Genomic DNA, 278,004 nt, shown 5'->3' on the forward strand with positions numbered 1-278,004 from the left:
AGCGGAGATGCATCATTTTTCAAGATACCAGTTGCCCTTTCCTAACTCTTTGTAGTGATTCGAAAAGATAGGCCTTGTGAAGATCTTCACCCTCCTCGGGGTTTCTGCTACGGTGAATGATGAGAATCCCTTAGTTGGCCTTGACGAACCCATTCTTGAATAGAATCTCGGTTTGTTGGAGTTCTTTCCCTGGTCAAGGAAGCTGGGGATGAAGACGACCTTATGCCTGCCGAGGAATTCATGGTAGCCGATCCGAATGTCAATGCATTGGGGCTTGATGAGGGTTACAAAATCAGTGTTTTCAAATCGGGATACGTATTGTGTATCGTTTTTTCAATTATATAGTTCGTATCGTAATACGTATCATGTATCTTGACATACTTTTGTTGGAAGAGTATGAGTTTCTATTGTGTAGTTGGACAATATTTTTGGAAGAGGGAGAGAATACTAAAGACCTAGAGTGGAGAAGGAGAGCATTTGTATTGCACTTGAACTCAAACTTGTTTTTGGCTTAGTACAAAAATGGTTACAACCCATCCCTATTTATACTAGTTCATGGAAGTATCTAGTACAAAAATATTTTCATACAAGATAAACTTTGAGGAGGTAATTCTAGAATTACACATGAGACTAATTCTCACAACAAATCTCTAAATATTTTACAAAGATATTCTAGAGCTAGATATTTTAGAGTTTCTAAAAATTGGATATTTATATCTTTTTTGATAATATCTATTATATTTGAATTTTGTTAATTGGAGTTTTGTCAAAATACTAAATTTAGTTTATGCTGCGACAATGTTAATCATAATTAATATATAATTAAAAAATAGATACACCTAATAACACCAACAAACTTTGCTTACACTTAAAAAAAATTAAGATGCAAAATTTCAAGTCTCTCAACTGAGACCTATTACATTAAGGTTTTATGTGCTTTTTGTTAGAAAAGAAAAGTCAGATAAAATACAAGGTTTTATGTGCTTTTTGTTAGAAAAGAAAAGTCAGACAAAATACAATCGAAGTATGATTATTTCTTTTATACAAGTCCTACATTGAGGTTGAATTTCTATCAAATGGTTTGAAAGATGACATAATTAGATCAAACAGCTTCTATTAATGCATGCATTTGAGGTTCCACTTCTTGAAATAAGGTCCAACTTTTTTTTGAATAAGTAACGTAGGATATACACAGGATTAGGATACGTGTATAAATTGAAAGATACATGGTCGTATCGTAGAATTTCTATACAAAAAAGATACATGTGAGATACGTATTATTCTCCGAAGGACACGATAAAAATCGTAGGATACATGTCGTGTATCGTAGATTTTTAACAACTATGTACATAACCGATACATACAATGTTATTGAAGGGTTGTGGCCTTTGTTTTGGCAGTTGCGGTGGCAGCGGCCTTCTTCTGGCGAAATGCATCATCAAATTAAAAGAGAGTTTTACCATTGGTAATCAAAAAAAAGAAAAAAATAAATAACGGGGTTCTTTGGTTGTTTCTAATATTTGGCCTTTAAGATGTCATCTTTTATGTTTCGCGATCGTTTGCTTGTTCTGTTTTTCTCTGTGTAGGATGTGAATTAGTAGTAGGCATGGGTTTGTTTTTTAACAGAAAGTCTACTGGTGCAGAAAAAAAATCTGTACCAATGAGTACAAATCTCTTTTTGGGCCCATTTTGGGTCTCAAAAAAATGATCGAAGTCGCTCACTTTGTTTAAAATACTTTGCTTATGGTTCCTAAAAAAAATAAGTTTAATCCGGTATCGGTAAGAGTATTTACGAAACATCCAAACTTTGCTCTAGAATTCAGAAGAGCAAAGTTTGGATGTTTCGTAAATACTCTTACCGATCTCGGATTAAGCCTATTTTTTTTAGGGACCATAAGCAAAGTATTTTAAACAAAATGAGCGACTCCGATTATTTTTTTGAGACCCAAAATGAGCCCAAAAAGAGGTTTGTATCCACTGGTACAGATTTTACTGGTACATCTGTACCAGTAGCACCTCTCGTTTTTTAAGGGTTTGTGAAGGCAGTTGATTTGTTGGAACTTGGGAGTCCGGTTTGTTGGTGGTGTATGAATGTTAAAAGTCTGTTGTTCTTTACGATAAATTTTGTTGAACCCTCTGTGGGGTTTGTGGGTTCAGAGCTGTAGATAGTCTTTGAAATTCTTGTGGACTAAGGGTCCGTTTCGGAACGTAAAATAAGTATTTATTTTTTAAGAAGACAATTTCAAGCTCAAAAAATATGTTTACGCAAATAATTTTCCTACCAATATGAATCTTGTTTAATAGATTTCATCAAGATCTTTAATACGATGCAAAAAAAATTAAAAAATTATTTTTTATTTACATTATTTTTGAGTTTGAAAATATGATATAAGCTGTTTATTTTTTAAGAAGGTTTTTGAAACGGGACCTAATTCAAGAACTTTTTTTAATTACTAACCCCTGCTGATGTATATAATATTAATAAAAAAAAAAAAGACAGTTGGTTTGTTGGTGGTCAGTTGAATTTTAATGGAGATTCGGGTTTAATTTTCAATTTTCTCGTAGAATGACAGGTCAACCGACCAAATGATGGTTTCGGTGAACCCTGTTCATTTGTAATAGTGTATTCATGCTCTGAATCTTCCAGTATAAAAGGACCATCGTTTTCCTAAAAAAGTCTCTTCAAGTTCAAACTATTCTTTTTTGAGAATTTTTTAGGTGTCAAGCAGGTCTAGTATATTTCGTGCGTGATTTCATCCGTCTAAACGTATTTTGGAGCGGGTGTAGTACATGTAATCCAACACGCGATTTCATCCATCCAATGATCCAAACGTGTTTTGGATGACTCGGATTTTAGAAAGACAACGGTCGGGTCAAGGGAGAGAGAGAGTATAAATATGGACCGTCCAAAATACGTTTGAACGACTAGAATGCGCGTGGTGTACCGCTGCTCGGCACTCAAAAATTTCTCCTTCCTTCTGGTTTTGGCAAAGAGAATAGTCAAAATTAATAGTGAGATGATTGTACACAAAACTTTGATTTTCCACATTTGTAATTCAATTAGATATTCATTGATTGTTGTAGAAAGAATAGTTGGGTGCAGACTGCTTGTGAAGAACTTGATTCGTATTGTATGCAGTCTTATTTTTAGTTGACTTTTTATCGACGTACAATATGTTATCGGATACTTGTAAAAGCCAAGTATTTTCTTGTGGATCAGCGCATGTCTCTATAAAAATTAATGTTTTGTTGTTTTTTGTACGTATAAAGAAATTAATGTGGAATTGTGGTGAAAGGAACATACCTACAAAAATCATTTCGTAACATGTTTTTTTTTTTTTCCGGACTCGGGCTTCCTCCAACTCCAGTAGGAGAAGTTCCTTCAATTCATAACACATGTCGGCACTTGATTGACCCAAGCCCTTCCCTCCTTAAAATCCCACGGAACAGTCAACTCCTAATTGGTCTAACTCAGCACAACGATTGTGAGCGTAGCATTTTTGTTGATCTAATGTGAAGTTCTACCTATCTCCTATGTTTTTTTTAGGAAAGCTCCTCCACAGTTAGTCTCACATGTAGACTATGTATGTTCTGGAGAAGTGTTGTCACCTACCTCCATTAGCCTGCATATAATTAACAAGAAAAGAAGCCATTGTTTCATTCTTTCTAATATAATCTGTCGTAGCAATTTAATGGAAAACTTGAATCAAAAAAACAAAGATTGTCCGATTTTATGATTTATTCTTTGATGAACAATAGCACGCGCGTGTAACTATTTTGTTTTTTTTCTTCTGAGTGATCCGGTCGATCTATTGCTATTATGGGTATATACGGTAATCTATTCCTAGAAAAATGAGATTGTAAACTATAATTTCCTAATATGGAGGAGCTTTCCTTAAAAATAGGAAATAGGTAGAACTTCAGTTAGATCAATTTGGAGTTTACTGTGGAATAGGGGTTAAATTCCGTTTCCGTAGGATTTTAAGGAGGGAATGGGCTTGGGCCAATCAAGTGCCGACATGTATATATTAAGGATTGAAGGAACTCCTCCTAGTAGGATTTGGAGGAAAGCCGAGTCCCACAACTTATATGAATTGCTCTACCAGTGATTAGTGATTAGTATTACACAGAAACTATGCTTCATAGAGAAAGCATACAGGAGGGAAGTGGCTTACGAAATTGGACGACTTCATCTCTCCCATGAACGTCCAAAAGCATCCACCACAGACTCCCTATGTATTTACAATACCGTAGTTGTGCCCAAAATCTGTAAACAAAACCATAGACAAATAAACAAAGTATATTGAAGATTACAGCATCAACTACGAATATATACAGTTCATAATGACAGAGAAGTTCGTCAATGAGGTTAAAGCTTTCCGGTACCGGTAAATTTCCACACAGAGATAGAGAGAGATTGGAACTACTTCTTGTTCCTGTCGTTTGAACCATTAAACCAGATGATAGCTTTGATAGCTCAACTGATCGAGAACAAAAGAATCTAGGTTAAAAACACCGCCACTGGATTTTGAGCACCATTGACGAGCGATCTAAGAGGTCAAGAACTCGGAGAAAAGAGAAAAAGCAGTCTAGAGAGAAAGACCAACCACGAAACAAGCCTCAAAGCCAACCTCCAAACCAGTCCAAAGAGAAAAAGCAGAAAAATCAGGCCAAAGAAAAGAGAAGCAAAGAACAAAGCTTTATATATGACATGTGTTCTCTATTAATCAAGAATTCTTGGTGCACAAGCAATTACGACCTGTATTCTCCAATCTTAGTCCAAAAGCAACAAGTACATTATTACTACTCTCACCAACAATACACAGGGAAGTACGGACGAGAGACCAGGCAGAGAACGTGGTAAAGCCCGAAATCAAGCAACCACTTGCACAAGGGAGAATTACCAAACAATCCTCACAGGAAGCAAGACCAACCCAATAAACTGAGGGACATTTTTGGCAGATCAGCAATATTCTAGCGATGGACAAGCCACATCCCTTAAAGCCTTGAATTCTCTTATTATATATATACTACTTCGTATGGATACAAACGGTGTATTGTCGTGAAAGACAAAAAGTCAAATTTTCAAAATACCCCCAAACTTTGACCTCAATATTTGATAAACACTCATACTTAGCTCCGTTTTGTTTCGATGTAAAATATTTTTTTTCTGAAAATAAGCTTCAAACTTTTATTTTCTTGTATTTGATTGGTATTTGACAATATTTTGAAAAATTGACAAAATAGTGAAGAGAGGGAGGGAGGGAGGGGGGAGCTTAATCGGTGGAGAGATATGAAAATATTGAAATTGAACGTAGGTCAGGACTGACGATCGAGGAAACTGAGTAATAAAAATTGCAGTAGAGGGCAATAGGTTCATTTTGGAAAATAACCTACGGAAGATTTAAGGGTAAGTCATTTTCATCCAATTAATAAAAAATATTTTACGTGTAAAATATTTTACTTATTTTTTACACTACCAAATACAGGGAAATAGATAAAATATTTTACCGTAAAACATTTTACGCTCAAACAAATGGAGCCTTAGTAAAAGTTCAATTTAACACCTAAACTATCGAGGAGTTATTCAATTAACCCCTTGCCGTCCAAATTCGTCAAATTATTATCAAAAATTGCTGACTAAGACTAACGGCTCTGTTAATTGTCTCCTCTCTCTCTCTCTCTCTCTCTCTCTCATAAATCCAATGTCCCCTTCCCAGACCCTCCTTTCTTTTCCTTCCTCTTTAGTCCTATCCCCTCTCCAAACCCTAATCCTAATTCTCCAATTCCCTAATACTATATCCCTTTATCAATTACTCCTATTTAACTCTTTTTTTCCCCCAAAAAATTCCACCTCACACACACCCAAAATCAGACAATCAATTCACAACCAAGTGTGGAAATAGAAGGGATCTATTGCTAAATCTGCAAACTTACAAAACTAGTTTCTAAAATCAGGACCTGCACGGACAACCAAATTGCGGACGTTGCTATAACTGAAAGGCTAAAGCTGCCCTTGCAAAAACACAGTTTTCTCCAAAGGTGGAATACCCAAGGGCGGGATAAGGATCCACGCCACTTAAAATTATGAGAAGCTGAAAAAACACAAAAGTTACACATTTGTAATTCATCCACAACCCAGGGCAAGGTCATCGGCCTCATTTTTCAACTTCATCAGCTTCGTTGAACTGCATTACTGACAGCGATCCATCAGCTCAATTGAGTGCATTTTGTGATCCTGTAATACAGTAAATACAGTTAGGGCTCTTTAATTGTACCATGTAGATTTTGCTTTGAAATTAAACTGCTAGCCTGTTGGATTGAGATGATGATACAACACTTCAATAAACTCCTAGGAGTTGGGCGTAGTGCAGCAGTGGTGATTACCTAGCATTCGAAGGCCTCAAGAAGCTTTTTGTATTCATTCAACTCTCACCCAGGTGCTACAATTACTGTGTTGGACCAGTCCATACGAGACTTCACCCCAGCTTTAATCAAGGGTCCCGCTAGTGGACAATGATATTGATCAGTCGCTCCATTGAATACCAAGTTATAAAAATATATAGCATCAATAGTTGGCTGTCCCAGTCATGTGAGTTCATTTGACTTCACAATGAAAATCACAGCCATGGTAAGTTTTAGCCGCCACACTGCTCCCCCAATCTAAAATGCTGAGAAATTCAATGCGACAACACAACTATGACTGGTGACATTCAGCTTATGAACCCCCTGACAGAGTGCTGTAGTTCTAATTTCCACTTGACCAAGTCGTTCATTTCTAAATTCAAGCTGTCCAACATTGAATATATAGCTTCTGTTTGAGAATGAGATCTATAGCCAGAGGTGAAGATGCCAACTCTGTTCTCCACATATAACCAACTGCAACCAGCAAACTTCTTTACCTCTTTCCCTCTCATCTTCTTCCTTATCTTCCCCATTTCAACCCACTTTCCCTCTGCAGCGTAAACATTAGCCAATTGCACATATCCCGCCCTATTGTAGTCTCCAATTCTCAGTAGCTCCTCCTCTGCTTCTCTAGCAAGTTCTACATTCCTGTTCATCTTGCAAGCATTCAAAAAGGTCCCCAAAAGCACGGCATCACATTCTATAGGAATTTTCCTCATAAATTTGACTGCCTTTTCTAGTTGATTGGACCTCCCGTACAAATCAATCACACATGCATAGTGATCACTTTCGGGTGTTATGGCATAATTCTCTGCCATGGAATAGAAATACTTCTCACCCAGCTCCACTAAGCCACCATGACGACATGCAGACAAGAGTGCAAGAAAGGTGACTTCATCAGGTCTGAATCCTTTCTCCAACATTTCATCAAAGAGCTGAATAGCTTCATCTTGATACCCATGATGAGCATAAGCAGCTATCATGACATTGTAGAGGATTGAATCTCTAACAATTGCTCTCTCAAACAAAAATCGTGCATACATTATATTCCCACATTTAGAGTACATATCAACCATGGCACTTATCAACTTCTTTTCCCATTCAATTCCAGATCGCAATACATAAGCATGAATTTGTTTGCCAGGACCCATAGCCGCTTGTAATGAACAGGCACCAAGCCCACTAATGAGGAACGAAGCATCAGGAATGGTTTCTCCCTTTGAATTGAACTCCTTTAAAAGCTCAAACACAGCTTCACACTGCTGGGATTTCACATACCCAGAAAACATAGCTGTCCACATGACAAAATTCTTGTCAAAAGATGAATCAAAAAGCCTCCTGGCTTCTACCATGTTACCTTGGAATGAATATCCCACGATCATGGAAGTGATTGAAAAGGAATTTTCCAAACCAATTGCCGCATAGACCGACTCCACATTGTTCATGTTGCCGCACTTGGAATAAACATCAACAATGCCACTACTTATGAATGGATTAGAATACATCCCATCCTTTAAAACCCAAGCATGAACTTCCTTGCCAAGCTTCAAATTCTTCATACCAGAGCAAGCACTCAAAACACTAGCAAAAGTGTGTTCATTCCATCGAAATCGGCTCTTTGACATACAGCCGAACAACTTGATTGTCTCCTCCTCATAACCGTTTTGGGCATACCCTGAAATCAATGTATTCCAAGAGACTGTATCATTTAACTCCGGTTGGCTCCAAAATATATCTCTTGCCATTTCTAACTCCCCTTCTCTACAACAAGCAGCCACCATTGCATTCTTCGTAACCAAATCAACAACCACACCATCACCCACGTTAAACACTTGACATGCATCTCGAAAACATCCACATTTCGAATACATGTCAATGAGAGCACTCATCACGAACCCATCTGAATCATTCCCAGTTTTAACCATAAACGACTGCAGTTGCTTTCCATAACAAGGAACACATATCTTTGCCGTGAAATTAAGCATTGTTGCGAGAGTAAATACATCGATTTTAACCCCGTCAGACGCCGATTGCATATTCAGAAACAGTTTTAGTGCATGAGTTTCATACCCATCTGTTCTTACAAACCCAGACAACATCGAATTGTACGTGACTGAATCTTTCTCTGGAGCTGAATCAAAGAGTGCCTGTGCTTGATTCAGGTTTTGGGTTTTTAATTGGGCGCAAATCATGGCGTTCCAAGTGAACACGTTTCGTTCAGGCATTTCGTCGAACAGTTTCTGGGCTTCTTGCATGAGACGGTGTCTGGAGTATAGGTTGATGAGTTGGTTGGACGTGAATATTATGGGTGTTAAACCTGCTTTTATGGCATGGCAATGAAATTTAAGCCCGTCTTTCAGCGACCTCATTTACATGAATATACACAGTTAGCCTGCGGGGTGGAGAGAGAATAAGCATATATGGATATCAGAATATAATCGTTCAAAACAGAATGTTTTTAGCCTGCGGGGTTAAGAGAGAGAGAGAGAGAAAACTGGCCTCTCAATACGAAATACTGTGGGAAAAAAAAAAACACAAATAGCGTTTGGAAATTTGCAATAAAATATCTATTTCCCTAGTCTCAATAATTACTTTGAACATAACTCAATTTAGTATGAATGAAACCGAATCAACACGTAGTAAGTTTTAATAAATTTTTGCTCGAAATTGAGTTTGAGTAATACGGATTTTGAGAGTAATAAGTGGAGAGAGATAAATGAAGAAAATTTTACAAAAACCGTACCAGAGGTTTTAAGTCTCCAAAACGAACAATGAATCCGGGTGCATTTTCACAGAATGCAACAAGTGCAATCACGCTGTCAAATTCAGCTCGAATGATTTACATAGAACACTACCAGATAAAATGACAATAATTACTCAATACTTCCGGGAAATAAAACACAAAGAAATATAACAGTAATTAAGATAATTAGACATCAAAGATTATTGTTAAGTTTCTCACTCGCCAAGAATAATGGCATTTACACATTCAGAAACAACTGTAAACTATATTTGTGTACAAGTTTTTAACAAAGATATGGACCTACTTGCTACTGACAAGAAAATGAACAACTATGCACAGTCGAAAGTAGAAACAACAGAAGAGATCATTCATCATTCTCTGATTCTGAATTCGGCACTAGAGGTGTTGGGCCTTCAATCTCACTCCTAGCTTGCTCTTCTCTACCAGTTGGACCTTCAATCGAGCGACTTCCACCGCTAGGTTTGCTCTGCAACGGGTGGAAGATACCGCCGACCACTTGGGTTGCTGGTAGAAGGCATGGGGAGGAAAAAAGATGTTAAAACTCGTAGATGTACTTCCTCAAATGAATTGTACGCATACAAGTGGATATTCATTCTCATGTTTTAAAAATGTTATGATAGGACGTGAGAAATGGGATAAATAAACAACTAAATGAAACATAAAACAGACATAATTTCCAAAAATCTTCATTAGCTGTGGACCCCACCAACCAATACCTGTCCCCAAAATCTTCATTAGCAGCGTCTTTGCAAACTGTAATCCTCCTTGTTGTGCACTTACGAATTTAGTCTGCAAATCAAGAAATCTATCATACAACCAGAATTTCAAACTCAACAAATGTTTAGCGTAATACAAAATGGGTAAGAGGGTAAAGGCAGAAGGTTTAGGAAGGTTTCAAGAAAGATATTTAGGCAATTCAGCTCACAAATTCACTATCTATTTATAATAACAAAAGCATTTTACTTTTGCTTCAACGTTCAGAAAGCCTGAACTCTCTCTCTTGTTTCTAATAAGCAGTAGAGAAGATAAGAGCAAAAAGTGGCTTCAAATGGCAACCGAGCATTTAGATCTCTTGCCCATTTCTAGACCAAACATGGAGGAGCTTAGCAGATGGGATGATTGCCTCTGCTAGCTATTGTTCTTGGCAGAAACCAGCCAAGATCAATGGATATAACAACATGAGAAAGGGCTTACCATCTCACTGTACAAACACCCCATGATTTGATCGAGTCTAGCTTGATGCCTCAACAGGAAAGGGCGCAGATGGTTCATATACAATTGTTTTGCCCCCTGTCAAACAGCAAGCGGTGTGCATAAGCATGTTGGAACTTGGAAGACCACATCTCAGGATAAACATAAAAAAGAAAACCCAAAATGCGTTGATGTAAAATGTACCCAAATTAAAAGAGATAGAAGTATAAAACCAGTAATATCACAAAGTTACGAGTACTATCTCTACATTCTCCTTAGCGCTCCCAAAATAAATCTTACATCAACAGATGGAAGTTGAAGCCAAACTAGAAATGCCAACTTCATATGGTAATAGAGTGGAAACCTGATGAAACCCCCAAAAAAGACAACTATGAGATTGCATACCTCTCTGAACAGAGAAAGCTAAAAGCGACAATGGAAAATACGGAGACTAAAAGAAATGAAAGAAGCACCAATTGGGTCGAAAGGTATTACCAGGAGAGAAATTTATCGGTGAAAACTTCAGCAATACTAAAAGATCCATATGCTGCATAAATATGTAGCCTCATGAGAAATATCCAAAGGAGCACCGCAATGAGAGAAAAAAAGATCGCGTAACTCCATGATGGACTAGGAAAAAAGCTGAGTCTGACTAAAATAACCCAAGTTTTCCATAGTGCATCTGATTACAAGTTTGGTAATTCGCAACTGCACAACTAGATATATTAGTAATAGCCACCTTGGTGGGTCAACATCCAAAGTGCTTTTTAGACCATCAAATGATAGTTTTCAAAGGTTTTCAGTAGTCCATCCTATGAGTTAACTCAAACTTCCTCACATTCTCTAGTTTAAAATAATTAGCATGATGAATTGAACCCCTTTTTTCTTCCTCGCCAAGTGAAGCCAATTTCTTAGGATCCACTAGAGCTGACAATAAAATTATAAAATTACTCAGTTTTTGTCGACTCCCCTCATATTGAATGGTTATACTAAAAGTGCAGCTGCAACAACCCACCTTCTTTGCAACATATTATGAGTTATGACAAATACAAGGTAACAAATTAGAGCGCAAGCAATACTGGCAACAACATTTCTCACCTGCCCAGTACAAAAGCCATCTTTGCTGCTCATCTTGGTTTCTTGACTCAAGTGCTTTAAATGTCGAGTACACCGGCAAAACAACCCCCACTGAACAGCTGCGCAAGCGATGTTTTATGATGCATTAGCTGCCAAAATATAGTTCCTTTTCATGAGACTAGTTTCTTTCATTAGCCCCAGCATAACACATTTTACTTTCCTGGACAAACAAAAAGGACAGGAAGAAAAGTACCAGTAGTACTACAATTGGCATCGTTGTCATTAACCTAACATTACATGAAACTATAAGCATAAAGTAAGATAAAACATGGACATACTTAAGGAACAGTGCTCCTCACCCAAACAATACTCCTGGTAAAGTTCAACAGGAAAAGTTAAAACATCAGTTCAAAACTTACGATGCTGTTCGGAGAACAATGTTGGGACCAAGAGGACAACGAAGCAAACGCAGCCCAACCTGCATCCATTAGAACTCGACATCAATGGTCTATGTTTCTTCCCAATACATAGATAAAAGAAAAGAAATAGGAGAAAAATGTCCAGCTACAACCATGAAAACATGAAATGTTCCATAAATCATTACAATTACGAAGATTTAATAATCTCGAAGCCGTAGAGCACTACATTTCCATATTGGTTAATGGGACATGGCACCACAAAAGCGCAATCACACCAGCTTAAGAAGCAAAGACAAATACTTGTGTTAATGAAATGACGGGACTACAGAAATGGGGACATGACAATTTTAAAAAAATAAGACACTGACTCAGACACAACAGGAGTCTCAAAAAAAGAATTAGACATGTTTTCAATTCCAGTATACCTACACACATATCACTTCGATAACCCAAGTTAAGTTTATCAAACCCCTGATTTTAACTTCAATAACCAAGCTATTTACGACTTGCGAGACAAATTCAAGCCTTTTATCAACTGCCACGAGCATCTCCTACTTTTTCCTAGCCTTCTAAGACTGCCACACTTCACCATCAGATTTTGAATATGCTAATTTGCCTAGCCTTCCAAGAATTCATGGACAACGGAAAAACAGATACTCTGCAATAAGCTCAATCTACAAAATCACAATTTAGTTCAACCATCAAAACTAGTTGACTTTTTTCTTCTTCATACCTAGCATTCAAAAGCCTTTCCCCAAGAGGCATACACGGTTACACACGATCCAATAAATAAATTCAAGCCCACAGCTACTGCATAAAGCTTACGGCAATCTCATTTCCCCAAAAAAATCGAAGTCCATGGAAATTACACAATCATATTCCTTTTACTGATCAAATAAACTGCGGAAAGTGGAACTAATACCCTAATCCGGAGGAAAAAAAAATTTGGCTCAGAGAGAGAGAGAGAGTATTTTACCTCGCTAGGCATATTCGATGCAAAAGCAGCCATTTGTCAAGGAGAATTCGCCGCGTCTCTCAGTAATCAGTGATCGATTTTTCCTTTTTCTTTTTGCCCGATGAACTGGAGGAGCCAAGGAGTGTTCAGTTTTAACACCTCGAAGAAATTTCCCGTTCGATCCCTTTGAAAGAACCATATTACTAATACGCACCAAAAGTGTGGCATTTCGCATTTATCTCCCCACAACTTTTCGCCAATTTCATTTTTTCTTTATCGGCAAAAAAAGTTTTATTCAGAAATTTTGACAAAGAGTACAATTTGATAGGGGGAGAGAGAGGAGAATCCAACCCTTGATTGGATGAAAAAAGAAAAAAAAAATGTTGGGGCAAAGTCCAAACACATCGAAATAAACCAGGCCCCAAAAAATAAAATCCATATAGGCGTAACCCACACCTCAAAGGACTCGGCCCAAAAATTGTGGAGTTATTCTCTCCACAACATTGCCCAATATTGTGGAGTTACTCTCTCCTATTATTATTACTCCCTCCGTCCCATATTATTTGGACTTTTTCAATATTTGTGTCAGTTTTCAATCGTTTGTATCTTCTAATATGAATCTCCAACAATATGCAATATGGATCTTGTTTGATAGTTCTCGATTAGATCTATAATACAAAGTTTTCAAAATTATAAAAAATATCATAAATTGGGAGATATAAGAGTTTAAAGAACGACGTGAATATCAAAAAATACCGAATATTTTGGGACGGAGAGAGTATTATTTATTCCATTAGTTAGACATCTTGAACTACTTCCATTGGTCCTCACTGATTCGAACTTTCACCAATGACTAAAAGGTCAAGTTTGTGCAGTGACGCTTACTCTGACAAGGACTGCGAAAGAGACAACATTTGGATGATAATATACCAGGTAACCAAGTCTTGGTTAGCCAAAAATTGCTTGAGCTTTGACTCAATTGCTACTATTTGCTAAAGGAGCCACCACAAAAGCAAGTGTAGCAACCAAAGTTTTGAATACCGTATCGGTCAAGGTACCAGTTTTTTTTCTGGAACGGTACGTACCGGTACCGGTTAAATACAAGTACCGTTTCGGATTTACCGCAACTACGATTACATATAATTATAACTCCAAAAACATACAATTACTTATAATATGAGTACCATTTAGCATCTCATGTGGGTGCATATTTATTGCTATGGGCATGGCTACATGGGATCAAGCCCCCAGTCACTTCTTGTTCTCATCCCCTGATCAACAAAAACCCACTTCCTTCCCTCTCTCTCTCTCTCCCCCTCACGGCCTCACGCCTCTCTCTCTACATCCCTCTGTATCTATATCTAACATCCCAATCCTTCATTTACAACAAACAATCGATATCCTCATATAACACATGTTTCCTTTTCTGTTTTTCATTGACAAGGTAAACGAGACCGCCGGGGAAGAAACGAGGTCACCGGAGACGAGACGACGTTCACCGCAAACGGTTTGACGTTCGCCGGAGACGCAGATGTGGAAGATCTCGGGCTACACCAGTGCATACAAGTGACATTGAGGCTGGGTTTTGGAAGTGCAGAGATCTCAAGATTCTCAACTCAAGCGGTGAAACATACAGGACGAAATCAGCGGTACTGTCATCTCGGCCGAGAATGGCCGGAAAATCCGTTACTCTCCGGTAACCACCGTTATTGGTGCCGGGACGGAATTGGAAGATTAGATTACCGGTTTCACACTATTCCGGTACGTACCGGCCGGTACAGAACGGAATTCATAACATTGGTAGCAACCCTACGAAGTACGTACAATACCTAGTTTAAAAGTGTACTTTTTATTTTTATTACTTGTCGCTTTTCACCTAGACCCTCTACCAGCCTCTATATATTTTCCGCTCTACAATGAGTATAACTTATCTCCTCTGGAAAGAGAGGAATTGTTCTTGGGCAGAAAAAGTGGGAAAATTGGTAATGAAATACTCCGCTGGTTTAGGCGAGGTGCTATAGTAGAGTGAGTTAAGCTCATTCTTTTATCCGCTAAAACTCAACTTTAAGTAAGTCTAAGATGTCCATGAACCAATCGGTAGCGGTCTGTTCCCAACCCAACCCAACTCAAACCTAATACTTGCAATTGCATATCACTAACTTTTTTTCCCGTTTTCGCTAATGATTTACGAGCGAGCAAATTTTCATACTTACTAATTCAAGAAGGTAAGGAGACAAAAAGAAGAGAAGCAGCTTAAACATCATACTATATGTTATTGAAGGGAATGCTAGCAAGTCTGATCGCTGCTACATATGCCAAAAGAAAGGGTACTATGCAAAACAGTGTCCAAATAAAGCAGCAAGAGACAAGATGGTGAGCTCTTTGGCTCTCATTGATAATAATTTTGAAGATGCCGATAACATCACTTCACTATCATACATTCATACCCCATTCACATAACCGGTGCTTTTTTGGGAAAAAAATTATTCAAAATTCCTGCTGCTACACATTACATGCAGAATACATATTTCTTCCAGAAAAACTTGACTAGGATAAACTACAGATGAGGAAATAAATTAGCATTGAGGAACAGAATTAATTTACAGCACAAGGAATATAAATATATCAGCTGACCGCCTAATTGATGCACAGCCACAGGAATTTCAATACATCAGCTGACTGCCAATGTACCATAAAAAAATTGAACAAAATACATCAGCCAGTGCTTCCAGAGAGCTCTCCAGAAAATGCACTTCCATATGACGTTGATCCAGTTTGTGAAACGGCGCCTCGAGCAACGGCACCTCGAGCTTTTTGTAATTGTCGTATCTTAAACATGTCTCTTGGGAGTGGTTGGCTTTGGACAGTTGCACTATCATCATCATCTTGCCCTACACGTGATAATACCTCCTTTTTAATCAAGCAATCAACTATGTCTCAAACCACAAAAATCTGGACACGTGCAAATCAGGTATATAGATACACATACCCACTGAAGTTAAAAGTGGTGTGTATTGCCTACGTAACATGTTCAAGCATTGACATCAGTTTTGTAATTTGGGCAAAAATTAAGAAATACTTTTGAAAATACTAGTTCTCATCAACAGAAAGAGATGATGTTCTGAAATGTCTATGCATTATAGCATAATGTACCATCTACAAGAGGAAGGAGATTCGGACATACCATCTCGATCTCTCTTTTTCCCGGACTGTCTGTCTCTTGTTGTTTTGAAAGAAGAACCACTCGGAACTGGATGAGGTTTGCTTGATCCAGAAAGGTCACTCGTACTTGGAGCAGGGCCAGTTTGCAGCTGCTTTGAGGGGTTTACAGATTTCCCAATTTGCGCTGTTGGTATGTTGCTTTGCAGACATATTGATAGTACAAAATCAACATCTGGCGATGGACCTGAAAATATCACAATGAATCATCAAGCATTAGCAACAGCAGATTAGACACATCACATCAATTGGTTTCGGGTGGATAATAGTGCATCCAACTAATGAACAGTGCAAGACTGAAGTGAATGAAAGGTCTGAAGTAGGTGTGTACTGAACTACTGCATAACATTCAGGTTGAAGCCCGACATACCCATGCTCACAGGGTGGGCAAATATGCTAATAAGTTGATGTTTTCCTGGAATTGAAACTCTCCTCACTGTCGGCGAACGAAGCACAATTAGTTGGAAACGTCTTGCTACACTGCCAAGTATGATTCAGGAAAACTTGGAAGTTACCATGGACTACAAGTTTCTTATAACTTACTTTCCTCGTATATTTCCATATTTCAATCTTTCTATCTTCAAGCATTTGCTAGTTGGGGCAATATGGCACATGAGTATGTAATAGCAAGTGGATGCTGAGAAACTATCTTCAAGCATTTGCTAAGAAGCAATTGGAGGCTGGAACTGCAAAGAGGTGACAGAATCTTATGGATCAGATTGTTGAAAAGAATTAGGAAGGGATGGAAAGACTTTTCTTGCTTTTTGGCACTTGGGAGGGGTACCAGATGCGGAGTTGAAAAACTTGGCATGATGTGTGGTATACAGGATACATGAGATGCTATTGCTTCATATCATTGGTGGATGTTTAATTCCTAATTAGTGCTGCATGCTAAGAAGCCAAAAGTATCTGCAGTTGATTTGGACCCAATTCCTACTTCTTTGCTTTTGAAATTCAAACAACATAGTAGGAAGAATTGGAAGGGGAAGTTGGGGATTTACCTTCTACAGTGGGCAAACTTGCTAGAAATGTTAGCAATGCAGGTGGTGTCGCTTTCAAAAATTCATTAGGAGCATTGGGTGTTCCACCAGCAACTGGTGCAACAGCACTTGGACCAGTCAACGTGCTTGAAACTGCTGGAACTCCAGGTCCAGATGGGCCTACAAAAACCAACACCTCCAGTCAAATGATGTCGTGCCTCTGGGCCCAATAATGCCAAGGAAATAATCATAACATAACAGCATACCAGACTTTTGCCTTGGATCATATATCACCATCCTAGAAGTGTCTGGATAAACAACTTTTGCAGAGGAATTATAATTGTTTGCCAGTCCTGAAGAGGCCTTATCTGTGCCCAAAACAGCAGGACTTAAGAACATCAAATGAGAAAGAAACTAAAACAAAATAATTTTTTTGAGTGCAAATGATAAAATATAGTACCTACAACAGCAGCTCCATCAGCCAGAGTGGATCTTTCGACTTTCTTATTGATGTTTTTAGAAAGCCACTGAAAATCAACGTAGATTCAAGTAAGCAAAAAAAAGTGAATATTTATTTCCTTAAGATCTAGATGGTCGGACACATATCTGCTTTTCCCAATATTTAGCAAATTTGCATTTATATGCAGTCTCATGTCTTCTTGATATATATGGATGTCCAACAAGACAGGAATATACCATTCCTAACTAAAAATCCGTGGGTACTAGCCACATTAGGAGTACAAGTATTAAGCCGTACGAAAACTTCTAAATATTTCTGTGTAACAAGATGAGAAAGTAAACTCGGATTGAAATTTTAACCAAATAACAAACATATATGAATGCACGCTTGGGTATAACACAAATTTTTGGCTGGACAACATGCCAGCCACAAATTTAAGTAAAATCAAGCACAGCAACAAATAGCTAGGAGACAAAGAACTGATGACACTCCCCGTTCAAAGTTCAAATGAAGTATTACCTCTTGCCGTGCCAAATGATCCAAATCCTTGGAAGAGCAAGGCCAAAGATCCATGAAACTATAACGTGATACAACATCTTGTAGTGAAATATCTAAAGGTGATTGACTCTCTTCCTCTGTTCTAGAAAGTGCTTCTTTCCTTCTTTGCTCAACCTGTTCAGGACCCATCAGTAAAGCTCACACCTCAGATTCTCAAACAAAAAAAAATGACATGACTTTGGTAAAATGCACAATGCAGAAGAGCCGGTGTTTACAAGGATTATGCCACGCAAACAAACTATACTTGTCTACGTTATGCATCTCTGTCACAAAATGAGCAAGATTTGTCAGATTGTCCACACAAAAAGGTCTAGGTTGCATACATCTCAAATGTCAACCCCGTACGCCAAACTAACAGAGTCTAGAAGATGCCCAATACAAACCCAAACTAAATGATGCATCAAGATACGGCACTACCTTCAACATGCTAGCAAGATCTCCATAGGTCTGCTCAAATTGGGCGAATCTTTTCCAAACCTGCAAAAGACAATGCACAAAACCAATCAATAGCCAAAAAAAACAAATCATACAGGTGGCATTTCCCTGATGCCTTCCATTTATATGATTTACATGCTCATCACAAAAACAGGAAATAGCTTCAATCGGATGATGAACACCTGGGCTGTTAGCCGACAAGTATCAGCCAACGGGGCAAGTTAACGAGATTCTAAAACTAGTAACCGATGAAAATATCATACCAATCTAACTATGTGTATGACAATTAAACATCGAGGCAGATTGCACGATGAGTGCGATAAATACTGCAGATAATCGAGTATATCTACAAATAGACCTACATTATGTCCCGAGTCCCAATGCTAGACAAGCACAGATTCACAATTGAACTCAGAGATTTAACTTATTACAACCAATTCCACAGATTTTCACATGACCTAATGAAGGAAGCACTACGGTGAAGAACAAATCTTTGAATTTGAAAGGTTTGCAATCATGGGTTTTTTTTTTTAACGGCAGTTTGCAATCATGAGTGTAATGCAATCATGAGTGTAACTAAAAACTAGACAAAATGATTGTGCACAAACTTGATGACAAACCAGTTCTCAAAAGGACAATCATGGTGCTGGTGATGACAATAAGAATGATAGCAAAACTAAAAGCACCTGTAGAGGAAGTGTTAAATGGCGCGTCAGTATTTAAAGGGTGTAAGAGGGAGTCTGTCAGCTCCAATTGGGAGCTCCAGCAGATCTACTAAATGAAACTGTCAAAGGGCAAGCCTATTGTAAACTTGTTAACTACGACAGCCCTTTGGCTAGCCACGTCAGCCACTCTCCCTTTTTCAAAAAGATAAAGAAAAAATTAAGGCCTGACCATTGCGTCCCAAACTCTACGAGGAAATTGCTTAAATAAGATAAGTAGTTTTTAGCTATCACTGTCAGTACTTGAGTACATGTTAGCTAGATAGCATTTTAAAAAGCCATATAGGGGTCCAGTTTTGCCCACGTGAACAATTTAACACAGCCCACGTAAGCATCTCCACGAATGATGCTCTATCAAGATTCAAAGAGTAAAAGATACTCCCTCTGGCCTCTGGCCAACTTTAATTGTTCCTTTCTGGAGGTAATGCCATAATTGGGTCGACAAATAATGTACTTCATAAAAGGGCATTCGAGACATTTTGCACCGATAAAAATATCAATCAGTTCTCGTACATAAAATTCTCAAAGATCATATGAAAGGAATAAAGCCAAACATATAAAATATTTACCAACATTTTGAGAATTCCAGAAACAGTCAGTACCTCAACAGATTCCTCTGGTGGAAGTGAGCTCAATGCCCGTTCAAATAATGCTCTGATATTCCTATCATCATTCAAACGAGACAAGAAATCTGCATATCTGCAACATCAGGTCAGGGTGTAATCGATATTGCATAAAATCATAAGGCAAGCCAACAATTTGTTTCTCAGTTTCCTTTATGATCCTTGTATGCGTTCTTAAGAAAAGGAATTTGTCCATTTTTCGGGGTCTCAAAGGGGCGTTAAAACGCATAAGAACTCTTGAATAGAAATGGAAAGGATTATGTATTTAAAAATACATCATAACACATGCATTGAGTACTTTTCAGCACGACAGAACACTTGGAGCTTCGAGCCTGCTGCATTGGACACAACACAACTAACTCGGTAGTGATATCCTTATGATTATAGCCATACAAGAACCGGCCAGGTAACTCAAACCAATCATCTCAGAACCACTAAAATTCTAGCATTCATAGCCACTGTCAAGCATTCTCTTGTGTGCTATATCTATAAACACAATGGGCTTGTTCGTTTTGGGTTTTAAAGGTGGTTTTTGAGAGTAATGAGTGGAGAGAGAAAGAGAGAGAAAATGTATTGGGGAGTCCCGTGAGCAGGGGCTTTAAAGCCCCCAAACAAACAAGCTCAATATGTTCTAAAAATCGCCAAGCGCTAGTCGGGTGGAAAAGGGGCGCCTAGCGTTTAGGGGCTAACTAGTTGGGCGCCTAGCACCTAGGCGGGGACTAGGTGCTGACTAGTCAGATGCTTAATCTAGGCATTGGACCATCACCTAGCGCCTAGATGGGGACTAGTCAGCCTAGGTAGCCAACTTTTATAACACTTTAACTCATATTCGCTTCTAAGGTTGAAGAAGGAAAACTCACTCAAGAATGTATCCAGGCTCGTGCATAAACCGTTTCAACCCAGCTTCAAAAACATTATGTGCAATCTGCATAAAATTGAATCAATCACAACAAGAATCTGTATAGCAGTGCTGTAAGTAATAATTACTAAAACATATTTAAACACTAGAAGTTACTATATGACATATACTTTTGAGGAGTGCCTTTATATCGTACAGAAGAGGGTGAGATGGACGAAAGAAGTAAAAGGATGTTTTTTGCCCATTTTTTGTGGTGGTTGTTTGGTTGGGGAGAACACCAGATCAAGTAATTAGACAGCTTATATCCTCCTAATGCAAGAGAAAAACGTATCCAAGAGTGCAATATCGTCTCATCAGTTACCTTTGGATCTTTGTCAAGGCAAAAAGCCATCGTGGCATAAGCTATATAAACATGATAAGTGCAGTTTGGAGATTTTCGTGCATCTACAAAGTACTTGCGAGCAGCTTCTACTCCTTCAGTTCTTCTTAGAAAGCGAATATACTGCAGAATCAGCACAATAAACACAAGTAAATCTTCTGAAATTTAGAGCGCAACGTATTTCTTTTACAAATGCTCAAATATTGTAGATAAGCTTCAAAACATGATGCTCATTTTATTTCTCTCCAATAAAGAAATGTCACAAAAAATGTCTCCAATTCTAGTAATCGCCTATGTGGAACATAGAGTAGAGCCACTTATTTCATAAAACAATTACAGAGGACAAGAAGCTGGAGGGAGGTAAGTTGGAAACTTGAAGCAGTTATCTAACTATACATCAAGCAATCAATGAGGCAAAGAAAGGCAACTGAGGCAAAGTTATGGAATCAAGATTGCACAAGGAAAAATAAGTTACGATAGTATGAGACAGTATGCATTGCCACAGATAGACTAGGAAAAGCCAAAAAAAAAGACAATTATGATGACATGAAAGCTACAAAATTCCGTACACAAGAAAATCTACTCAAGCAAAGTATGGCTTTGCTCTGGTTTTCAACCACTTTCAATGACTTAAAAAGTTTTCTCAGTCTTGGGCCACCATATTTCTGTGCACAAGACAAGCATCGGCAATTTTTGCAACGACACATCAACTATTCTAGAATAGACTATAAAAATTGTTGGTCACACTCACTGCACAAAGCTCCCACTTACACCAGAGTATAGGGAGCCAATAGCTAGCAGCATTACCCCCCAGTTTCATGTAGAGAGGCTGATTCCAGTGACTTGTGTTGAACCCGTGCTACAACACTAGGGCAGATAGCACTTGCCACTGTGCCAGGTCACAGCTTCTATACAATGAAAAAAATGTGTCTTCACTAAGATTCAGAAGCCCATAATTGTGCAACAATGTGGTCACATTGACCACTTCGTGTTTAAATATAGTACTCCCTTGGTCCCCATTAGGGGGTGCTGACTTTCTAAATCGGAAACATTTCCAAAACTAAAAGATTTCTAAAGTTAGCAATGTTTGCTCAAGAAAATGCTCACAATGGGATAACCAAACTTAGCGAACCCTTGACCAATAATCAAATATTGGCCTTTGGATAACCAAAACCAGCAACTTTTTCTCTTTGGATAATCAAATTAAAGAAAGGGGATCTCTCTCTCTCTCTCTCTCTCTCTCTCTCTCTCTCTCTCTCTCTCTCTCAACGGGTCCACCCAATTACATTTATTTTCAACTCGCTCTATATCTCTCTACTAAAAATAAGTTTTTGATTATACACCATTGTGGGGAATTCACATTGTTAATATTAGCAACCCCTTAAATGTATAACCAAAACATGAGGTGGCAAGTTTTGATGATACCCTTAGACTACAAATTTGGGACACCCCAAAATGAAAAAATGGACCAACAATTAGGAATGAAGAGAGTATCCACTAAAAGTTCAAAGCACGTACTTGAATATGTGACAGTGGGGTTGCATTGACGCCGTCCCCTAAAAGGCTTTCATAGACTTTCTTTGCAGGCTGCATAAAAATAAAACGATATTTCAAAAACAAGCATCCAATAAAATGGCTGAGGAAGTAAACATATATCACACTTGCTTAACCTGAATCGCTCCACGAGATTCCTCCAGCTCCGCATAAGCATACTTTAGCATTTCTGAATCTAAACAGGAAAAGCAAAATTCAAGACGTAAAGAGGAAAGAAAAGCTGGAAATCACAATGATATCTAGTACAAGCCAGTAAATAATTAGACTCAAGAGCGTTCTGAAAACAATATCAACAGAAAGAAGAAGAAAAAAACAGAAATCTGGTCACCAAAAACAAAAAAAAGAATAATCAGTACCAGGAAGAGCCTTCAGAGCTCGATGGAATACTTTGATTGCAGAATCTACTGAACCACTTTTTGCATGCCATGTAGCATAGTCATACCACATATCAGGATAATGATACAAGTACATGAGGCACTGGACAGAAAAAATCAGGAAGTTATTCAGGTGGAGAACAACGCGCTCAAAAGCAAAAAAGAGCCGGTCAAACAGATATATACCATATTTAATCCAATGAATGGTAACTTATATCGACATAACAGTCACAACTCACAAGCAATGCACAAAAGAAAGGAAAAAAGACAATATAAATTACAGCAAAACAATGCACCCAAGAACTAAACAAAAACAACATAGTGCAAGGAATCTGATGAAAGTAGCAGTAGAGATAGCGGAAAAGCATCGGCAAGAATGTCCAACAACAGAGTGTTTCATGGTGAAGAGTTCTATAGATCATCAGCCTCTTCATGAGAGAGAGATAGAGACAGATCGAGACAGAGAGGTTGTACGATATTTGGTGATTGAAGCCTATGTAGCATGGACACTTAATCGGAGTCCACGTCCCGGTGACACTCAAATTGGAAGTGTCCAATTTTTTCTCAATGTTTTTGGTGTAGACACTCCAGGACACTCTATAAAATGCTCCGGACACTCTCAGAGTCAGAACACTCTCGAAACACTTGCAAGACACATCGGGGGCATTAAATGAAATAGTTAATACTCTTGTTAAAGCTTAGAAAAGTATTTCCTATTTGTGTGACTATCGATTATAAAGACACATAGATAATGAAACGCTTTCTGTGGGGAATACTTGTGAATGATGTGATGATAAATAAGATTTATAAGGTGTGTATGGTATAACATATTAAAATTAGAGCCTTTTTCTTATTCACATAATCGAATACATAAATATTATTTACAATGTATCCCCAACATGTCGTGTCCTCCAATTTTTTTAAATTTGAGTGTTTGAGTGTCCGGTGCTACACATGGTTGTCAAAATCGTACGATTCACGATACTATTCCCGATTCAATTCACGATTCACGCAAAAACGATACGAATCTATAGGTGAATCAAGGTTTGTATAGAATCGGTGGTGAATCATACGATTTACGATTCGATTCACGATTCATGCAAAAATGATACGAATCTATAGGTGAATCATGGTTTATCATAAATGTGACTTTCGACTAATGTGAAACCACATTTGCAAAATTTTTTAATAATGGTATTTATTTTGATTCTGAGCATGTTAAACCCTTCTTCCTCATTCTTATTAAAGATTAAATACTCACTCTAAAGTTCTTTACGACTAAGATGCCTTACCCTGATGAGTTTTGTATTTTATTTTGGTAAGTTTTCATATTTTGTTATGATGTGAGTCAATAGATGTGCTCAACGTTTTTGAAATGTTACAATTTTAATTTGCTAGATGGTAATTATTTAAGTAACTTTGAATATTGTTGAGGATGATATCTATATGGATGCGTTGTCTCACAAAACGATTCTTTTATTTCATGTACCCTTTAAATCATAATAGACCAAGACAGGGCTAAGAGCCTCGAACCGACCCACATATGTTGTCATACAAGCTAGTTTAGTTTGGTACCTACCAAGCTACAAACTTTTATTGCGTTGAGGCCAAGCTTTCATTTTTATAATGAATGTAACATCTATCTATATGCACATATCCATTTTACTAAACTATTTATTTTCCTATTATGTACAAGTGTCTTTCCTATTAGATCATGTGATCATCCATTAGTAGTAGGGAAAAAACTTTAATATGAATTTAAACTTAGATTTTTGAATGTTACAATGTATGTTTATTATGTAGGTGCGTAGATACAATTTCCAATGTATTTTAAAAATGTGAACTGAATCGTTACGATTCACGATTCAGTAAAGGGTCAATTCGATTCATGATTTGACAACCTTGGTGCTACACAGGCTGAGGCATTGGTAACAGAATATGTGTTAATTTATTGACATTAAAAGGCAAGTCATGTAGAAATATTTCCGTATAAACAGTTGAAAATTTCTCAGATCATGAACTGAACTCCTTTTCTGGGTACTAAGGAGACTCCAAATAGGCTGGTTTTATACCAGAGGTTGATCAACAGGAATTTTTTTTTACCATCTGGACAGATACCAAGCATGCCCAAGATGAGAAGGCAGTATTCCATTTCAAAATGACAGGCATGTGACTTGTCACAAGGTTGTCAAATTGTGAATCGAAATAGCCTTTTTCTGAATTGTGACGTAAAGATACAATAATAATAGAAAAACATACATAGATATCAAAGATTCATTTAAAAATGAAAGCTCAGCCTTAATAAAATAAAATGCATGACTTCAACTGTGATTATGTAGCCGTTCAAAAAAAAAAAAAACTGTGATTATGTAGCCTAGTAGTAAGAAGCTTGCTATATGGCATTATATGGGAGTTGCTCCGAGGCTCTGAGCCCTGGACGATAGAACAATTAAAGAGATGGGTTCGTCAAAACTTGAGTTCGTGTAGGATATTATGATAATAAACTATGGAGATTTCACCAAACTAATAATACACAGTTCATGAGAATAAGGTATCTCAGAGTTGTACATATCTAGAATGAATGTTTTAATGTTCAAGAAAATGAAAAAAAAAAAAAAGGGGTTAACATCATGCTCCCAACAAGAATTAACAAATTTCGCATGGAACTACAACTTTTCAAACTCAACATTTTTTTGAAGTTATTCTTGCTTTCCCAGAAAAAAGAAGATAAAACCAGTTTCGTATGCAAAAGTAGTTATATTTGCATGAACAGAATTGTGAAAAGAGCCTTGAATCGTATGGTTCATCACCAATTTTGTCCAAAACCTTGATTCACCTATAGATTTGTACTGTTTTTGCAAGAATCGTGAACCAAATCATGAATCGTGCGATTCTAACAACTATTTGACTTGACAAGTTGGACTCTTAACACAAATCCAATTATTCAATCATAATTCTAAGTACATAACCAACAGAAGCACAGCTTTTGCACCATAGAGCACAGAAGTGATTTGCGAAATTAAAAAGAGAGAGAAAAACCCATAATTACATTTTCAGTACCTGCTCATATGTGAAAACAATTCGTTTGTTGGAAGAAGCACTATCTATCCTTTGAGGGTTTCCTCTGCAACAAAAGTAAATAGACTAAAGTAAAAAAATATATCAGCTGACCTCTGGACCTATAAAACTTTAATTCCATATTCCCTAGTAGTTTGGAATGACTAACTAAAAGTATATGCGGAATGAAGAAAACAAGAACCATCAGAGGAAATTATTACCCACCAAACTTAACTCCATTGTTGCCAATGGATACAAGTTCTGTAGTATGGTAGAATTCCCACTTGAAAATGCATGAGTAAGGCCTAATGGGCCTTTTTTTATAAGTAGAATGAGTGGAAGGCATTGCCTCCAAACTATCTTCGAAGCCTACACAAGTAGAATAATGCAAGTGCTATATCATGCTAAATAAAATGCCGATTAGTCATGCTTCTTACTTTTCGAATGCTAGAAACCTCTTCCATGCCAACCATTGCAGCTCTTCCTGTAGGAGCACAATAATAGATTACATTCCATCCAGTAACATACAAAATTGGATCTGTACTTATATTCTTGTTATAAACAAGTTAGAAAAATAGAAAAGCAATGCAGCTCTTCTTTGTAGGTCAAAGTGCTCTCAATGCACTTGTGTAGACAAGGGAGCTTTGAAAACAAAAAAACACCACACAAGTGGAAGGAAGAGAACATTCTGCTCGTAATTTTCAGTAATCTGCCAAACAAAAATGCAATATTGAACAAAGCAAATGCAGTGAATCTAGTAGCAGAAAGTGAAACATGTAATCTTAATGGCAATTACACAAAGAAGAGAACTCATTACCTTGTAATAACCAGACGGTGGCACAGCAAGCACATTCCAATCAATTTCATCAATATATTTCTTCCGCTCCCTGTAGACAGCCCTAGCGCTGTTATATTTTGGTTGATAGTCAGATAATAATCCTTTTGCCTGCATCAAGAAATTTAAGATGTAATGAATGTGATTGCACAAGTGCACATTTTGCTCGTGCCCGAGCCAAAAATCTGAACACAAGAAAGAATCAAGAATAGAATGCTGACATAAATTAAACATTCATCACCCCACTGCCTACATTTCATCCCAATTGAAACAAAGAAAGAAAGAAGTACCAGGGTGCGGCTAACAGAATTTTCAAAATTCTCATAGTCCTTCCAAAGTTGTTCCGCATGCTGGGTAGGAGTAACAATAGCCTTCTGATATGCTTTCCTGACAGCAGTCATTCGTTGCGACTCTTCTTGTGTGGTTTGAGCCTTCACCGTCAATATTACAAGATCAGAGATTAAATGTAAAAAGAAACAGAAAATAAAGTCGTTAACAGCGTAAAATATCCGTGATTCAGCAATCAGCATATAAGGAAGCATATGATATACCGGCATGGACTTTAAAAAGGTGATGTACTCCATCCATACAGGGCCCGAGGCAACGTCAGCTCCTGTTAACACATCTCAAGATAAGTATCATTAAAAGAACTTTGGTGAAACTTCAATGTAAACCATCCCCTTGGAAAAGCCACGCTTGATATGCTTCGGAAAAGCGAACCAAAAAAATTCCCACCTGTACCCACCCCATGAGAATATTTGCCTGCCTGACTATTTTGTGTTTTTCATTGATTAGAAATAGATACTCCCTCCATCCCATTTTCTTTGTCCATTATTTTGTTTGTCTCTTTTATGTCTTTTGCCTATATCTCTTAGTGTGAATCTTGAAAAATATGCAATATGGATCTTGTTTGATAGATCTCGATTAGTTCTATAATACAAAGTTTTCAAAATTATGAAAAACGTTATAGATTGAAAGATATAAGCAATTAAAAAATGACACACAATTCAAAAATGGACAATGAAAATGGGACGGAGGGAGTATTTATCTAGACTCTACTACAAAACACACTGTTTTCGTTATGAATTTAGTAGCCACAATTACAATCATGAAAACATACATCAACCCTTGAGCACATATGTATATGAGTATACGTGACACACACTCTCTCTCACACACACACACACACACACACAGAGCATGCAGCTTCTGTTACCATGTAACCTAAGATCAGAACAGCCAAACCACAAATAAGCAACCAGATAAACTCGAGAACATTATCAAAAACTTTGCTTTTTATCAAGAACTATCAACAATGCAAGACATGTGTAGTTCTACGAGTTATTTACCCCTTTTAGATTAAAAGGTAATAACACTTAAAATGACAAAGAATAAATAGGCTGCATCTGTCATTTGGAAATATATACCAAAAATTAAATTAAAACCACACAACAATATGACCGGATAATTGAGAAGAATACAAACCAACATAGCTGAGCATGAAATCAAAAGCTTTCCTAGTCTCTTCCTGACCCTCTACCCCCTTCTTCTCATTAACTTTTCTGATGTAACGGATATAGCATCGCCTACAATGCCAAGATTTGCCAGGATATGATCAAATCCACAACAGCAATTGATTGATGGATAAACAACAATCTAATTAAGGATCTTTTTTTTATAAGTAAATAATCATACAAAAGAAAGCATTAAGGGAATGCCACCCGTATACAAAAAGGACCAGCAAGAGCTGTAACCAGACAAAAATGAGTGCCATTTGGTAATAGACATCAACCAACATCAACCAGTAAAAGAAAACATGTACCAAAGAGGAATTTGTAGACAGTTCAACAGACAGCGGCTAAAAATTTGTTTCGTAGCATCATCATCATTCACGGCCATGTGTGCCTCTACATATTGCTTCCAGTATCTTGCCTGGAAAAAATAATAGACTCAGCAATATAATGGCAAAATTATTATAACCACGAGCCCATAAAATATATCATTAATTTATGCTACAAATATGAGGGCACTAATATAACATGACTACACTAACTTGAACAGCCTGATCTACACTTTATATATTTTCTTCTTCTAATTGGAAAAGAAAGTTAATGCAGGATACTTGTTCATTGCATGGTTGGGCAGAACAAATGATGCTATAGAAAAACAATGTTATTGAGATAATTGCAAGCATAAGGGAAACACTTGTAAACACAAACTATAGAGAGCGATGAATCATGCCTGACCGATACCTACTATCCGACCATGGATTAAGAGTTTAACTTGACCGGCCATTCTAGGCTATGAACAACAACCACAAGAAACAAGAGAGATAAAGATCATAATCATAAGTTCTACAATTAACTGCATTGCTATAACTGAAAACTGAAAAGAAATGATGAAAAGTCAACGACTCCCACAAGAGTGGACCTAACTAAGCAACAAATGTAAACCGATTACTTTCAATGCTGACTCATTTGGGTCAATTTCATCCAGTTATTTCAAGAACGATACCCAATATTATTTGGAATTCACAAGAAAGTAAACTGGCACAATTTCTTTGCATCAGCTAAACCACTGAGCACTGACAGTTGATACAAACACTAACAAAACACATTCGAGCATAGAGAACAAGCTCACCGCAGTCGGAAACGTAGCCAATAGTTGCTCATATATTGGAACTGCTTCCGAAATGGTCAAACGCTAAACAAATGACAACAATTAAGAGTTAGGAGTCACTAGGCCAAAATCAACAGAAAGGGGATTTAAAAAAGAAGAAGAAAGCCACACATGAACACACCAGTGCTTCGTTTGCAAGTATTTCTGCAGCTTCAATGTTATACTTATCGGCCATTAAGTCTTATTTCCTCGTTCTTTCCTGAAAATCAAGACGTAACATCCAAAGTATAAATCCTGGGCAGAATGAAGCCTAGAAAGCAACTGCTTCTGGCCGCAAAAAAACTAACCGGCATTACATATTGGAATACAAGGAGTGATTATTTACTAGGCACCAAACATAATCGTGTTTAAGCAATTAAATTAAGCATAAATAACAGCTAGGAGACATACAGACGATGAGAGAGAAGAGACGAGACCAAGGAGAAACGAGAGCGTGCGTGAGTGTGAGAGAGAGAGAGAGAGAGAGAGAGAGAGAGAGAGACACGTACCTCGATTATGGGCTGGTTCAATCGCGTAGTATACATGTGGCGACAATGACAGAGACAAAACCTAGAATTTGATCCTTGTCTCAAATTACACCATGAAGTATAACCACATCACACACACAAATACATATCGCGCCCTCAATTTTTTTGCGAGAAATCGAAGGAAACCTACCCGAGACACCGACCGAGAGTACTTTCGGACATGCGGGGCTAGAGAGACAAACCTAGAATTTGATCCTTCTCTCAAATTACACCATGAAGTATTTAACTACACACAAACACAAAACACACGCTCAAATTTTTTGAGAGAAACCGAAGGAAACCAACTGGGCACACCAATCAGGCATACAGGCGGCTACTCTGGGATCCACCGAATGATTCAAATCATCCAATAATTTTTCTTAAAAAAAAATTGAGTGATACCGTAAAAAATTAGCTCAGTCCGATATGCGTAGACATTTGATCTAATTTTACATTTATTGATATGTGTAGAAAATTTAATTGAACACCAACACTCAGGGAGTTGAGGCCTTCCAAAATGGTTATTCTTTTATATTAAAAAAAAAAGGGTAATCTTGTTTACTCGTGTATCGAGATGAATGTTATTTAATGAAATTCTACAATTTTGACAAAAAAAAAAAAGCTTTTTATCTCCATTATGAGTTCATGAAGTATTCTACTCTTTTTTTCTTTTCTTTTTTTTTTTATTAATGTGAAGTATTCTAATAGTATTCTCTCCGTTCAGATTTAGTAGTTCTTAGTTCAATCCTAACAGGATAAAAAATGAGTTATATCTTTAAATTAATACGAGTAATGAATTTTATATCCAATATGAATCTTGTTTGATAGATTTTAATTACTTTTATAAAATAATATTTTAAAAATATCAAAAATATTATAAATTACAAGATATAAACAATCAAAAGATGGCACAAACTCTCAAAAGAAATTATTAAATCCGGACAGGAGGGAGTTGTCACATCATTGGAAAACAAAAAGAAAGAAGAAAAAGAAAAAAAAATACAACAAAAAAAAAAATTTCGAGGAAACTATTTCAAACAAAAGTTGACTTTTCTTTATTCATCTTGCAAATGACCATGCACAAACACTTTCTCCCTCCTCTTTCTGCTCTTTTTAGTAGGGTAATACTCCCCGTCCCAATTTTAATGTTTTTTTTTTGAAAGTTTTTGTCATTTTTTAATTAATTATATTTCGTAATTTATAATATTTTATGTAATTTTAAAAATACTATATTAAAAAACTAATTGAAATCAATCAAACAATATCTATATTCGATATAAAATTCATTACAAATTTAAAGACATAACAAATTTTTTAATCGGTTAGAATAAAACGATAAACAATTAAATCTGGAGAGGGAGTAATGTACTAATATCCATAATTATCTAACACTATCTACATAAAGCAAAGCCGCACTTTTCACTCAGCCGTGGTTCACTCCCAATTGAACTTGGCCATTCCCATTAACATCAGCATTCTTCTCCAATTCCCTCATCGTTGGCCTCCACCTGAAAAACCCACCAAACAAGCTTTGCATTTCCTCAAGGGTCTTCCCCCGCGTCTCCGGCAGCAACAGATAAATAAACAGCCACCCGACCACCGCCACCGCCATGAAAATAAGAAAGGCCCCGCCGATCGTCACGGCCTTGTACAGAGAGATAAAAGTCATCGATATAACGCCGCTCATCACGCGGTTCACCCCGACCCCGATGCCTGTCCCCTGGGCCCGCAGCCTCAGCGGGAAGATCTCCGAGCTATAGATCCACGCGATGGGGCCCAGCCCCATCGAAAACATGGCCACGAAAGCAAGAACAGAAACTACCGCCAGAGCGACCGCCCAGGCCAACTTGTCCTCCTTGAAACGATCGATCACCATCAGACTAGTTCCGAGGCTCGCGAGGGACACGATCATCCCCCCGATGCTGATCAGCAGCAGCTTCCTCCGCCCGAACCGGTCCACGAAGAAGGTTGCCACCAGGATGGACACGGTCTTGATGAACCCGACGGCCACGGTCGCGAGCAGCAGATGCGATTTGTTTATTCCCGCCTTCTCGAATATCTTCGGGCTGTACAAGACGACGGCGTCTATCCCGGACGTTTGCTGGAAGAAGTGTATTCCAACGCCGGCGATCAGGATGTGCCGCACGGCGGGGGTGGGGCGGAGGAGGAGGTCTTTCCAGACTCCTTCGCCGTGGCTGCTGCGCTTGGGGACCTGGACAACGTCGTTGTGGCAATCCGGGGGGATGCCGGCGGCATCCTTGATGTCGGCGAGGCGGACCTGGGATTCTTGCTCTGAGTCGGAGGTCTTGTCGAGGACTCTCTTGGCGTCGCCGAGGCGGCCCTGGAGGACGAGCCAGCGAGGGGATTCGGGCATGGCGAGGACGGCGATGGCGAGGAAGGCGGCGGGGATGGCGCCGATGCCGAGCATGAGGCGCCAGCCGAGGTGGGTTGGGAGCTTGGACAAGGCGACGTTTGATACGTAGCCCAGTAGTATGCCTGAATTTTGAAGAGAATAGAAACATGTTAGGAAATGATATTTAGTGCTAAATCATTTGGCAATTTAACGGTCCAGATCTCATCTTCACCATATAGCATACGAGTCGATCATTTTCGAAATAAAATATGAACCATTGAATTGCCGAATAGACGGTTCAGATACTACACAATATAGTGTTGTGCACCACTTTTCTTGTTCTCATTCGTTTCACCACAATACCACATTAAATTTTTAGGCATAAGTTGATCCAGAAGAAAAATTATTTAGTAAGAAAGGCATTGTCTAAACAAAAGAGAAATGATAGGGGTACAACAGCTGTGTACATATCTGTTTTGCACTCGTTTTGAATCCCACAAAGATGAACAAAATCGCTCATTTTGTTTAAAATATGTTATTCAAGGTTTCTATAAAAAATTATCTCAATCCAATATCGATAAAGGTATTTACAAATCATATAGTTTTGCTTTAGAACATCTGTTGTACTTGGACTAATATACCCTGGCCTTTCTCTAAATAAAACTTGGCTTTTGCTAGTGTTAGATAACGTGTTGTGGATAAAAAGTCAAATAAAAATAAGATTGCATACATTAATACCAATCAAGTTGTTCACAAGCAAGCGGTTCAAAAAAAAAAAAAAAAGTTGTTCATGAGCAGTTCAAAACTTACATGTCTTTTAAGGGCTCAGCTTGGCTATTTTATAAATGAATCAAACTCGAGCTTGATTCAATTGTAACTTGATTTGTTTGCAAAAGCTTGGCTCGATTGTACAATGAATGAACCAAGCTCGCGCACCTCAATAGGCTAAACAAGCCGAGGCTCGAGCTCGATTTTTTTTGGGTCCGAACATGGGTGTAATCGCATGGTCTTCCAAAGAGTTAGGAGCACTACTTACCAATGTTTATAAACACTTCCGGAAAAGACGTGAGAAACCCACGGGAAGATGCCGGAGAGACCTCGGCAGTGTACACCGGAGCTATCATCAAGGCATACCCAACAGCGATTCCGGCCACAAACCGCCCCACCATGAGAAACGCGTAGTTGACGGCGAAACCCATCAGCAGCGATCCGGCGAAGAAGATCACGGAGGCGAGCACGATGGTGTACCGGCGACCTATCCAGTCGGAGGTGCAGCCGGCGGCGCAGGAGCCGAGGAGGGAGTAGATGTTGAGGATTCCCATCACGATTTCTAGTTGGACGTCTGAGATCTTGAGGTCTTCCTTTATGAAGATTCCAGCTCCGCTCATTACACCAATGTCTGCAAAATCACCACACGTAAAAGATTTCTTCAGTTCTTGTTGGATGAATTTCTCGAGATAAGAGAAGTTAAATTCCATTGAAGAAATCTTCAGAATCAGTTGAGTCGAAGTGCGCGCAAGTTCGCCGGACGTATGACATATATTAAAAAAAAAAATTCATTCTGTCATTGGCTTTGCAAAAGAGTTTTTAGGCTCCGTTCCGGAATCCAAAATAAGTCTTTATTTTTTAAGAAGTCAATTTCAAGCTCAAAAATTATAAGTTTATTGAAATCTAAAAATATGCAATATGAATCTTGTTTGATTTATACGATGCAAAAAAAATTGAAAAATAATTTTTCATTTATTTTATTTTTGAGTTTGAAAATGTGAAACAAACTGCTTATTTTTTAAGAAGGTTTCTGGAACGGGGTCATTATTCAAATCAAACTGGGAATTTGGTGTTTTCATTTCTTAAAACAGAGCAAATTTTATGGACCAATTGTTTCCAGTGTCCTAAAAATCGGAATTAATTGTTGGCGGTCCAACTAGATCCGGCTAATACGCACCGATTAATTGTCGATTACTGTTTCATGCGCTGATTAATCGCCGATTATTAGGTCTCGAAGCTCAAATATGGCCGACTGTCCAATTAGCACCTAGTAACTTTTAGAACATAGTGGCCTACTGCCCTGTTTAGTGGCATTGATTAGAGAAACTTTTTTGTTTTTAAAACCATAGAAATCATCTATTTCATTACATATTCAGGCCTAGTTTTCCTACCAAAAAAAGAGGACTTCTGTTTTGTCTTGTCATTATTCGAACTTTTTTCGCATATGTTAGTTTTGCGTCAAGTTTTTGCGGATTATTAATTCGTCCCGAGAAAAGAAATCGGAAGATTAAAATATCATGACTTTTATCCAAATACTTTGGAAAACATTCAAGAAAATGTACAAAAAATTCAGCTTTTTAATCTTACTATGCTTTCATCAGTTTCATGCATAATGAATACATAGTTCTGTTTATTTTTAAAAATAAAATTGAGTTCTTTCCCAAAAGAAATTAGTACTGTGAAAACAAGATCAATGAATTGTTTACTAAGGATACAAGAGTTCAATGATTTTCTGTAAACAAGAACATAAAACAAAAGCGAGGAAACGCCCACCTCTCAGAAAATGCAAGAATTGGAATTTTGAGTTTCTGAAAACTATTTTGCCACAGAAATGGAAGCTGTGTGAAAACGTATATTGGTGTTTTTCAGATCGAAATTTTCGTTGTGATAGTTTACGGAACCATAAAAAAGAAATCGAGTTAATGAAATTCCAAGAGTAGTCAAGGTGCACGTAAGCTGATTAGGACCGGACACACGTGAGTTATTCAAAACAGTGAAAAGAAAAACAAAGACAAACCATAAAACCAATGACATGTCAGTGCATTGACAATGCATGCAATAAAGACAGAGAGAGTATATGAAAAACTTAATTACCATAACCCAATAGGATTGAAGTCATAGAAGCTAAAATGGCACAAGCTAAAGCAAACTTGTTTCGTTTTGGCTTCGGCGGAGGATCAAATGCAGGAATTGGTGTCGGGGTTTCCCCTGAAAATCCATTTTCCTCATACTTCCTGTCAGCCATTCTAGAGAGAGAGAGAGAGAGAGGGATGATGTCTTAGATTCAAACGGATGGTGTTTGGATATGGAGAGTTTGGTGTGAGAAAATTAAGCCGTCTGAGTAGTGTTTAAATAGACTGAGATTTGGGATGATTATGGTGGATAAGGTCAAATGATTTTTTTCCTATGTAAGTGGAAAAAAATGCATGTGTACACCACTACAATATAGGGTCCCGAGTCCCGTTTTGACAGCACATTTACTCTTAGCAGGTTTGTGGAATGGAAAACGATTTTGAGGTAAAGACGGTTGGTGTAGTTTTGGACTTTATTAATTTCTTTTTTAGATCACAACAATTAACTTTTTGAACTCATATAAATCAAATTTGGAAAAATCTTAAAAGGAATTTTTCCAATTTTCAATTTCCCTCGTCAAGATAAATAAAAAAACTCAAAACTAATAAAATCTAAAAAATAATCTCAAGGAATTAATTTAGTCCAAAGTGGCCACTAGTTTGAGGTCAAAATCCAAAGTGTGTGTGGGTACTCAATACTCCTAGAGCACCGTCACATGGTATACCAAATGCCTCATTCGTTACACATTGGTGTGGAAGCCACAAATTTGAAAAAGGTTCCTGAAGTATCATGTGACGGTGGCGGTGCTCCATGATCAATTAATAATTTTTGGTATAAATTTCAATGAATCTCCTACTTTGATTTTGTTTGTATACCTCCGCTCTTGATTTTGATAATCTGTGACATGAAAGTTGTGAGTTTCCTTTTCTCATTTTTGGTTTTTGCACATTTTTGGTCAAAACCTTTTCCACTGTTTATCATTATTAGGCAGCTAAATTTAACTACTTACCATTTAGAGTACCAACCAAACTACTGTTTATCATTTTGAGTCCATTTTATGTTCAAATTACAGGACAATATTTATGATAATCACCGCCCATGTTATCTTTTTTTTTTTTTTTTTGCCATTTACATTTTAAGTCCCTAATAATCTTTTTCTCCCAATATACTGACGCGCAAGCTAGTCAGGACATCCGGTTATTAAAAAAAAGAAGATAATGTGAGTTTCGCTTGTGTCTGTATCTTCTTTTTTTTTGTTTTGGTCAATTGAAAATTAAGCTTGTGTATGTTTCTGTGTTAGCTAAATTGTTGGTCATTTGGCAGAACCAAGATCTATGAACAGGGGAGTCATGCATCTAAAACTCAACATATGTCATCACAATTAGATCCTATTTAGCAATGACAAATGGGAAACTAATAATTTTGCATGATTGAGGTGGTTTTGGTTTCCAATTACCCTTCGAAAAAGAAGGAAAATTACCTTGGGCGAAGGGACCATATGACAAACAAGGGCGGTCACTTGGCTCTACGGAGTTGTAAAATTTTCTTACAACATTATACTCCTTCCGTCCCTTTTTTTGTGTCCAGTATTCCATTTTGGATTGTCCTTTAATAAATGTCCATTTTGTAAAGTTAAGAGGGTAAAAGTTGGTGTATTGTCTATTTTGTCCCTAAAAGTAGATTTTATTTTGAAAATTTATTGAGTAAAAGTGTAATGATGATGGGTAAGTAGGAAAAGTGGAGGAAAAAGTTAATGTGAAATATGTAATGATAATGTCTTTTTAATAAGTTGAATTTACGAAGCAGGACACTTAAAAAGAGACGGAAGGAGTAATTTAATTAGTAGTTTACCTACTTGATTTGAGAGAGAGAGAGAGAGAGAGAGAGAGAGAGAGAGCGCAAATTTGAATTTACATTCTCTAATCTCTTGTATCTTTGGATTGCTCTGAACAAGAGAAGAGAAAACGTACAAATCTCTCCTCAAATAAAGAACACATTCTTTCAACAGGAAGAGTGTCACTGTGGAGTTTTTCCTACCTTTAAAGAAGGAAAAAAAATGTACCTTCGGAGACATTTGATAAAATTGGAACGATACAGAGAAGATTAGCATGGTCCCTGTGCAAAGATGACATGCACAAATCGAGAAGAAAAACAAATATACACAGGATATTTAGAGATATGATTTTAGCACACCTTTCTTCGACCTTGTTCATATGAAGTTACAAACTATTATCCATCAAACATTCTATTTTCCGCACACAGAAAGGACAATTTGTAATTTTAAATAAACAAAAATAAAAAAATGAGTACATTTATTCTAATAAAAAATGGGACAGGCAAAACTGTAAACAAACAAAAAACCACCCACAAAAACACATTAGTGTGTGTGTCATTCTTCTAGTTATGATAAAAGGAGAGTGTTAAAATCAATTCTCAAACATTTATACACTCCTATATCACAATCACAACGGCTGGCAGCCTCAGGAAACCAAAATATCATGGGTCATTGGCCTTGAAGCTGACAGCCTATTAGTAAACACGAGCTAGCATGTGATCCTGTCCAAAATTTCTGGAAAAAGGACTAATACTCCTATGCAGACTCTGCATACAAACAGGTCCCAAAGAGGAAGAAACTCTAAACACTGCATTGAAACAAAATGAATCTCATTGACCTACAAACTGTAAATTTTTACAACCTCACCAGGAATCCCTCTGCAGAGTTACAAACAACTCACTTCTGATAATAGCCGATTTCAAACCTACTTAATCACTACCGTAGTGGTGATTCCACACGGAAAAAATCATGGCATGGGCAACAATAATTAGAATTGGAAGCAATAATCATATACATCTTGAAGACCAACCTCTAAAAGTTCGTTTATTTCTCGATGCCCTGCTGCAAATACTGTATCAAGTCGTACCCAGCAGTGGTCCACTTGTTGTAAGCATCAGTGCACGTGCGGATCATGAAAATGGCCGCCTCACGTTCGCTCATTTCTGGATGAAACCTCTTTCGGAGATTTCCAATTGGGTCCCCCCTGCTGAAGCAAGGCAATCCACTGTCTATCATCAACAGTACCGTGTTGATGATTCCATCCATGTACCGACGCGCAGCAAGATAACCCTTCACACACAAGCTGTGTAAAACAACGAAAGATTTCATCGTGTTAACAAAGCTTTGTCGTAGAAAGAAGTGAAAGATGAAAAAAAAATTGAAAAGATAGAGAGATGTTTGCATACCTAACAAACTGGTACCAAGAGTCACTTTTCATCACACCAGATGGGTCGAGTAACTGAGTCATCTCATGACTGAGCTTAAAGTGGGCACTTTCAAAGCGCATATTTCCACCCGGTGAAGTTTCGAGGATAAAACCAAAATCAATATGAACAAGTCTACCCACACTGCAAAATCGGAGATATTCACATTATTTAGAGCAAAATTTTGAGTAAAACCAAATTTCCCGGAACTTTCAAAACTCGTAAACATTTCAGGAGAGTAAAGCATCTTAACTTCACAAAATGTTGAATATCATCTTGAAGTTAATGTGGAATAGGATGAAAAAGAGAAAAGTCAGAATTTCACATTGACACTGATAATGATTTCTCCCTTGGCAATGCTAGTTAAATACTTCGGAAAAAAACATTCATGCAAAAACGGATAAAGCATACTTGTCAAACAAAAGATTCCCATTGTGTCTATCTTTCGGTTGAAGCAGAAGGCTGGCAACTGCATAACCGGCACTGCTAATTATGAAATTCTGACGAGCAGCCTCAAAGCTGGGAGAACCAACTGGCCCATAGTCCTGTTGAAAAATCTCATATAGACCACCATCAGTAGTTTCACCCATCTGACTTCTGCTCCGTGTATTAGGCACAACCTGCTGAAGCGAATGCCTAATCAGATATCAAGATAAGAACGCAAGTATGATAATAGAAATTCCCTACCAGAAAATATGCAGTGAACAGTACATGTAATAGTGCTTTTAAATTGCATATTTCAGGTGGATAGGTACGGGACATTCAAGGGTAAAAGTCTTGATCAAAATTGCTTTGATCAAGAGCCAAGAGGTGATGAATTTCTTCTATACCTTGGAAAGGAAGAAGCATATAACAACAACAACATAACATAACCCATCTAGTCCCCAATCATTGGAGGTATGGGCGGGGGATGATTGGAAACAGACCTAACCTTTGACAATATATGCACAAAGTGGCTGCTCTCAGAATACCACTAAAACAGTGGCCCCCCTAAACCTCCAAGAACCGAAGAGCTACAAGGACGTTTTGTTGTAAAACCATGCCCCCAAATCAAAGCCAAATGGCATCAGGGAGGACAGGCCTAGAGACCCAAAAACTCCCTATCCTTCATAACCGCAAATCCTTCACAGTAGCCCAATGGCCCCGATCATTGAATAGACGACAATAATGTTGGACCTTGACAAAGAGTCTCATGGATTTTTCACAAGTTGAGATTCCAAGTCTAACAAATCAAAGAAAAACTGCTGTTGGCATTACCCAAGCATTTTCTCGCATTCTGTGAGTCACTAATCAATCTCAATACCAAGCCAACTTTTGAATAAAACAAACCACCAGTGTCATTGGAATTAGATTTACTCAAAATTTGAAGCAATTTGTCCAAAACTACATACGAGAAAAGGTTGAACTAAAACAAAGCCTACGGAACCCAGACAAGAGATTGAATCATAGAAGGCGCCATTTCTGGCTCCATCAATTCAACCTCCCATACAATCACCCAAACCATGGTACCAAAATATCAACTCTGACAAAGCCCAACTTCAAGGAAGAAAGAAAATAATTAGAAATCTTTAAAATTTTGAAGCAACTTAAAAACTTGATAATTATCTGCCAACCTTATTTGCAAACTCACATATGTACTCACCAAAATATACCTCCCCTTTGTGGCGATGATTGATTGAAAAGCTTAAACGAACTAACCTTCCGTTGGGTTTTTTTGTACCTTGACAATATTGTGCTTTTGCGATCGAATGAAAAAATAAAATGCACAAAAAAACATATAATCTTCTTGACTTCATATATTGTACTTGTCACTATTGTGACTCAAAATATAAGATGCTACCAGCAAAACTATCAAGACTATCACACACGCGCACAAACTTCTCACTTGGATGTCATAAAGAATCTACCTCAATTATCCCTCTCTCTGGACCAGTGGGAAGAACTCCATAAGGAAACAAATACAGGTTCACCCCAACCGCTTCAAATATGTCTTTAAGGAGTGAAATTACTTGTAAAGCAAGAACATCTTGCCGACAGTCATCACCAACCTGGGTAAGAAAGAACTCAATTAATTCAGATCGCCAGATCCGAAAACAATGTAGGAGAAAAAACTATTAAGATTACTCCTCAAACTAGCAATATCATCTATTTTTTAATCAGGAGCATTTAAGTTATTGTACTTCAAAGAAAATATAAACCACAAGGTACAATGAGGTTATGTAACTCCCCAAACCAAATACGTGTAATATTGTCTGCTCTACCCACACACAACATGCTCCCATACACCTATGGTCAAAATTTAACTATAAGTTCTTTTAAATCAAACCATCACACCCATCTTCACCTTCATGCATCTATGTTTTAATCAGGAGCATTTAAGTTATTGTACTTCAAAGAAAATATAAACCAGAAGGTACAATGAGGTTATGTAACGCCCCAAACCAAATACGTGTAATATTGTCTGCTCTACCCACACACAACACGCTCCCATACACCTATGATCAAAATTTAACTATAAGTTCTTTTAAATCAAACCATCACATCCATCTTCACCTTCATGCATCTAATCCAAATTCTACTTCATTATTCATCATGGTCAGCTAAGAAAATTAAAAGAAACGGCTCACCATGGGTTTCCTCTGATTAAGCCAAATTTTCAAACCTCTTGAATCAAATTAAGACTCACCCTTTCAAAACCAAGAACCAACACTTGGTGAGCATTAAGATCGAGAGATGTTTGGAAGCAATCTTTTTTTTTTTTAAACTCTTCCATCTATGATCTACCTGCTTCCTCCCCCCGTATTTTTCCCCATTTTATTTTTTTTCCCTTTCATCCTTTGTTCTCACCCTCCCAAGAGGCGCGTGATATTTTCTTCCCCTGGGCACTAGTCATGCAAGCACCACACCCCTCCCTCATCACTCACATGCACCACAAATTCACTAAGTGACACCTAAACCTTGTCATGCAAACTAACCATAAATAATACCTTTGCCCTTTAACTTTAACCCAATTTCATTTGAGTCCCTCAAAATACTCCACAATCTTTGAGCCCTTATTAATTGTCGTGTAATATTTATCTTCTTTAATTTCACCCGATCTCTAAATGCACAATAATGAATGACTCGGGTCTCACGGATTAGCTTGAAGAATTGTAGCTCCGATATAAGGAATTAAAAGTTCTTTTTCCTAAAATTCTATATTTCAGGATATCCAACTTTATTGTCACTGTTGAGAGGACTTAGCCTGCACACTTGGACTTGGTCTCATTAAATGAGATTTTAAGAAACACAGCTCCATTTTCCTTCAACTCTACATACAAGATATATGAACAGACTCGCTTTTATAGAAAAAATGGGCATAAAGAAACTGGGAATTTTTTTGCGGGTTACTTTTCATTGTAACTTGCAAGAATTAGCTAGACCCAATAAGTCTGTCAAGATCATCATTCATTGTAACTTGCAAGAATTAGATAGACCAATAAGTCTGTCAAGATCATCATTCAAATTCACCTCTGCAAGCAGGAATCAATACAAAATAGTAGCAAAAGAGGGTTACCTTGAAGATGCAAGCTTGGGGCTTTATAATATTCCAATCACCATCTCGATCCACCACATTAAACGTGATCATGATTGGAACTTTTGCTGCTGATTGTAAGGGTATTCCACTGTCAACCCTAATACCTCTGACAAGTTTATTAGTAGCAGTAGGAAGGTAAAGGTCTTCTCCTTCCATTTCAATTTTCTCCAACTCCCTGTTTCGAAAAGAATATAAAAATCCATCTTAGCAGCACGCACATTATAGCATGGTTTTAGTCAACATATACACAAGACAAAATACCTCCGAATACCAGCTCGTCGTTCCTCTTTTGGAAGAGGAAAGAGAACACCAGATATTGATGTCACTTTATCAAAGAAATCAAACTCTCTTTGAAACAAGTCGAGAGCCTTGGGAGTGAATCCATCAATTATTCGTTGCCTAACATCGGGCAACATGTCTTGAAACAAGCTATTCTGAAACAAGACAGGTACTTATAATAAGAAATTAACAAGCGAAGATGTTTGATATGATTAAACAAAATCACAATCCACTGTCATAAGAACATGCAACTTATGCAAATGGTAGAAGAAAAATACAACAGCAGATATCAACAGCTTATCAACAGCCAAGATCCATCTCACCTTAATACATAGGTATAAGAGTGAAGTAAGTTGCATAATAGTATAGATTCCCAAAACGAATGCCATGAACAGTATTTCTAGTGGTACCAATGGTGGAGGATAGAAAGACTTGGGGGCAATGCTAGACCGACAAAAACATTATCTTTTCTGGCAATTTGAATCAGTAACTTTCTGCTTCTACTGAAACCTTTTTCCTGAAATTTTGTTACTTTTTCTGCTCAAAAAGCAAGAACAGTTGCATCTATTTGGTTATTCAAAATAGCACATACAAAAAAATAAAAAAAGAGGAACAATGCAGGGGTTAAACCCAATCCACACAAGATGTGGAATAATCCAGATTATTACATCGCAGAAAGAGCACTTTCTAGAAAACAAAGTTTTCAAATGAGAGGATGTAACTAAGTGAGTAATTTAGCTGTACTACAACTTCAAAACTTAGACTCCTCACACTCCCATTAGAGTACGATCATGTAAATAAATAAGAGCACTTTTCAGCTGACCAACAAGCCAATTTTGGAGTTCTAGCATAAAAAATAGAAATAAAACTGAGCTTGATAGGACTGATGAATGTTATAAAAGTTTCAATTACTCCACAAATACTCGTGAAGGAATATAGTTTACATCACTTCATCTCTCCAACTACTTATTTACTTTTACTCAAGACACTATGCAGATGAAAAAAAAAAAACTCATAGAAAGCCTCAGATCGGTTCAGGATCAGGCTGGTTTCCGATGCATCTGCCGTCCTGAAACATATGATACATGCACCTCTGAAACCTTTTGAAGGTTACAGTTAGCAGGATTATGCTGGAGCTGGTACAAGATTAGTTATGCGAACAACAAAGTTGTAACCAAAACAAATGAAAGAAGGGGGAACAACGAAAAATGAGTCAAAAATTTAAAATTACAAGATGTCCAGAGCAGTGAATAATGATTTTTAATCTTTGGGATACACGTACCGTCCCAGAGCCTGCATCTTTTCCTGATTCTGGTACCACCTCCTCACCCTGTTTATGCCAAACAAATTGTCACTATTTATAAGCTAAAACATGTTCAACATGAGAATTACAGTATCAAGTAGTCATTGGCTTTCATCAATTTACTAAGAAATCAAAGCCAGCCATTTTTCACTTGCATCACCAAAGCAAAATGGTCCGCACCTGTAAATGCCATATGAGAATATGAGCAAATATGTCACTTCTCTGAGCAGCTCTAAGCAAGTAACCTTCCACCAATCGCTGTGAATAGAAAAATCATCCATCAGATGAACCTAAATAGTATATGAAAAGTAAAAAGCCTAAATTGTATACAAAAGTATAGGAGAGCACTGGTGGTAGGAAGGTTGAACTGAGGTATTCAGTTATATTGAGGTCAAATTCAGGAACTCTACAATGGAACACTCTGCAAAGCACAACCCAACCTGAACTCAAGAAAACCGAAAAGAGCATGGCTTCAGATCAGCTCATGTCTGGTTGGATAAAAGAGATCACATTGGCTTCCATGGAATCATTAAAAGATCTAGAAAGTTAAAGTCTCCACTGAAGTCCGCATCTTGCATAACAATTTACACCCTTAGAAATGATAACTCCCACTACTGTGTTCTCAGTGCCTCCTAATATCAGTTATCTAAAATACAAAAAAGAAGGGTGTTTTCTCGGAACTACTCTTGTTCGTCCCTAAGCTTCATAAGGGAAGGAGGTAACAAGTAAATTTCCATGTCGACTGCAGCTTGCAAAAGTAGAAAACTAGGATCGAGTCTATTGACATACAATACAGAACCTCCACACATAACCCCTTACACATATGTCAAGTCAGGTTGGAGGCTAATTTCACTGAACCCTTCATGGGATATACTTGTGAAAGTCCAAGACAACCTGAACTACAGAAAAGGCTGGAGCCTCATGTTGAAGATGATGCCCCCACCCACAGGAACAAAGAATTAGCGACACTGCTGAAGTAAACATTTCTTCTCAATAGTTCATCCCTTTTTGACTGACTCCTTCACATGATACTTAACAAGACCCATCACCAACCTGATTAAGAAAGGGCAGAGCTTGGGGCCACGCACAATAACTCAGCTTATGACCCCACCCACATTAACAAAGGATTTGAGTTACTTCTGTAAGTTATCATTTTCCTCAACAATTCATCCTCTCTTTTGGGTATTGTTCCATCTACCAAGTCATATTAATAATATCTTGTAGTGTAAATCCATTGAAAGAAGTTACTAAAATATCCCAGTAAACCCAAAAATCACCATTGACGAACAAGTTGAAAATATATTTCACATGATCTGATTAATCAAGCGAAAAATTTTCCTTCAAGAAAAGCACCATTGAATAGTTGATATGAATTAAAACTGTATATCACTCAGCATGTTCAGGACCCAATACAAATTGGACTTATCAGACTCATGCAGTTTTGATACCTTTATAGTGTTCTTTCTTATAAGTAACCTTTTACATGTGTTAGACTTTTAAGGAAACAAATATTACATCCAATCAACTGCACCCAACACAAAATCAACTTTATACTTTTTTTTTGATCCACCAACTTTATACTTCCAAAATTAGAAGGTAATGGGTACGACCAAACCTGACTGCAGATGTAAGATCAAGTTGACAACTGATTTGCAGAAATCGCTCACCCAAACGCCCAACCATAAGCTATAATTCTTTAGACAAACCCACTCATTACCGGCGCAGGCTAAATCAATATTAAACAAAACTCCTATCCAGATCCGTCGATGACTAATGCAGGTTCAATCTATCCAGTTCAACCCCTTTAAGTACCTACCCTATGATGGAATGAGATAAAGACAAGCATACCCAAAAGGTGGGCTTGGGGAAGAACATATTGGGCATTAAGATGTAATTAGACAACCCACCCCTTCATCGTATCGTAGAGCCTGCACCAACTGTGGCATGAAAAAGGTTACTCGCTCAGGAGGATAAGACTCCAAAACTCTGAGAACATAGGCCATAACCCGGGGATGACCTTTATATGATGGCGTGAGAAACTCAAGAGCTTGAGTGATCGAACAAGCAGCCCAGTGTGGCAGTTGTTGCAAAAGTGGCGAATTTTCATCAACAGCCTTTGGAGTAACGAAATATGCCAATGCCTCAGGTATGCAACGGAGCTCCAATATATGAGACTGCAAGCGATTAGAACTGCAGTTAGCTCAATGAACAAGACCCACATGAAGTGAAGTACAACCAAAATTATAAAAGAAATAGAGGAATTGCACTTCAAATGAGATTATGATGTAAGTGGTGTCTTGTCCCAGTGGTATAGTGGGAGCTACTGCAAAATGGACGCCAGAGTTTGGACCCCATCAACATCGGAAAAAAAGAGGGGAGTATGTATTGTCCTGTGTCATTACAGCCAAATGAGACAGGAATAACATACCTGAACTAGCTGTGTCATTTCGGCCTTTAAGAAAGTATTTGTAGGGAACCTCGAGGCCAAGGATAATGCAATCCGAGGATCAACAGAAAATGCAGTTCGAGCATATTCTATCCATTTCTCTGAGGTGATTTTGGGCAGAGAAGGCGTATTTTCCCTGGCAGAGGTAGAGATATAGCAAATAGTAAAAACATAAAGTCATTATCCTTGAAGGATAGATACAGTCCATTGTAATGAAGGTAGCAAATAAAAAAATAAAAATTGTAATTAATGTACGTTTAATTACTTTGCATTGTAAGGTTGTGCCCAAATTTCAAGTCTATCAGATTCATGCTGGCAAAGCATCAAAAGTAATTGCTTCCGCTTTTCTCTTCCAACAGCATAGTTCTCCATATGGCCCCAAACAGGGTGATATTGATCCATCTGCAGATAAACATGGAATCTTGTGGATAAACTGCAAAAAGAATAGCACATACGAATCCTATACAAACAGTCGATAACTAAAGCAAACGTTTTTTGGCATGAGAAGAAGACTACTTTTGTGCTGAAACATCTAAAAACCATTAGTGGATGACGGTTCCAGAAGCTGCAAATATGACTAGCTTACCAACTCATTCACAGAGCTTCCATTTTCTTGTCCTCGCCCTTTTGAGTCAAGTTGAGGAGTATCCACTTTCTCAGTCAAAAGATACTGTACAAATACAGAGAGGGATTGAGCTTCACTCTGGGAGAAATTTATGTTGTTTATATCATACCACTCAGGTTCATGGGCAAACCAAGCCAAAGAGGCCCTGCAAATACAACAAAACAAGTCTCAATATCAAGATGCAAAATTACAGTTTGAAAACACAAGGTTAAACAAATTCTGCAGAACGAACTTTGATCGAGTGAAGAATAAAAAATATGGTAAAACATCAACCAACTTAAGGCCAAGCATAGTTTCAGAACTTCAGGGTTCAATAATATGATTTATAAGAACACATAAATATAAAGGAACTCAAGTAAATTTTGTCAGGAAATTGATATAACCAACTGAAGGCAAGCCATGGTACACCAGCATTTGTATTATATGCGTAAATGGCCAAAGGGAGGATAGCAGGCTGGAAAAGGTGAAAAATACAAATTTTCCACAGTTAAAGTCCCATATAGCATGACTAACTACCTTAATCAGAAGTCTAGGAGAAACAAGAAGGCCAAATCTATATGATAGCAGCAAACACACTTCTAGAAATTTGCAATGAAAATGCATAAGTAATTGCAAGTAGAATTAAACTATTCACCGATATATCCGATCTTCCAGCAGCTGAATCCCTGTTCTGAATTTTTGCAGATTGCCCTTGGACTGGCATGAGCAAAACTTTAGCCCTAGCATCATGAAGGTGAAAAATGTTCCAGTAGCAGCCGGATGGCGTGAGAAATTCCATTTGAGCTTAGTGCTTCCTTGTAACATCCGACCAAGAAGTAAGAGTTGCTCAACACTACCATGTTGAATTACCTATACAGTAGAATGGATCAGGGAGCAAAACTAAAGAAAGTACCAGGTAAAATCACGAAAAATGAAAACCAACTAAGTTGACAAAATCAAAATCTTTCAAACATTACCAATAAGAATAGAAGGTAAAGTCCAGAAGATCAACGCCAGAGATGAATTTCCAAGAAACATCTCAAACTATTAAAATGAAAAAGATTGGTACTTGATTGCTATTTTTGTTTTTGGTTGAGATAAAAGATTGGTAGAAAGATGAAAGCAGGATATGTCAAAGCATGAGAGCCGATTTTCTGCCTAATCGAACATGTGTCAAAATAAATGAAACTACTCAAGTGATCAGGTGGAATGAATTTTTCTCCATCATCTTTGGTAAAGCCCATAAGATTAACAACCAACGTAAGTCTCCAAAATCCGTCAGCACATGATTTCAATCTCTTTCTTTGAGATGGAAGAATGGTAACAACCAAGTTAAAGCATGAGTGCCAAGTTCAATAAAAACAAGTTTTGAAAAAAAAAGACCAAATGAATTAAAGTGACCAGATTGAACGCCAATTATTTCTATATCATTTGTGGTACTGGAAAGTGGAAACAGCAGCACAACTGGTGCAAGTGGATTTGACTTTCCATTGTATGCAGAGCACAATGAAGATTTCAACCTAAGTCTAAACAATTTTTGTCAAGCTCGTCACGAGAATTTTCCAACCTTCATTACTTTGGATCAATCAGATCTCAGACACATATTTCAAGCATCCTCTCCAGGACTCTAATCTTGCAATGCCAGCTTCTGTGGTGATAGGATACATCCTCAAAATAATAGCTAGTGGTACCAAATTATTCAGCATAGAATCACCAGTGCATTGGCAAAGAAGCCAGAATCAAGTCGTCAAGTAAACCGACTTCTTAAAAATCCTAGGCATTACTTTTTTTCCCACTCAATAGCCACATGAACTAAGTAATCAAACCCAATGCCAACACCATTGCAGAGAAAAATCATTGAATCACTAACAAGCACTTCGTTAAAGCAGCACAGATACTTCCACAAAGGAATTGCATGAATTTATGCGTACCTAAACACGCAACTGAAAAGCCTGAGACAATGTCAGGATTATATTCGCAAATGAGTGACAAATTTAAAGGAAGAAGCAATGTCCAAAAGCGCTGACAGATTCAATTCCAAAGACCATCTTAGTAAACAATTTAATTAATGCAGCTTTATTTGCATGTCTATGATTCAAGCCGGGGTTGGGGTAAAAGATGTTACAATTCCTGACCTCGAAACGATCAATAAAAAATCCAAGCCAGAGTCTGTGAGCAATTATTTGTTGGATAGGATCCTTTTCTGGTGGCAATTCTGGCTCTCCCGGTGCAAGGTGAGGCCTCAATTTCGCAGCAGGTCCGGCATACCTCACGTCTGATGCAAAGAGGCCTCGTTTGGTATCGATTGTCCACAACCATGCATCCACAAGCTCGGCAAGAACAAGAGATCCCAATTGAGGAGCAGCAGAAACTAACCAGGTCCAAATAAATATTCCAGTTTCCATTGCATCAGGCGTGGAAATGTAAGCCGGACACCAGCATAGAAGACGTAGAAGTTGTGAGAAGCTCTCTATATTTGATTTTGAGTTAGAATCCTAGAAAGGTCACCATGCCATATTCAATAAGAAGAATACATGGAATTACATCATGGTCTTCCGTACTAAGAAGATAGAGACATGAAATAAGACGCAGGATTACCAAATTTGAGAGAAGCAATGCAGTAGCCTGAGAACAAGTTTCCCGAAACGATAATTTATCCACTTCCCCACCTTTCTCTGCAACATTAACGAACTGCTGAAGTAGACGCACAAACTTTGTCAACATAATCTCATTAAAAGAGTCATTCTGCAGGGGTGGTGGCTGAGGAAACACTCCAGATCTCAACTTTTGAAGGCTAGCACCAAGCCCAAAGCCAGTTTGTGATGTGCCTGGTTGAATTCCACCTATGCTGTCATATAACCTTCTCATGCCAGCAATTTCTCCAGCATGGTTACACTTGGCTGTTGCACTAACTATGGCAGTATTTAGGACCTCCAAGTTAAAAGCCTCCATCAGTTTAAAATTTGCTCCTGATGCCGCCGCCGCTGCAGCCATTACTGCAGGAATATTTCCAGTTTTTGTGCCACTCCAATCATTTTTTCCAGTACCAATCCGTATCTCAGATAGAAGAGAAACAACATCAGTGGCAGGCTGCGCTTTTTGCCATGTGTTAGCTTTACAAAGTTTTTCCTGATTCATATAGTTCAACAAAAATAGCAAAAAACAGTTAAATATCACCAAATTACATGAAAAAGTGAAAACAAAACAACAGAAGTTAAGGAAATTAAGAACAGCAAAATGTAGAAGGGTCAAAGTAGCACCACAGTGCTAAATACGAGAGCATTTATATATAGGTCACAATCAATTAGTACTAGAAGCAGCATCTGTTAGATAGCTTGATATGCGTTGTTGGGCCCATTTCCTAACAACCTAACCTTTCAGGACTACTGGTAACTTAACATGGCATCAAAGCACAGGTTGGGAGAGGTCTTGGATTCAAGTCTATCTATTTGTATTTGATCGCCGTTCGCCTTATGTTTCTCCCCTTTGCATTCTATCGCAATATGTATGAATGCTTGCACCTCTACGTGCAAGATGGGGTTGCACGTGAGCGAGGGTGTTAGATAGTTTGATATACATTGTTGGGCCCATTTCCTAACAGTTTTAGCTTTGGAGACTACTGGTAACTTAACAAGCAACAACACAAAAGAGCTACTACACCCATTTCCAAAGGACAAGATGGTAAAATGAAAAAACGAAAAACAGTACTCTTAAGAGTTTAGGGCATACAACCAATACCAACACAAGATTATCGTAAGAGCTGAGAGTTATAATTTTACATGTTTCCTATAAAAATCCAAAAGACCAATGGCTTTCTCCAAACCGAATTCAAGATGCCGATCAGCATATCAGAAAAAATAAAGTAACAACCCGTGGAAAAATGACTAGAAATCATTTTCCACGGCCCAAAAAAAATATCTGAGGATAAAACAGCCAAAAGTCAAGTTTCATATTTCAAACGTCAATGAAGAAAAAAGGAGCATAAAACTTACCTACATCTACGTATACACACACACAAACATATTATATATAGATAGATTATATATGTTCAGTCGGAATGTCACTGAAAATATTATCTATATCATGGAACGGATGGGCTTTGGGGAGCGGTGGAGGAAATGGATAAAATTTTGCATAGCTTCAGGCAGAATGTCAGTTCTGGTTAATGGGACTCCAGCTGGGTTCTTTCAGATGTCTCGAGGCCTACGGGGATCCTCTCTCCTCTCTTATTTTCATCGTAGTCATGGAGGTGTTCAGTCGGTTGATTCAGAAAGCTGTGCAAGGAGGCTTTTTACAAGGTTTTGAGGAGGGATGTGAGGATGGGTTGCAGCTGATGGTGTTGTACATTCTATATGTTGATGATACTCTTGTATTTTGCGATGCGGATTTGACACAGATGGGTTATTTAAGGTGTGTCTTTCTCTGCTTTGAGGCGGTGTCCAGTTTGAAGGTGAATTTGGGAAAGTCGGAGATGATTCCAATAGGATCAGTGGAGGATATTGATGCTCTTGCACAGGTTTTGGGCTGCAAGGTGGCGTCATTATCGGCATCATATTTGGGTTTGCCTTAGGGTTCATCCTTCAAGTCAAAGCAAGCCTAGTATTCAGTTGTGGAAAGATTTCAAAAGAGATTGGCAAGATGGAAGCGCCAACATATTCCAAAATGAGGCAGATTGACTCCAATCAAAATAGTACGCTCTCAAGTTTACCCACTTATTTCATGTCTCTTTTCGTCATTCCAGTTTTGGTTGTTAAAAGACTTGAGAAGATTCAAAGAGATTTTCTTTGGGGAGGAGTGGGGGATGAATTTAAGTACCATTTAGTAGATTGGGATACAGTTTGTGCTCCCATTAGAAAGGGAGGTTTGGGAGTGAAGAAGCTAAAATTATTCAATCAAGCTTTGTTAGGTAAATGGCTTTGAAGATTTTCTTGTGAAAGGGAGAGGGTGGAGGAAGGTGGTGGTTGCAAAGTGTGGATGTGGATGGGGAGAGTGGTCTTCCCTCACTGTGAGCAAGCCCTATGGCGTGGCTCTTTGGAGGGGTATTATGAATGGGTGGGATGCTTTTGCGAAGAAAATTCATATGGTGGTTGGCGACAGGAGAAGGGTGAAGTTCTGGGATCATGCGTGGTGTGGGTATGTGAGCCTCCGAGTTTCTTTTCCGACTATCTTCACCTTAGTAATGGGGCTACAGTGTGGGATGTTCAGTTACGAAGGGACGTTTGTGATTGGGAGGAGGAGGAATTGTTGTCTTTGCTTGCTAGAGTGTATGATACTCGTGGGATAGGTGGAAAAAAGGAGGGGAGGGGAGGGGGATGCGTTGGGAGTTGTCTAAATCAGGGTCATTTCAAGTGAAATCCTACTACCAATCGTTTTCTAGAATTGGTAATCCATCTCTCCCTTGGAAAGCAATATGGAAAACTATGGCACCTTTGAAAGTGAGTTTCTTTGTGTGGTGTGCGGCTCAAGGCAAGATTCTCATTTTAGACAACTTGATCTGAAGGGGGAGAATTATTGTGAATTGGTGTTGTATGTGCAAAAGGGATGCGGAGACAGTCGATCATCTCCTAATTCACTGTGCGTGGGCAAGGGAGCTGTGGTGTTTTGTGTTGTCTTGATTTGGGGTGCATTGGGTCATGCCGAGGAATATTATGGAACTTTTAATCGCCTGGAGAGGTGTTAGAGTTAGGAAGAGTAGATGGCGTGTTTGGGCCATGATTCCTCTTCGCTTAATGTGGGTTATAAGGCGAGAGAGAAATTCTAGATGTGTTGAAGGAATCGAGCATTCGTTGGCTGGACTTAAGAGTCTTTTGGTGAATAGTTTGTATAGCTAGGGGAAAAGAGATTGTAATCCTTCTATTGATCAGTTTTTAGATTGGTTTGCTCTTTTCTTTTCTCTCGGAGGTGTATAGGGCCTTTTTGTCTCCAGCCTTTTTTTTATACGGGCAGCATTCCCTTTATGTCTCGTTCTAATATATTTATTTACTAATAAAAAAAAGAAAAAGATAGATAGAGAGAGAGAGAGACATGAAATAATAGGCAGATGATTCCAAGTTTCAAGCGTCAACAAACCTGAAGAAGGCCCTGGCTAGTGCATGGAGCATTTGAAAGCGAAATAACGATCCATTCCCGCACAATTCTTTGGTACAAAGAGCGAACAGTAGCTATCCAAGCAGGATCATGAACAACGGCCAAGGGAGGGTCATTATGCACTGAAAAGAGTAGGGAATCCAGACAAGAAGAGTTCCACAGAATCTGCAGGAGTGTAATCTGGTTGATTAGGTGTACTCAACAAGTTAAATGAACAGACACTAAATTTTATACAAACTGCAGTATAGAGCAGAACTGTGATCAATAGCATACCAGGGTGTTTGGTTTGGTGCATCGAACTATGTTGGGAAATTATGTTAAGAAGGGTTTTTATGCAAAGACAATTTGCTAGGTAACATAAGTCATGATTTAGTGGAGCACGAGCTGCAAGACTAAATATGTACGTAAATTCATCCACACTGCGTACATATTGCATCAAGAGGTTACGTGCCTTTAGGCACCGGCAATTTGCTAATATTAAAATAAATGATAACTGATACAGGGAAGTTAATACCCGCCACTAAACTGTAATACTTGCCTTCCAGCCAAAAGTTAAAAAGAAACAGAACTTTCACCTGAGGAAACCTATCTCGAAGTCGAGTTAACAAGGTAACAGAGATGTCCCGGATATGATCCTCCCTTTGTGACATACTTTTTATGAGAAAACAGGTATGTGCTGTGAGAGTAGACTCTCTTATGTCAGCTTTATCTCCTGTCTCAGATGTCTGATCCTCCTGTGAAAGCCCAAAAATCAGTCTAGCTGGCATGAGAAAAGCTTGAGAGAAAAATAATGAAAGCAACTTTGTACAGGAGGGGAAAAACTGTCCACATAACATTCAACCTCTAATACAACAATGCACGAATCCACCTAACTGAAGTCCACAACATCAATACAAATAGAGAAGATATAAGGGGGGGCAGCTCACACAAGCCTAGTTTTACTAGTTTCAAGTGACATTGTAATTCAAAGAAATCCGAAAAAACAACGCCAGAGAAGGCACATTATGATGCCCAAAGTTGGCAACTTAAAAGTATAGGACAGAAGTCCATGCCCGGTGAATATTCCCATCCCCAAGAGCTGGTCCAAACGTAGATAATTTTGAATCGGTATTTGTTGGGAAAATATATGCATGATAATTTGTTGGAAAATTATATGCATTACTATTTATTATTTTGATGATTATATTGATGAAGTTTTTATTATTTGGCAAAAGAAAATCTTTTATCGCTAAGTCATTTTTGGACTAATTTTCTAGGCCTCGAAATATTGCATAAAGTCTCTTGGATTCAATGATTAATATTTACAAAGACTTAGTGAGCTCAATGCATGCTTTAACGGAATTATTCAGATGAATTTTTGAGCTACAGGTTGATGAACCGGTTGACAGGCCGGCTGTCTGAACAGAAGAGGTTGTCAACCGGAGTTCACCGAATGGCAGACCGGTTGAGAGAGCGGACGACCTCCCGGTCGACCAGCCGGAAGACCGGTAGTACATTTCTGCAGTTTTCTGCAGATCAGTAAAGTTACAACGGCTAGTTCCCCCACTTCACTCCTCAACGGCTCTATTCACTTTCCAACGGCTAGGAAGCATATGGAGGGCTATATAAGGGCTCAAGAACTCATTGATGAGTGGGGAATTGAAGCTACAATATTCCATATTACCCCAAGCAAATTCTCCAAAGATCAAGCCAACACTTTCATATCTATCTAGGGAGAGATTTTGTATAAGTTGAGAGCTTCAAATTTCACCACATACTTGTAATTCCTAAGCGAGTGTTTTGAGTCAAACACTTGAAAGCTTAGAAGACCAAATTCGGGTTTGAATTTGGGTGGTGTTGTTTTTGAGAGGTTTTCGGAGAAAACTCATGCGGTTGTACTAGCTCCTCGGGAAAGCTAGGGGATAAGGTCTTTGTAAGCACCCGCAAGACTTACTGTAATCTTTTTGAAGATTAAAGGAACCTTCAAGTAGTTGCTTGAGGAGAAGTGGACTAGACCGGACCGTGGACAAATCCGGGCCGAACCACTATAATCGGGTTCTATCTCTCTAACTCTCTCTCTTGGTTGCCATTTTGGGTAACAGTATTGTATACAAAAACAGGGAGGAGGGAGCGTTAACCACCCTCTCCTTTAGTGCAGTGCAGATACACAGCTTTAGAGCATGGTCCTTTTGGACTTAAGGGGTCACAAGGGGATGCCTTCTTCTGTCACCAATCTTTGTCTTTGTTGGGGGTGGAGGTATGAGGACTAAGGAGGGACGAGAAAAGTTGAAAAGTGACACTGCCAGGTGCAATGTGATTGTTTGGAGGGAAAGGAATTACAGGACTTTGAGGATGTGGAGTTTTCAGTCGCTGTTTGGACAGAAGTTCTCGTAACCTTGGTTCTCAGTTGAACTAGTTGTTCCCTTTTGTCTGCCATCTGTCACTTTCTAGGGGATTGTATATCAACATCAATACCTAAGCACAAGATATTTTTGGTACATTTTCTGCATAAAGTCTGCTATTCCTCTTTTTTCCAACTGAGAAAGAATCTTAATTTCAAAACTCAACAGAAAAAGGCTGAGCTAGAAGTCGTGGTTCAATAGATGGACATCAAATTTCGGATGGCAACACAGGACCAGCTTAAGAGGATCAACATTTCCAAGGAATGTCTGCAACTCTTCTCACTCTAAGCATATGTGAGGGATCATACAACAGAGAAGAAGGCAGTGTAATTCAAAAAACCACAGAGGAGGTCCTGTACTTGTCAGCAACAATAGGAAAGGTCCGCGTAATTAACCCTTTCTAAAAAGAAAAGGAACATGGTCAACAAAGTAAATGAAAGGAAAAATACCAGCCACATTACTGCTGTTTCAAAAGCCTGGTGGACAATAGCTGTCAAGCACTGTAAAACAGCGGGCATGAGGTTTGGAGTTTTCAGGTATTCAAACACACAGCTGAAGGCGCTTCTAGGAGCAGTTAAACTAGGATCACTGTTAAGAATGCCGCCATTGCTGCTAAATCTTATTATCTCTAGAAAAGCTACAGCAAGGAGATAAGTTGCCTTCACACCTGGAAAAGTTAGAATGAACATAAGCAATACTCTACAGACCGAGTATGGAAGGAAGAAAAATCAAGTTATAAGAACTTATGTAACTCGTAAGCCTTGCAAGCAAAACCACCTTCTTCTCTAATATGAAGCCAACAAATGTTAGCCTGCAATTCAATCACTAAGCAGAGATATTCAACTGTTCACAACAGAATGGTAAGCAATTTACCAAACCTGAAATGCTGCTCATTGCTGCAACCTCAACCCGCGCTCCTAAAGCAGCAGAAAGTGCAGTTCTTTGTGTTACAGCAGCTTTCTCATTGCCACTCCCTCTACGACTGCCAGGGTTATGAAGAGCATTAAGTTCCAACTCATCTTCAAGCCATTTCACAGAGCTAACTACCTGGAAAAGATACATACTTTCTTTTCAACTTCTAAGAGGTTTGGTTACTACTTAAATTACAACGGACCATCAGAATTATCATCAAAGCACATAGACAACAAATGAATAAACCCGTATCTACTTAAATCATTGCACAAGAATTGGACATATGCATGCATCAAACAACAAGCAGTCAACCCACCTTCAAAAATGACTCTCCTTTGCATCCCCATACACGTGACTAAAGGAAGCACACCAAAATATGTCTAAGGCCGAAAAAGGCATAAAAGAAACGAAGTAAAAGAATAAAGAAGTGACATCATCCGTGTCCCATATGTAAAATTTATATCTATCTAGGCATGCTAACATCCGCGTCCTCACCTAAATTTATATGTATCTAGGCATGCTAAAATCCGTGTCCTCACCTTAATCTTACTTTTTCAAGATTTTTTGGGATATCATGATATCTGCTTGTCCAAGTTGATTGAACTGTTTTTCTCTACTTACCAAGCATGAAGCTCGACTCGTGTCCCAACAGTTCTCATAAAAGAAGTTTTCCCTCCAACCATTTCATACGCTTGTGCATTGCCAGTAGATAGAGAACATGTTTTTCTTTAAAAAGTGATTACTTTTATTTCTTACTTTCAGTTCGCATAAACCAACTTTTCCTGGGTTCATACTTAACAGTGCATTAAGTGAACAGAGCTGTAATGACGTTGTAGTCATATTGTTCTATACTAGTGTCACGAAGTTGCCTGTGACTGGCTGCTTGGATTTTCCTAAGGCCTAGTCCAGCCAAGTGTTCATAAGCACTAGTTAAATCTAAATTAAAATCAGCTCGTTTGTAAGCATGTAAAAGCAGCTAGAATGATTTAAAATTTCGAAAACATGTGGTGCATTAGAAATTCCTGACTGCTTGAGGAGGGAAAAAAAAAAAAGGAAATGCACTCTCGTATGTTTGCTCTGAGACAAGGAACAATGTCCAGCTTAATCAAAGAGTAAACAATTGAAAGATTTGTAGCTAGAGTTCCTTTGTTTTCTATAGCTTGGTTCCATAAGAATGTCTCAAAGTGGGCATTCATTTGTTGGTCGTGCTGTCGAGGTAAACTTGCTACCAAGGACAGCCTTGGAATCTGGGGAATGAATGTTCCAGCCATCTGTGGCTTATGTACCAAGCAGAATGAAAACCATCAGCACGTATTCTCTGATTGTGTCTTCTCAAGACCTATACAGAGTAATATTTTGGGGAGGTGCTTGATCCACAGAAATCCTGGGCAATTGGATGCTGAACTGAATTGGGCAGTTGTCAATTGCTGTGGAGCTCTTTCAAGACTGTTCTGTACGAGTTAGTATTTGCTACTGCAGATTATCAAGTGTGGACGGAGAGGAATGCAAGAATTTTTGGGAGCAGTCATATGGATGAATCTGGGATTCTTTGAGCCATAGAAGGGATTATTAGAGCTAGGACAAGCTCATAGATGAACATCCCCAAAACACAGGACAATGAAATTCTTTGCAGGAACTGGACTATCCCTTCAAAAAATTTAGGAAGGGATTCCATTAGAGTGTGTAGGCTTATCAGTGGTTTGTGGTGGTCTAGCAGTATGACCAGAACCAATGTTCTTGTTTTGTTGAAATTCTGGGGAGGTTTGTTCCCTGATCTCTTATTGTCGTTGTTTGTCCTTTCGGTAATAAAATCTGTATTTACCTGAAAAGTAAAACACAATCGCAACAGTTACTTGTGAAACTTACAAGGGGTGGGGTCCCTTGTGAAATGCGTTGGACAGCCGAACACCAGAGTGCATTCCACATGTATGGTCCACCCACGGCTTGAAGGGCTGTCGCGCCCATGCTCCCCACACTATTCAGCACAGTGGAAACAGACTTTGTTGGAACCTCAGTTTTCTGTATGGGAGGGGCCAATCCGAAAAGGGCAATGTAGAACCATAGGTTGCGAAACAACTTGAGAAGTGAAGGTTCCACATCTACAGTAGGAACGAAATCAGAACATATTTCAGCAACAGCGGGAAGTAGAGGTCCAAGAAAATCTGCTCCACTCCTGCAGATTGTCAAGGTCTTAGTCCACAAAACTCCAATTTAACAGAAAGGGGTAAAGCAGGACCATCAAATTGTTGGGAAAGTAAACATGAAAAATAAATCAAAGGGAGTACAATTTTACATAAACAATCAAAAATTGGAATTACAAATGGCATGCCATTGCTCATATTGTACTTGGATAAAACTATACCTTCCACTTTTAGACTCTGCAGCCAAGCCAACATCTGAACACAAAGATAGCAGACGATGACGGTAGTCTGACCGCAACTTAGAATTGGAAAGAGCACTAGCAATTAAACGAAATCCTGCAGGAAGAGCCTAGAATGGTTGAACCAATGAGCATCTGTTTGTAGAATGAAGTTCCTTTAAATAGATAATATGACAAATCATTCACATAAAATAAGTAATTGCACCTCAACACGTTCTGTTGTTGCTTCTGGTGCCAGGGTTTTACTTTCAGCAGAACCAACACTGGAGAGTTTACTCATGTAGCTTCTTGTCATCAGAACAACAGTTTCACGATAAGACTTTTCAAAACCTAAACTCGCCATGCGAGAAACAGCATCAAGAAGCTGCAGTAACTCAGCAAGAACAGGTTAAGAAACCATACGAAAGAATTGGTATATCAACATTTAAAGTGAAGCAAAGTGAAGTGCGCTATATGAAAGGTCATATAAGATACACATAATCCTCTCACATAAAAATTCTTACTCGCAGGCGCAACGGGCCCGGCGTTGAAGCATCACCCTCTTCTAAACTTTCAATGAATAGTGGCAATATCATGTCTACCACTTCAGGCTTCTTAACAGAAACATTCAGATCGGCAAGCAAGCGTATAACATTAAGCTGCACAACAGGAACCGGCTGCTTCTCTTTCCCATCCTTAAAGAGAATTTTCAGAAGACCTTGTCCATATTAGTACACCATATACATTATAAACAAACTGAAAGGGAACAAGAAACGCAATTAAGTGTATAGAGAAAATTGGAAGACTTTTGTCCTTAAAAGTAAGTCGTTGTCAGAATCAATTGTGTAAGATGTTATGTAAGAAACACTTGACAATAGCACTTATGCATCATGGATGATTAACAAACAAGGTATAGAATAGTCAATACAGCGATGCAGATCCATATGTTTTAACTATTAAAGGGATATCGAAGACACGATTAGGTTTGTCTATGTGGAGGAGGAATAAATGGCTCTCACAGTCACATGCACAAGCATACATGTGCATAATGCATTAACAAATTCACACCTGACACATGCACATGGTTGTACACGTGTTTGTGTCTCTACAAATGAGTGTGCGTTGCACATTATTTAAATTGGCTCACTACAAGCAATATAAGGCTAACCTCTTCCTCGTAATCAGCTCGTTCACGAATGCTTGTAGCTAATCCCATGATGAAAGTGTCCACAGGGGATCGGTCCTTGCTCCAACCAAATTCAATAATCTCACAGCTTGTTTTCAATACACTCTCAAACATGGCTCCCTGGCTGTTGCCCCACGTATCAGCCTGTTTGAAAGCAAAAAATGTGTAGAAAAATTCACTGCAGTAACTGCATTGTGCATTAGATAGACAAGTTAGCTCTCAGGTAATTCAAGGTATGTACCTGCGCACATGTGGCTAGCACAAGGGGTTTAAGGCGAATGAGCAAAACTCGTAGCAACTGACCTCCACGAGTGAGAGCAATCTGAGAAATTCCAGAAAGCAAAGAGCTGAATAGCTCTTCACATATCCTTAGTTTTCGCCACACTGAACATAAACACGCTTCTGCAGCATCTACCAGTAGGGCAAGAGTACTGAGGAACAACCTCTTCGAAGACTTTCCATCAGAATCGAGTGATCCAAGACTTCGTAACTTTAACTTAGCTGTAGCTTGGAAAACAGAGAGTTTTGTATTGATTCTAGCTTTAAGTAGCTGCCCCTGTTCTGACCAGTCACGCTTCCTTATCTGCCCACAAAACCAAACCATTGAACGAGTTCTTTCAATTCCTTGTTCCCCTTTTGGACAAACTAAGGTTATGCTAATCTAAACAGGCAGTTGTTAAGCTCCACATAACACCAAAAAAGTCAAAACTTCATTTCACAATTCACACATTTTGACATATTTATGTACACTTCTCAAATATTTGAACACATATTTTACACCTTAATCACCCCTAGTGAATTGTGGTTAGCATTTCCTGATTTTATTCCACTTCTTAATGCCTAAAATATTAGAGCATCTCCAGCCCTTACCCTTTTTTTCACAAACTCAAAGTTTGAGACCCCAAAATCAACTCCACTCCTTAACACAAACTTATATCAAAGTGAGTTCTACTGAAATTTCTACTCAAATCTATCTTCGATCAAAATTTAGAAGGCTATTTTGTGCTTCTCAAATTTACAACTATGCCCGTTAATAAAGCTTTCATTCAAATTTATGCTTAGATTTGGGTTACGAACGGAAAACGGTACACCGATAAGACTAACCTTTAGAAAAGCAGGCATTGACTGGAGCTGCTCCTTTGCAATGATCCGCACCTGCTCCAACAGTTTGGGATCAACGTACACTTTCTCCAAAACATGGCCAATCAAATTGAACGCGATTTCTTGTTTCTCAAGGCTCTCCACAGGCTCCTCCTCAAACGAGGCAACCATTCGCCTGTAACTCGCGGCAGCACTCCCTCCTCCTCCTCCACCGTCACTCAACCCAACACTCCCAATACTCGTAACCAACTGATCCACGCTACTCTTCCACGCAACACTAACCCCGTTCGCCACCGAATTGCTAGAAGAACTAGAAGCATTGTTCGCGTCGTTTCGCGGGCTAAAGCTCTCGTTAATGGGGGAACTCTGCGACGAAGACAACGCGTGCGGGGAACTTGGGACGTAACTCACGAAATTATCAAGAAGACATGAAACTAATTTACCAGCATCAGAAGGAAGAATTGGCAAGAAATTCTTCGACAGGGCTCTCAAAAAAGCCCTGGAATTCCCCAAATGGGTCGAATCCCCACTCACATTGTAACCAACCGCCGTCATCACGATCTCCCCCACGAACCCCGCCACGTCAGTGGCGAAATCCGACGACAATTCGGTCGCCCTGGAGACATAACCTAAGAAATCGCCGTAAAACGAAGCGATTGAATCGGCCCCAAAGGACTGGGGCCAGAAGGAGGGGTTGAAGGAGGCCGGGATCGAGCGGAGGAACTCAAGGATGACGGATTGGGGGCGGTGGTCGGTGTGGTCGGGGGATTTGGAGAGGAACCTGGCGACGGCGGTGACGGCGTTGAGCTGGGAGCGAGAAACCCTAGGGGATCCGGCGAGGAGGTACTCGGGCTGGGGGCACCGGCCGCACAGCCACGTGAGTTTGTCGTGGAATTGGGCCGGGTTTTGCGCGATCAGGTCGCAGAGCTCGATCAGAGGCTCCATTCTCATCTATCAAATGGCCGGAAACGAAAACACAAACACGGAAACGATTGAAGAATGCTCGTCCTAGACTCCCAGGGCAGCGGGTCGTCGAAAATAAAAGCCCTCGTGACGAGTCTGCAGAGAGAAACAATGCACGCATGTAGAGAGAGAAACCTAGCAGGGATCCATTAAGAGGGATAGAGTTCCGGAGCTCGTATTGAGCTCTGGGATGGAACGCCGAAACTAGAGAGAGAGAGAGAGATGAAGAATTACACGGGGAGGAGAGAGATTGGATTCTTCTTGTGTTCGTGAGAGGTGTTTTGAGGGAACCTCGCGCCTGTTCCCAGATCTTTGTTTTTCACGCTTTATAGTGGTGGACGTGGTGGAGATTCTGTTCCCATTCTGTTTCTGCCTTCTCTCTCTATCTCTCTCTCTCTCTCTCTCTCTCTCTGTGTTTGTCAACTCGCATGACATGAGTTTCAAAACTCGGATCCATGTTTGACCAGGTTGTTGGGCCGGGTTACAACTCAGATTTCGCATCGGCCCTTCTGTTCTGGGCTAAAGATAGCCCACGGGTTCAGCACGTCAACCCAAAGGTCCATCGCTTAAGTCCACCGCACTGCTTGAGTTCAATAAAATACAGAAAAATGCCTATAAATTTTAAAATAAATTTTTATGGAACCCTGGAAAAAAATCGGTTCCAACGAATATCGGTAAGTATGTATTCTGAATTCGTAGAGGCGAAACTATTCAACTACTCACTTTTTCCCCTAAGAATTTAGAAAACATACCTACCGATATCCGTTGGAGCTTATTTTTTTGAAGGGTCCCATAAAAAATCATTTTAAAATTTATTAATATTTTTTTTGTATTTTTGTGGAATTCGGAGTTGTCCCCACTAGCTGTGCGGTGGACATATGTGGTGGGTGTGTGAGGTTTGTCCTAGACTTTTTGACAATAATAAGTGGCGGAGCTAGAATTTAAATTTTGAAACGGCCGTGACTTATGCGACTCCACTTTGATGGTGCAAGTTGTCCATAAATATGTGAAGAAAAAAGTTATGGTAAATTCGTATCATTAAATATAGTCGTGGACCTATTTTCGTGAAAAATAATGAAAGTCTTGTCGAGCTCTCTTGTGGTCTTCAAATGAAAAAGCCACTGAAATATTACGGTTATCCGAACCGATTATTTTGTAAAAAAAAATCTGTCACAATACCTGTATATAAATCTATTCGAATACCACAAAGTTCCTAACCAAATTGCCTTGGCGTTGAAAAAATTTGTCTTGAAATTGGGGTTGAAGGTGGCGCCAACCCCACCCACATCTGCTACCTCCGCCCCTGCAAATAATCTCTGTACTCTTTTTAAGATAGGAGATGAAAATAGATGGTGATTTTTTCTACTTTTTTTTTTTGGGTTCATGGTTGTTAAAACCAAAACCTTTAGGTTATGTTTGAATTTTAGACTTATTTAGGAAAATACTTATTTAGGTTCTGTTATGCTTGTAATTGATTTTAGTTATGCTCTTAATGGTAAAGTTATGCCAAAAATTACGGTGTTCCCAAAATGACCGGGGACACCATAGCATCATCCGAAAATAATACTTGAATAAACTAGTTTGAGAGAGTAGTCCGCACCCAATGATTTTTGCTGATTCTTTCAACCTTTGGTTGAATTTCTCTCTCCCCCTTCCCCTTAATGAATTGTTGCTTTCGCTGAAAAAATAAAAATCACTTTGGACTGTAAAGTTTTTTTTTTTTAAACTGCAAAATCGGGAAAACTTGACAATAGGTACATCAAGTTGGAGAGAGAAGAACACCTAGAGGGCCAAACCCGAAACATCCGAGGGCCAAACCAACGGGCTAAGCCCGAACACCTATGAAGTTGGGCCTCGGGATGACTAATTTTGTGGTCTGCAAATTTGTTTCGAGAAGGGAAGGGTGCTCTTATTTATTTGGGTTTTCTGGCAAGTGATCTAACGATATGGATTAGAGACATAAAGCCCTTGTTTGGTTGTGGGTTTGGAAATTCCAAACCCAAATCCACGCATTACCTATATTTTCAATTATTACTTTCATTTCTTTCTTCACTCATTACCCCTATATTCAATCATTAATCTCATTTATCTCTTTATCTCTCTCTACTCATTACCCATATCCTAAATTATTACCGTATTTTCTCTCCTCACTAATTATCCAAAAATCAAACCCAAAAATTTTCCAAACTCACAACCAAACAAGAATGGTTGTTATTGGAAATGATCCAGTGGTTGTGCCAAAGCAACCCAAGAGTTTTGGCCAAATGGACATGCAGTGACTAACCCTCCAAGAGCTTTGTAAGTTCGAATTTTAAGAAGTCAAACATTCTAATTTTGAGGTCATTTGAGATTTGTCCGATCATTAATTTCATGACTTTGAAATTATTTGAGGTGCAGGCAAATTGACTCATTATTGGGAAAAAAATTGACTACAGAAGGAAGGAGAAAGTTTTGGGTGCCGAACGAGTACCACGTGGCAGTACCGTCCATACATCTTAGCCATTTAAACGTATTTTGGATGGTTTATATTTACACCCTCTCTCCTCTCACCCGACCACTTTCTCTTTTCTTTTTCTCTCTCTTATTTTTGGACCATCCAAAAAATATTTGAACGATTAAAATAGCACGCGAAATACCACGTGCCACATGTAGTAGTATGTACTATATCCGCTCGATATCCAAAAATTTCTAAAAGAAAGAGTTTCAATAATATACTTTTTCGGGAAAACGATGGGTCCTTTTTATATTGGATTCAGAGCATGAATCTACAACTACAATAAATGAACAGGGGTCCACCTGAAAAATCCAAGAAAGATATACTTAAAAATCACCATTAATGCCAAAATGCCCTAGATCCGAAACCATCATTTGGTCGGTTGACCTGTCATTCTACAAGAAAACTAAAATTTCCAAAACCCGAATCTCCATTAAAATTCAACAAGATTTCACCTTAAAGAACAGACTTTTTTTAACATTCATAAACAACCACCAACAAACAAACTGTCTTCACAAACCCTAAAAAAACACAAACCCATGCATACTACTAATTCACATCCTACACACAGAGAAAAACAGAGCAAGCAAACGATCGCGAAAACGCAAAAGATCGATGACATCTTGATCAATCTCGATCAGTTGGATCGAAAAAAATAGAAATCTTGGAATCTTGATTCACTCGCGGTATTCGAACGGGCCATTGGGATCGACCTGCTTGCACAGCGCGAGGTAGGTCAGGTACAAGACCCGATCTTTCGCTCCCGTCCGGTGATTCTTGGTGTGCTTGCAGAAGTACTTCAGCTGCTCCAGCGTGCAGCACCCGAGCATCTGCCCCAGGAGCAGGAACAGCCAGTTGATGTTCTTCTTCTTCTCCGCCATGACCGGCTTCACGCTGTTCTCCTGCTGGCAGAACCTGCACGACGGCAGCACCGGGTTCATCCACACCCCCGGGGCCCGGTCGTGCATCGACCCCTTGTTCTCGACGACAAAGTTGGCAACTTGGAGGAACTTCTCCCTCAGATCGAATTCCATTTTGTAGTTCTGCTCGCACCGCTTGCACTGGACGTCGCCGGAGATGGAATGGATTTGGTTCTGGACCATGTACTGGAAGCTGTGGACGGTGGCGCGGTGGTCGGTGGCCCAGGGGAAGGGGGGAGCGATGGGGGGAGGCGGGGACTGGGTGGGGTTGCGACGGCGGCGTTGGTGGGAGGAGCTGGGAGCGGATGGACCGGGAGGAGGTGGCGGCGCGAGGGGGGGCTGCGGCGGAGGGACGAAGAGGGGGTGGGTGGGGGAGAGTTGGAGGGGAGGTTGGGGCGGGGGTTGGGAGAGGAAGGCTTGTAGCGGGGGTGGAGGAGGGTGGGGGCGGGGGCGGGGCGGGCGGTAGGCGGAGGAGGAGAGAGAGAGTGCGAGGAGGTCGTTGTCGTCTTCTTCGTGTCCTGCATTTGCCGCCATGTTTGGGTCAGAAAAAAAAACTAGGGCTAAACTGAGGGTGGAAATGGTATGAGCATAGGGGGAAGGGGCGGGTTATGTGGAAGGGCTTACACAGATGTCGTGTGTGTGTATATATATACACCAGAGAGAGAGAGAGAGAGAGAGAGAGAGAGAAGGGGGGGTGGGATTGGAGATAGAGATGAGAGGTAACAGAATTTGTAGTAAGTCTGTTGGGAGTAGATGTCTTCGGAATTCAAAAATGTCCATTCGAATTCTTGTTTTCGTCTGTATCAGTATGAAATATGAATACACTGGTTTAGGGCTCCGTACCATAGGCTCCGTACATGGTACACAATTTTTTTTTTCCCTCTATTCATTTTCTTTATAATTAGATATTCGGATCAGTTAACGGGCACCTGAATTAGGAAGTGTAATCAACAAGTTGCGGACCGCAATTTTTTAATTTTGTCTTTATTCAAATTTTTTTTCCGTATTTATTAATTTTGTGTCAAAGTTTTATGTATTATTAATTCGTTTCGACGAGAAGAGTAGAAAAAGAGGGGAAAAAAATGGAGTACGACTGGTACAAGTATTTTTTGAAATATCTAAGCAAAAGTTTAAAAACTGACTTTTTGAGCTTTTGCTTTGATATTTCTCAAAATACTTGTGTAAAAGTTATAATTATTTACTTTTTAGACTCCTCTCGTTGAGTCCAAAACAATATTACACAAAAGTTTGGTGTAACACTAATAAACATCAAAAAAAATTTGAATAAAAACAAAACTAAAAAATTATGGTCGACGACTTGTTGATTATTGGAAACACACCCTTAATCTAGGGAATCATAAACCAACAGTCCACTAGTGAGACCCCACTTGAAGCCGGAATTCTTCCTATAAACTGGAGTTAAAGGGGTTGATAGCACCTTTTGAATCTATTTTTTCCTTAGTTTTTGTTAGTTTTATCTAAAATTAAAAAATTTAAGTTTTTGGTTTATGCCGGCTGAGAAACTTAATTAGTACTTCTAATTTATAACGAAAACCTGAAAAAAATACTAAAGGCAAAAAAAATATATATATACTTTTTTTTTCCTTGTTTTTTAAGTATTTTTTCTCATTTTTTTTATTCTTCTCTAACGAACTTGGGAGTCAGATATTTTGATCAAAAGTAAAAAAAAAAAACTAACACTAATGACAAATAAATCATTATAAAAGAAATAAGTAATTTAGTCCAAGCTCATTCTAGATAGAGTGATTAATGGCTTAAAAGAAACGATATGTCACCAAAAATAAAGATAAACAAGCAACGAAATACATTAAGATTCAATTAAAAAAAAAACGAAGAAATATTTTTTAACGTTGTGAGATTAGTTTCCCACGACACAGAAGATTAAGTTCGTTTTCCATTTATTAGACAGTTTTTTTTTTCAGATTTTTCACCAAAAATTTTAATCTTTTCCGTCGGGTTTGAAAGAAAGAAAAAAAATCATTGCATGCAGGCAAGTAACAAAGTCGTCAAGAAAAATAAAAATAATCTCTCTCTTTTTAGCCCTCTCTTTTCCAAAAGCCGATCAGATTGATTAACTACTCCATTAATTAAGGTTAAAACTTCAAAAGTGAATGTTATCACGAAGAAAAAGCTAACCTCGTTATTAGGATGGGTTTTGTCCAATAAATTTGTTTTGTGAATAAAAATTTAAAACCTTGGACACACTTGATCATATTGTTGAAATTAATTTGAGTGAACAAGACATGCAATTTTGCAATTGGTGTCCGTTTGAGGCATATTTTTTTTCCCTCTTAAAGTGTAGTAGAACTTATCTAATCATCTTAATAACTGTGATTTCAAAAAAAATTGTTTTAACAATACAATGTATCGAAAAAGAAGGCCAGTATATTCCTAGGGATACAAGCTTTATCAGTTATCACGTCCTATTCTCTCTCTCTCTCTCTCTCTCTCTCTCTTAATTACTATTATGTAAAACAAAAATGTTAGGCGCACAACCGTTGTGTTGGTTGTGCGCGTAATTCTGATCGTCCAGATGTATTTGAATGTACGGTCTAGATTTTTAAAAAACTCTTCCAAGGAAAAGTTTAATTTTTCCGGGAGAAGAGTTTGAGCGAATCCTTGCCATTTATTACAGCAATGGACGGCTTAGTTGTGTGTTGTATTTTACACAACCGTTCCTTGCAATCATGCATGCAATTATTGTTGGAAATTTGAATGGATTGAGAGGCCTTTACTTCCCCATATTCATGGTGGGGGTTACCTCTATTCATTGTGGGGGTTTTTTCCCCATTCATTATGCCAATTACTCCACGTATTGAAGGCTGCAGAATTAGGGTCTTGCTCTGCCTATAAAAGGAGCTTTTCACAGCATTGTTCAACACAAGTTTTCACCCAAAAATTCACTAGCATTCTGATATTGTGTGAGAGAGAGACAGACGCTGAGTTAGTTCGCCAAGACGTTCTTCGGTGGTGTTCCGACGTTCGTGGTCCGAGCCGGATCAATCCTGGGAGACAGACGCCGAGTAACCTCAACACCCCCCGGTAGGCGGTGAATCTGTTTTAAGGACACCGTGTGCAACACGGGTTTCGGTTCACAAATCCATATTCAGTATTTTCGGTTCTCATTTTGGTTTTGTAGTTTCATTATATTGTATTTCAATTCTTGTGTAAATGCAATAGAATTTGTATTCTGGATTCCCGATTGAAACATTTGGATAACAATTATTTCTTCAAATTTCAAGTGTCTAAAAAAGACAGTTAAACGCTAGTATATAATTGGAGACACGAGCAGCCATCGTTCCTTGGAAATTGTGTGATATGTACACTCAAAAGCTCAAAACATTTTCACAAATTCAATTAGGTCGTGGTTTTCCCTATTGTTTAGACAGACTAAACGTAAAGTCTAAAAAACACAAATTTCGAAACAGATTATTTTTCTCGTCTATATCAACTATAAAAGCCTATTTATGTAGCGAATTGAAAATAGTTTATCTAAAGTTCTTAAGTTATAGACACAAATTTTTTTGTGCATGGTCTATGTACTTTGAGAGAAACTTATTCACGGTTTCACCGTGTATAAGCTGTTCAAGGAGTAATCTCACCCGTTTGTACTTCGACAATTAATAGTTGAGATGTGTTTTTAATCTTTGACCGGTAATAAATATCTCTTACTGTTAATAGTTTGTCTTTAATCTGGATCGTCCAAAATACTTTTGGACGGCAGAGATTGGCGTCCGTAAACTTTATTTACAGAACCTCCCTACAACAATTATTCGTGAAATTCAAGAATTAATTAAAGACAGAAAATTAAAGGTAGCCTGGCCGGGGCACCATTTAACAGGGATATTAGAGGAAAACTTATCAATTTATCTCTTTAATTTCCCATTCTCTTTCTTAATTTGTGTATCGTTCTCTCTCAATTAACATTAACTAGTAATCATTAAAGATATACTCAAATTTATAATGTCCAAACCATGTCAAAACAAAGAAATATGAATGTCTCTTTTCAATTGTCTACTTACTCACTTGAATTTTAGGGTTTGTTTGGAACCTACAAAAAAAGAAAAAGAAAAGAAACAAATTAAGGAATAATTATTTTCGCTTGTTTAGTTTGAAAGGAAATAGAGAAAACAAAAGCAAAATAGAAAATCAGGCGCAGTAATTATTTATTTATTTATTGCATATTTTCTTAAATGGACCGTTACGTTCATAGAATCGTGCATGGGTCAAGTGAGTAATATTTGTCCACTTAAAACTAATTGCATTATGAAACATGTACTATCAAACATGCATGTAACTAAGACGCTCATAAGAGACCCTTGTGACACAAGAACACAATTAAAACATAGTATGACATTGTAGTCGATAAAGTTCTTTTTTGGGTAAAATTGTTATATCCAAATATTGGATGTTGAGTTTTGTAAACTTAAGAATATGACCATGGGTCAAGCCCTAAGACTTAAAATAGTAATCTATCAGAATAGACCTTCGCCAAAAGCTTAATCCATGAGAAATCTTTCCTAATAAAGTTTGTTGTCTCACCCTTCCTCCATAGTGGAGGTGGAAGTTCGAGCCCTACAGAAGGCGAATTTGGGATTAAGGGCTATGGATGACAAAAAAAAAACTTAATCCAAATCCAATTAATCTCAACCGAGGTTGTGAATACCGTTCCGTATCGACTGGTACGTACCAGATTGACAAGTAAACAGTACCATGACCCTCCAATACTGTACTGGTCCTAATGCCTGGGCGATACCGCTCGGTACTGGCCATTTTGGTATTCGAGATGCTCTTACCAGAAATTTCGGCCAATATTTTGCAATGCTGGGTCATTTTGTTATAACGTCCAAATTAAGTCCTAAAACCGTATTTTTCCCCTCGATTCGGTGTATCTACACTCTATATATATCTAATACTCCCTCCGTCCCATAATATTTGTCCGGTCCGCAAAACGGAGACGTAAAAATAATACTATTTTTGTAAGAAAAGTTGAAAAAAAAATCAACAATTTACTAGATCTCGACGAGTTTTTTTAACTTATGAAAAAAATTTAAATTTTTTCTCGAAAGAAATGCATTATTTTGTAGTCCTCGTTTCGCGGACCGGACAAATATTATGGGACGGAGGGAGTAACTCTAACCCAAATCACGCAGACATCGATCAGTGAATCGACCCTCACCGCTCAAGCTCTACCCTTTTCACCTCATCCACAGCTTGTCGCCGTCGAATCTCATCCACGGCGGAGTCGGTGCAGCGCAGCTAGTCCCCGCCGCCCGCCGGGATCTGAGCCACCCTCAACCGAAGGTACTCCCTCCAGGCTCGAACACTCTATTTGGTCGTTGTGTACACTGTTAAACCCAGTTTGATTTTGATTTTGAACACCCAGTTTCATGGATGTATAATAATTAATATGTATGTGTTCTACTCTTCAATTTGGACACCCCATCCAATTAATATGTTGTGCTCTTGGAACTTTTTCTTGTTAGTTTGAAGTCAATTATGTGGATTTTGATGTCTTATGAATATTTATTTTATGATGAATAGCATGGTATGGGAAAAAAAGTAAAAAAAGAACCTTTTTGATTGGCGCCTCCCCTTTCCCACCCAATCTTACAAAAAAATGATGAGATTTGGCGAGGAAGGCTCCCCTTTCTTATCTCATCCTTTTCTCACATCCAAAGAGTTAGTTCTGGATGATGTAGCTTTTTAATTCTAATTGCAATTCGAATTTCGAACCACATCCCAAGTTAGGGTATTTTGACTGCATATTAGACCATTTCATTAGGAAAAGAATCACAAAAGGTCACCCTTTACAGCTTTTTACAATTCATAAATTCGGGGCATTTTCACTTCCCTCCACCTTAAGCAGAGGCTTTGTAGAATTCATAAAGCCACCCTTTACTGCTTTGTTCCACTACACAAATAGGAAGAGTATCCACTTTGGTGGCTTTGCCAAATTCTGGTAACACAAAGATGTGATGTTAAAAATCTATACTCAATTCTGTAGCCTTGATCCCTGGTAGAGGAGTTAAAGGTATCGTGGTTAAGTGGAGTTTTTGTATATGAACAATGATAGAACCCCTCAATTTTCTATGTCTAGATAAGCATCCATAGTCCATACGGGTTGGAAGGTTTAAAAGACTCTTGTCAGAATAGCGGTTTTTGTTAGAAACGAAATTCGCCTACTTTGTGTTCTATCGGGGATGTGATGTGGCAAGAGATCAAATTCCTCCCGGGAACACCTGGTGCTAGAACTTGAGTAGGCCATGTGTCTTTACTCTTTAGATGACTCCCGGGAACACCTGGTGCTAGAACTTGAGTAGGCTATGCGTCTTTACTCTTTAGATGACAATCTTTTTGAACAATATAGGTTGCTTACATCTGAACACCTCCACTGGTAAAAATCATTGTTGTCTGCATATCTGTTCCATAAATTTTTTACTTGTTTGATCAGGTAAGTTTCCTTATATCATCCTGGTTTTAGATGGCAGTGATGACACAATACAAGTCTGTTTCTTGGTTCTTGCGAAGTTATTAACACCAGCCTTGCCCATCATATTTCGTGTCTGTGAATAAATGTGTATAGATTAACTCTTTTCTTCTTATGTTGAAAGTCTCTCTCCCATATTGTCCCAGTCGGATGTAGTTAATCTTGTTTTTTTTTTACGCTTTTCTTTTCATTTTTGGTTAATGAATATTTTAGCTGAATGAATAGCATTTAAAGAACTGGCATGCTTTGCACATCTCACTCATTCCTAATTTTTGTTATCGGCTTATAGAGTTCCCACTCCTATATCCTTTTGAAGGTTAGCTGTTTAGGTCCCTACAGATTTATCAGAGAAATATTGCATATCAGGAGCATAATGCCAACACCATACTATTTCTACTTTTTATCTTACAAAGTTTCATGCTTTGGTTTTTCTGAAGGTTGAGACCTGCACAATGGACAACATAGTAGATAGTTTAAACAACGCATATCAAGATTTTGTTGCAGCAGCAGCTAGTGTTCTTGAGGCCAAGGAGACTTCTGCTGGCCAAAAAACAGCAGCTACTGATGCTGCACTGGAAAATTTTAAGCAACGTTGGGAACTGTTCAGAGTGGCTTGTGATCAAGCCGAAGAATTCGTAGAATCTGTGAAACAAAGGATAGGTTCAGAGTGCCTTGTTGATGAAGCCACTGGCTATGTGGCTGGAAAGCCAGGTCAGGCCGCCACCACAGGTCTTCCGCCTATTAGTGCGGTTCGGTTGGAACAGATGAGTAAAGCCGTTCGGTGGCTTGTGATTGAACTGCAGCAGGGTTCTGGGACCGCCGGTGGTCCATCACATCCCCACTCTTCTGCTCCTTTCGATACTAGATTTTCTGAAGATGCAACTCAATAAGTATTCTTGGAACTGGTTCTGGTTATACTGCATCTGGGCTTGTAAATAGCTCAATTATTATCAGTTGGTTCCGTATAACATATTGTACCCTAGTCTCCCACAATAGTTCCATTAATGTACTGTAAGAACTCCTCTTTAGTCCGCTGTATTTTGTTGCGGTTAGAGAACATCACAACTGCTTTGGTTTGTAGTACAATTTTCACCGTTATGAAAAGACTGGGCGATTCGAAGTATAAAAGATCAAATCAAGATCCACCGCGGAATCCTAAACCGTTGGTCTTATGAGTTTCTTTGTATGAGATTGCATCTAATATGCAGAGGGGGACGGAGAGAACTTTTTTCTCCCCCTTAGTTCACAGATGTGGGATGTGATGGTGCACTGAGTAACTTTTCCTTTTGAAATACGTCTAATGTGCTGTATCCGACCACAAATCGGCTACAAACGTTGATGGGTTCAAATTAACAACAAAGCTTATAAATGATACTCTCTTTTGGTTCATCTCTCATTCAGTTTCTTGTTCGTGTGTTTTGTTCGTGTGTTTTGTGGACGTTTTCAAGGTTGGTTTCTGTATTCATAGATTTATTGATATAGATGATACTCTCTTTTGGTTCATCTCTCATTCAGTTTCTTCCCTTTTCTTGTCCTCACCAAATTGTAGAAATTATGTGGAGGAGAAGATCACCTGTCAACATCCTTCAAAGATCATTGTAGTAGGGTCTCTGTGTTCGATGCAACAATCAAATCTAAATGGCTTTCCAAAATGGAACAATTACTCCCAATTTTGGTTGTTAGAATCCACCTATTGGCACTCTATTGTTCTATCAACGTTTTGAGCAAATAAGAAAGCCACTTTGCGTTCATTTCCTCTGTTTTTTTCATCAAACAATGAGAGTGTTTTTTTGGGTCGTCTCTCACACCCTCGGAGTTTGCAAGTTTGACTCTACTGCTAGTAAAAAACGCTCAAGGTTACTAGAAGTTTGCGTGGTCGTTAATTTAAGGACCTCACTGTTAATTGAGGCGCACATTAATTAGTTTAGACACCTCTAAAAAAAAAAAAAAGTAAAAATTCTAAACTTTTATAATCATCCCAAATAGGGCTGCAAACGAGCCGAGCCGAGCCGAGTTTTAGAGTGTTCGAGCTCGGCTCGAGCTGCAGGACTCGAGCTCGAGCTCGGCTCGAGAAGTATTTACAGAGCTCGAGCTCGGTTCGCTCGGCTCGTTTATGAAACAAATATATATAAATAAATATATAAATAAATATAAATATGTAAAATATATATAATATAGTTGAGCTCGCGAGCCAATTCAAGCCGAGTTTCGACTAGCTCGAGCACGGCTCGTTTACGAAACGAGCCCAGGACTTGAGCTCGAGCTTGTTCGTTTGTGTCTCGAACCGAGCCGAGCCGAGCCGTTGTCGAGCCGAGCTCCGAGCCGCTCGCGAGCGGCTTGGATCGTTTGCAGCCCTAATCCCAAATGTGGCTTCCGATATACTTTTCATTTAAGTTATGAAACCATTTGCCTTAGACTTTGTTGGAAATTGTGAGAAAGCAAAGCGAAAGAAAGAAAGGGAAAAATTATTTTTCCTCCATCACTTATTTGGAACTTACAACAAAGAACGAGAAAGAGAAAAAGAGTCTATATCACTGATATTTTTTTATAAACACAGTATAAAATAATAAATTGTACTATATGTAAAAATGTCTACTTTAGATTATTTATTGATGTAAATAAACTGGAAGTTGCATTTTGGTAATCCCGTATCATTCATGATTGAACCAAAGTAGACATGTTACCACTTGACCTAGAAGGGGTCAAAGCTATGTTGAATCGTTGTTTGAAAAGACGAGTTTTTTCCTAGTTAAAAACTTGGTCAAGTAATCGCTTGCGCAATTTGCGAGTTGGAGTATCCCAAAACTCGTGCTGTAAAATCGCGAGTTTTTAACGTCGACTTAAACGAGCCCCGCAGGCTAGCCGTCGGCAGATCGTTGTGCCTTTCTTGAATTCGTTAAGCTTGTCCTCTTTTCCGTGATCAAAAGAAGCAGCTACTATAACAAGGCTTTGATATGCAACAGGTAATAATTACGAAAACCCACTTCTTGGCATCGATCTCGGATACTGAAACACACTTGTGTTCCCTTTCTACCTCTCATAAATCCTTTGATGAACACTTGTGTATACTGTGTTAGATGTTGTGGGTTTCCTTATATTGATTTAAACAGTATGACTATATTGCAAAACTCAGTGATTCAATAAGGTTTGGCAATTGGCAGTACATGTTTTCCATTTATTTATTTATTTTTTACATCTTTCAGCATGCGTTTAGCTGTTCGTAGATTACAAAATTTTAGCAGATGAAATGTTGAAGGGTTGTTGTGTGGCCACAATGTTCGAGTAGGTGGCCGAAAGGTTCAAGGGAGTGGCCACAATATTCGAGTACGTGGCGGCAAGGTTGGTTCTTGTCAGTTCACTGGTTTTCGCCAGACCACCATTTTGCCGTTCTAAGGTTTATATATGCATATTAGTACACTAAAACAGTGTTAAAGGGATACGGGGAAGGGTTTGGGTACGATAAATCTATCTGTCTCTTGAAGATTAAGCGGCAGGAGTGTGGTTGGGAGGAGAAAACGATGGAGGGCGGTGGCGGTAATGGAAGCTCTGGCGTGCTGGGGGTGGTGCAGAGGCATTAGATCCTCGAGAAGCAATTCAATTTGCACATGGTTAGCTTGTTTTGAGATTATGCTGGAAGGTGATCCAAAAGATGTTCTTGAGGCCATAGCTTGTTGCCAACTAATCTTGGTCTGTTTGAGGTCATTTTGGGGAAATTAGGAAAGAAGCAGTTTTGATTTGGAGGATTGAGTTCAATTAGGTGAAATGCACCAGTAATTGGGTAGCCCACCATTTGTCTTAGAATGCTCGTTTCGTTTCTTTTGTTGATGGATGGATGGAAGTGGCTCCTGACTTTATGATACCCTTCGTCATTGCAGATTTGCCTTTTTTATATATAAAAAAATGCGAATTTAGTTTCCTTGCATTTCGCAAATGCTAGATTATTCCATTCAAGTTGACAGGTTAAGAAAGCAACCCAAAAAACCGTGTCAAAAAGCCCTTAAAAAGTTAGGCCAAAGGGCCCTCGGTGGGAAGTGTAGTCGGTTCTCGGTTAGGTGTTGTTTTAGTTTTGTATAAATATCTGTGTACTCTCTGCATTTCTCAGCATTGATGTAAAGAATCAGTTTCTTCTCCCAATGAATTCTCTCTTCTCTTCTCTCTTGAATTCTATGGGGCTCCGATGAATCTAGTTCGCTCCTTCCTTGACCGCGGTTCGAAAATGGCTCCTGAATTGCCCTTCGGTGCGAGGATGAGTACAGTTGCTCAAAGATGAAAGCCAATAACTAGGGTTTTTTTGAGTGTAAGAGCATGTACCTTTCTAGGGCTAGCATAATGGGGTATTTATAGGGCACTCCTTAGCTTGGCTTCCAAGACTGTACACGTGCTTGTCAGGTGTCGGTTGATGTCACCCCTCCGTCACGCTAGGGTTTCGTAACCGTTTATAGGGTGAGTTGGCACCTCCACGTGCCCTTGTTCTTATCCAAGCTTGTAACCGTTCAGATGACGTTACGATCGTCATCATGGCTACGGTTGTTGCTCCCACGTGGGCGAGCTGACAGCATGGCCCCCACGTCCGTTCAAGGCCGAACGTGGAGCCCGACCGTCAAAGGGTCGGCATGCTCGACAGATGATTCCTTTTGATTTCTGGAGAGGCTCCGCCGAACGTCGAGATAAGCCGAGCCAAACCATCAACACGGTTCGGATTGCACAGACCGTTTGCGGGAGGCTCAATGTCTGCTCGGCGCGGGCACGAGCCATTATTTCGGCCTGCTGCAAATTCTTCTTGGTTGCACCACAAACTAACAATTCATTGAATTCCTCAGAAATAATGGAGGAGGTACAAGGTGCCTACTGCCTAGCTCTAACCAACAAAAGAGGCCATTGAATGACCCATCTAAATCAACACATGTTTTCCTCATGGGGGACTTCCAAAGTCAACACATGTTTTCCTGTTTTTATATCGTATGGTATTCATTTTTCTGTTTTGTAGATTAATGGAGTTAGGAGGTGAAATGTTGAAGGGTTTTTGCTGGACTACTCAAGTAAGTGCTTCTGTTATTTACTCTAGTTTTGCAATTGGACTAAGCCCTTTCTAAAACACCTTCTTAAAAAATAAGTACTTATTTCACATTTTCAAACTCAAAAATAATGTAAACGAAAAATAAATTTTTAATTTTTTTTGCACCGTATTATAGATCTTATTGAGATCTCTTAAACAAGATCCATATTGCATATTTTTAGATTTCAATAAGCCCATTATTTTTTAGTTTGAAATTATCTTCTTAAAAAATAAGTACTTATTCGGCTTTCTGGAACAGGGCCTCAATCATTCTCTTCCCAAGCATTAGATAATCAATTCTAGACAAGTATAGAACCTACTTCGGAAAACAACCCGATGACAATATTTGGGTCTGCGGAGTTTTTTTGGCCATAGGTAGCGGTAGTGGGTCAGTGAATTAGATTGCTATGAGGGGTGTCGATGCTGGTTTAGAGTTTAAGATGTGACTTTCCAAGGCTCGCACCTTTTAGTGTGATGAATGCATTAACACTTTAACACAGATTGAGCAACAGATTGAATTCTCTTTCTAAGGAACCTTTCTTTGGGAATTCCGTATTCAATGAATTGGGTATTTTCTAGTCATTCACTCTTAGTCATTGGGAATCAGAGGAAAACTGTTTTTGTGACCTGAAATGCTAGGGGGAAGGGAGGTTTAAAAGTGACATTGGATAATGTGGTAAATAAACGTACAAGATTATGGAATATAACTAACCATATGGCCTTGATACAGAGGAATTGTTTTTGAAAAAGGATTCTAGGGTAGACACCAATTAAGTAGGAAACACAACTTAGTTTCTCATGTGGCCGAGATCAGGTTCTGAAAGTTTCTGACATTAAAGACATGCTTCTCATAGTTCTCAAACTAATTGCTCATTTTCTCTTTGAAATTTTCTGCAGGTTGGCTATCTTTTGGTTCTGCTACTATGGCATATTTTGCACTTTATCGTGAGCATATGGTACTTTGCTCTGAGTACAGCTCAAGTGCTTGAAAGCTACCTCATTTCTAGTGGTCTATTGAAGAGGTACAAAGCCCTTAACTTTGATACACTCAAGTACCTGGCAATTGTTGTGGACAGTGAAGAAGCTCACCAGATTTCAAAAGTTACTGAACTGTTGCAGTGGTTAGCGATCGCTGGAGTGAAGAACGTTTGCCTATATGACACTGAAGGTAAAGGAGCTGTGGTGAAATCGGGTAATATTGGTTCTTTTTGGAGCTGTTTCTGTATTTCTGTGACTGTATACTTGGACTTTTTGTTGTTCTAGGATTGCTGAAGAGTTCCAAGAAAGTCATCTTGGAGAGATTGTCGGTCGCCAGAGTGCACGCGGTATGGTTTTTTCATAGTTCCCCTTTCACAGTTTCTGCTATCCATTCCCATAACTAAGGTTTTCTGTGGTGATTGCAGTTGTGCAATCTTATAATGAAGCTTCAGTGCCCTTTTTGTGTTTCGAACTATTTAATAAGAAAACACCTAGCTAATTCTCAAATCAAAAACTTAATTCAGGTTTATAAACCGGTAACTGTCTTTTTGGCTTTTGCCTGTGGGCTTGACTAGGTTAGACTTCTTACAATCAGTTTTTCTAATTTCCTGACGCTGTTCCTCTGAGTCTAGATTACACAGCCTTTGCTTGTGTTTTTTTGTTCAGTCTAGATTACTCTCTAGCTGTTAGAATGCAGTCAAATGATGGTTCTGATGTCGTCTCTTACACAATCTAACCCCCATGTCACGCAGGAAGTTATTGCAGATGTTCCACTATGCAACCCGAAACGTATAACCGTGGAGTTTGCTTCCTACTCTGATGGGAAGGAAGCAGTGGCCAAAGCTGCTAATTTACTTTTTGCAAAGTACATTTCTGATGGGGATCAAAAGGACCAAATCTTTACAGAATCGCGGCTAACTGAGGCACTAAAAGCCGTCGGTTTGGTTTTTTCTTCGACTTCCCGCTTCTTAGTTTTCTGTTTGTCCCGATGGATCTTTTATATCTCACTGTTTGGGTTGATGTCTGTGTATTATCAGGTTGTGGAAGCCCAGATCCTGATCTCCTATTGGTGTATGGGCCGGCAAGATGCCACATGGGCTTCTCGTCATGCCGAATTCGGTACACTGAGATTATGTGAGTATTATGGTACCTGTAGGCTGATTGAATAGGAATTTCTTGGGTATGCTTTCAAGGAGTATTATTGTTTAGGAACCTGTTGAGAAAAAAAAAAGGATTCTTTTGCTTAAGTTGACTTCCTTAAGTTAGCAGGATGACTGAAAAGATAGAAGCAATACTTACAATATAATCTACCTCCGGAACTTTTGGTGTAAGATTTGTCTATACATGTATGTTTGTGTAACTAAATTCATGCAAAGATTCATGTTTAGCTGCATTTCAAATGCTTTCTAGGCATTTCATTTCATTGTGAAAGTGCATTGACTATTGCTTCTTTATTCGTTTGGTCTATTGAGTAAGATCTACGTGTAGCTTAATTGTGGACTCATTTGATGAATGCATGGGCCTATGTAATTCTCATTCCCCTTCAGGCTATGGACAAACTGTATGCAATAGTGATATAGTTTCTTCAAAATGCGTTCGAATTATTTTTCAGTGTGTTGCTTTTATAGACTCCTGAAGTTTTATTGTTTTGATTCCGTTCCTCATCTTCGTGTTCTTTTATTTTCCAGACATATGGGACCATTGAAATCCGTGAAACATGGTTCCTTGATAAAAGCTATCCGGAAGTTCATGATGGTGCGCCAGAACTACGGTAAAGACATACCCTTATTACTGTTTTTGATGAATGCATTTAGGAGGTCAAATGTATTAGGCTATTATTAGTATTTTGAGACTTGTATAGGTGTATTAGCTGACCCATTGAGCGCATTAGCTCTTCTTATCCTCATGGAGTAAATTAGGCCTGGTTAATACCCACCCAGTAACCTCTTTCTTTTTCTCCTTTAACCTTGTCGGTTACTGTAATGGCCTTCTCAAGTTGAAATTATCCAAAATCTTTTAGATGATTTCATTGTGGATCTTGGTTGATAAGTTAGTATCCACATTTTCTGTTCGGTTCTAAATCTCTTTAGCCGTACTAGAGAGCTGGTCAAAGGAGATCAATAAGTGTTACCTCTGTTCCTCTTCAAATGAAGAAACTCAAAACTCAAAAGATAATCGTCCTGTACTTGACTGCCATTTCTGAATTAGACATGCCTGCATTGACACCTCGGCAAGACCACCTTCTTAGATGTGTTTTGTATATGAAAGACCTTATGTTTTAGCCTTCCACTCTCTCTGTTACAGTCTCACCTCCTCTTAGCCTTCCACCCTCTCCGTAACAGTGTCACCTCCTCTCCCTTCCATACCTCTCATCGATTAGTACTGCGAGTGGGCTCTCACCTCCTTTGGAACCTTCCCTCCAAAGGGCTCTCGGTTGAGCCAAGTAATGTCATCCGGGGGCTTTTCTTTCCTTTCTTTTGCTCTCTGAGTTTGTGCAATGTGGTCTTACAAAAGTTTTCAATGGTGCGCTTTGTTCAACAAACGACCCCTCTGGCATTGCCAACACGACATCAAATGTGGAGACAGTTTCTTTTCTTTTTCTTACCCATGACTTGCCTGTTTTCCTTTGAGCCCCCAATGATGAACAAAAAATAGCAGAGGTCAAATTTCTAACAAACTGATTCTAGTTGTTCTATAACTTCATTTCGTACAGGTAAGTGAGGAAATGCATTTGGAGGGCTCTGGCATTGCAAATTTGCAACAAGTGGTAGAAGTAAGGGTTATGGGAAAGGATCCTGCTCCGCTTCATGTCAAGAAGACGATCTCGATCAATTTCTAGATGAGATTCTGGATGATGAAAATCCAGCATAAAACCTAGTTCCGCTAGATTTGGAGTTTACTTCTCTGTCTCTGTTTATTGAATCTTTATTAAAGTTCGACAAAACGTAATTAATAAGGATAAGCGATCCCATTGAACTACTAAAGCAGTCATCCCACATCCTACTGTATGTCCGGGTTTAGACAGCTGTTGGATTGCATCGTGCATTGTAACATATGAATAATAGAGAAAGTCTGTGGAAGGAAGATTGGTGATTCATATAACTTAATGGGAAATGCCCCGAATAAATCCAGGATCCTCTTCATTCCATGGAATTGATTGTCTGTTGAGGCCGTGTCCCCGCCTCAGGTCATATTTCCCAGGTGATAGTTTTTGGTTAGCCTTTCTTGCTCGCACGTGTGCGCCCAAATGCTGTGCCAAAGTGTATTGTAGTTTTTTTTCCCCCTCTTTCGCTTTTTCATTTTGAATTAGAGAAGGAACAATTTCAATTGGGTGAGGGAGCAAATGAATATGTAACTACAACCCACGGCACGAACGTGGAAAATTCCGTCGCTTGCATATTAGCGTTTGTGAACGTGGGAAATTCCGTCGCTTGCGTATTAGCGTTTGTGAAGGCAATGTGAGAACCCGCCTAGGAATAGTCCCACATCAAGAAAAATGTGGAAAAAGATGTGAAATATAAGTAAAAGATTGATCAGCTACTATTAACTTGAGGCTAATCTTTTAAGTCATGTAGTTAGGCTAAGAGTTAAACAGATCAGCTGGAGCAGATCGTTACAGCATTACATGAAAGCAAGTAGTGCAACTTGCTAGTAAGTTCAACTTTTTTTTAATAACTCTCAAACCACATTACTGAACAATGGAAATGAAACCATTGGATAAATGCCAACAAAATCTGATAGACCTTGCCTCAAATTGATTACAATGATGAGTGATAATGCCAAGGTCAAATAACAAAACTAGAGAACGGAAGGTGATGCCACCCAAATGAGATTATCAGCTGGGAAAAAATGGCACACAGGTGATCCCCCCGGCTGAGTCCCGAGCATGCGAAACGCCGCGTGATCGGGGTCCCACTGAGATGTATCCACGTGGCAAACACCCGGAGCCTCCACTCTCTCTCCATTTTCCCCACCCAGCAAAACCTCAAACACCTTGTGGTCTCCATCTTTGACATGGCAATAGAAAACTGCATAAGGGTAGGGCATGGAGTGACATGCCACAATTTCAGGGCTCAAGATCCCATTTGGCTTTTCCAAAACTGTGTAGTTTTGGAAAGCTGCAGTGTGCCTCGAGAGGAGCTTGGTGGTCAGGACTCTAAACTGGGTTCCCAACCCGAAGACGCCACGCGTTGAGTCGAGCATGGATTCCAGGGAGGTAGCACAGAACTTTGTCTCTCCTCTGAGGGGTGGAAGCTCACACTGGGACAGGGTGTGTTCCATTGCTTTGGCTTGTGGGGAGTGCTTGGGAAAGGAAAAGAAATCAAGGAGATTTGGGAGTTGGGATGAGGAGAAAGGAATTGAGTCAGATTCTTCCCTAGGCAGGAGATGAGGGTAGGTGGAAGGGGATTTTGTGGAGAAATATATGGGAATTGATTTTCCAACTTTCAGGTCATTGGTAGTGAAGAAAATGTTCTCATCTATGGCAGCTTGTTGCAGATCATGCATCTCTTTGTTAATCTCCCTGGAGCCATTTGAATGGGTGCAGCAGTACTATAATCACACCACAGCAGTTCATTTAGTCTCCAACCAAAACAAAACAATCCTTGTGGAAATTTTGCATTCAAAACAACAAGAACCATCCACGGCCCGATTCTGAGGCCGTGTTTGGATCATGGATTTATAGAGGGTTTTAACGAAGGAACAAGTTTGACGAGGGGGAACGAAAGAAACGAGAGTTTAGTGTCGTATCTTATTCTTTTTGGCCTTGCCATTTTCTGCGTGATTCTCTCGACGATTCTCTAACCCGGACTGGGAAAAAAATGAACTTTCTCTCAAGTACGAAGCCGCGATGGATCAAGACTAATACAAATTATACAATGGATTGATATAGGTATGGTATCTTGAAATAGTGGCACTTTTTTGTTGTGGAATTTGTAATGTTTTCTGTTAATCTAACGAGAAAGGGGAAGATGAGAACAAAAAACAACAGGCAGAAAAACAATAGAGAGAAATCAAAACACTAAGAAGTGAAGAACAATGAAAGAAATACCCCCAACAAGGATAAAAGGGTCCTAAGAAAAATGTAGAGTTACCTGGGAAACAAGTAGTAGAACATGGAAGAGGAAACTGAAAGAGGCAATTCTATAACCCATCTTTTATCTTCTCCCCAAGATCTAAATGGAATGGACAGAGCTATAAAACTTAACTGGTTATGGTCCTTATGGAGTTGAGATCAGCCGAAGAAGATTTTCTAAGAGCAATAAATGTTGGGAAAGTCTCCCGTAGATGATAGCACTAAGGGGAGAGGTAGATCGAAATTGACCTTAGAAGCAATAGTGCGCAAGGATTTAGGCTTACTGGATATTACGGAAGACGATGCTCTCGATAGAGCTCGATGAAAAACACGGATTCGACCACAATTGATTGAGATTTAAGGCTCGGTTTGGTTTGGTTACTAAATGTTCAGAAAGTTTACAACCAAGCACAAAAATGCATGCACAACATTCACGTTAATGTGTTAATGTGTGCGGCTCACACAAATCCAAAAGAGCATTGCTAGGAACACAGTTATGGAAAGAGTTGTATTCGAAACTATTCGATGCACGCATACACACATACATCGTATGGTTCTAAACAAATTGTTGTCCTGGACTTTTCCGATCCATAAATATGAAGTCAAACACACCAAAATTTAATCAGTTATTACTCTCCTTGCTTTGACAATTGAAAATGCTTAGCTAATCACTACGTTATCAAATTCCTCATTTTCTTTTAACGTTTGTTGCTTTCTCCAATTGGTCGAACCAAACAGAGCTCTCCACAGGATAAACTACTAGACTTCCTTTTTAATTTTAATTTTTTTTTTATAATAAGGTGCTTGCAAACTTTTTCTCTTTATCTTTCCCCCCTTTTTTTGACCTTCAATCCCTTTCATGTGCCCTAATGTTGACAATTTTTTTTGCTTTTGCTACTCTTTTTATTTTTTATTTTTATGCAGAGTGTTCTAGGTTAGTGTGCGTGTACCTCGAATTAATCCTTACAGCTCTTTCCACAATCTTTTCACATGCTTGCGCGTTGTGGTGAGATGGCTTCAAAAGTTACTAAAAAAAAATCGAACATGAGAAGCAAACTATTCCTACTTTGTAATAGGTTTTTAGGCCACTGATAGATACTTGTCTAGTTCTACGAGTCAACCGCCCAAAACCAATCAGATTTATGCATTTGTAACAGGAAAGGATATGTTAAGGAATCTAGCACATTAAAACTGAGATAACCTACAGAAAAAATTCCTCTTTTTCTGACCAATTATATCCAGCCGGCCAAACATATCTTTGTCAAACATAAGTTACTTAATTGAATCTGGTGGTGGGTAGTTATTATCTAGGGAAAAATCAAGAAATATATCATTACCAGTTGTAGAAATAGATGCATTTTTTAATGTCATAAACAGTAATGCCTCAATGGAGGATATCATTTCCGTTTCTGGTGGTTGAAAATATAATTTGCCGACAAAGGCACCAAGTGCAATTGTAACATCAACCTAAATTCTGAACTATTCTTCCTGAAAGAATTGTGAGGCCCAATTTAGTCCACATCGGGAAACAAGTAGAAGTAATATATAAGTGATTCCAACGAGTTATTGTATAACTGAGGTTAATTTTTTAAATCACTTGATTAGACTAAAGGATAGCAAATCAACTGGGCTGGGTTTTTACAAGAATGTCATATATAGATTACTAATATTTTTAGATAACATAATTTTGATCAATCCAGTTGCGGACTAGCAATGGATCCGATTTTGAAATCTGGTCAATAGCGTGGACCTAAAATGAAAATTGAGACAACGTCTCATATGACTTGTCCCCATAACGGAGGTTTTGACTTGAAACATTAGAGGGAGCAAGCTCCTAATTTCAGGTCCTGGGACATCTTAGGTCCCAGAGTCCCAGAGTCCCTGTTCCCTTTTCTTGTTCACATTTCAGTTCCATCTCAACACACTAACCACGAACACGATCCAAAATCTTCTCTTATTGCAAACTGTATCTTAGCTCATAGCACAAAAATCCAATTCTATGAAGTCAAACACCCACAGCCAATGTCCCTTTCATGTGCCCTAATCTTGACAAAGCCCTTCCTATCACAAATCATGGGAGGAAATATTGATAAGCACTAGAAAGATTCTATTTTATTGTGGCCAAGTAAACTAGCTGACTAAACTCTCTAAAATACGTGTCATCAAGAAGTCCCCAGAGAAAGTCCCCTTGTACGAAATGAAATGGTATTGCCTAAGTCATTTTTTAGCTTGGTGCAATGAAATGGTATTGCCCAAGTCATTTTTTAGCTTGGTGCACTATCAAAATGCCAAGAAGTAGCAATACTATTGCACCCATTTGCTGTCATTTTGGCACAACTTCAAGTCCAAATCATGAAATTAAACTCATCTCTTTTACCGATGTAATGAATGACTTAGATGATGTGACAAGTTTAGCAATTACAAACCTTGATGCTCAATTTTGACACTAAAACGGCATTGCCAAAATTTGGCATCGCATTCGGCCCAAGAGTGGAGAGTGTTTTGCAATTAAATAATGCGAAATATGATTTTAGCATGAAATTTAGCACAAGGCTGAACTAGCTCTAAAACATCAATCGTTTGTAGTGTGAGTGCGCATGCGCGTGATTGAGATAGAGGGGGGAGAAAAGAGCATATAGGATCACTCCAACGTCCCTCTTTCACATCTTTCTTTAAGTCAAAACGTTTGATGTGTCAACTTGTAGCCAATGGATTACACCAAGAGTTGCAACCTAATAGTACAGTAAAGGCAACATGTGAAGAGGCACAAAAGAGGTTTAATGAAACACGTTGTCATTATAGGGGGGCATTAGAGGTGGGTTCCTTCACTTTTTTCTCTAATCTAAAAGGGTGAAGGAGGGGGGTGACCAGATGTAACGGTCCTTCTTTGGGCATGACTCACACCAAGCCCCCATGAAAGAGACTCAAAACCTATAAGTGTGCACCGCCCCATCCAAGAACCAAGAAGGCAATAGGCAGATCATGAGATTCAAACGGGAGCGAGGAGGCGTCGGCACGCTTCGAACCCATGACCACATAAGAGCCAAACGCAACGGGAGTAACCATCCCTTCTAGAGCTTACTATTTGTGTTGTTTCTAGTAAAACAATCGGACACAGCGGCTTCTGCGGTTGCAAATCAATGGAATCCAGTTTCACTGTTAGTTTCTGATATGGCCAAAAACACTTTTGTGTATCTATTCAGCTGGCTTTGTCACTAACTAATACATGGTTTGAGAGGATGATCAGCCACACTGGGATTAAGACACGGCCCAGACTTGTATTAACAAAAAAAAAATAAAAATGACCAGCGTACCTAAAAGTTCAGAGCATCTCGTTACTCATGTCAGCATTCTCACTCCGGAATAAGAGTCAAATGCCGAAGATGAAGACTACGGTTGAATAAATATTGTCTGCTAATGCATTTAAGGCTCTGTTTGGCTTGGTTAAAATAAGTTTTGTATGAGCTTTTTTTGCACCAAAGAGTTCACTGGATCATATACAATAGAAATGTTTTTTTTGACAAGTGTGCTTATGCGCACATTGACTTGTTCCTAGGAGACAAATTCCACCGTCCACTCGCAAGGGACCTATTAAACTTGAGGCAAAGTCTTCTATGGACCGGCAACACAAGAGTTAGATAGCACCTTTCGAATATGAGACCTTGGAGGGATTGAACCCTTAAATCTGAAGCCTTGACCACCATACATGAGAGAGAATGGAGAGGATTGGATCTCCATGGCAGCCATGTCTTTTTCACGTTAAACTACACCTGTTCACCAAATGTCCAGATGAGGTGAAGTATAGTAATCTAAGACTATTGAAATTTGGTATAAGCAACCTCTAAAAGGAATACCAGCTCCAGCTTTCCTAATTTATGCTTACAAAAATATATTGGTAATTATTAAGGAGGATACTAATCTTAGGAAAGAAAACACACACAAAAAAAAGTGAAGGAATCATCTTTACCGAGTTCTCTGCTTCGAAATGACAGTACCCATATCATCTCATAAATTTTCTTCTGCTTGTACCATTAGTCTTTTGCTTGAGGCGGTGTTTGGATCATGGATTTATAGGGATACATGGAGGAGAACGAAAAGGTTGATGGAGAGATAAGATGATATAGTGAAGAAGCTACTTTTATTTTATGATCCGAGATCCAAACCTAGTGTAACGATTTACGAATCCTTGACATGGACCAAGGACCATGACATAATCACCCTTAAATACACACAAAACTATATCAATATGGCCTCTTTGAAATGGTCTATAAAAACCAAGTCAGAGATTGAAATGGTCCAACAAAATAAAGCAAGTGTAGGTTCCAACAAGGGAGGAAGAGATGAGAGCTCTATCTGCCTTCTTCGTCCTTTCCTTGCTTTTCTTGGTAAGCACTCTGCTTTCCTGGAAAGCCATGCCTTATTGTCAAATTACATGCATATGTACATAAATAAATAAATAAATATATATATATATATATATATATATATATATATGTATATGATATCAATTTGTGTATACATGTAGCTATGTTTATTTAAATCCTTCTTGTTTAGAGTTTATCAAGCATCTCATTCTAGTTCCTGAATGTTATTTCAATAAGAAAATCAAACACTCCTGTGAATTCTCCTTCTTCTTTTGCTTGTGGCCAGTTTTCCAGCTTCTGTGATGCAAGAAAAGATCCAACAGACTACTGGAATAGCATAATGAAAGGCGAGCCAATGCCTGAGTCAATTCAACAACTGGTACTCCATCTAGATCCGTCATCTCCATCCAAAGAGAAGATCAAAAAATGGCACTCATCTTCTGGTAGTGTAAACATGGACCACTTCAGAAAGGATTTCGATACAAGGCCAAATGCTATAATCTATCACAGCCACGGCGAGCCAAAAAATTGAGGCCTAAGGTTCCCGATTATAGTAAGGCACAAAAGGAGCTGATATATATGCCTCTTTTCTGAGGGAGGTTGTGATTAATAGTGTATGTTTAGTTGAAATTTGAAATCATGTCTTGTTTTATCGTGGGAAATACCAATCAAAGGTATTTTGTCTCAGGCTTAGAAGATGGGGTATGGGTTGAGCCTGTTTGTGTTTTGTGTCCCATGAGACTTTGCAACACCTGTTTTTGAGTGTAGCTTCTCCAGCAGTATTTGGGAGGCAATATTACACAGATTTCAGATTCAAAGGAGGGATGAGGCATCGGACATGGAAATTAATCGAGCTATTGGCTTCTGCAGAGGAAAAAACTTTAGGTCTCTGCTGTTAAGTTGGCTCTGGCTGCTGGGGTCTATCACGTCTGGATTGAGAGGACTACGAGTGTTTTTGGTGGTAGTCCTAGAAGGTCTGATGATGTGTTAGCAAGAATTGACGATAAAATTAGACTTAGAGTCTGTACTTGGAAGCAATTCTGGCTACGTAGCCAACGGAATACATCAAGTAGAGTTCTTGGGCCTGCTGTCCCCTAGTTTTGGTTGTTGTGAGGTTCTGTTTTCTTTGTATAGGTACTTGTATTGTGGGTTTATACTTTGTTTTTTGAGTTGGTTGGTTATAAAATGTGACATTTACCAGAAAAAGAGTGTAGTTTGTCTCTGCTAGAATTCGTTGGCCTTCAACTGATCATCTCTACGAAGTTCTAAAATATTGAAAAAACACCGCCTGGGTATATTTTTCCCTACCAGCCTTGGCTCTTGGTGCAGCCATCATCATATTCTGTACACTAACACATATTCCAATTATAACTGTGCATTTATTTTCTGATGTTCAGTGTTAGTTTTGGAAACAGGAAGGCTTAATTAGAGATTTTGAGGAAAGAGATTATAAAGCGTTTTGCAGCCTCTTTCCAGCCTCTCCCTGATGCTAGAAACTCTGGAACTGGGTCTAAGATATTTTGTGAGTCATCTGTGCTTGCCAATGGCTTTAATGGCTTCCATTCGTGGTATAATTATTCCTGCTCTATCCCTATGTTAAGCATCCAATTCTTCATATGTGTCCGGAAGCAGACAACAACAGTGGCAATGACCTATTCAAGTGTTTTCCAGAATAGACATTGCTTGCGCATTACATCCAGACTTACTAGTAGACCTGTTTCATGTTACCATACCTGATGATAGTACTGTTTATGAAACAAGAAGATGCTTTCAATTCCACAAGATAATCAAGCCAGACTTATCTTACACCACATGCCTAGTGAAAGGCACTTGCACTCTGAGGTTGTGTTTTGTATGCTAGAATGATTTTGGAAAGAAATGGAATGATCGATCATTCATTACGGCCCACATAAATAAAGTATCATATCGACCAACAAACTGGCATGCAAGGATGTTGGACTTGCAATATCGATATTTCAGTACATCAGCTGATACAATTTACTGTCATACTTTTATATCGACCGAGACCAATACATGGTCGTATGAGCAATACAGATACGCATCCTGATACCCCTACGAATCTGGACAGAAAGCATGATTTCTAAAATGGAAATTCGAAAACGATCAACTGGTTCAAAAACATGTTAAAACCACACTTAGTGCTCCTTGTCAGCTTTTCTATGTATTATTACCTTTTCTATGTATTCTTCATTCTGCTCAAGGCCAGTCTCCTTGTCAGCTTTAAGTTCCACTGCAACTACTTCAGGAAAAAATTCCATTAAACAATGCTCGACTCCCATCTTCATTCTCGTTACCCAACTTGGACAGGAGTCTCATGCTCCTTGCAACTTCAACCTCATAAAATCGCCATCGATCTCGTGTAGACATTAACACCATCAGCAATTGAGATTTTGCATACCTGAAATGTGATTGGCCAGAATCAATTTGCAGTGACGGTCTTTTGTGACTGAAGATGTAGTGAGATAAAATATGCATACACGGAGGGAGAGAGCTCAGAGAGAGAGTAAATGGGGACGACGAACTGTTAGAGACGATCTTCCTCGCCATTGGGGCGACTGAAAGGACGTCGACCGGGTTTTCTTCGGACCACGCCTGTTCAAACGATGGAGATCCATGAAAACGAGTCGTCGAATTTCGTTCAGACTTCGCATCTCCAAACTGAGAAGTCCTACAAGACATGTAATTGGCAAATTTCAACCTCGTTCTGGGTTTATTTATTGATCGAAAATGTTCAATTTGAAGATCATGTTCATCGGATTTCAACCAATACATAATCGAAGACGATTCTTGTGGATTTATTTTTGTAAAAATAGATTTGGCCACACTTGATGAAACCCACTTCATTGAAAACGACGACGCGTCTCTTTAAAGAACTCATTCCAGACCTACGAAGTCTAATTGGTAAAATTGCAAACTCGTGCAGGGTTCATTTCTTGATCGAGACTGTTGGAGTTGTAGAGATTTTCAAGAAGATAAACTGTGTTGAAGATCGAGTTAATCGGATATCAATTGGTACATAATCGGAGATGATTTTGTCAAATTTATTTTTCTGAAAATAGACTTGGCCAAACTTGATCATGTCCACTCCATTACGGAATACAAATTCGCTCCTCCGAGGGAAAGGGAGGTGGTGGGGAGAGAGAAAATGTGGCGGTTCGTTCGTCAGAGGAAGTTATGGAAGGAAGGAATTGATGGGATCGATCTCATTGCCATAGTAACAGACAGGTCTCTTCTAATCTTCCGCTGTTTGATTTTGTATACTAGCTTTCATTGTTCTTAATCCGTTGATGAAGGTGTATTTGCACCCATTAAGGTGTATTTGTAGAGAATTTTGAGGCTTGAATTGAGTGGATCCCTAGCCTTGTTGGCTTTGGCTTCCTCTATGCATGTATAGAGTAGCATTTTTTTCGTGATGCCTTTCATTTCTTCAACAAATCTCTGTGTAAGACAATGATACCTTCCCAACTGTGATGATGATGTCTGTTGCATTTCTTTTGGGACTACTGAGTTTCTTGTGCATCTCCAACTTTTGGTGATGGAATCAGTCATATTCTGTCTTCTAACCAAACCGAGCATTGAGTCCCTATCCATTGTGTTCGGCGACATGAATCCTATTTCTCCTATATTCTGTCTTCTATCTTTGGAATTTCATGCGAACTGGTCGTGACCGTATTTTTGTGTATTCAAAGATGTCTTCTTAATGGTACCAGTCATATAAGATGTCTTCAATTTTTTGGTACTCTAGGTGAAAAGTGAAGGCCTTCCTTAGAACATCGTTTCCACAATTCCACTCAGCATTTCCAGTGGTTTGATTAACTCAGGAAACATAACTCAATGAGTCATCGTATTATACCAGGTAGAAACCAAATACGGCTTATTCGGTAGAAGAAGCTGAATGGAAAACAAAAAAGGAAAGCAAAGTTAGCAGTTTTTGGTATGAAACTATTTCTTCAGGGAAATACGAAAAGATTGATTTCTATAGGCCATATGTTGTCGTACCCAATGATCCGGATTATTTCACTATATTACACTCTTGATCACAGAGTACTTAGCATAACACGATATTTGTTTCAATGGACACAAGCACTAGTAAGATGCTAGAACAAAGAGAATGAATGATCACACTCAACAATAAGACTACGATCAAACTAGGATGCAATCCACACGAGATTATCAGCTGGAAAGAAATGACAGACTGGTTTGGACCCTGGCTCGATCCCCAGCACCCGAAAGGACACGTGATCTGGGCTCCACTCAGACGTGTCCAGGTGGCAAACCGCAACAGCTTCCACTCTGTCTCCATTATCACCACCTAGCAATACCTTGAACACCTTGCTTTCACTCTCTTGGTAGTGGCAGTAGAAAATTGCATAGGGGTAAGGCATGGTGTGACATGCCACCATTTTTGGAGCTGAAATTTCTTCGGGTTTTTTCAAGATAGTGTAATTCTGCAAAAGTGTTGTTGATTCTGTGAAGTGGGTAGTGGATAGTACTTGGAATTGGGAATTGAATCCGAATATTTCATTTACAAAATCAAGCATCGATTCCAAGGATGTGGCACATAACTTGGACTCTCCCTTTATTGGTTTCATCTCACATTGTCTAAGTGTATCTTCCATGGCTTTGGCTTGTGGAGAGGCTTGTGAGAAGGAAAAGATTTGAAGAAGGTTTGGGAGTGATTCTAGTGAGAAAGGAATGGAATCGGATTCCTCTCTGGGTAGGAAATGAGGAGAGGTAGAGGGGTCTCTCTTTGGGAAGTAAACTGGAATTTCTTTTCCCACCTTTAGGTCTTCTATAAAGAAGAAAACCATGAGTTGAGGGTCCATGTGATCCATGTGTGATGATGGATAGGCATGACCATGCGCCATATGATATTTTTCATTAGCATCCATACTATGGAGTCGTAGAACGTTCGTATCCATAGGGATATCCTCATTCAGTGGGTGTCTTGTAGCATTCATCTTATTGTTCCCATTATAGCACTGCACAACAAAAACTAGCATTTTATCAAGTTCTATATCCGTAGCATCGTCCTAGTAAAAAAAAATAAGTGAGAAAGCATCCAATTCATTCAAACTACAATTAGAATATGAGAACAAGTTGTTTAAATGTTCAATCCAATGATCGTATTTAGAATCGTTCATTTGGTCTGAATTCTCTTGAAATTGAAAAAAAAAAAAAAAATGTATGTAGTCTAATTCTGTTGTAGAGTTGAGTTCAAACTTCTCCATCTGCAATCATCATTTCATAGAGAGTTAGAGTCACTTGGGGTTCCCAGATATAACCCCTCGTTTTTCTCTCCACTTGTTACTCCCATCTCTATCTATCTCCACTTATTATCCCGAAAACCTCCCTCAAAACCTTTACCGAACAACCTCAAAGAATTCCAAGTTTTGCATGTTTCGTAGAAGTATATTTATCAAAGTAGCAAGAACAAGAAGAACAGCAATAGATAAAGGAGTGAATCAAGCACAGCTTAGAGATTACCATCACAAGCAGTAGACAAAGGAATATGCTCCTTGAAACATATCCAATTCCCATCTTCCTTTTTCCCTTGAAGCTCCTATGAGTTTCTTTCCTCCTTCTAAGGCCCAAGGAAACACTCCTAGACTTGAAATCTACGGCAATCTTTTGATTATCCTATGAGTTGCTCTACATTTTAAAATTTAGATAACCCTTTTGTCCACTACACGGATTAGTATTTTACTTGCGGGGCCCATGCAAATTCAACTTGTGAGGTGTAATGTTGTTATACCTTTTTCATTTTCTTTTAACATTTGGCTAGCTACTTGTTACCTTACCATTCTCCTATACAATTATTTACTTTTCTTGTTCTCATCCTTTTGAAATTCCACACGCATCTGTACTACAGCATTCTGAATTTTAATTTTGACGTTGCCTAATTAAGAACAAAACACACGACTATTCAGTAGTGCGCAATGAAATTGACACGGTTTGGTAGTTAATTATTGGTAGCTCAAACTTTGATCATTTACCTCAAATCTTTCTTTGATCATTTACCTCAAATGTTTCATCACAGCGAGACATCGAATCCATGTGAAAACTCCCTTTTTAATATTTAAACTATAGCTGCAATAAAATACAATATCCATTATCCAAATAATTAAGTTATCAAGACAGGCCTCTTGGACTCTTGCTCATAATGCAAAATAAAGAACACAGATGGTTCAACTATCTTATCCGGTAATAGCATCTGTATAATTGTTCCAATAAAGCCTGGCCTCGGCTTAAACACAGCCAATGTACCTTTGGACCAACTTTGTGGTTATTGAACTTATGATCCATTTTTTGATAACTCGGTATCATCCAATAACCGACTAATCTGGAGGACCAATCCTCCCATTCACTTGCAGGGGCACAATAAAATCCTGGACAACATAAATATTGATAGCACGCAAATAGGAATCGGAGCCCAAACCAAAGGCTTAATGAGACATTGCTTGTTAGGTGACTTCCGCTGCGCCAATCTTGGGGTTATGAAGCTGATGATCCATGCTTCCAATAATTCTGTGTATATGGATTGCAGGTATGCTGTCACCATCTTATAATAGGAAAAAAATACTTTATCAAGGAAATAATAGCCATAGAAAAATAAATCTATGACGGATCACGAGATTTGTACCCCAACAAAAACAAGTGTTATTGATGCTTTCCTTCTACAATAATGGACTGTTTAGAGCCAACGTGAATCCTGTGGTTTCTATTCCACCAAACAAATGTGTTCATCAATTTCCTTGTTGGTCTATATATAGCATGTGGTCTTAGAACCCTTTAGGAAAATTAAGAGAACTTGAAACAGCTAGAAATGGGATCACTTTTTGCTTTCTTCATTCTCTTCTCACTTGTCCTGGTAAGACTAAGAATACGCTAATGAGTCCATAATTGGCTATGTATAAGTACACTTTGATTCAACTTGAATTATCCCATACAAATTTATAGATAAGTGTTTGTACGTAATGTGGTAGCATTGCATTCATTATGATACGGAGCGGGCCTCATTTTGAAAGGAATGCAGTTCTACTGTCACAACATTCTGAACGCTTTTTTGAAACAATTTAGCGGCCTTATCGTTTTCATGACTGACTAATTGTTTTGTGCATCTTCATTCTGCAGTTTGGGAGCACCATTGATGCAAGACCAGACTCCGGAGAATACTGGAAAGGCGTTATGAAGGATCAACCCATGCCAGAAGCGCTTCACGGCCTACTCCCTCGGGGATCAGTGTCCCCCCTCTCCACCACCGCAAAAACCGACTGTCACACATCAACGGAAGCGACAAACAACGACCAAACTGCTAAAACTTACGTGAAAGACTTTGAACCGAGGCCTAGTACGACTGGCTACCACGAGGATAGTACTAAACTAACTGGAGAGAAATCCTTTCACGATGATAGTACTAAACTAACTGGAGAGAAATCATTTGCGAACGACTTCGAGCCGAGGCCTAATGTCTCAGCTTACTCTAATGATGCTGGTCTGAAAGAGAAGAAGTCCTTTGTGAACGACTTCGAGCCGAGGCCTAATGTCTCAGCTTACCCTGATGATGCTGGTCTGAAAGAGAAGAAGTCCTTTGTTAAGGATTTTGAACCAAGGCCTAATATTTCTGTTTATGATGATTAAGGACAATCTATGATAAGTGTATTAAGATTAATTGATCTGGATTGGTGAAGCTATGTAAGATGCATATGGTGTGTGTTTATTGTGAGGTGTGTAGCGTGAAGAGAGTGATTACTACGTTTATGGAATAAATAAGGAGCTTGTGATGGGTGATTATTTGATCAAATAAATGTAAAAAGTTTTTGATTTTTCCACTCAGATGTTTAGAGATCATCTATTTCTAGTTTTCTTTCTTTTTCTTTTGATCGGTATCTATTTCTAGTTTTTGCTGATATTCAAAAAAAAGAATCCTATTCAAAAAAAACATATGAGAATTTGTTCAACCAGCTTGATTCACACCCCAAATTTGGTTGTGCCAATTGTGTGTGTGTGAGAGGGGAATAACTCAGTGGCTAATCCGGAGCACTAATTGCATCATTCACTAGCTAGGAGGGGCCACTATAGAGGGGCTATTTAAAGCCGGAACATAGTCCCCTATATACGGAGTCCAATACACAAATTGATATCAAGCGAATGAGAATCGAACCCCAAATCAAAAGCTTTCTGAAGCCTCTGGTTGTCAAGGGATTACTACTGCATCGTCTGGGGTGAGGGAGAGATGCAGCATCTGAAAACTATTTGTGGAAACAAAGATGCTAAGTATTCCGTCAAGCCAGTAGTGTGATTTACCATATGGAGTTGGAGGAACAAGGCGGACATGCAAAATCCCTTCATTACTTTATTTTTTTTCATCTTAGGAAAATTAATTATACTTCTACATGTAGTTTTCCAAAGGGAAAGACTACAATACACACCCTTTATTTGGGTGTGTATCATATGCACCTCCCAAAATGTTATGAATTGCAGAGAAAATGTTACGAATCGTATTGCTAAAAAGTTACGAATCGTATAAAAGTTACGAGATACACCAAAATGTTATGAATCATAATGAAAATGTTATGAATCGTATTGCTAAAATGTTATGAATTCTAGAATAAAAGTTACGAAATACATTAAAATGTTATGAATGAACCATAAAATAGGTGCATATGGTACACCATTTTAATGGGTGTGTATTGTAGACTTTCCCTTTCCAAAACACAGAACCTATGTGGTTCCAACTTAAAATGAGCTAATAACCCTCTATATATGGCTTCAAATCCATCGACAAAAAAAAAGTGTCATGATCATATAGAATAGTAAAGGGTCATACGAGGATATAAAATATGTGTATAATATATAAACTTTAGATTCAACTCAAAAGCTTCGTCTCTTATCAATGTGAGACTTCTATTATGCAAGAAAATGCTAATGTATGATTGAAATTAAGACTGTTTCGTCCAGTATGAAAACTTAGACCGGAGAGGATTTGAACCATTTGCAAATCTATCCAAGCTCTAAGAATTTTGTGCGCATTCATGTTTTACGAGAAAATTTTTGACACTCCAAACCACAAGAAAGTGACTATCCTTTCACTTTTAAATCACACGTGGCCAAGTTTGTTTTCGAAATCAATAATTCAATCATCACACCCACTTACACACTCATTAATTTAAATGAGTCTGTAACAGTGTAAGTGTGTGTGATTTTAGCATTATTGTTCCAGCATAGATATTGCCGGCGTATTACATCCAGACGTATTAGTGGACCTGTTACATGTTACCATTCTTGATGATAATAGTATCTATTTATGAAACAAGAAAATGCTTTCAATTCCACGAGATAATGAAGCCAGACTTATATTACACACCACATGCCAGTGAAAGGCACTTGCACTCTTGAGGTTGTGTTTTGTATGCTAGAAGCCTAGAATGACTTTGAAAAGAAATGGAATAATCATTCATTTTTGCATTTGTGCGGGATTTGAGAGTGAGTCCACAGTATTTTTCGATATGTAACTATGAAAAGGCCTAAAAGGGGTTGCACCAGATTCGCTTAAAGGGGCAGGAAAATACAACTGTGAATAGTACGTCGCTACCTTTACCGTAGCACTGTGCACTAGGTTCCCAATATTTTATTCTCTTTCCCCCCCCATTTGTAGTTTGGGTTTTGGTGAAAGGAGTGGGAAAATGTATATTTTAATTAGTGTTAGGTAAAATAAATAGTATTGGTATAGTTGTGAAAGAAAAAGCTGGTAGCTAAAATAGAATTGTGAACTGTTTACAAGGAAGTATAACTATCGACTGGTAAACTGGCTCTGAAGCAAATGAATAAAAGAAAGGGGAGGCACCTAGCCAAAAAACTTTTAAACTATTGAATACCTTGTGAACAGTTCATCGCCATACTTACCGAGCTGATGTTGTTGGAGCAACTCTACGGAGCTTGATACCGAATCTGGTGCAAGATGGTTTTGTTGTTTCCCATAGCTAAAGTAACTCAAACTCCATTAATACCGAAACTGGTGCGCTCTCTGTCTCTCTGTCTGTCTCTACATTCATACCCATCTCAGCCATTTATAAGCAATAATGCAATATATTGATGAAATCCAAAGAAGATAGAGAGCTTTGTTGCGGTTGTGATGGAAAAACTATCAAGCTAAATTGTATATCTTACATCTTGATTATATATTAGAAAATAATTTGGCACTTTACTTTTTTATGATGGCATTCCATTTTTTTGTGTGTGTCTTGCTATATGTGTATAATTTTTTTTACTAAAAGACAAGTTTTGAAGTGCCTTCATAAAAAAATGAAGTGTCAAAATTATTTTCCTATTTATTTTACCTATCATTGGTGCACTTACTCTAGCAGTTCAGCTAAAAAACCAACTAAAAATTAAAAGTTATAACAATTCAAAGCTCCATTTACTAGTGCAGGTCAAAATCAACTGAGGGCTAGCTCAGTTGGTCAAGGCTCCCACCCTTCGTATTTGTTGTGATTATTTCCTCCCTTAATGTGGCTAATAGTTGGCTTGGGCTTCTACTGAATGTTTATTTGTTTCAAATTATTTCTCTCCCTCTTGGGTCGAGCTAGTAGTTGAGTTGGGTTTATAGCTAGTGATTGTGGAATTGCTTCAAGTTTCATGTAATTAATTCTTATACTTGTATTCTTCTGGGGCTTAACAAAAAAAACTTTGTGTTCTGAGTTCACAACTTGTATGTGTAAGCTCTATACCTGTATTTGCACTTGATTAAAATTGAAATTATGATCAATTTGAATTTGCCCAAATCAAAGTAAACCAACTGGCCCTTTCACCGCCGGCCCATTCTCGCAGTGAAATATTGGTGGCACAGTACTCAGTTTTGGGTCCTGCATTGACTCCTGATTGTGATAATAGCGGGAGTCGATCGGTTTTTAAACTTACTATATAAGGCTAATGGCTGTTCAATTTGTTAGTAGATTAGAAGGAAAGTATATTAATGATCAAATAAATCATACATTTGAAAATTTTTAAATGATGCATGACAATCTACAGAAGAGTTGGATACAAGGCTTGTTTGATAATCTAAATTCAGCACTTAAAACTGAATCAATTAAGTAATAAGTGATTCAGTAGGTTTGATAACAGCATTATACATTGCTTAACAAATTAAGTGCTACTTAAAATGTAGACTAAAAAGTTGAAAAAAAATAAGTAGCTTTGAGTTACTTAATTCTGGATGAATTTTTGTGTACTTGCATTCAGCTTTCAAAACTTAATTTTTCAGCATTCAGTTTCAGTTTTCAGTTTTATCAAACAGGCCCATAGTAGAAGACCGTGCTATATACTAACACAAAATCAAAATAGAAAAAGAAGTTAGGTTGTTGGAATACAATTGCACGTACACCAAAACCGGGGACATGATCTATGATTGTTTCGAAATAGTCCAATTACCTTAAAAGAACAATGGAAGGCCGTGTTTTACTGTGGAACTAACACGTACTAGAAAGCAAGAGTTACTAGATGAATGGTTTGGATAGTTTCCTTTTTTGAGTCCAAGATAGAGCCAATACATAGTTCGGTTTGGTGAGGTATGGAGGATAAGGGTATGGAGGGGAGCTTAACCCCAATCTAGACGCTGAAAAGGAAAATGGAAGGTAGTTGTACAATAGACTAAGCATCAATCATGAAAAGTGGCAATAATCGGAAAAAAATGTATCCAATGATTGCGATTTGCGACACGCCATGAATTTGTCTGTGATGACGTTCCAGGTTTTTACTTGTATGAATTTGCTCAGTCCTCGATGGGAGATCTAGCTATTCTTTGAGTTTAGATAGCTCGGTTCTTCCTCTGAATTGTTTCAAGCCACAAATAAGCTTTAAGGTTTCCGTGCTAATTTTTTACATATTTGTATTACATTTCAACTTAACGTATCTATGCCAATGTGCTGATCCAGTAAAAAACTGTGGCATAGTAATTTTTAGTTTGTATTCTTTTATTTGAAGCTCATGGTGATTTGTTAATTGGATATTAAAATCTCCACTAGCTATAAAAACTCTTACTTTTTGTATGTACGATTTTTTTTTTTATCGGCAAAAGAAATTCATTAATTTTTTAAAAAGATTTATAAAGATTAATCTTGATGGGAGGAATATGATGTACCAGTATAAAAAATGAAATTTTATTGGATTACCCAACCGTGATCTGCATTTTCTTTTTCGTTTTTGTTTTCTCAGATTGGGTTGGGCCCAACCATTGGGCCTGTGTCCCTTAAGTGTAAAATAGGTGGTTTGGGTATTAAAATGGGCCTTTAGCGTTGTTATACCTAAAAAGATTGAACATATATAATGGGTACTCAATAAAATAGGAGGTCATATTTATTACACATTTTTGGGGACTTAAGGTGCGGGCCTCTTGGGCCTTAGCCCAGAGCCGGCCCTGACCCCCACAGAAAATGGGAAATTCCTCTCACAAAAAGATAAATAGAAGCATATTTGCTAGGATACGAACGGAATTCCTCAAAAGTCCGAAAACCCGTTAAAGTAAATTTTAATTCACTTGAATAGTGCATCGAAACAGCGCAAATTGGCACAAACATCCTCATATTGACCCTAACATATTCCACGAATATGCCGAATCGAACGAAGGACCCGATTGGAAAAATCAAACAAAAAAAAATGTTGAAACCCATGAAATTGGGTTTAACGTTCCTTTATATGGGGGTGTGGATTCTGCTTGGAGCAGGATGTCATGGGCCCATGCTGCCAAATGTACTCACAGCGCAACAGCTTCAACTGAAATACTTCTAAGAAATGCAATTGTACCTGGAAAAAATAAAAGTGGTTCATTCAGTTATTTACGAGAAAATACAGTAGGGTAAGAACCCGAACACCTGATGGGCTAGCCAGTGGTTGGGTTCTTACAATGCCCAGTTAATCAAAAGGGATTCAATCCCTATCCCTATCTAAAGCTATGTCACGTCGACCCAGTTACGCGTGCAGGAGAAGTATTTGTGTGGTTTGATTCACCCAATTCTCATGCTAGATACTTAAGCAGTATATTTCTAGAGTGAAATGGTGTTTACATATATAGCACTGTTAGCACCGAGTACTTATGCATAAAAGGGAGTCATATATAATTATGATTTCCACTCAACTAGTACATTGTTTCATCAAGAAATACTTGTATACGAAAGATATGTCGTTGTAGTTCAGCTATAAGTCTACCAAGGCTATACGGGCATACTGTTGGCTAAGATATGTTACACTTAACTGAGTAGATAAACAGCTGATGAAATCTTTCTACGTACTCCGCCAATTTAAATTAAATTAATAGGGTTGCACATTCAGATCAGTTCAATTTCAATAGATAATTAACTTAAAGGATTATTTATGTTCCTTTAATGCCTCGAATATCACGATTCTCACTAGCTTGACCATACATGTTTGCAAAGCAGTAATTTTGCACTCTGTACTTCCAACAATGCAATCTTGTGAAGGAAGGTTAATCCCTGAAGGGTTCAGAAAGTATTGGCTCATACGCAAGGAACCCATTGCACTCCAAACAGAATTAAATAAATTTCCCTGCCCAAACCAGTTACCTCTTTGCATTCCTTTCACTAATCTGTGATCCTTCTTGTAATTCTTCACAGGCAAGGAAGGTTAACTTTGCAGCGCCAGAAGCAACGGCAACTAGTGATTTAATGGGAGGAAGGACGCGCAATAGTTTATGAACCTACATTGTTGATATGGAAGATGTAAATATGAATACACGCTATTGCTTAAAAACCCAAAAGAAACATTCGCAAGAAGTACTGAGCAAAATAAAACCTGATTTTGAGAAACATCTTCCAACCACTCCCCAATTATTGTTTCACACATGCTGCCCCAGCCATAGACACCAACCAACAGCATGCACATGCTTAAGTTATAGTTCGACTCCCTGCATCAAAACTCAGACAAATAGCAGCCCAAATTATTCCATCGCAGCTGATTTGCTTTTGTTAGATATTTCCACTTTGTCAAGTCCGACAAAGAGTTGAAATGTGAGCTCCAAAAGCAGTTAGATATTTCCACTTTGTCAAGCCTGTCAAAAAGTTTTTGCATAATTATAAGGGCAATTCTCATCTCAGACATGCATAGAATCTAATTTGAAAAGAACACAAAGTAAACGCATGTCAAGTAACGAAAAAGATAAATGTGCAGATAATAAAATCCTTGTGAAAATTGGTCACAAAACTCTGGAGAAAAGAAGACCATATGTTATTGTAGAGCACATAAGCAACGCTTTTTGCTTGATGAAAACCATAATTTCTGGAGTCGCATACTTTCTAAACTTCTAATAGTTACTTAGAAACCAGAAGACTGGGAATTTTCTTTCCAAGGAACAAGGTTAACAAGTTCCACATACTTCCCACCCCTCTTAATGCAGCTAGATCAACATGGCACGGCATGTAGTCAACACGAACAAGCCCGGGCCACACATCAAACTTCTCGGGAAATAGCAAAAAGGTATTGATCTATTCAGTAACCAGAATACAAGCTATGATAACGTAACTAATCAGATGAAAGCAGCCAAAGTGAAATGTAGATGGACACAAAATCACTACAGATAATTTGTCACCATCACTCCCGAGAGAAATTATGGGAATATTTCTTCTCAAAAACTATTCAAAGAAAACACAGCACATATTTGCCATTAGCCAAACCTAAAACTACATAGCAAGTGCCTCTGTATGTGATGTTGTATCCAGGATTTTTGTTAATTGTCTTCCTTTGTTCTCCAAAAGTAAGATGAAAAAGAAATACAACAGAGAAAGAAATGGAGAGAGGGGTGCAAAAAATTGCAGGATTAAATTTGGATTGTGTTCTGCCTTGCCACATGCTTCTCGAATAGATAGGGCCTAGAAATCTCTCTCTCTCTCTCTCTCTCTCTCTCTCTCTCTCTCTCTCTCTCTCTCTCTCTCTCTCTCTCTCTCTCTCACTTGTAATTATCTTATGCTATCGATTCCTTTCCATTTCATTTTCCACTTCTTTTCAGAAGAGATTTATTGTTTTGCTTTAACGCCTTATTTTGACTGAGAATAAGAAGCACTTGGATGTGGCCTTAGCTGAGCACAGTGAGGCATTCTCATTGCATATTCAAATTAACTTGACATGTTTTCTTGATAGACCTAACTGTGGCCTTTGATTGTTTTCTTTTGTCCTAATTTTCTTTGTTTTTGCTGTTAGTGCCTACAATGTTTAGTTAAAGTTCAACAGTAGTTCCTTTAATGCTACAGGATGACTTCTTGCCCCGAATAGCAACCCCCCTTGGAGGACATTTTCAAGTTGCTTTTCTGGTAAATCTTGGGATTCAGCAATTCAAAAGTGACATTTCCTTTACCTCCCTCTTCTGCAGTTTCTGTCGTTCCAAATGGACTCCTTGAAAAGAAAGTCAGAGTTGTTTTACTAGTCGAGCTACCCTTTGGGTTATGCACACATTAGAATTGATGAGCGCCCCACGCAAAACAATTGACAAGAAAATTATAATAAGGCTATATCGGCAGGTAAATTACGTTCACACTGATAAATTGGTTTGGAAACTATGTTGACAGCAATGGGCAACTCACAATGTGGAAAGAAGAGACTACAAATTGGTTTGGAAGCTATGCCATGAGGTTTGAGGGCACCCCTGACTTGAGTGGTTGTTATGCCAAGGTTTCGGGCAGCGGGCAAGGGTGAGGGGCAGCGGCTGGTCAAAAAAGAACTTAAGACTCATGTTCAGGATGTTTGATACGGAAATGTTTTCTGTGGAACCTCTGCTTTCTGTGCCTGCTCAACCTATGTCCTTCTGCTCAAGGTCTTCCACCCATGTGCCGGCACCAGTAACCCCCATTACACCTCCACCGGTGGAGAGACTGCCGGTGCCTTGACTGCCGCCAATGTCACCACTGCCTGGTTTGCCGCCAATGCCTCGGCTGCCACCACTAGTGCCACTGCCTCCAATGCCACCGATGACATTCTTTGAAGCTCCTGCTTGTCCATACAAGTAAGTAGAATTTTCCAAGAATATAAAATGAGAAAATGATTTGCTTTAAGAGCACCCAATATAATCCATTACCACCCCTAGAATTCAGAACTGAGTAACATGGGCCTTCTTCACACAATCAGATGAATGTAGACAAAAAGGGCAATCACTTGAAAGAAAGTCTTCAAATCGAATCACTTGAGGTGAATTGCCCAATTGTGGAGGTCAAAAGAGATGGCAAGTCTCTTGCAAATGAACAAATTACTTGGTTTATTAGATTTAAAATCATTTCACTGTCAACAAAGTTAAAAGCTTTTGTAGTTCTTTTTAACAACTCAAGACTAATCCTTTTTAAGTTCTTTCAGAGAGAAGAAAAGGCACAAGACTTGGAGTTGTGAAGATTTGCAAGCTCATCTGCGGGTGCATCGGGACATTAAGAAGAATGAGCTTTATCCCTTTCTTACCATTGGCAACACATTTGGCATGTGTATTGGAGATATACTTACACGTTTGTTTCGCAACTTTTTTTGATTGATATAGAGTTGTTCCGAATAATTATAAATGTGCACAATCAAAGATATATAAAGTGATGGATTAAAAAACAGAAGAGGATTTAATACCAGATATGAAACAAAATAACCCGTGATCAAAGTACTGAGTGAATCTTGTCCCTCGTACAAATCCGTGAACTCGGTGAAAAATAGTTAAATTAGACTATACCTTCAAACATGAACAGGATAAAATTCGTCTACTCTACACCTCCTTAAGTTCATCTGGCAAATCAGAGAGGTCCTGGAATTTATGAGCTTTTTGCCAATAGAGTGTATCATCCTGCGGAATTAGCTGCGGCAAATGACAGAAGAAAACTAAAGGTTAGAAGGGGAGTCCGGTAAAAAAGAAAAAGAGCAGAAAGGATCAGACAATTTTACAATTCAACATGAAAAAAAGAACCACAAAGAACAATTTTACAAATCATTACTAGTTCCTCTCTTTAGTAAAACCAAAGCCGGGGTTGAGTGCTCTTTGAGAGGGCCGTTAGAGTTTGTCTGGCTAATTATTAACCTCCAAAATTAATAAACGAGGCTCGACAGCCTTTCAAGATACTTTAACATGCTATCATAGTTAGGTTTTATGAGGTTTTTGAACAAGACTCTCTTAATTGAATGTCTCCTGGTTTTTGTGTGCCTCTTTTTTCATTATGATATAGTATGTCTTATGGACCTTTTGTTGACCATATGCGGGCTAGGTTCACGTGTGCATGTGTGTAAGCGTTAATCTTGGGTTCATTAAAAACTGGAACGAAAAGAAAAAGTAAAGAAAAGCGAAGCGAAGCAAAGGGATTAGAGAAAAATCTCACTCACAAGGGCAAGCAATGCCAGTGGCAGAACGGAGATGGCAACAATTGCCAGGAAGGAATCGCCCACAAGAAGGAAAATATATGGAACACCAACAGATTGAACCACCAAGCACGATGAGACCAACCATGCATCACAGGGAGTTGCGATCAACTTGAACGCAGACACAAGCGTCGTAGACATGGCAGAAAGAAGCACAGTGGAAAACAGATCTTCTCTGAGGACAAGCAGGCCCACTACGAAAGCCCATGCCACGCGACCCAAAAAACGAGTTGTGCCGCGTGATTTTGCGATGGATTCTTCGAGTTTGGTACTGTTAGAGCGTAGCCATAGGATTGTAATACGACAACAACCAGCCGACACGATGAAGCACAAAAGGCACCAAGCAATAAGGCTACGGGGAAGAGAAACCACCAAAGTTATTTCTGATACGGCCGGAAAGCAGTACTCATCACCAAGTACGTATCCAACAAGCCCGGCTCCTGAAGCCATGACTGAGAGACCAAGAAATACTAAAGTCATCATCGCTGTGTACCCTAAACAGAACATTGATTCGAAAAGAAGAACCTTAAGAGCTGTTGCACGATCCATGTTTCTTTTGAAACTAAGGAAGTACTCCACAAGAGTTCCATTATTATATACAAGGAGTTGGGATCAAAGAGATCCGTCCCCTGTTCGGATTAGGAACAGAACAAGGAAGTACAATAGTTCCATTACGTACAAGGAGTTGGGATCAAAGAGATCCGTCTCCTGTTCGGGGATTAGGAACAGAACAGTTGTTGTTTACTACTGGCTATCGTTCTCGACAGGATGTACACGGTCCGGATTGGTCTGGTTCTCTAGAAAATCAGTAATCGGACCATTTCAAACGGTTATTAAAAATTAGGAACCAAAACCTAACCAATATATACATGGAACCTAACCAGAACCAAACCGCAAGACCGGTCTGGTTTTGGTTCAGTTCCGGTTCTATCCAATAAGCATTCAAACAATTATTCACAAAATATGAACTCATAAAATTAAAGAAATAGGAAGATAATCTGCTGAAATAGGAAATGAATGAAGAAAATAAAAGCTTTCTTAATAAATGAAATTTTATCTCTAAATAAATTAAGTTTAGCAAGGAAATGATTAACCTACCAAATTCAAATACATATTTAATTACACACATATGTATATCTATATTTATCTTAGTTTTAAACGGTCCGATTTGGTTCTAACTACGGTTCATTAATTGAGAACCAGTAACCGAATCAAAATTAACGGTTCTTCTTTTTTTGGAACCATAACCTGATCGTAAAACCACAAAATCGGACCAAATAGGACGGTTCAGTCTGGATCGGACTCAGTTTACTGTTCGGACGGTTTTCTTAACACCCCTGGTTCTCGGATAAAGCTTAAAGAAATACTAATGCTCTGTTTGGAAGTTAGGAAAATGAGAGAGGAAAAGAAGAAAAAAAATGAGGGCGAAACGGAAGAAAATGTGAGGAAAAGTTTCACTGTTCAGAAAACTTGAATTTGTAATTTTCTCTCCAAACCAAACAATAAAACAGTAAATTTTTTTACCTTTTCTTTCTTTTTTCTCACTTTTTCTAAGTTCCAAACAAAGCATAAAAGAAAGGGAGATGAAAGTACATTATGCACGAAAATTCAATATATTTTCGTTCAAAAATTGTACTTATTATCATGATAGACAACCATTTAGGAACAGTTCGGAAAAATCTTAAAATACACCAAAAATTTAAACTCAATATCTAATAGGCACTTATATTTTAATACGGAGTGTTTCACACGAGGACAACCGCATTTTAAGCTAAAATGCGGACTACTGTTTTGCCTGTTGGATTGTGTTTCAAATGGTCGAGATTCGTGAATAATCTATTCGTGCGAATAGATTGTCCGCAAATCTTGACCATTCAAAACACAATCCAACGGCAGCTGAGTAGTTCGCATTTTAAATGCGGGGTCCGTTTCTATTTTAATAAGCTTCAATTTTACACCCAAAGTAATGTTCTGTGAGTCAATTAAACCCCTACCTTCTCAATCAGTTAAATAAAAAAAAAAAAATTATTACTTGATAAAGTTTAAACCATGGGGGGTAACCACACATAGCATGAGGGGTTGATAAAGTTTAAACCATGGGGGGTAACCACACATAGCATGAGGGGTCAAGTGGACTTTGCCTCAAAAAAAAGTCCCTTTCCAAAACAAGCCTTAGTTTAGAAACCTTAAGTAAAAGAGTGTACGCTGCTACGAAAAAGCTACTTGTACCGACAGGTTCCCTACCAATGGGTACCGACGGGCACGCGGGGCCCATTCTGAATTCCGCACGTATAATCCAAGTAGATCAATAATTTATAAAAAAACCCGAGTGGGCCTTATGAAAGATCCTAAAATCTGAATGAAAAAAGAAGAAGATTGGATCGAGTACCTACACATATTGGATTGAGCTAATTTTTTACGAACCCATTTGAATTTTTTTTTTAATTATTGATAGGCTCGGATCATTCGTGCGGGATCCAGAATGGACCCCATGTGCCTGTTGGTGCAAGTAGCACGGCTCATGTTGTTAAACTCCAGTTCAACTTGGGTCGTAGTACATTTTTTGTTTTTGCAAAGCAGTGTTAATCCTTATGTAAGTGAGGGATAAGACGAAAACTTACGTGAGAGCTCTATTTAGGATCATGATGGAATTTATCCTAAAAAGGATATGTATAAGGGTATCTTCTTCAATCAATTGGGACTAATTAAGTTGGTCAAGACTCTTGTAACTTACTATGAGGTTTTCTTTCCTATAATGGGCTTATCTTCCATATTGGTTGAAAATTGAATTATTGGCCTTGGTTGGTTATATTGTGGACTCTCACAATTAATGTAGTGTCCTAGTACTTTTACTTCATATGTGATGTAAGAGTATCCACAATAGCATAACCAAAACTACAAGATTTTTAAAGTTAACAATATTTGTTCAAAAAAATGCTCACAATAGTATAACTAAACTCAACAAACCCTTAACTAATAACCAAATTTTGGCATTTGAATAATCAAAACTAACAACTTTTTTCTCTTTGAATAATCAAATTAAGTGAGAACCACACACTCTCTCTTTCATTTCTTTCTTTCTCTCTTCTCCATCACTATTATTTACATTTATTTTCAACTTTTTCTATCTCTCGCTGCTATGAATGAATGAATGATTAACTTTCATTGGGAATTGGAATGTGATAAGCACCTAATAATGCATATTCTTGGTGCTTCAGTCCTCTAGTATGTTGTGTTTTTACATATATGTTGTCGTTTTTATGCGATATTGCACGTAAGGTATTTTTGTATGTGTTTTAGGTAAAACGTGCTAATAAGGCGATTTTGTACGTCAAGAGACATTCCGGAATGTCACCAAGAGTTCAAGTGCCCGGCAACATATGGTCATTGTCACCGGAGCCTAACGGTGTTGCAAGAAGCTTCAGTGGACGGCCGATGGTCAATAATGTCACGAAGCGTGCCAAGGCTTCGGAAGTAATGCAAATGCATCGAGGATGGCCCTCGAGGATATCTGAGACTCCAAGGCCACTAGGGACACCTCCGCTAAGTCCCGTTGATTATGTAATGAAGCATCGGAAGGCCATTGGACTACAAGAAGGCTTGGTGAACCAAGCTGTTCAGTTCTACAGTTTTCACACAGAGGTACCAATACCTCATTTTTTAGGTATTGGTACCATCATGCCGAATTGGAAGACGGTTCAGTTGGTACCAATACCTCATTTTTTAGGTATTGGTACCAAAGCCCGTAGTGCAGATTTTTGTTAACTTTTTCAACTTTCCATTTATAGAAAGTTTCTACTTTTAGAATGTTTTTGGGATCTTTTGGGAATCTTTTGGTCCATTTTATGGCTGATTTGTAAGACCTATAAATAGCTTTGTAAGCCATTGATGGCCATAGATAGATAGATAGATAGTTTTTAGGCCTAAAGTTTTCTAGTTTTTTTTCTCTAGGTTTCTCCATAGCTTTGTTCAAGCTTTTCTTGTCATTTCCTTCAAGAACACTTCAAGGTATTAGTTATATGTTTAATTCTCAAGTATTAATGTTGTAGCTATGGTTTGGATCTTCTATAAAATCTAGTTTATTTTCGTTTTTATCGGTGAATCATGTTTTTCATGCTTAACTCTTTTTCTAGTCTTTTTGCTATGTGTGAGTAGTTGATTAGGCTTGGCATCGGGGTGATTAACGCCTCGTGACTTAGGGTTAATTTTGCTCTTCTCAACTTAAGACTTGAGGTTTGGTTTGTAAATGTGTGTGGTTTGCCTTTTATGTAACAAAACTTGTCGATGTTAACCTCCGGTGATCATATGCTTGCACATATGGTTCCGTGAGCTATGTCTCGACTCGTGTTTGCCAGAAGAACCAAAGAACTTACTCGCTTTCCAAACCATGCTTCTAGTTCTTGACCTTGATATTTAGTTTGAATGCAAGTCTTGGCGTTGTTAATCTCCGGTGATCATGTGCTCGCTCATATGGTTCCGTGAGCGATGTCACGCCTTGTGTTTATCTTGTTATTCAAACTCTATATTGAGTCTAACCATTTTCACTGCTAAACCTTCCGGTTGATAACCTATGCCGTGTGATTCAACCGTGTTTTCATTTGAGAAAAGTTGATTGGCTTAAGTTACGGGTGTTATGAACTTCTTTGCCTTGCCACTTTTAATTCTTAGTCCGAACTCATTTTCTAGTCTTTTTCATAAGGGTATTTCTCACATTTCAAAGGAAAACTAAAAGTTGGCCGCCTTAACGCCACAAACCCTTACATCTACAATCCGAACAAGCTATATTCGAACTCCCTGTGGATCGACTCGGACTTCCTCACTATACTATGCAAATCTTTAGTTGTAGTCCGGTTAATAAATAATTGAATTTGACGGCCGTTTGGTAAACTTCAACGACTACTGAATGGGCGCAATCAGAATGTTCTAAATCTCATGTTTTTCTGGATACTTGCCACGACACCTGTTTGTCTTTTGTTTTACTTGTTGTCGATGGTCGACAGAAAAATATTCTAAGTATTGGAATGTTGATGTTTGTGGTAGTGAAGTTTGGGTTCTTGCCGTATTTTAGGACATCTCTGGAAGCAAACGTAATGAAGTGAATGGAAATGTAAGAAGAATAACAAATAAACTTTATTATACTTCAAAGTAGAAGTCGGTCGACAGTGAGAACATAATTGAGTGGATAGTTACGTTACAAGCTACTCTTAGAGTAAGAAAAGTAAAGTACAGATACAAAGTAGAAGCCTTTGGGCGATTGTGTTGGGGTTCTAAATGTCTTCTGTTCTTGTATTTATAGGCTGTCTTCTTGACTTGAAATTTAAACTTAACAAAGTTCCCACTTTAAATTTGAATCAAGCGGTTACTTCTTTTGTTCTTCCTCTTCTTTCTCCACATTCTGAGACAGGTAGTTATCCGGCATGATGCCACATTGTGCACGTCTTTTTCAACTGCTTTCGTCGACTGTCTCAACCACGATTTGCTTGCTCTCCACCATCTGACATGTGTCCCAGGTTATGAAAACACATTTTTAATAGTCGATCGGTTTGTTCGATTCTCCGACATGCATAAATTATGCTCAAACTAGTCTAAATATTGTTGACACGTGTCACGATTTGACCTAGTCGATCAATATTAACTAATTTACTAAATTATGGTGTAAACAGCACCCTTTCTGGCTTGATTCATCTAACTGCTCAACTTCAACAGATTTTTGCCTGGAATCAATCATTACTCGCAAACTAGGTGGAATAATGTGCAGAAAGCACAAGGAGAGAAGTTCTGTTGAGGGCGGCGAAGTGGACGCCAGCGGAGGGGATGAGGGTGGTTGAGGCGGTGGAAGGTGGGTCGGAGGAGACGGTTGCGGCGGCAGTGAGGTTGGGGGAGGAGTTGGCTGGGAGGAAGTGGGATGGACACGTGTACGGTCAAATTCGGATGGCTGTATTTGTGGATTTGGTGAGTGTCGTCTGATTTGACGAGGAAAAAGACAGCGACGCTGATTTTAGCATTATTGTTTTGAAATAAACTACAAAAATCAAATAATGGAAATTTATGATTTAAGTTTTTTTTTTTATCAGTATCTATTTCTAGTTTGTGCAGCTATCATTATTTTCTGTACACTAACACATTCCAATTGATAACTGTGATGCAATTTTATTTTCTGATGTTCAGTGTTAGTCTTAGAAACATGAAGGTTTAATTAGAGATTTTGAGGAAATAGATTATAAAGTGTTTTGCAGCTTTCTTTCCAGCCTCTCTCTGATGCTAGAATATCTGGCTTTCACGGCTTCCATTTGTGGTATAATTTTTCCTGTTCTATCCCTATGTTAAGCATCCAATTCTTCATATGTGTCCGGAAGCAGACAGCAACAGTGGCAATTACCTATGCAAGTGTTTTCCAGCATAGATATTGCCGGCGTATTACATCCAGATGTATTAGTAGACCTGTTACATGTTACCATTCCTGACGATAGTATCTGTTTATGAAACAAGAAGATGCTCTCAATTCCACGAGATAATGAAGCCAGACTTATATTACACCACATGGCCAGTGAAAGGCACTTGCACTCTGAGGTTGTGTTTTGTATGCTAGAATGACTTTGGAAAGAAATGGAATGATCATTCATTAGCCTCTCAATGGAACTTCCATTTACCTAAATCGGTAAACGATGATCCCCTTCAACATTGTCATTTTCTAGAAAACCAAGCGTCGGAATGAGAATTGGGATGGAATGGCCATTTCATTTTAGCTTTTCAGTTGAATTGCTATGAATAAACCGTCGAACTGTTATAACAACAACGAAACTATGCAAAGTGCAATATTTGTCAATTGAAGTTCACTAATCATGGCCGACCCAGTCCCATTCTGGGTCTTCAACATTTATGACAAAATGTCTCCCTAACAACCCTTCTTTAATCTTGAAAGACCTCAAGTTGTTAAACAGGAAAGTACGAGTATTTTAGAACTTGAACTGCTGTAATGGATTGTATTTTCTCTCGTCCTTTCAGTGCGACAGACACCACAACAGTAGTTACACCTGCAGCTGGACCCGTGATTTGAATTTTCACCATTGACTCTTCGATTGCTACAAGTTCACCAGATCCGTCCTTTTTTCTGTCTAGGTATGGCCTCATTTTTTAAGAACCTAAATGAAACAAATGGAATGTACTTCATTGATTTGGGCACAGACAATCAAGTACACTACAAACTATACAAGCTTCTTTATGGACACAATAAAAACATTAAATCAAGTAGCGACTCAAGAATATGTTGTTGATGTCGAGGAAAAACTTTCATAAAATATTACCAAACTATACCAGTTTTCAGGACAAACTTTTTTTGCTATGCGCAGTGAAGCTGGTAAGACACTAAAAAGAGCTGTTCAAAATCTAGTCAGGACATTCTGCTCTCATTAAGTGTCGGCGCGCTTCTCTCTAGCTATACTATGTCCGCTCATATCTCCTCCAATAACATAATAGAGTGCACTAGAATTTTATCATCTACAATCCTGTAGCCCTGTGTGACTCAAAATCAGGATTCTTAGTATAGAAGCGTATCGACCAACATATAAGAATTTTGGACCTCCAATACCAACATTTCCATGACACCAGCTGATACTGTGCTATACCTGATGACGTATGGACGTATGAGCAATATAGATACATATTCCCAATACCTTATTCAAAACAATGCTGAAACTCTGGTCAAACTAAAACAAGAGCTAGGCCCATATAAATATACTTGCTTCTCCCAAGATTCATCACTTTCAAGGCATAATGTTTAACATAGATGATGAGAGGCAGTTTTTTTACCTCTAGTTTCTTGCTTAAAGAATGGAATTCTACTGCTATTACCCTTGTTCCTAAGACTAGTTCTCCCACAAATATAAGCCCAAAATCATCATTTGCTAAACAGAGAGAGATTTATACACGATGCTAAATCAATGTTATGTTAACTCTAACCAACAACAATATACACCAGGCATACAATTTAGGCATACAATTTTTAGCCTGACAGTTAAAACCATCTCAATTCACACGGCTCAGATTGGTTAGCAGATTTTCTTCTGATAAGAAAAACCAAAGCGCTCTGTTCTGAGAGAATCCATAGAAGCACATCTACTAAAAGAAATGAAAAGTGAAAGTTTTGGTGATAAAGACAAGAATAGGCAAAAATAATAATAATAATTCAAGCACCAACAAAGAAGATCGAGTTGAATTAAATTATGTAACATAAAATGATGAAATCCATAGCCTAATTTGAACCAGTACAATGCGGATAAAAATCGAGATTTTACATACCTAAGATGTGACCAGCCAGAATGAATTCGCAGAGAATTGACCGTCGTTTGTGACCCGAAGATGCGGTGAGATAAAATATGCATACACGAGAGAGAGAGAGAGAGAGAGAGAGAGAGAGAGAGAGAACTCAGAGAGAGTACATGGGGACGACGACCTGTGAGATATCTTCCTCACCTTGGCGACGTCCTTGCCTCTGGAAGTGGAGGTCCATGAAAACGACGTCGTCGAATTTCGTTCAGACTTCGCAACTTCAGACTGAGAAGTCCTACAAGACATGTAATTGGTAAATTGCAAACTCGTTCTGGGTTTATTTGTTGATCGAAAATGTTCAGTTGGTAGAAATTGACAAAAACTCAAACCTTGATGAAGATCATGTTCGTCGGATGTTAACCAATACACAATCGGAGACGATATTTGCGGATTTACTTTTGTAAAAATAGATTTGTCCACACTTGATAAAACCCACATCATCAAAACGACGCTGTCTATTCAAAGATCCCATTCCAGGAACTATGAAGTCGAATTGGTAAAATTGCAAACTCGTGCAGGGTTCATTTCTTGATCGAGACTGTTGAAGTTGTAGAGATTTCAAGAAGATAAACTTTGTCGAAGATCATGTTAATCGGACTTCGATTGATACATAATCGGAGATGATTTTGTCAAATTTATTTTTCTGAAAATAGACTTGGCCACACTTGATCATACCCACTCCATTACGGAATACAAATTCGCTCATCCGAGGGAAAGGGAGGGGGTGGGGAGAGAGAAAATGTGGCGGTTCGTTCGTCAGAGGAAGCTATGGAAGGAAGGAATTGATGGGATCGATCTCATTGCCATAGTAACAGACAGGTCTCTTCTAATCTTCCGCTGTTTGATTGTGTGTACTAGCTTTCATTGTTCTTAATTCGTTGATGAAGGTGTATTTGCACCCATTAAGGTGTATTTGTAGAGAATTTTGAGGCTTGAATTGAGTGGATCCCTAGCCTTGTTGGCTTTGGCTTCCTCTATGCATGTAGCATTTTTTTCGTGATGCCTTTCATTTCTTCAACAAATCTCTGTGTAAGACAATGATACCTTCCCAGGAAACATAACGCAATGAGCCATTGTATTATACCAGGTAGAAACCAAAGACGGCTTATTAGGTAGAAGAAGCTGAATGGAAAACAAAAAAGGAAAGCAAAGTTAGCTGTCTTTTGGTATGAAACTATTTCTTCGGGGAAATGCGAAAAGATTGATGTATAGGCCATATGTTGTCGTACCCAATGATCCGGATTATTTCACTTTTTACACTCTTGATCACAGAGTACTTAGGATAACACGATATTTGTTTCAATGGACACAAGCACTAGTAAAATGCTAGAACAAGAGAATGAATGATCACACTCCAACTATAAGACTAAGATCAAACTAGGATGCAATCCAAACGAGATTATCAGCTGGAAAGAAATGACAGACTGGTTTGGACCCTGGCTCAATCCTCAGCACCCGAAAGGACACATGATCTGGGCTCCACTCAGACGTGTCCAGGTGGCAAACAGCAACAGCTTCCACTCTGTCTCCATTATCACCACCTAGCAATACCTTGAACACCTTGCTTTCACTCTCTTGGTAGTGGCAGTAGAAAATTGTATAGGGGTAGGGCATGGTGTGACATGCCACCATTTTTGGAGCTGAAATTTCTTCGGGTTTTTTCAAGATAGTGTAATTCTGCAAAAGCGTTGTTGATTCTGTGAAGTGGGTAGTGGATAGTACTTGGAATTTGGAATTGAATCCGAATATTTCATTTACAAAATCAAGCATCGATTCCAAGGATGTGGCACATAACTTGGACTCTCCCGTTATTGGTTTCGTCTCACATTCTCTAAGTGTATCTTCCATGGCTTTGGCTTGTGGAGAGGCTTGTGAGAAGGAAAAGATTTGAAGAAGGTTTGGGAGTGATTCTAGTGAGAAAGGAATGGAATCGGATTCCTCTCTGGGTAGGAAATGAGGAGAGGTAGAGGGGTCTCTCTTTGGGAAGTAAACTGGAAGTCTTTTTCCCACCTTTAGGTCTTCTATAAAGAAGAACACCATGAGTTGAGGGTCCATGTGATCCATGTGTGATGATGGATAGCCATGAACATGTGCCATATGATATTTTTCATTAGCATCCATACTATGGAGTCGTAGAACGTTCGTACCCATAGGGATATCCTCATTCGAAGGGTGTCTTATAGCATTCATCTTATAGTTCCCATTATAGCACTGCACAACAAAAACTAACATTTTAGCAAGTTCTATATCCGTAGTATCGTACAAGTCAAAAAAATAAGTTAGAAAGCATCCAATTCATTCAAACTACAATTAGAATATGAGAACAAGTTGTTTAAATGTTCAATCCAATGATTGTATTTAGAATCGTTCATTTGGTCTGAATTCTCTTGAAATTTCAAGAAGAAAAAAAAATGTATGTAGTCTAATTCTTTTGGAGTGTTAAGTTCAAACTTCTCCATCTGCAATCATCATTTCATTAGAGAGTCAGAGTCACTTGGGGTTCCTTGATATAACCCCTTGTTTTTCTCTCCACTTGTTACTACCATCTCTATCTATCTCCGCTTATTATCCCGAAAACCTCCCTCAAAACCTTTACCGAACAACCTCAAAGAATTCCAAGTTTTGCATGTTTCTCAAGTATATTTATTGAAGTAGCAAGAACAAGAAGAACAGCAATAGATAAAGGAGTGAATCAAGCACAGCTTAGAGATTACCATCACAAGCAGTAGACAAAGGAAGAAGCTCCGAGAAACATATCCAATTCCCATCTTCCTTTTTCCCTTGAAGCTCCTATGAGTTTCTTTCCTCCTTCTAAGGCCAAAGGAAACACTCCTAGACTTGAAATCTAAGGCAATCTTTTGATTATCCTATGAGTTGCTCTACATTTTAAAATTTAGATAACCCTTTTGTCCACTACACTGGTTAGTATTTTACTTGGGGGCCCATGCAGATTCAACTTGTGAGGTGTAATGTTGTTATACCTTTTTCATTTTCTTTTAACATTTGGCTAGCTACTTGTTACCTTACCATTCTCTTATACAATTATTTACTTTTCTTGTTCTCATCCTTTTGAAATTCCACATGCATCTGTACTACAGCATTCTGAATTTTAATTTTGACGTTGCCTAATGAAGAACAAAACACACGACTATTCGGTAGTGTGCAATGAAATTGACACGGTTTGGTAGTTAATTATTGATAGATCAAACTTTGATAATTTACCTCAAATCTTTCTTTGATCATTTACCTCAAATGTTTCATCACAGCAGACATCAAATCCAAGTGAAAACTCCCTTTTTAATATTTAAACTATAGCTGCAATAAAATACAATATCCATTATCCAAATAATTAAGTTATCAAGACAGGCCTCTTGGACTCTAGCTCCTAATGCAAAATAAAAAACACAGATGGTTCAACTATCTTATCCGGTAATAGAATCTGTATAATTGTTCCAATAAAGCCTGGCCTCAGCTTAAACACAGCCAGTGTACCTTTGGACCAACTTTGTGGTTATCGAACTTATGATCCATTTTTTGATAACTCGGTATCAGCCAATAACCGACTAATCCGGAGGACCAATCCTCCCGTTCACTCGCAGGGGCACAATAAAATCCTAGACAACATAAATATTGATAGCACGCAAATAGGAATCGGAGCCCAGACCAAAGGCTTAATGAGACATTGGTTGTCAGGTGACTGCCGTTGCGCCAATCTTGGGGTTATGAAGCTGATGATCCATGCTTCCAATAATTCTGTGTATATGGATTGCAGGTATGCTGTCACCATCTTATAATAGAAAAAAATATACTTTATCAAGGCAATAATAGCCATAGAAAAATAAATCTGTGACGGATCACGAGATTTGTACCCCAACAAAAACTAGTGTTATTGGTGCTTTCCTTCTACAATGATGGACTGTTTAGAGCCAACGTGAATCCTGTGGTTTCTATTCCACCAAACAAATGTGTTCATCAATTCCCTTGTTGGTCTATATATAGCATGTGGTCTTAGAACCCTTTTGGAAAATTAAGAGAACTTGAAACAGCTAGAAATGGGATCACTTTTTGCTTTCTTTATTCTCTTCTCACTTGTCCTGGTAAGACTAAGAATACCCTAATGAGTCCATAACTGGCTATGTATAAGTACACTTTGAGTCAACTTGAATTATCCCATACAAATTTATAGATAAGTGTTTGTACGTAATGTGGTAGCATTGCATTCCTTATGAGACGGAGCGGGCCTCGTTTTGAAAGGAATGCAGTTCTACTGTCACAACATTCTGAATGCTTTTTTGAAACAATTTAGCTGTCCTTATCATTTTCATGACTGACTAATTGTTTTGTGCATCTTCATTCTGCAGTTTGGGAGCACCATTGATGCAAGACCAGACTCCGGAGAATACTGGAAAGGCGTTATGAAGGATCAACCCATGCCAGAAGCGCTTCACGGCCTACTCCCTCGGGGATCAGTGTCCCCCCTCCTCACCACTGCGAAAACCGACTGTCACACATCAACGGAAGCGACAAACAACAACCAAACTGCTAAAACTTACGTGAAAGACTTTGAACCGAGGCCTAGTGTGACTGGCTACCACGACGATAGTACTAAACTAACTGGAGAGAAATCCTTTGCGAACGACTTTGAGCCGAGGCCTAGTGTTACTGGCTACCACGACGATAGTACTAAACTAACTGGAGAGAAATCCTTCGCGAATGACTTCGAGCCGAGGCCTAGTGTGACTGGCTACCACGACGATAGTACTAAACTAACTGGAGAGAAATCCTTTGCGAACGACTTCGAGCCGAGGCCTAATGTCTCAGCTTACCCTGATGATGCTGGTCTGAAAGAGAAGAAGTCCTTTGTTAAGGATTTTGAACCGAGGCCTAATGTTTCTTTTTATGATGATTAAGGACAATCTATGATGAATGTATTAAGATTAATTAATCTGGATTGGTGAAGCTATGTGAGATGCAAATGGTGTGTGTTTATTGTGAGTTGTGTATTGTGAAGAGAGTGATTACTACGTTTATGGAAAAAATAAGGAGCTTTGTGATGTGTGATTGTTGATCAAATAAATGTACAATGTTCTGATTTTTCCACTCCAGATGTTTAGAGATCATCTATTTTTCTAGTTTTTATTTTTTTATCGGTATCTATTTCTAGTTTGTGCTGGTATTCAAGGAATTGGAAATGTGTTTAAATTATTAGAATTTCCTATTCAAAAAAAAAAAATTAGAATTTGTTCAACCAGCTTGATTCAAATTTCAAACTCCAAATCTAGTTGTGCCACTTGTGAGTGTGTGAGAGGGGGATATATAACTCGGTGACTTATCCAGAGTACTAATTCCGTCATTCATTAGGAGGGGCCACTATAGAGGGCCTATTTAAAGCGGAAACATAGCCCCCTATATTTGGAGCCCTATATTTGGAGCCCAATGTACAATTTGATATAGGATCAAAAAAAAAAATGTACAATTTGATATCACGCGAGTGAGAGTCGAACTTCAAATCAAAAGCTTTTTGAAGTCTCTGGTTGTCAAGGGATTACTACTGCGTCATCCGGGGTAAGGGAAAGATGCAGCATGTGAAAACTATTTGTGGAAACAAAGAGACAAGGTACCCTTTGTCAAGTTTTTTATAATAAATTATTATTTTTGTCGATAAAAAAAAAAAAGTATTCCATCTAGCCAGTAGAGTGATTTACCATGTGGGGTTGGAGGAATAAGGCAGACAAAATCCCTTCATTACTTTAATTGTTTCATCTTATGAAAATTAATTATACTTCTACATGTAGTTTTCTAAAACACATAACCTATGTGGTTCCAACTTTAAACTGAGCTAATAACCCTCTATATATGGCTTCCAATCGATGGACAAATAGCAGAGTCATGATAGAATAGTACAGGGTGGTAATATGAGGATATAAAATATGTGTACAAAGTATAAACTTTAGATTCAACTCAAAAGCTTCGTCTCTTACCAATGTGAGATTTCTATTATAAAAGAAAATGCTAACGTATGATCAAAATTTAGACTGTTTTGTTCAGTATAAAAACTTAGATCGGAGAGGATCTGAATCCTTTGTAAATCTATCCAAGCTATTAGAATTTTGTGCATTCATGTTTTACAAGAAAGTTTTTGACACTCCAAACCACAAGAAAGTGACTATCCTTTCACTTTTACATCACACGTGACCAGGTTTGTTTTCGAAATCAATCGTTCAACCACCATACCCACTTACACACCCATTTAAATGAGCGTGTAAGTGGGTGTAATTCTAGCATTTTGTTTCGAAATAAAACTACAACTATCAAACGATGGAAATTTATGTTTTTCAAAACAGTTTGGTACTCCATTTTGCTAAGTAAGTAAGTAGTTACTTTAGAAAGAGTAATGACTCGTCTCGCAAAATAAAAATTAAATACTTAAAAAATAAGAATTTTAGCAGAATGAGCTACAAGATTACTAAAATACTGTCCAGTTGGTTATTTACAGTTATTATATTTATCAAGCTCAAACAATTTCCTCATCATTGCGTGACCTCACACGCACCATCATACGGTGACCCACATTAGAATACAAAATCATGACCGTCAATCTAAAATACACTTTTCAAATCCACTGTGATCAGTAAACTTCAACGGCGTGGATGAAAAACCCTTGCGGTCTCATAACAACGGACGTAGACCGCGTTACACAGGAAAGCCAAGAGAGACACCAGAAAAATGGTGTATATTTTCAAAGAACCCCATTCGAGAGTTCCGAAACAAGCCCTTGAGATATGGAAGACAAGCGAAAGGACGGCGGGAACCAACCCCCACACTCCGCCGCCGGAGATTCCGCCGGAACTCCATCTAAGCGTCCGGAGGCGCCGGCGGCCGAGCCACCTTCTTCGCGGCGGAGAGGCGGAAGCCACAAGAGAAAAGCCAGCGGCAATGGCGCGACCCCTCCGACGACGTCGTCGAAGCGCCAAGCGCGCGAGAAGAACTCCTCGGCTGCGGCGGCTCCGATCCACAACGGTCCGTTAACCAGAGCTCGGCAGTCTCCCGCCGCCGACGAGGCTGCGAAAGTCGAGGCGGCTGCGGCAGCGGAGGGAGCCAGTGGTCGGCAAGTGGCGAGGGCGGCGGCGGCGGTGGTGGAAGAGGATTGGGAGGCCAAGGTTGAAGCTGAGTATGGAGTGATTATATCGCGTGGTGTTAATGCTCATGCAGTTCCGATTCCCGCTGGTTAGTTGGAAAAAAATGCAACTTTTTTAACCCTAGTTTTTGTTCACTTGGGTGAATTTTCCTTTTAACCCTAAAAATTGAATCTTTTTGAGTTTTGGTTTATTTGGTTGAATTTACTGATGTGCGAATGCTTGTGTGGTTGGTTAGCTGAAGTGCAACTTTTGGAACCCTAATTTCTGTTCACTTGGATGAATGTCTTGATCTGTGAATGCTCATGTAGCTCCGAAATGCAACTTGTTCAAACCTTTGTTTTGTTAGCCGAAATGCAACTTGTCAAACCCTAGTTTTGTTTCTTTAGTTGAAGTGCAACTTTTGGAACCCTAGTTTTGGGAGGCCAAGGTTGAAGCGGAGTATGGAGTGATTAGATCTCGTGGTGTTAATGCCCATGCAGTTTGGATTCCCGCTGGTTAGTTGAAAATGCAACCTTTTTCAACCATTGTTTTTGATAATTTGGGTGAATGTTTTTTTTACCCTGAAATATGAATCTTTTTATGTTTTTGTTCAGTGGTTGAATTTATTGATGACTGATGAGCGAATGCTTGTGTGCTTCTAGTTCTTGTTGGTTAGTTGAAGTGCAATTTTGGAACCCTAATTTTTGTTCGTTTGGGTGAATTTCTTTGCATGAGAAGGCTGATCTGGTTCTAATAAATGCAACTTGTCAAGCCCTAGTTGTTGTTCATTTAGTTGAAGTACAACTTTTGGAACCCTAATTTCTATTCAGTCGGTTGAAGTTACTGATATGGGAATGCTCATGTGGTTCAGATTCCCGCTTGTTACTGATATGGGAATCAATTCTTCTTGGCAAAGATAGTTGATTTCTTTGAATTTGCTTGTATAAAACAATCGAGGGTGCTTATTCGAAAAGACAAATTTGATTTTCACTTTCTTTCTTTGATAAAGAGTTGAAAAGAGAGAGGCTTGTTCGTTTCTGGACCTAATGTTGGATTTCAGGGGTTTTGTATGGAAGTAAAGTTTTTTATTTTAGCTTTCTCCTTAGAAAGCTCTTCTCAAATCTCTCCCTACCTCTCCTGGTATTCAGGTTGGTTTTCTTGGGCAAAAGTTCATCCGTTGGAAGAACAAGCAATGCCGTCTTTCTTCAATGGAAAGACAGAGAACAGAACCCCAGAAGTATATTTGGACATACGTAACTGGATCATGAGAAAATTCCATGCGAACCCTAGTACACTGGTCGAATTGAAAGATTTGTCGGATCTCTCTGTTGGGGAGTTGGATGCCAGGCAAGAGGTGATGGAGTTTTTGGACCATTGGGGTTTAATTAATTATCACCCATTTCCAGAGAATGGTTCTGCTGTGAACCCTTGTGGTGATGGGGAAGCGAAGACAAATTCGTTGGTTGAGAAATTGTTTCGATTTGAAACAGAACAATCGTGTGCTCCAGCGGCAACTAGAACTAATGTAATTACACCAGCTGCTCCATCTGGGGTATTTCCAGAGTCATCTCTTGCTGAAGAATTAGCAAAGACTGAGGAGGGCCCCTCTGTTGAATATCATTGCAATTCTTGCTCAGCTGATTGTTCCCGTAAGCGCTACCACTGCCAGAAGCAGGTTCGTTGTTTCCTTCAAGTTTGTTATGTTGATGGTGGAGTGCATACTTTGAATGATGGACTGCCTAGCTAGTTCCATTTTTATGTAGGTTTAGTGATCCTCCGTGCAACCAAAACACCTCAGCAGTTCATAATTTTTGTGCATATCAGGTTTTCTGAGTTGCTCTTTCTTTTTTTGGTGCAAAGTTGCTCTTTCAAATAGAGTAAAGGAGGGAAGAAAATTAGTAAATGATTACATGAACTGTGTAGGTATAATGAGAATACCAGGTCGAAGAATTCCAAATTAGGTTGTGGGAGATAACGAAGTGGAACCATTGGGTAGTTACTAGTCTAACTGTTACAACGTAACTTGGATTATGTGGAATCAAGTAGTTTAGCAAATTTACGTGCTTTTTGGTGGAAGTTTTTACCATGTGAGGAAATTCATCTTGATACTTTGATGATAGAAAATATTGAAATCGATTCTGGTACTTTGCTTTTTTAGCACAAGAATTGGCATCGTGTTATTAGATGAACCAATTTAAAATTATTAGAAATGAACAAATGTGAGAAGTGGTCCGTGCTTCCATATCCCTTTTGCAAAAAGCATCTAAAACAATTATTTAATTTGTCAATTTCTGGGCTCTGATGTTGCAATTTTCTCTCTCTTGGAATTGTTGTAGTTTCTTTCTTGAAAGGTTTCCTGTGTGCTGATTCTTTTCTTGTTTGTCACACAGGCTGATTTTGATTTATGTAGTGAATGCTTCACTAACGGGAAGTTTGACTCTGATATGTCCCCAACTGATTTTATTCTCATGGAGCCTGCTGAGGCTGCTGGTGTAAGCGGCGGGAAGTGGACAGATCAGGAAACCCTCCTCCTCCTTGAAGCGTTGGAGCTATATAAAGAGAACTGGAATGAGATTGCAGAGCATGTCGCAACAAAAACTAAAACTCAATGTATTTTGCATTTTGTACAAATGCCAATTGAGGAGACTTTTATGGACTGTGATGAGGAAATTGATGCTAGTGTTAAAGAAAATGCAGATCCAGCGACACAAAATAATGATTCTTCTGCTCCTAAAGATCCATCTGAAACAACAGAGAGTACAAGTATTGCAGATGAAAATAAGCCTGATTCTTCCCCAATGGAAATTTTGAAGCTGGAAGATACCAGTGAAGTGAAAGTTGGTCAGGAAACTAATGAGAACTGTGCCCTAAAAGCACTCAAGGAAGCATTTGAAGCTGTGGGGTCTTTTCCTGGGCCTGGGGACCAGTTTTCTTTTGCTGAAGCAGGAAACCCTGTCATGGCATTGGTATGGAGCTTATATGCTGAAAAATTAATTATTTAATTAAGGAAAATGCTAACCACGGACTTTGGGAGGTGGCTATGGACTATGGTGTAAAAAGTATGTTGGAGTATGCGGAAAGTATACAGAAACATATTTCAAGCTCTAGCTTTTTTGGCATCATTTGCACCTTGACAACTGGACATCAGGCGATTGTTAGCATGACCCTTGATTTAATGATGTCATTTTGAACTTATTACACAAACTATTCTTCTACATATTGGGAAGGCAGAATGCAATGGTAATTGTAGTCTAATTATGGGTTTAAAGTCGCAGGTAGCATGTGTCTGCTACAGAATCTTTGTACTTGTTTTCCAAAGTTGGCAATGAGAGGCTCGCGAACTTGGTTACTTATCTCTCTGCTTTGTGCTGACATTTCCTTCTACAGGCAGCATTCCTGGTAAGATTTGCTGAACCCAATGTGGCTGCTGCCTTGGTCAGAAGTTCTTTAAAGTCTATTTCTGGCAACTCTTCCAGCACACAGCTGGCTGCGAGGCATTGTTTTCTTCTCCATGATCCTCCACCAGATGACAAGAAAAAATCAGCTGATTCTGAGAGGTTTGCGAGTTTCATTGTAGCTTTATGATTTTGAAGAAGCCCACAAATATTATGTCTGACGTTTCTAAGATATGCAGATCTGGTGCTGAAACGGTTGGACAGGATGCTCTGAATGATGGGAAGGAAAATCTGGAAAATAAAGAAGAAAAGTCTAAATTGATATTGGACGGCGGCGATTTACCAAGCAGTCACGGTGATGAAAAGGACAAAGATTCTAGCAGAAAAGAGGAGCTGTCAATTTCTCCTAATGGTGGATTTATAGAAAAGTCTCATCCAAAAGACCTAGTGACAGCAGGTGCAAAAGAATCAGATGATTTAACACCCAAACCAGAGATTCGTCGGAGTTCTGTGAAAGTGCCAGCTGATAGCTCAAAAGTGATAACCAATGAGGATGGAGGACTAGTTTGTCCAAATGAATCGGATAACCCAGATTTGCCAAAAGACGCGGCAGCAAGATCTGCAAAAGAATCAGATGACTTGACAAGCAAAGAAGACATTCCTTCAAAGTCTGATGGAGCTTTAGAGGGAAGGCCCTCTAATTGTACAGAGGCTTCAAAGGATGTAGTTGCTGCTCCTGATGCTCTTCCCTCAGAAAAGGAGGAGTCTAAGGAGCTGATCACGTCAAATTCCATTACAGAAAATGGAAGAAAAACAGGTTTGTTTTGGAAGTCGCTTGACAATGCTAAAGTACAATTCAGTTATTTGGATATATAGTTTAGTATAGCAAATCTATGTACCTTAGAGGCAAACTTTGATATCAAAACCTAGAGAACAAATATTCTTTTGGCAATCGGTGGGAAGACTCACTGTCTTATCCATAATTTCAATCCTAATTGCTGTGAACAGATTGGAATTCTAAGAAACAAGAAGATTCAGCCCATGATTTGAATTCCTCGTTACAGGTCTCACAGACTGATAAAAAGTTAACCTGCAGTTTGTTCCCATGATTGTTATTATTATGTGTTTTTGGATAGTTGGGAAAGGAAGTGTAGTCGGATAGAATTTTTTGTTAGCAGGAAAACTATCCTCGTTTCTTGTTGAATTTCCTTTTCTGATTGTTTAACGCAGGTGAAGAAGGGATTAAAGACTTTAAAAATGAGAATGAAGAACCTTTGGAGTCCAAAGACTACCACAACATTGATAAGGTGAAGCGTGCTGCTAGTACTGCAATCTCTTCTGCAGCAGTGAAAGCAAAGCTTCTTGCGGACCAGGAGGAAGACCAAATTCGACAGCTTGCTTCAATGTTGATAGACAAACAGGTACTTCATGCAGTCTTTTGTTAGTTGTGAAAAAAATTCAATGTTTTCAGAGGTTTCATTAATTGCAGTTACACAAGTTGGAAACCAAATTAGCTTTCTTCAGCGATATGGAAAGTGTGGTTATGCGAGTTAGGGAGCAAATGGAGAGATCAAAGCAGCGGCTTTACCAAGAGCGAGCACATATCATTGCATCCCGTATGGGCATGCCGGCTCCATCTTCTAGGCCTATGCAACAATCAATACCTATCAACAGAGTTGCAATGGGTTTTGCAAACTCACCAGCAAAGCCCCCCATGGGTATGAGCATGACCACTCAAAGGCCACCGATTTCGAGGTCTATGATGATGTCATCTCCTTCTGCTCCGAACACATTTGTACCTGCTACATCAGCTGGAAATCCAGTTCGGCCTACCAACCAGGACAAAATTTCTTTTGGCCCAAAGTAACCATTGCTCAAGAAACATGCAAATACAAAACCTCATTCATGCTTTCTGGTTCTTCACTATTTCCTCCAAGTGAGTATGTCAGTTCTTTTAATTTTTGCTGTGTTTGGATCCCTTTTTGAAAAAGAAATTTCAACTCAAAAAAATACTCATTACCCCTACTTCCAATCATTACTCTCTACCCATTTACCCCTATCTCCGATCATTATTCTCATTGCTCTCTGTATCTATCTCTCTCCACTCATTACCCCTACTTCCAATCATTACTCTCATAAAAAATTTCCCAAAAACTCATCCAAACACAGCATTTGTAATTCGTATTTCTGTAAGGTTTGAGTTGCCGTGGCCAACTTCCTGTAAGGGGAGTCGAAATTCAGCTGGGAAAATTTGTTTCAGATTTCTTGAAATGTGGTTTTCTAAAATGGACCTGAATCTAGGTATGAAAATTTTCTGATAATGCTGGTTTAATTTTACGGCAATTAGAAGGTTTTAAAAAACTTGTTGACATTTTGGAACTTGGTTTGATTTGTTTTAAGTTTCCTGATGAAACCTGGAGAATGTTTGATTTTGTGGTGCAATAATAGACAAGGTCCCATTTACATAACACAAGAGCTGATCTAGCTGTTCATTTATCCGCATTATACATCTCTCTTATTTATATTACAATTCTGAACGCTTTAATCTCACATTTTCTCCCCATCAAAAGAAAATCTCAAGAATTCTCTGACATTCATTCCTTTGCAATGTTCTCATCTTTCTTTCTTGTTTCCCCTCTCTAAATAATGTCTGCGACGAATTAACAGAGTTGTCCTTTGTTCAGTTTGTTGCCAGTGTTGGATGAAGTCCTTGAAGATCACAAGTGAAGTTATACGCCAAGATTGAGAAGAAAGAAGATTTAGATTGCACTGGCTTATTGATAAACTCCTTCTGTCCTCCCATGTGGAAGCAGCAGCCATTTCTGAGGACTAGATTTTGTATCTTTGTTTTGACCATTTTCTTAAGTCATTGAGTAGGTATCTAAGTTAGTTGAATCGATACCCGTTGAAATGTCTGTAGTATTTGTATCCATATCTAAATTATATCAGATGTTTGTTGCAAGATGTAGGAAAGAACGGCAATGGTGGAGAAATATTTATGCGTGCTTCAGTGTTGTGCTTCCGTCTGGCTTCTGTGTGGATGCTTTTATTTTGCCTTGCCTACACAAGCTGAATAAAAATTGGATTTCATTTCGCATCTGATGTCACTTTCCTTTGACTTTGTTCTCTGCACATTAACCTGGGGAAGATTTGGTTAAATTCATCTGTAGTTTTCTGAGGAGTTTCAAGCATTCAATTGGTCGACCACAACAGAATGCTCTAGCCCAACCAATGGGGAACCTGGGAAAAACTTGCAGAATTCAGTTCCTCTGATGATGTTCAAAAAAATCCTCCGATGAACTTATTCATGCAGCTGCACGGTTGAATATCTCTCTCTCTCTCTCTCTCTCTCTCTCTCTGTGTGTGTGCAGAGAGAGAGAAAGAGAGTAATCAGCATCAGACGATCTCACATAGCTTAAAATTCTGGGGACGAGAACTATGATTACCGGCAGCTTTAGCGTGGGCCGCTTTGGAACATTGCAAAGGGTATCCAATTATGGTTACTGTTAAAGCAACTACTGCGAATGTTTATGACATCCAACCATTCGAATTCAAAACTTCTCCCCACCAATAGAACTATGATTGTAATTCCAGCTTAAAAGCCGGTGCTTCCTTGAAAGCACAACAGATAAAACTAGTGCCCACCTTTACAATACTTCATAACGGTTCATTCAACATCTCATTATGACATTATCCGACTGCAGAAGAAAGAAATGGCTCCAGCTTTATAATGAAAATAATCCTCCTTGCACTCACATCATCGGCACAGCTCAGAATTTTGAGCATGCAAAGCAAAATATGGATCCCTATATTGCAACCATAAACCAAGTTCACCAGCACTCAAGAGACCAATTTGCTGTTCATACAAATACTCTAATGTACAAGTGTATCTTCACGGAAAAGCAATGAAATGACAAACAGTAGCAATACAGGTTTACAATGTTCCCGATGCTTTTTATTGTCATCCGACAAAATATCAGATAGTAAATTTAGCAGCATCCAGTTGACTTCTGCTGACTGCCGTTTGCTACATCGATGGTGTCTGGCAGGTATCTTCATACCATGAAAGCAACAAGAGTAGAAAGAAAGGCCAACAAATGTGAAGTTAATACCAGCTGTGGAAAATTCTCAGAAGGAAAAAATTCAGGGAGTAATTTGGCCAAAAACAGCAAGCCCTTCTCACTTTACAAATCCTATAATCAACCTTAAATGACTCAAAACACTTGAACGAAGCTACAAATAGGTCAAAAGCATGCCACAAACTCACATGTTCAGTTCGTTAATCATATTAGGAAGGAGAAACTTTTAACCAACATGAATGCTGTTAATGTGAAGTGGTGCATGCAAAGGTTATGAAATGTCCATGTTCAGTGATATGATATAATTCTACTTAATTCATTGTTTACTCACATTTCTTCCTCGTCCCCTCTGTTAAGGGCATTCTTTGCTATGAGCTGGAAAGCTTCTTCAACATTGATCCCCTCCTTCGCTGAGGTCTCAAAGTATGGAATATTCCCTTTTGAGGAACACCAAGCGCGAGCCTTTTTCTCAGAAACCTGTAGCATCAGAAGCACTTTCTTTTTATCAACATGAGAGAAACTTATATCATTTCACAGAAGTATAAAGCTATGGTTAAACCTAAATGGTTCAAAGAGTTACCAACCACTCTACTATTCCCTCCATCCACGTCGATCTTGTTTCCAATAACAACAAATGGGAAATTTTCTGGATCCGAAGGGCTTGCCTGCATGAGAGTTGTCAAAGGATCATCATCTTGTATCCATATTTCAGTTGATTGGTAACGATAAATTTTACACAACCACACAACGAACAAGCTTTTGAATCATTCTTGTTAAATAGGAACTAAATGGGCAAAACAAAGAATGAACAAAGCATCACAGATAATAACTTGAATTTGGCCTAAGAAACCTTTTTCCATAGTCAACTCTGCAGGGAGCCATGGTCTTGGGGATGGTAAAATGAAAACAAGGGGCAAGAAGAATAATGCACTTTTACATCATGAAATATAAAATTTTAAACTGACAGCCCACCAAAACTAAAATGAAAAAAATGAGCACACAACTTGATCTACTAAATTATATTATGTAGAAGTATCATATGTCCCGCAAAGAAAATGAACACCATTACCTGAATAAGGAATTCTTCCCTCCAGTTGTTCAGATTGTCAAATGACTTCATCACATTTACATCATATACAAGAACACAACAATCAGCACCACGGTAGAAAGCAACACCCAAACTTTGAAATCTTTCCTGGCCAGCTGTATCCCAGATCTACCAAAACAAAAGTTGAATTTGATCTAAGGCATAAGTCATTCACTTAAACGCAAGTTCCACGGGTTCCAGAAACTGAGTATGGATGCACACTAAGAATATGATGTGGACCTATGATGCCCATTAACCAACCAGAAGCAACGTTCATATTAATTGTGCCAAACTTCCAAAGATAGAAACCCAATGGCGTCTCATGTTACGATTTTTGGCTGCAACACTAGGGATTAGGACACCCAATTACGTCTCATGTTACGATTTTTTCCTAACACTAGAGATTAGGATCAAGTGCACATTATGCAGATATGTTTGTCACTTCTACGCTATGAAGCACCAACACCTCTAGAGGTCGAAGAATCGCAGTGTCAGGACACAGGGACACGGGGACACCGCGGGACACTGCGGAGATACGTACGGGACACGCCACGTGGCGTGTCCCATATTTTAATATTAAATTTTGAGGGGGACACGGCGGGACACCGCTGGGGACACGGCGGGGACACCGATGGGGACACGGCAGGGGCCAAACTGCAATTTTAAAAAAAAAATTGGGGGCCAAACTGTAATTTTTGAAAAAATTGGGGGTCAAACTGTAATTTTTTTAAAAAAAATTTGGGGCCAAATTATTATTATTTTTTAAATTTCTGGGTGCTAAACTATAATTAATTATTTATTTATATGTAAATAAATAAATAAATATACACGTGGCGTGTCTCCCGCCGTGTCCGTGTCCCCATTTTTTTAGAATTCCCGTGTCCCGGTGTCGGTTTCGGTGTCCGTGTCCGTGTCCGTGCATCACTGTTCTACGTTTCCCTAAGACTTGGAATCCTAACAGGAAACAGCCAAGCAGGTGGTTAACTGTACTCAGTGGAATCATATATTGAGGATCATGCAAAATTATCCTCAGAAGGCTATAACAGACACATAAAGCTGGCCATCTTCATCCATGGTTACACACTTATTCGTGTCCATTTGAATGGTTCATATTGGAGCAAAAGTGTTGATTCCGGAAGTCTTTCAAACCCAGTTTGGTTCAAGAGAACTGGACAGCATCCTCTACTTTACAGACGAAACAGATATGAATTGAATAGCAAAATTGAGCATTACCAATTTACCACTAACCTGTAAAGTGAAGAGCCTATCTTCAAAATGAACTTCCTTTGTCAAGAAATCAGCTCCGATTGTTGCCTTGTATTGATTGCTAAACTTCTTATTAACATATCTGAGAGCAAATATTCAAGGCAAACCAAGAATTGCAATCCGAAGATTCAACAATTAAGTAGCACGGCATTTCTTCCGGGAAGAGACACCATCATATTCAGTAATTAAACTACAAAGCAAGCAAAGAAGGATACTGATTCATCAAAGAGGTCTTTCCCACCCTGCAATTCACACACAAAAGGAACCACTCTAATTCAGTAAGTTGTAAATGTAGAACCCAACCAACAACCGAATACTGAAACACCCATAAACATCTAATCCTGTATCCTGGTGCTGCTCCACTGGGCTTTCATGTATAAATGCACTTTAAAATTTCATATTTTTTTTCAAGTAATTTGATTTTTCTTTTATATTGTCGGCGCTGGTCATTTGTACAAGTCCTGGAAGAAAACTCAAATTTGTAAGTAAGTAGATCACATAGCTCAATAAAGCAAAATAAATTAGGACCTGTAAGTTTTCCACCAAAATAAATACTCCCTCCGTCCCTAAATATTTGGCACTTTCATGCTTTTTATTGTCCCATATAATTTGTCCATTTTGAAAAGTCAAAAGCAAAATATAGTAAACTTCCCATGTTACCCTTTTCTTTTGGACACAAAATTTCAAATTCAAATTTTTAAGTACTATTCATAGTACACTAGAAGAGTAAGATTAGACACTTGATTTTTGCACAATACAATAATATTTCTTCCTTAAAAGTGAGAACTCCCAAAAGTGCCAAACATTTACGGACGGAGAGAGTACTATATTCTCTTATGTAGTGTTTTGTTATACACTTTTATCACTGCTTAGCTAAAATCCTACAACTAACGTCCATGTGAATGGCGCTAAAGAGGTTGATCATTTACTTAATAGTACGACTAGAACAGCTTCAAACTAACGTCAATTCAATAAGTGGCAAAGCATCACGAGCTTGAATTCAGAACATACAGCAAAAGATCTAAACCATATACACGTGAAAAAAAACCTAGAACTGAAGATCGTGAGTAGCACGGAGATGACGGGTGAAACTCACCCGCTGTCGCCGAGGATTATAACCTTTAGAAGCGTTCTTCTTCTGGAAGGCATCGTAAATAAGGGCGCGAATTGGAAAGGAACCGATCTCGAGAGATCCAGAGAGAGAGAGAGAGGAACTGTGAAGCAGGAGAGTTGCTGTAGTCTGAACTCTGAACTACTCCACTATCTACCCTTCTAGCATGACTCAGTTGAGCTGTGTTTGAAAGGCTCAGATTCGGAGCCAGAGAAATGAGAGAGAAAGTGTGGAGAAGAGAAGGTTTCAATTCGAATCGTTCAAAAGTGTATCGAATGCGTAGGATATATCCGTTCGGTACTGAAAAATCACTCCCTCCTATTGGGTTGCGCCACGTTTTTCCTTTGTTCAACCATTTGTCTATGTTTTCAGCTCCAAAATTGTTAGGAAACATGAAAAAAAACATATGAAAGTGTCCATAAAACCAAAAAAATAAAGGGCTCAGATTTACGGTGCTTTTATATATTTTTGTTATGGACAGTATCAAGCATCTTTCGACTCACGTTAATGATTGAGCAATATAGGCTTTGAAGGCAGTCCGAGGTTGTTTTTGAAAATTGATTCCGTAGACGTACTTTTTGTTAAATGATTATTAAAATTAGGCTTCGGTATGTTTGTGATATATATATTTGTTGTATTTTATATATTTAATTTTTCATCATGATTTTAAAAATCAATTATGTCGAGTGTCAATCAATATCTCACTATCGTAATTTTTTTTGACGCAATTGATGTTTTGGACGAACCCTAAAAAATGAAGGATAGCCACAAGCAAGTGGGGCGCAACTCCTTGTCCGATGCATGAGGCGTGTGCTGTTAGAGTCCCACCCTCTTCTCTCCCCTTGATACTCGCAACTTCTAACCACTAACTCGTTGAAAAAAAAAAAGGGCGCTGCTATTCGCAGCCCTTTATTTTCTTCCATAGCCCGTTAAAAATTTTGAATTATACTCAACAGTTAGTTACCGAAATTGAGATATATTTTCAGCATCCAATTATCGAAATATAATATTTTTTTCAACAGCTATTTACCGAAAATGTATGTTCGGCAGTTGTTTACCGAAAGTTAAACATATTTTCGACATGTAGTTACCGAAATATAATATTGTTTTCAACAGTTATTTACCGAAATATTATGTATGATTTTTAACAACCATTTACCGAAATGTAGTACACTATGGGAGAAAATAAAGAACTGCGAATAGCAGCACCAAAAAAAAATTGGATACCCACGATAGTGCTTTCGTATAGACCCACAAAATTCTCCCTAACCCCAAATTCTAATGCACCCCCTTAAAAATTCAGCCATAGCCAAAAGGGCTGTGCTACGTGCACAGCAGCTGTGCACAGCAGCCTTTTTCTCCCGCCTCGGATCGCGCAAAGATGATCGGAGCCGCTCATTTTGTTCAAAATATGTCGTTTAAGGTCTTTGTAAAAAATGAGCTTCGTTCGATATCGTTAGAGGCGTTAACAAAACACCCAAAATCACTTTAGAATTTAGGCTGTGCACAGCTGCTGTGCACGAATCATTTCTGTAGCCAAAAATACCCTCATCTTCAATAACTCTTAAACCTAGTAAGGGTAATCTTGGATTAATATATACTGTATCTTTATTGAGAGAAAATTGGGCGTGGAGGGAAAAAAAAATTGGGTTCAAATAGATGATAAGCACCCATTATTGTAGATATTTGATGCTTCTAATCCCGTTTTATGTCATGTGCTTTATGTTTATTTGCAGTTTTAAGTAATTTTGCGCGTAAGATTTCTCGTTGAGCGTTTCAGGTGATAGATGAATAAAATGCGTTATTTTGATGCCTCGTACAACCCTTGAGGGAATCCGAGTGGCGAGGCCCTGAAGAATACAACCGTCGGGCTTTGGAATGATCAAACGGAAGGTTGGCGAGTCCCCAGGGGCCGTCGGGTGGCAAAACTGGGCACGTGGGACTTGATCTGCCAGGAAGACAGACCCGTATCGATACGGTTCATGGCGTATCGATACTTCATTAAAACAATGGGTTTTGCAAGCTTCAGCGTATCGATACGGATTTTGGAGTATCGATACGGTTCCTTTTGTATCGATATGGTTCATCTACGGGGAATCCTGGATTTCAGAGCAAGACAGCTCGGTATCGATACGGATTTTGGAGTATCGATACGGGAGGCTTATCGACTTACTTTTTGACAGCTTTTAACTTTCCATTAGTGGCAACTTTCTACTTTTGGTGTATTTTTAGATATTTTGGAGGAGAGAGATAGTCTTTTTGTATAAATAGGATCATCTTTCTCCCTCCTTTATTATCTAGACAATTACTTTCTTAGCTTGTACTCCATTAATGTCTTCTTAACATTTTCAAGTTTAATTTCCATTGAACTCAAGTAAGTCTTTATTGTTTGTCAATTTCCTATTTATTAAAGTTATAGCTACGGATTAGATCCTTGGTAATATCAAGTTTGTTTTCGATTTTTACGGTTAAATATCATGTCTCGTTTTTATGCGTTGGTCTATGCTTTAGCTATGAGTGAGTAGTTATTAGGTTAAGTCTCGGGATACTCTTTCCCGAGAACTTAGGTCGTTATTTGGTTCTCAAACCACCGGGATTAAAAGCATGATTTTTGGAATAGAGTTTAACTTGTATTTTTGGTCTAAGTAAGGGGTGTTAACTCATTGGTAAGATGTTTAGTCAAGCGGTCTTGGCAAGCAGCTTACCGAGGGCTCGTGGCCTCCTATGTGTTCGATAAATATTAAAAACAAGTTGGTTCGCCTCCGTTTAATCACATCTTTCAATAAATATAGTCATTAAAGCTAAACTCTCCGGGCTCACGCACGCGGTTGTGACTCTTACTTGATTTATAATCGAGAACCGGTAACGGTCTTAGTCAAGGGTTAGATGATCCCTAGACTTGCCTCTTTTAGTTTATAAAGTTCTTTTCTAGTCTTTTGCCTTAGTTTTCCACCATTTAAAGCAAAACTGAAAGTTGACCGTTTTAAACGCCAAAATCCATCGTATAAAACCTTCAATCGGAATTAAGCTGTATTCGATTCTCTGTAGGAACGATCCCGGACTTTTCGGTTATTATGCTATCGCCGACCTAGCCCTACACTTGGGGTTTTCTCAACCTTATATTTGAAGGCGAGGTTTTGGAGTCTAAGCAATAGATAACAAGACCGTTCAATTTCTCTCAGTTAAATCACACTTGTAGAAATTCTGTGTTCCCATGCATTCTTTGTAACGCTCTAGAATTTTTAACTTTTTGGGTCTTTTTTGTCGTCTTATATGATTTTTTTTTTCATCTTTGGTTTATGTTTTTATGCTTTTTCCAATTTCTCTTGTTGAGACGAAAAATATGATGTAAAATTTTTACTCAAATCTTGTAAAGATTAAGAGAGGAAAAATCAAAAGACCGTGCTAAAAAGACCCAAATTAAATGTCAGACAAAAAAGGCCATAGTTGCTCTTAAAATTCTTCTTCACTTACACGTTTATTTTGAAAGGGTGACAAACTAATGCTCACACCAACATGTGAGCCGTGTATAATTAAATTAAGCAAATTCACAAATATATGTATATTTTTTGGTTATTTTTCAGCATATTTACTACTACTATAATTGGGTGTGAAAATCTGTGGTTTGTATTTGTAGTAGTTGTTCAAGAACGGCAAAGGTGGAGATCCAATGACATTTGTTTGGCCCATTAGCTAGCTTGTGAACCATTGACCAACTCCAACGTGCCCAAAGACCAATTAAACTGATTAATTTCTCAGTAGTCTGGAGCACCGATACACGGTGCCAGACCACTACAGAACCTCACAAGAATGTAAGGTCGTAGAGTGGTCCAGAGCACCACTTGGTGGTACTCCCGGACTACTGAATAATTTTACCCTCCTATTATCCCTTTCCAAATTCTTTGTCCATCCAATCATTGTTTGCCACAAAATGTTTAGAAATCCCTGGTTCAATTACAAGCATACCCTTAAACTCTTATAAAATGACATGCATGCATTTGCATGAAAGGTGTACCACAAAACAGCCAAAGAAAAAAAAAAGAAAGAAAGGAAAAAAGGGCTTTGCTTGAAAATAGGAATTTAGGGATAGCCAACAGGTACAGCCACGTGGTACCCGTTCGGCACCCAAAAATTTCTCGGAATTTAGAAAGCTAAAAACATCCTTGTTTGTAGGAGGTGAATGGGCAAGGAAGGACGGCTCGCGGTTTCTTTGTTTTCAGCCTATTACCATGCAAATCTCTCTTTTCTCTCCTTTCTTTGAGAATCCACCCTGCCCTTCTCCTTCAGGTAACTGCCCCAGCGCGCGCTCTCTCTCTCCTCCTCCTCCTCTCTCTCTCTCTCTCTACAATACCCAAATAATACATTGTTGCATGTATAGATCAATGCAACATTAACGAGTAAACAAAATGATGGATGGCTGTATATCTTTCATGGCTAGCTAGCTAATGGGATATATATATGTCATTAACTGTATTAATTAGGGTTAAGTTTGGTTGTTTTTATATATTTATTTTGACTGTTTATTTCTTGAACCTTGATTAGGGTCATACATTGGAGGAGGGGCGGGGTTCGCTAACGCGTTTTGACGCTAATTATTGCAAAAAAGAGACTTTGTTAAAATGCCTACATCAAAAAAGGACGATGAAAATGCGGATTCTCCGTCTCCGCCACCCCCTCCATCATCATCATCATCACCACCACCATCTTCTTCATCCTCATCCCCGCCGCCACCCCCATCATCATCGTCACCACCACCATCCTCGTCACAATCACCACCACCGCCCCCAGCCTCCTCACCACCCCCAGATGACGACAACGACTCACAATCACCACCACCACCACCACCGAAGAACTCAACTTCTCCTCCCTCCAAGGGCTCATCACCTCCCCCACCAAAGTCCAACAACAACGACGATTCTCCTCCGCCTCCTCCTCCACCCCCACCACCGCCACCTCCACCACCGCCGCCGCCACCTGGTTCTTGGCAAAATACCCCTCCGCCACCTGTCTCCCATAAGGGTTCATCTTCGTCTTCAAGTAGCAGCTCTTCAACCAATCAGAAGGCGATCATAGCCGGAGTTGCCGCCGGAGCGGGGCTGTTGCTCATTATCATGATAGTCTTTTTTGTGTCTTGTTGCAGAAAGAAGAAGAGAAAGCCACATGATCAGATGAACTACTATAGGGACAATTCTCATGGACACAAAAGTACGTGTGTTATTCCACCTCGAATTAATTACTTTCCGCAAAATTTAATTAGTATTTCAAATGCGACAAATAAGAAAAGCTACTCCCATTGTCTCCCTTAGGGATGTTTTGGCTTATTAATCTTAAAAGATTATTTTTTGTCTTTATTAAAAAACGCTTTTGTTAGTTTTGTGTCTATTTTTATAGATTATTAATTCGTCTCGACAAGAAATCAGAAAAATAAAAAATCACAAGCCAAATTAGAGAAAATTGAATAAAGATAACGATAATCCAAAATAGTTTTGGATTATTTTGATCTTTAGTGGACATTTTCTTAGATGTTGATCTTAAATTTGTTTTTTCCTTTTAAATTTCTCTAATCAACACGAACGAGTAATTTCTAGAAAATTTTGACGCAAAATTAATAACTGCAAAAAATAATTGAATAAAGGTAAAAGAAATAATTCTCCAATATTATTAAGCCAATATATAGGCCTAATTACCCGCGAAAATCACCATTGAGATGTGGCAGCCCACATATGCATACACGGGCCCACCATGTACAAGTGAAACGGAAAGTAATCAAGCTTTAATCAAGCTTTAAGTGGCCAAAGAAGCTCTTACTGTGATGAGAGAAGTGATTTTTAGCACTCAAATTGGCATTGGATTTCTTATATTTTGAATTCTAATTCATGGCAGCGAAGGTATTGTCATTTCTACATTATAGGTGTTGTCTTAAAAAACTTTTGCGTCGTGGTTCTTGTTTAATTTTGTGGGTTTTCGGATTGAGCTATTCTTGTGCATTTTAGGTGTGTTGGTAATGGCTTGCGCGTTGCGGTTCTTGATTAATTTGTGGGTTTTGGGGGGGGGTGGAGCCATTTTCATGCATTTTAGGTGTTTGTTCAATATACTCAAAGAAACAGTGATTTTCATGTTTTTCTTATGCATTTTACTTACTTCTATTGAGTTCTAAATTTTTTGTTTCACTTGTGGGATGTCTCATCTTCATGTGCTTTATGCGGTTAATTAGCTGGTGTCACCGGCATTTTCTTTTAAAGGAAAATTCATATTATCACCCAATGCGATGGAAAATACATCCAAGCCCAATACAGATTTACTCAAGAGATACGGAAGAAACTAACTAACAAACGGAAGACTATTCAGGAGATTAACACTCAATTCTTGTTTTCGGCAAGATTATACGGAGTAAACACGGGTTGCCAACTAGCCCTTGTAAAAGAATTTGAGACTGTGAAATGTGGATTGAGCTTCCAACTACAGTGGGCATGTTGATAACGTGATTGTATTGTAAATTATAATCACTACTATGCATTAGTTTGCTTGTGAAAATATTAATGTTCGCAAGCAGTTCAGATGTTTTGACTAAATATTGTAGCTTTAACATGATCATAGGCATTGACTTGCAGTGGTTTCTTTTACTAACCAAAGTTTCCACCGCAGGTAGTGAGTACTACAACAGTGGCCAACATGGACAACGCTGGAATGCTGCCACCAGTGGGGAGCACGCCGTTAAGATACCCCCACCACCTGGTTCAGTTAGTTCCGAACAGTGGCCAGCGATAGCCCCCCCACCACCGCCGCCAATGATGAGCAGCAGCGAGATGAGTTCTACCGGTTTCTCCGGTCCACACCAGGCGCCACTGCCGCCGCCCCACCCCTCCCTTGCTCTCGGATTTAACAAGAGCACATTCACCTATGAAGAGCTAGCGGCAGCGACCGGTGGCTTTGCCAAGGGTAATCTGTTGGGACAAGGTGGGTTTGGGTATGTTCACAAGGGGGTGTTGCCTAATGGCAAGGAGATAGCAGTGAAGAGTCTGAAATCTGGTAGTGGGCAAGGGGAGAGAGAGTTCCAGGCAGAGGTTGACATTATTAGTCGCGTCCATCACCGCCATCTTGTGTCACTTGTGGGGTATTGCATGGCGGATACTCAAAGGATGTTGGTTTATGAATTCGTTCCCAATAACTCACTTGAATATCACCTCCACGGTATGTTTCATTCTGCCAATTATATTCACTGACCTTATTCTAGCACGGGCTTCTCTGTGTCCAGTATATCAGTTCCTCTATTCCAATGTATTGACAGTTAAACGATAAATTCATGCATACTGAAATTCCCTTGCATCCTGTGCCTGTTTATGCATGATGCCTGGGGACACATGAACAAAGATATTAGGGACATAGTGATGTGATATTTGGAGATAGAATATCCCTACTCCCTCATTCTTAGCAATCATTACCAGGGGACTGGGATCATCTTGCACAAAAATAATTCTATCCCCTGCGCCAATGCATTATCTTTCACACGATTGTAATGTCCTTTGACTTAAGATTAATAGCAAATCAAATGATGTCACTTTGCAGGAAAGGATCACCCAAACATGGATTTTCAAGCTAGGCTCAAAATTGCATTGGGATCAGCCAAAGGATTTGCTTACCTTCATGAGGACTGTAAGTGATTCGTATTATCAATCTCTCTCTCTCTCTCTCTCTCTCTCTCTGAAAAATATGTTTTCTACGTGCAGGCCACCCTCGCATAATCCACCGTGACATCAAAGCTGCTAATATCCTCCTTGACTACAACTATGAAGCCAAGGTACTTGCATCTCTTAAATTTCTACCTAAACCATAAAAACCATAGATACAAATTTCATAGGATGTAGTGGAAGTGATTTTAGGATAAGACTCTTGTAAAGATGACTTTTAAGAAAATGTTGTTTGACTACTTGTACTTAAGTGATGGTTTTGAAATACCACTTGTTCAGGTGGCAGATTTTGGATTGGCTAAACTTTCCAATGACACCAACACCCATGTGTCAACGCGTATTATGGGGACCTTTGGGTAAATGGACTTTTCATTTTGTTTTACTCATTTTTTTAATCTAAACCAAGCAGAATCGATGAAGTGTTGAAAAATATAATAAGTAATTTGGTTTTGGGATTTTCCATAAAAACTGTGAATGCAGGTACTTGGCACCCGAGTATGCATCAAGTGGCAAGCTAACTGACAAGTCTGATGTCTATTCATATGGCATTGTGCTCTTGGAACTGATCACCGGGCGACGCCCAGTTGACATCAGCAGCGACGAAGACAGCTTAGTAGACTGGGTTAGAACCCTACTTTGACAAACATTTGCTCTCTTGCTTTTCCATTTTTGTTTTGTTTCTACACATCTCATAAGAATGGTGAAAATTGCATCACTTCTGTCTCTGTCCAATTCTGTAACCCATAAAAAGGAAGTCTTGTAAGCGGCAAGATTTGAACCATTTTCCAAATGAGGTGGAAGGGATCCGGGCCTTTTGGCCGATTGAACTAGCCCCAGTTGGTTGGTTTATATTTTGCGATGAAGTTTTTATAATTTTATTGTATTTGCTTTGTTGTGTGAACAGGCTAGGCCAATTCTAATGCGTGTGACTGAAGGTGGAAGCTATGAAGAGTTGGTGGATCCATGCTTGGGAAATGACTACAATCCCCAGGAGATGTTGCGCATGGTAGCATGCGCTGCTGCTTGCATTAGGCATTCTGCAAGGAGACGCCCAAAGATGAGCCAGGTATCAATTGGAATAGTTCTAGTGATTGAATATATAAGCTATTTTCAACAGAAGCTAGTCATAAATTCAACATCATTTGGGAATCTTCAACCAATTTGTAGGCTATACTCAAAGTTAGGCTGTAAAATAAATGAGATACATGACAGAAACGAATTCTAATCCTTTGTCTCAACTCTCTGCCCCATCTATACATAGCATGGTATCTTTCGCCAGTGCATTAAAGTGGGGTCCAAGAGTTTGGCATCATAGAGGATTTTAAGTATCTAAGTGAACTGATAAGCAAAGAAACGAGGATCGGTTTTTTACATAATGCGACTATGCGAGAGGTGCCAACATGTGGAGAATGAGACAGAGAGCTGGGGAAGAAACAAAGATTGCACACGTAACCACAGAGGCTCTCTGGCATTAATGAAACGTCAGTTGTTTCTATTTCTCCATATACTATTTGGAAAGTACAATTCGTATAAATGTTCCACACAAGAAAACACATTCCAAATGAGGTGGCAGTGCCATTTTAGCTATGACTTTGATTTATGTCTAGTTTGTGGATGTATGTACAGGTAACATGGTTTACTATGAATTTTATGCATATCTCTTTAACACATACCAAATGAGGTGGAAGTACCGTATTATCTTTTTCAACTGACATTGACGTACTTTTTGGCTCCAGTTAGTGGGTAATATCATTCTTTGTGAAGTTTATTTGTGTCTATTCTGTTTGTTTATCATTACTTTGTCACAAGATTAGAAGGAAGCTGAACAGACTGAACTGTATTTGAAACAGATTGTACGTGCTTTGGAAGGTGATGTGTCACTGGAGGACTTGAACGAAGGGGTGAAACCAGGCCACAGTGCAATCTTTGGCTCCAGCGGCAGTTCTGAGTACGACAGTTCGTACCATTCTGATGTGAAGAGGTTTAGGAAAGGGGCAATGTCAAGCCAGGAGTTCACCAGCAGCGAGCATGGAGTCACAGGTGAGTTCCCGGTCCACCATTCCCCTTCCAGTGGCGGCGAATCACGAGAAATGCCATACAACGGTAGCCGCAACAGGCACAGCCCTTGATCAACAACTCCCTTCAATTGCACCGTAGAAGAAAGATGATGGAAAACTTTTTTTTGGTCTTTTTGGCTAACTCACTGTCCAGTAACACAGAACAGATGGTGGTGATTGAAGTTTCTTGTGATTTCTTAAAATGTTCATAATGGAGTCTTTTCATCTGTTGGGTTTGTGTTTAAATCTATTTGGATCTGTATAATTTCGTATATACTTTTCAATATATGTGGAGACATGAGTAGTTTATATACTTTCTGATTGTTTGAGGCTTTTGTCGCTTGGAATACTGGGCGGCAAAAATTTTGATTCATTTTAAAGCTCTTGAGTTGCAACGAAATTGATCTCGGGACTCTTCTGGCAATTTCCTGGCCTGTTCCTTATTTGGTTGCACTGATAAAGGAAGGGTAGAATTCACTAAACCATGTAATGCAACCTTGATGTTGTGTGTGCATGATTGGTATAGTCAGGTTTGTTGCTCTTTCATGCTTGCTTGCTCAACACTAATTGAATGGCTCTTTTTGTTGCAACTAACTTCAATGTACAAATTACATTATCGCTATGTTTAACCGGACAAAGCTCAATGGAAATATATAATTTATATAGCCGACCCCAATTGATTAGGACACATTGCTCGGTTTGATTTAGTTTCGTTTGTATTAGTTTGGTTTCGATAGGTTGCTTTGGATCGGATTCCAGTTTTTGGCAAATTATAGTTTTTAGCTTGTTTAATCGTTTTCGAGAAATGCACACGCTATCTGCTAGTGGTGATATGCTCAATGGCTTTACTGAGATGAATCATGAAGTTGAGGTCATTCTTTATGTTATTAGGCAGTTGGGTAGAGGTTTCTAGTGAGTGAATTTTTCTTTTATTCACGGAACCTGTAATTCAGTTGCTCACTCTCTTGCTGGGAAAGGTTTAATTGGTACAGAGTATAGTCTTTGAACCGAGTCTCCGCCGTCTTGGTTACTTGGTGGACAAGTCATCATCTTGATGTATTGGTTTGATGAGTTAATAATATCACCGGTTATCGTTTTGAAAAAAAAAAAAAATCGTTTTCGAGAAATGCATACACTATCTGCAAGCAGAACACTTTTTCCACAAAAATGTTAGTACTTAAAACTCTTGTAATGACTTCAATGAAAGATCATGTTAAAATATGCAAAACTGTGAAAGAATATAATATTGTCCCTACTAATCTCTTGAGTACACAAGATTGACACTTGCAGATTCTTATTTGAAGTGATTACTTGAGCTGCAAAATTGTATTTTTTTATTTTATATATATGGATGCTTCATTTTCGTCCTCAAGCTTTTTGGTGATGGAGGAATTTTTTTTTGAATCTTATTTGAGAAAATAGAGAATTGCATTTGGAGATAGAAACAGACTCATATTTATTTTACAAAGCAAATTTCTTTAAAATTAAAAATTAAAAATAGCACAACATAGTGATTTTTTTTTTTATCTTTTTTTTTTGTTATTTCTAAGTAACAAAAAACCAAACCAAATAAATAAAATGTTTTACTAACTAAAATAAGTACTTATTTTTCAAATACGTACTCCTACTTTTTAAGAATTAAAGGTGATGTATTCCGAGAAAATAAATCTGTCTTGAAAAACAAAAAATAAGTACTTAAAAAATTAAGAATTTTTGCGTAACAGTGTACCAAACCAAAAATTCACCATGATGTCCCAAAAAAAAAAAAAATCATAATAACAATTAAACAACGAAATTACGTTACAAAAATTGACGTGGCCAGTTGTTATTGGTGGAGTGATGTAATCAGGATTACTACGTCGTTTTGCCGGCTTCATAGGATCTTGTTCCGCCCCTTCTATATATTCTCCATCTCATAACCCCCTCCTCTCTCAAGCTTTCACTACTCTCCGTTTTGGAGATCTGCATTTCTCTCTCTCTCTCTTCGACTTCACTTCTCTCTGTCTACGCTTTTAGAGAGAGAAATCTACATTCGCTCACTCCCTCTCTCAAATCAACCTTGTCTTTTCTGTTAAATCCTTCGGTACCTCACAGATCTCCGCAGCCCCGTCGATCTCTCAATGGCCCAACCTCTCGTGAAGAAGGACGACGACCGAGACGACGAAGGTAAGTCTACGAAATTTGATAGCTTCAATTGATTCAGTGTACTTATCATCAATCATTTGTTCAATTTTCCCAATTTGCGGCGATTTACGTGATCTTGCATCTGGTCTTGTTGACGTTAGGTTTAGATCTCCTGTTCAACCTTTCAATGTACTTCTGTCGACATAAATCCAATTTAGTTTAATACTGAGATCTTCATTTTTGTTGTGAAATATGCGTAGTGCTTGTTTGTGTTTTGAGTATGCGTGATGTAAAGAGAAATTAGTTGATCTGTTGGTGAAATTCTTAGATCAGTGGTTTTGTTTATGATCTAGGAATACTTATGCTATATGTTCTGATTGTATGTTCATTGCTGTAATACATTATCATGTTTCCCTGCCTGAATCTTATAATTTCTCGGCGGAGTCCTCTCCGTTGATCCCTTGTCATTGAAGTTCTTTTTATTCCAAATTAGTTATTGATATGTGTATCGTGTGTTCTTGTACGTAATTATGTGTTTGTATTGATAGAAATTAGCAGGTTATGGTTGATATGTTGGTTCAGTTGATCAGTATTTTGATCTATTTGTTCGTAGCTATTTTATTTGGATCATAGTGTTAATTCTGTTGAATGTTGAGGTGGGATATGATTTTTAATTGTTTATTGCCGAAATCTTATGATTTTGCAGCGGAGTACTCTCCATTTCTCGGGATCGAGAAGGGCGCAGTCCTTCAAGAAGCTAGGGTTTTCAATGATCCTCAACTTGATCCGAGGCGATGCTCGCAGGTGCTTTGCCTTTCTGCCACCTAATTCTAATGCTGCATTGACTTGGATTTCTTCACCAGAGATTTATCTGTATGGGTCTTGTTTCTGTTGTTTGTCCATGTTCAGGTCATTACGAAGCTTCTGTACCTTCTGAATCAAGGAGAAACATTTACAAAGGTCAGCTTTACTATACCACAGGCATTTTCCATGCACATACACTGGCATGTATTCACATGCTTGATATATGCATACGTGTAGATAAACTTTACAAACACATTAGGTCATTTTACGCACCCAGGTTTTTTGTTTGTAATATTGGTGCTAAGTTGGATATATTTTGTTGTTCTCCTGTGCAATTGATTGTTTACTTGAACTGGTAAATTTTAGTTGGAGATTTCCTAGCGAAATGAGTTGTTTTTGTTCTAAAACTTATAGGTTGAAGCTACAGAAGTATTCTTCGCAACAACAAAGCTTTTTCAATCAAGAGATATTGGATTGAGGAGAATGGTTTATTTGATGATAAAGGAGCTCTCTCCCTCTGCTGATGAGGTTATATTCACATTAGTTTCTTTTATTATTTATAAATACAACTCTCAGGTGTAAAAGCCAAGACAGTGACATTTTATAATCTGCAATGAAGGTTATTATTGTCACAAGTTCACTTATGAAGGACATGAATAGCAAGACTGATATGTATCGGGCAAATGCTATACGTGTCCTTTGTCGTATCACGGATGGAACGCTTCTAACACAAATCGAGAGATACTTGAAGCAAGCCATTGTTGACAAAAATCCTGTGGTTGCTAGTGCAGCCCTGGTTAGTGGAATCCATTTACTCCAGGTACTGTTGAGTCTTACTTAAGAATTGGTAATATGTGGATTTCTATTGCAATATTCTAATATAAGTGACTTATTTGACAGACAAATCCAGAGATTGTGAAAAGGTGGAGTAACGAGGTAACGGAAGCTGTTCAATCAAGGTCAGCACTCGTGCAGTTCCATGCCCTTGCTCTGCTTCACCAGGTATGATACATAATCTGTTGTTGAGGTTTTTTTGATAGACCCTTTGTGTGAATACATTTCTCACCTAGGCTAATTCATCTACGTTGGTTATACATTGACATTCATTCACTTGCGGGTGCTTTTAGAATTGGTCTTTCCACGTTGAGCTATATGGGAATCTCTTTGTTATGTTAGGAAGTTGCTTATGTATGCCACACTCTAGGAAAGATATGTATGACTAAATGGTGGTGATTTACATTGACATGCTTGAACATTTTGACTGCCGAATTTGCAGATCCGGCAAAATGACCGATTAGCTGTAAGCAAGCTAGTTTCCAGCTTAACTAAAGGAACTGTTCGTTCCCCTTTGGCTCAGTGTCTGTTAATTCGTTACACTAGTCAGGTGCATTTCTTCCCTTGAAGTGTCTTCTATCTTTCTTTTTCCCTAGTTATGAATTAACATTTGTATATCCAAATTTGTTCAGGTTATCAGGGAATCTATGATGAACAACCAGGCTGGGGACCGTCCATTTTATGAGTTTCTTGAGAATTGTCTTCGACACAAAGCTGATATGGTTATTTTTGAGGCAGCTAGAGCAATCACGGAATTCAGTGGTGTGACAACTAGAGAACTGACCCCAGCAATTACTGTTCTACAACTCTTCTTAAGTTCTTCCAAGCCAGTGCTTCGCTTTGCTGCAGTCCGTATTTTGAACAAGGTTACTACTTTTAGGCTTTTACTACCATCCTTTTATAGGGAAATTCATAGAATTGGAGGAACTCCAAGAAAGGGAATGGAGGGGAAAAAGTTTTAAATAAGGACTTATCAGTCTTATCTTGTGGATTCATAGTTGATTAGTCATTTTGCTTGTCAAATAAGGATATATAGCTTGAAATTTATCTCAAGTTCTGAACTATCTTCATTTGTTTTTCTTCTTTCTTTCCTGATGGAAAGTTCTGTGGCTGCGAATCTAGCCGTGCCAGTTTATTTCACTGCCTGTGAGGTGAATGAGAATTTTGCGTTTTAATTTATTTGTGAATCTCAATTTTCTGCAGGTGGCAATGACCCATCCAATGGCTGTAACAAATTGCAATATAGATATGGAGAGCTTGATTTCCGATCAAAATAGAAGCATAGCTACTCTAGCCATCACCACTCTGCTGAAAACTGGCAATGAGTCAAGTGTAGACCGCTTGATGAAGCAAATTACCAATTTTATGTCTGACATTGCTGATGAATTTAAGATTGTTGTAGTGGAAGCCATCAGATCTTTGTGTTTGAAATTCCCACTCAAGTATAGATCCCTGTAAGTGTGCTAGAATCTTTCATAGAAAGTGGAGATTTATACATGACATTTGTGCTTCTTTTTATTTGTGAAAGTTTGACTTTCATTTTACATTCTTGATATTTGTTACGCATGCTTATTTATTTTCTTTTCCTTCTTTAAGGATGAATTTCTTGAGCAATATTTTGAGGGAAGAAGGTGGTTTTGATTACAAGAAAGCGATCGTTGATTCGATCGTTATCTTAATAAGAGACATCCCAGATGCAAAAGAAAGTGGGTTGCTTCACCTATGTGAATTTATAGAGGATTGTGAATTCACCTATCTTTCTACACAGGTTGGTTTTGCTTCATCATTTGTATTGAGGTTCTGGAGTTTGTTCATTTACATTATCTTCTGTTACCAGTTATCGGCTGGTGAACTAAATTCAGTTCATGTTATGTTGTTAGATTCTCCATTTCCTTGGAATTGAGGGGCCAAAGACATCAGATCCCAGCAAATATATTCGGTACATTTACAATCGAGTAATCCTTGAGAATGCGACTGTTCGGGCCAGTGCTGTCAGCACATTAGCTAAGTTTGGTTGCATAGTTGATTCCTTGAAAGTAAGATTTCTTGACTTTGTTTCATCATAATCCATTTTTGGTGAGTTTGGAGTTAGTGACATGTAGCAACCTTTCTTTGTTGTGTTGCAGCCTCGTATATTTGTTTTGTTGAGACGCTGTCTCTTTGACAGTGATGATGAGGTGAGTTTCTGTATTATATTGCAGTTTTTCAAAGTTAATTGTTTATTCTTGATGAATATGTTCGAGGCATTTCTTGATTTATCAGAAAGGTTTGTTCAAGGCATTTCTTGATTTCTTTGCTTACCATTTCATCACTGAATCTTCTATTCTAGATCTGGTTTGCAGAATTCATCATGAGACTATTTCTTTCAGGAAGTTGATATAGACTGTATAGTAATGCTTGTTCTGGCACATCTTATCTTTGTGTCCCCCCCAACCTGGTTTCTTATGTGGGTTTTCTAGATTCCTACTCTCTCGTCCGGCCTTTTTTTGTAGTGTGGCCCTTCTTTTTGGTTGAATGGTTATAGCGTCTTTTGTACAAGAGTAGCATCCTCTTGACGCTCTGTCAATAATACATTGGATCTTTTTGTCTTTTAGTTGATAGGTAGCTCTATCAATGACACCTACACCGTTACGTATCAGAAAAATGTTCTATTTTCCTATTCTTTGCTCGTAAAATTGGATGAAAGTCCTTGTTTTTCTATGGATTGTTATCTGATAGTACTGTTGCCTTTGTTATTTTGTATTTTACTACTGTTAGTCTGTTGCCCTTTTTTTTTTTTTTTTGATCAGGTCTGTTGCCCTTGTTATTTTACTGTTTTACTGTCGCCTTTGTTATCTGATAGCACTATTGCCATTGTTTTTACTACTCTACCACTTGAGAACCATGCATTGGCATGCCGTCTTGAGTGTGTCCATATTCTCCTTGGGTTGTAAGACAGTTTTTTCATCTTTGGTGCCCTTGGGTTGATTTTCGAACTTTTGTGGCCACAAGAGAAGTATCTCAGATGAAAAAGAGCAAATTCTTCTGCTCTATAATCGTTTTAGTGTAGGATTGGGCAGTATCTAACTCTTTGTGTATGCATTGTACTTTGAATGAAACTTGTGCTTGACAATATGTATGCAGGTTCGTGATAGGGCTACGCTATATCTGAATATGCTTGGGGGTGAGGGTGGAGTTGTTGAAGCTGATCAAGATGTGAAGGACTTCCTCTTTGGGTCATTGGATGTGCCGCTGGTCAACCTTGAGACAAGTTTGAAGAATTATGTGAGTGTTCTTGTAGAATTACATTTCTCTGTATGCTTCATGCACAGTTACTCATTATCTTCTCGTGTGTTTTTTCAACACAGGTTCAGGAGCCTTCAGAAGAGCCTTTTGATATGGATTCTGTACCTAAGGAGGTTAAATCTCAGCCACTTGCTGAGAAGAAAGCCCCTGGTAAAAAGCCAACTGGCTTAGGTGCTGCTCCAGCTGGCCCCACGTCAACTATTGATACTTATGAGAAGATGCTCTCTTCTATCCCAGAGTTCTCAAACTTTGGGAAGCTTTTCAAGGTTCTTTCACTCAGATGCTTCCTCCTTTAGACATTCTGGTTTTCATTGTTGTTGACATGCTGCTGATTCAGGTTTTTTCATATGTTGTGTTTCTTGAACCAGTCTTCACCACCCGTGGAGCTTACAGAGGCTGAAACAGAATATGCAGTCAATGTTGTTAAGCACATTTTTGATAGGCATGTGGTGTTCCAGTACAACTGCACAAATACAATTCCTGAGCAATTACTGGAAAATGTAATGACCATCTTAACTAAACGGTAGTTTCCTTTATTCTACGGTTATCTTGCGACAATCTCTCAATTCTATTGTGCACTGTGTCAGGTTTCCGTGATAGTGGATGCCTCTGAAGCGGAGGAATTTTCTGAAGTATCAACAAAGCCTTTAAGATCTCTTCCATATGATTCACCAGGACAGACATTTGTAGCATTTGAGAAGCCAGATGGAGTCCCTGCTGTTGGAAAGTTTTCTAACACGTTGAAGTTTGTTGTAAAAGAGGTACTGTTTCTCCTCTTCCTGAAGATGCCTGGGTTCATTCTGTGGTGGTGTTCTTCTTTAGGTTACTGAGTGAAGTGGTCCCGCCATTGATAGGAATGGAAGCCTGGGTTAGGTTTTGTACTCTGACAGAAGTTATTGCCTGATCACTTATACTGCCCCAAACATCGCCCTAGACTCGTAGGAAGATACAATCCAAGTGCTTGACACCATCAAACCAGAACTGGATAGTTTGCTGGTTCCTTTCAATTGTCTGGATCACTTAGTCAATACTTGGAGTGTTTACTTCGTTAGATTGTTTGCTTCTACACCGTATGCAATTAGATACGACCTATTAATGAACCCTATCACTCTCTTACTTATTGGTGGGTATTGCCAGGTTGATCCAACCACGGGCGACGCTGAGGACGATGGTGTGGATGATGAATACCAGCTGGAGGACCTTGAGGTTGTTGCAGCGGATTATGTATTAAAAGTCGGGGTCTCTAATTTCAGGAATGCTTGGGAAAGCATGGGCCCAGATTATGAGCGGGTGGATGAATATGGTCTTGGTGCAAGGGAAAGCTTGGCAGAAGCCGTCAATACGGTCATAGGCCTTCTTGGCATGCAGCCCTGTGAGGTGAGTTTCTCATTAAAGTTACTAATGGTCCAAATAATTCTTGTCCTTGAATTAGTTCACAAGTTAAGGATGCTACGGCCTTGAAATAATACGAAGCAAAAGGGGATTTAAGATTTTTATGAGGAAAATGCGATGATATTTGGTGTTTATCCCATTTTATCACATTACCTTCTTTCCTATTGGTTGAATGTTGTGGACCCCATCACAAAGTGATGTCATGATTACCAAAAAGTGTATTGCATGGTAAGCATGACATCATTTTGTGGTGGGATCCATACCATTTCAACCAATAACAATGAGGGTAATGTTCACCCTCTTCTAAGGAAGGTGAACAAAATTGCACTCGGGGTTGTAGTCATTAGTTCCCCTTCCATAATGAAGAGCAAAATTATATTCTGAAAGTTTTAAATTTAAAGTTAAAAACAAGATAGAAAAACCCAAGGGCAGCACTGCAGCAGGCAAGATTTGACAGGAATTGAAAATGAAAAAGTTGCATAGTCAGTAGGAACCTAGGAACAATGGCAGTATTGTTGTATACTACTTCTTTGTGTCTAAAACTGAATAAATTTCCTGTTCGTTGATGGTGTCTTTCAGGGCACAGAGGTGGTCCCACCAAACTCGAGATCACACACTTGCTTATTGTCTGGTGTTTACATGGGCAACTTAAAGGTTCTCGTTCGGCTGTCGTTCGGCATTGACGGGCCAAAAGAAGTTGCAATGAAACTTGCCGTTAGATCCGAGGATGAATCTGTCAGCGATGCTATTCATGAAATTGTAGCTAGCGGCTAGTTGGATACTTGGGAGGGTTTTTTTTTTCTTTCAGTCAACTATACCGTGTTTCCTTCTTTTTTCTTTTGTGAATGGGATAGGAAATTTATGGGTGCCAAAAGTCCCACCGGCTATGAGATGAATATGCATAGCAGTCTTGGCTTGGGAGTTTTGCTTGGTGTGAGGATATTCCTCTACTATGTAGTTCTTATTTTGTGGAGAGATTTATTTGTAGATTGTTGTACCAAGCATGCCCGTTTTGTTCCCTGTTCTGCGAAATGAATTTTTGAAACACCGTTACCGATGGTCTTAGAATCGTTTATGTTGTGTATTATTATTCATTGTAAACATTCTGAACTTCAAAAATAAATTCCCCACTCATTTTTGTGTGATTCTATTGCAGCGGGCAGGGATTGTGAATCAAGTGGTTTGCAGTGTTTTATATTTAGTTGCTTCCAAAGTTTGAAGCTCACATGTAATTTCAGTTTGTACCGATAAGGAAGCAGAGAAATCCAGGAAGCAAATTTGTGGGGAGCAGCAGAACTATGAAACGGTATCAACTGAAGAATGTAACAACCCCTTTGGGTGGTGAGATATTGTGAGATAAAGAAAGGGGAGTCAATTCTCACCAAATCTTAGGTGAGAAAGGGAAAGAGCCAATCAAAAAAATTCAACCTTGTACTTTTCTTTCAATTTTTCACCAAACTACTCATTCCAAATGAGAAATGCGTGATTTTTGTTTTTTTGATCCGCATGAGAAATGAGTGATGTTGGGTAGAAACTGTAACTCCTTTTCTTTTCTTATGAAAATCCCTCTCTCCGCGTGTTTTGTTTGATGGAATTTCGTAAAGGATAATTGCCCTTCTCTTAACAAAATTCTGTTGTATTTTTGGAGTTTTTAAATATTCATCCCCATCAGTCATACCATGTAAGTTTCCATCCACCCTATTTTTTGTACTTATGTTTCCATCCTTTCAATGGGTGAATTATCCTTACTACCCTTTTTAATTATATATATATACATAGATATTTGTAGACATATATTGTGTGTGTGTGTGTGTGTATATAAAGAGAGAGAGAGAGAGAGAGAGATGCACTTATTGCTTCCTTGATTCCTAAATTAAAGGGATCCCTTCAAATTTGATGTCTTCTTATTATTTCTCACCTAATTGAAGTGTGAAGATTTTCCTCCTAAATTAAAGAGATTCCTTCCAAAATTTCAGGTGTGAAGATTTTCCCAGTGATTTCTATTTCCATTTATTACGGAAGAAGTCCATGCAAGGTGAGAAATAATAGGAGGATTTTAAAATTTCGAACGAGAAAATTACCAAATTCCAATGATTCATATTTCCATTTACTTCTCCATCGATATGTTGGTCGAATCATTTGCAGTAGAAGGCCAACCATTTGCATGCATAATTGTTCATCGAATCATGGTTAATTCATGGTGTATCAAGTCCAAGCAAAATGAGTCGAGTTCAGAATATGTTTTGAACTAATCGAGTTCAGAATATGTCATGTTTTCAGAAACATGATCAAAACCATGACTTGCCGAAAACATGACTTGTCAAAACATGTCTATTACATGAACAAACTTGCTGAAAACAATAAAAACATGATCTATTTAGAACTATGTTTGTATGTTATTTCAAACATGATCTACATGACCAAATGGTAAAAAAAAATTGAAAAAAAAAAATACATGAATACAAATGACCTTCTCGCCGGTGGCCGAAAAACGTGATTCATAGCAAACATGATTCATGGCAAACGATACAAATAATATGCCATGAAAATTAAAATGCCATACACCATGAAAACATATAAAATATGGAGTACATAAAAAACATGAATACACCATGAAATCAAAAAAAAAAATTACATGAATACAAATGACCTCACAGGTGACAGGAAAACGTGATTCATGGCAAACGATACAAATAATATACCATGAAAATTAAAATGCCATACACCATGTAAACACATAAATAAACATCAAAAACATGAATACACCATGAAATAAAAAATAAAAAATAACATGAATACAAATGACCTTCTCGTCGATGGCCGGAAAACGTATTTATTCATATCGGAATATCGAAATACATGAAAAATCATGAAAACAAAAAACAAAATACAAATAAATTATTTTTTTAATCGTCAAAACAAAAATCATGAATACAAAACAAAAATCATGAATACAAATGACCAATACTTGCAATCAATCAAAAGAAAATTACAGCGTGGATGCCCAACTCAATCCGTGAGGCCTTCTTGTTGAACTCCGATCTGTAGGGCGACACTGGGAGTTTCGACGACGACGGGTCGTTGCGTGGCTTGCCTGATTCGTTGGCTCCACCTATATTTTTCAAGGTATGATCTGATAGTGATCGAAACTCTGACGTGGCAGCTGTTGGCGGAGGACGTCGGAGGATGAGTGGATCGCCGCCCACCGAAGGACATTGGAAGACTAGTGAATGGCAGCCGCTATTTGTGGAGAGAGAGAGAGAGAGAGAGAGAGAGAGAGAGAGAGAGAGCTTTCTTATATGGAATCCCACCAGATTTTAGGGGATCCAAATTTTTTGGGATTGATTGCCGGATTTTAAGCAGTGGATTAGAGGAGTTACGTTGTAGTCCCTTTTTTCTGGACTCTATATATATATATATATATATAGAGAGAGAGAGAGAGAGAGAGAGAGAGAGAGAGTGAGTGGGGGGGGCATTACCAGTATGAAAAAATAATGAGGATGGAAACATAATGGCCTAAAAACACGCGGACGGAAACTTACAGATGGTAGATGGTGGGTGCTGAGGACTAATCTTTAAGTTCCCCTGAAGACATCCAACCATTAATGGGCTACCGGAATACAAAACGGTCTACCTCACACAAACATTTTTCTGTATGTATTTTCTTTTCGTTTTTTTTTTTCCCGCGAAAACTAAACATATCAAATATAGAAACCGAAAGAGATTACACGGTGGCTTAACCGAAATATCACAGAAGCAACAAAGAAAAACAACAACAAAAATAAACAAAAAGGGGAGACTTAAAGAATAGTCCTCGGGTTCTACTCTTTGTAAGTTTTCATCCGGCACTTTTTGAACAGTTATGTTTTCATCCTTTTAGATGGTGAATTACCTATATTACCCTTTTTATAAGATATTCATATGTAGGTGTATATTTCCTTCCTACATTAGTGGAATTCTAATAATTATAGTCACCTAAAATCGTGGGTTGATTTATGGATAGAAATGGGGGGAATTTTCAAATTTTAAAATCTTTAATAGATATATACTAAACCATTCTCTCTCCTTAATTTCGTAAATTTTTAAATTCTTAATTTTTGTGACATTTGGTAAATTCTTAATTTTCGTGAATATGGTTCGACCAATTTCACGGAAATTCATGATTTATTTAAAAAATATGAATACACCATTTTTATTCATGAAAACACAATGAATAAATTAATCAGAAAAACATGAATAAATTAATTGAAAAACATGAATACTCCATGATTTTAATCGATCATGAAAAAATGAATAAATTAATCGGCCATGTTTTTCATGAATACACCATGAAAAACATAAGTACACCATGTTTTATTCATGAAAAACAAAGATAAAAAATATGAAAATCATGTTTATTCATGATTCACAGTCTCTAATTTGAATCCCAATATTATTTTTTACCACAACAATATTATTGTACACATAAAGAATTTGTAACAAAACATGACAAATAAGTTACATATAGACAAGATTACTTTAATTGGAAGCACTGAATAGTTTCTCCTCTCTCTGTTCTATACATTTGGAAGCACTTGATATACTCCATGGAGGAAGGCGACAAGCAGATCAAATTGACGGCAACCCGAATCCGCAATGAAAAACAGATTAAGGGTGTACAACAACGGCGGCAATGGCGACTAGTTGATCGGCGACGGTGACTGATTGATCGGCGAAGTGGTGATGGAAGGTGAGGCCGTCGACCGAGGTCGCTGGGGGATGGCGAAGGGATCCCGCTTGCGTCCCGCTGCGGCAAATTGAAATGGAATTTTCCGGCTTCGGGTTTGTGCTCGCCACTGCAAATTGGGAAATTGGGGGGGGGGGGGGGGGGGGGGGGAGGGGCGTGGGGAGGAGGGATGGGGTTGTGTGAGTTAATTATGCCGAAATTTTGGAATCCTAATTAGGGGTGGGGCGGTTTTAATTCATTGCCCAAATTTTTGGGATTCAAATTAGGGATGATTATCCTAAAATTAGGCTAGAGGACCTTCAAAATTATTTTTTGGTCCCCAAAGTCCATGCCTATATATACATATATTATATATATAAAGGGCAATCCTGTGATTATTTAAAAGTGGGGATGGAAACATAATTGTTCAAAAAGCACCGGATGAAAACTTACGAGGGATGAGATTTGAGGATAAATATTTAAAAACTCCAACAAAAAGCCGCTAAAAAATCAGCAACAATAGTGAAAAAACCAACAAATTTACTCAAGACTGAGTTTTGTGTAGGTAGATCCGCTGCAGGCAGATAATTAATGAATGTTTTTTCTTGTGCACAAAGTTTTCACTGCCTCAATGACAAAGGCTGGACTACTAAAAATTCAAACAGGGGCCAACATAATTAATGTGTGGACCCCACAGGGAAGGGCTTTGAATCTTTTGTAACGCAAAATGCTTTAGATACAAATATTCAGACATAGATCTAGATACTGTCACAAATGTGTTTACAATTGTACGATGTGCGTTAATTTTACGTACGCGCATCGTGTAGAGTTCACATGCATCAAATGGATCCGAACATATCTGTGTCTGGACATCTGTGTTCTGAGTACAGTTGTTGATAATTTAGAGAGCACGGGATCGATTTGAGTTGTTTGTTCAGTTAATTGAAATGCCAAGTTGAATCATATAGAATTCACCAATTTTTTTTTGTTTGTTTCACGGGGTAAATGAAATTAAAAGGCACCCAACATTTTGCGAAGAAGGAAACGGAGATAAGCACACAAAGGATTTCTGACCAACTAACATTGAATCGATTAATTCAAAGAAAGGTTCATTACAATGAAGAACTGATTAACCACTTTAACCGTCGATTGCCGAGTAGGAAAGGTTGAAAATGCCGAGCCCAGAAATTAACCACCCTAATAACCTCCGTTTTATTTCTATAACGACAATGAAAAGGGTGTCTTTAACTTGGTTCCCAAAATGGTATCGCCTAGGGTTAAAACCTAAGTATATAGAATTCTGTTTAGAAATTATAACTAGGTTTTATCGTTGTCAACAAGGATAAAACTTTCGGTAACGATAAAACTTGCTTTTCTTGGCAGAATTCTATATATATAGTTTCAACACTAGGTGAAAATAGTTTGGGAACCAAGTTAAAGACTCCTTTTTCATTGTTATTATAGAAACAAAACGGAGGTTATTAGAGTGGTTAATTTCTGAGCTCGGCATTTTCAATCTTTCTTACTCAGCAATTGAAGGTTAAGGTGGTTAATTAGTTCTTCATTGTAATGAACCTTTCTTCGAATTAATTGACTCTATCTCCGCCTTAGAATCTGAAGCTAATCAATGTCCTGAAGAGGAAGCAAATTCTGGCCGCTAACCATCAGAGCAAGAGGAGTGGTGGCTATGATCACGTTATGATAATTGCCTCCAAGTCGGGTGTGGGTGCATGCTAGGGTCAGATCTACTCCGAATCGGTGGACTCCAAACCCAAGATTGACATTGTACCCCTCCACAGCAACAGCATTGTTGTTATCGCCGTCTTTGTCTTCATCATCACCGTTGTTGTCGGGAGTGATGACTCTGCGGCCGGAGTTGAACGACCGAAAGGCAATTGCAGCAGCGCCTAAGCAAGTGACGAGTAGCATAGAAGGCCACCAAGATGATGATGATGATGAAGAAGATGAAACTGACAATGATTGAGCCATTTGTGGTTTTTTTGGGGGGGAAGTTGTGGCTTAATTGGTGTGTCTATTGAACAATGTACTCTTTAACTGTGGTGTAGAACAAAAGAGAGCAGGGAAGATGGCAATTTATAGTAGTTGCAAGTCTTGGAGGTCAAGCTATCAACATCATGGAACTAAATGCCATGGGACCCACTCCTAATTTGTTTCACCTGGATATCTTTTGAATAATTGGTGAAGTTGTGGTTCCACGCTAATTCATGCCAGTTTGAAGTACTCCAATTTATTTGTCATTTTACGAAGCTTCTTCTTAATCTTAAAACTTGGTCATCAAGCCACGCGATACACACGTCCCCGCACCCACACAAATTCATTAAATTCTGATCGGTAAATTACGATTATGCTCTCTTTCGTAGAATCTTAACAGGCTTTTGTAGACACTTGTGCCGGGCGAAATTATACGTCAAGAGATACTAAAGGAATCACTTCAAAAGTATCATTCTTTTTTGGGTAAGGAAAAAAAAAACTAATAATTAGCCGTGTACTCTAAAAACTTGTGGTTTTGGCCTTCTCTATCTGTTTTTTCAATCTCTCGCCATGAAATCAGTTTAACAGTCCACTATATATATATGTGCAACACAGTAGTGGCACCAGCTAGTTTGAGTTAAAAAAAGGGTTATCAAGTGGATTTGCAGTAGGAAACGAGAGTTAATTAGTACTCAATATCGTGGATACCGCTCAATCATATTGAATTCAAGAATTGTTTTCAACAAGATAAGTGAGTTTCCACATTAAACCGATATATCCTCGTTAAATGTCAAGTAAATGAGAGAATCTTGGGGAACTCACTCACACTGGCCAACCTTATAGACATCTCGTCCACATTAACGCCTTTCGGATTTTGAAACGGAACTTAATTTGTTAATAGTAGGTCGTTATTTTTCTCTCCTTTAGCCCCCTTTTTCCCTAATCGATTGGCCTCTCGATCTTTAGCCCTTTTCATCTAAGTAACTAACATTTCTTCTCTCTCTCTCTCTCTCTCTCTCTCTCTCTCAAAATCGTTTTCCATTAATTTCGTGTATTTTCATCTGTAGGATTTATACACGAATCATATAAATAAGGATTTATACATCTGTACGATTTATATATGAAACATATAGCACAATAAGTTCACTGTTCCTCAAGTGTAGCGAACAAGACACATTGACCATGTGAGACCCACCATATTTAGTGAGAAATTGTAATATTTGTGTTATTAGTGGATGTGGATTTGGGTCATAATAGCTTTATCTCGCATGAAAGTCTTACCTTTCTCACGTAGTTAGAGTGGCACAAATGATAGAGAAACATTACAACAGTGATACCTACACAAAACCCGGTCTTGTGAAAGGGAGATTCTTATGAAAGTGAGAATTGTGAGGATTGGAGAAGTTTTTGGGTGCCGGGCGGGTACCACACACGTGATACCTGTTGGCGATCCCAGCCGTGATTTGGATTTTAGAAAGGGGAGAGAGAGTGGTCAGGTGAAGGGAGAGAGAATGAATAAATCTGGGTCATCCAAAAGTATTTTGGACGACTGGGATCGCCGACGGGTACAGTCACGTGGTACCTGCTCGGCACATTAAAATTTCTTTGAGGGGTGTGTCATATCCAGCCCCAAAGGCGCACCTGGCCCTTCTAGTGTGGCACGTTTGATGAAGATCATACGGTACTGTCCGAAGAACCATTGCCAGATTAGTATGATTCTGCTTCCCCTTGACGTACTACCAAAAATTAAGTTCTTGCAAGCCTGGCTATTTTTTGTCTGAAGAAAGCTTCGGATGCATTACATCACGACCTATGGTGGTAGTTATACATGAAAAAATTACCCATCTAATTAAACAGTAACTTCAGAAAGGCACTACATAATTACACTACGCGTTACACTATATACATTTCATGTGGAGCTCATTTCAGGCTTCAAAAAAATTCAGAAAAATATTCATGAATTCTAAAATATTATTTTATAGGGCTCTGTAAAAAATTAGCTTCAACGGATATTGGTAAGTATTATTTCTAGATTCGTAGTGCCAAAACTGCACAATTAAGGAATTTTACCCCTATGAATCCAAAAGTAGTACTTACCAACATTCATTGGAGCTAATTTTTCATAGGACCCCATAAAACAATATTTTAAAATTTATCGGTATTTTTTTAGATTTTTTTGGGACTCAAAATAGGTTCCACATAAGATGTAGTGTAACTATGTAGTGTAAAAATGTAGTATACCTATCTTTAGTGAATTTTTATTCGAAAAAAAGGTGAAAGAATGTGAAAGCAGAAAGCTTAATGTGAAAGAATGTCAAAAAGCAGAATGCAAACAGGGAATAATGCAATCAATAGATTTGAACCTAAGACCTCTAGGACATTAAATCTTTGACACCATGTTAAGTCACCAATTGAAAGCAGAAAGCTTAAGTTCCAATATTGTATTTCAAGCTATCCAACAGTTACCATATGAGCTTAGCACTTAACATGGTTTAAAACACTATGCCTTAAACAAGTGAAAAGCTACAAGACAGAATTACCAATACCAAGTAGAAGACAGGAAAAGGCTCTACAACCAGTTGGGAAATAAGAGTCACTCCTTCCAATAGTCTAAAAAAACCAAGTTATGCCACACAATCATCTAAGGTTTTTTGAGCAGTCAATGTTCGCCTTGTTTTAAAGCGGGGAACCCTGTATTTGATTTTCAACAAGTCCCTAACCACCGGGATACATGCATCTAATTTTCTAATGAATCAGACAAGCATAGAGATCATCACTAATATTTTCTGTAAGAATCTCCCTCCATGATTATGGTATAACGCTTCTACCTTCCACATCTATTTCACCAATTTCGGCAGTCTCTTTGCCATCAGCAACTTTATCACCTTCATCACTTTTCTCACCATTTCCCTCAGCTTCCACACCCGCATAGTCTTCATCATTTTTCTCACCATTTTCCTCAGCTTCCTCACCCACATAGTCTTCAACATTTAGAGCAGCAGCTGCTGCAGCATTTTTAGCAGCTTTTCTTTCAGCTTCTACATCCTTCCAAACTGCTACTAAAAGCCAATCACCAGCTTCCTAGGTAACAATAAAAATTAAAAAAAACAAAAAAAATAGGGAGACGTGGTCAAAAATCCATACAAGGAAATTAGGTTGAACAAATTAGGGAGAATTAGCTTGAACCAATACCTTTGATGAGTACTCTTCTAGTCTCCACCAAGTGCTACTTGGATGTTCGTTTGTCCCGGTCCAAAATTTCAGCGCTTGTTTCGATCCCAAATAGTTGTCTTCCTTCTTAACTTCTTTAGTTTTAATAAGTTGTCTCGAGTACCCCCAACTGATACCTTTTCATTTGAGCAACCCAAAGGGTATTTTGGAAGACGCTTAGTCAAAAAATACCAGCGACTAAAGGAGGGATGCCGGTCATGTGTATCTGCAGCAAACAGAAAAAAAAAACAAGAAAACTGAACTTTCCAGACTTGTTTATAATCCTATAGTTGCCAAGAGAAGTACTTACGAGCAGTGATCAAGATGTTCTCCGTTTTCACGGTCAAGTTGTCCTTTTATCAAGAAAATACCCAACACCACTAAAGAAAGCTTTGTTGTCTTGGCGAAATGTGAAGAACAAGCCAGGTAATAGAGAGATATGCCAGTGTTGGAATATTCATTATGGAATCCTTGAATCCCCTCGTTTGTGATTGTTGTACATAGATAGGGCTTTTATAGTCAGTTTTGTTTCGGCTTTGGTCTTGCATGACCTGGTAGTGTAGGGTTTCCTTTGTGTGGATGTGTTTTGTATTCATTGTTTGGTCGTTCAATGAAGAGTACAGTTAGCGAAAAAAAAAAACCCCTAACCCTAGCAATGTTCTAAAAGTCGCTAGGTGATAGTCAAGTGTTAGCACTAAACCTCCTAGGCCAGACGAACTTCTAATGAACGGCGCATACCTGCCATGACCTTGTTAGAAAAAAAGTAATTTGTAATATTCTAGAATAATGTAGAATGAGTATTTAAATATCTAAGTTTAAAATAATTAGAAGTGTGTAGAAGTAATAATTACACTAGAAGATAGTATTTGTATGGGTAGGACTAGATAATTCTAGAAGAAGCATGAAAGATGTTTTGTAATTAAGCACATGGGTTAAGACTAGAAAAGTCTAGAAGTTAGGAGATCTTTGTAATGCACATGTGCTTATCTCTAGCTAAACAATTCTAGAGAATTCTATGTTGGTGGAAGTGCTCTATAAATAGAGCCTTGTTGTACTCATTTTGATGTAATGAAAAAGCACTTCTATAAAGCCTTTGACTCCTTTGTAAAATTGCCTCAATCATCCCTTCCTTTCTTTACAATCTACTTCCCTTGTCCAATATAACTAAGCACCCTAACAGACCTCAGGGTTGAGAGCGAAGAATTGAATAAACGTCAGCATGGGAAAGGGAAGAGGCAACGAATTTGCCGTCTTCGTCAGATAATCGGACATCAGCTCGGCATCCGTCGGGGTAAACCAGAAGCCCTACGGTGCCATCTCCAAAAATTCACACCACGCGTCTCCTTCCAGAGCTCCAAACATCGCAGTTCCTGTTTCAAATAGAATTCGTCAATTCCAAATGAGAACAGATAAATTTAGGCATAGCTGCACTTCTGGTAAATTTAATTTTTAGTACAAAAAATGTACTCAGCTTGTGCCAAAATGTTTGCCTAATTTTATTTTACAAAATCATAGACTAAAAGGCTGTGATATTTCATTCTTGCCCCTTGTCTTTGGAATTGAAGCAACAGCTCTCAAAAGTTGAAGGGTAAGTAATTTTTGAGAAGTTCGAGATTCATAATTTTAATGATTGTTGTTGGAGGATGGTTAGTATCTGTAGGTCAGATGTTCTTTGGCCCTAGTAATCCGAATTGTTCATTAATTTTAAGATAATTATTCGAATGATAGCAAGTGCTCAATCCAATGTTTCAATTTTCGTTCACATAAACTGAAACGTTGGATCAAGGACTTCCAGTTCCCCGATTGGGCTATTTTTTTTCAAAGCTACTTAACTACAGGATTTATTGGAAAACTAATGAACGACTCATATTTTTCTTGTAGGGCCCGTAAGTGGACTCCACGGACCGATGTACGCGTGGGAACGGGGTCCATGTGAAAACAGAGTCCTATAGTGAGGCTTTGTGAGGCATCCTACCGTCCGTTTCTACAATCGATCATTAAGATATGTCGATTGCGGAAACAGATGGTCAGATGCCTCACACTGGCCAACTACAGGGGCCTCATGCAATTACGAGTACACACCCATGACCCTGGGTTCCATCTACGTGTATCCATAGAATTACTTCAAAACAAAACAACAGCACACGATGAATGACGGAGAGAGAGAAGCTTACGAGTCTGTGATGGTGATGAGAGAGAGCAAGCTATATTTGTAGATACAGAAATCAGGCTGTTAGTTGTTAGGTCACGACGACTTCATACGTCGGTGCATATGCGTATGCGAGGGTGAATTTCAATGGGAGTACAGTGGGAACAAAAATTGAAAATGCAGAGGTGTGTGTGTGTGTGTGTGTGTGTGTGTGTGTGTGTGTGTGAGAGGGAGAGAGAGAGAGAGAGAGAGAGAGAGAGAGAGAGAGAGAGAGAAAGAGAGAGAGAGAGGCTTACTCGACGACTAGGGAGGTGTGACGATCATAGGGAGCAAGCAATATCTGCAGAGAGAAGGTTGGTGCGTGGGGGGTGTTTTATGTGTGAATTTGGAAAACAACGCGGGTGGTAGGACAGTACGAACAAAACAGAAAATGCAAAGAGAAGAGAGAGAGAGAGAGAGAGAGATAGAGAGTGTGTGTGTGTGTGTGTGTGTGGGGCCTACTCAGGTTGTGTCACGATGAGGGAGAGAGCAAGCAATACCTGCACAAGGCTAGATTAGAAGGTTGTTATCCTCGATTCGGGTGGTGGCGGCGGTGATGGGTAGTCACCGTTCATGTTAGCTCTGGAGGCCATGCTGGTATTGTGCACCAGCTAGCTAGGTTGGGGGAAATGATCCTCTCTATTCGTGCTTATGGACCAGAGGAGACATTCTACATTGCGATTGTTCATTTGTAGAATCAGTGATTCGGATTTGTTCAAAACTCTTATATTGAAGACTATCACGATCAGCTTTATTCTCATCTTATTATGTAGTAATTATTTCAAATATGACATGGTTCTTTGCTATCTTATCTTAATCAAATGTGGAAGGTGAAAGTAATTTAGAAGGAAATGAATGCTATTCGGGAGTTGAATGCGGACTAAAGTCCAAATTTGTTGTGTGTGAACTATGAGTAAAATTCTGAAAAATTATAAACTTGTGGAAGAAATGACAGGGTTGGTCTAGTTGCCAACCTAAGGTCGGTACTGATCGGTTATTCTTGGATTTTAGGATTTGGATTAAACTGATTATCAACTTGAATTTTCTTATCATATTTTGATTAAATTGGATCGATTTAGATCGGATTCGAATTGAATCCGGTCCATTATTGACATGCTTATGTCCAACTGCCTAACAAACCTGATACATTTTTCAAATGACCCGTTTGATTAATGATTGAATTTAAAAAAATCACAGGTCAATACCAACGTTCAGCATATACCTTCAGGAAAATAGGAAAAAAAAACTTTAGCATATAAACACACATCTAGCATGCAAAACCATCAACCCACACGTCAAACAAACAATGTCATCATCTCAATCGTCTTTCTCCTCTCCTCCGGCAACCTCAGGCGCCTCGCCACCATCAAACCTCCCGAGAGAGAGAGAGAGAGAGGAGTTCACTCTTCAACTGGAGCTAAACTTGAAATGATTTTTTTTCTTGAGGAACTTGATCTTCTACACTTTGCTTTTCTTCTTGTTTCTTGAAACCCCAACATTGTTACAACTTACAACTATAGTATACTACAAAGAAAAATGAAAAGGCTAGAAGAAATTTACTCCTACTATACATTATACTATGCCGATGTTTATAAATGCAAAAAGGTGGACGGTTCCGAGTCTTCACATCTCTCTCTCTCAATTTGAACTAGATTGAACTTATGGACGAACGGTACTATGAAACTGCATTGTTGCCAATGTACGGTTGATCGTCTTGAACTATTTCATCTACAGGATTCTGTTTAGCCCACACAGCTGCGTCTGAATGTCCATCCTCACATAGCTTATCAAGAATATAATCCTCTACTGACTCTAGCGCCCAATTGAAAAGCTGAAATTTTTTGGGAGCGGCAAATTATCAATGGTTTATGTTTGAAAAAAGATGACTTTTATTAGCTAGGGTATACGTTTACCTCTCTTGGAGTAGCCCTATTCTCAGGGTTGCAATTGGGGCTAATACCAATCCCTTCATATCCCAATCAACTGGCTGGGAACACGCAAACGCGAAGCTGCAAATTAAGCAGAAATAGTAAACCATCATATACTACCTACAATAATCCATGCACAAGAAATCCGTTGTCTTATTCTTTCTTTCTGCCCTTTGGAATTCGGAAAAAAGGTACCCCAGTTCCATAAAACAGAAAATAAGCAACTGCAAAAACAAACCCGTTTAAAGAGTTAATTATAGGTAATTAAGACGACTCTGCCAAACTGTTTTTTAAATTGAACCTAGCTAGGATAGTTAAAATTCTAAGGTCTACGGGCTGATAGACAATAGTGTTTAAAGGAAAATATAACAAAATCACTTCAAATGCTCCTCAGTTAACCAGTTCAGCTGCTTCAGCATATTCAATCTGAAAAGAAGTGAACATACAATCCAATCAAGCATCCAGGATGTAGGATCAAGCGCTTACCATCTTACCAAAACCCGCAGATAATGGTAAATGCGCAACTCTATTTCCTTATACCATAGCGTAGCAGGCCTCAAGCACCACGGTTCGACCCGCGTGGGCAGGATGCTGGCCCGCGACCAACAATCCCCCCCCCCCCAGCACCTGCCCGCAAGCAGCATGCCATCCAGGGGAGTCGAACCCGCGACCTTGGCTCTGATACCACTTGTAGGATCAAGCGCTTACTATCTTACCAAAACCCGCAGGTAGTGGTAAATGCGCAACTCTATTTCCTTATACCATAGCGTAGCAGGCCTCAAGCGCCACGGTTCGACCCGCGTGGGCAGGATGCTGGCCCGCGACCAACACAGGAGTATAAGATTGTTTAACTTATCAACTTCTGGAGAGATTATAGGTAAGAAAGAAAACAGGGATTCTAACTTTCTGTATGAGGAATCATCGGATAGAGTTCCAATTTGGTTGGGTTATACACAAACACACCACCCAAAAAATAAAAACATCAAGGGGATCTCCCTGACGGTTGGGAGTGGAAAAAGACAAGCTCAAGTTATAGTAATAGCTCTCTAGTTCAATACAACGATAGGTCCCATAGATAGACTTTTTCATCAAAGCTAACACCTAGTGGTTAGAAGCTGACATCAAGAAGAAAGCTATGCAACATATGGTTCATCTCCACTGCAAATCAGCAACCATAAGACATCTTCGCAACTCATTCATAAAGTATTTAAGTTATTTTCTCTAAAGAATCATTGCACAAGATAAAACTCAGAGATACCGTCTGAGTAGCAGACGTGGGTGGCATAAACAATGTCAAATCCCCATTAAAGCAAAGTCTATTCCGAAACATTATTGCTGGTCTCGGAGCAAGATATCTGCATTGAGTTACATGTTCAGTTCAACTTCATCAGATAAACCAATCTTTTATGGGAGGACAAAGAATTTTGAAACAGGTACCCTGGGATGAAGGATGAAGTAAACAACGCGCTAACAAAATCTTCTTTCGAGTCAAACTGATCAATCAGCAAACCTCTAGGCCTCCCAAGTATCTGTGTTACAGCAAATGTGAACCAAAGAAACAACAGTTTCAACTGTCACAACTTCTGTCGGTACTGGAGACTGGTTCACATATTTGGGAGGGGGGAGTGAGGGAAAAAGGATGGTTCTTGAAAATAGTTTACAGAAAACATTTTGCTTCATCACAGGTCCTGTCCAGAATTTATTAAGTTTGTCATAATATATGAATCCAAATACGCAGGTACTTCAAAAACACCAAATATATGCATACACAAAGAAATAGATCAAGTATCATCCTGCAAATCAACAAGCGAGGCCACATACCGGAGGAATCTACAGCCTGTTCGCTTTGAGGGATTTTTTCATAAATGATGAGGAATGGAGGGAAAAGGGAAAACCACACTTGTTTGGGTTGTGACTTGTGAGAAATGGTGAGAAATCATATGTGCATAAAACACTTCTACCAAATGTGGTGAGATTTCGCAAGAAATATTGAAATACCAAAAACACTTATTTTCTTTTCACACCTCCATTCCAAGTGGACCCTCAAGGTCACATGCGAATCGGATAGTTTTCAAGTTCAAACTTAATTCTACAACACTGATTTCCCTTTTTTGTGCATAGCACACGCATTCTCAACTCACTAGGGTAACCCACTCTGATCACTTGAAGAGAGCATTTTGTATCACTAGTCAACCATGAATACAGGAAGGGAAGGAAAATTAATCTCACCACGAACCCTCCCATTGGATCGAGTATGCACATCATCTGGCAGAAACTTGTCTAGAACATCTCTTAGAACAGCCTAAACACCAAAACAATGAACATGTTAAATACTTCAAGTTTTGTATAGAAACAACAATACTGCAGTTAGTTCCAACTACCTACAGGTTTCAATCTCGTAGTACCTAACTAGAAACAGTCACGATTATGCTGGTATTGCAAATTTGTCTATTCTCATTTTCTGTTGAAATGTTCTTGACTCTTTGCAGTTTTAAGCTAGCCAATCTCAAAATTCAATGTTACCCAGTCCGTCCACATTTGTTTGTCCTTTTTTGACAATTATGCCCTTTGATCAGGTCAAAAAATAATTTCTTTTGTGGATTATTAGGCAATATTTGTATGGGATAATGGCTGCTTCCTCTCATATGCATGTGTTTTTTCTACGATATTTCACCATTTTTTTTCATCATCTTATTATTATTGTTTTCCGAGATTTAGGATTTTTTTCTGTATTAATTGATGGAGATCTCAATTGTTTCTGTGTGTGTGTTGATCTTGTTGAAGGGAAATGGTTGATCTTTATGCTCAGATCTTTTTCGTGTTATTAGATTTCTGTAAAACCTGATTTTGAAATGGTTGAAATTAGATACTCCAACTATGACAAAGTTATCTGTTGTCTCTGTTTCCTTCAGTTGGTTTTTGGACCTGTAAAACTATGCCAAGGCAAGATCCTGCTGTGTTTGTGGTTTGTTTGCTTTAATAAGATCTCAGTTTACCAGAATGGAAACCTAGGACAAAGTATTGCAACATGATCCCAAGGAAAAACAATAACCTAAGCCATGTCTAAATCATTTCAATCTTCTCACTTCCACCAAAAAGAATACCAATGTTCCTCAAAGTTCGAAGCACACTAAATAAACATGAATTTCAATTCTACAATTTCCAATGCTCATTTCCTATCAACCAAAACATAGAATTCCATTTAAGGCGATAAGTCATAAAAAAAAAAGGAAAAAGAAACTGGCATTACATATAATGCAATCAAGAACTTACATCAATAATGCATCAGTAGTTGCCTAAAGTGAAGGGTCATGTATGATCCATGTTCTAAAAATTTCAAAACTTTCATCTGCCTATTCCTTCGACTTTTCGGAAGTGTAATAAAAGAATCAAGTGCAATCCCATCATTTTTAAGCATTTGAAAGGTATAGGCATATGAAGCCACAAGTTTCTCAGTAGTTTACAATGGTTTTCCCAAATTATGACAAAATTCAATAAACAGGAGCAAAAAAAAAAAAAAAAACACTTAGTTGCTTATTTCATTAAGACAGAATATATCAATGAGTGATGAAAAACAGTGAAACAAAAAAACTAGGACTCTACGTAAAGTTGGCAAAGTGTTGTCAAAGATAATAAAACATCCAATTTTACCTTAATCTCCTTAACAGTCTAGGGCATACATTCTTACATAGAAAGCAACAAAAGTTCTTAGAAGGAGAAACATAACTTAAAGAGCAACTATTTTATTTTGAGGAAAGACATGTTACATGAGTTGAACAAGAACCACATTTCATACAGAGCAACACACCTTTGAAAAGGGACAACACATATTGTTTCTTTTTGTTATACTGTGCCTTGCACATTGTTAGGCTTACAAAGTTCCAAATTTGTTCCATCAGTTACAACGAATTATGGTGCTAGGACATTGTCAATGAAAAAATTACTAGAGTGAAGGCCCTCAAAATGGTGTGTTTGGGTTGTTTTCACGTCACTATACAAAAGAGAAAACTTAATGTATGAAATAAAGAATAGAGCATCTCTATAAAAAGTGTGTGGGTACACCCCGTTGGTTTGGGCCATGTGTGGGTACACTCCATGTGGTTCAAAAGTGTGCACATAACCCCTTATGGTTTTGAAAATGTGCAGATTAACCTCATGTCATCATGTTTTCCATCCATATTAATGGAAGTGTATCTCACACGCCTCTAGAATCTAATATGAGTCGTTCATAATGTATGAAATAAAGAATAAAGCATCTCTATAAAAAAAAATCATCTCGATCAGGCATCAATAATTCAGTGATATAATTCTTAGTAAATTCAAATTTGAAATTTTAATTTCACAATAAATTCGATTCGGCCGTGAGGTTTTTCATTTTTTTGATCGACTTGAATTTTGGCATGGATATTGTACTCGTCAAACTCTACAATGTCAACGGTTCGGATCTAATTGTTGGTAGAAGGGATGGATTGGTTAGATTTAAGAAAGAAGAAGAATCAAGGGAGAGGATGAGGGCTTGTTGGTCTTTTAATGTTGTGTCTGTTAATATGGATGGAAAATATGACCGCAATGGATCTATCCGCACATTTTCAAAACCACTTGAAACTATGTGCACACTTGTGAACCAAAAGGAATTTATCCACACAAGACCCTAAAAACAATAATACTTTCATCTCAAAAGGAATCAAATTACTATTTCATTTTTCACCCCCAACGTTGAATGATAACCTGAGTTTTCAAATTTAATTGTCAAATGTTCCATCTTTTTCAGCCTAAGCTTTCATCTCAAAAGGCCAAAATCTTACATAGAATCGTCTTCCAAACAAGACAAGTGGAGAGTGCATATCATTGATCACCCAAACACTAATCTAATGAAACGCAAAATTGCTTGATTACAGAAACTCTACTCCCCCATTACCCTTATTAATTACCACGACAATAATAGCCAAACTTCCATCTCACTTTTCTCTTTATCATAATCAGGCATAGCAAATCACAATACGGCAATGATCGGAGATCTAAAAGAACAACCGTAATGTAAGAACATCTTCACTCCTTATTCAAATTTGAACTCAAATTCAAATTACCCAAAACACCACTCCACTCATTACTCAAACTCATATCAAATTCGACTTTTACTCAAATTTCTCATCAAATTTTGCTTGAACCAAATCGTTACTCAAATTTTGAAGACAATTTTCTTCTCCTAATTTTTACAACTATGCCATTAATAAAATCTTTACTTAAATTTATGCCTAGATTTGCATTTGTCGATTGAATTGCTTCATATCAAATGAAGCGTTTACTCCAATAAGGAGTGGAGATGCTCCAATACAAATGAAGCGAAAAAGTAGTATACAATCAGGCAAAAAGCCCTTTTTTCATGTCCCTCAAGCTAATAGTGGGCTCAGATCGAACCACTATAGCTCCTTGAGATACTTTACTTGACGGTAGGGCCTTTTTAATCGAGTCCTGCTACATACACAGCAGATTTGTGCACAGATTGTGCACAGATTTCATTGTGGAGCCCACCACGGGTTCCACACAAATCATCCGAGCCGTTCATTAAATGTAAAACAATTTTTCAAAGGTCCCCGTAAAAAATAAGCTCAATCCGATACCAATAGGTGCTTCATCCAACCATTTAACTTTTCATTCAGATTTTCAGATAATAAAAAGTTATATGGTTGGATCGAGCACCTATAGGTATTGGATTGAGCTTATTTTTTACGGGAACATTTGAAAAAATGTTTTACATTTAATGAACAGCTCGGATGATTTGTGTGGAACCCATGGTGGGCTCCACAACAAAATCTGTGCACAATCTGCTGTGTGTGTAGACTTTCTGTTTTTAATCCCAGCGCAAGCCCAACTAGAAGAAAAAGGGCTTTTTAGCGGCCGGTCCAACTTAGTAGCCCTTAGAGCATCTCCAATCCACCTCTATTTCTCCAAAATAGAGGATGGATGTGACACATTGAAGGGAGATTTTATAATTTATTTTCTTTTTTCTTCACTTTTTGTAGTTTTTGAGAGAATTTTTGAGGGACCCACCGTCCTTTTTAGAGTTTGGTCCTCCAAAAGTAAATTTGGTCCTTTAAAAATGGAGGATCAAAAGTAAATTTGGAGTACAAAATTCCTCCAAACTCTAAAAAGGACGATGGGTCCCTCAAAGATTCTCCCAAAAAGTACAAAAAATGAAAATAAATAAAATAAATTACAAAATCTCCCTTCAATGTGTTACATCCATACTCTATTTTGGAGAAAATGGAGATGGATTGGAGATGCTCTTGCTCCTGCAAACTCCAGCCCAAAGTCAAGATACACCAAAAGGGATTCTACCCAACTTTCACCCGAAAATACCCCTCCTCGTCCACAACTATCATCAAAACTAACACCAAGATTTTACTATATTTGTATTTTCTAAATAGTTAATGTTTATTATATATATTTGTATATATTTTCTAAATATCTCACGGTCTGGTCGCGGTCTGGTTCGGGGAATGTTTTGAAATGAAAATCTAATTATAATCCGTATCTCACGGTCCGGTTTGATTTGCTTATAAACTAGTTAAAAAAAGTTAGATATTTACTATATATATATATATATATATATATATATATATTTGTATTTTTTAAATATCTCACGGTCCAAATTCTGTTCGGTTAATGTTTTAAAATGAAAATTCAATTACAATTCGTATCTCATAGTTTTTTAATTTTTGAATCTATCTGAACAATTAATATACAGATAAAATACAAAAGATACGTATCAATTCGGTTCAAACTGATTTCACGATTCACCATTTTTTTTTTTTACAACACTAACAATCTCATTACTATTATGTTTTCTGTTTAATCTAGGTAATGTCTAGTTTTCCGAGTTTAACTTAGTTTCCTTCTTACAATGTTTTCCTTGTTTGTTTAGACTTTAGATTTATCGGTCTCCAAAAGTCTTGCAGCGCTTATAAAGACACGTTGGATATGGGTTATGATTTACCCCTATACAACATGAATGATACATCGATTTCCCTCGATCAAATTAGAAAGGTTGTTGGGGATCGCATTTTTCTAACAGGAATTATCATTTCCCATTTGTATGTATATTTGTGCTAATGTTTTTGGTGAAATCTGTGCTTGCTAATATCTTAAATCTAGCTTGTAATTTTTGTTACGAATCGGTTCAGTCCGGACCGGACCAATTTCATAATACTCTGTATACCAAATCTTGTGTACAACCCTAGTTTCATTATTATGGTTCCTATTTAGTCTTGGACTAGGAAATATTGGTTTTTCCTAATTAATGTTGGTTTCCTTCTTATGATGTTTTCATGTTTAGACTATAGTTTATTGGTCACTACTATAAAGGCACGTTGAGATATGGGTTCTGATTTATACACCATGAATGATAGTACTTCCATCGATCGATGAAAGGAAGGTTGTTGCCTTGTTAGGGATCACATTTTCCTAAGAGGAATTATCATTTCTCATATGTATTTACCAGTATAGTATATTTATTCACCCAAACAAGATCAATTTCTAGAAAATTTCTTCTCCTCCTCGATCGTCTCGAATTTTATCTGCGGAGATATGGTGCGGAGATGCTCAAAGAAACTGGCACGGTGCTCATCACCAGATTGGGCTTCCCTGCCGGAGGAGCTGCTTGTGTTGGTCCTCCGCCGCCTGATCCAACTCTCCGACTACATCCGCTTCGGCGCCGTCTGCAAGCCATGGCACGCCGCCGCGGACCTCCAGAAGGACCATCGGCGCAGAGAATTAGTCCACAAACCGGAACTACCGATGTTATTGATACCGCCACCAGCCAAGACGGCGGAGGAGGCGGACTACCACTGCCGGAGACTGTATAGCGTCACCCGGAGAAAGGTCCTCAATTTGGAGCTGCGAGTTCCTTATCCCCGGAGGTGCTGCGGTTCTTCTCACGGATGGTTAGCCACCGAGAACGAGGCGGACGCGGGCATTACACTCCTTAACCCCTTCTCCGGTAAGTCCTTCCGCTTCCCTAAGGTGAGTCTTGACCAATATATCAAACCCACCATGAGACATAAATTTAGTTACGAACTTCATATCCTTAAGGTTGTTTTGTCCCATGATCCTGCCCTGATGCCCAATAATGACTTCGTTGTCGTGGCAATTTTTGATATGATGAGGAGTTTAGCGTACATCAAACCAGGCGACAATAAGTGGACTTACATACCGCCGATAATTATGTCCTCCTTGACGGATGCCATATATCATCTCGGAAAATTTTATGTCGTTGATGTCTATTCTGGGATATTCTGTGTGGATATTAGCAGTTTTAGAAAACCCCGAGTGGAAGTGGTGGCTCCTCGTACTCCCACAAAAGCTAACAAGGCATATATTGTCAAATCACGTGGGGAAGACTTGTTGCTGGTTCAGAGATTTCTCGAATGGAGAGGCAAGCCAAGACGATGGGTGACCTCGTGTTTTAAGATCTTTAAGGTGCTGGGCTTAGGAGGCGGTAGTAGTGGCGCCGGCAGTTCTGCTGCTGCAAGCGATGGACAGATTGTTGAGAGGGTTGAAATCCATAGTCTAGACGATGACACCCTCTTCTTGGGGGATAATTATTCTCTATCTGTGTCTGCTTCAGATTATCCTGGGTGCCGTCCAAATTGCATATACTACACTGATGATTGCATCGACGACAATCCTTATGGCTCTCAAGACAAAGGTATCTACTGCTTACTGGATAGAAGATTTGCGCCACATTACCGAGCCAAAACAGAAGAGAAGTATTTTCACTTGCCTCGTCCAATCTGGATAGTGCCAACGCTGCTGCCATGACACTCCCTAGCAAGTGTGGTAGTTATTTTAGAAACAATGGGTGCTATTTGTTTATTGAAGTTTGCTATGTTGAATATCAATTTCATTTATTTTGCTAGCTTATTTATTTTGATTATCAGTTTTTCTTCACTAGGCTAGCTCCATTACTAAACAAGGGAGACGGAATGAGAGATTATTAGACTGTGAAACCGAAATAAAAGAAGACATGATAAATAGTCCCAATTTTTCAATAGAGTGGGTTTTGTACCAGTGCCATGTGTTTAGGGGGGCATAAATAATATGATTGCAGATTCAAGAATAGTGATGCTTGGTTGTTCGTATATGAAACTTGAATATGCTTTGTTCTCATTGTTCCAAAAAGAAAAGATTGTTCTTCAATGCAAATCAAAAATGTTATCATGACATTACTCACAGCTCTAAAAATGTGATTAGTGAATTTCTGTTGCAACAATTGAAGCACAAAATAAGCCATTAGAAAGCCTCTTTGGCTTCAACAGTGTTTGAATCTTGCACTGGAAGAAAAATAGTTTCAGATTAAGCGACACTTCTCCTTCTAAATCAAGGTAACAACCTTTTTGAAACCCTGGAAGGCTGAAACTTTCTTCTATATGTTGGAACAGCAAACCTAGAGTCTTCCATAACCGATACCCACCAAAAAGCAACTCCATGTAGCTATATCCTAAGTTTCCTAAAGCTGTCCTCTTTAACCTCTTTCACCTCAAAGACAAAATAGACAAATTGTGTGTATCAAACAATTTGTCATCATGATGGCTTGCAAAGACAGTTTTTTTATTAACTTAGTACTCCTTTGATGGAACATGTGATGATGAGAAAGCTTAATACGATTCTTCAAATAAGCAGCCGTGAGATGATGATAGATATTTTCTTGAACTGATAGTCTTGATAGCAACACCTCGAACACTGAAAGAATAATGTTTAAAACAGCAAGATCATAATATGTACAAATGACATCTAAATTTCATTTGCCTTTGTATTTTCAATCGACCAAATTAAAGTTTAGTCAATATTAGGGCGTGAAAGGTGTTTATCAGCATTGGTTGAAGAGGGGGATACAAAATGATCTATGAATATGTTGCACTTGTTCTACTACCACGTGGAGCAAAATATTGCTCTTTGTTACTGATCAAGGAAAAAAGAACTGTATCTGCTTTCTATTTGGCTCTTTTCAATGAAGATTGAGCCAGTATTTGGTAGCAATAGGTTGGGAGCTAGTTCGATTGGATAGAAGCATATATATACTCAAATGGCCCATTAGCTCACCACCTGACATGCTGATTACAAATATCAATGTCCACAACATTCATTCTCAGTCAATGTAGCTTTTTTCAAAAAGTATGTTTATGGGGTGGAAGAGGGTAATTGTACTCCATATATAAAGGCATATACCTGCACTTTGTTTGAGTAAGTTATGTGAAGAAACCTATTTGCCAATATATACCAACTTTTGGAGATGTGTTTTTCTTAATTATAAAAACAATGGCCGCGGTGATGGAATCTGGGATGGAGGGATTTAGTGTCTTCGCGTAGAGAGAGGACTTTCGGGTGAACGAACGATTTCAAACGTCCTGACCCTCGTCCAAAGTCACTGCTCGTCTTGTAAAAACGGATACTTATTAGAAATGTTAGTAACATTAGTAGCAGGCTTAACATAATTGGTACACTTTAATTACTTTAGTGCAAAACCTGCTGCCAATATATTTTATTCTTGTGGGGATAAAATGCGTTTTTCGTCAGTGGACAAGTTTTTGTAGAGGAGATCAACACTGATCTTGCTGGAAAATATTAGTGATGATCTCTATACGTGTCTGATTCATTAGAAAATTGTGTGCGGCCATTCCTTTTGGTATTGCTTGATTCGATATATCGAATACAACTTGTTACCCCATTGTTCTAGTTTTAACTGACACAAAATCATGACGATGTTGGCAACTGATTATTCTGAAAGCTTAAGCCGATAATGAGTATCTGCAATTTAGTTTTTATAATCTATCTCCCCCCTCTTGATTTGCCGCACTCCTCATAATGGTCCAAGTAGGCAAGCATATGCATGTATCTCGGTGGTTAGGGACCTGTTTAAAATCAAATACAAGGTTACCCCACTTTAAAACAAGGCAAACATTGACTGCTCAAAAAACCTTAGATGATTGTGTGGCATAACTTGGTTTTTTTAGACTATTGGAAGGAGTGACTCTTATTTCCCAATTGGTTGTAGAGCCTTTTCCTGTCTTCTACTTGGTATTGGTAATTTTGTCTTGTAGCTTTTTACTTGTTTAAGGCATAGTGTTATAAACCATGTTAAGTCCTAAGCTCATGTGGTAACTGTCGGATAGCTTGATATACAATATTGGAACTTAAGCTTTTTGCTTTCAATTGGTGACTTAACATGGTGTCAAAGATTTAATGTCGTAGAGGTCTTGGGTTCAAATCTATTAATTACATTGTTCCCTGTTTGCATTCTGCTCCTCCAGAGATTGGGATGTTTACATCTCCAGTTCGAGAGGGGTTTACATGTGAAGAGGGTTTTGGATAGATATGCGTTTTGGGCCCATTTCCTGATAGCATAAGCTTTTGGGACAATTGGTGACTTAACAACTACAAGGTCTGGTTTTTTGGTAGCTTTCCTATCATGCAATGCAATAGGTTATATTGCTTGATGTAGCTAAAGTCAAGTTATATTTTGTAATTTTGCAGTTTTCATAAAAAAAAATTCTTATCTCCTTGCCACTTCCTTTTTTTAATCTGCTGTGGCCACTTGGGGAATCTTGAGAAACAGATAGTAGGAGTTTGACACTATGTCCAGCTCTGCAAAAGCTTTCGAACCTGCATAGCAGGGAGCTGGTCAGAGAGTGTTATTTGAAGAACTGTGAATGATGATTAGATTGTTTCTTTTGGATGCTAATAAGAAAGAAGAAGAAAAAAATAACGGTGCAGTGTTTTGTGGTTGTGGGTTTTTGTGTGTGTTGTGGATATTATAAGTTTACTTCAATTGCCAAGAAAAAAATCTAAATTATTCTGCCTTGTGTGTGTCTCTGTTTCTAGTGTTCCCCAAGGGGGTGGCGCATCGCTTAATGAATTGATGTCATCTAAGGTTAATATATTTTCTGCCAATAAGAAAGAAAGATTTCTGTTTTTCCTTGTGCATGCATGTGTGGGTGGTTGGGTGCACTAACTTTGTTAAATGCCAAGGATGCCTCGATTGCACTTTCACTTCGGAACATACTTGACACTTCGTGGAAGGACTGAAATTTGGAGTATCGAGAACTTCCAGCCAGTTACTTTGCCAAAATCCGACTGAGGTAAATTATACTCGGGCGATTCATATGTCATGCTGAATTAACATTTTCCCCTTTCACTTTGGTTGTAATTATACATGTTCACTGTGTTTACACCCATTTTTTACCAAAAATTAGGAAATGAATTTATGGGTTAAAAGGTGGCCTTGAAAGTCAGTCTCTGGCCTTGAAAAGCCTTATAACTAGCAGCCCACGAATTAGGGTCGGTTCTTAAGAAATGTTGGGCCTCCCATAATGGCCCAAATCAGTTAAAAGGCCCAAGGCTGGAATTAGTTCATTAGGCCTGAGTATTTCGTCCAAGCCTAATCCAAGTTCCTAGAAGTAACAAGGCCTAAGAAATGGGCCCAAATCGGTAGAAGCCTTGGTTTTCTCACCAGGCTTAGGCTCAGAAGGCTTACATTGGGCAAAGGCCCATGATTTACCAACAAGTTCAGGCCCAATTGATGAAAGGCCCACTGCTTTAAGAGCATTGTTAAAGCCTTTAATGAGCAATGAGGGGGCCTTAAGCTGCTCACAAGCAGCTCAAAGGCCTTAAGCTGCTCACAAGTTGTTCACAAGCAGCTCAAAGGCCTAGAATATTCCTGATATGCAAGTCTGGATAAGCTGCTCACAAGCAGCTCAAGGTCTGAACTGGTGGGACCCCATTCTTTAGGATGATGCAAGACCAGCAACAGGTGGCGTACATGCAACCTATGAAGATGCTAGTGAATGACTCTTGCAGGCCTAAGCAAGCTGCTCACAAGCAGCTCACCCAGGCCTGCTTGATCTTTTTCTCGATCCTTCTTCCGTAAAGAATCAAGCTCAAAGGGTTTGGGGCCCACAAGAGGTGAAAAGCCCAATAAAATAATAGGAAGGCCCGGAGTAATACTAGTCTTCAGCTGTGGTGGGCCTGGAAGGAGTCCATTCAAGCAATAGCTTGAGTATTAAAGCAGCTCAAATGGCCTGGATACTGCAGGAACTGAAATTCTTTTTGCCCTTTTTTTGCCCTTTTGCAGAGTTTTACACAAAAAGGAAGGATTTCTCAGGCCTTTGCTGTCTTCTTGGAGTATAAGGCACGTTTTGTTCAGAGATCAGCCCCTCATTGGGGCATTTTGAAGCTGCTCAAGCCCAAGGCTCTGCTAGAAGGCCACATGGCAGCCATGCATTAGAGCAATTGAAGCAGCTCAAGGCCTGTAGCTCCTATAAATACCAGAATTTCAGGCCTTGGTAATGGTCCACGACCATCAAGCCCACGGCTTACCCAATTTATCTTTCAATTGTCTTTATTTTCCCGTTCAATCTAGCACGGTCTAGATTTTATGTCCTTTTATTTCCTTGTACCCAAACTTTGTTAAACCGATTAATAAAGTTTGTTTTCATTCCTTCATTACCTTTCAGTCATTTCCTTTTCTTTTAACCATTTTCTAACAACGGTTAGGAAATATTTAAGTCATTATCCAGCAAAGGCGAACAACGAACCATCACGAGGCCTTACCCTTTGGGCCTAGCACTATCGTTTGAAAGAAGTCAGATTTTTGAGGCACCAAGGCCTTGAAAACAACTTGGACAGCAGACCTGTCCTTGCACGCCGGCAACACACAAGCCAATTCTGTTTTTGCACATTTTTGTGAGAAACACACTGTTTACTAGTTTTTATATGTAAATTTCAGAACAAAAATACTGGTCCCCCATGAAGGGACGGATGCTCTGTAGCACCATGTCTTGTATATTTCACAAATTTTACAGACAACTCTGGGAAAAGTCGCTTGTTTGTTTGACATACACTTATGGCTTGGGAAAGCCAGGGATGCTTTATGTTGTGTTTGGCTGAGATTTTGAGAAAGTTTTTATGAGAGTAATGATTGAAAGTTGGGATAATCAGTGGGGAGAGATAGAGAGAGAAATAAGAATAATGATTAGAGATAGGGGTAATGAGTGGAGAGTAATGATTGGAAGTAGGGGTAATGAGTGTTTTTTGAGTTGGAATTTTTTTTTTCCAAATCTTGATCCAAACAAGGCACTAGGCTTTCTGTGTCCCCATTTATGTATTTTTTCCCTTAAGATTATTTTACTCTTTTTAGTTATGACTTTGTAACCAGATGAAGCTGGAACTGCGGTTGCATGCTCTGAAGGTTACTAAGTGATGTGGTCCCCCCACTGTTAGGATTGGAAGCCCGGGTTAGGGTTCGTACTCTGACAGAAATTATTGCCTGATCACTTATTGCCCCAAACATCGCCCTAGACTCATAGGAAAATACAATCCAAGTGCTTGACACTATCAAACCAGAACTGGATAGGTTGCTGGTTCCTTTCAATTGTCTGGATTACTTGGTCAATACTTTGAGGAGTTGAGTTTTGTTCACCCTCCACTTAAGAGGGTGAACATTATCCTCCTTCCTATTGGTTGAAATGATGTGGATCCCACCACAAAGTGATGTCATGCGTAACCGGATGAAGCTGGAACTACGATGCCATGCTCTGAAGGTTACTAAGTGATGTGGTCCCCCCACTGTTAGGATTGGAAGCCTGGGTTAGGGTTCGTACTCTGACAGAAGTTATTGCCTGATCACTTATTGCCCCAAACATCGCCCTAGACTCATAGGAAAATACAATCCAAGTGCTTAACACTATCAAACCAGAACTGGATAGGTTGCTGGTTCCTTTCAATTGTTTGGATTACTTGGTCAATACTTGGAGGAGTTGAGTTTTGTTCACCCTCCACTTAAGAGGGTGAACATTATCCTCCTTCCTATTGGTTGAAATGATGTGGATCCCACCACAAAGTGATGTCATGCGTACAAAAAAGTGTATTGCATGGTAAGCATGACATCATTTTGTGATGAGATCCACACTATTTCAACCAATAAGAGGGAGGGTAATGTTCACCCTCTTTTAAGGAGAGCGAACAAAATTACACTCATACTTGGAGTGTTTACTTTATTAGATTGTTTGCTTCTACACGGTATGCAATTACATATGACCTATTAATGAACCCTATCACTCTCTTACTTATTGGTGTGGTGGGTATTGCCAGGTTGATCCAACCCCAGGCGACGCTGAGGACGATGGTGTGGATGATGAATACCAGCTTGAGGACCTTGAGGTTGTTGCAGCAGATTATGTATTAAAAGTCAGGGCCTCTAATTTCAGGAAAGCTTGGGAAAGCATGGGCCCAGATTATGAGCAGGTAGATGAATATGGTCTTGGTGCAAGGGAAAGCTTGGCAGAAGCTGTCAAATACGGTAGTAGGCCTTCTTGGCATGCAGCCCTGTGAGGTGAGTTTCTCATTAAGGTCACTTATGGTCCAAATGATTCTTGTCCGTGAATTAGTTCACAAGTTAATGATGCTAGGGCCTTGAAATAATACGAAGTTAAAGGGGATTCCAGATTTTTATGAGGAAAATGCAATGATATTTGGTGTTTATCCCATTTTATCTCATTGGAGTTTTGATCCAGCGTTGTCTTTTCCTTTCTCCAACTGTTTTTCTTTCTACAGTAACGTAGCTTCGTTTTTTTGTCTATTTTCGAACATTGTTCTCCTTCCTTTTCCGTCAGGGGTTGTAGTCATTAGTTCCCCTTCCGTAATGAAGAGCAAAATTATGTTCTGAAAGTTTTAAATTTAATGTTAAAAACAAGATAGAAAAACTCAAGGGCAGCAGGCATACTTGACGGGAATTGAAAATGAAAATGAAAAAGTTGCATAGTGAGTAGGAACTAGGAACAATACTTCTTTGTGTCTAAAACTGAATAAATCTCTCATGTTCGTTGATGGTGTCTTTCAGGGCACAGAGGCGGTCCCACCAAACTCGAGATCGCACACTTGTTTATTGTCTGGTTTTTAGATGGGCAACTAAAGGTTCTCCTTCGGTTGTTGTTTGGCATTGACAGGCCAAAAGAAGTTGCAATGAAACTTGCCATTAGATCCAAGGATGAATCTGTCAGCGATGCTATTCACGAAATCATAGCAAGAGGCTAGTTGGATACTTGGAGGGTTTTTTTTTCGGTCAACTATACCGTGTTTCCTTCTTTTTTCTTTTTGTGAATGGGATCGGAAATTTATGGCTGCCAAAAGACCCGCTGGCTATGAGATGAAAATGCATAGCAGTCTTGAGTTGGGAGTTTTGCTGGGTGCGAGGATACTCCTCTACTATGTAGTTCGTATTTTGTGGAGAGATTTATTTGTAGATTGTTGTATCTAGCATATGCCTGATTTACTGTTCCCTGTTCTGCGAAATGAATTTTTGAAGCACCATTTCCAACGGTCTTAGAATCGTTAATGTTGTGTATTATTCATTGTACACATTCTGAACTTCCAAAATAAATTCACCTATTTCTTCTTCTTTTTTTGGATACTATTGCGGCAGGCCGGGATTGTGAATCAAGTGGTTTGCAGTGTTTTATACTAGTTGCTTCCAAAGTTTGAAGTTCACTTGTAATTTCGGTTTGTACCGCAAGGAAACAGAGAAACCCAGGGAGTAAATTTTAGGGAGCAGCAGTACTATGAAACGGTATCAACGGAAGAATGTTACCACCCGTGGGATTTGAGTTGTTTGTTCATATGAAATTCACTATATGAATCCAAAAGTAATACTTATCGATATTCGTTGGAGCTGATTTTTGACAGGGCCTCATAAAATAATATTTAAAAATTTATTAATATTTTTTAAAATTTTTGTGAGATCCAAAATGGGTCTAAACACATTTTTTTCTTACGTGGTTCTTTTCATATTGCGGAGCTCTTTGAACAATTGGTGAAGTTGTGGGTCCACGCTAATTCATGTCAGTTTGAAGTATTTGCTATTTGTCATTTTACGAATCATCTTCTTAATCTTAACTTGGTCATCAAGCCACGAGATCCACAGGTCCCCGCACAAATTAAATTCTGATCGGTAAATTACGATTCCTCTATCTTTCGTAGACTCTTAACAGGCTTTTGGAAATACTTGCGCCGGGCAAAATTGTATGACAAAGATACTAAAGGAACCACTTCAACAGTATCATTCTTGATGTTCGTATGTTGTTTCTTCAAACCTCAAAAGAACCTTACGTGTACTCTAAAAACTTGTGGTTTTGGCCTTTGATCTCCATCTGTTTTTTTTTCAATTGCTCGCCACGAAATCAATTTAACAATCTTCTATATATATATATATATATATATTTGCAGTAGGAAATTACGAGAGTTATTGAGTAATCAATATTGTTGATAACGCTCAACAATTGAACTAAAGTACTATTGTTTACGAACTTATTCAACAAGATAAGTGAGTTTTCACATTAAACCGGTCCTTGTTAAATAATATCAAGTAAATGAGAGAGAATCATGAGAAACTCACTCACACTGTCTAACCTTATAGAACATTTCATCCACATTAACGCCCTTCGCATTTTGAAACAGAACTTTGTTAACTGGTCACTATTCATCTCTCTTTAGCCCTTTTCATCTAAGTAACTAACATTTCCTCTCTCTCTCTCTCTCAATCTTTTTACATTAATTTCGTGTATTTTGATCGGTAGGATTTATACATGAAACATATAGCACTATAAGATTTTTTTTCACTGTTTACGTTTTACACTCAAGTGTAGTGAATAAGACAAACCATGTGGGACCCAGTATAATTAGTGAGAGAAATTGCAATATCTAAACAGTGTTTTTAGTGGATGCGGATTTAGATCATAATAACTTTATCTCACATGAAAGTCTTACTTTTCTTACGTATTTACTTTTATTTTTTTGAAAAGCTTTTTCTTACGAAGTTTAGAGTGGAACAAATGATAGAAAAAAATACAGTAATACCTTACTGGACCTCGGGATGCTGTAAAGCAATTCTCAATAGAGCGTCCTGCAGGACACATCAGAATCGTCCATATCGATAATCAATGGTCCGAATTGAAAACAAACTCGTTTCTAATTGCGATCGTTGAAAACACTTCTGGATGATCCACATGCGCCCTGCAGGGCTCTACAAGAAGCTGATTTGCATCATCCTAGATCCATACTTACGCAAAACCCAATCTTGTGAAAGGGAGAATCGTGAGGAATGTGTGATGTGTCATATCCAGCCCCAAAGGCGCACCTGGCACTTCTTGTGTGGCACGTTTGATGACGATCACACGGTATTGTCCGAAGAACCATTGCCAGATATGATCCCCTAACGTACTACCAAAAAAATGAGATTCTTGCCTGGCTTTCTTTTGGCTGAAGAAAGCTTCGGATGCATTAGATCACAACCTATGGGGGTAGTTATACATGAAAAATATATATTTAAATAGTAACTTCGAAAAGGAAATTTTTTTATTTGAAAAAAAGTTGAAAGAATACGACCTTACCACCAAAGGGTGCAAATTCAAATGAAAGTAGGGATGGCAAGTGTACCCGCCCCGTTCCATCTCGAATGGGGCGAGTTTTTTCACTCCATTTTTTGGGGTTCGGGTCGGGGTAAAATTTCCAAAAACCCGCCCGGGTTCGGGGCGAAAGTACCCCGCCCCAATGAGGGATCTCGCACGGCCTTACCGTGCGAGACTCCCCTTTCCCGATCGAATTGCGACGATCCGAGCCGCTCAAAGTATGCAGAACTTGATTTTAAGGGTACCCGCGAGAAATCAGCAAAAAAAATGATCGGGAAGGGCTTGATCCGAACAGTTTTTTACTGAACCGTTCAATGAAAAACTGTTCGGATCAAGCTCTTCCCGATCAGTTTTTTTGCTGATTTCTCATGGGTACCCTTAAAATCACGTTCTGATCACTTTGAGCGGCTCGGATCGTCGTAATTCGATCGGAAAAGGGGAGTCCCGCACGGTAAGGCCGTGCGGGATCCCTTAGGAGATCCGGACTGTATATATATATATATATATATTTGTGTGTGTGTGTGTGTGTGTGTGTATATACTTATATACATGTCCTTTAATTTTTTTAGCATTAATCCAAAAAACAATGTTTTTTTACTATCAAGTAGTCTAATCAAATTTAAAAAATAAATAAAAATTGATATTTATTGATGTTTAGTGGATTTTTTAAAAAGTTTTCTTCAAATATTTATAATAAATCCTACACATAAAGAAATGGAATGAAGTATCTAAAATACTGATTGCAATTACAAGTTTAGATAAAACCGTGATACCAAAAGACACAAAAATAATTTCAAAACTTTTATTTTTTAGATAATTTTTATTCTTATTTTGCATTTTTTTTAATTTTTTACTTATAGTTTAATTTTTATGGGGCGGGGCGGGTAAACTCGGGTCGGGTCGGGTAATGATTTTCAGGTCGGGGTATGCAAAAATAAATAAAAAATCCCGCTCCGTCCCGTTGCCATTTCTAAATGAAAGCTTATCAAGCATCCCAAAAAAGTTGCAAATTATCTAATCCTCACCCCTCTTGTTATTTATTTTTCCTGGTTTCTTCATTTTGGCTCTACTGTACATTTCCCGACTATTTCGTTGCACCCAGAAAAAAACTTGTCTACTTCGTTACACTTGCCCTATCATTCATCGAGGAACTTCCATTCCCCTTTCATTTTCGCAAAATCTGCGGTCTGCACACAGCAATATAGCTTTAACAGATTGGAAATGCCTAAAAGTAAGTAATATAAGATTGTTAGCTGAGATAAACAGATGAGGAATAATGACAAGGGAAGTTTTGAGAGCAAAAAGTTGAAAAGAAACAAATGGCTTATCTAATTCAAATTCCCAAAGACTATACATGGCAGTGCAAGAACAAACAGTAGAGGGACTAAATATTTTTTGAAACAAAGTACCGCTGCCATAGTCCAGTAATGTGAAGACATCCGGCTCGGATGAACTACATATCCCAACTACTCAGACCACTTTTCGATGCCCGCCAAAGGCCCAAATCTGCAGGCAGAAACAGAATTTATAGGAGTTAGAAAGGAAAAAAGGACTGCAATTTTCTAGCAATGAAACGCAGCACAAGGAGGAATGCAGACCTGGAATGATAAAACAACAAGCAAGCTATAATAGGCCGTGGTAGGAATCAGGCTCACCTTCAGATTTGTATCCCAACTTCCTGTACACAAGGCACTCCCATCAGACGACAAGCCCAAACAGCTGATCCGACCCTCGTGTGAGTTTTGAAGAGATCCCAAGTTCAACACCACCTGTAAACAGGAAAGACAAAGTAAGAAAGTTGAGCAGAGAGAAAGAACATCTAAGTTAGTAATGTGAAGGTTCACTATTTATTAAATACTACTTCCCATTCATTCTTAATCTCTCATAAATAGAAACTAACAAACCTTCAGAGCCAAGGTGACTCGAAAAAACAAAGATCTGGTCCCTCTACATGTAAAGGCTAACCATGCCAGAAAGGCATCACCTGATGCATCTATTTTCCAGACACAACCACTACCGTTAAACTAGGGTTATGGAAATTCAAGATATACTTATTTCAACTTTATAGGTCTTTCATTTTGTTTTCTAGAAACACGAGAAGTCTATGATACCAAGGACTAATTATGTACACTCTAACACAGACGAAGCAAGAATCCATAAGAATCTCCCTCCATGATTATGGTATAACTAAAGATAGTCAAATGGAAGAAATATCTACCCTCGCCAGTAAAGTGTCCCATACATAGCAATCTCCGTTAGAGTACCCAGCAAAGAGGAGCCTTCCTGATGTGGAGAAAGCAATGGAAGTGACATGCCGGTCATCGTTATCACCATTCTGTTGAGAGTATACTTGGAGCTGGTGCCCAGTCCTAATATCAAATAACCTGCAAGTCCCATCATCTGAACCAGTTCCGAATCTATTCCCATCTGGGAAGAACTTCACGGCATTGACATCTCCTTCATGACCATGAAATGTCCGGACCGCTCGACTAGCAACACGAGTGTCCCACAATCGGGCAGTTGCATCACACGAACCAGACAGAAACGTTCTTGAGTTTGATCCATTAATCGAGACACTGAGAAAATAAGGTGATGGAATCAAAAGAAAGCATCGTTAAGTACAGGATAAAAGACCATCAACAGTAAGTTTATAGAGCAGGGAAGTAACTACCAAATCACAATCTTATTCAAGAAAAGAATTATTAAGATCTGCATAGATTCTATTATTGGAAAGATGGAAACTTTATCTTTATGTGGGGGCCCTTCCTCTACTCTCAGGTAACGTAGACTGATAGTCACACAACTTGCTGTTGGCCCCATTCCGGTTTCTTTAAAAAAAGAATTTTTAGAAAAAGAAGGTAATTTCAAGCTCAAAAATCATGTGTTTACGCAAATAATTTTTCTACGAATATGAATCTTGTTTGATAAATCTCATTGAGATCTTTTAAATGGTGCAAAAAAAATTGAAATATTATTTTTCATTTTCATTATATTTGAGTTTGAAATTATCTTCTTTTTGAAAAAGAAGGTTTAGAAATAAAGCGGAACGGGGCCAGTCTATAGAGGTTATGTACCGAGTTCATGATATCACTCAAAGTCCTTGAGCAGAAAACGTTTAGAGGTCATCATTGGTGGTGGAATAGTTGGGAACATATGTATGGTTGTGGCAGATATCCAAGTGATAAGTTTTTGAGACCTTTAAAACTTTAACTTCAGAAGAACTTCCACAACTGTCAATCGAAGGAAAGCAGAAAATTGTTCGCGTTAGCATCAACTCCAAAAATTGATTGTTCAATTTTATCTACTACCGTATCGTTTCCAAATGAATTACAGCCAACAAAATTTGGAAATGGAGTAATTAGATTGAAATGAGTATATTAGATTGGATTTGTGAGTCAACTACTCATGCACTTACTTCTGCCTTCAACTATGAGCTGAAACAAGAAAAGGTTTCAACCAGTACAAATATCGCTATAAAAAAGAATAACCAAATTAGGCACGCTAATTTGGAATCCAGAGAGTACCTCAGCACATCAGCAGTGTGTCCGCACTGGAATTCGCCTCCAAAAACAGAAGTTCTCTGGCCCGTAGTTATGTCCCATAAAACACAAGTCTGATCACCCGAACTTGTTATTAGGTGAATCTCTTCATCCGGAACATATTGGCAACAAGAAACATAACCCTTATGCCCACTAAGCGTTCTTGATACAGGTATATTCCCGTCTCTGTCAGTCGGAGAATTCAGGTTGAAGATGGAGCATACGCTGTCAAGCCCACCACACGCAACAGATTGACCAGTTGGAGAGAAGGCACATGTCATGACCCAAGCACAAGGTAACTTTATGGCGTGAGTTTTCTGGCTTGTGAGAGCATTCCACACTATTAGCTTCCCATCTTGAGATGCACTGACAACGTGATTCTTTTCCAGAGTCCAGTCTAGCGAATAAACCTGCAAAATGTCTCACGGATTAAAATCCTGCCTTACACCGATGTCAATATAATGTTGCCATGTTAAATACTTACAGTAGTATTATTCATAAGTCTCCCAATATTCAATAACCATTCAAGTATTAGTAATTATATTACCCAACATGGGAGTAACATTAGACCCTATACATATGTTGGGTATAATATTAACGCATTAGCACAACAATAACATTACCCATTTAATCCCCAATCGATGGGGATAAAGGTGGGCGAAGATTGGAGACACATCTAACCTTTGACAACATATGCACAAAGTGGCTGCTCTAAGAAAGTTTTACCACTAAAATAGCAACCCCCTATACCTCCAAGTACTAACATGACATTAACCACCTAATAAATTTCTTAACACTAGTTTTAGTTCAACAAATACATAATGGTCTCAAAAAGCTTCTCCCCAATTTTCCTAATTTGATTCCATTCTCCCAGATTGTCTGGAGGCAATTCCGAAACCAATGGGAGAAGGAAAACCACTAGCACCGTAGCATCCCACTCCAGGTACCGGTTTTGATTGCATAGCATCACCTTAGTCCATTTCCTAGGTCACATTCAAAACCAGAAGTTAAGAGTTCACTTTCTTCTACTTACGTGTAGCAACATTCTTACAAATGGGAAAAATTGAACTGAAACAGGGTAGAAACTTCCACCCAATTCACCTCTTTTCAGCTTCCAACCAAAAAAATCAACAGAAGCAAACAATTCCACTAAAACACTAATGTAGATACACTCGTATATATGTATAGATATGAAATTTGTCACAATTGTGAACCCTACCTTACCGGTATGACCCTGCAGTGTCCTACAACAGACCAGATCCGTCGGGCCGAAACAAACCGGAGTCCTCCCTTGGGACCTTGCGTACCCCGCCACTGCAAATTTTATCACCGAAAACCAAACAGATCTGAGCAAAACTAACACGTGCTGCAATCAACGGTGTCAAAGAACACAAAAGGAAACTAGAAAATAAACAGAGCAGAAAAACGAGTTAGAGAGAGAGAGAGAGAGAGAGAGAGAGAGAGAGATGTTGAACCATCTGTGTCGAGAAGAAGAAGACGCTTCTGCTTCAAGCGTTCTCTGAGGGAATTTACGGTATCCGTAGAAGCCACGAGGCGCTCTTTCAGCTCCGTAACTGACATTTTGGGGGGGGATTTCAACGGGTTACAGCCATTTTGAAGCTTTGGTTTGAAACCTGATCTACATCCTAGTCAATTGGCAACTGATGACTCGTGAGAGAGAGAGAGAGAGATTGGCGTTTAGAGGAGAGAGAGAGAGAGAGAGAGAGAGAGAGAGGAGGCTTGCGTGTGTGCAGGGGTGGGGGAGGTTCCGACCAGTTTTCAGAGGGAAGGGTGACGTGTCGTGCTGACGAGAGGATTAGTAGGTATGGCGTCACATGATGTTCTGTGGGTCCCCAAAATGATACAGTTGACTATGACAGACTATTAAATGACAACCAAGTGGTGTCTGCTCTTGTAGTATCTTCTCTGCTAATAATGTCAAGTTACAGAATATAACTTCATTTTTCCTTTTCTCTTTTTATTTTCTATTACTACGACAACTCCATAATTAGGTGTTTGGGCCAGTTGGCACACACTTTAAAATAATTTCAAGACTCTGAAGTTAAGGATCGGGCAAACATCTAATAGATCTAAAAGAGTTGATACTACCCAGAAGGCTTTGAAATTAAGACTCTAGAAGAAAGCAAATCTATGTGACTGTCTTAGGCCTTGACCCCCGGCCAGGCCAACCCCGAGGCTAAAAATTCATTTTCTCCTGGAAAAAAATAGAAAGAAGGGAAAAATTAGAGGCTGTTTGGGAGCCGAATTCTCCATTCTCATTCTCCATTTTTCCAGTTTCTCCATTTGGGAGATGAATTGTGACAATACATTATCTCACTATGCATTTTCAAAACTATAGTTTAGAGGCACAATTTAATAATCACCCTGGAAGAAAATTTCCATTCTCATTTTGAATTATCAATTTCTAGTGAGAACAAAAAGACCCAACTACCCCTGGCCTTTTACAATAATTCTGAAAGTGATGATAAGGATATGGACTTTGTGAGGACTGCAATTTGGGATTTCATTTTCGTGCGCAACAATATACGTTAGATACTTTTGCAAGGCTTTGTCATATGGTGGTAAATTATTTTATGGACTATAATGTCTGAATTATACAACACCTCCAAACCTCAAATTCTGTAGATTCCATAGGAATCGCTAACAAAATGAAAAGGGCAAAGTACAAATTAAGTGTGAGCAAAAAATCCGTCAAATTGCGAATTCATGAGTCCAAACCAATCCAAACCAAATGATTTGGTTTGGTTTTTAAGTAGTGTGGTTTGGTTCCGATTTTAAAAAATTAGAAACTGCATTAAATGGTTTGATCTTTGGATTTACGTTAATGGTTTCTGTTCCAAACCAATCCGAACCGTATATTTATATAACTCATTTAATTTAGATATACCAAATATACATGAGAGTTATATATAGTCAACTAATTTTCTAAATTAATAATCTATTCAATCCACCGTCCTATTTAGTATTTATTTACTGCCAAAATTATTTAGTATAAATTTCTATATATCACAATTCATTCCTATAATTGTGGTTCACCAAAAACACATGGTATATAATGCTTCATTCACGGTTCAATTAATTCCTAAATTTTTATAAATGAAAACCAATTCTTAGTTATCTCCACATTTTTGAGTACTTAAATACTTTACGAAGATGATATATCAGTTTCAAGTAAACTTTGGTTTGAAACCAAAACCGAACTGTAGTCTAATGGTTTGGTCGTATACTTTTTGTGGGTTGGTTTGATTTTTCAAATTCATAATCCATAGATAGTGGTTTGGTTTACTATGAAACCGAACCAATCCGATTCATACTCATTCTTAGTACAGATTACCTCCTCATGGTTTGACATTTTAACACTGTTGTTGTTTACATGTGATCAGATTCATGTTCTTACAAGTAACTGATTTTGATGGCTATTTGGAGAGGACGAGCTTGAGCCCAGCTTCAGTCAGAGCCGGACATCTAATGGGTGGCGAGATGGAGGAAGCTGGTTTGCGAGCTTGAAGATTTTTAGATCCTAACAAGAAATTAATTAGAAAATCATTTTGGTGAGTGAACCAAACAATAGACATTGTGGTCTAAGGTTAAATTTGGTCTACAAAGGTTTGGGGAGAGAGAGAGCGCACGTGCGCAAGAACACTATGAACAAGAGAAAGCTGTCAAGAGTACAGAAAAGTAAGCCAAATACCTAGGACTCCTTCTACCACCACACCCATTTACACATTCATTCGCACACTCATATTCATAACAAAGGTGGAGCTCGCACATACTACACATCCAGTGTGTGTGGGCCCCACCCTTGTTGTGAGTGTGGGTGTGTAAATAGGTGTGTTATTAGAATTATTGAATACCTAAAGCGAAACAATAGAGCTAGTCCCACACTCATATTCACACCCAAACACACACTTACCACTCATATGAGTGGTGTCCCACACACACTACACATTCTAGTGTGTGTATGGGGCTCACCACTTATAGTATAACAATAAATGGGGGGGGGGGGGGCGCGCTGTCCCTTTCCCTTAAAGGGACAGCAGTGTGCTGTCCCGGCAGAGGGGGTCCCGCTGCGGTCTCGCTCCAACGATCGGAAACGTTTATTTCGTAGAGCTCGTTAAGTTGAACAAGTATGCAAAAAATCAGTTTGATTCGATATCTTTAAGTGCCTGATCGGAACACATATAACTTGTCAATAATAGGTTCTAGTAGATTTGATCCAGTGTTTTGGATCCATTCTTTTTAAGACAAAAAGGTTTCGATTAGACACTTAATGATATCCGATCGAGCTGATTTTTTTACATATTTGTTCAACTTGTAGAGTTGTACGAAGTGAACGTTTCCAATCGTCGGAGTGAGACTGGAGCGGGGCCCCCTGGGCCGGGACCTGTCTCTTGAAGGGACAACACACCCCCTAGTCCATAAGAATAAGGCTCCGTTTGTTTCGATGTAAAATGTTTTATAATGTAAAATATTTTTTTTAGTAATAAATTTCAAATTTTTATTTTTCGGTTTTGGTTGGCACTTGAAAAATATTTTTCAGAAATTGACAAAAATAGTGTAGAGATAGGGGGGCTTAAATTGAATGGTGGAGAGATCTGAGAATATTGGAATTGAACGTGGGTCATGACTGATGATCGAGAAAATTGAGCAGTGACAATTACAGTAAAAGGCAGCGAATTAATTTCGAAAAATAACTTACGGAAGATTTAAGGGTAAGTTATTTTCATCCAATTAATGAAAAATATTTTACATGTAAAATATTTTCCTCATTTTTACACAACCAAACACCGAAAAATAGGTAAAATATTTTACTGAAAAATATTATTTTACGCCTAAACAAACAGAGCCTAAATGAAAATGATTTTGTTATATCAAAAATGCTAGGAACACAACAATGCAAACATAATCTCTTACATACATGTGAAGCCCACACGCACTAATATGTGTGGACCGACCCCACATGTATGTGAAAAGTTATTATTTGATGTTGTGTTTAAATTATTATATATGTAGCATTTTTCCTAAACATAATCTTCAGATATGCTGATTGTACAACAAAGCCATGTGCACCCTGTTAGATATCTTCCCAGTCCCAAGTAAAGACGTACATCATCGCCGATGTTGCAAACCAAGAAAAATAAAGGTGCAAAACCAAATTTGGTTAAAGTCCATACCAATTGGCACCCTAATATTTAATGTCCTAATCCAAGTAGCAAACAACCATGCGCGCTCGGGCACACACGCAAACATATTCATAGTTTATAAGGAAAAAGAATGCAGTACATGTTCTTCTATTAAAAAGAGAGAGTGAAAACTGATGTTGTATAGCCAGCGATCTATCACAAGAAGTGATATATCAAAAATGGGAGCATCAAATGTAGAGTAAAAAAAAAAACTACATAAACTACAATTGACAATCATAGTTGTTAAAAACATACGATACATGATACGTATGCTACGATTTGTATCGTCTGTTTCGGATAACGATATGTATCCCACCTTGTATTCCTTTTGCATAGAAATCCTACGATACAACCGCTTATCCTGCGATTTATACATGTATCCTAATTCGGTACATATCCTACGATTACTTATTAAGAAAAAGTCGGACTATCCTAATTCGGTACATATCTGTGAACGTTGTTGAAGTATAAACTAAATTTAGTATTATTGCACAAGAAAGTTAAGTCTAAACAACTCCTCTTCTCCTTTCCCCTCCTCCATTGGGTTCCATACCCATGTGCGGCGGCGGGAGGGGAAGGTCATGCTACTTTTTCGACTCTCTTTTTTTATTTTTTTTCTTTTTTTCTTCCGTCTCTCCAAATCAACGACTTGTCGTTTGCTCTGTAAGAGTTTTGTCTCTCGTTTTAAGAGAGTTGTTAGTTTCATCTTTGAACGAATTTTCTCTACAGATCGGATTCTCTCAATCGATGTTGCTTCACAACGATATTTGTGCTTCAACATTCTATACTTACACTATGTCTTTGGCGGGGCAACTCGTGGCAGCTTGGTAGATCTGTAGTTTTTAGGAGTTCATTGGAGCGCATTTGATCATCTGGGTATTTGGTGTCTTTTGTCCTTTGCACTTTTTCTCGTCTGAGACTCCTAATTAGATGTTAGACAGTTTAAAAGTGTTGTTGTTGCATCAGGCCATGCCTGGATTAGAATTAAAGATATCGATTGCCTTGTGATTTACTCATTTTGTATTTGTTAGACGATGAGTTTGGCTTTGTCCAAGTTCTTTATAATGATCTCTGTTTTGTAAGTGTTGCTGGACGTTTAACGATACAATCTTCTCACTTGACCAAAAAAAAAAAAGGCAGAGGTCCAATTGTCAAAATCCAAAATGGAAGATATTATTGAAGAAGATATAATATCTAGTTTTTAGAACTTCTAAAATATCTAACTTTTGAAGCTCTAGAATATCCTTGTAAAACATTTAGAGTGTTTTTGTGAAAATATTTTTGTACTAAAGCCTTCCATAGAGTAGTATATTTAGGGATAGTTAGTAGCCATTTTGTACCAAGCTGAAAAAAAGTTTGAGTTGTGTAATACAAATACTCTCATTCCCGGACCTGGGGACCCTGCTGAGCGGCACCCCTGCCGAGCGGGTGTTGAGCGGCCAATCCGGCCGTTCATCTCGGAATCAACAGTCCGGATCGAAACATCTTTTTCCTTCTTTTTTTTTTTTTTAAATCTGTTCGGCACCTTTGCATCAGTGTTTTGGACGGCCGAGATGCGCTTGGCACCCCTGCCAAGCAGGGTCTCCCAGTCCCTCATTCCCCACTCTTGTTCTTCCTCTTTCAAAAATCTTGTCCAACTAAACAATAGAAAACTCCTACTCTTCCAATCGGTCAATTAAATTCAGAGAATCAAGTGGCATGCTCATTTTCTCAGAGTTGGGGTTTCCAGGAAAAAAAGCGAAGGAGCAGAATTCTTAACCGCAGAAATTGCAAGAAAATCTTTATCCAAATCCATAGCAAGAAGAAAAGAATCAGAGATCCATGAAGATGGACACATAGGCGATCGGAAATGGAACCGGTAGCGACTTCGCCTTCTTCAGCAGGTAATGTGTTACCAACTCGCTGTCAGTCGGGGTGAAGCGGAAGCCGGGAGGAGCCATTTTTAGAAACTCCTCCCAGGCATCGCCTTCCAGCCGCGGCTTCGAGAGCGGCGGCGAGAGCGGCGGTCCGTCAACTTTCATTGGGAGTGGGTTTACTGAGAGAGTGAGAGCAAAGAGTGAGGGGGTGGAGATCGTTAGGAGTAGAGGCCAAGCAAAGCAAGGAACCGGTTACACGCCACGTGTTTTTCTTGGAAGGAATCGGTTACACGCCACGTGTTTTTCTTGGAAGGAACCAGATGAAAAGTTTTTCTTGGCTTATCTGTTGGTCCCTACAAATTGAGACTAGTTTCAAAATCATTCTCAAAGTTTTTCCTGTTTCGATTTAATCGTTTCTTTTGAAACCATGTGCCAATGTGATCGCTGCTGTCAATTAGTGACTGATGTGTCTAACAGATAATTGGGCAATTAAAAGAAAAAATCAAGGTCTTAAAGACTCTTAACCCACCGAAGCCCCATGCCCACCCATTTAAACCAAAGATCCAAAGTGCTAGTAGCATTATTGAAATCAAAGACCAAAACGTTACCCACCACACTAGACCAAAGATTGATCCCCTCTGCATCATCTCCACCGATTCCTTTTCTCTTATTTCATCAATTGCTCTTAATAACCAAACAACACACTACTCAAAACCAGAAAAGTTCCCAAATTTTGAACCCAATTGATAATTTTGCACAACAATTTTAGACTCTGTTTTTTTGCCCATAGTTTGTAGCAATTGAGCGTAATGTATTTGAGGGCTAGAAACGGATATTCGATTTGAAAATTAACAAGGTTTACAAACTTGGTTTTATTTGAATAGTTGAAAGGTCAGGAAAATAATGGTATTTCCAATTTTTAAAGTTTTAGAATGAGATAATTGTCAACTATTTAAATGCCGTAAAAAGTGGGAAGGCTTTGCAAATCAGTCATGCTAAGACTACCGACTCCATCCAACATACCTATTGATATCCGTTAGAGTTGATTTTTCACTGAGCCTCATAAATAATTATACCTACCAAGCACTGATTATCAAACACTAGCAACGTATTCGTAATTTTAAATCCCGGGTTGCAAGCATATTAACCCGTTAGCATTAAAATGCAAGTAAACAATGTAATTATCTAAGTATTTCTCATCTCAACATGACCAAGGACAACTACAAATACACCAAAGAATGCAAGGAGGTCACACAAATATTCTTTATTTTTTGTATTTTTTTTCAATTACTACAAGAGTTGACAATTAAAGGGAACACATGAAGTCATGACCCCACAAATAAATCTATCTTTCAAAAAACAGATTACAAGAAATTCAATAAACCCAATTCCACACAGATTATCCACCGTTACAATTGCGCAAAACAAAGATAATTGTCAAGGATGGGATAGGGAGGTCTAGTGCCGGCGGCCGCCACGACAAGAATTTTAGAAAACGCAATTATTATATGTGAAAAAAAATTTATCCCCAACTTATATAGTCTCGCCACTGCTAGATTTTTTCCTTATTTTTTATTATATACTAGTCATAAATCTTCTATTTGTTTTTCAAGAAAAGAGACCCAAAAAAGAATTTTAAAACTAAATTGAATAAGTCAAAGTGAAATAATATAAATGATGATGTGTAATTAAGAAAAAAAAAACTTCACATTAATTCTAACCCTAAAATAACTTAACCTAAAAAACTAAGGAAATTTAATTATAATGTCACTTCCAAAAGGGAGTGCGGTTATCAATTTGGAAAATCTATATAGGGATTTGGAGAGTGACATTATCTTTGTGCATACCGATGCTCTGAACTATCAATGAAGGAAGCATAATAATGTGCATATAAATTGAATTGGATTTATAGGCCTGCCCTTTCTGATGTCATTTGGTTTTGATTTAGAGGCATGGTTCCTCAACAAAAAACACATACAGGGAGGCTACTGTTTAAGTGGTATTCTGAGATCAGCCACTTTGTATATATTGTTAAAAGTTAGGTCTGTCTCCAATCCTCCTCCGCTCATACTCCCAATGATTGGAGACTACATGGGTTCTGCTGTTGTTGTTGTTGGAGTGGTATTATCGATGCCCGAAATTAAAATTAGTCTTTTTTCATACTTTATGTACAAATGAAAAACATCATTTACTATAGTTTTTATTATGTTATTTTAATTTTTTCTGTAGCCGATTACAATTAATGTTGTAATGAATCTTTTTATTTTTTTAGTATACATTTCGCCACTGCTAGGGTAAAATACTGGTTCTATCCTTGATAATAGTTAACATTACAAACCAAACAACTCCCCAACCCCAGTACAACTATCCTCGACCTCGATCGACAGAACTCCCCAATACAAACCAAACACCATTTGGTTTAACAATCGATCATAACCAGCGGTAAAGACACATATACCTATCAGTATGAAAGGGTAGTATAGGTATTAAATAAAAGTTTTAAATTCATTAGCAAATTAGGTTTTTTCCTATAATCTAAAGTTTTGAAGCTTCCCTATTAGGCCATCTACAGTGATATAATAAAAATGGATAACCAAAAGTTGACACATCAGCTTTTGATTATTCATTTAAGAGGTTGCTAAGCTTAACAATGTTGAGGTCCACAATGGTCACTTCTATTCCATTACCAAAATAAGGGGTCCACTACAATCTCTCTCTCTCTCTCTCTCTCCCTTCTTCCCGCCATTCACTTCGCTCCATTACATTTTTGTGGGCAAAATTATATCGAACGTATGGTGCTCTTCATAGTATTCTCTATCAAAACAACACCGAAACTTTTTTTTTCCTATTCTTGTAGCCTATCTTACCAAACTAATATCACAAATCCACAACTCTCTTAATCTTCCAAAAAAAAATCAGATGTGCTCTTGAATTTGAAAAAGAATGCAAGGTTCTTCATGTACTCAACCACAATAGATGAACGAAAAAGGAATAAAATAGAAACGAGAAATAATAGTGAAATACCTTAATTCGACAAAGATGGGTTGAATTGTAGATGATCGAGAGATATGAGCTTTACTTTTGGAGAGAAAGAAAGAAACAATTTGTGGGTGAAGTGAAAAAGATATAGAGCAGGCGAAGAATTAGAAAATACTAGTTGAAACACACGTGTATACAAATTTTGAAACCAATTAACTTATATGGTGTGGGGTCCACAAAATTTGATTATTGAAAAAAGTTGCTAGTTTTAGTTGTTCAAGGCCCAAAATTTGATTATTTCTAAAGATGTTGTTAAGTTTGATTATATCATTATGAACCATCTTTTGAACCAATATTGTTAACTTTAACATCAATTGGATTTAGATTATACCACTGTAGATGACCTTAATATTAGAATTAGGAATTTTCCTATAATCCCCCGCAAGAATTTAAAACTTTGTAAACCACTAGAATAATGATATGGGCAATATACATACAACTTGTGGTACACTACGCATCATCAATAATGAGAAGAATATCAACAGTATATAGAATGTCACAAAACACCATTCAGACTTCATCAATTACTTTTTCACGGTACAAAATCGGAAAGAGAACAAAGGTTTTCTCACACAAGATACAGTCGAGAACAAAAATAATGGTTTTCCCTTCCTCAAAAGAACAGAAGAATTTGAAGTACTACGTACATACAAATCTTAGTTTTTTTTTTCAACAGATAGAGTTCCTCTTCATCAATTTTGTAGAACATTTCAAATACTCAAAATGAATTTCATACTATCATGTTTGGAATTCGAATCACACCGGATTAGTATGAATCCAATTTTAATCCACGAGTCATGTTTCTAAAAAATATGCAATCAGTATCCAGACCAAAAGTCTCGTGGTTCGGTTCCAATTTTTTTTTGGTTGATCCGAATCACGTTTCATTAAAAGCCAAAAATGGCAAATTACAGCGAATCCATCTGAAAACAGAGAAAGGACAAACGTGCAACAAGCCATCATAAAAGAAAAGGTATGAAAATAGGTGACAAAAGGACACCGGTAAAACCGACATAAACTAGAGGATAGGCCTTAGCACGTCTCACCACCTCAAAGGGTCGGATCACGAGGGGCCCTTAGCGTACCCCCTAGCCGCCCCAGCCTGAGGCACGCACCCAGTCAGAGACAAACTAAACCGAACCGATGGAAACAAGAATAAACAACAAACAAGGGAAAAAAAACATAGCGACCATGGTCCATGGGGAATTACCACTTGATGCACGCCGGCCAAACCCTAGCCGAGGAAAACCACCCTCCGCCGTAGATGGAGGCACCGACTAGATCCCGAACCGGAGCAGTGGAGAGACATCTCTGGCAAGCCCCCGCTGACACAAGCAGGCTCCGGGCATGGAGAAACGAAGAAGATATCCACCTGGGCTGAAACTCCAAAACACCGGCCCACGACGCCAAAGACTGTGAATCTCCCTTGCGTGGATACTCCCCACGACTGAAAGCTGAAACACAGGCTCTAGGGCCAAGCCTCGACCCTTATAAGGCAGATCTAAACCAGATCTAACCAAGCAAACCTAGCATTATTTGCCCACAACCATCACCCACGGGATTTGGAAGGCCAGACCAGTACAAACCCGGACTAGGGGAGACCTAGCCGGGGGAAAAAGGGCACGATAGGTCCAAAGAAACCTAACAAAAAACCCTCTGCCCTCCTACCTCACCTTATTGAACCACACCGCTGCCCTAGCGAACTAGATCTGGTGGAGACAAGGTGGAGAGAAGAGAAAGAAACAAGCTCTACAAATGCCGATTGCGAACGCCTCCGCCACTGGAAGCTGCCTTCGTCGGAGCGAAACCAAAACCCCTACTTTGACCAATCAGAGGCTGGAAGCAAGACACAGGTGGGATGGAAAGGAGGATGAGAGAGGGATGAGGGACCCTGGTTGAAAGCTCCTCGCAGGAACTAGGGAGAGTAGGAGAGGAGAAGATAAGGTTCTAGAGAGAGAAGGAGAGGAGAGAGTAAGCTTTTGGTCCGGTTCCAATCCAATCTGTGAGTTATGAATCGGTCCCGATTTTATCCACAGATTACATCATCCAAATGTTTGAATTTTCTGGTATTATTGTAGGCACATGTTAGCAGTTTTCAGATCAAAAAATGTTCTTACACTTCCTTCTGAATATCTGTTGAAATGGTGGCAAGAAATGCCAAGAGTGGAGGTGCCGTTGATGAACAGGGCTCCTGAATTTCCAGGAAATTTGCAAGAGCCTTTGACTGTTAGATATAACAATCTACGGCATGAAACAATTAGATTCGTTGAAGAAGGAGCAAAGTCTAATACATTTTTATAACGTCGCTATCGATGCTCTGCAAGAGGCTGCAAAAACGTTGCTGCTGCAAAGAAGCAAAGCTCTGGAGCCACACAGGGAAGCACTCTGGCCAATGGAGCTAGCCAAGGAACGCATATGGATGAAAAAAATCAAATGATGCCACATAAATCTGCGGTAAGTAGAATGTGATCTAAATTTGAGTTGTTGGCATTAATTTTGCATCGTCCTAGACCATACTGGTGCTCAATATTTCTTTTCTTTATATCTTTTGTTTCCCTCCCCCTTTTGTTGAGGAATGGGAATGTGCTGCATGAGCAGTACTTCAATCTTTAGAACCTGAAACTAAGTTTTTGTTTAGATAGTTTGTTTAGTTGGTTGACTTTCATTTTTTCTAAAAAATCCCATTTACCTTGTGCACACTCTTGTTCTAGTGTTACAGTCGTATCCGTATGCTACTCCAAATCAATCATCTACTCAACTCTAGTAAATATGAGATCCGTTCCTTCTGGTTGATGCTGTCCGGAAACATCCCACTATTTTCTCCATCCGATCATCATCCACCAATCACCTGATTTGCAGCCTCTCCTCGTTCAACTTGTCGGAAATTTACGGAATTTCGGGTGAATGAAACCGGGATTTTGGAGGGTCTTTCGAGGCAACCGGTCCCGGGTTCGTTATATCTGAACGCACCACCACAATCAATAGACGTATTGATGTGTATGGCCGTAACTCCCGTAACCCCTCTACCTTGATGGCAGCATTACTCCTCCCTCTTGATGGCAGAAATCAATTCTGAATTCAATGGGCAGAATTCATTGCAGGAGTTATTCAGCCCTCCTCCACCCTATAAATTGAAGCATCACGTTTTGGAGGAGCACAAGCAATTCCACAATCCTCCTGCATATTCTGAAATTCGGTTTTTTTTAGAGAGAAAGGCAGACGGTAGTCAGTTCGCCAAGGCGGTCGACGGCGGTGTTCCGACGGCTTGCGGTTTAGCCGAGCCAACCCTGGGAGGAAGACGCCGAACACGAACCTACAACACCGACGGTAGGCGGCGAATCTTTCTTAAGGTGACTGTGGTATCACACAGGACTCGGTTTGGTTTCAAAGATTTCGTTTGTATTCCGTTATCTCCTGTTCAAGTTTATGTAATTTGTAATTTGTTTCAATCATGTATTGTATTGTATCGTTATCATTGAAATTGTTCTCTGGAACTTTATACATTATTGCCGAAATTTTCCCAACTCTGTCACACTCACCGCCCTCCTACTTGTTTGTACAATTGGTAACACTTGTTCAATTTTCTGTCTCCCCAACCCAATTCGCCCATGTAGGGTGTTGAACCACGTATCATTGAGTGAATCAGGGAATAGGGATTGGATTTGTAAGAAATTAATAATCATGTGGACGATCTAACATCAGTTCACGTGTTTAGTTAAGTCAGTTCGAGAAATCAAATTATCTCGCGCTGCTTCAAGTAAAGAGCCTCGAAACAAAACTAATGTTGGCGTGGTTACAAAACAAATCCTTGTTGGCTAATTGTCTCACGCTTCTATCTCTGTCAGACTGTCTCTCTATTCGTCCTTGTATCTGTGCTTGCTTAGGGGGCTAGTGTGATGTTTAGAGGAAGGAGGTGATTTTTAGCTGTGACTTGTGAGAGTTGATTGTGGGTAGTTGTGATTTCCACGTAGGAGAAGATTGAACGCAAACAGCTATATGGATTTTTCTCTCTCCTCTTTGACCCTACAGTAATTTTATTTTAGCCGGAAAGGTTGTATATATAAATAAAAATAAAACTTGAGATATCTTCATACGTACGGAAATTACTTTTGTGACACTAATTTACAAATCTATTCAACCCCAAAAAGCCCTTCTCCATTTCATATTAGAATAGATGATTGGGTCCTCTTTAATACACCTTTTGCAGGATAAGAAGGGAAAGAAAATTCGCGAATTGGCTGCCGAGTTGGAGAGCACAAATGCACGATGTGAAGTGTATCGTGCAAATCTGCTTGCGTTTCTGAGTGATCTGTAGGATCAAAAGTTAAAACTGTCGCCGAAAGTTCAAAAAGCAAGGCTTAGCTTGAAAGAATGAACTTGAAAAAAAATTGAGCCAAAACATGTCCATTCTTCTCTGTTACTTTTCCTGCTTTAGCACTTGAGGAGTCTGAAGCTCATGTGGGGTTTACATGTCTTCATTAAAGCAGTTGCCATGATAGAAGAGAATAGAATGCAGTCCTTTCATGACTCACAAAGACCATTTTCTTTTCTTTTACATCCACGGGAAATCAATGTCAAGAAAGAGTACTCTATACGGAAATGATTTCCCAAAGCAACTTTGATAACTGCAGAAAGAATAAGCTTATACATTTTACATGCTATAGAAATCAGTATATATATTTACAAGGTTTACGTCAAAGGTCATAACATCTCATTTATTAAACAAGAGAAACCTTTGTTCAAACACAAGTACTGTAGTCCCTCCTCCATACATCGATAATATCTCGAAACGATCAATTTGAACACAACAAAATTATTGCTATACCGTTCCGTGCTGCAGAAAATGATCATCTCCGTTTTGATCTTTGCACATCACCACCCACTGTCTCCTTTAATGCATTCGGAAATTTACAGGTGACAGCCTCGTGGGATCGGAGAGGAGCTGTGTCTTTGTTTGTACGCGGTTCCTGCATAATATGAATCAGTTTTCGTTTGATGAGATAGGCAAAGCTCTGATTAGGGGTGTGATTAAACCCTTCATATTCTATGTATGCAGATTTGTTTGTACTTGTGTTTCAATGGATTTTTGGCCTTTGGATCACATGAGATTCCCAAGTGATTCAACGACAAGAATGTGACCAGAACTGGCATCAAGCAATAGCCCATCAAATATTGGAAAACAACACTATTGCTCGGATATGACATAGGAAAAGGGCTTACAGATCGGAAAGGAAACTCATCTGCCTCTAGCATATGCACAATTTGCCCCATTTTCGGCCGCTTTTCGGTATCCAAATCTATACACCTAAGGCAAACCAACAACGCCCGCTTCAAAGCTCTAGGAGAGGGCTGTACTTGGATCCGGGGGTCCAACGCCTCTTCCCCACGCCGACTTGAAACCATTCCTTTAAACCAATCAACCAAGTTCATCTGAAGCCCATTCAATGAAACAGGAGTTTAAAAAAGACTGCGAAAATCAAGGACCAAATTGATAAGGGAAAGGAAGGGCAGAGAAAACTTGATTTCACCTCTCCAGGTGGTCTAGAGTAATCAACTGGACTCTTTCCAGTAATTAGTTCCATGAGTAGGATTCCAAAGCTGTACACATCACTCCCCTCGTTGAGCATACCTGTATTGGCATACTCTGGGGATACATATCTACAACACAAAAGCGCGAATAAGCTAGTAAACTTTGGAGCGTAGAAAGCGCCCATTCACTTTAATAGACTCTTCACTATGCCAAGGAAAGATAATTTCAAGAAAAGAACAAACCCGAATGTTCCCATCACTCGTGTAGTCACGTAGGTACTTTCGGATCCCAAGAGCTTGGCAAGTCCAAAATCGGATACTTTTGCATTCCATTTCCTATCCAGAAGAATGTTACTAGATTTGACATCGCGGTGTACAACTTTCGGTTCTAAGCCTTCATGCAAGTAGGCTAATCTGTTAACAGAAATAACCAAGAGAAAACAGAAGTGAAGACAAGATAAAACTCACTATCTGTGGCAGAAACGAGGCATCTAACAATTCAGTAAAGACAGTGAATAAGACAAGGAAAAAAAAATTACTTGAAAGAGCTAAAAGGTAAAATCTACTCGTAAAGAAGTATGAAAAAAGGCAAACAGAACAGAAGGCAAGGCAAAGCAAGAATTGCTGCCAATTGAGAAGTGGAATAGATAAGTTCCAAGAAACATCAATTAGGACACACATGGAATGAAAACGAAAGAAAGTCAATTAAGACACGCGTGGATGAAAAATGAAGCGAGAGTATCTCACCCTTTCGCGGTTCCAATAGCAATCTTCAATCGAACATCCCAGGTTAGAGGGCTACAAGGGCCTACATCACCGTGTAACCATTGCTCCAAATTGCCATTTTCTACGTACTCGTACACGAGCAACCTGTTTGGACAGCAGCGTTCAGTTTAGGACAGTAACGAGGAATTCTCTTGTTATTCCGTTAAAGAAGCCAACCGAAACAAGAAAATTACTCACCTTTTAGCACCTTCTGCGCAATACCCAATCAGTCCCACGAGGTTCTTATGCCTAACTTTTCCAATTGCTTCTACTTCCACCTTGAACTCCTTCTCAGCTTGTCCCCTTCATAAAAGGTGATCAAAGAATGTGAAAAGCACCCAGAAACTCTTTATCAGAAGTAAACATTTACGGTTACGACTTTGTTGAGACTTTGCACGGAGGGAAGCTTCTTTGTTACACCATCTTGGACTAATTTTTGTAGTTATAGAGCTTCATCACAGCACACGTACGTAACGAAAGCTTTTTCTGAATCTTTGAAAGTCCTGTTCCATAGCTCATTAAGTTTCTAAAATGTAGGGAAAAAATTAGCTATGTGACACTTCATCCACTTTCAAGAAGAATGCATTGGTAAGGATTCAGAAGAACTTCCCTAGTTTCAGTGTTCATGTACCCCACTATATTGCACCAGATAAACATTTCAGGGCACTCTACGACTCCATAATGTCTTTCCTCAATTTTTGGAGATATAGGGGGCCGCTATTTCAGTGGTAAAACTTTCTGAGAGCAGTGACTTGGTGCATGTATTGTTAGAGGTTGGTTAGGCCTGTCTCCAATTGTTCCCACTCATGCCCCATCGATAGGGAATTACATGGGTATCATTACCCATGACTCTATCTCTACTTCAGGTGATCCACATGAAAAACTTAAAGGTAAGAGTACTGGAATTGTGTCCCCGAGAAGAACAACTTATCTGTAGTATGACACCAATCAAAATGATATCTTGTTTGACAGTGTTTCCAATAAACACTTGTTTGTTTTGGAAATCAAAACCTCAGCGCACGGTCCCGATAAATTTTCTCTATCTATCCCTTTCCACTTGTTACTTTAAAAAATCTCTCTAAAAATCCAAACTGAACGGGATCTTTTTTCCACTAAAGTCTAAACTTCCTAGACTTATATTCCAATCTATAGGAAGATCTTTTTATGGGTAGGTAATAAATTTCCAAGTTGTTTATGAGATGAAATACCATTAGAACTTTCGTACTATTAAAATGGGGAAATGGCATAAAGTCCATCCACCCCAATAAAAGAAAAGGCACAAAAAACAAAAGTGAACCAATCTCCACTGCAAAGCAGAGCAATTGATAAGGAAAAACTAGTTAAAGTGGAAGAGTGAATAAACCCTTAGTCAAATAAGAAAAGAAGACCAATAAATAAAGAAACAAAGGGACCCCTTTTTTTGCATTCCGGTACCAACACCGACATGATATTATTAGATCTATGTAGCTATGATAGTTACTCCATTGAAGACTTCTCCAAGAATACCAACATCGTTTCCGTTGATCCCTTGTACAGCCAAAAATGATGATCCCCAAGAAAATCAGATTTTGAAATTCAAGTTTTCCGGCAGGTGGAGTGGTAGGCAATATGTACCCTCATGCATTAAACTTGAATTCAAACCTCACTAACTGCGGACTTTTGCTAAACTACTATTTGAAATTCAGTAGGCAGTTATTTTGAAATAGTGAATTTGGGTATCCAAAGCAATTCTCAAAGTTCTTTTATCTCTGTTCTTTGGGAGAGAAATTAGATGAAATTAACCGAAATTTGAAGAAACTAAAGCTTTTGCTAGATAAAAAACCCAAAACATGATAAACACCTAGAAATGGATTTTGCATGAACAATTCAGAAAATAACAATGATCTGTTTTGTTCTGTATTTGTCACCTTCCTCCTAAAGAAAGCGTCACCTTTTACGTAATTCTAGATGTCCGGATCAACTTACTCGAACAAGGTACTCGAATTAACGTGACTCACTTGTTATTAAGAAGACTTTTCACAGCGACCACGGACCCGTCCAGCAAAACTCCTCTGTACACGATCCCGTAACCACCTTCACCCACCACATTCTCGTCGGAAAATCCACCCGTAGCCGTCTCCAGTTCCTTGAAACTGTACCACCTCCCCCACCCGATGTTCCCCCCATCCACCGACGACACAGCCGAGGACGACGTCGTCGTCTCGCTCTGACTCCCACCGGAAAACTCGCTCTGATCAGAACTTCCCTTTTTGCCCCCGCTCTCCACCTTAATCTCCGTTCTATCGGAGCTGTTGATTTCGGTGATATCCTTGGAAACTAGAGGCAACGAGCCTGAGCCGTGCTTCAGGATGGTTCGACGTCGTTTCGCCCTTCGTTTGGAGAAGAAACAGAGGAAGATCAGGAGGAAGGATGCGATGAGGAATGCGGAGCATATTCCGATGACAATGTAGAGCCTGAGGCTGAGAAATGGAGATTTTTTGGAGCTGTGGGTTCCGACGGAATCTGCCATTGAAACAGGGGAGGTGAGAATTGAGGTGTGTGATTTTGATGGGGACTACGGAGTAGTCTCCATTAGAGTGAGAAAATTGGGAGGAGAGAGAGAGGGGGGGCGGTTGAGTAGCGGAGAAGCTGAGTGTGAAGTGGGTTGGGGAAAAATCGGATTGTTGAAATCTTTTCGGGGTTGGAAAAGCAGGTGTTTGGGGAGATTTTGGTAGGGACTGTGTTCAAACGGATATGAAGAAAAAGAGAAGAAAAAGAAAGCGAGATGACTTGTTGGTTTTTAACGGGATGGAATGTCAAGAGGATGTTGTTACAAGCAACAATGTTAACGCTACACACAAATACACAAAGTGAAAAACTTCTTTACGGAAGGTTTTCACGGAGGCGGACAATTCTATCCGTCCACAAATATTTTTGACGGTCCAAATTTTAAATAAATTATTTGCGTGAATAGTTTAAATTGTTAAACTATTTAAAATCAGGACCGTCGATAGAGCGACACGAAAACCTCTTTTACGAACCTTCCATGAATAAGGCAACCTTAATACACAAACACTTGTACACACATATTCGCAATGGGAGTGTCCAGTGTATGTAGGGCTCACCTCCATTTGTGAGTGTGTGTGGTAGTATTCGTGTGTGGTCCCGTTACAAGAAGGCCATTTGTTCGGGACTCAGGTCCTGTTGTCCCGTATCCCTCCCATCCAGTCACGTCCAGATTGATTTTTGAAGGTCGTAGTGCACCTTGGTAAAGTTCTTTCGAAATTCCCATTCTCATCATCCGAATTGGCCCTTCTATAGAATTCGCTTAATACAAGTTCAAAAAATAATATATTAGTCTGGCACCGATATCTACGTGATTATCTCACGGTTCATTCTATGAATCATACTAACCATTTATGTTTGTTGAAATGAACTTTGTCTAATTATGTGGTTATTTTTTTAATTCTATTTTTCCTCACATTAGATTGAGAGAATCGAAAAGCCTTCCCTAAAAAAAAATTTTTTTTTGTCTATGTTTGCAAAAATAGATGTATTTGCGTGCACATGGATATATTCCTCCTCAAGTGATTCACAGCAGCTTTTTTTTTTCATGGTAGAGTCCTTAATTAGTTGTTGGGTTTGCCTAATCATGTACATGCTTATTCGTTTGGAGGTCTTAAAACTTCTGTGCACGGTCTTTAATAAATTTTCTCTATCTATTTTTCTTCACTTATTACTATTAAAAAACATCCCTTAAAATCAAAACCGGGGTTGAGTTCAAGTAGGGTGGAGGTCTTGGGTGACGGATGGTGACGACTATGGGTGGCAGTTGGAAATGATGGCATGACATGATAGGGACGAGTGGAGAGACAGAGTGAAGAAAGACGAGAAGAAAATTGAAAACTAAATTGAGGTTATTTTAATAATAAACTTTTTCTAGTTCTTTAACAAAGAGATAGACACTACACAGAGTTTCCTGACGGCGGGGGTGCAAGCGTGATTCCAATGAAGAAAGCGGTATCCAATTAGATTTCATTGAAATATAGGGGGTGTTAGTGATATTTACCGAAAATTTAGTCAATGAAAATATGACATTAAAGAGATGTTACTTAACAAAACTATAAGAAAATCGAGGGGGTGTTAAGTGAAATCTACGCAAGATTTTTTCAAAGAAAATATGATTACACAAAAATAAGGATGTTACTCAACAAACCAATAAGACGATAAGACGTGCCAAATACTATCTATAATGAAATGCAATAGAACTATTAATACGAGCATAGGGTTGTAAGATGTTCAATCAGTTGTCAATGAACATATGATAATTAGAGACGTTACTTAACAAACCTATGAGATGCGTTGGAAATTATCTATTACGAATCTTAATCAAGTCAATACAAGCAGAGCTCGAATCAGTTGATTTTTCTAAATAATAGTCACTTTGTTTGGTTGAGAGATAGATCGATAGAGAAACTTATTGTGAACCGTGTAGCCAGTAAAAAAAATTTTCAAAACGTAAAAGAACAAAGTGGGTATGTGTTTATCTAGTTGGGTTGTAAATTAATTTTTCAAATTTTAACAAAGTTTTAAATTGTGTTCTATCTTGCTGTTATTTGAAAAGTTGTTAATAACTATTTCAATACAAGTCAAATGGAAATGTCCCCTTATGGGGGTTGTAGTTGAGTTTATAGGGATTGTGGTGCCTTTGATAGGCTTATTTATCATGTTGGTTTAATTATTGGGTTTGATTATATCGTAGACTCTCACAAAATGAATATAGTGTTCCGTGATTTGTACTTCATACATAATGTAATGATCTCTCCTACAGACCGATTGGAAAAAAAAAAACAAACAAAAGCCAACAAAGTTAATCCCACATTTTGGTAAAACGATTAGAATACATGTCGTTGACAGAAGTTCATTGATTTACCGTGAAGTAACGTGTAAGATGCTAAAATCTCCGGATTAAAATAAATCATGAGACCTTTGACTTTCGTGACCATTTACATCAAATTAGCCAAATGCATATGGGGGGCTGGTAAAGAATTTACTATTTTTATTTAAAAAATGACAAAAAGAAATTGAAGTAGGTGAGAGGCCATTTTAATCGTTACAACTTATGGACTTGATTGATGCAATATTAGAAGAAATACCAGAAGGATTGATAGTGATTGTCAAACGCTTACATACCCCGTGAGGGAAGTCTATAAATTTGTAGGCTTTTATAGGGGTACGTGTTTATCTGAACTTAGAAATTCCATTTTAAAGTCAAATGACACTTATAATGATCTTTTTTTTTTAAAAAAGCACATCGGAAAATGCCTAAGCATCCAATGACCATTTCAATGATAAGTACTAATTACTCCTTGAAAAACTAGGTGGATGAACATGTTTTACGAGGTTATTCATGTAATTTTCTAACTATCTTTTAGCTTTGGATTTTGCTTTAAAAAAGATAGCTAAAACTCTAAATAAAAGTCTTAACTTTTTTTTGATGGGACTAAATTTCTGTTAACAACGCACACTCGTACTAAAATGCTCAGGAAAGTAAGCAAAAATAATTCAAAACTTGGAGCCACTAAAAGATATGTTCGTTCGTTAACTTCAGGACTCCAGAATTAGTCAACATGTGAGCAAACTGACTTGAATATCCAGTTATAAAAAATAAAAAAAAAGTAAAGGGGAAATTTTTTATTCAAAAGCCGAGCATTAATGAGTTTTTTAGAGTAGAAAATTCAAACCTAGACATCCCACCAATCTAGAGTATCTTCTAGACTTGCAAAAAATAACAGTATGGACTTTAGTCACGTAGAATTTTTCAAAATGACATTCGCTTTTGCTCTCAATTCTCGCACTCACGTATTTTAGTTGTTTGGAAGGGGTTTTTGGAAGATGTTTTCACGTTCGCTCTTTCACACCCGCATTACATTACGTGACTTAGGTCTGGACTCTCCAAGCTAAAACGCGGGGGTTTGTTGTAAATTTCGGGGGAAAAGGAGGTGTGATCTGTTATTAACTTTTGCACGCAATAAGATAGTGCCAAATGTCCCCTGGGAGCACATTAATGATTTTGTTTCAAAGCGTGATTGAAATTTCGAAGGCATTTCCGATTTTGGATTTTTACTGGCTCCTGGAGCGTCGTGGGACGCAAGCGCCACGCCATGTGGGGTCGGGATTTGTCGGCGGACGTTATTACGTTGTTCAAAATTTGGTGTTGCAACGGTTGGGAGCTTGCGTGAGCCGGAGATGTGTGAGCCTTTTTTCCGAAGAGATTAAATTCTGTCCGGATGAGCCGGACATAGAGGATTTCCACCAGCGCCTCCATGGGCTCCCTTCGCGTATTTTTTTGGGTAATTCAAAGCGTACATTTTGTAGGGACTGTAAAATAATGCATTTACATAAAAAATTAGTTTATCCAGATATAGATAGGTATGTTAAAAGTTGAGTTATCTACGAAAAATATACGGCTTGGATCTATTTACTATTTTTTAACGTTAAACTGTACACAACCGTTCATTTTTCCATCTAAAAACACAACTTTTGACATACCTATCAATGTCCGGACAAGCTGGTTTTTTGCATGGATATATTATTTTACCGGCTCTACAAAATGCACGGTTTAAATTACTCAAAAAAAATGCGTGAAGGAGACCCACAAGGGTCAGAAAATCCTCCTTTTCCGGCTTATGCAGATAGAATTTACACTCTTCTTCAAAATATCTAAAATTACTAGAATTAAACAAAGTGAGAATTGAGAAAGAGCACGATGAGGGAGAACTAAGAGAAGGAACGTATAGCGACAACTTGAGGACGGAAGCGTAATGTCCAACTCGAGGATTACGTGAACTAGGACAGGTGTTACTTTGACAAATGTGTTTTGTTCTTTGGTGAATCATTAATTTACAGAGTAATTTGAGAACGTAAGAGCATCTCCAGTCTTGACCTATTTTAAGATTTAAATTTAAAAATGGGGTAAAAATCACAAAAATTTCTCTCCAATTTTTGATCCAAATCCTTCCATATTTTGGGTTTTACCCATTTTTTTGTCCAAATCTGAAACAACTTTTGTCTTGACCAATTTCTCCAACGGCTAATTAGAGAGAGAGAAAGAAGGAGATGTGTAAAATTTGGGTTTGATGGTTGGAGATGTGTCTATCCAAAATGAATTTTTATCCAAAATTTGACTTAAATTTAAGAAAAAATATGGGTGAAGGCTGGAGATGCTCTAAAGAGTAAGAAAGGCAGATTTTGCTTCACTGCACATAGAAAGAATAAGTGGAATATTTATCTCTTTCTTTTATTTTCTATATATTTTTTAGATTGAAATGCGACTATTAAAGTTTTCTAATGAAACGCAAAAAACAAATGATATGTGAATTTTTCCCATGTGGATGTTTCTCTCTAGACCATAGTTTTCAAAGTACTACAACATTAATTTGAAGTTGCAAACTCATACTATAAAACAAACTTCTGAAAACGAACGAAAGACAATAGAAGAAAATAAGTCCAGCAAATTAAACAACCCCATGTACTGATAGAGTATAAATTCCGTCCGTCGGTGGTGGTGGAAACCGTGAGGTCTCCCACCGCCATTGAGTCTTATCGTGAATTTATTGTTGTAATTTAAATAATTTATTCTGTAGAGTTCGCAGAGTATTTTTTATCCAAAAGGCATCAAGTTAAAATAATCTAATACTCCGTACTATTTCTTTTTATTTTTTAAAAAACTTCGGATTGCCTCTTCATCATTTTCTAGTTTGGTACTCCACTACTATATTTTTGTGAAACTGGCACCTATTCATGACAAATGTTTGGATCCGGTTGGTGTTGTGCAGTGTAGTGACGTGCACAGAACCGGATCACCTACTCATGACAAATGTTTGGATCCAGTTGGTGCTGCTGCACATCTTCGAGTTGTCAGATCGTGCACCCGATAGCTTGGATCTCATCTCGACAATTTACAATCGAGAGTCATTTATTGTCGAGTTGAAATCCGAGTTGTCGGATGCATGATCCAACGGCTCAAAAATGTGCAACACGGTGCTACGCACACCACTGCAGAGCACCATTCCCAATTCGGATGATTGTGTCCCACCCTTGCATCATGCCATTGTTTCCGGTACTCTAGGCATAGATCAAGTGCTTTTATGACATGACATGTGAAGAAGATAAATTACACTTTTGTGTTGCTTTAGATGAAATACTCTTTCATTCTTTCTTCTCCTATATGTCCACCATGATGACCATTTTTTTTTTTTCAAATGAAAATACTCTCCTATCCACGCATCAAAATACTACTCCATTTATCTTGATATTTTAAAACGAATGTATATGGTGTTTGGTCTTGGTGAGATTGGGCAAAGAGATAAATCATGTAAGCCTTTTAAGAATATTTGCATCTCCACACGAGTGTTGCGTCCGCTCACGATAACCCAATGTCATGCATGTGTTACGAGAAAAACTAACCAGGATAACGATCACATGTGTTTTTTCCTTTTTTATTCAAAAACTATCTAAATTTACCCATTATAGCCCTCTTGGTGTTCAATTGTGACTTCAAAGCCTTCAACTATGAGGTGATACCTGCAACGCCTGGACAGCCGGACTATTCTAATTTCCCGATATTTACGACAAGGGAAATGTAATGTCATTTATTCGTTGGCAATCGACGTTAATTAGGAGCAATTTGCCAAATCTAGCAGCAAGAAGATGTCATCTATCTATCTATCAATATATTATAGAAATGTAGTTGAAGCCTTACAACTGCTTCCAAATCCTTACTCCTAATTTCCTAGATTTTTTACTTTTTAAAAATGAAAAATCCCCCACCTTTGTCCCACGCACATGGCAAACGGCCGGAAAAAAAAAACTGCCTCTTCTCCCATGCACGCGTACGCCAGTTAACATCCACGTCCTCATTCTTTTGAACTTAAATTTGAAAATTTTGTCCATTTTTGAATTTTTTTTGCAATTGTTAGTTTTGCGCCAAACTTTTGTGTGTCATTGATTCGTCTCGATGAGATGAATCGAAAAAGTAAATTGTTTTTACTTTTACCTAAGTATTTAGAGAAATAACCATTTTTAATTTAGCCAAAAAATGACATTTTGACATAAAAAAATGATTATTTCTCAAAATACTAGGGTAAAAGTAAAAAAAAAATTAACTCTTCCGATTCCTCTCATCGAATCAACAACCCACAAAAATTTGGCGCAAAACTAATAAATATAAAAAAAAATTCAAATAAAGACAAAATTTTTAAATTTAAGTTAAGTTTAAGTTAAGTTCAAAAGAATGCAGCCCGCTACCTCCCCGTTATGTTCTGCCACTATTTCCCTCCACCTACCATTGTAAAAACTCTCCTCGTACACCATTCCCGTACACATCAAACAAACAAACAAAAAAAACCATCTAAACAAAAGAGCAATTAATGATCAAAAAAAACAAAAGAGCAAAATTGATTGCCATCCATTTTTTCCCCCAATATCTGTCCCAACTCGACCAAACCTCTCCTAATTAATGGTGTATCTACTTTTTTGTTCTCTATATTTTGATTAAAGTAAGATGTGTTCACCAACTACAAGAACGTACATTGAATTTTTGGAAGGGTTAGAAGTTGGCTGAACCATTAACTGGGAGTGACTTTGAATTTGGGTCTACAAAGAATTAGTGACTGCTCAATTCACTGCAATATTTGGTTTCAAGCTCGTCAACTACTCAAAGGTTAATTATAATACAAATTGCATCCCCATGTCTTTATGTTATGTGTGCATAATATGATCTAATTCATATATTTCATGTAGAAAGGATAACTGCTTGATGGCTAGTATCTGTATGAGCGGTAACGTCCACGTAATGGTGTTCTCACTTTTTTGTCTTTAGATTTTGATTAATAAGTTGTGATCACTAACGTTTAGTTTCAGTGCTCATCCATTACTCAAAGGTCAGTCTTGCGAATTCTCTTCCTCTGCTTCTACCCATCAAATTGTGAGCGAAACAAAATTCGACCCACGTTTCACCCGTCCAATTGAAAGCATCTGGAAAGAAAAAAAGAGTCTCCCCCACGCCCATATACATAGTTGTTTTAATTATATATTTCATATTTTATGCAGGTTTCATGAGGTCTCCTCCATGTTTGCATCGTAATGATTACTTAGATATGTTGAAATACCATACACAATTTTGAAACTAATCTCAGAGAGGGAGGGCTTCCCAATAGAAATTTTTGTTAAGCAAAAAATAGAGGCATGTCAAGCCTTGCAAAAGCTTGGAGAAATTATAAGTGAACAATACCTTATGAAAAAAATAATAGAATTATAAAGTTAAACTAATTACGATCATCTTTTATGGTTTCCTCATCGTAAATTAGTAAGTTTCATTTGTAAGTGATTAAGCAATGCAAGTGGGTATAGGTAGACAATCAAATTAGCGTTGTGCCCATTCGATGTACATTAACGAGAAAAAAAAATCATCATGAACTTTTTTTTGTGGCCCCGTGCATTGAATGGACACAACACTAGTAAATATCCTATGCAAATGTAGTTGAAGCCAAATGCCTTTCAACCCTCAATTAGCGTTGTGCCCGTTCGATGTACATTAACGAGAAAAAAAAATCATCATGAACTTTTTTTTGTGGCCCCGTGCATTGAATGGGCACAACACTAGTAAATATCCTATGCAAATGTAGTTGAAGCCAAATGCCTTTCAACCCTCAATTATAAATGACCTAGTGTGGAATGGGGGGGGGGGGAGAGAGAGAGAGAGAGAGATGTGGGGGTTGAATATGGAGGAAAAATAATTCTATATTTCTAGGACACTGTCACGTGGTACTCTAAATTCATTTTTCACACATGTATGTTTTTCAGTGCATAGAACTAAACCAATGCTAGAGTGCATCGAACATGGGACCGAAAAAGAAAATTAAACTATTTAAGCAACTAGCGTTGTATCCATTTGATACACGGGGCCGAAGCGATTTTTTTTTATCCCGGCCACCGAACGGCCACAAACGCTAGTAATATTTGAAAAAGATTGTACGTAGTAAGAAATTTTGAGAATGGGACCATTAATTAACATCTAAATTTTGAAAGGACCAAGTTGTGCTGAACCAGGCCGGCCCCCAGTAGCTTCTAAAGGAAAGGAGAAAGAGAGAGAGAGATAGGCCTGCCCGCAGCTAGGTAACGCACATGCTGGGCTTTTGACATTCAATTAAAAGCAGATAAATGACTGGGCCAGCCGAACTTGGCCCAGTGGACCTCGCATTTTTTTCATCATTTCTACTGTTTCCAACCGTCCAAGCACGTGGTTTCCTATATAGTATGTTTGGTTTAATTTTGTCTCTATTGGATTATCATCGTGCTTTATTTCAAATCCAAAAGAGGGAAAAAAATTTCACTGCTGGGTAAGGGGGTGTTTGGTTAGCCCCTTTTCCCATTTTCCCCTTCTCATTTTTGTGTTTTGGCTGTTTGGTTGCAAGGGGCAAAATGAGTTATCCGAAAAATGGGTTTTCCATTTTGAGGTTTCTAAAACAAAAGCCAGAAAGAGCTCAGAGGAGCTTTTTCCATTTTCATTTTCTCATTTTGTTCTCCTGCCTTGCCAAAAGACATTACTACCCTCTTCTTTTTGGGATAATTCCACAAAGCCCTTGTTTTGAAACGGACGGCGACGAGGAGATCAAACCCTTCTTCGATTTAGAGTTTGCCGTCCCCGACGAAGACGCCGACGGCGAAGATCAGGACAAGCAGAAAACGGCGGCGGGGATGGTACGGAGGGTGGGAATCTGGTAGCGGTGGAGCCGTCGTCGATCGTCGATGATTCTGAGCAAATCGCGAAGCCCCAATTCTCGGAGGAGCCTTCGTCGATCCTCGTCATCTTCTACATCCATTTCCCTTCAACCCCAATTGACATTTTTCTTGTCTCTGTTTCAAGTTGTTCTTATTCTTAACCATCTTTTTTATTGTAATTATTTATTTATCCGAATTTCTGTAATGTTTTTGTGTTGTAGTGTTGTAATGTTTAGATTCTCAATTTCTGTAATGTTGTAGTGTTTGGTTTTCGATTACTTTGGTTTAAACTTAATTATTATTTTAATTTAAAAATAAAAATATTATTGATGAAAAAGTAAGAGCAAAGAATAATTGAAATAATTAAAATATAATTAAAAAGTAGTGTGACACTTTCAATTCATATAGAAAGCAATTTCAAAATGATTTTTTTTAAAAATTGATTAAAACATTATTTATATATACATTATACACCATTATTAATAACCGGGGGCAACACAGTAAAAAATCAATCCATAATTTATTTTCATTCTACATCTTCCAAACACTACTCCTGCTACAAAATACATTCTACAATATCATCCAAACACTCTACTAAATACAAAATACATTTTAATCATAACCTCAAAAGCCAAAAAATCAAAAAGTTGAAAATAAAAAGTCAAAAAGTAGGCTTCCAAACACCCCCTAAGTACCATGTGGTCCCCATTTAGCACATCCGACCCGTCCATTGCGTTTTTTGACGGCTCGGATTTGGAAAAAGAAAAATGAGAGAGAAAGTGTTAGAGTGAGAGGAGAGAAATGATTTCAATCCGAACTATCCAAAAGTATATTGGACGGTCCAAATGTGTCGAGTGGATACCACAACCAAATCTGGAGTTTCGAACCTCATCCATTGAGCCTACGTAAAGTAGAGTTGTCAGCAGTCCTTCGCTTACCCATTACTCATAAACACACTCCATTATCTTGAATTTATGGCCCAATCACGTCCCGTTCAGTTAAGGTTCTTATTTTTGAAGAATTTATTTTTAAATTACGAGACAGATCATTCTCTTATTCTTTATGAGACAGATCATTCTCTTACAATAAATCACATTTTAATTTTCGGAACGGGGCCTCACTTTATTCTTTCATGAAAAATTTGTCTATTTGAGCTGAGTCTCCCCTAGAAAATGAGCTTGATTTCTGTTCACCAAAAAAAAATTTACCATTTCAGTGGGAATTTGTCCGTGATTGTGTTTGAGATCTTAGATTCATTGAATGACACTAAAATGAAAGAAGGAAAAAAAAGAAGGTAAAACGATAATGTTATAGAAACATAAAGTATTTTACAAAAATAATACGACGAAATTAGTAACTTTTGTAAAATAATAGCAATGATCGTATACGTCCGTTCTTTTTTAAAAATTGATTTACATACTCCCTTTTTGATGCACATGCTCTCTTTTTTTGTCCTTTAGTTTGTGAATTTACCAAATAGTTCCAAAAACTTATGAAAAATGCCTTGTTTCAGGGACATGTTTGATAAATTCACGTGCTAAAGGACTATTTGATAAATTCACTTGCTAAAGAACTATTTAATCTTAATGAGAACATCTTATTACAGTTTTTTTTAAATAATTTTGATAACAAAATTTAAAATTTCACTAAATAAAAATTAATTCATAAATAACCATACAAAATTAATTCATAATTCACTAAACATCTTATTACATCTTAACTATTTGGTCATCATTGCCTGGAAAAATAATTATTTCCTACAAAATTGCTTCCAAAGAGGGTGACAAATCCAGTGTACCCCCGCGGGTGCATACAAGAAGGAAACTCGCGCGCATTTATCCCAGCTCAGCCAGTCCAAATCTCAGAAGAGTCGACACATTTCTTCTAAATAAAGCTTGAAAAAAGTTTGCGGAGGGCAATTTTGACCGTTTAAAAATATTTTAGATGATTCAGTTTAAAAATAAATTATTTATTATCGATTGAAGATTAAAAATATATCCATATTTTTAATTATTAATTGTCAAAACAGACGAAATTACGTATTTTCTGTGAATTCTGTGAACAGCTTAATCACAGCTACCGCAAATAAGTTTCTTTCATAGAAAAAACGACCTTTATTCGAATTACTAATAAAATTCCTTTGTCCTCTTTCTACAATCTTCCCCTAATTCCTAATCCAAGGAAAAAACGATGATGGGAAACCACACCGGCGGCGGCGGCGGCCCGAAGAAACGCCAACGCGTCAACAGCAGCAGCCGCCTCTCCTCCACCGCCGCCGTTATCGACTCCTCCCGCCCTGACATAACCCTAACCGAAGCATCCCACAAGCCAGCCCCCGCCACCCTCCGCCGCTCCGCCTCTCACTCCTCCCTCCCCACCCCCTCCTCCTCCACCTCACGCGGCGGATTCAACGACGCTGCCACCGCCGACGTCATCCTCCGCCTCTACCTCGAAAAAACCCCCTCCCCCTTCGACTCCTCCCCCGACGACTCCGAGTCCATCTCCGCCGTCGATTCCGTCGACAAGCCCGACGTCCAGGTGTACCTCCACTCGCACGTCCTCGCCAGATCCAAATACTTCGCCGCGCTCTTATCGGATCGATGGCAGAGAGAGAATTACGACGGCAACAACAACACCAACACCGAAGCCGATTGCGAGAGCAGTGACAAGAAGATTCACCGCTTCAACTTTGGAGTTGCCGCGGTAACTGGGTCGATCGACAACCACTTGACCGTTCTTCAGCTCCTTTACACCAACGATTTCTCTAATGCGATCGATAGTGTATCGACGGCTTTGTATATACTTCCTGTGGCGCTCGAGCTTTTGTTCGAAGATTGTGTTAGGTCGTGCGTGAGGTTTTTGGAAGCCGTGCCGTGGACCGAGGAGGAAGAGAGGAGAGTTGTGAGCTTAATTCCGTTTCTCAGCGAGGAAGAGTCTAAGGAGCTTCTGTCTAGGGTTTCGCCGTTGAGGAACGAGTTGGGTGAAGAAATGCTTTACGGATTGATTCTCACGGCGATTCACAACTACAACCAGCTGAACATGGCGTTCGCCAAGGCTTTCGTGGCGAAGCTCCTGAGGGACTTCTCGTCGAAGGTGTAACATCTTAGACTCCAAAGGCTGAGTTCTTCCTAAATTATTAGTTTTTGAAATTTCTTATTCAGCCTTTCGTCATAGACCAGTGGAAGTGGAAGATAAAAAATGTGGTCCGAAATTGAATGAAGTTCAGATAAGATGACACTAAGGACGCACATGGCAGTTGCTAGTGAATTTCTTTTGGTCGTAATCTTTTACTTTTTAGACTTTTGTGACGACAAATGGCGAATCTAAAAAGATTAACGTGAATGAAACAAAAATTCAGAAATGACAAAAATAATACCAACGCAATAATTTGGGAAGAACGGGGCCTAATTAGCTTAATTCTTCTTAAGTGATATTTTATGAGCATGTTAGTACTAGGAATTCCTTTGGTCTGTGATGCGTTTGCATATTGTTGTTAGAATTGTGAATTTTTATTTGCTTATTTGATCTTTCTTGTTCTTTAAAATGCTTTGTGTTGTATCGTGTCATGCTGGCCTAATATAAATTATGTGCATGATATTTAAAATACCCAGGAATCTGCAAGGAGAGTGTTGGATCGGGTGTTCGAGATGAGTTTGAAGGTCGTGAAGGAGTCGTTGGAGGAGTACTCGAGTCCGGAATTTCGAGGGGACCATAAGGAGACGGAGGCGATTCAGAGGTTGAATTTGCATACGGCGATGACCAATGGGAGGCATTTGGTGTGGCTGGTGGAAAGGATGATTGAGTTGAGAGTGGCAGATATGGCTGTGAAGGAGTGGAGCGAGCTGTCTGCGTTCACAGCGGATTTACAGAGGGCATTTCGAGATGATGCTTGGAGGAATATCGTACCGGCGCTTCCTGCTGTTGTGATGCGGACCACTTCTAAGCTTGCCAATGCTATTGTTGTTGGACACATTTTGGCTCCTAGACAGGTTCTGCTTCCAACTAGCTAGATTTGAGATGCATTTCTATTTACTACGCACAGATCATTGGCATCACTGGGTTTCCCTGAGATTGATTACTGTTATGTGAACTTAACTCACTGCAATGTGCTTGTTATGTGAGATTGATGACTGTTATGTGAGCTGAACTTATCTCTCTTGCTGCAATGTGCTTGTTATGGTTTATAGTGTGAGGTGGTTATGTGTATCCCTCTCAATTCAAGGTTTTATTACTGCTTCATCTTTGCCTTAATTTTGTAGTTTCGTAGGTAGTGGTGGCTAGCAACTTGTTTTGCTTAGACAATATTCTTTTCTGGGCAAGTTGGAAGGCGTCAGATTTTGAGTTTTGAGTTTGGTGCATCTATCATTCAAAAAGGAATACTTAAAAGTATCTCTCTTAGTCCTAGGTTAAATTCCTGCTTCATCTTTACCCTAATTTTGTATTGACGGAGTCAAGTTGACTCAACACTAAACTAAGAAGTCCAGCATTGATTACCCAAGCTAAGCTAAACTAAATAGAAGAACTCGCCTGAGTTTGCCCCTCGCCTACCAGAGTTATGGATTGATTGAGAGTCACGACTAACTTTCTAAGGGGATTTGGGATCCGGTGGTGGAGTGTTCAGAGAGGAGACTTGCCCTTTTCTTTTGGAATAAGTGATAGTCTGTTTATCCCAACTTGGAAAACTCACCATTATCCATTAAGGCATAGCCTTGAGTGATACATTTGGTATTATCCCATTTCCTGTAATATAGTTGAAAGTCCTTTATTGTGTTTTAACAAGTAGTAGAAGCATCCTAGCAATGCTTCAAACTACGAATTTGGGATGTTAGTTATCATATTAGGAAGCTAGTCATCTCTTGCTTTTGTGTCCAATGTTTATGGGTTCCATTGAGCCCCTCTTCCAATCCGTAAGTGCAAATAATTGTTGAGAGGCTTCGATGGTAGCAGCATAGAACTGAACACTCTGTTTATTGGGCCCTAATCCAACCTTGGTGACTTCAGCATTAAGGTTATTGGTGTAGGCTAGGATATGTACTTTGTTTATCGCTTTTGTTCTTATTTTGTTTTTTTCCCATGAGCTAACTATATTTAATTTTGAAAAAGAAGCTACTATAAAAACTTGAGAAGGAAAATGGTTGATGCCATTCGCTATAGCCATGAATGAGGTGGTCTTTCTTGTTTTTTTGCTGTTTATTTTCTCATTTTTGTTCTTTAGTTTTGGATGCAAGAAAGATGTTCAGATATAACCAATTGAAGAAAATGGGTCTGTGTAGCTATCCCAGGTAATTGGGACAGAGACTTGTTGAAATGAGTTTGGTGCAAGAAAGGTCTTTTATAGATTGGTATTGTATGACATAAGAAAAGGAAGACCGATTGAAAAGAGGAAAAGATTATTACTTTGGTGAAAAATCTTTGTCCTAATTTGTACACTACACCTAAAAATGTGTCAATGTGTCATGGAAAGTGTGGTTCGGTTTTTACTTAAGCTAGTGACGAGTAATTTTTCTTATGCATAGGTTTCATAAGACAATTCAAAGGATCAGAATATGAAATCTAATAGGTCCGGTTAAAGACAGTTAAATGACTTCTCACCATCATTGAATGGGTTTTAACACCATGAGATGCATGCCATCTTTGGGGATTCCTAAGACGAGGAACAAATTGATGATATTCTCATTCAAAAGAATGTTTTATATGTGCAGTTGATCTCTTCAATGGGGCCCATTGCGTGCCCCATTATCAACCTGTTTACATAAGCTTCATGTCTGGTTGCAGAGTATAGTATGTCTGGTTGCAGTTCATACTTCCATATAGTACAGACGTTTTAAATCGCCTTTCACCCTTTCTTCCTTTAGCTTCTTACATGACTATTCGTAACTATGGTTGACCCTATTCTATTGCACCTCACAAACATAACTCAACTCAACAAGCCTTCGCAATGAGTTGGGTCAGCTACATGTGTCCATTGCCAGTGAGTTGACTCCAATAAAGTCATATCATCGCTTGAGTTTATGGCAGTTGTTGACCCAGTTAAAACCAAAAGATTTGTGTACTTGAATGATGGAAGAGATCGATTCTTTTTTGGATTTCTGAGTGTTGCATCTTTTGTTAGTTGTACCATAAATGTAATTGTCAGGCAGTTTGTTCATAGAGAGGAGCCATCTCTTCTTTAAGACTTTAACTTGATGTGCTACTTTAGATGGCTAACATTCTGTGCTAATTCTTTTGCACAGGTTAGGATGAAGCTAGTTAAAGATTGGCTTCCGGTGCTGATTGTGTGCAAGGAAAATGTTTCACCCATCATGCCAAATCAAAAATTGCTGTATTTGGAGCTTGAAGAATCATTTCTGAAAATTATATCCACTCTGCCCATGTTGGATGCACAGGAGCTGCTGCAGCAGTGTCTCAGCTTCTCGACTCGAAATGTTGATGACTGCCCTCATTTAGTAAATGCATTCAACACCTGGTTCCGGCGTGCAAATCGTCCCCAACATTCTGAAAACCCTGGTGACTAGGATGTCGAACTTGTGCTGACAGTTAGAAACACCATGTCCGTTTGCTCTACCACAGGTCTATGCCTTTCTTGTTAAATACTTGTGCAGTTGAAACCGGTAACTTTGTACATACCTGGGTCTGGTTGTGGCCTGTGCGGTGAAAGTAAATTGTTTAGATATCTTGCATCGGCTGCAGTTAACTTCTTGTACTTCGAGAAGCAAATCTTTGTTGCTGCTTTTCTAGTTTATTTGATGGGTTTTACTTTGGCGTACTATATTTTTTAGTTTTTCTAAGGTTCCTGAATCTATTTGTAATGCTCACGTGAGAAATAAGGTGCACATTAGGATTATGATGTGATATAGTCCTTGATGGAATGAATTATGATTGGAATGTAATGAGGGATGGGAATCTGCCATCCCAGCCAATGTATGAGAGAGAGAGAGAGAGAGAGAGAGAGAGAGAGAGAGAGAGAGAGAGAGAGAGAGAGGTAATTGATTTCAAGATTATTTTCTTAAGAGTTTATTTGACCGGATAAGAGCCTTGAATAAGATTACAGATTTGGTACTCAAACGTCGATTGAAATTTTTGCCATGGAATTGAGCATTTATGAATATATGGTCAAGAGAAAGTGTGGAATATATAATATCATGACGCTATAGTATTATTAATCACATCACTATTAGTCAAATCGGATTACATATGAGATTATATCACTTCACTAAGTCCGTTAAATATCAATAACTGCTACTAGAAAAAGTCTAAACAGTAACTTAGTTCTGCTCATGTACGCCAAGAATAAACACATTTTCAGCAAATTCAAGAGAGGCTCTAAATCTGTTTCCATTACCAGAACTTGTTGCTATTGACAACTTCATGAAACAAAAACCCAAAAGAAAAACAGAACTCAGGGATTAGACCTCAGTCTGCTACATACATAACACTTCAAAGCTGCACGAAGAGGGTCTTGTCACGGTTACATGCTATTTCCTACAACACCAGGTGAAGAACAGGCCAGGAAAATTCCTGTTAATGGAACTTATTTAGGAACAAAAATGCCACTTTTATTTAGGATCAAAGCCTCAACCATTGCAAGCTAAAAAACTCGGAAAGCCGAAATTCATGAAAATAGCCTGCACTTGGTCAAGGAAAATGAATCCTTCGGCAGTATTCCTTTTTTTTTTTTTTGGTCCCTGGAAAGACGTTAGATTAGCAAAGATGATCTCAGGTTAGAAGAGAAGTACGGATGGAAGAGGTTATTATAGTAGTCGTCTTCTGAAGTTTCTGGTGGTTCCCTGGTAGGTTCGAACCAGCAATCCCACTCCTATTCCAATTCCGACACAAACACCAAGGCCAATTCCAACACCAACCCTAACTCCAGCATTGAACCATGAGAGCTCTCCATCTTCACCTTCTAAGTATTCAGCCCCTGTATAAAGGTATTTGTAGTCTGCATTCTCTGGTTTATAATTTGGGCAATCTGATGGCTGCATATGACCGAAGTCCATGTTAGAGTAAAACACATAACCAAAAGATTTCATGCAAAGACATCCAATACTGAAGGTTATAAAATTTTTAGAAACTGCAAATCCATTCAACTTCAAACCTCAGTGACAGACTTGAAATTTAAAAGCGCCTGGCATGCATAATGTGGTCCCTTTTGCCTAAAGAATGCATTACCCAAAAAGAAAAAAAGCTTCGAAATTCACTCAGTAAACTTCCTCAAAATTGTATGGCACATGCATACGAAAATAGACATGTACTTGTTTGTGTGTGTGTGTGTGTGTGTGTGTGTGTGTGAACGTGGTTTTTCAGGGTTCGGCCCCATAATTAGTCGAGGTGCAATGGAGTGGACAGAACAAACAAAACTCAACAATGGCATATAGAAATGGTGTTAAATATCTAAACCATACAGGAATATGACATGGTATCAAAATAATGTCACAAAAAACAAAAAGGACAATATTGAAACATGTGCCAGCCCCATGCTCTACTGACCCTCCCAAGATAAGATTTCATGTGCTAGTCACAGCCTCAACCCCCTTCCTGCAGTGAAGAGATTGCTGCAACAGAATGAAGCTTTTCGGAAACAACTAAAGAATATGAATTCAATATGGTCAACTTCCAAAAAACATCCTTTAATAGAAAAAGTAAAAACTCACTCACTTCTGTTGGTATGGTTTTAAGTATTCTGTTTTGTGTTTGCATCATCCGGAGAACACAAAAAACTTGCTTGGCGAACGGTTACCAGTAAGTGTTATCGTGATTTTAATAGGAAAACTACCCACTTTAAAGAGTACATCAGCTAGAGATATCGAAAAAATGTTTTGGTGCAAATATGAAAATGAGAGAATTTTGGAACTTTTCATCCATCCTTTCTCTTTCTGAAAACACGAAAACAATAAACAAAGAAAACGAAGACGATATCAAACATAATTAAATTGAATAAGAAAGTCTTACCTGAAGATTAAGAAACTCGGCTGGCACATCTTTTTGGCTCTCAGCTGCCTCATATTCTGGTATTGAATCCAAGCCATTCCTCATTTGCTTCTTTCGGAGACTAAGCTGCACAGTTTTCGTTAAGATAATAGGACTACCACCAGCGAAGCAACCAGCAACAAAAACTTCAATTCTTGGTTTTCCCTTCAAAAACCCCATGCCCGGAACCATATCCGATTCACAATTCACCCTCCATTTCTGGCCATAGGTCTCTACTTCCCCAACACAACCATTACTGGTACACAACTCTAGTACCCCAGAAAGCAATAGAACATCTTTATCAAAAACCTCAAATTTTACGCTCCCACTCACTCTTATACTCTCAGTGGACACAAATGTTACCTCTTCGAATTTCTTGTCCAGCCGATCCCTTCTCAGAAGGGAAGAAACACCATCAGAATACATGCTAGTTCTTGCACCGTTTACTTCTAGAAGGGTGTCCCGATCTAGTGGAATATGGTTTAGTGTAAGGTACTCAGGAGTTGAAGCATCTATCTCACATTTGGTAATTCTCACGTAAAAGACTTTCAAATCAAGCCAAGATAAGGATGCCTTAGAGTGCCTCATCTTGTTGTGGCCTCCATTTCCATTTTCCGATTCGAGAGAATTATCCATGGCGATCAAGAAGCTAACTGCTTACGTCACCGAAACCTATGAGAACTAATTGAGACGATGAATTGGGAAAACCCAAAACAAGTAGGACTCATATGAGCATAGGGAACCTGAAAAAATGTCAACATCCATATCAAAGCAATTCAGAAAAAGTGATTGAGACATCAAAAAACCAAGAACAAAAGAAACCACAGATTAGATACAATAGAGAAGAAAACTTTATTATGGAGTAGCAAAAAGAGGAGTCCAACTACTGTGAGTCAAGATGAAGCTACAGGAAAGGTCTGTTCAGTTACAAAACTATAAGAGAAACCCATTTGAGAGAAAAGGTAACCCTCAACAGAATAATGTGGGAAGAAAAGGAAGCAGCCCATCAAACAAAGGACTTGTGTAGAAGAATCCTTTTTGTTGCAACTTTTTGCCTTAATTTCTGGTTGAGAGGGAGCAAAAGACAAACGAACAGAAATTAATTGACCACAAGACAACCACCATCTGAACAAAGAAAGAAACAGTAAGTCCAAAATAAGAGAAAGCAGGCATGAGAGGTGAAGCAATAATTCCACCCAAAAGAAATACTAAAAGAAATATGAAGTAATATTGCGCAAGAAAACTACAAAATCAACAAGTTGCCATCCAACAACAGTTCATAGCTAAACAGCTAAACAAGATGGTCTCTCTGTCAACACTGATTGATAACCCAATTTCTAGTGAAAAGAAAACATACACTTGTAAATCAGATAGCAAAAATTGACAACAATGAAACAGTCCGACAGCATCAGAAATGAGGTCAAATATTTTGCACCGAAAAAGTGCATGTACCTCTATTCCTGTGCGATTTCAACGGCAAGATTGCACAATGGTCTCTTCACGAGAAGAGAGTTACATGCATTTCGGTACAGGTGACCTGAGGTGCTCCGAAAACCCAACATATAGGAGTATATTTTTTGGATTCCATTCGAAGAGTGATAAGTGATTACAAGGAACAAGAAAACTAAACTAAACACTCACAGAATGCAATTAAATTGCGGGCAATACCCGACAAATTACGCACGTCATAGAAAACAAACAAAAAAACAGCCAGTTTTCACTGTACTCACCAACGTAGAAATCAAACCAAAATAACAAAACTCCTCCCTTTTTTCTTTTTTTCTTTTTGTAATCCGCACATTCAATTACACTTCATCGATCATCACTGAATGGTAGTTCCAAAAAATAATGTATAGAAATGAATTTTGTAAATCAGGAACACAAAAAAACAGATCCAAATTGTTTAGTACTGATTACTACACAGACACTCACATTGATAAGTTTCTTCCAAACCGATTGTCCGCCTCTGAACGAATTGGGTTTACCAGAAAATAGCAAAACGAACCCAAATCCTCAAATCCCACGAGCAGAAACGGGTTCCTTCTGTTCTCGATTAAAAATCTGAGAAGTTTCTTGCCGTGCCGCCGGCCTTTATATCTGGTTCAATGTATAGTTATTAATTTTATTGATATACGTAATGTACAAGTGCAAATAAAATATAGATTTAGGTAGTGTAGTGGAAAGTAGTAGGGCCGCTGGAAATCTGATATTCCTCAGACCTTATCCTGGCAAGAGAGAGAGAGAGAGAGAGATCACAAGACCGATGTATTGGAATTGAAATGGGTATAGTAGTAGGAGAAGAATTTAAAAGCATCTTTGTTTATTGTATTCTTGTGACCGTGCACTTACACATCACACCGACGAACTGGGGCAGGGGACATCATGGGTGTTGGCCTATTCGGGTCACTTATGCTTGGGGATGGACGGTTCAGATTTTATCTCGATAATAAACAGTTAATATCTATTTGGATGAGATGAAATTTGAACTGTCCATCATTGAGCATTGACGGTCCATGACCTTCATTTCGACTCGAACTGGGACTCGTTCTTTCTTCCACGGACCAAAAATAGTGGGCAACAAGTGCCAAGAGAAAAGGGGTGTTTGAAAGTAAATACTTTTGCCTTTCAAAAGAAAAAGAAGTAAATACTTTTGAAAATTATAAGTTTAGAATTATAACCAGAACCGTTAAAGTGTTTGAAAATTCTGTAATATGTAAAAAACAACTCCATAGCGAAGTAATATGCAAAAAAGAATAATCTAACTGAAGTTAATGAATCAGATAACTAAGCAAAATTGAATTCATGAATAGTAGTAATTCACAATAATGTAATTTGGAGAGGCAAGAGGTTACAGAGTTTGGACAATACTCTTTTTTTTGACAAATAAGATTAGTCGAAGTTTCGACCGCTTAATAGAAAAGAGAAAAAGTCTTTTTTTTCAAAAGTTATGTGCTTAACGTTTGAGGATTCACATGAAAGTGTATATGTTATTTTTGAGGTGATTTCGAATTCCGCCTCCTAGCAATTGTTATGGAGAACCAATTTTAGATCGTACTAGTAGTATTTTACAATTAACGCCAAAAAAATTGTAAAAAGAAAATGAAAAATGCTAAAAGGAGGTGACGAAACACTCCCAGAGAGAGAGAGAGCGAGGGGTGCGTGTGCGTGTGCGTGTGCGCGTGTGTGGTGGGGGTGGGGGGGGTGGGGGGAGGGGGCGCAATGCCGTATAGGTGTTTGCAATGGTTTTCTCAAGTATTGGCTCTAAATCGCGACACTTTTTAAGTCATGTGGTATGTGTTGTATTGTTTCTGTTTCTACTTCTGAATGAAAAAACATATTCTTAACTTGCCTAAAAATTAATTTTGAGTAGCACCAATTATAACACTTTTGAATTTTGCCTAACCCCGGCTGATGCATAATGCGTGGCAAAAAAAAAAAATTCTGATTTTCAAAAGAAAATAATTTTTGCAACTATTTTTTAATAAATACACTCTCAAATTTATCATTTGGTGTGTTTGAAAATATTAGTGTACGCCATTTTTTTGAATTTTTTTGAACAGTGTACGCCATTTTAATCACCAAAAGAACAAATTTGCACATTTCTAAGACAGTAAGTGCGAAAATCATTTCCTGGTTTTAAAAACCCGGGATTCATGTTGTCCCTTGGGCACATCTGGGCCGTCCGTGCTCGGTAATGGACGGCTCAGATTTTATCTTGGCCGAATAGATCTCAGCCGTTGGCCGAGTTAAAATTTGAACTGTCCATTGCCAAACATGGACGGACGGCCCAGATGGGCCCAACACGCATGCTGTCACAGCAAGCTCCCCCAGTCTGTCAAGATGTACCCCAGTTGTTACTGGAATGTTTTTTCTACTCCCATCCCATGTCTCTTCGTAACGAATTTATTTCGTCGTTTTGGAAATCCTGCTGACAATAGAACACGTGATAGCAGACTGCCATGTCATCCTTTTTCACGTGCTATTCCCATGGTCTCAAGACACGTACTCCGTAAATACGACTCCAACGTATATGCTTGAAAAATGTAGACACGGAGAGAATTTGTTGTGCCCCTTGCGGCACCCTCAAGTGGTGCTCTGTTTTCCCCGCAAAAGAATGGTGACGACCGAAGAGCACTCATAACATGCTTTACATTAAGACACGACAAATGTAATGTCCAACGAAACGAGAGATATTCGAGATTAGTTTAAAAATTTAACCAGCTTAAATACACAAAAAATATGAACACAGATTTACCCTTCATCACACAATCGCAAATAATGCAAATCAATCAAAGTAGTTGAGAAGGTCTCTCAATGCCTAAAGGCTAGTTCCTTTCTTACTATTTCAGGTCTCCAAGATTTCTTGTTACAAATATTGAACTCCACCCCACACAAAAAACAGAAAGTAAAAGACCCAAAGATCCAATGTACCGACCCAAAATAAAAATGTACAAAAAATTTCCAAAACAACATATTTCATGGAGAAGATGAGCCAAAAGGATGATATTATTCATCTGATCTCCGACAAACGGTTATGTTTCAAATTTTGAAAAAATGGCTAATGACAGCCCAATAAGTTGTTAATAAAGCAAAAAGAAGAAAAAAAGAGAGTACAATTTTCTATATGTTAAAGGTGCCTTGAAAAGTGTTACAATGCGTCGGAAATAGCATTTTTTTTTCCTTCTACTCCTTGCCTTATGGACAAGTAGGCTGTCAATAGCATAGCATCGGTCTCATTTAAAGGGATCGTGGATATATTTGTAACGGTACCAATTGAACACTAATATCCCTATGCATTCAATCCATCAAACACCTTTCAGTATAACAGTTGTGATTTTGGAAAGAGAAGAACAACAATATCTTCAGCCAAAAGAAATGACTTCCTACCATTTAGAATGGAGAGAGAAACAAAAACAGCTTGAAATCCAAAGCTGCAGCTGTATCAAAGTTCTAATCTATTGCAAAGAAACTAGTTCAATAACTGAAGACTGTGTAATAGTTTCTAGCATCGTAAATCAAATAATTTCTAGCATTGTCTGTTGTCTTCAGGTTACACCACCATTGCCTTCCGCGATAGATACTTGTGTTCAAAGAAAATAACTGGTAAAGGATTAAAACCAAGAGATTGGGATTCTGGGAACAAGTGAAATGATCGTATAGCAAAAACCAAAAGAATGTAATCATATATCTAAGCTGTGGTTAACCAAATTACACCAATCAACAACCCTAAATGGAATGAAAAGTTCAGTGGTGGGCGCAACAGAAGAGGCAGAACAGACTGTTCATATGCAAAGCTCAATCGACTGCAACTTAGAGTCTCCATCACCGAGGAACTGCAAAGCCTACGCAATGCCAACGAAGGGATATACCGGAAAAAGAAGAAGAAAGAATCAGTGGTGGACTTGCTTGAGTGGTGAGAAAATGAGAGAAAATGAAAGCAATGTCGTAAGATCTGAAAGAATAAAAAGATACATTGCCCGGACTCATAGCAGAGACAGATAAAGGAAACAAGTGCAGATTTGGGTAAAGTCTCAATAACACCATGAACTGACTTGAGGCCTGAGAGACTCACAAGTTTAACAAGGGGTTGATCGGACTTTTCCTGTTCCTTTGTTCGCGATGGGGACACCCACTCCCTAGTAAAAGCACATCTAGAGTGACAAGAAAACTGCAATACATTCAGTACAGCTAGATAAATACTGCCGGCAGACTTCTGAGCACCGCGTTCATACTTCATACCAGATGCAGCCCAACAAGTTTAACAAGTCATAATAGATGTTTCCTGCTCGTTTGTCCCCAAACGTACACCCCCGTGACCATTAACTAGAGTCATCCCTCGAGTCTCATTAAAAGATATTCTTACCACATTGAGAGAGAGAGAGAGAGAGAGAGAGAGAGAGAGAGAGAGAGAGAGAGAGAGATTTCTTGTTTCTTAGACAAGAATCGTAAAGAAATAGAAAATGTTCCATGGTGGGAAGACTGATGCTTAAGCAATGCAGCTGTCCCTTGTGGCAAAGAAAATTATTCTTGACATCGAGAATGTCTCAAAATAGACCTAGCTAAGAAATTGGAAGATCCCCAAAAAAAGAAGCAAGACAAAAAAAAAAAAGAGGAGAAAGATTAAGGTGCATTGCCACCAGAAAGTATGTGACAGAAAATCATTAAGTAGATTCTTCCCCTTCCTAATTGATGGACAATATCTCACCGGGTAATGGCCACTGAACACTAAATTTTATTACGTCATGCGTCGTAAAGCGTGCCACACGGATAGATCAACATCAAGAGACTGTCGATCCCATGTGAACAGGAGAGAGAGAGAGAGAGAGAGAGAGAGAGAGAGAGAGAGAGAGAGAGAGGGAGAGAGAGAGAGAGGGAGAGAGAGAGAGAGAGAGAGAGAGAGAGAGAGAGAGAGATTATACCAATAGTATGGAAAGGGTTCAACCAAAAGTGAGCAGTCCTTAACTCATCACCTAAGTCTTTGACAAAGTTAATCTATACTTTTGTGCGGATTTTTCCACATGTAGCAGTTAATAGTTCATATTCAACTGTGTTTTTGTTCCGGGATAAACTATTGTCAAGTTGATGATTGCCGGAAGCGGAAACCAACAAGAAAACTTAGACACAAAATGTCTTGCTTTCTAAGCAAAACTTCCACAATTTTTCCAAACAAAAACCCCAGGAATTTTTTTTGTCAGAAATGCCGCATTGCGACTAGCCCAAATTCCCAAATAAAATGTAACTATCAACAAAGCACCCCACAGATTCTGTAATAATCAGTGATGCATTAAAACAGGCAGAAAGTGAAAATCTGACAGAGATATAGACCCCATAGATATCATTTGCAGCAGTTATCCTCATTCACTCCTTCCACAGAAACAACTTCAAAAAGGCAGAGTTATAAGTCCATGAAAGGAGCATAAATGGAGATGCTAACTAAGAGCTGAAGTTAATGGCACAACTCAAAAACTTGAGGTGAACTGTTTACACACACTGCAGAATTCAATGCCAAATTTTTTAAACTTGAAGGACTTCTCCATCGACAAAACGTTATGGAATCAAATCCTACTCGCTTATTGCCCCGGATAAATCCAGCAAGCGATGTCACAACGGTGTTGCAAATCCTATATCAAAAGGTAGAAGACCAATGTCAGCATAGACATCGCAAAGAAACCGAGAGGTGTGACATTGTCACAACCAGTTATTGCATAAAACAATAAATACCGGTGAGTTGGTAATTGATATTGAAACTGCAGGGACCGAACTAAAGAGAGTCAATGGGGGTGCCACATACTTCTCTGACTAAACAATGCCTATACAAATGTAGCAGCGCTGTTTATTTGATTAACATTGACAACGCTAGTTGGGTGTTTTGATCCTTTAACATAAAGAAGAATAAGACCATTATTCTCCCTAGTAACAGAATATGATCCCCTGGCCCCACATACCCCATCGTTGTAAAGATTATTCTCCCATCCAATTCTTAGCAACAATTGACATACTTGTTTTTGGGAGATACATCCTTCTCACCTTTTGCAGGAAGCTTACAAGTGTTTCAGCAACATATTCATTTCTCTTCTACCAATGAAAACTTTTGCAGGAAGCTAATGAGTGTTTCAGCAACATATTTGTGGACCAGGATAATTTATTGTCCCCCCTTCCTAAAAGATCTTGCTTCCGTCCCAGATAGAGTGTTTTTCTGTTTCTCTTTTTCAAACGAATGCGGAACACTAGAAGCCCAAAACCACACACAACATCAGCAAGAAGCATTACTCATACCATTCATATCAATGTATCCTACTTAGTTGTATATATTAATATACGAACAACCAATCTACTTTACTAGGCTGCTCTGTTCAAACGAAAACGAAAACAAGCTAAAACAGATGTAATTTGACAAAGCAGCAGAAACTAAAAGATAGAAAGGATAACTTTGAAGGGAAGAAAAGATATGTCAGAGGAGAGGTACCCTGAGAAAGCAAGCTCCAGCAGGTGGAATCAACAGCGATGCTGGACCTCAGACGAGCAGAAGCAATTACGCTGTGAAGTGGCATCATTGACTCCACGCTTCCCAGCACCGCAGCTATCCTGAAACCCAACAAACCTACTTAGACAAATGCAGAAATACACAAACAAATGCAAATCTATCTATTGATACGCTGTACTAAAAAGTGTATCCAACATGGAAATCCTTTTTTCCAAGAAAATGAATAAAATCACACAAAAATCCACATCTTCCCTCTTCCCTCTCCACTTCTCATTTTATTCTCTTCTCCACCCTTTCACTTCCCCACGTCACTCATTTACTGCCCACACACCCTTTTCTTCCTCTACCATTTCACTTTCCGAAGTCATTAGCCAATATATCTTTCGAATAATTGGATAATTTTAACTTTTTTCTTATTGGAAACTCCATAATTAATCTCTTATCAATATAGTTTTTTTCTCTACAATTCATGTTGTTTACTTTTCACAATCTAATTATTGCGTAAGACAAAATATATTTTTTCCTGCTACGCACGTACCGCGCTTGTGTGTACATATACATCCACATATACATATGTTCGAGTGTTAGGAGTTACCTTGAAGCAGCGGAAGACCTTGTGGAAGAGGAGAAGGGAGAAGGGGGGCTGGATTTGGGTGATAAGAGGTTTTTGAGAAGTGGTGTTTTGGATCGAGCTGCGACGGACCTTGCTCCCGCCATTACTGCCGATCTGCAGGCCGATGCCATCTCTCTCTCTCTCTCTCTCTCTCTCTCTCTCTCTCAGTGAAGAGTGTAGAGGCCTGGAAAATGATGGAGACAGAGAGTTTCAACGATTCCTCAGAGTCAGCGGCTTAAACCCTAAACCACCGGGGTCGATATGTAAAAATATATACACGTTTCAGGATGATATTGTAAAGTACAAAAACTAACTAGAGTACTTAAAAGAGTGTGATTTCAGTAAAATCGAAGGTCTGTGAGTGCAATTTAACTTTGATAAACTTCCCATCTTCAACCTCCGCGGTGAACTCGTGCTCCAGCAACGCGAGTTTAGTGAACACGGGTTATCCTCGCGTCTTCAACTGCCCTTTCGTCGACCTACGAAACGCAGTCTGCACCATTGAACGTACCGTTCTCCCCGACCGATACCCAAATCGTCTCTCTACGAAATCGAGTCCCCCTTCATCGCATTGCGCGTGAATCAATCTTCGATGGCGGCCATCTTAGCTCGCAAATCCCTCGTCGCCCTTCGCTCTCGACAGCTCGTAAGCAATTCCTCTCTCACACGTACACAAGCACGCTTATTCTTGTATTTGCTTACGCAGTTCATTGAATTTTTGAAAGATGATAGGTATTGCATATGAAAACCCATCCGAAGCCCTAGAAATGGAATTTTGGTTCATTTTACCCGACGGAAGTTTTTGTAAAATCGGTCGGGAGTTCTGATTTAGCTGCTCTAGGGTTCCAAAGTTTTCATCGGGGCTGATCTTCCAGCTTCACATGTAGGAGTGTGCTTTAAACCATTTAGATAACTCGATACGTTCGTTTTCCTCACTTAATGTAGTATCTTAGTTTCCAATTTTCAAAAACCGAAGAACATCAAGTTGACTTTTTTTCTTTTTTCGTTTTTTTGAGGGAGAGGGATTTCAGAACAAGGACAGATTTTTGTTTGTGGGTATGCCTTGAGCATGTATGCATGCCACATGCCGGTGATGTGGATCTCCTGAAAGTGTCTGGAGCATTTTTTATTGAAGTGTCCAAACGAAAAAGGATGAGAATAATTGGACACTTTGGATTTGAGTTCCAGACACATGTCCAGAGTGTGTCGGTGTGAGGCAAGTGTCGTACACCGGTATGTGACCTCTGACGAAGTGTCCATGCTTCATAAGCAATCAAAACACAGTCCCAGGCTCTTGTTTGTGGGTTTGCCTTGAGCATGTAGGTATGCCAGCTTGTGGGTGAGGTCGATTGCACATGAGTTTGTATGGGGTCATACCGTCATAGTTGCTATTTTGAAATACTGCAGAATCAGGTGTTGGCTCAGATTATAGGAACGCCAGGGATGTGGTTGATCCTAGCATAGGAAGTTAGGATATGAATTACATAAGATTGCATGAACTAAGAGCTGAAGAAGTGTAAAGTATGCCCGCATAGAGGTCTGGGTAATTTTTTAGCTTTTTAACAAAATAACAAGGCACGTGGAGGGAAGAGATTTTGCTCATCCACGTGAATGCTGCTGCTGCTGTTACTTTGACCTCTGTGGTGACTGTAACACTAGCTATATTCATGTCGCTAATCATCACAATTTGATGTTGTATGCTTAACCTGTATTGCATGGATCAATACACAGGCCTTGGCCGGACCAGCATTGGGTGCACGCTCGTTTGCCACCAAGCAGTCATTTTCTACTGACAAAGGTTTGCACTTTGCTCTCAAGTTTGTCCAATCTATGGTCTTCTACATTTACGTACATGTAGTCCTTATAAATATTAGGTAGTGTAGTGCTGACGATGCAAAAAAAAAACACAACCTTTGTACGAAACTACGCTGTATCGAGAAAAGGTTTTGAGACATCTCTGTAATCTACACGAGTAAAAGGGGATTCACAAAAAGGAGAAAAGAATAAAGAAGTAATGACATCTCTGTAATCTACAAGAGTAAATGGGGATTCAAGAGAGGAGAAAAGAATAAAGAAGTAATGACTCGTAAAGATCACCTCATGACCGATAGTGGCCCTCACATCCTGTGAGGCCTTGAGGGCCTTTTTTATTGAGTTTGGGGCGTTCATTTGAGAGATGGGCACATGCTGTCACATAAAAGTGAATATTCTTTAAGGGAACAAAAATTATTGTTAAAGCAAATGTGCCTTGTGTGGTTACTGGTCTTCATCATGTAACCAGTACTATGCTAGCTGTGAATTTTAGTTTCACAGACAAACTTGGCATGTCCTTTTGTAATTACTTGATCATTGCTTGATATCCATGTTGTTAGCTGATTGCATTTGCCTTTAAAGTTAACGTGGATGCCTTTTTTTTTGGCTCAAGGTTAACGGAAAGGACATACTATAGAATGTTCCAATTGTCATATGGTTTTCAAGGGGATGCAGTGATAGCTGTTGGATTTGTTTCCAAAATTTAGGTGTTGCTGACAGAAACTTGAGCAACTTGGTACATACTTATGGTAGAGCAATAACAATGATTGCTCAAAAAAGTTTGTCTTAGGAAGTTTTATTAACCATATGATTAAGATTAAGGAGAATTTTTGCGGTTTTCATTTCTCTCACTGTCCATTCACCATTGTTATTGCATTTGAAGGGAATGCTTCCTTTCTCTCCTTATATTTTCCATTGTACAGGCATATGCATCAGAGACAACCAGATTCTCTAACTGCATACATATCCTTTACTTAATCTTTTGGTTTGTGGAAATGTCTCACAATGTTATCAGTGGACAACTTTTACAACTCACAATTTGTAATGCCGAACGGAACGTGAATAGTCTGATTAACTTAGTGATTCAATAGACCCAATACTCAGGATAAGTCGATATTAGTTGCCAAACACAAGCACATTGCAAAGTCGGTGCATTCCAACACCACACTTTGAAATATGTCCATGTTATTCGTTATCACTGACCTCCAAGCAGAAGTTGCAGCTAGGTCTGTTATTACTTCGTCTTACGTTCTTGGTCTGTAGCGTAGCATTATTTTCACCATGACATGTAAGTGTATAAATCAGGCATGTCCTTTCTTTAACGGGTCGTTGAGTGCACGGTGAGCAGTGAGCCATGATTGGAAGAACTTTATCTGTTTCAGATATTTGTTTGACTGTCTGTGATTTTCCTTTTTGTGTGTTTCTTTTACCCATGCCCACAAAACTGCAGATGATGAAGAAAGGGAGAAGCTTGCAATGGAGATTTCTAAGGATTGGAGTTCTGGTAATACACTTTTCGGTCACTTCATTTTTTGAAGTTTAGCTCTCATACCTTTTTTCATTATCTGGTTAGAATTCCTAATGCTTGCCTTCTAATTGCAGTGTTTGAACGAAGCATAAATACCTTGTTTCTCACTGAAATGGTTCGTGGTCTGATGCTGACGTTGAAGTACTTCTTTGACCCAAAAGTTACTGTAAGTTTCTTCAATAAATGTGTCCTGCCTAAATTTTTGAGGGCTTAAAATCTAAAACTTTTGTTTTACTGCGCAGATCAATTATCCGTTTGAGAAAGGTCCTTTGAGCCCTCGGTTTCGTGGTGAACACGCCCTCCGCCGTTATCCAACTGGGGAGGAGCGGTGCATTGCGTGTAAACTCTGCGAAGCTGTAAGAGTTCTGATTCAATTACCAATCCTTCACTACAAATAGTACGATAACCTAAGTTTGGACCTAATTATGCCACCACCCACTTTGTGCTTGCTACATTAGACTTAGTGTTGGTGCAGTACTCAGCTGTTAAATTGAACTTGGTATATTTGTTTGCTTAATAAATTGTTTTAGCACAAGGTAACATACCTGTGGTCGTTGGTCGTGCATTACCCCACCAAAGGGACATAAATTGAAGTATTCTTAAATTGCCAGTAAAAAACTAGCAATGGGAGCCATTTATTATTTGTTAAGTATATTATACACGTGCAAACCTCTGTTTCATTTGTATTGTTGCTTGCATGACAGATTTGTCCAGCTCAAGCTATCACAATTGAGGCTGAGGAGCGGGAAGATGGAAGCCGTAGAACTACGAGGTGAAATGACCTTGCTGAATAGCTCTCTCTCTCTCTCTCTCTCTCTCTCTCTCTCTCTCTCTCTCTCTCTCTCTCATGGAGTTGTTTCTTGCAGGTATGACATTGACATGACAAAGTGCATCTACTGTGGATTCTGCCAAGAGGCATGCCCCGTTGATGCTATTGTTGAAGGACCCAATTTCGAGTTCGCAACAGAGACTCATGAGGTTTGTGGATGCTTGTTAAGTTGATTGCCATCTCGTATTTCTGTCTTCAAATTTTTAGCTACTCATGTTTACCTCGTTGCTATAGGAGCTTCTATATGATAAAGAGAAGTTGCTCGAGAATGGAGACCGATGGGAAACTGAAATTGCAGAGAATCTAAGATCTGAGAGCCTCTACCGTTGATTACCCGATGACTGAAATACTGGACGATTCCTACTAGCTTCATACTTGAAGAATTTTCTTGGATTCTGAGAAAATTTGGTGAATAATCAGATTTGTCTGTCTGCGGGATTCGTGTTTTGATTATTGGGTTTTTGATGAAAACTCTTGTTATTAAACTTCTCTACCTCGTAATTGGTGGATTAATGTAGACAATGCAATGGGAGTACCAAAGCTTATGTTTGTAAAACTAACACCACTTGCAATCTGTCTTTCAGAGCTTTGAGATGTGCATGTTCAGTTCTACCTTTTTCTACCTCAAATTATGGGGAAAATTATTCCAACCCAGCAGTAGGTTCCAAACTGTCTCGAAAGACAACCAATCAATTGATTATGGTCATGCGTGGGTTTGTTGCAACTTGCAAGTTTTAGAAAACAAACCGGTCGTTGAAGTGGCGGATCTAGAATTTTAATTGGAGGGGCGGATTTAAGAGAAATATTTAAATATACTCAACATATTGTATAACTTTGTTGTATAGTATTATATCGTATTTTTGTAGTATAGTATTATATCGTATATATGACATTGTTTTGATTCTATGAGTATGATATCAACCGAAAATGTTGCTCAAGAAAGATAAGTTCTTTTTTTTTTGTTCAAACAAAGAAAGAGAAGTTCTTTGAACTATCCTTTTTCTTCGTTGATGATTACGTTAAATTCGGTAATTAATTCGGCTCTGAATTAGGTTCCACCCGAATACGGAAAAAATACCCGACCCGAACGAAAACGACACACGTGCATTACTAGCCGCCCCAACGCAGAGCGCGTGTTTTGGACAGGGAGAACGAAACCCTAGTCCAGTGGGTTGGAGAAAGAGATAGAGAGATTGAGAGAGATGGCGGAGGAAGCCGTACTGGGCTTCCTGGAGAAGAATGACGAGATCTCGGACTCCGGTCAGTTCGCAGCCGACCGTGGAATCAATCACCAAGAACTCACCAACATCATCAAGAGGCTTTCTGGTTTCAGATTTGTCGATGCTCAGGTTTCCGCTTCTCTCACAGTAGTTTTCTCAAACACATATTTGGATACGTTGGTGTAATCTCGTAGTTCATCGCGTATGACCCTGTTTAAATGTTAGTTATAGTAATTGCGGTGGAATGATAATCCGTTTGTTAGCTGTGCATTACTGGCTGCACTATAGGGGCGAATTTTTTATTAGGTTTGTATTGAAGTAAATATCGCAATTGGCCGAATTTCAAAAGCGGTAGCTGATTCTATTCTGTCCTCTTGTTAGCTCAATTCGTTCCGCTCTTATGTTTGGAAGCTGGTTAAGTATTTTGGTAAATAGTTGGTGTGGTCGTCAAGGGAAATCAAATGATCAAGGGACAAATCTATAGAGTAACTCTCAGCGTTTATTTATCTATCTCTTCCTAATAATTTTTGGGTGTGAACTGATTTTTCCATGGAGGGTGTAGATGTCCCAGCTGATTGGAGTGAGACTTGTGACTTAATTTTTCTGAAAAGTGCCTTTGGCACACTGTTTCTACTTTTGGATTAATCTTATGATTGTAGTTGGATAAATGGGGAAGTATGCACGGTGTCTTCAATGCCCCTAAGCCTGCACTTAGGCTGAGTTTTCCTAAAAAAGCCAACTTGACCTTTTGTTGTTTCTCTATTCAAAAATTTTTCATGTTTGTTTTGCGCCAAACTTTTGTGGATTATTTATTCGTCTAGATGAGAGGAATAGGAAAATAAAAAATCATGATCGAAACACTTTTTTATTTTGGAAAAATCCAAGAAGAAGCCTCAAAAGCCGGTTAATTGGCAATTCTCACATCATAGGTTGTAATCTTTACAAGTTTCTTTATTGGCTCATGACTCTTGAGCATTGGTCAGAGTATGAGTGAAGAAAATCTCAGTAAACTATAAGTGACAAGACTTTCAAACTATCCTGGAAGGTGAAATGAAAAGTGGAAAAAAACTAGCTGGTGGCATATGAAGTCATGGAGTGTGTGCTCAAAGACTATAGCGATCTCCGTACTTCTTTGTGCATCTTTATTGGGATTATAAAAAACTAATTCAATCCTATTGCCTATGAGAACAAGTCTCCTTATTGGCATATATCACACTTCTGATAATTCTAGATATTACTGAAAATTGTGCAGGACATTAAGAGGGAAAGATGGGTACTTACCGAGGAAGGGAAAACATATGCTGCTGCTGGATCACCTGAGATGCAAGTTTTTTATGCCATACCACCACCGGGCATCTCACTCGAAGAATTGCAGGTTATACAAAAATACATGGTGGAATATGTATTGTTTCCAAATCGTAGGATACGTATCATGTATCGTAGGTTTTCAACAACTATGCTTAGGACTACTACATTTGGTGGTGACTGGTTAAAATAATGTCTACTTCCTATTCCTTGCCCATGAACACAATCTAAGAGACTAGTGTGCATAATTGCAAGATTGTCTTTTGTTTTCTAGAATATTGATTTTATGCTCCAGGGAGATTTATTTTTGTCTCCAGTGATGGGCTGATTAAATTGATCTTTGTGCATGCAGAGGAAATTGGACCCATCAGTTTTCAAAATTGGCTGCTCACAAGCAAAAAAGAATCAATGGGTGGAGATGGGAAAGCAACTAGTGACTAGAAAGGTAAAAGGAGTACATATTCAGATTACATACATCTGCAGAGCTTCTTATGTTCAGGATAAAAGTGTCAGCTGGTAGAGTGCGTGTAAATGATTCCATAGCCAAAACTTTTTTTCTTGGGTGTAATATGCTGCAAAGCTGAAGTTATTTGGTTGTCTTTTTGAAGTTTATTGTACATTTTAGTAATGCACGTCCGTGAAGACTTGGGTACTGACATCATCTAGAACTCAGTCAATAATGTCTCTCAAAAGTTTGTGTATCCATTCAGATAACCTGTGATGAATAGTGTCCAACTTTACATTTTCCTCTATTCATGTAAGTTTCCATTTAGTATGTATGATTTGCTGATTCTCGTAATTGGTTCTTGGCTTCAAAATCTTAGATATGTTTCACTTGATTGCCATATGCTCTGCGCATATGTTGAGAGCGTATATGGTTTTGTTCGCTTTGGGGCCTAGGTTGCTTTTTCGACTCTTGTGTGGTCAATATTTGATGGCACATGCCGCATGTGAAAGGAATACTTGGTTGTAAATTGAGTTGTTATTTTCATTTACACATTTATGTTCAAGTTTACCAATGCATTAGTTCTATTCTTTAATACTGGTTAATTGATGTAGGTTGATAATGTGGAAGACAAGGTTAAAGATTTGCTTAATCGGGTACAAGATGGAGAGGTATGTATCTTTTTACTTTCTCCTCATTCAGTTCATTATATTTTTGTATAATTAATTTCCTTACCTCTTTCTTTGGCTCTGAGTTGTAGAAAACTGAAATATCCATCTTTTGCCTTTCATCAACAAAACAAAATAGAAACTATTTGTACCTTTGAATTTCAATGTTCTTAGTGAATAGCTCGTTGTTTTACTATCACGGTATTTCCTGCTACATAAAAAACCATCCAGAAGTAAAACTTGCTGCTGCTACGGTTAAGTTACGTTTGCTGTTCCGTATGAGGTACTAATCTGGTTTCTGAGAATGAGATCCACTTTTCTATAGAAGTGTATTTATGCATGAATGACTGTTTGAACATCATAACTATGTCGAAGCATTTTGTTGTGAGTGTTGCATATCTGTGTTTCTGGTAATTTTCAAAAGAAAAACTATGCACAGCTTGTACAATGTAAGAGAAACTTATTTCCCTCTGGCTTAATGTATCTTCTTGTTATGCCGCAGGCCATTGACCCCAAAGAACTTGATACTCTCAAACGACGAAAGCTCATTGCTCCCCAGTAATCATCTTCCTTTCCTTCAGTTAATTTATGACCTTCGTGTAACTTTTTTTTACAGTTGCAGTTAGTGTTATAAGAAGCGCAACTTAGGCTGATTAAACCAAACAGAAATGATACCTACACAGATGAAAAATGCACAGATCTTGCACTGATCGAGATGTCGGGCCCACTACGGGTCCTACACAAACGATCCAATCCGTTCATTAAATTTAAAACATTTTTTCAAAGGCCCTCGTGAAAAATCAGCTCAATCTAATGCCTATAAATACTTGATCCAATCATCTAACGTTTTGTTCAGTTTCAGATCTGCACGAAAAGTAAGATGATTGGATCGAGTGCCTCTTGATATCAGATTGAGCTGATTTTTAGCAAGAGTCCCTGAAAAAATGTTTTAAATTTAATGAACAGATCGGATCGTTTGTGTAGGACCCGTAGTGGGCCCCACAACTTGATCAGTGCATGATCTGTACGCTATTCATCTGTGTGAATAGCATCCCTCTAAACCAAATCCAGGGTAGATTTCGTTAGAGAGAGATCATCCCAAAATGGGATACAAGGAGCAAAAGCTCTCAATATTCTTTAATCAATACATCAAAACCACCAAATGAAAGAACAAGTCGCCTATTTATAGACTCAAAATCCTACACACACTAGAGGACACCAAAATGACACAAATGACCCTAGATCCTACTGCATCAGAGGCGCCTAAACGCGAGGCAACTTTCATGAAGTGAGCCTCATTTAAACATTGAAGTCCTATACGCTGGAGTCTGGTCATTTAATTAACCATTATAATTATACTACGCCATTGGTTGGGAGTTAGTACAATACAGATAAAAACATACGATAAATTTCTCATACTCATTGAAATCTATGCAATATCTATGACATGTACCTCTCTTCAATGAGATTGAGGCCTGTGTCTCGCCTCATGTCTAAGGTTTAGGGAAACTTCGTCTCAATCTCTTGCCTTACGCTGACTGCAGTGTTAGCAAATCAAAACCTCACTTTTTGATGAGATCTACCATTCTTAATGTGGGTTGTTGCTTGTGACGCTGGAGAAGTTGTCTCGTGTTATTATAGCTTGTGGCATGGCTACCATTCTTATTGTTGATCATTTCTTATTTACTTTCTTCTTAGGACATGGAAGGGATACTCCGTAAGAAAAGGTCCTAATTATGCTCCAAAAAGGAAAATATTTGCCACTGATTTGACTCGAGATAATCTGCTAAGGTAATCCAGATAAGCTTTTGATATTTCTCGTAGACATGTATTTTGCATACAAACAATGGCTAAACATGTTCGTTTAATGACATACTTTGGGATGACTTAAGATAATGCTCACTCAGTGTATGACTATGAATCGAAGATATGATTCTGGTTATCATTTTTTCATATCCCCCACCCACAACCACCATCACCACCACCCACGCGTAGTGGACACTGACTTTTTCAATGCTCTTAATGGTCATCTGTCAACCAAAGCTGGTCAGAGTGTGGACTGTGGAATCTTGATCTCTTATCTTTCTCCCTGTGTTTGATAGTTTTTAACAAAGCTGAATCAATAGCTGTTTCTTTGAGGTGTCCTTCCTGCCAAACAATTATTCCTAATTTTGGTTTTGATTAAGTTAATATTTTCCAATTCCAATTTAATGGCTAAAGGTTATAGGTGGCCCCTGTTGTTCATGAACTAATCTCAATTTTGTCCATTAAGATGAATGCCCTTATATGATGTTTGAAATTTGAATGCTTAGAATGCTATGGAATTCTCATATGCCCTTTGCCGCCATGATTGTTGTGATGTTAGCCTTGAATATTCATGCAAAGGATCATGTAAACCATTGATTGTGTATGAAGTTCACGTGTTCCATGAAAGAAGCAGCTTAAATGTTATTGCTTATCTGCTACAGCTTGATGTCAATCCCCTATATATTGAACTTACCACAACTGGTATTCAGAGTTTGTTTTTGTCCACTTTTTTTTTTTTTTTTCTTCTCTTAATTTAAAGGGGTGATTGGAAGGATCTGGAGTTCAAGGAATATAATTTCAGTGCTAAAGGTCAGCCTATTGAAGGTGGCCATCTCCATCCATTGCTCAAGGCAGGGTTATGTATTTTCTTTTCCCTTTCTTTTTCTATTTCTTCCGCATTAAATCCTTTTCTCTTGGACTTCTAAATGTGAGTCTCTGTGAAAGGCGAGACGGAAATTGTCGTAAGGGTTGGCTTGAAGAATATATACTTTTGGAAAAAGTCGGGATATTTGCAACTAAACAGGGCAAGCATTAAATCGAATTTGGAGTCAGCTACATTGATCCTCTTAAAGTTGGTCCCATTTGAAGCCATGTCCTCAATTAAGCCTGAGTCCAGAAATATGTCACCCTCAATATAACCAAATCAATAAATTTACCTATTATTACATTATATATGCAAAAGCATGATATGCTGCATCCAGTGTTCTATTCCAACTCACCTGCACTGAGAGTCTAAGAACATCAGGTGCTACATCAACTAGTGAATAGTTAAGAACTGCAATTAGTTGTCAAGGTGCCCCTGATTGAATGCTTGTTCTTCAAATAGTAGTTAAGCATCCAGTTTAACGGCTACAAGGCTATTTTACCTAGAGGAGCCTGGTGGAATGGTTTTGATAGATGATAAGAGTTGCATGCATTACAACTGCTATGATCATAGAAAAATTTATTCATTTTTGGTCATGTCTTCATGCGATTACCTTGTCTAAAAAATCTGTTCATTTCAGGTACGGCAACAATTCAAGATGATTTTTCTTCAGATGGGGTAAGACCTGATTTTTATCCTGTCATACACATATGACATACATATCTATATGCATATGTATAAAACATATTTTTAAATATTGAGTAGAAAATTTGCCCCATTGCCCCCTTGGGTAACTTCTCACTTTTTGTATATTTGCTTGAATCCCAGCGCACAACTTCTACATAGAACTATACAAGTATTTTGCAGCTTCATACATAGGTCTAGAGTCTTGAGTACATTGACACTTGGTATTTTGTGAGTTTGTACTTTGTACTGTAGCAGTGGATTCACTTCAATGAACATGTGTTTGAGCCTATGGTGTGTGTGTTGTGTAATGAGTTATCTTATCCGAGGATAACTTGTGTGAATTGGCTGGAATCCTTGTGTCTTAACCATATTTGAGGAGCATAACAAGAATTAATATTATGCCAAGAATTGTGAATAAAGTTGTTGAGTTAACAAAGTGCATGTAAGAGGCAATGGTAGACAATCCCTACCATCACTGAGTTTGTGCATGTTTATGTATGTACTATGCATCACTAAGTAATTGAGGCTGACAGTTTTCTTGCTCTTGATATGCACTATGCAGATTTGAGGAGATGCCCACGAACAATTTTGTCGAAAGCAGGTAGATTGTCTCCCTTCATATGATGGTTGGTTAGAGCTTCTGACAACAGAAAAGTAACTTTTTTTGAACTTCATCTACACACACATATTTGAAGATAATGCATCTAAAGATTAGGATATATGTATGTGGAACGGGCTGCAACAAGTACTAGGTGCTTTCCGCAAATAATCCTGGATAGATAATGACATATGGTTGTCCACTCATTTTTTGGTATGCATCTTTTTTGTCGATAGAGGTATGTTGTTTGTGGAGATAACTTTTCGAATAATGGGGTACCTCCAAATGCTTCCCCAATTGTTTGAGTCCAAACAAAAATGTTTTGCTGAATGAGAAATGCTGCAAAATGCATAATAATGTCCTTTTGATCTGTTTAGACAGATTATGAGTTTGTTATATGATTTTGTCGCCAGGGTTTTTAGGACTTAAGAAGTGGAATTGTTGCAGCAAACTGCCGTTAGTCTTTAAGTGTTAATTCATTTTCTCTCGGCTTTGCAGCTTCTGGAATTTTGATGCACTCTTTCAACCTCAACAACACCCTGCTCGTGATTCTCACGATACTTTCTTCTTGCAAGGTTTGGTTGACTTTACTTTAATGTCACTGACTCATTTAGTTTGTTCTACCTCATGTTTTTGTGGTGATTACATCTGTAGTTCCTTCCACCACGAAGACACTGCCTGAAGATTATGTTGAGCGGGTGAAGCGCGTTCATGAATCTGGTGGCTATGGGTCTAGGGGGTATGCAACTGGTTTTCTCTTGTAAAATTTTCCCCAGTATAAACATTATGAGATGAGATCTTTTCTTGTAGTTATGGATATGAGTGGAAAAGAGAAGAGGCAAACAAGAACCTTCTGCGAACTCATACAACTGCTGTTTCTTCAAGGATGCTCTACTTGCTTGGACAGGTTTATCTGCTTTTCTTTTATGCTTTCCATTTTTGTGTGCTGTTGTACAGCTTCATATTTGGCGACTACATTGTTCTGATGGTAATAACTTGCAAACTTTTCCACACGTGTATTATAGAGGGGTGGGTGGGGTGAAGAGAGAGACATTTGACGAGTGCAGATTAGCTGAACTCTGTTGCTCACTCCCTTCTTTTTGGATGTTCAACACAGAAGAAAAACTTTTGTTTTATGTTGTAATAACTACAAATTGCAACAAGGGATTCAATCTTAGGATTTCGTTATCTTCACTGATCAACCTCCAATTGTGAAGGGATTCTTAGAAAGTAAATTTCGGCTGCATTATGCTCTATGGAGTATGGTCTGAAGTCTAAATGAGTCTACAAATTCTTTTCGTTTAAGTGGATATAGTTCTTGTGGCTATGGGTTTATTTTACTTTTTACCTCACACAATGTCTTTATTGGGCAAAAATTATTCTATGCCCCTGGGGCACCGCCACATGGTGCCCCAGGCCCCTTCTCCACCACACATTGGTTTGGGGCCCAAAAGAAAGTGTATGGACCCTACCATAATGTCTGGTGGAGAAGGGGCTTAAATAATTACTCCTTTTATTGGAGCTTCTCTTCTTATTCTTCCTCCTCTTCTCAAGTTTCATAGATTTTGACAAATTAGTTTCCTTCCTTGATAAAATTGAGGGACTGTTATTTGCAGCAAAAAAAATTTACTCCCAAAAAGTACTTCTCTATAGATCGCGTGTTCAGAAACGAAGCTGTGGATCGAACTCACCTGGCCGAGTTCCACCAGATAGAAGGTATGTTCCAAACTTCCAATGACTGTAAAAACCTCTGCTATGTTTGGTCACTCAGGATGTTACTCATTCATGTTAAGTCATTTTGGTATCAATGTTGGCATACGGGGAACTAAAGCGGTATGGAAAGGCTGCCTGTGTCTTGCCTAGAAATGATCACTTAAAGTCTGATTTTTTCCCTTCCATGTTCCAATTAGATAGTGAAAATCGTATTACAACATGCAGCATGATGCAGAGGAGTTGAGCTTTGATTGGATAGCTAAGGCGCCATAGTTGATTTTATATGCTTTCGACTTAAGGTTTTAACCTTTATACGATTTCAGGGCTGGTTTGTGATCGAGGGCTTAGTCTTGGTGACTTAATCGGAGTTCTCAATAATTTCTTTCTTCGTCTTGGTAGGTCATGTTCTTTTCTTGTTATGATTATGATAGTTATAAAAATTAAGAATTTAATTGGTGTGTTACAGTGGTGCTCGCGCCTAAGGGTGCACTCTTTTAAAAATCCTGTTTTTCAGGAAATGAAGCTTGCCAATTTTGTACTGTGTAAACTATCTAATATCAACATTCATTGTATATTGTATGTAGATAAGATAATTGAATATTATTATGCACGTGATTTTGGTGAAGGTGTGAAACAACCATCAGACTTTCTTAAATCTTTTGGGTATTTTTTAGGGATGTCCAAGCTAAAATTCAAGCCTGCTTACAACCCGTACACTGAACCCAGCATGGAAATTTTCAGGTAAATAGATTGTCATTTGTCTGATGAGTCTGTTGCATCTAGTGAAGCCAACTTTAGTGCATTATTATTTTTGTTGTCATTATTGCTATTGTTATTTTTAATCATATTTCTGCAACTAAATTAATTCTCACTGCATTTGGTCAGTTATCATGAAGGCCTAAAGAAATGGGTAGAAATTGGAAATTCTGGCATGTTTAGACCTGAAATGCTCCGTCCAATGGGACTTCCAGAAGATGTTAGGGTTATTGCGTGGGGTCTTTCCCTAGAAAGGTATGGGAAATAAAGATTATTGTTATTGTTGAGGTTGTTTTGTTATTGTTCTTGTTAATGAATCTTTTAGAAATGATGAGCCGGAATGTCCTGAATCAAAGTGAGGAATAAAGTATGCTCAAGTAAATGCAATGGCAATATTGTGAAGTTCGTTCTGTTCTGTTGGAGTAAATTCTGTAACTGAAATGACAATTTCTTTTGTTCTGTGAATCAGGCCGACGATGATTCTGTATGGGGTTGATAACATCCGGGATCTCTTTGGTCACAAGGTACTTATAAATAAACTGAAACAGATAATATCACTTGCTTACAACTGCTACAGAAGCAGCTCACTTCCGGCTAATTTTGGTATTGCAATTGTGATATTTTTGCTGGTCTTTGCAGGTGGATCTCAGTCTCATCAAGAAAAACCCTCTTTGTCGACTTGGAATGGAGTAGAAACTGCGGCGTTTCTGTCATATTTATAGGAAAAGTTTTGCTGTACATCACCCCCGTTTTGGGAATGACTTGCAGACACCAGACACCTCTCTTTTGGTCTTTTCATTTTTCTGTTTTAATTAGCTAGGCTTTTGCTTCCAGATTAGAGCGCTTTTGCCCGCTAAATTTATCTTACATTTTCCTTCTTGGCAGTGGAATAGACCAAAAAGAATTACTGTAGTGGTCGTTGATAATTACTCCAGTTATTAACTTATTACCATGTGGTTTGAGCATTAACCTACTATTTAAATTGAAGTGATTAGAATTTTTTTGACATTATTTTGATAATTCGTGTTTTCTATCACAAATAAGCTATTATGAAGTACCGAAACGCCGTCTAAATGGTTATTGTACTCGAGTTGAGTAGCCAAGAACACAAACACGTCAAGGACGTGCCAATATACGTTCCTGTAACTAGTTCTTCTAATGGTTCATTTAGTAGGTTTGCTACGTCAAATGAAATGAATTTCACAATATAAGCATGGTGATTTGTGTGAACGGACCAGTAGAACAGGTGAATAATGTTTACTCACTTAAAATAATTGCACTCTAAAGACAAATTACATCCTTGAGACATTTTTGTCACGGGAGCCACGACTGGCTCAAATGAAATGAGCTGTTTGTAAATTGTTTGAGGCTCGATTTGGTAAAGGTTCGTTTGAGTGCAATTCATCTATTAAACAAACCTAATATGAGCCTCTGCATTCAGCTCAATTAGACTTGCAAACCTAGAATATATGTATGTATAAAAGAATTTTTTTATATATGTAACGTTGAATATGTATAAACTTGTACATGTACAAACTTGTAAAAAGTTCTAGTATAAACTTTTATGTTTATATATGTTGAGATCAAATTATTTACATTGCGCTACGTCGCCATATTTTATTAATTGGAACAACTATTTTGACGACGTGACGCAATATAATTAATTTGGAGGAAATAAATATTTATTATCTTATATGTTTCTTCAATCTTATATGCGTATGAACTTGTTAATATACAAAAAAAAAATTTATGTACATCTTTAGACCTGTATGAAAACATAAATAACTAAAATTTTGACTTATTAAGATTTGTGAACAAGCTCGAATTTGACTTAAATCTAGGCAAGCTCGGCTCGTCAAATTTTTATTGAACTCGAGCTTGAGTTCACTAAAAACTTGACAAACAAACCAGCCCTACGTTGGACATCTGGGACACAGCAGGGCCAAGAACTTCAATCTTAAAATTATCTTTTGGGGCAAAAATGTGATATTTAGAAGTTGTAGGGTAAATTTTGTGGAGCTAAGAATATAGAGTGACATATACATGTATCAGCCCTAAAATTTCAAGTACAATTCTGATGAGAATCAGTACCTCCCCAAATCTCAACGGTCAATCGAACGAAGCTCCGGCAGCGATAGGCGGCGCCGGCGACAATTAGCACAGGCACCTCTCTCTCTCTCTCTCTCTCTCTCTCTCTCTCTGTGTTGTTTTTCATGGGTTTGATTTGGATCCTTAAACATGGTACTTTTGTACTCACCAGTCACCAGCAATGAAAGAGTTCGAAAACATGTATGGTATGCCGTTACCGGAAAAAAGAAAGATTTTTTTGGCTAGATAATGGTCAATAGCAAACTGAGGGGGTTGCCCAAAATTATTTATTATTAGTTTTGGTCGTTGAGAAATTACACAAATGCAAGTCCATGAAATCATTTCACGGTAAAATATGCTGCATCAAGCAATGTTCTTATCTGAGTTCTCTTCATGTGGGTGATGAGATTGTAATTTTTCGTGAATACTGTGGGCACGCGCCCCGAAAATCGCTCGATCTTTGGGTTCCCTTTTTAAAGACTGGGCGCGGCCCTCTTTTGAAAATGCGCGGCGAAAAGCCTCGATTCAGAGTCGCCACTCGGGTTTTAGCGGTAGGAACACCCAAGGAACCGAACTCGAAAACGTTTTTGCCACGTTTGTTTGATTTTGAAAAGGCGTAGACCGGTCCGTCGTCACCTTCGATATCTGAGGTTCGGGAGCCAGGTTACGAGAGGGGAAGGGTTTTATGGCACCCCCTCTCGCCCAATCCGGAGATCGGTCTCTACTCGGGCATTTCATGAAAACCTTTGCATTTTTCTCTCATTTTATCATTTCTTTTAGCCAGTTAGGGCGGGGGAACAGTTAATGGGGACGAAAGCGGTAACAAATTGCAGTTTATGTGACAAAATGCTTATGAATGATTTGATTGCGATGCTAAGTATAGATTGAGAACAAGCACTGAGCATCCCGAGCAAACTGCAGTACGCCGTCACAAGGTGACGTGAGCAGATTCTGCCAGCATGCACTGGTCGAGCCACTGCATGGTGATACAACCTGCGCACGCCACATATAAACTGGCGTACTCCACTTGTTGGATCTCTCAGTCTTTGTTTGCAACCCTCTGGGCTCTGGAAGAGGACCAGCGCACACCCAGGGCAAACCACGCAGTTTAATATAGCAGAATATACACAATCACAGGCAAAATGAATGGCTTTAGGCCATGAAAGAAAGCAGAACACCCCAAAACAGTGTGGGACAGAAGATAGACCTAGCTAACGCTTCAGATACAAGGGCCAGTCACTGGACCCAGAAGCCTACTGCTGTACGCCAGTATATTACTGCCGTACGCCACTTTGCCTTTGATTCCAGTGTTTGGCTTTGCATCATCTGGGTTCTGGAACATGACCAGAAAGATCCCAGAGGCCTTTACATGACAGAGATGAAAAAGATAGGATATTACCACTAAACAGTTCTAAATATGGAAAGCAGTAAACCGGTTATTAGCATGCTAAGGTGATCGACAGAAAGATAAAACAAAAGGAATGACGATCCATGATCCCCACGCCAGTTGTGCTCATACTGCCATGACTGGCGTACGGCATGTAGGAACTGGCGTGCGCCAAGTATCGTCGCATACGATTGTTGTATTTTTACCAGTTCAAGGCCAGGACTAATATTGTTTACCAGCCTGGGCCTTGCTGGTTCCCCTCAGGGGCCGAAAACAGAAAGGAATGCAAAGGTGGTATACCTTTTGGGTGTTGAAGTTTGAAGGTGGTTTAGAGCCTAGAGGTTGAAGATGGATGTTGTATGGTGACTGGATGTCAGTGGAGGTATGTGGAAGTGGGCTTCTTTCCTTTCTCTTTCAATGGAAGAAGAAGAGAGAAAGCAAGAAAGGAGGAAGAAGAGAGAACTTTTCTTTCTTAATGAGGCCAACCCCTTGCAAATGAATGCAAGGGGGGTATTTATAGAGGGGGAGTGGCTGAGATCAGTCTGGTCTAAGGCCTTGTTTGGCTGTTTAAGGTAAGGTTGGAGCCTCCCATGCATTAAATGCATGGGACTTGCCTTGATGGGGGGTGTAGGAGAGAGAGGGGACGCCCCTGCCGAAAGCAATCATCAGGGACACTGTGGCCGACGTCAGGGTGGCACAAAAGTCCCGCCCAAGTGGCTGAATAAAGTTGATTTGACTGGGTTTGACTGGCGTGCGCCAGTATAAGCTGGACCACTGGTCGATGACTGACACGTGGCAGCTTACTGGCGTACGTCACCAAGACACTGGCGTATGCCAGTTGGGTTTTGCTGGGGCCGTTTGGCTCTGGTTTGAAGGGTTTGAAATGGGTTTTGGACGCTCAAGGCTTAAGTACACCCTTGTCCTTGATCTGTTTTCGACTATAATCATCATTGGGGAAATAAAAGATCGACAAATAACGTTATCTGGACAGTCCAGAATGGGGTGTCTACAAATACTAATCAGGATTTATTATTTACGTGATGCATTGGTTCTTTATAATCGCACCAAATGAGTGAATATTCGAATTCCGAAGGAAGACACATTTGTTGTGCAAGGAACTTTTGAGTGCACTCGAAGTTTACTATCGTTGTTTGTTTTTAAGGGGTTCCTGGTTCTTAAATTTTAGGTTTACCAATTTGACAGTTTAAATGTCAGGATATATGTTTGATTCCTGGGACTTTCAGCTTCACTTGCTAGTTATCTTACTTTCATCAGCCTTATAAGACTGCTCGTTACCTTCGAGCATTTCTTGGTCTTATTTGCTAATTGACAATGCAAGAGTGTGGTTTCACGGACTGCCGTGTAAAAAGACAGTCGGATCATTTGGCTGAAAAAGACAGCCCATTTCTAATTCACGACTTGACTCATTGTTATAGTAGCTCAGTACATGCTGTTAAAATTGAAAAGGTGCCAAAGTCCGAGAACTTCAAGGAAAAGTTTCATCACTGAATAATACTGGTTAGACAAGCCAAGCTTCAGTTCCAATGCCATGGTTCAAAAATATGAACATGGGCCCATCAAGCTGGATTTTGTCGATATATTGTCATAAAAAACTTAGCCGTTCTCTGTTGCTTTGGTGTTTCTTTCAGTTTCAATCTCCTTGTACCAGAAAACAGAAAGATGAATTTTGTGACGTCACTCTGTAGAAGATTGAACCTCAATGAGCTGGTTAGAAACGCTCCTGTCTACTGTTCTGCCAGTGGTGAGTTTTCATTTCGTTGGTAGAAGTTTGAGCTTTTATTATTTCGATAAAGGATTTCTTTTTATTTCTGTATCTATTGCCCTTTTATTTAGATATCTCTGGAGGAGGATTAAGCTTGACATTCAGACGATGGGCTACAAAAAAGACGGCAGGATCCACAAAGAACGGTCGTGACTCCAATCCAAAGTTTCTTGGAGTGAAGAAGTTTGGTGGAGAGGTTAGTGCAGAGCGGAAAAAGTTTTGAAATCATGTTTTGCCAATGAAAATTAAGATTATATCGTAAGCATGTACTCATTTTTTTGTAGAGAGTGACTCCTGGGAATATCATTGTTCGTCAAAGAGGAACCCGATTCCATCCGGGAGACTATGTTGGAATTGGAAGGGATCACACCTTTTTTGCTTTGAAAGCAGGTTGTGTCAAATTTGAACGCCATAAGCTGAGCGGAAGGAAGTGGGTGCATGTTGAGCCTAAGGAAGGCCATGTCCTCCACCCTGTCTATTCAAGTGCTTCATCAGCTCCTAAGATGGAGAGCGCCTCCTAGATTTCATCCTTTAGTTTTCATCTAGTGTTCAATAGCTGATGCAACTATAAGGAGACTGCTCAGAAACATTTTTGTTTTCAGTTATTTTGCTCTTGTTTCTTAAGTTTTTAGAAACAGGCAGCTTTATTACTTGATTGGAAATACTGCCTTTGGTTGATGAATGGGACTCAAGATGCTATCTTGTGCTGTTATCGTGCCAAGATTCAGAGCTAAATAAATTGTACTCTGTAATATACTTCTTTATTTGTTTTTGGCTTCAATGTATGGAGATGAGTATATTGCTTGGGTTTGTCTGTTGTTTTCGTTCTCCCCCAGTTTACTAGGACACGAAGCTTGGTTTGATTTTGTTGTTTGTTTTCAACTGTGGTGGTCTCCCCCAGTTTACTAGGACACGAAGCTTGGTTTGGTTTTGTTGTTTGTTTTCAACTGTGGTGTATGATGAGGCCACATGGTCCACACCCACTGCAATTGCAGTTAATTTTTGAATTTCTTCTGTATCAGCTACATATGTTTCCAAAAAAAAACCCTGAAGCTGTAACTGAGAATTTTTTTTTTCGACGAACGCTGTAACTGAGAATTGTACATATGAATCCTATTGTGTATTCAACAGTCTTTGATGATTCTCGTTTTCTGTATGAGTATCAGAGGAAGTATAGTCATTTACACGTAAATCAACCGACGTCCTCTCTATGGGATCATTACATTGAGAATCAGATGAGTAGTTATAGCTTTCTATGGAACCACCAGTTTGAGAATCAGATGAGTTGTCTATGACACCAGATTCAAATCTTCGGCGCCTTTCTACTGCAGCCTGAACTCTCTGGTCAAATTCTTCGTCTGTGCCTGGCAACATGTACCGCAGTTTAAAATTTACCCTATTCTCGACCAGAATCTTGTGCCTTGGAATTATTCGTCCGTCAAGGGAGTAACTGAAGAACCTGTAAATAAGAAACAGTAGTATAGCAATTTGGTGAAATTCCCAAACTGAAAATGTTATTCAAACGTTACCTTAGATTGATCACTGAACTAGTTTTAAATAAGATGAAAATTCAGGAATAACTGTAGGAAAACAATGAAAATCAGAGAGACTCACCTTGGAAACTCGATGAGATCCTTCAAAGGCCGAACCATAGTCCTCCGCAAATAGCGGTACTTCGGACGGAGGATGTCTATGTTGTACCGGAGTAGCATGGGAAAATCAGCGACCATTTCACCCAATAATCGAAGAGAAATACCGAGCGATAGAAAATACTTCACATTAACTTCCAGCTTATGATGTATGCTGCACCCCAAGAGCTCTGGCCCCAAAGCTATTGCCTTTCCAATATCCCTCTTTGCAACCCCAGCTTTCGTCAACAAGAATATGACCTGTACGAAAATATAGTGAAAACTAAGTTGATTTTCTTTGGATATATGAAAGCAAGTTCCATAAAAGAAAAATACAAAAAAAAAAATGTCGATAGACCACCAGACTGGGCAGCATGTTGGTCAATCGATATGCCGAAAGATAAGTTTAACACAATGAAAGTAACTCACAGTTTGGAGCTAAACACCTTAATGCTTGAAAAGCAGAAACTAAGGAACATGAAAAAATTAACAAAGTTGGTGAAGCGCTATAAGTAGAAATGAAAAGGAAGGAAATTGACGTACCACTGGCCGGATTTTCTTGTAGAGGCTGTAAGTCAGTAATGGAGGAAACTTGACAAGCATGTTGCCTATGGCAGTTTCTCGAACACCAATGTCGCGCAAAAATTGTACCTTCACTACGCGAAACAGATATTTGTAAAGAAAGCTTGCGAGTAAAGCTGCATTGTTTCAGCATAGAGAATTTTCCAGTTCTAGACTTTGCAAGCAAACAAGTTAAACTTGAGAGAAATTTTTTTGGTCAGGTGGACCAAGTCTAACTCCAAACTGACAGCAAAAAAATCTACCAAATAATAGAAATAGACTCTTCAGATATTTTGCCATTTAGAATATAATTCAACACGACGATGTTTACAACAGGTGAAAGCATACCTTTGGCACAATGTTGCTCTCCAAATCAACACAGAAAACCATTGGTTTGATCGTAAGTATTCTCCTCATACCATCTTTCGAAACCCCTAGGTAATATAGATACTTGACAAGGGGCTTCCATCTTTCCTCAATGCTGCAACGCATCAACTCAGGCCTGAATGCTAATAGTCGCCCAACATCTTCATAGCTGAGGCCAAATTCCATGAGATAACGTACCTGAATGAATGAAAGTGTAAAAAGGGCATTCCCCAATCTTAGCAGTTACAGAGTCATGTTTGGTGATTGGACTTAGCACAATGAGAGAATACGGGAATTGCTGCATTAAATATCCTTCCTATAACTATGGAAACAATGCCACTAAGGAATTTCTTTTGGCAATATATGTCAAGAGTAATCACGTTACCAATTCTCTAATACTCCAAACATGGGAATTCACTTCATCAAATTTTGAAATTTTCAAATGTACAGACTACAGATCACTTTCTAACCTAATATATGAACCAGAGATTTTTACCTTTTGCTTCATCTCTTCCATTGAGAAGTAGCCTAACACCTGGGGATAATCAAAAACCATTGTTCCAAAATCTTTATCATTCATGCCCATATCCAAGAAAAATAGCACCCGAGATTTCAGTTCTTCCATACTGTAAGACAACAATTGAGGACATTGGCTCATGACATAACCCATCCAAACCCTCCTCACTCCTTGGCTTTCTAGATAACCAACAATCTCATCCAATTCTTCTGGACTGCGTCCCAACATATTCTCTCCTGATTTCGTCAATGCCACCCCGATAAATCTCCCCTTCACATTAATTGATTTCACCCATTCAGCAACATGCCTTATGGCATAAAGATTCCCTCTTGACATGCATATGAGCTTCGCAATTTGAGGATATGACAGCGAATTGTGTTTCAGCCACCTATACATTTCAGTAACCAAACCAACAAAGAAAAGTTTTAGCATTGAGTCCCTTCCTTCTCATTTCTATCCAATATTGAGCAAATCCAATAGTTGGAATTTGGCCACAAACCAACAATGCTGACAAATTTTGTTGGGTTACGTTCTTGTTAAAAAGATATTCATGATAAGCCAAGACTAACTAAGAAACTACTTCCGGTGTTACATGGACTCTTCTAATTTCCCAACATCACCCATTGTCCAATGACTATGACATGGAATGGTGAGGGATTTGGGTGTACGGATACGAGATTTGTGCCTTCACCCATACAAATTAGATACTTGGATCCTCTACTTTTCTACGCTGTTTGAGGAAAATGAAGCTCAAATCAGCTGAAAAGAAACATTTCTCGCCTTTGACATAAATATGCAAGAGAATTTCCATTCTTCATAAGCACCCAATTATACCCAAGTCTATCATCATTGTTATGAAGTTTTCCTCCATACTCAGGATGCCACAGTGAATATGGACACATACATATGCACACACGAATTCTATGACATGAACTGAAAACCTCTATGATAAAAACTGAAAAAACAATCCGAATTTTCTTAGGTGGTTTTGTTATTGTACCTGATAAGTGGGACAACATTAGAATCATCAATGAAGGTCTTCGCACGAACGTTATACGTCGAATCCGAAAACTCAGGCAATTGCTTCATCTCCGCAGCTCTAATAATCACATAATCAATAAACTCACCTAACCTAGAAACCAAATTAGTATAATAAGTGATCCCAAACTTGCCCTTTCTCATCGCTTCCTTAAAAATCTCCACCGTCACGCCCCGCCGAATCTCAACCGCCCTCACCAGCATCTCCTGCTCCTCCTCGTCGCCACCACCATCGAATATCTTGTGAAGAGGCGGCAGAGAGGAGTTCACGTCAACGTCGCTAGGGGACTGTACGTAGATAGAGCCTGGGAATTGAGGGGTTCTCTTCCGTATTAAAGACATTTCTAGAAGCTTGATTTTGTCCGATGAGGATATGGAGTTGTCTTGTTGAGTTTGGGGGTTGGGTTCCTGTTGTTTTTTCCATGGGCAAAAAAGAAAATTTCATTAACACAGATAAAAAAATGAAATCCATACGATAGGAAATAGGAAAAGAAAAGCACAAAGTGAGCTTGGAAGAGTACAGATACTATCCTAATGCTGCTGGTGGCAAAATCTCAACCTGCTCTCAGCCTCTCTATTCTAGTAAGATTGATTTTCAGTGAAGCAGAAAGTCACAATCATAAACCAAGTTCACAAGCAGTTGATAAGCATCACAACCTCCAAGACCATTTTCACAAGAAAAAATCGAAAACCAAATAGCCAACAAAGAAACCCAGTAAAAAATTAACCAAAAACCCAAATGGAAGAGCTCAAATTGGCACCATTTTCTAACAAGATTAGGTCATAAATCAAAAAATGTACATAGCCTATCAACATTTTCTCAGAAACCAAACAAAATCAAAGAGTACGGGTTTGTACTGGTTTAGCAAGAAAAGCATAGAGAGAGAGAGCTTCGAAGAGTACAAAGACTATTCTAATGCTGCTACTCGCAGAATTTCAACTCACCTCTGTGCCTCTCGATGTCAATAAGAGTTCCTCTTGTTGTTGGCGGTTTGGGAGGCGGTGGAGGAGGAGGTTTGTGGATTTGGCGTTGTGTTTACGGAAGATTTTGTTAGGGGTGGTTGTAGTGGTGGTGGGTTGTGGGGTTTCTTGGTGGCGGTGGTGGTTGGGTTGAGTGTGAGAAGATGAAGAAGAGATAACGAAGAGGCGGGGGTTGGAATTGGGGTTCGAGCGGAAATGGATGTGGGGGAAAGGGTGGATGGAGAGGTGGTGGCGGTGGCGGAGGTTGTGGTGGCGCTGGGGGTGAGGAGGACGAGGAGGAGACGATAGCATTTTGGAAGTGGAGGGATAAAGAATGGCGCGACCTGGAAGGAGCAAATTCCGGTGAGGAAATAAAGAAAGAGAAAATTACAGGAAACCCCCTTGATGTGTTGTTGGTTTTTAACTTTAGTACCTTTGTCTTTGAATTGGTACATTGTCTACCCTGATTCACTAATTTTGTATCAGTGTGGGCCTTCAGGTTTCTAGACAGCAATGGGCCGACATGTATATGAGATGCACATGAGTTTAATATCAACCTCCGAGAATACAATATTTGCGGAGTAATAGGACGGTTTATGCTGTTAGAACAAGATTTTTGACATGTTTCTGAAGAAATAAAACAGTTTTGATTTACTAGAAAATTTTTGGAGTTAAAATTTCCATTGTATGGTTCTTGTTCTAAGAGAACCAACATAAGAACAAGAACCAGCATGGGAAGAGAGTATTAGAAGGAAGTTGAAGTGATCAGAGAGTGGAAGTTATGAACAAAAGATACAAGCGGTTGGGATCACGCTTATTTTTTTAGTTGTGTTTACTTGTCAGTCAAAGTGAAAAATAGAGGGACACGTGTATAAAAGTTGGTTAGGTTGTTCGTACATTTTCGTAGGTTGGACCACAAGAAGACATAGTTGGTTATCACAACTTTATTTTTGTTTTAATTTTACTTTTTTTTTTGTTTCATGTACATAGAAACACTAATAAAATACCCCTTTATACATGCAAAATTATTATGCACGATGGTTGAAGAATTATTCCTAGATGGCCGCAAAAAATTACTCATAGTTTGCAAAGTAGGGCTGTACAAAAAATCTAGAGAAACGTGAAATCGGTCCGGACCAAACCAATCTGGACCAAACTGATCCGTACATTTTGGATTTTGTCCATGGATGGTTTGGACACGAATTCAAAAATTAAAAAACCGTGAGATATAGATTAGTATTGGATTTTCATTTGAACTGATCCCTGAATTATCCGAACCGATCCGTGAGATATTTAAAATATAAAAATATATAATATATAGTAAATAATTATAATTTTACACCTATTTCTATAAATTATTGGTAACTATTTGACAATATGGTATATCAATATAAACTATCAAAACTAAGGAGGGTAAAGTGCAATTTTTATAGAGGGGGAAAGCCAAAGCTGTATACTCAGTCGTTTGCTGGAACTGTTTGTTGTGTAAATTCAGGTCTATGGCCGGAATTGTCTATTTACTCCCATAGACCGTTAAAAATTTTCAATTATACTCGACAGTTAGTTATCGAAATTGAGATATATTTTCAGCGTCCAATTATCGAAATATAATATTTTTTTCAACAGATGTTTACCGAAAATGCATGTTCGGCAGTTGTTTACCAAAAGTTGAACATATTTTCGACATATAGTTACCGAAATATAATTTTGTTTTCAACAGCAATTTACCGAAATGTTATTTATGATTTTCAACAATCATTTACCGAAATTTAGTGGGCTACGGGAGTAAATAGAGGGCTGCGAATAGCGGCGCCCTTTTTTTATTGAATGAAGTAGTTTGCTGGAACACATGCTAGTTGACTAGAAAGTGGGAACAATTAAATTACACGAAAAAAAAAATTGAATCGGGTCACAAACTAAATCGGGTTAGTGATCGATTAGAATCATGTATTTGGTTGTTGATTGATACAATATGCGGACAAAATTGGGACCGAGCCAGGACCAAACCGTGAGACTTTTAGTCCGGACACGGATTTTATTTTCAAAAAACCATGACTCGTGAATTAGAATTGAATTCATAGGAATCCGATCCGATTCGGACCGTGCACAGCCCTACTGCAAAGTATTACCCCATGCCGCAAAGAATTACTTCTAGCTATAAAAAATTACTCATAGCCGCAACGAATTACTTATGACCGCAAAGAATCATCCATGGCCGCAATCATAGTTGCAAAAAATTACTTATGGCCGAAAAGAATTACTTCTGGCCGCAAAGAATTACTCCTGGCTACAACACAAGAAATTACCTCTGGCCGAAAGAATTTCTCATGGCCATAACACAAGAAATTACCTCTGGTCGCAAAAAATTATTCATGGCTGCATTGAATTACCTCTGGCCGCATAAAATTAACCATGGCCTCTAAAAACTACTCATGGCCGCATTGAATTACGTTTGGCTGCGTAAAATTACCTGTGGCCGCAAAAAAGGAGCGAAGTGATACCGATCCATGTTTGAAAGGGGTTTTCCATAATTACTCCTAAAAGAAAGGACTGTCCAACTAAGTTCTAGCTGAAACAGAGAGTTCAGTTTTTCCTTCCAGTTTTCTTTCCATCCAAACTTGTTCATCAAAGAGAAACTGCGAAGAAAATTCTCGGAATCTAAAACCGTCGTCGGCGAGGCGTCCGAGCTTGTTCAACGAAGACAATCTCAACGAGGAATCCAAATCCGCAACATGATACGTGGGGTGATCGTGATGAACGATCAGGGCAAGCCTCGCCTCGTCAAATTCTACGATTATCAGGTTACTCCTTTCCCCTCCTTATATCCAAGAATGGTTCGTTATTTTTTTTGTTCAAAAAATGAAGGAATTAGGTCTGATCTTTCTATTTCTCCCCAACTATACAGTTAAAAGGTTTATCTATGCTTCATCGGATTTGTGGTGTTGACCGATTGTGGTTTTGAATTGTAAGGTTAGACTGTGGAGAAGCAACAGGAGCTGATCCGGCGCATTTATGGAGGTTTTAGTGCCTTTTCTCTCATCACTTCAAAATAATATTGCGTGTTTTGCTCTTCGAAGCTCAATTACGACGGATTTAGTGTTTATATTGGTTTGTAAGCAGCAGTGTTATTCTCATATGCTTTTTGATAAGTTGTTGATGTTATAGACCGAGGCATTAAGGGAATGCCTCCTTTATAGGTAAAGAAGAACAAACCAAAATGCCCTATTCCCTCCCATATGTATCTAAAAAGATCTATCGTGTCAAGAGATCGATCGAGAAAAAGAGTATAATGTTCAGATTCCCAAGTGTACGAGATACTACCGAAAAAGTATCCTTTAGTAGAGACAGCGGACTTTGGAGACCGTAAAACATGTCTCCGGTTCGGTGGTTCCTCTTTTGTCAGATAAGATACACAAATACGAGAGGATCGTTCACATATGTTCATAACTGTAGTATCTATCATGGAATTGCGAGTATTTTTTGAGTTGGATATGTTATCTCATTAGTGGGTGATTTCATCTTTCGTGATGCAGTTCTATGCAATAGGGCTGAGAACGTGAGCAACTTCATTCAGGCTGATTCAATTTGCGGACCAGTATGTTGTTTCCATCATTGGACTTTTTTCTAGTTAAATTTCTTTCGCGGTCATTGATTAGACCTCATCATGGTTGGTACCAGTGAGTAAATGGGATCTGGTTCACCAAATATGTGGTAGATGGATGTCAAACAAAAAAGGTATTTATGCTTTAAACTAACACAGGCATTCAATAAGATGAACACAGGCATTCAAAAAAACGTAGTTACTGAACATGTTGTTGGATTAGGAAGGATACAATTGATTGATCGAAATTACTTCTCTGCAAAACTGAGATTATTTTGCATCTTTTGTTATAATCATGTCATTTGTTGGCTCGTTTCCTTTTCAATAAAGCCGAGTATTCCTCTATGTCTTCGCAGACCTGAGAATTGAGTGAGAACAATGCCAGCATACCCACAACCATTGCACAATCATCCGCATCATTCAGCTAATTTTGAGGTCTACAATTATCTTCTGTGGGAAAAAAGAGGCTAAACCTTGACGTAGAGATAGTGCAAATGAATTTTCATTCAAGAACTCAAATTCATCTGTTGAATGTAAATGACAGTTCATTCAGAAGTCAAATTCTGATAAAAACTCCAAACCAAACCCCCATGATCTTGAGTGGCATGTGTGTTGATGCTTAGCAAGTCGTTACATAAAATTCGTGACCCCTTGGCATCCAAGTTACATGACATGCTTGCCATTGTTTCCCTTTTTAAAAGGCAGGAAAATTCACATCTATATTATCCCTTACTTGCAGGATACACAGCTTGTATACAAGACGTACGCCACGTTATACTTTGTCTTCATATTTGATAGCTCCGAAAATGAGCTAGCAATGCTAGATCTTATGCAAGGTACAAGTGAATCTATATTTTTGAATAGTTGGATCTAATGTTGTTTCTCTAGAGGCCAGGGTGTAGGCTCATAAATGAGATGCAGCAAAGCTAACCTTAATGGAATAGGCAAAAATCATATACCTCTGTTATATTGAGCAACTGAACATCAAAATGGCATAGACTGATAGACCGTGCAACGAATTGAGAATCAAAATGGTCATTTTTGGAATCGTGAATCACTCCATTTGATTATGATTTCTAGGATATGTAAATAGATACATTTATGACTAGGCATAAATCACTAAAAGGGATTGTCTTAAGCGATGGATTGAGAAGTGGTCTAATACGGAAGATGCTTAGCTTGGTATAATGAATCGAGTGACATGATATGAACCGTGAATCGTACGGTCCTGATAACAGAGGCGTAGACAATAAAAATTAATTATGTCTTTTGGAAAATAATGCAAATCAATAGATAAGGAAATAGACAATGGTGATACTAAACTTGTTATTTTGTTGCTAATCAAGCCTTTTATGTAAACTAGTTCTTCAACATTGATCTTCATAAACTCGACAAACACAAACCTTTGATTTTGACCAAATCCAATTAAAACTTATTGAAATTGATTTGAGTAAAGTTCTAAAGGTCTTGAAGGCCACTGTGAGGGAGGAAAAGTTTCACAATAGCTAATTGTTACCATAGGAGTGGTTTTTGTAGCTTTGAGGATCAAAAAATATTTTATGGTTAACAATTTTTAGCTAGGACAGGCACTGGTTTGTTCATCTCTCTGTTATCCATGCCCACATTCCATAAGCACCGCATATTCTGAATACATGAATTCTATAGTGACATTTTTAAGGAGAAAAAGAGCAAGGTCCTAATCGGTCATGAAACATTAGCAGTCATGTAGATTAGTTTGTACCCCCTGATGAAATCATCTTCAGTTGAATGGTCTTTAACTCTTGGGTGGACCCTGTTGGATGATCAGAATCCCCTCTATAGACTTGGTAGTTCTAGTAATGAATTTTTTCAGTCTTGTTTTTCTCTGGTCCATGCAATTTTGTTCTGGATTAGTAATTTGGTATCATCTACTAATTACTCAGTACTCAGCTTTCTTCTTGGTGCCTATAATTTATTTACATCTTGAAAGCACCAAGTAACATACAAAAATATTTGATCTTGGTTGAATTGCTGGATATCCTTAAAGAACTGAAGAACTATTGAATAGTGTATGTCACATATTTTACTTTTAGACCACATGCTTTTCTAGTTGGATATCTTCTTTACTTAAACTCTCTGGAGATTGCAGTTTTCGTGGAGACATTGGACAAGTGCTTCAGTAATGTGTGTGAGCTCGACATTGTCTTCAACTTTAACAAGGTTTAGTCTTTACTCTTTAATCCAAGTTTATGTCAAGGTGCATATCTTTATGAAAACTGGAATGGATCAAATGAACAGTATCATTCAGGGTCGCAACTGAACGAGATTTGACAGTTAATAGTGTATTATATGAGCTCAGTGTGATTTGTTTTAACAAACAACGGCATCAAATCTATCAGTGTGACTGTTGGCTTTGCTTGGGATTTCCAAAGAGACCAACCTCTGGCATCCATCATCTCATGTAAACATTTGGAAGTTTGAATATTGAACTTAAATGAGTGTTCTGCCAATTTCTCAGATAAATAAACAGCTCTAGATTGTGGATTTTCAAATTGTTGGTTGGAATTTTCATCTTGGTTTCGTGAATCGTGAGTTAGGATGAAGTAACCAACCATAGCATAAGCAGAAGTCAATGGTGGAAAAGGGCTGTTGGCGTCTTCAACATGGAAAATTTTGCTTCCATTGTTTGCTATTTCATGCCTTTTAAGCTCATTTGAGTTCCATTTGTTGGTCTGAGCTAGGTGCAACTTTACTATTTCATGCCTTTTGAGCTCTCTTGATGGCATAATTTTCCCCTTACGTCAGATATTGTAATCTAGCAGTTATCAACTTCATGTTAGGTCTGTCAAGTTGTTAACCTTGACTGTGCTGTCCCGGCATAGGTCACCTTTGACTAAAAATTTCCATTTTCTTCTCTTTATTCTTAATCATAACAAGACTTTTTCTCTTGTTTTATGTCTGCATGTATCCATTACAAGGACAAATGTGTGTATGTATTATCCTGTGCATTTCATGTCTTTCATTCAGTATTCAGGTGTCCAGCGATTGATTTGGCAGGTATATACTATTTTAGATGAGATTATCCTGGGAGGTCAAGTTCTTGAGACAAGTTCTGCGGAAGTTGTGAAGGCTGTTGAAGAAATATCGAAGTATTCTCTCTCTCTCTCTCTCTCTCTCTCTCTCTCTCTCTCTCTCTCTCTCTCTCTCTCTCTCTCTCTACATATATGCATATGTGTGTGTTTAGCCCATAAAAACTGTCGATGATACCAGCTTCTGTTTTTGTGCAGATTGGAGAAAGCTTCAAATACAACAATGCTTGTCCCCAAATCTATTTCTGGCTGGCAGTCTCGATAGCATATGATTTTTCTAGTAAGCTCTTACTAACCTACAAGGTTTTCTCTCCGATTTTGACAACACTATGAACTTGTGAATCACCTGATCCCTCGTACTTCTGGGTGCCCTTGATAGGGAGATTGTGATGTGATTCCGTCTTGTTTAAAGCATTAAAATTCATGAGAAGTTTCCACCTCTCTGAAATGAAACTCCTCTAAAAGAAATGAACTCCTGACATTATGGATGATGCACACAAGCACGCGACAAAAATATAGATGTCATCTGGTTTCTTAATCTGTTCATTCTGCCTTGATTCACTACATATGCCTTTATGCTTCTCTTGTATATTTGCTCATCATAGGTTTTGTATGGACTACAGTAGCACTTGGCTTATTGATCCTTTTACTGATTGGGTAGGATTAGTGTCTAAAATGTGTTTGTTTGTTGATGTCTATGATATTAACACTGATTTAGGACGATGGATGATGACGGTGAAATGAGGAAGCATGTTGAAGGAGCATGAAAAGGAGCAAGAGGGACTTGATTTCCAACATTGAAATCCAGTGTGAAGCTTTAACTGGAATATGGTTGGTCTTAGCACTTTGGTACCTAAAATCATGACAATTTGGACAATGCTTTTTATACTTTGAAACTCCTGAAAAGAGTTATGCACCCTTTTCTGAGTTATCACCCAACTGACATAACTTTACTCGGAACTAACCTCTGTGGGTTGCATTGGTGGCCCTCTTTGATTTCGGTTGATTTATCTATTTTGTCCTGAACTAGTGATCAACGTCCGACGTTACTAAAGAAAGAGAGTGAACTTGGCTCTGGTCTTGTGACAGTTTCTCTTTTTTAGGTGAATACCTTGTGATAGTGTGGTTGATATTTTTGTGTAAGGGGATGAAGAAAATCTCAACCTTTTTGTAGATGCACTTCTCCAAACTTTGGTGGTTTCCAGATGTAATGGTGACAGTCATTTCCCTGGAATAGGGATGAATTTCTTTTAACTTTGACCTTTTTTTTCCCTTTTTTTTTCGATTGGGACTCCGACTTAAACTCTTGTTGAAGCTATGAGCAAGGCTTGCCGTTTGCTGTTTTTGTGAATATTTCAGTCCTATGGTTGTGAAGTTTATCAATGGTGCTTCAAAAGCTCTCAGATTGACCCGTGCCTCCGTACATAGGTTTTAAATGTGCCCCGAGTGATATAGCTGTCGTATCATAAATCGAACTTTCCAAGTAATACGCTTCTCTCGGTTTATTATTGGAAAAAATGGACAGTTTAAATTCATAACTGTATTTGTTATCCATCTTTCTGTGACAAATTTAATGAAATTGTGCATGTTACATAGAATATCATATCCATTGACACAGTCTATGCAACGAGACCACATAAACGAATAATCTGTTGCCGTTACCCCAATATATTTGTCCTTGTTTGTTGAGCTCATCGTTTTGATTTTGATAAGGAATGGTTCTAAAGAAAATGCTGTCATTGAAAATATCATTAGGGATCATGATGGGAGTGACTCAACTGTGTTAATATTTTTTGGAAAACCAAGAACTCTTCTTCATCAATGGGTCCCATGGTCTAGTGGTCAGGACATTGGACTCTGAATCTAGTAACCCGAGTTCAAGTCTCGGTGGGACCTTGTCTTTTTATGACTCCCTCACTTTCTTATCCTTCTCAGTGAGCATTGCAAGTATAGGTAGTACACGTGTACAATTGGGTACCTTTTTATTTTATTTTATTTTGTAAGGTGGATAATCTCATAGACCATCTATTTATGGAGATCAATTCCAAGTCTACTCGCGGAGTCTCAATTAAAGTACCCAAGACAAGAAGAGGTACCGCGTGAACGAGAGTCAAACCCGAGATCAAAGACTGACTGAACCCTCTGATTGTTAGGTGATTATGCACCTAAAGGAAATTGAGACGAATAAGCTGAATTATTGCATAACTTTCCCTGTGCATTCCTTTAACTCTAAAGGAAAATCGCATCCAATAAGGCAAAGACCGGGTTGTTACAATTTACATTCCATGAGAGACCAGTAAACAAAATTACATATAAAAAATGCAGCTTGTTTCTACCATAAACAAGCCCTCAAACAAATTAAAGAACAAGAACTACCAATGTCACCTCTCTCTCTCTCTCTCTCTCTCTCTCTCTCTCTCTCTCTCTCTCTCTCATAAACAATTTGACTTTTCTGGTCAAGGGAATCAATCAGGCCTTCAAAATTAGATACCCATTTCCCTTTAATGGCGCTCTATGCATTCTTTGGACACACCAAAGTGAGAAAAAAAATGCCAAGAAAAACCCCAGCCCCAATTTGGGGCAACAACAAAAGCAAGGCACACGAATGGGGAGCCTGCTGTAGTATTATTAACAAAGAATCAACAATAACTAATCTCCCCTTAAACCCTCATTTGGTCTCTCTAAATCTTGCGCATTGGATGGTTCGGGGAATATCTCATTAGAATGCCGCCTAGTCGATGACGAACCATTTTGACCACTTCCCTGGGAAGCAGAAGTTGCCGATTGTTTGAAACTACCTCCAACTTCAGCTTTGCTACCAGAGGCCGCTGGAACAGCAGCTGCATCAGACAAGCTATGCCGCCAGCTACCAAACAGAGCAGCATTCCAAGACCCTCTCGAGGAAGTAGCTCTCAGCCTAGCAGAGCTTGAGTGTTCTTCCCGCACTACCTTCAAGGGGTTTTCCAAAGCTTTTAGGATATATCTCATAAGTGGCCGCCGTGTAGGTTTGGGATTTAGGCATGATCTGGCAACAATTGCCATTGCCCATACTTCTTCTAGTAAATCCTCATCAATTATCAGAGACGGGTCCACAATGTTTGTCACAAGTTCTTTGTCATATATACTTATGTAAGGCAATGTGGATTCCAACCAATCCTTCATCTCAGATTCACTTGATGCGCTCATTCCCAGCTTACCTGTTACCAGCTCTAGCAATACCTTCCCAAAGCAGTAAACATCATAGGCACAATTGGATGTTGGTAAACCTGGAAATTTCCAAACAAAGCAGTGAGAAACAACAGGAAAACTTGAAATCAATGCGGGAAATGACATGACCATCTAGAATTAATCAAGATCGTTGCATTTACGAGACGAACCAAAAAAGACGGCCAGGTGCTTCAAATAGCGCAACATAATGACAGTTTAAGCATCTAGTTTTTTATCAGCATAGTTCGACTATTGTATTTAGTAAACGAGGAACTGAACATGTAGGCAGCAAGTACACAACTCAGTAGGAGGAGGAAAATATTTTACTTCTTCACCAGAGTGACAAAATTAGAGGCTGAGAATAATTTTAAAGCTAGAATAAGGTATATCACAAGAAAAAATGATCAAAATAACTTTCTCAAATCCATGAATTGCTATAGAATACATACTCCACAACGGAGAAAGACTCCGGAATCTCAACCAAAAGTTGGTAGAAAATACAAATTTGAAAATGGTTGAAATTTGGAAATAGTCAAGTCAAAATTGGAAATAGTTGACTTCAAAACAGCAAGTAGAAGAGAGCAGCCCACACATCAACTCTCCCCTGCGTGTGGAGAGGTTGTTCCCATGTTTCAACCCATGGTGCCAGGTCACAATGGAGCAACCATACTAATGCCCCGCTACTGGGCCAAGGCCTTCCGTTACCAGCATAATTATAGTAATAAGAAAGCAAGTGTCACTTTCATATAGCACCAGTGGCAAGGGCCAACGCCACAAGTGTGCCAAAAAAAAAAAATGGACATGAAGTCCTTAACAACATCCAAGAAAAGTAGAAAACCAGTGGCAAGAACATTCAATGATGTAGAACTCTGGGTTACATGTTATTCAGGTTTCAAGTGACGATAATTGCTAGGTGTGCCACATGCAAAATAGTTGGCCGTTTAGTTGTCATGAGTAGATCTCAAAAACTAGCACTTCACTGCTACTCAAATAGGTAGACACATAAGCAAGCAAGAACCAAAAGGAAATGGGGTGAAATTAAAGATGCCAAATTGCACGTACCTGAAGTGCCTTGATCGGATGTTCTGCACAAAACCAAGAGAAAACTAATTACAACACAGAATAAACAATATAACTTGCAACATGGCATTGACCATTTTTTATAAGTGCAACTTCCTATTATTTATTTATCTTTGGTAAAAAGGTGCCTAGATGTTGAACTAGTAAATATTCAATAGAGCATATGTATTCACCAAAGCAACATACAGACAAATTGGTGTATTGGTTGTTAACATTAACCAAGGAACATCAAAACCATGTCTGATCAGATTACGAGTTTCAATTATGTGGAAACAAAAATACGTTAATACAAACTACTAAAACACGAAACTACTAAAACACGTCTAGCAAGATAAGTAAAAGTGGGACTGATTTTTTAAACGTCCTCATCCTATGTTACAAGATGCACTTCACATTCTCCTCCTTTAGTTGTCCTTCAAACTTCACACTTGACCTCATCCTACTAAACTTACAGGCTCACAATCACAGCCACCTGGTCTATGAACTTCACAAACGACGAACCATTCATCTTCCAGTTTCAAAGTTTCTTACATTTGTCACTCTATGCAAACTATGCACGGGAGTTCACATTCTTAAGGGATGAATTGTTTTCTCAATAGTACCAAGCTCTTATGCTTTTTCCGAAAATTAGATACCAGCCTATTTTCATAATGAGCAATCTTCCAACTGATCAATCATTGGCACATATAATTACATTACTTGGACTCCTCAATCATTGGCACATAAAATTATTTGATCTCCTGATAACCATTATCATTACGAGATATAATATTTGCCTACGCATGAGAATCACATATGATATAGAAGCAATTTAGCGGTACCAGAGCCAAGAAGCAAGAAACCTGGAATAGGAATGATGTAATCTGCCTCTTTACTTAGTTGTTTCCTTTTCCTATCTCTTTGTGGACATTATTTTAGGATGCTCATTTTTAGTTAACTACATTTTTTACTAGATATAGCATCATAATGTAAAATATCACGAGTAAATTTAGGCTTTTAAACTACTTGCACCTACAAAAGAAAACTAATGATCACATATAGAATGTAATAGAAGTGACAAAGTCCTTTAAGTAGTCACAACATCTTTAGAGCATGCAATTTAAGAGTCTATATGTTTTTTTTAATCTCTTTATGCTATCTAGTATTTATATACTTAAATTGGAAGAAAATAAACCAAACGGACATGAAATATAGAAAAATTCGAGGGTTGGTTACGGTTTCGTAAATTCTCACAAGAAAATATAGGAATAGAATACTTACGTTGGCAACCGCAACAGCCTGGTAATCATGCTTTGATGAGCATCCCCTTCTTGAACACAAACCTCACTCAGGCTCCCTAGCCGTACTTCAAATTTATCATCCAGAAGTATACTGCTGGCTTGAACATCTCTTCAAAGAGCAAACAAATACATGTCATTAAATGCACCACAAGGCATAAATTCTTGAAAGCAAGCTATTTTAAGAGTTCACAAATTGCAAAGATAAATACATTAGAAATCAAATAGAGGAAATAAAATGACATAACTGAACGGTTTGATGATAAATGTAGTTACTACTTTTATTACACCTCCCTCACTGAGTCAAATGATTAAGTGGAAGCACACATTTGTATGTGACTTGGAACACAGACGGAACATGAGCACACGAGGGCAATGGGTTATGACATGTTCGAGAAGGTGGACAAATGGCGCTAGATCCATAAAGATCACATTATTAGGAAACAACAACATACTCTTGAAATCACAGGCATATTCCATTGATAAATCAAACAATCAGAAAAAGTCATCCATCAAAAATGCTTTTCTACATTTTCCTTGCTAATTTAACAAGCTTATCTCTTATAAGTTTCGCTATTGATGCATGATTTCCTAGTGAAGAAATTCTCATTTCGGTCCACTGTATTCACTGCTTTTACTTCTAAGGAAAAGCACAAAACAAAATTTGTATTCCCACATATTATCTCCGTATTAGTTTAGAGCAAAATTGTACCATGGTTTCGAATGAGTTTCAAAGATTCAAATTTGAAGATAAAAGATTTAATTTGAAGAATTTCTTTCATTTCTTGTTTGAATCATTTACCGTTTCCACCTCAATGGATTACAACCACTGAATATTGCCTAATGCTAATTAAAAGAATATATGCGGATCAAAAAAAAATATTAAAAGAATATTAATATTTCTAAAAAAAACTCATAAATTTAAATCTTTGCTCCACACAACATAAGTTTCTAAAGCTTCTCAATGTCCTTTTCCTAACCACTACCATATTTGTCTTCGAATGATTCCACTAAATCCAAATTAGCTTGGAAAACTTATTGAGGAACTTCGAGAAAAGTAGTCTCAACAACAGAAAAGCTGCAAGGTAGGTAGTTACCCATCAAAAAAAAAAAAAACAAGAGAAGCTGTAGAGTAGTAGGGGAAAGCAGGGAAACTATGCACAAAATTCAGAGTCAATAAAAACAAATTTTTGTTAGACTTTTGCAGATGATTAACAGCTTCAGATTCTCTCTCTCACACACACATGCACGCGATTGTGAAATGAAAATTTGAGGAGAAAAAAAAACGAAGCATATTTTTATCCGTTTTTCTCTTATTTCCTTGGCATTTTGCAAAAATGACCAAAAGTAATTTGAAGCTGTCCACAGGTGTTGAAACATGTCTAACTTATTACAACTCCCTGATTTCTAAAGCAAGTACTTGACATGGGTGGCATCAACATTTCTGCCTTATTTTCATCTTACTATATTACATAAACACTACAAAAGAGTAGAACAATCATGCTTGGCATGAGCAATATTATATCTAATACCATAAATCAACTGCGAATCAAAAAGAAAATATGGAAGGTCGCATCTGCTTCTTAAAATTTCTTCAGTTGCCTTCCCAAAACTAGCATGTTATTAAATGATTCCTCTATAGGAAAAAAATGAGGGACATGTTTAATTCTCAAAGATTATTAAGTTCCCATCCCAAAATGTTTATGATATATCGCATGATATTTCAGATAGGGTGTATGCAGCACAGCAGCCACGCCTGATGATCACTTGCACATGTAAAACTCACATAGCCTAAGATGAACAAGAAGTTTGGTGATGTTGATACTTCCTCCAGGCCTTGATCTCTTAGATTAGGGATTAGATAATTGCTACATAGAGGAAATGTTTGACATGCATAAAGAATCCAAGTAACACAGGCATTGACAGTCAGGATAAACAATGTCTCTTGGATTGTTGAAGATGTCTACAAAAGCGGTTAAGAATCTTATTGAAAATCACCAGATCGAGCCTTAAAGTCACAATAATTTGGGGTTGGCTATATAAATCCATTTTCTCCATTGAGCTTTGACAAAGGCATATCATGTTCAGTGGGAAAAAAAAAAAGCCTAGATCCTTTTGAACTACCGCCTCTAAAGTTAATTTTGGTCTACCCCTCTCCTTAGTGCTGCCATCTACCGTAACCATGTTGCTCCTCTTAACTGCTACATCAGCCAATCTACGATAGAGATCTCCATACCACCTTAATCTATTTTCTCTCATCTTATCTTCTATCGGCGCTATCTCTACCATTCCGCAAAAAATATTATTTTAAATTCTATCTTGCAAAGTCTTATTGAAAATAATGTACTTAAAAAAGTTATGAAGACAGAACAATGAAAAGATTTAAATACCCCCGTTTTTTTGTCTGTGGTGTATCTAGATTCCATTTAAAGCTACGAGACAAAAAGACCAAATCTCTTGAGTTATGTATGTTAAGGTGAAACATCATGTAATTTTTTTTTCCTTCCAAAAACTGCAATCTGGTTATGATTTTCTCAAGAAGTGTCACAAATGTCCTTGAGCCTTTCACTTGTCTCTCTTTCCATTTGTTCTGGACATTCATTTCCTTCATTTTAAATCAACTTTCTCTCTAACAGTGTCTTGAATTATCCTATAGAAGGCCAACATCTTTAGTACTCCCTCCGTTTGTTAGTCATTTATAGCATTTTGGGAAATTATAAATTTGATAATTAACGAAAGTATCCATTATATGTGACAAGAGACTACAAGTGTTGCAAAAGTAGATTAAATATAGGGGCGATGATGAAAATCATACCATTAAATTTGAATTTAAGTTCAATCATTACTTGTCTCCTTTAAAAAGTTGGAACACCCAAAAGGGACCAACATAAGGAACAGAGGGATATAAAACAACTATGCTCTTGAACATCTTTAGTAGAATGCATCAAAACCCCAGCACAGTTTTCCGCCTCATGAATTTCCAGTTTTTCCCTTTCTTCAACTTTAGTTGGCATGATTAATGGTACTATACAGAGAATTGGAAGAAAATAAAAGAGGTTCTGAACGCCATGACCTGCTACTCTCCTAATAAATACATGTATCTTATCCTACATGTTGTAGTGGTTGTGGGAAGAAATAAAGTGGGATTATTAAAACATGTGACAAATTGTGTCTGGATTAAGCATTTGGCACTGGATGAGGTCATCCAGTGATCTACATACTTGGTCATGGATAGGATAAAGCCTAACGGAGGGACTATGTAGTCCTAGAGTTATTTGACAAACATGAGATACAGAGAGACATACGAGTAACCATTATAACCTGAAGTATGTCCAAGAAATTAAGTTTACTAGATAACTATTCATAGTCTTATGCATCAAATGATGTTCTACGTCAGTTTGTAAGTACCATTATAACCAGAAAAACAATTTTAAGTATTTAGGAAGTATGGCATCTAGTCATATCTTGGCGTTATGGACATGGGATTTAGACAGATCTTACACTAAGACACATACACCAACAAGCGTACACAAGTCCGTGTAACATCATAGCGTTGGACAAATAGCCTAGTCCCAAAAAATTTTATACCTAGAACCAATGTGACAATACGTCCAATACACTTCAAGAAGAAATGTGCACAGTCAAGATTAACAGTAGAGATGCTGACAATGTGTCTAGCACGGGATACCCGTGCCAAATGAGTATCATGGATTTTGACAGTACGAAATTCTGAAATAAAAATTACCAATTAATTCAACCCCCCAAAAAGAGAAGAATGGTTAGGTGACTTATAGAAAAACTCTTGGTGACAGAAAATACAAGCGGGTGCATCCTAAGCATAGTCCCAGCATTACACCAGAACAACAGGCTAGCCACCACACGTTGGAATAAGCTCACAACGTGGCAGTAATAAGAAGGGCAAGGAGTGTAACGCAGGCAAGTCATGTAATACCTGTGGACATGGGGTGGCGAACACTCATGATGTAGATAAGACAGACCCTCAGCAGCTCCTGTTGCAATTTTCAACCTTGTTATCCAATCCAGAGACTGCAAACTTTCATCCTCTGAACTTGTTTTCCTGTACAAAGAACTTGACAAATCCCCATTTGGCATGTATTTGTAAACCAGAAACTTCTCATTCTCGTTCTCCAGGCAATGTCCGAGGAGCGGAACCAATCTGGCATGAGAAACCTTACTGAAAAAGTCTAACTCTGACATGTATGTTTCCTTCTTGACTGCTTGCAAGTCAACCTTTTTGATGACTACAGGGACCCCACCGTCCAGAATTCCTCGAAAGAGATCACCTGAATGGCCATGTTTGATGAGGTTAACATCATTGAAATTGTCTGTTGCCAAGAGAAGCTGCTGATATGTAAATCCATCGCCAAGACTTGAAAAGTTTAAAGCCAATCCAGGAGGTTGTGGACTTCCGCCAGCAGGAACAGCCACCACACCAGTCGTCCCTCTCTGGTTCCTTGCACCTCTGTTGTGGCAGTATACAATCAGTACTACCAAACCTACCAAAAGTGCAATAAACAGTACACCACCCAAGACTCCTGCCAATATGATCCAATATCTGTGACTTTTCTTAGCTGATACAGATGGAGGGGGCTGAGTGCCATTTGGGAGACCGAAATTATCAAATACAAGGCCTCTATCAGAATAAAATGATGCACATTCAGTGCCATTCCTCTGGCTTGACAAGTTTGTGAGGCAATTCCCATCAAGGGATGCATTACTACCAATATAGTTTGGAACCCTGCCTTCGAAATAGTTACTGGTAATGTCAATAAAACTGAACCTACTAATTACAGGTGCGAGATCTCCGTAAAACATATTGTGAGAAAGGTTCAATACTGTAGCATTGACACCAAAACCCCCGCTTGTGTTGGGCAGCATCCCAGAGAAGTTATTGTTGGAGGCATCAAGGTAAAGCAACGCAGGTATCGACCACAATACATCAGGAAGATCACCGGTGAAACTGTTATTATTTAGAACTATAAACTGCAACTGAGTCAGATTAGGAAACAAGTTACCTGGCAAAGAACCAGCAAGCAAATTGTACCCAAAAACCATCTTCTGCAAATTCCCTAAACCTCCCAAGTCCGGCGGAACCGACCCAGAAAAAGCATTCAAGCTGAGATCAAGGTCAACCAAACTAGAAAGGTTACCAAGTTGAGCGGGTATCGAAGAAGAAAGACTATTATTGGACAGATTCAAGAACTGGAGCTTGGAAAGAGCCCCAAAGTCCGCAGGAACTATCCCGGACAAGAAATTCGAAGACATGTCGAGCGAAGTGAGATTCCCAAGAGAGGCAAAAGACGGTGGAATAGATCCGATAAGCGAATTCCTAGACAGATCAAGAACCGAAAGGCGCGACAACTGACCCAAACTAGCTGGAACTACCCCAGTAAGATCATTACCAGCTAAAAACAGACTACCAACATTACTCAAATTACCGAGACTAAACGGAATAGCACCAGAAATAGAACAAAACCGAAGATCAAGAACTTGGAGAGCGGTTAACTCGTTGCCAAACCAGTCAGGAATTGAACCGGGGAGCAAGAACCTAGAAGCATTAAATGACTCCAACAGGGTCAAATTGGCCAGGGCATCAACTGAAAATTGGGGGTTTTGACTACCAATTCTGGTTCTCTTAAACCCAGAAATATTGATCCCAATAACTGAACCATTCTGGCATTGGATACCGACCCACTTTAAACAAGGGTCACCTTTTATGGGCCAATCTCTGCTTCTTAACCCTAACGTTGATCTGAGTTGGAGCAAAGTGATTTTCTCGGCAAAAGAACTCAATGGTTGGGATGATTGTTGGAATGTGCAGTGAAACAGCAGGAACAGATTGCATAAGGCAACAGCTAGGCTTCTTCGATCTACCATGACTAATTTGGAGAAATAAAACAATGCCTCAATAATCTTGTTAGTAAAGTTTGCATCTTGATGTGCTCAGTCAGTCATACATGGCATGTTGCTCTGGTATGGGTGAAACAGTAATTGTGCATTGAAAGAAAAAGGGGGGGTTGAGTTGGACACAGGGATACGGGTTTCTCTTTCTTTCTCTAAAACTGTGGATACAGCTCTTACCTTAAAGAAGAAAGAAGGCATTAATTGGGTTTTCTTCAATCTCTGTGCTTCTTCTCTTCTGGCAGATTTAGTGCTGAGGGTCTACGACTTGTTTCAGTTTCTTCGGTTGACGAAAGAGAGAGAAGTGGGGAGGGGACAAATAGTAGTAGTAGTAGTAAAAAATTGGTCAAATGAGTAGTTTTAGAGAGAGAGAGAGAGAGAGAGAGAGAGAGAAGAGATGAATACAGTAGGTATCTATGTAGAGAGAGAGAGAGAGAGAAGGGAAAGAAGAGGAGAGATTGGTCAAGAAAATTACTCTTATCTGTCGCTCTCTCTCTAATAACAAAAACAGCTAACTCCACTTGCTCCGAGGAAAAAAGGGCAGAGACGAAAACGAAAAGCTTCTAGCAGTTGCAAGCCGACTTTTCGTGAATAAACAAAAGTTAAGCCGGATTCTCTTCTTTTGTTTTTGCCTCTACTTTTGCCGGAAATTGACAAAATAACCTAGTACTATTTTCGCCACCAATTGGTTGCTAAATGAGCAAGACCCCTTTTAAGCAAGCTCAATTTTTTTTTTTTTTTGTTTTCTAGTTGTTTTTGTTTAATCTTTTACTAAATTCGGGTCAAAACAAGAGGAATCGAGAAAGTATTAAATTATAGTCATGCACGAAAAATGTTTGAAAAAGATAAAGCAAAATGTCTTTTGAATCTTTAATATCGTTTTATATGAACTTTTTTTCAACTCCGATTTATGTTTATACTTGTTTGATTCCTCTCGTCAAGATTAAAATTATGACGGAAAACTAGGACCAAATAAGTAAAAGACAAGTAATGCTAACTGTCTTCTTCAAAAATTAATTTGGTTTGGGTTTTGAGGGAGGTTTTTTAAGTAAGAGTGAAGATAGATAGATAGATAAAAGAGAAAAATAATTGTAGAAATAATTTAGTAGAGACTCGTATTAGAGACCCAAAAGCGAACACTGTCAATGTTTCTCGTTTTAATACTTCGGTTTTTAAGTTTTTATAGCTACTCGATTCAATTAGACATATTCTTTCGTATCCTATTGCACGCGATAAGACCTCAGCTTTGTTCCGACATAGGCGCGGTAAAATCCCCTGCAGATGGTTAGCCAGACAATACTTAAGATAGATATGTAGATTGTAAAAATAATCTATCTAATACCAAAGGGCTTATCAAAAAAAAAGAGAAAAATCTAATACTATAGGAGTATTTATTTGTGTGACCCAAAGGAGTATTTATTTGTGTGACCAAATTTTTTTTTTTTAAAAAAGCACTGCTTTTAAGGCTCTTCAATGTGAGGAACCGGTTGCTTTGACCGGTTCGGTGGGGTTGACCTCCGATTCCCATAGTCCCGCATGCTCCAGCTAAGCTTCAAACCACTCCTGCTAATATAATAATCCCAAATATACTCTCTTTTTTCTTTCTAAATTCCTAATGTCTAGATCTACAGATATGGACAGGAGAAGGGAACAGATATGATTGAAGATTCATGAAATATTTTAGCCATTTAAATAGTGATTTTGATTTGGTAGTAGTTAAATAGTGATTTTGATTTGGTAGTAGTTTTGTAGACACGTATGAAACTGCTTAACGCATTTCGAATCGTTCGATGCACGTGACTTTCAGTACGTATGATATTCATGGAATCCATTCACGCACGTCACACATGTTGACATCTGCGTCTGAACCAATTTTCTTAATTCTATTTTAGATTTTTTTATTTTTTTCTTCTTAATCTTGTGAGAATCTACTAGTTCGATACTTATGGCTCCCGACGGTTTAATGAAAGTTACAAAAGAGCCCTTCTTTGACATTTCCTTGCCATGAAGATATTGAAAATAAGTCATTACTAATAAATTTCCCTAAACGATTTAATGAAGAAGGTTATAATATACGTTCGTATACAGCTCTAGCCCTCTCGGTTGGTTGTCGAGTGAGAACACAATAGTAAGTTAAAACCTACCTTAATTTGCAAAGATGTAGTTTCAATTTCCAATGCACAAAAAAAAAAAAAAAAAAAAAACCTCTTAGGCTCACTAGAGGTTTTTACATAGGTAATTTTCAAAATTCCTGAGATTAATTTTGACGTGCATAAGTCATATTTGACATCGAATTATTGAAAAAAAAAGAAGAAGTCATCAGAAAATAAGGAAGATACGTTGGTGTTCGAGTTTCAATTCAAGTTACAATTCATTTCCATTTCTAGTTCTCGCCCGAGGACGTGTTCAATTCATATTTCATGACTTTGTTGTTTTGTGATCAAGTTGCATTTCAGAAATTGAGATATAATTAATTTTGATTTCTTCCTTCAGTTTACAATTTGATTCTTTGTTTTTTTTTTTTGTTAATATATTTGAGGTTGTTTCATGAAACATTGGATCGATCAGTCATTATCACCACATAGGGAAGGAAATCCCTAAAATTTACATCAACAATCCAGAATGAGCAACAAATCTTACACATATAATTTCCGTTTGACCCAAAAACAAAAAAAAAATCTTACACATATATATGGGCTAGTTGCATCAAAGTGAAAGGTATAAAACCAACCACGAGCCTAGTCGGCTCAGTACGGTCCTAGTCAGCTCAGGCTATGGCCTGCTCGGCATAACCCAATTACACCAAAGTTTCAGGATATACATTCCAAATGAGATAATTCCTAAGCATGAAGGGAGTTCCTGACAATAGAGAAAATTTATTAGAAGTCGTGCACAAGATTTTGAGTCCCCAACAGGAACAAGCCATGGTCCTTATCTCTCTCTATAACTCCGAACACTCCAATACCCCCAAAACTCCTGAAGATCTTAGGAGAGCTCAGGCTACCGGGGAAAATGGGTGCCACCCTTATCCATATCCACATCCCAACGATCCTCCAAAACTGTCCAACTAGGAATCAACCTCCTAATTACGCCTATAAAGCCATGCATTTCCCGTGCAACGGAGACATGTACGCAACTCTGGCAACCAAATTCGCTTGAGTTCAATGTACCTCATTTCACAAAAAAATCTGACTTAGGCATCGGATGGATGTTGGTTGGCACGGTGGCACCGCCACGATGTTAAGTTTCTCTTTGTACGTTGGCGAGATCAAGAACGCCGGGAATCGACTCATCACAGAGCTTATTCAATCTAGCTCAAATTTAGAGCTCCATAACTCATTCCGCACGGTCAGTAGTGATTATAGTTTGAACCGGACATTTTTTTGTCAATGCCGGAACTTATGTAACATTCCAATTTATAATTTGCCTAGGTACTAAATTTTGTCTGGGTTAGGCTTTTGATTGTTATCGTATATGCTCGACTTGAGTTGGATCCCCAATAAAAAGGGCGGTATTCAACCATAGGCGGCGGCGGCGGCTCCACAACTTAGAATAGGTGGACAACTGAACATCCTAATTGTAACATCGTACTTAGTGATGTATTTTTTGATCACATCATTCACACCAACATATGAAGCGACCCAAGCTAGCTTTAGGATTTTTAGAATTTCATTTTTTTTTTAGCTTTACAAAATCTATTAGAATCCGAGGATCTGTTATCTAGAATTTTTGGTAAAGCTCAAAGCTGATTCTAAAAAGATAGAATCTCAAAATAAGCAAAAGCGATTTCTCGTAAACACGTTCTACACCAAGGCTAAATTTACACTCTCAACTACATTTAGTTTTAGAATACTTTAAGGGTGTTGCAGTCACTGTCGTTGCTAATGCGGCCAAAACTATTTTTGTTGATACCAAAACTGTAGTGCACATAAAAACATTGTACATTACACAAGGTACAAGGCTTTTAGGCACTCTAATTTTGGCATAAACAAAAATAGTTTCAGCATTATCGTTTCCCTTTATGTGATCTAAATACGGCCACATAGAGGTTAGTCCATATGCGGCTACTCGTCATCTTTATATAGCCCTTGATCAACTAGTGGACAATGAGATGATCCGCTAATGATAAATCAAGGTGTGTGTACGTAAATTGGCCCGGACACCTTGAGATACCAAAATAAAAGGAGAGAAGGTGACAGACTTATAACATGCACTCTCTCTTGTTGTGGTCACACTAATACCATATATAATCATATGGCCCATAGTCTTACACCAAATACCTCCTATTGTACATTCATTAGTTTCCTACATATCTCTACGCTAGCTAACTAGAACGATCTTATTGAAAGAGAGATGACAGTGTAGTTAATGGGGGGCATCAATGCAATTCAGTATGAACAACAAATGATAAATAAGAAGCAATTAATATTATTATGAGGCATCATTGCACATTATTTTGTAGTTTCAATGCAGCACA

The 278,004-nt window shown here is 38.5% G+C and overlaps 30 protein-coding genes, 3 long non-coding RNA genes, 4 other non-coding genes and 1 pseudogene across 56 annotated transcripts; 18 read left to right on the forward strand and 20 right to left on the reverse strand.

Moving 5' to 3' along the window:
* Nucleotides 1-5,978: 5,978 nt before the first annotated feature.
* On the reverse strand, nt 5,979-13,002 carry LOC131307883 (HVA22-like protein k). 2 transcript variants are annotated; one of them, XM_058334611.1, is made up of 8 exons: nt 12,833-12,995; nt 11,857-11,915; nt 11,459-11,556; nt 10,856-10,907; nt 10,661-10,724; nt 10,364-10,459; nt 9,886-9,958; nt 9,300-9,673 (listed from the first exon to the last, which is right to left on the reverse strand). In XM_058334611.1, the coding sequence occupies exons 1-8, from the start codon at nt 12,863-12,865 to the stop codon at nt 9,513-9,515; spliced, it is 636 nt and encodes a 211-aa protein (XP_058190594.1). In that variant the 5' UTR covers nt 12,866-12,995; the 3' UTR covers nt 9,300-9,512. The 2 variants fall into 2 exon arrangements, with proteins under 2 accessions (XP_058190593.1, XP_058190594.1); XM_058334610.1 differs by lacking the exons at nt 9,300-9,673; nt 9,886-9,958; nt 10,364-10,459; ... (2 more) ...; nt 11,459-11,556; nt 11,857-11,915 and adding exons at nt 5,979-6,238; nt 6,388-8,797 and having other exon boundaries at nt 12,833-13,002.
* A 2,160-nt stretch (nt 13,003-15,162) lies between these two features.
* Nucleotides 15,163-30,264, reverse strand: LOC131307895 (cleavage stimulation factor subunit 77). 2 transcript variants are annotated; one of them, XM_058334632.1, is made up of 23 exons: nt 30,034-30,264; nt 29,667-29,744; nt 29,507-29,569; nt 28,689-28,798; nt 28,352-28,452; nt 27,418-27,479; nt 27,157-27,297; nt 26,849-26,977; nt 26,469-26,515; nt 26,035-26,098; nt 22,957-23,077; nt 22,717-22,775; nt 22,565-22,633; nt 21,029-21,169; nt 20,669-20,733; nt 19,788-19,884; nt 18,446-18,505; nt 17,990-18,142; nt 17,471-17,537; nt 17,277-17,378; nt 17,032-17,190; nt 15,996-16,217; nt 15,163-15,702 (listed from the first exon to the last, which is right to left on the reverse strand). In XM_058334632.1, exons 2-23 carry the CDS (start codon nt 29,718-29,720, stop codon nt 15,527-15,529), a joined length of 2,262 nt encoding a protein of 753 aa, XP_058190615.1. In that variant the 5' UTR covers nt 29,721-29,744; nt 30,034-30,264; the 3' UTR covers nt 15,163-15,526. The 2 variants fall into 2 exon arrangements, with proteins under 2 accessions (XP_058190615.1, XP_058190616.1); XM_058334633.1 differs by lacking the exon at nt 30,034-30,264 and having other exon boundaries at nt 29,657-29,721.
* Nucleotides 30,265-31,292: 1,028 nt separating this feature from the next.
* Nucleotides 31,293-36,506, reverse strand: LOC131307896 (putative polyol transporter 2). The gene is made up of 3 exons (XM_058334634.1): nt 35,267-36,506; nt 33,441-33,803; nt 31,293-32,547 (listed from the first exon to the last, which is right to left on the reverse strand). Exons 1-3 carry the CDS (start codon nt 35,415-35,417, stop codon nt 31,475-31,477), a joined length of 1,587 nt encoding a protein of 528 aa, XP_058190617.1. The 5' UTR covers nt 35,418-36,506; the 3' UTR covers nt 31,293-31,474.
* A 797-nt stretch (nt 36,507-37,303) lies between these two features.
* On the forward strand, nt 37,304-37,406 carry LOC131308995 (U6 spliceosomal RNA). Its single transcript, XR_009194669.1, has one exon. It is a non-coding gene; the product is annotated as a U6 spliceosomal RNA (small nuclear RNA).
* A 482-nt stretch (nt 37,407-37,888) lies between these two features.
* On the reverse strand, nt 37,889-62,134 carry LOC131307898 (phosphatidylinositol 4-kinase alpha 1). The gene is made up of 26 exons (XM_058334635.1): nt 60,742-62,134; nt 59,879-60,220; nt 59,620-59,781; nt 58,976-59,146; nt 58,678-58,836; nt 58,455-58,582; nt 57,959-58,265; nt 56,059-56,227; nt 55,630-55,847; nt 53,375-53,533; nt 52,782-52,964; nt 49,311-49,841; nt 48,848-49,207; nt 47,368-47,582; nt 46,695-46,878; nt 46,374-46,510; nt 46,091-46,244; nt 45,570-45,836; nt 43,843-43,920; nt 43,642-43,689; nt 42,342-42,514; nt 42,060-42,255; nt 40,411-40,551; nt 38,915-39,123; nt 38,486-38,647; nt 37,889-38,382 (listed from the first exon to the last, which is right to left on the reverse strand). The coding sequence occupies exons 1-26, from the start codon at nt 61,687-61,689 to the stop codon at nt 38,124-38,126; spliced, it is 6,060 nt and encodes a 2,019-aa protein (XP_058190618.1). The 5' UTR covers nt 61,690-62,134; the 3' UTR covers nt 37,889-38,123.
* LOC131309087 (small nucleolar RNA snoR100) lies at nt 39,526-39,633 on the reverse strand. Its single transcript, XR_009194756.1, has one exon. It is a non-coding gene; the product is annotated as a small nucleolar RNA snoR100 (small nucleolar RNA).
* Nucleotides 62,135-64,496: 2,362 nt separating the features above from the next.
* LOC131307899 (uncharacterized) lies at nt 64,497-65,753 on the reverse strand. The gene has a single exon (XM_058334636.1). The coding sequence runs from the start codon at nt 65,647-65,649 to the stop codon at nt 64,873-64,875; it is 777 nt and encodes a 258-aa protein (XP_058190619.1). The 5' UTR covers nt 65,650-65,753; the 3' UTR covers nt 64,497-64,872.
* A 4,522-nt stretch (nt 65,754-70,275) lies between these two features.
* Nucleotides 70,276-72,754, forward strand: LOC131307900 (mediator of RNA polymerase II transcription subunit 32). The gene is made up of 2 exons (XM_058334637.1): nt 70,276-70,440; nt 72,064-72,754. Exon 2 carries the CDS (start codon nt 72,079-72,081, stop codon nt 72,514-72,516), a length of 438 nt encoding a protein of 145 aa, XP_058190620.1. The 5' UTR covers nt 70,276-70,440; nt 72,064-72,078; the 3' UTR covers nt 72,517-72,754.
* A 1,699-nt stretch (nt 72,755-74,453) lies between these two features.
* Nucleotides 74,454-80,808, forward strand: LOC131307901 (uncharacterized). Of its 2 annotated transcripts, XM_058334639.1 has the most exons (8): nt 74,473-74,589; nt 76,447-76,665; nt 77,580-77,850; nt 77,946-78,007; nt 78,413-78,599; nt 78,698-78,794; nt 79,349-79,431; nt 80,374-80,808. In XM_058334639.1, exons 2-8 carry the CDS (start codon nt 76,588-76,590, stop codon nt 80,379-80,381), a joined length of 786 nt encoding a protein of 261 aa, XP_058190622.1. In that variant the 5' UTR covers nt 74,473-74,589; nt 76,447-76,587; the 3' UTR covers nt 80,382-80,808. The 2 variants fall into 2 exon arrangements, with proteins under 2 accessions (XP_058190623.1, XP_058190622.1); XM_058334640.1 differs by lacking the exon at nt 76,447-76,665 and having other exon boundaries at nt 74,454-74,589.
* Nucleotides 80,809-81,289: 481 nt separating this feature from the next.
* LOC131307902 (BURP domain protein USPL1-like) lies at nt 81,290-89,798 on the reverse strand. Of its 3 annotated transcripts, XM_058334641.1 has the most exons (3): nt 89,597-89,798; nt 89,291-89,517; nt 81,290-82,211 (listed from the first exon to the last, which is right to left on the reverse strand). In XM_058334641.1, exons 2-3 carry the CDS (start codon nt 89,402-89,404, stop codon nt 81,459-81,461), a joined length of 867 nt encoding a protein of 288 aa, XP_058190624.1. In that variant the 5' UTR covers nt 89,405-89,517; nt 89,597-89,798; the 3' UTR covers nt 81,290-81,458. The 3 variants fall into 3 exon arrangements, 2 of the variants coding, with proteins under 2 accessions (XP_058190624.1, XP_058190625.1); XM_058334642.1 differs by lacking the exons at nt 89,291-89,517; nt 89,597-89,798 and adding an exon at nt 82,754-83,072; XR_009194248.1 differs by lacking the exon at nt 81,290-82,211 and adding an exon at nt 86,059-87,136 and having other exon boundaries at nt 89,291-89,798.
* A 1,249-nt stretch (nt 89,799-91,047) lies between these two features.
* Nucleotides 91,048-92,941, reverse strand: LOC131307903 (BURP domain-containing protein BNM2A-like). The gene is made up of 2 exons (XM_058334643.1): nt 92,607-92,941; nt 91,048-92,101 (listed from the first exon to the last, which is right to left on the reverse strand). The coding sequence occupies exons 1-2, from the start codon at nt 92,658-92,660 to the stop codon at nt 91,268-91,270; spliced, it is 888 nt and encodes a 295-aa protein (XP_058190626.1). The 5' UTR covers nt 92,661-92,941; the 3' UTR covers nt 91,048-91,267.
* An 882-nt stretch (nt 92,942-93,823) lies between these two features.
* LOC131307908 (organ-specific protein P4-like) lies at nt 93,824-94,951 on the forward strand. Of its 2 annotated transcripts, XM_058334651.1 has the most exons (3): nt 93,824-93,990; nt 94,254-94,484; nt 94,524-94,951. In XM_058334651.1, exons 1-3 carry the CDS (start codon nt 93,946-93,948, stop codon nt 94,758-94,760), a joined length of 513 nt encoding a protein of 170 aa, XP_058190634.1. In that variant the 5' UTR covers nt 93,824-93,945; the 3' UTR covers nt 94,761-94,951. The 2 variants fall into 2 exon arrangements, with proteins under 2 accessions (XP_058190634.1, XP_058190633.1); XM_058334650.1 differs by having other exon boundaries at nt 94,254-94,951.
* On the reverse strand, nt 94,240-117,516 carry LOC131307909 (uncharacterized). The gene is made up of 2 exons (XR_009194251.1): nt 117,379-117,516; nt 94,240-94,519 (listed from the first exon to the last, which is right to left on the reverse strand). It is a non-coding gene; the product is annotated as an uncharacterized LOC131307909 (long non-coding RNA).
* Nucleotides 101,170-113,341, reverse strand: LOC131307905 (uncharacterized). 3 transcript variants are annotated; one of them, XM_058334645.1, is made up of 3 exons: nt 104,466-105,732; nt 103,825-103,947; nt 101,170-101,587 (listed from the first exon to the last, which is right to left on the reverse strand). In XM_058334645.1, exons 1-2 carry the CDS (start codon nt 105,048-105,050, stop codon nt 103,858-103,860), a joined length of 675 nt encoding a protein of 224 aa, XP_058190628.1. In that variant the 5' UTR covers nt 105,051-105,732; the 3' UTR covers nt 101,170-101,587; nt 103,825-103,857. The 3 variants fall into 3 exon arrangements, 2 of the variants coding, with proteins under 2 accessions (XP_058190628.1, XP_058190629.1); XM_058334646.1 differs by lacking the exon at nt 101,170-101,587 and adding an exon at nt 103,005-103,109; XR_009194249.1 differs by lacking the exons at nt 101,170-101,587; nt 104,466-105,732 and adding an exon at nt 112,800-113,341 and having other exon boundaries at nt 103,677-103,947.
* On the forward strand, nt 113,512-117,929 carry LOC131307907 (organ-specific protein P4-like). Of its 3 annotated transcripts, none has more exons than XM_058334648.1 (2): nt 113,512-113,648; nt 117,191-117,929. In XM_058334648.1, exon 2 carries the CDS (start codon nt 117,245-117,247, stop codon nt 117,737-117,739), a length of 495 nt encoding a protein of 164 aa, XP_058190631.1. In that variant the 5' UTR covers nt 113,512-113,648; nt 117,191-117,244; the 3' UTR covers nt 117,740-117,929. The 3 variants fall into 3 exon arrangements, with proteins under 3 accessions (XP_058190631.1, XP_058190632.1, XP_058190630.1); XM_058334649.1 differs by lacking the exon at nt 113,512-113,648 and adding an exon at nt 116,579-116,601; XM_058334647.1 differs by lacking the exon at nt 113,512-113,648 and adding an exon at nt 116,769-116,926.
* LOC131307904 (BURP domain-containing protein BNM2A-like) lies at nt 113,991-115,731 on the reverse strand. Its single transcript, XM_058334644.1, has 2 exons — nt 115,544-115,731; nt 113,991-115,040 (listed from the first exon to the last, which is right to left on the reverse strand). The coding sequence occupies exons 1-2, from the start codon at nt 115,595-115,597 to the stop codon at nt 114,207-114,209; spliced, it is 888 nt and encodes a 295-aa protein (XP_058190627.1). The 5' UTR covers nt 115,598-115,731; the 3' UTR covers nt 113,991-114,206.
* Nucleotides 117,930-119,570: 1,641 nt separating the features above from the next.
* Nucleotides 119,571-126,364, forward strand: LOC131307910 (SWI/SNF complex subunit SWI3D). The gene is made up of 8 exons (XM_058334652.1): nt 119,571-120,056; nt 121,096-121,622; nt 122,338-122,913; nt 123,335-123,504; nt 123,582-124,159; nt 124,573-124,763; nt 124,832-125,278; nt 126,027-126,364. Exons 1-7 carry the CDS (start codon nt 119,612-119,614, stop codon nt 125,207-125,209), a joined length of 2,865 nt encoding a protein of 954 aa, XP_058190635.1. The 5' UTR covers nt 119,571-119,611; the 3' UTR covers nt 125,210-125,278; nt 126,027-126,364.
* Nucleotides 126,365-127,118: 754 nt separating this feature from the next.
* On the reverse strand, nt 127,119-131,261 carry LOC131307911 (ras-related protein Rab7-like). The gene is made up of 7 exons (XM_058334654.1): nt 130,871-131,261; nt 129,990-130,016; nt 129,757-129,856; nt 128,491-128,637; nt 128,006-128,086; nt 127,753-127,898; nt 127,119-127,395 (listed from the first exon to the last, which is right to left on the reverse strand). Exons 1-7 carry the CDS (start codon nt 130,921-130,923, stop codon nt 127,332-127,334), a joined length of 618 nt encoding a protein of 205 aa, XP_058190637.1. The 5' UTR covers nt 130,924-131,261; the 3' UTR covers nt 127,119-127,331.
* A 3,652-nt stretch (nt 131,262-134,913) lies between these two features.
* LOC131307912 (proline-rich receptor-like protein kinase PERK4) lies at nt 134,914-141,010 on the forward strand. The gene is made up of 9 exons (XM_058334655.1): nt 134,914-135,172; nt 135,428-136,090; nt 137,531-138,076; nt 138,452-138,538; nt 138,613-138,683; nt 138,853-138,929; nt 139,054-139,195; nt 139,478-139,639; nt 140,424-141,010. The coding sequence occupies exons 2-9, from the start codon at nt 135,505-135,507 to the stop codon at nt 140,700-140,702; spliced, it is 1,950 nt and encodes a 649-aa protein (XP_058190638.1). The 5' UTR covers nt 134,914-135,172; nt 135,428-135,504; the 3' UTR covers nt 140,703-141,010.
* A 1,535-nt stretch (nt 141,011-142,545) lies between these two features.
* LOC131307913 (coatomer subunit gamma-2) lies at nt 142,546-150,214 on the forward strand. The gene is made up of 18 exons (XM_058334656.1): nt 142,546-142,796; nt 143,461-143,558; nt 143,664-143,714; nt 143,973-144,086; nt 144,178-144,378; nt 144,459-144,560; nt 144,835-144,942; nt 145,025-145,258; nt 145,596-145,846; nt 145,989-146,160; nt 146,273-146,428; nt 146,519-146,569; nt 147,516-147,656; nt 147,740-147,943; nt 148,046-148,177; nt 148,265-148,438; nt 148,815-149,054; nt 149,649-150,214. The coding sequence occupies exons 1-18, from the start codon at nt 142,751-142,753 to the stop codon at nt 149,841-149,843; spliced, it is 2,670 nt and encodes an 889-aa protein (XP_058190639.1). The 5' UTR covers nt 142,546-142,750; the 3' UTR covers nt 149,844-150,214.
* Nucleotides 150,215-158,198: 7,984 nt separating this feature from the next.
* LOC131307914 (uncharacterized) lies at nt 158,199-161,269 on the reverse strand. Its single transcript, XR_009194254.1, has 3 exons — nt 160,149-161,269; nt 158,959-159,202; nt 158,199-158,847 (listed from the first exon to the last, which is right to left on the reverse strand). It is a non-coding gene; the product is annotated as an uncharacterized LOC131307914 (long non-coding RNA).
* A 1,369-nt stretch (nt 161,270-162,638) lies between these two features.
* On the reverse strand, nt 162,639-164,666 carry LOC131307173 (uncharacterized; annotated as a pseudogene).
* A 5,794-nt stretch (nt 164,667-170,460) lies between these two features.
* LOC131307915 (putative F-box protein At3g25750) lies at nt 170,461-172,119 on the forward strand. The gene is made up of 2 exons (XM_058334657.1): nt 170,461-171,925; nt 172,032-172,119. The coding sequence occupies exon 1, from the start codon at nt 170,680-170,682 to the stop codon at nt 171,910-171,912; it is 1,233 nt and encodes a 410-aa protein (XP_058190640.1). The 5' UTR covers nt 170,461-170,679; the 3' UTR covers nt 171,913-171,925; nt 172,032-172,119.
* A 5,542-nt stretch (nt 172,120-177,661) lies between these two features.
* On the forward strand, nt 177,662-179,533 carry LOC131307916 (coatomer subunit gamma-2-like). Its single transcript, XM_058334658.1, is given in 4 exon segments — nt 177,662-178,167; nt 178,240-178,480; nt 178,988-179,054; nt 179,057-179,533. Coding segments are annotated over 3 exon segments (276 nt in total). The 5' UTR covers nt 177,662-178,167; nt 178,240-178,396; the 3' UTR covers nt 179,182-179,533.
* Nucleotides 179,534-182,782: 3,249 nt separating this feature from the next.
* Nucleotides 182,783-186,858, reverse strand: LOC131307917 (guanine nucleotide-binding protein subunit beta-2-like). Of its 4 annotated transcripts, none has more exons than XM_058334660.1 (6): nt 186,565-186,858; nt 186,309-186,403; nt 185,075-185,499; nt 183,769-184,126; nt 183,206-183,319; nt 182,783-183,056 (listed from the first exon to the last, which is right to left on the reverse strand). In XM_058334660.1, exons 1-6 carry the CDS (start codon nt 186,668-186,670, stop codon nt 183,021-183,023), a joined length of 1,134 nt encoding a protein of 377 aa, XP_058190643.1. In that variant the 5' UTR covers nt 186,671-186,858; the 3' UTR covers nt 182,783-183,020. The 4 variants fall into 4 exon arrangements, with proteins under 4 accessions (XP_058190643.1, XP_058190642.1, XP_058190645.1 ...); XM_058334659.1 differs by having other exon boundaries at nt 183,149-183,319; nt 186,565-186,836; XM_058334662.1 differs by having other exon boundaries at nt 186,314-186,403; nt 186,565-186,834.
* Nucleotides 186,859-194,012: 7,154 nt separating this feature from the next.
* Nucleotides 194,013-194,120, forward strand: LOC131309074 (small nucleolar RNA snoR100). The gene has a single exon (XR_009194747.1). It is a non-coding gene; the product is annotated as a small nucleolar RNA snoR100 (small nucleolar RNA).
* A 2,528-nt stretch (nt 194,121-196,648) lies between these two features.
* LOC131307920 (uncharacterized) lies at nt 196,649-200,156 on the forward strand. Its single transcript, XR_009194256.1, has 2 exons — nt 196,649-197,642; nt 199,396-200,156. It is a non-coding gene; the product is annotated as an uncharacterized LOC131307920 (long non-coding RNA).
* On the reverse strand, nt 199,792-204,293 carry LOC131307919 (probable receptor-like serine/threonine-protein kinase At4g34500). The gene is made up of 7 exons (XM_058334663.1): nt 203,480-204,293; nt 201,681-201,785; nt 201,465-201,587; nt 200,961-201,131; nt 200,717-200,846; nt 200,409-200,618; nt 199,792-200,155 (listed from the first exon to the last, which is right to left on the reverse strand). Exons 1-7 carry the CDS (start codon nt 203,989-203,991, stop codon nt 200,036-200,038), a joined length of 1,371 nt encoding a protein of 456 aa, XP_058190646.1. The 5' UTR covers nt 203,992-204,293; the 3' UTR covers nt 199,792-200,035.
* An 11,032-nt stretch (nt 204,294-215,325) lies between these two features.
* Nucleotides 215,326-220,014, forward strand: LOC131307921 (BTB/POZ domain-containing protein At3g05675-like). The gene is made up of 3 exons (XM_058334664.1): nt 215,326-216,338; nt 216,857-217,234; nt 219,479-220,014. Exons 1-3 carry the CDS (start codon nt 215,436-215,438, stop codon nt 219,758-219,760), a joined length of 1,563 nt encoding a protein of 520 aa, XP_058190647.1. The 5' UTR covers nt 215,326-215,435; the 3' UTR covers nt 219,761-220,014.
* Nucleotides 220,015-220,555: 541 nt separating this feature from the next.
* Nucleotides 220,556-224,500, reverse strand: LOC131307922 (uncharacterized protein At1g01500-like). Of its 3 annotated transcripts, XM_058334667.1 has the most exons (4): nt 224,148-224,464; nt 223,249-223,340; nt 222,198-222,957; nt 220,556-221,224 (listed from the first exon to the last, which is right to left on the reverse strand). In XM_058334667.1, the coding sequence occupies exons 3-4, from the start codon at nt 222,849-222,851 to the stop codon at nt 220,997-220,999; spliced, it is 882 nt and encodes a 293-aa protein (XP_058190650.1). In that variant the 5' UTR covers nt 222,852-222,957; nt 223,249-223,340; nt 224,148-224,464; the 3' UTR covers nt 220,556-220,996. The 3 variants fall into 3 exon arrangements, with proteins under 3 accessions (XP_058190650.1, XP_058190648.1, XP_058190649.1); XM_058334665.1 differs by lacking the exon at nt 223,249-223,340 and having other exon boundaries at nt 222,198-222,958; nt 224,148-224,500; XM_058334666.1 differs by lacking the exon at nt 223,249-223,340 and having other exon boundaries at nt 222,198-222,958; nt 223,668-224,464.
* A 2,631-nt stretch (nt 224,501-227,131) lies between these two features.
* Nucleotides 227,132-231,082, reverse strand: LOC131307924 (protein NONRESPONDING TO OXYLIPINS 2, mitochondrial). 4 transcript variants are annotated; one of them, XM_058334670.1, is made up of 4 exons: nt 230,795-231,050; nt 230,182-230,300; nt 227,688-227,774; nt 227,132-227,557 (listed from the first exon to the last, which is right to left on the reverse strand). In XM_058334670.1, the coding sequence occupies exons 1-4, from the start codon at nt 230,941-230,943 to the stop codon at nt 227,538-227,540; spliced, it is 375 nt and encodes a 124-aa protein (XP_058190653.1). In that variant the 5' UTR covers nt 230,944-231,050; the 3' UTR covers nt 227,132-227,537. The 4 variants fall into 4 exon arrangements, with proteins under 4 accessions (XP_058190653.1, XP_058190655.1, XP_058190654.1 ...); XM_058334672.1 differs by lacking the exon at nt 227,688-227,774 and having other exon boundaries at nt 230,795-231,051; XM_058334671.1 differs by lacking the exons at nt 227,132-227,557; nt 227,688-227,774 and adding an exon at nt 228,978-229,336 and having other exon boundaries at nt 230,795-231,082.
* Nucleotides 231,083-231,211: 129 nt separating this feature from the next.
* LOC131307923 (NADH dehydrogenase [ubiquinone] iron-sulfur protein 8, mitochondrial) lies at nt 231,212-235,541 on the forward strand. Its single transcript, XM_058334668.1, has 8 exons — nt 231,212-231,458; nt 232,544-232,610; nt 234,075-234,128; nt 234,227-234,318; nt 234,395-234,508; nt 234,857-234,924; nt 235,019-235,130; nt 235,216-235,541. Exons 1-8 carry the CDS (start codon nt 231,405-231,407, stop codon nt 235,309-235,311), a joined length of 657 nt encoding a protein of 218 aa, XP_058190651.1. The 5' UTR covers nt 231,212-231,404; the 3' UTR covers nt 235,312-235,541.
* Nucleotides 235,542-235,998: 457 nt separating this feature from the next.
* LOC131307926 (phenylalanine--tRNA ligase alpha subunit, cytoplasmic-like) lies at nt 235,999-246,055 on the forward strand. The gene is made up of 18 exons (XM_058334673.1): nt 235,999-236,330; nt 237,454-237,576; nt 237,859-237,951; nt 238,566-238,622; nt 239,122-239,177; nt 240,318-240,410; nt 241,186-241,276; nt 241,931-241,968; nt 242,540-242,578; nt 243,074-243,150; nt 243,230-243,314; nt 243,386-243,482; nt 244,192-244,291; nt 244,612-244,683; nt 244,963-245,029; nt 245,174-245,299; nt 245,514-245,568; nt 245,684-246,055. Exons 1-18 carry the CDS (start codon nt 236,184-236,186, stop codon nt 245,735-245,737), a joined length of 1,470 nt encoding a protein of 489 aa, XP_058190656.1. The 5' UTR covers nt 235,999-236,183; the 3' UTR covers nt 245,738-246,055.
* Nucleotides 246,056-247,074: 1,019 nt separating this feature from the next.
* On the forward strand, nt 247,075-251,112 carry LOC131307928 (uncharacterized). 2 transcript variants are annotated; one of them, XM_058334677.1, is made up of 4 exons: nt 247,075-247,207; nt 250,169-250,281; nt 250,374-250,498; nt 250,587-251,112. In XM_058334677.1, exons 2-4 carry the CDS (start codon nt 250,200-250,202, stop codon nt 250,821-250,823), a joined length of 444 nt encoding a protein of 147 aa, XP_058190660.1. In that variant the 5' UTR covers nt 247,075-247,207; nt 250,169-250,199; the 3' UTR covers nt 250,824-251,112. The 2 variants fall into 2 exon arrangements, with proteins under 2 accessions (XP_058190660.1, XP_058190659.1); XM_058334676.1 differs by lacking the exon at nt 247,075-247,207 and adding an exon at nt 247,440-247,480.
* Nucleotides 251,113-251,400: 288 nt separating this feature from the next.
* Nucleotides 251,401-255,723, reverse strand: LOC131307927 (transcription termination factor MTERF2, chloroplastic). The gene is made up of 7 exons (XM_058334674.1): nt 255,358-255,723; nt 254,375-254,820; nt 253,354-253,762; nt 252,840-253,055; nt 252,474-252,581; nt 251,917-252,191; nt 251,401-251,761 (listed from the first exon to the last, which is right to left on the reverse strand). The coding sequence occupies exons 1-7, from the start codon at nt 255,682-255,684 to the stop codon at nt 251,416-251,418; spliced, it is 2,127 nt and encodes a 708-aa protein (XP_058190657.1). The 5' UTR covers nt 255,685-255,723; the 3' UTR covers nt 251,401-251,415.
* A 2,192-nt stretch (nt 255,724-257,915) lies between these two features.
* LOC131307929 (AP-3 complex subunit sigma) lies at nt 257,916-263,397 on the forward strand. The gene is made up of 8 exons (XM_058334678.1): nt 257,916-258,173; nt 258,348-258,390; nt 258,906-258,967; nt 259,713-259,809; nt 261,102-261,172; nt 262,010-262,101; nt 262,240-262,321; nt 262,760-263,397. The coding sequence occupies exons 1-7, from the start codon at nt 258,105-258,107 to the stop codon at nt 262,304-262,306; spliced, it is 501 nt and encodes a 166-aa protein (XP_058190661.1). The 5' UTR covers nt 257,916-258,104; the 3' UTR covers nt 262,307-262,321; nt 262,760-263,397.
* A 468-nt stretch (nt 263,398-263,865) lies between these two features.
* TRNAQ-CUG (transfer RNA glutamine (anticodon CUG)) lies at nt 263,866-263,937 on the forward strand. The gene has a single exon. It is a non-coding gene; the product is annotated as a tRNA-Gln (tRNA).
* A 298-nt stretch (nt 263,938-264,235) lies between these two features.
* Nucleotides 264,236-273,856, reverse strand: LOC131307930 (probable LRR receptor-like serine/threonine-protein kinase At2g16250). The gene is made up of 4 exons (XM_058334679.1): nt 271,558-273,856; nt 267,589-267,717; nt 266,311-266,333; nt 264,236-265,307 (listed from the first exon to the last, which is right to left on the reverse strand). Exons 1-4 carry the CDS (start codon nt 273,501-273,503, stop codon nt 264,691-264,693), a joined length of 2,715 nt encoding a protein of 904 aa, XP_058190662.1. The 5' UTR covers nt 273,504-273,856; the 3' UTR covers nt 264,236-264,690.
* Nucleotides 273,857-278,004: the final 4,148 nt, after the last annotated feature.

The sequence above is a fragment of the Rhododendron vialii genome, chromosome 11a, assembly GCF_030253575.1.
Source record: "Rhododendron vialii isolate Sample 1 chromosome 11a, ASM3025357v1".
NCBI classification, from domain to species: domain Eukaryota; kingdom Viridiplantae; phylum Streptophyta; class Magnoliopsida; order Ericales; family Ericaceae; genus Rhododendron; species Rhododendron vialii.

What these genes read in the sequence shown, in the direction of transcription:
- LOC131307883 (XM_058334610.1), bottom strand. Translation starts at nt 8,774, where the DNA reads ATGAGGTCGCTGAAAGACGGGCTTAAATTTCATTGCCATGCCATAAAA.
- LOC131307895 (XM_058334632.1), bottom strand. Translation starts at nt 29,720, where the DNA reads ATGGCCGATAAGTATAACATTGAAGCTGCAGAAATACTTGCAAACGAA. An exon ending in TACTTGCAAACGAAGCACTG is followed by an intron (nt 29,570 to 29,666) that starts GTGTGTTCATGT and finishes TCATTTGTTTAG; the next exon opens with CGTTTGACCATTTCGGAAGC. An exon ending in ATCTTGCTAGCATGTTGAAG is followed by an intron (nt 18,143 to 18,445) that starts GTAGTGCCGTAT and finishes GGTCCTGAACAG; the next exon opens with GTTGAGCAAAGAAGGAAAGA.
- LOC131307896 (XM_058334634.1), bottom strand. Translation starts at nt 35,417, where the DNA reads ATGGCTGACAGGAAGTATGAGGAAAATGGATTTTCAGGGGAAACCCCG. An exon ending in TTCAATCCTATTGGGTTATG is followed by an intron (nt 33,804 to 35,266) that starts GTAATTAAGTTT and finishes GTGATTTTGCAG; the next exon opens with ACATTGGTGTAATGAGCGGA. An exon ending in GGAAGTGTTTATAAACATTG is followed by an intron (nt 32,548 to 33,440) that starts GTAAGTAGTGCT and finishes TTCAAAATTCAG; the next exon opens with GCATACTACTGGGCTACGTA.
- LOC131307898 (XM_058334635.1), bottom strand. Translation starts at nt 61,689, where the DNA reads ATGAGAATGGAGCCTCTGATCGAGCTCTGCGACCTGATCGCGCAAAAC. An exon ending in GCAGAGTCTAAAAGTGGAAG is followed by an intron (nt 58,266 to 58,454) that starts GTATAGTTTTAT and finishes GACAATCTGCAG; the next exon opens with GAGTGGAGCAGATTTTCTTG. An exon ending in AAGATGCAGGCTCTGGGACG is followed by an intron (nt 42,515 to 43,641) that starts GTACGTGTATCC and finishes GTCTTGTTTCAG; the next exon opens with AATAGCTTGTTTCAAGACAT.
- LOC131307899 (XM_058334636.1), bottom strand. Translation starts at nt 65,649, where the DNA reads ATGGCGGCAAATGCAGGACACGAAGAAGACGACAACGACCTCCTCGCA.
- LOC131307900 (XM_058334637.1), top strand. Translation starts at nt 72,079, where the DNA reads ATGGACAACATAGTAGATAGTTTAAACAACGCATATCAAGATTTTGTT.
- LOC131307901 (XM_058334639.1), top strand. Translation starts at nt 76,588, where the DNA reads ATGGTATTCATTTTTCTGTTTTGTAGATTAATGGAGTTAGGAGGTGAA. An exon ending in TTGCCTATATGACACTGAAG is followed by an intron (nt 77,851 to 77,945) that starts GTAAAGGAGCTG and finishes TTGTTGTTCTAG; the next exon opens with GATTGCTGAAGAGTTCCAAG. An exon ending in CGGTCGCCAGAGTGCACGCG is followed by an intron (nt 78,008 to 78,412) that starts GTATGGTTTTTT and finishes CATGTCACGCAG; the next exon opens with GAAGTTATTGCAGATGTTCC.
- LOC131307902 (XM_058334641.1), bottom strand. Translation starts at nt 89,404, where the DNA reads ATGAAGATGGGAGTCGAGCATTGTTTAATGGAATTTTTTCCTGAAGTA. An exon ending in ATGAAGAATACATAGAAAAG is followed by an intron (nt 82,212 to 89,290) that starts GTAATAATACAT and finishes GTGTGATTATAG; the next exon opens with TACTGCTGCACCCATTCAAA.
- LOC131307903 (XM_058334643.1), bottom strand. Translation starts at nt 92,660, where the DNA reads ATGGGAATTGGATATGTTTCAAGGAGCATATTCCTTTGTCTACTGCTT. An exon ending in TTTGTCTACTGCTTGTGATG is followed by an intron (nt 92,102 to 92,606) that starts GTAATCTCTAAG and finishes TTTGTTGTGCAG; the next exon opens with TGCTATAATGGGAACAATAA.
- LOC131307908 (XM_058334650.1), top strand. Translation starts at nt 93,946, where the DNA reads ATGGGATCACTTTTTGCTTTCTTCATTCTCTTCTCACTTGTCCTG. An exon ending in TTCTCTTCTCACTTGTCCTG is followed by an intron (nt 93,991 to 94,253) that starts GTAAGACTAAGA and finishes TTCATTCTGCAG; the next exon opens with TTTGGGAGCACCATTGATGC.
- LOC131307905 (XM_058334645.1), bottom strand. Translation starts at nt 105,050, where the DNA reads ATGGATCGTGCAACAGCTCTTAAGGTTCTTCTTTTCGAATCAATGTTC. An exon ending in CACTGGCATTGCTTGCCCTT is followed by an intron (nt 103,948 to 104,465) that starts GTGAGTGAGATT and finishes CATTTGCCGCAG; the next exon opens with CTAATTCCGCAGGATGATAC.
- LOC131307904 (XM_058334644.1), bottom strand. Translation starts at nt 115,597, where the DNA reads ATGGGAATTGGATATGTTTCTCGGAGCTTCTTCCTTTGTCTACTGCTT. An exon ending in TTTGTCTACTGCTTGTGATG is followed by an intron (nt 115,041 to 115,543) that starts GTAATCTCTAAG and finishes TTTGTTGTGCAG; the next exon opens with TGCTATAATGGGAACTATAA.
- LOC131307907 (XM_058334647.1), top strand. Translation starts at nt 116,882, where the DNA reads ATGGGATCACTTTTTGCTTTCTTTATTCTCTTCTCACTTGTCCTG. An exon ending in TTCTCTTCTCACTTGTCCTG is followed by an intron (nt 116,927 to 117,190) that starts GTAAGACTAAGA and finishes TTCATTCTGCAG; the next exon opens with TTTGGGAGCACCATTGATGC.
- LOC131307910 (XM_058334652.1), top strand. Translation starts at nt 119,612, where the DNA reads ATGGAAGACAAGCGAAAGGACGGCGGGAACCAACCCCCACACTCCGCC. An exon ending in TGCAGTTCCGATTCCCGCTG is followed by an intron (nt 120,057 to 121,095) that starts GTTAGTTGGAAA and finishes CCTGGTATTCAG; the next exon opens with GTTGGTTTTCTTGGGCAAAA. An exon ending in AGAAAATGGAAGAAAAACAG is followed by an intron (nt 124,160 to 124,572) that starts GTTTGTTTTGGA and finishes TGTTTAACGCAG; the next exon opens with GTGAAGAAGGGATTAAAGAC.
- LOC131307911 (XM_058334654.1), bottom strand. Translation starts at nt 130,923, where the DNA reads ATGCCTTCCAGAAGAAGAACGCTTCTAAAGGTTATAATCCTCGGCGAC. An exon ending in ATAGGCTCTTCACTTTACAG is followed by an intron (nt 128,638 to 129,756) that starts GTTAGTGGTAAA and finishes TTGTTTTGGTAG; the next exon opens with ATCTGGGATACAGCTGGCCA. An exon ending in ATGGAGGGAATAGTAGAGTG is followed by an intron (nt 127,899 to 128,005) that starts GTTGGTAACTCT and finishes CTGATGCTACAG; the next exon opens with GTTTCTGAGAAAAAGGCTCG.
- LOC131307912 (XM_058334655.1), top strand. Translation starts at nt 135,505, where the DNA reads ATGCCTACATCAAAAAAGGACGATGAAAATGCGGATTCTCCGTCTCCG. An exon ending in CGTATTATGGGGACCTTTGG is followed by an intron (nt 138,930 to 139,053) that starts GTAAATGGACTT and finishes CTGTGAATGCAG; the next exon opens with GTACTTGGCACCCGAGTATG. An exon ending in AAGACAGCTTAGTAGACTGG is followed by an intron (nt 139,196 to 139,477) that starts GTTAGAACCCTA and finishes TTGTGTGAACAG; the next exon opens with GCTAGGCCAATTCTAATGCG.
- LOC131307913 (XM_058334656.1), top strand. Translation starts at nt 142,751, where the DNA reads ATGGCCCAACCTCTCGTGAAGAAGGACGACGACCGAGACGACGAAG. An exon ending in CGACGACCGAGACGACGAAG is followed by an intron (nt 142,797 to 143,460) that starts GTAAGTCTACGA and finishes ATGATTTTGCAG; the next exon opens with CGGAGTACTCTCCATTTCTC. An exon ending in AGACAAGTTTGAAGAATTAT is followed by an intron (nt 147,657 to 147,739) that starts GTGAGTGTTCTT and finishes TTTTCAACACAG; the next exon opens with GTTCAGGAGCCTTCAGAAGA.
- LOC131307915 (XM_058334657.1), top strand. Translation starts at nt 170,680, where the DNA reads ATGGTGCGGAGATGCTCAAAGAAACTGGCACGGTGCTCATCACCAGAT.
- LOC131307917 (XM_058334659.1), bottom strand. Translation starts at nt 186,670, where the DNA reads ATGTCAGTTACGGAGCTGAAAGAGCGCCTCGTGGCTTCTACGGATACC. An exon ending in TGCAGGGTCATACCGGTAAG is followed by an intron (nt 185,500 to 186,308) that starts GTAGGGTTCACA and finishes GACATTTTGCAG; the next exon opens with GTTTATTCGCTAGACTGGAC. An exon ending in TTGTTGTTTTATCATTCCAG is followed by an intron (nt 183,057 to 183,148) that starts GTCTGCATTCCT and finishes TTCTGCCTGCAG; the next exon opens with ATTTGGGCCTTTGGCGGGCA.
- LOC131307919 (XM_058334663.1), bottom strand. Translation starts at nt 203,991, where the DNA reads ATGGCAGATTCCGTCGGAACCCACAGCTCCAAAAAATCTCCATTTCTC. An exon ending in GCTATTGGAACCGCGAAAGG is followed by an intron (nt 201,132 to 201,464) that starts GTGAGATACTCT and finishes TTCTGTTAACAG; the next exon opens with ATTAGCCTACTTGCATGAAG. An exon ending in ATGAGTTTCCTTTCCGATCT is followed by an intron (nt 200,156 to 200,408) that starts GTAAGCCCTTTT and finishes CATATTATGCAG; the next exon opens with GAACCGCGTACAAACAAAGA.
- LOC131307921 (XM_058334664.1), top strand. Translation starts at nt 215,436, where the DNA reads ATGATGGGAAACCACACCGGCGGCGGCGGCGGCCCGAAGAAACGCCAA. An exon ending in TGAGGGACTTCTCGTCGAAG is followed by an intron (nt 216,339 to 216,856) that starts GTGTAACATCTT and finishes TAAAATACCCAG; the next exon opens with GAATCTGCAAGGAGAGTGTT. An exon ending in ACATTTTGGCTCCTAGACAG is followed by an intron (nt 217,235 to 219,478) that starts GTTCTGCTTCCA and finishes TCTTTTGCACAG; the next exon opens with GTTAGGATGAAGCTAGTTAA.
- LOC131307922 (XM_058334665.1), bottom strand. Translation starts at nt 222,851, where the DNA reads ATGGATAATTCTCTCGAATCGGAAAATGGAAATGGAGGCCACAACAAG. An exon ending in CCGAGTTTCTTAATCTTCAG is followed by an intron (nt 221,225 to 222,197) that starts GTAAGACTTTCT and finishes GGTCATATGCAG; the next exon opens with CCATCAGATTGCCCAAATTA.
- LOC131307924 (XM_058334669.1), bottom strand. Translation starts at nt 230,943, where the DNA reads ATGGCATCGGCCTGCAGATCGGCAGTAATGGCGGGAGCAAGGTCCGTC. An exon ending in AGGTCTTCCGCTGCTTCAAG is followed by an intron (nt 230,301 to 230,794) that starts GTAACTCCTAAC and finishes GTTGGGTTTCAG; the next exon opens with GATAGCTGCGGTGCTGGGAA. An exon ending in CTGGAGCTTGCTTTCTCAGG is followed by an intron (nt 229,943 to 230,181) that starts GTACCTCTCCTC and finishes TTGGGCTTCTAG; the next exon opens with TGTTCCGCATTCGTTTGAAA.
- LOC131307923 (XM_058334668.1), top strand. Translation starts at nt 231,405, where the DNA reads ATGGCGGCCATCTTAGCTCGCAAATCCCTCGTCGCCCTTCGCTCTCGA. An exon ending in GTCATTTTCTACTGACAAAG is followed by an intron (nt 232,611 to 234,074) that starts GTTTGCACTTTG and finishes ACAAAACTGCAG; the next exon opens with ATGATGAAGAAAGGGAGAAG. An exon ending in GGAAGCCGTAGAACTACGAG is followed by an intron (nt 234,925 to 235,018) that starts GTGAAATGACCT and finishes TGTTTCTTGCAG; the next exon opens with GTATGACATTGACATGACAA.
- LOC131307926 (XM_058334673.1), top strand. Translation starts at nt 236,184, where the DNA reads ATGGCGGAGGAAGCCGTACTGGGCTTCCTGGAGAAGAATGACGAGATC. An exon ending in CGAAAGCTCATTGCTCCCCA is followed by an intron (nt 239,178 to 240,317) that starts GTAATCATCTTC and finishes CTTTCTTCTTAG; the next exon opens with GACATGGAAGGGATACTCCG. An exon ending in ACTCGAGATAATCTGCTAAG is followed by an intron (nt 240,411 to 241,185) that starts GTAATCCAGATA and finishes CTTAATTTAAAG; the next exon opens with GGGTGATTGGAAGGATCTGG.
- LOC131307928 (XM_058334676.1), top strand. Translation starts at nt 247,455, where the DNA reads ATGCAAGTCCATGAAATCATTTCACG. An exon ending in GTCCATGAAATCATTTCACG is followed by an intron (nt 247,481 to 250,168) that starts GTAAAATATGCT and finishes TGTTTCTTTCAG; the next exon opens with TTTCAATCTCCTTGTACCAG. An exon ending in TGTCTACTGTTCTGCCAGTG is followed by an intron (nt 250,282 to 250,373) that starts GTGAGTTTTCAT and finishes CCTTTTATTTAG; the next exon opens with ATATCTCTGGAGGAGGATTA.
- LOC131307927 (XM_058334674.1), bottom strand. Translation starts at nt 255,684, where the DNA reads ATGCTATCGTCTCCTCCTCGTCCTCCTCACCCCCAGCGCCACCACAAC. An exon ending in AATGTTGTCCCACTTATCAG is followed by an intron (nt 253,763 to 254,374) that starts GTACAATAACAA and finishes TGAAATGTATAG; the next exon opens with GTGGCTGAAACACAATTCGC. An exon ending in ACAAGAAAATCCGGCCAGTG is followed by an intron (nt 252,192 to 252,473) that starts GTACGTCAATTT and finishes ATTTTCGTACAG; the next exon opens with GTCATATTCTTGTTGACGAA.
- LOC131307929 (XM_058334678.1), top strand. Translation starts at nt 258,105, where the DNA reads ATGATACGTGGGGTGATCGTGATGAACGATCAGGGCAAGCCTCGCCTC. An exon ending in GATCCGGCGCATTTATGGAG is followed by an intron (nt 258,391 to 258,905) that starts GTTTTAGTGCCT and finishes TTCGTGATGCAG; the next exon opens with TTCTATGCAATAGGGCTGAG. An exon ending in AATGCTAGATCTTATGCAAG is followed by an intron (nt 259,810 to 261,101) that starts GTACAAGTGAAT and finishes TGGAGATTGCAG; the next exon opens with TTTTCGTGGAGACATTGGAC.
- LOC131307930 (XM_058334679.1), bottom strand. Translation starts at nt 273,503, where the DNA reads ATGGTAGATCGAAGAAGCCTAGCTGTTGCCTTATGCAATCTGTTCCTG. An exon ending in AGGCTGTTGCGGTTGCCAAC is followed by an intron (nt 266,334 to 267,588) that starts GTAAGTATTCTA and finishes GGTTTTGTGCAG; the next exon opens with AACATCCGATCAAGGCACTT. An exon ending in ATCCGATCAAGGCACTTCAG is followed by an intron (nt 265,308 to 266,310) that starts GTACGTGCAATT and finishes GGAAATTTCCAG; the next exon opens with GTTTACCAACATCCAATTGT.